Source organism: Eumetopias jubatus, unplaced genomic scaffold (genome assembly GCF_037043125.1).
Source record: "Eumetopias jubatus isolate StellerSeaLion01/CBP00866 unplaced genomic scaffold, mEumJub1_p1.0 scaffold_12, whole genome shotgun sequence".
NCBI lineage: Eukaryota > Metazoa > Chordata > Mammalia > Carnivora > Otariidae > Eumetopias > Eumetopias jubatus.
Genome location: NW_028274818.1, coordinates 5,192,264 through 5,460,263, shown reverse-complemented (window position 1 = coordinate 5,460,263; position 268,000 = coordinate 5,192,264). Strand labels below are relative to the sequence as shown.

Here is a 268,000-nt window from a genome sequence, read left to right as displayed (position 1 = left end):
TCAAACCCAACTAACCACTAACTCTTTTCCTGCAGTCAAACAGCTAGAGTAAATTTACACCAGTGTGACTGGTCTTTCTTCAAAGTTTATGTCCCCAAATATTAGTAGGCAGTTAACAGTGCTCACCAGTACTAATACACACTTTCCAAGTATGTTCAGTTCCTGTCTCCACTTCTCCCCACCCTGTATTTATTTTTTTAACACAACCTCAAGATTTCATTGTCTTCCTAATAAAACAAAATATGAAGCTTAAAACTGGATCACTGGGCCCTTCTTATCTCCTCCCTTGCGTCTCCTAACAGCCAGCATTCTCTTAGATCTGCAGTTGGGCTCAACACATTCAGGCCTCAGTGCTCTCTTCTTTGTACTATTATAGCCTTTTACTGGAAAATGAGCTCCGTCTGCCCACCATGGCCACTTCGCTTCCTGTCATCATGCCGCTTCCCTTGAGCCTACAGATCTTTTGTCCTTATACTGCGTCACTTTGTAGGCTGGTGCTCACCACACCTGTCACAGAAAGTCTGGCAGATTCTAGAAACACTCACCATATTTGTGGAAGTGTTATTGGTACAGAAAGCTCTCCCCACTCTTTAGATCTCCCGAGCTTCCTTTTCCCTCTGCACTCTTTGCAACTGACTTTGCCTTATACTCCACTAAGAACAGAAAGCAGTCACTTCCCCACGAACAAACGAACCGCCTGTACCATGCATTTTCCTCTTGTTGCGGAGGATGGTTAGCTCTGTTCCCTTTTAACGCTCAACTTGAGCATCTCATCTCCTCTCTCCTCAAGAACTCGGTACTGCAACTGTCCCCTCTTTCTCATACAGCATGGATGTTTTTTTCTCTCTGCTGGATCATTGCTATTAGCATACAGTGTTTCCATGCAAACAAAATACATACTCTGACTTCCTCCACCTGCCCTCCAGGTTGCTGCTCCTTTTCTCTGCTGCCCTCCCAGCAAAACCCCTTTGAACTGTTTGTGGTCACTGTCTTTACTTCCTTTTTTTTTACTTCCTTAATCTACATTCTCTCCTTAGCCTACTCCATGCAGGTTTTATTGCCTACCCCACTACTCCATTGAAACTTCTTTCAAGATGACCCATGAATGACACACGAGGATTAGTTATTAGATACAGGTGACCCTGGGAAGGGGTGTGCCTTTGGACTAGGTGCCTCTCTTCAGTGAACTCCCAAAGAAGCCAACAACTGCGGCAGTCAGTCCTTATTCCTGAAGGGAAGCATGTCACTATGCATGTTTGTACGTGCACAAAACTTTACATTTCAAAAAGGATAAAGAATTATTTTTTAAGATTTCATTTATTTATTTGAGAGAGAGAATGAGAGACAGAGAGCACGAGAGGGAAGAGGGTCAGAGGGAGAAGCAGACCCCCTGCTGAGCAGGGAGCCCGATGTGGGACTCCATCCCGGGACTCCAGGATCATGACCTGAGCCGAAGGCAGTCGCTTAACCAACTGAGCCACCCAGGTGCCCCAAGGATAAAGGATTTTTTAAAAAAATAGGTCAAGCCTAACGGAAAATGGCAGAGCGTAGTCAGGATAAAGTCGGGCGGAGTCAGGAATGTATATCAATTTTTGGACTTGAATTGCAGATTTGAATTTGGTTTTCCTAGAGACCAAAGCAAAATGCCTAACAGGATTGCTTATAAAATTCAAGGTATCCATAAGACAAATATATGACAGAAATGTGACATCTCTCAACAGGAACATCTGGGAATATCAATACCTAGAATGTTGGGAGTGTACCATGCTGGCTTGGAAAGAGGTCACTTCAGGATTCTGTTTTCAACTCCGTCCTTGTTCAATATTTTTGTTAACCTATTGGATTATGCTATAGAAAGCATGTTTATGAAACTTGCATATAACAGAAATTCAGATGCAAATGCTAATGTATTGGATGACAGAATCAAGATTTATGTTTAATAATCCTTTCCAGAATTTTCTACTTTGCAGGCAAACTCACCAGTCTGAAAACTGGGGCACCTGGGTGGCTCAGTCAGTTAAATGTCTGCCTTTGGCTCAGGTCAGGATCTTAAGATCCTAGGATTGAGTCCCACTTCAGGCTCCCTGCTCAGCGGGGAGTCTGCTTTACCTTCTCCCTCTGCCCGTCCCCCTGATGGTGCTCTCTCTCTCTCTCTCTAATAAATAAATGAAATCTTAAAAAAAAAAGAGACTATAAGGTTTGTGTCCCATTTGGGTTGCCCCCCACCAAAAGAATTTTAAAAAGACTACAAGAAACAAATGTCAATGACAATGAGATTTATGAACTTACTATTTATGTAAGCAACTTTATGGAACTTGGAGTATCAAATCATTTGCATGCTCCAAAATTATTTTCATGCTTTATACTTGTATACACAAATATTTTGTATAGAAATAACTGGGATGCATACAATTTGTATTTACTTTTTTCATTTAATTTTAACCATGGACATTTTTGTGTCTACTTTTCTATACATTAATATTTCATTTTCAAAGCAAAAAATATGAAATCAAATAAGGTTAAAAGCAAATGAACTTTACTTAAGAAACAACTGTACAAGTATAGGATGTGAGAGACCTGACTTAACAGTTGTCCGAGTGAAAATAAAGACTTGTGGGTTTTAGTTTGCCACAAGTTGACTATAACTAACTCAGGGGTGTGATATGGCTATTATATTTGTGAATGCATTCTTGTGCTGTAAGTACAAGTGATGGAAATAGCCGTCATGGCAGTGCTTAAAATGGACCAGGTGCTGTGTAAGCATATTACATGTGTTACATTATTTAATCCTTGTTTTGCTAGAAGGTATTACTGTCATAACTACCTTCTGTAGGCAGAAATTTTCAGAGATGTGAGCTGGCGAAGGACTAGCTAGAAACAGGGGGAATGGATTTGAATTGAGATCTGCCCATCTCATGGAGAGTTGGTTTCTCCAGTGCTCAGTTCAGATCTTGGCAGTAAAATATAAGAGGTTATCTCCAGACAGGGGGTGGGGTGCGATGGGGGTAGGGGGGCGGGGGTGGGGGAGGCTTGTGAAACCATACTGTATGAAGACTCTTTGAAGGATTTAAGGATGTTTAGCTTGGAGAAGGAAAGACTTACAAGGCTCATAATAAGAATATTGAAATACTTGAAGGAAGGGCTGTCATTGGCAAAGAATAATGAGATTATTTTGTGTAACTCCAGAGAGCAGAGGCTGAAGTTACCAGGAAGCAGATTCCAGAAAGGATATTTTAACAGTTAAGAGCTGTACAAAAAGGGTGCCTGAGTGGCTCTGTACGTTAAGGAACTGCCTTTGGCTCGGGTCATGATCCTGGAGTCCTGGGATCAGGCCCCACATGGGAGGTCCCTGCTGGGGAGGGGGAGTCTGCTTCTCCCTCTGACCCTCCCCCCTCTCGTGCTCTCTCTCTCTTTCTCTCTCTCTCTCTCTATTAAATAGATAAAACCTTAATAAAAAAAAAAGTCCTACAAAAAGCAGAATGGTCTGCCTTGAGAATTTTCAGAAGAGTTTAAGCAGAGGCTGTTTAAACTCTGGTTGTATGGACCTTCCTATGTAGGGCAAGAGGATGACCCAAATAACCTCTAAGATGACTCTTCCTCCTAAAGACTCCTTATCAGTATTGGAGTTCCTCTAACCTGCTCAAATTCCCCCATCTTGAAGTTTTCTGACACTCACAGCCCGCCCCCTCCCCCGCCGCCCGCCCCGTGATTGGTTCCTTCCCCTGGCTCTTCCATTCCCTTGTATCTGCCTCTCTCTTCAAGGCGTTACATTCCTTTGAGGGTAAAGAACAGAATTTTGCACATGGCAGGCACCCAAATATTTGTTTCGATTTAGTAACACGAGGTTTCTTTTGGTAACATATTGTCTTGTTTCCCGTATCAGTCTTGGGAGTAGATAGTAAGCCATTTGAAGTCAGAGACTGTGATTTATATTTATCTGTATTTCCTTCCCTACAACACCCACTAGGTGCTTGATAACCATTGCTTTAAATTGAGTGGAACTGGAAGTGGACCAAGGACTGGGAGCAAAGGTGCGAGATGCAAAAGGTCGAAGAATACTACCGTTTTGCATAAAGGTGTGGGCTTCTTACTTGCAATGAAATAATGTTCAGGAAGTTTTCCAACAGGCAAGATCAGTTAAAATTAAGTCATTGTAAAATAAAAGCCAGAAATAGTGAAAGTGTTGAGTTTCAATTAAAAGCGACACAATAATATAAATATTAACAGAAAGTTCGAGTAGTAACATAGTCTATGGCAAGAGGGGCTTAGCACCCAACTATCAGGCACAGAGAGAAGAGAAACAATTTTGAAAGGCAGGGCTCCGCTGATTCATCGAACATGTGTAAAGGACAAATGCAATCACTCACAGTGATATTTACAGAACATCTGTCTGTAGGTCAGTTTGTATTACCTGGGTGTGTTTGGTGTACATATTGGGTGTTGAAAGTTCTTGAGAGAATGCAATCCTGCTTTTCCCACTTTTGGGTTGAGGGCTCCCTTCCCCTCTCCTTCCCCTCCCTTCTCTCTGCATAGTCCCCCTCAAAGCTTAATGCTGCCAGTGGGGCCGACAGAGGTTCATGGTTCGAGGCTCGTCTCCAGGTATCATTCCACTTCTCTCCCGGTCCTCTCCCCGCACCCTCGCACATGAATGTGTGGTTTTCACTGGCCAAGGTTTCCGTAGCCGCCAGCAGTTTACATCCAAACAAACACACAAACCACAGAAAACGCAACCAGGCTGCTCTCCGCGGCCCCACAGTACGACAACTTGGCCTCCCTCCTCCTTCGAGGTATTCCCCTCTACCCCCAGCTCTCACTCAGGACCCAGCCAGTCAGAAAGTCCCTACTTCAGGAACGCCGCCCAATCAGGGTGTCCTCACCTGCAGAAGGTGAGGCCCGGTCTCCTTACGCGACAGTCTCCTGGGCCAATCGGAGGCGGCTCGGGCTTGGAAAGGCGCCAATCGGTCCAAGTGGGGAGGAGTGGGCGAGGTCGCACCTGGCGACGGTGAGTCACTCAAGGGAGCGGCGGCTCCCTCCACCAATCGGAACGCGCAGGGGCGGGGCGCAGGCCAATCGTCGCGGGGGGGGCGGAGCCGGGCGGAGCTCAACCTGGTGGCTGCAGTTTAGTCCCCGAGCGGCTGCGGGTGAAGCTGTCTCACCCCGCGGGGCTCTAGTCGCCGTGTCGTATCGGTACCCTGATCGTCATGGGGACGGAGATGAGAACAGGGAGGAAACTGTTGCTTCTCTTCACATCGGTCATCCTGTGTAAGTTCCCGGAGTTTCGGGAGGAATCGGTGCGTCGGGTCAGCGGTTGGAGGGAGGTGCTCCCCACGCCTCTCGCCCGCGGGAGGGGAGGAGTTGAGAAACCTGCCAGCCTCACCCTCCTGGTCCCCCTTTCCACCCCAGCCCTCCCCTGTTTCCCCTCCTCCCTACCCTGGCGGTGGCTGGCTCCCCTCCCCCACACAGGTCCCCTTACACCCACCGGGAGGGAGCCGCGGCTTCCGCACGTAGCCGAAAACGAGGGTTGGGGTAGCCCCACTTTTCCCAGCCTCACTTACTGTCGAGGGCCCTGCACACATCCACCCAGACGTACCCCTCCGCACGCACCTGGGAAGGGCCATCATGCCCTCCAACACGCACACGAATTCCGCGCACTACCCGAGAGAAGCCTGAGCCTCGCACCCCTGACTCCTCTGTCCCCTGAATGCCCTGTTCCTGAAGGGCCCTCGGAAAATCTAATGGAGGTCAGGTGGGGTGGACATCTCTTTCCCTGGCTGTTGCTGAAGGGGGCTCCTTAGCTCCCCCGGATCTTTGGGTTGCGGTGGTTGCTCTGGCTAAAGTGTCTGGGTGCAAAGTCTGAAAGGAAATAAATTTGAGATCTCACCTTTCTCAGAGCACAGCACTTAAAGTTCCTTTCTGGGGTAGCTACCTCGAGAGTCCTTAATAAATGTTGACTGAGTGACTATTCCCAGGGGGAGGACCTGTCTGTTGGTTGGCTGGATCCTTCTCACAGCCAGGACTCTGCCCTCCCCCGACCGCTTCTGGGAGTTTTTGTTTCCTTTGTAAACTCCCTTTCCTGTGGAACAATGAGGCTCACTTGCTGGGCCATGCCTCTGTCTATAGATAGGTTTGGGCGGACAGAGTGTATGGTTTGGGTCACCCAGTTAGGCACCCTGTGTCCCCAGCTGGACGTATATCTGTCAGGTTCATGAGTGCCTGTAAGTGTGCTTCTGTGGATTCTTGTGTCAGTACGTGATCTGTAGGAACCTTTGTTTTTCCCTCGAGGTCCACGCTTTAGGAAGTGTAAAAGAAATGAACAGTTACAGTCAGCATCGGTGGTTATAAGGCAGTTCATTTTGCTGTTTTGAAGGGTGGAAATGGATTCCCTGCCCTTAGACGGGTGGATTGACAGCTCCTTTGTCCCTTATCACAAAAACATAAGCCCTTGGGGTAAACTGGACCAGAGGCAAGTCTAACCCTATCCCTATTGTACAGATACGGAAACAAGTCCAAAGAGGGGAAATGACTTTTCCAGATTGACAAAAGGACCTGGGAATGGAACCAAAGTTTCCTGAGCCCCTTCTCCTTTTTCCACTGCTGGGTCCAGCATCTCAAGCACCCCGTGGCACAGGAACCATGATTTCAAACATCAATTTGGCATAACGCCCCCGGGTCCACTCTCTTACCTTCTCTAACTTGTCCCTTTCATTCTATGCCTCCACTTTCCTCTTTGATTCAGTTTCCATGTTTCTCCTATTCTCCACCTTTCTTACTTCTGCCTGTATTTTAGAACTGCTCATGACACTCATGGTCTTCCTTTGGTTCTTTGTGGTGCTCCTACTGGTACAGAACCTCGTGCTGAACAGTGCTTTCCCACCGCCCCCCCCCGCCGAAGTTTCTCATCAGTGATGCTATCTGTGACCATGTGTGTCGGGCTTACAAGCTTCCTGAAGCTGGCATCCTTCTTCCTTCTCCTCTTTCTTCTTCTCTCATTTTCTACATTGTGACATCCCCCAGTAGCCCATACTGGCACTGAAAGAGTTGGGATAGCCCCATTCTGAGCTTGGGGGTGTCCTCTAGTCTGTTCAGGGATTCACATGGAGCCTGAGGTGAGGTTGCATTAGCTTGACAGGACAGTGGGTGCTGGGAAGTGACATGCCCAGGGGATGGGGGAACTGACCATATCACATTTAAATCCGGCTAGACCTGGGGGGAGGAATTTAATTAGTAAAATGAGGATGGAAATAGGAATCAGATGACCTCACCTGGTTTCTAGTTTGGCTCTCTGCCATATTTGTGATCTTAGGCTAGTGCCCAGTCTTTCCATCTGTGGACAGGAGTAATAATGCTTGTCCTGCGGGTTGACCAGGATAATAACTACATTACATGTCCATGAAGGGATGACTATCATTGGGCAGCTGTTAACCCCTTTGGATTTTGTGAGGAGGAAAGAATGCTGCCCCAGGAGAGTTGGTCAAAGGAAGCAAGGTTTCCTCCTCCTAGATCCCAAATGGCAAAGGTAAAAAGGTAAGGGCTTTTTCTTGGGTGTCTGGTCTGTCCTCTGGCCCTGGGGTGTCTGGAGCATATGTGGGTGCCCTTGTGTTGTCTCTTCTCCCACCACGGCTGTTGCTCCTTGTGGGCTCTGCCATCAGGGAGGAAGAACAAAAGGCAGGATATGATCAAGTTCAAGCAGAGGCCCAACGCCAGCCCTGGGAAGCCTTGTGGAGAGGAAAGCCTGAGCTGCTGGGGCAGGGATTGCAGCCCAAACACTGAGGGAACTGGGCTTGGGAAAAGCACAACCAGTGACCAAAAGCACGGTCTCCCTCTTCCCGGGGAGCCTGCACTTAGAAAGGTTTCCAGCAATCTCCCAGGCAGGGAGAGGCATTTCTGCTTATAGCAGCGTCTTGTGTGAATAGGAGGACTTTGGGTGTAACCACGGGGAAGAAGGGGGAGCCTGGGTTGGAACCCTGGTTCTTTTCTCCCATCCCACTTGAGTGGGGGATCCCCACCTGATACTCCAGAAGACAGGAGCTGCTGCCCCGTGTGTGGGTCAGTCTGAGTGCTTGTCTTCTCTTCCGATGTTTCTGACTCAAGCCCTTCCACCTTTGCTGTTCAGCTTTGCTCGCTTTACCTCAAACTGCACATTGGTGAGTCAATTCTCCTTTCCCCTCGCTCTACCACTGGTTGAATTTACTCCCAGGAAAGAATTGTTCCCTCGAAACCTGAAACCTAGCCCTGAAACCTAGCGGCTGACGACTGCCAGGCAGCCAGGTGGAACTAGGAACTGGGAAATGCCCGGTAGTGGGATTCCAGTGCCCGCCTCCATCTGTACCTCCTGGCTCCAGGACACTTTGACTTCACGATGTTTCTAGTTTCTTTGTGACCTAGGCATGCCTGGGGTCTCCAGGCTAGTTTTGGTTTGGGGTAGAGCTCTTGTAATTAAAAAAAATAAAGTTTTATTTATACTTAGAACAGGTTAATACGTTGATATACACCACAGACATGTACTCCATCAGTCACGTTCTTTTTTTCACTTTGGATACCCCAGAGATCTTTTCATATTGGCATTATGGGTGTTGTGGTCTTGGTCTTTTTTTTTTTTTAAAGATTTTATTTATTTATTTGAGAGAGAGAGAGAGAGAGAGAGAGAAACAGCTTGAGAGGGGAGAGGGTCGGAGGGAGAAGCAGGCTTCCTGATGAGCCGGGAGCCCGATGCGGGACTCGATCCCGGGACTCCAGGATCATGACCTGAGCTGAAGGCAGTCGCTTAACCAACCGAGCCACCCAGGCGCCCAATGGTCTTGGTCTTCAAGATCCCACCACTGTCCACCCCCCACCCCCCTCCCCCAAGTCACGGGATCAAAGGCCACCTATTCTGTGGACACTGAAAGGGCTGACACCTTCGCTCAAAGATAGATTGAAAAACTATACCCATTTTGCATGATTGAGTGGGAAATAATGGAGCTTATTTTTCACATGTTAGTATTGAGGAGAGAGACCTTGGGGACCTCTAAACTCAGACTTGCTTCCTTTTCAGAGGTTCAGGAAAGATCTGGATGACCACTTGTCAGATGTAATTGTGAAAGAGGGTGCAGTGTTGTGGGGAGTGGGTTGTGGGAAGCCACGTGAGTGGATGCATACTGAGCTTTTCCAGGCATTGAAAACTCAGAGTTCATCTGTCTGGGACGCCCTGATAAGCAGGGTTTCTGTCTAAAGTCCGGCTGTGGCATTAGTTTTGCAATGTTGGGGGTAGGACAGGAGGAAGCAGCTGGCTGACAGGAGGCTTGATGCCAGGCCCTTGGAGTGAGCCCTGGGTGGGCGGGGCACAACCTTCCCTTGTACTGGGGAGATGGGTGGGGAGCGGGAGGAGCGGAGCAGGTAGAACTGGAAATTCTGCAGAGAGGGCAGGAGGGAGCCGTGGAGTGAAAGCTCTCCTGTCCCACACTGCTGATCCCACCTTCTGCCGTCCTGAGGGCCATTCCAGCCACTGACGTCACTCAAAGTGCAGCCAGGAAGGGCGGTTTAGTCTCAGCCCAGCCTGTTGTTGGGCTCACAGAGCATTGCTCCTGCCCACGCATTCCTTATCCGTCCTACCCTAACCTCCAGGAGTCAGTTGAGTCTTTACAGGGTGACTGGTGGGGAGGAAAGGGCAAACCGGGGGTAGAAGCCCTAGGTCCAGGTTCTAATGGTATTGCTTTGTCAAGTTCATTTGTTAATCCAGGAAATGTTGGTGTCTCCAGTGTTCTGAGCACTGTGCTAGAGATAAGGGAAAAAGCAGTGAATCACACTTGCTCCTGAGGGGAGCCAGGGGTATTGGAAACAGTTAGCCCACCTTAAGGTAAACTGAGTAGCCTTTCGGAGTCAGAGGCCCTGGCTTTCCTCCTCATTCCACAGCTGTAGCTCCCATACAGCTGGAGGGGCCTATGAAGCTCGTATGCCTAGAGGGGAAGTTTGGGTGAATTCTTAGAGAAAACCAGAGAGTCTGGCTGGCTGGCTGGTTTCCCTCCTTTTCCTTCCCTTTTAAAAAAAAAATGGAATTCAAACAAACTCAGGGTACAAAAGCAACTTAAGGAACATTCTAATAATTAACAGGATGTATAGAGGAAACAAAGGTTTCTTAATAAAGCAGTAGAAGGAAGCTTTTCTGTGGTGGGTTTGATCTGCATGTACAAGGATAGGTTGCTGGTGGGTTCTGTTAAGTCTAGACACCTTCGCCCTCTGTGACCACCTTATCATCACGGTGTGCTTCAGTGGGGGGCATGGAACACTTTTCTGGGCAAATACAGTGCTAGGAGCTGGGGAGATACAAACAACTTGGATTCTCTTCCCAACGAACTACAGACATATACTGACTAAGCAGCAAACAGCAGAGTGTGCCAGGCGCTGTCATCAAAGTACAAAATGTTTTGGGAGCATACAAGGAAAGAGATAAAGTTTTTAAAAAGATAAACTTTTATTAAATAGTATATGCTCAGTGCAGAAAAATGGGAAAACAGAAATACAGAGAAAATAAAAATCACATGTAATTCTATTATTAAGAAATAAACAGTACTTGTGTTTAATTGCAGTCTTTCCTCTATGAATAATGATATATATGTATATATACTTTATATATATATTATGTATATGTATTTTTAAGCAAAATGTGTTTTAAACAACCTCCATTCTATAGTATTCTGCGTGGCTATATTATAATTAACTGTTCACTTTTTGTTGGACTTTTAGGTTTTCTTTTTCTTTGCTATGCTAAATAATATGAAATTGTCCCTGTACATACATCTTTAAGCTTAACCTTTGATTATTTTCTTAGACTACATTCCTAGAAGTTGGGGAGAGATTAATGTTGACTGGGGAAAGTCATAGTGGATCAAGGGGGATTTGGACAGGGTCTCGAAGGTTGAGTGGGCTTTCCTTGCTTGTCTGATGGAGTCGCTCTGTAGCATCATACTTTTGGAACCTCAAAATTAGGCAGACTTGGGTTAAGATTCCCTTCCCACCATGGGGTACCTGGCTGGCTCAGTCGGTAGAGTGAGACTCTTGATCTCCAGGTTGTGAGTTTGATCCCACACTGGGTGTAGAGATTACTTTAAAAAAAAAAAAAAAGGATTCCCTTCCCACTTTGCTGTTTATAGCTGTGTGATTTTGGGCAACTATTCTAAGCTCAGCGTTCTCATCCCAGGTGAGATGGGATTATAACAGTAGTACTGTCTCAAGCATTTTTGTGATTGGAATCTAAGGAGACGGTGCGGGTGTGGGTGGATCAGTTGGTTGAGCATCTGCCTTGGGCTCGGGTCGTGATCTCAGGGTCCTGGGATCGAGTCCCACATTGGGCTCCCCACTCAGTGGGGAGTCTGCTTTTCCCTCTCCCTCTGCCCCTCCCCACCATTCATGCGCTCTCTCTCTGTCTCTCTCTCTCTCAAATACATAAATAAAACCTTAAAAAAAAATAGGGAGACAATGCATAGGGCACCAACCTTGATGGGACGGCTCACTGTGCCATTTCTGCCCTGACACTTGCCCACATTCAAGAGGAGGAAACCTAGACTCTACTTCAGTCCCAGTGTAAGGAAAGCATGGGGGATGAGATAAACACATAGCTCCATATGTCTATTTTGGAAAATACAATTTGCCACAGTTGTTTTATTATTCAGATACATAGTGATTTTCAAGAATTATATGCTCAGTCTTACAGATTTCTACACCACCAACTCTCTTCTGACATGTACGCAAGCATGTCGGGATTGGTTTAGGTATTAGTGGCTACGTCACCACCTCCCCTTCTCTTTACCCAGCTCACCTCCTCTTCCACTCCCACTCCCTTGTGCCACTCCGCCTACCTACTGTTGTCAACTACAATTATTTCCAGGTATGTGTGCTGTCACCCTTTTTCTCTCCTTGAATTTTATCAGACTCACCTATACTCTCCAGGATCTTGATGGGATAGTAATCTCATATTTCTTTCTTTCTTTTTTTTTTAAGATTTGTTTAATTAGCCTGTCTATTTAGAGCACAAGTGGGGGGAGGGGCAGAGGAAGAGGGAAAAAGAATCTCAAGCAGACTCGATGCTGAGCAGGGAGCCGGATGTGGGGCTCCATCTCAGGACCCTGAGATCATGACCTGAGCCAAAATCAGGAGTCAGGTGCTTAACTGACTGAGCCACCCAGGCACCCCTAATCTCATATTTCTTACGTACCTGGTACCTCGTTTCACCTTTAAAGTTTTTTTTTTTTCCCCACCTTTAAAGCTTAATCAATGTTTTTGCCTCTCCTTCCTGGCTTTGTTTTATTCTTCCTTCCTTGTGATCTGATTTTCTTTTTCCCCTTTTTCATTCCCTTTCCCCCCTCCTTCTTCTCTAAATTAAAACACTTAAGGGCGCCTGGGTGGCTCAGATGGTTAAGCGTCTGCCTTCGGCTCAGGTCATGATCCCAGGGTCCTGGGATCGAGTCCCGCATCGGGCTCCCTGCTCCTTGGGAGCCTGCTTCTCCCTCTGCCTCTCTCTCTCTCTCTCTGTCTCTCATGAATAAATAAATAAAATCTTTAAAAAAAAAAAACACTTAATACATGCTTGCTCTTTATACAAATACAGAAGATAGAAAAGAAAGGCTGCCTATGGTCTCAGATAATAGGCACAGTTGTGTGCATGGAGTCTGTTAGAGATTTTGTTATGCATATACTCAGATTATTTTTATTATTAAAAAATAGGATTATTCTACATACTGTTTTTATATTTTTGGATATATTTCTGTGCTAGTACAAATTGATCTACTTTGACCTTTGGGGTGGCCATATGTATTTTTTTTTAAGATTTTATTTATTTGAGAGAGAGACACAGAAGGAACACAGCAGGGGGAGTGGGAGAGGGAGAAGCAGGCTTCCCACGGAGCAGGGAGCCCGATGCGGGGCTCGATCCCAGGACCCTGCATGACCTGAGCCGAAGGCAGACGCTTAACGACTGAGCCACCCAGGCGCCCCTATATGTACCACATATTCTTTATCCATTCATTCATTGATGGACACCTAGATTGTTTCCCTATCTTGGCAATTGTAAATAATACTGCAGTCAACATAGGGGTGCGTGTATCTTTTTGAAGTAGTGGTTTTATTTTCTTCAGATAGACACCCAGTAGTAGAATTGCTGGATCATATGGTAGTTCTGTTTTTACTTTCTTAAGGAACCCCCATACTATTTTCCATGGTGGCTGTACCAGTTTGCATTCCTTCCAGCAGTGCACAGATACTCCCTTTACTCTACGTCCTTACCAATACTTGTTACTTCTTGTCTTTTTGATAATAACAGGAAGCGACATTTCATTGTGGTTTTGATTTGCATTTCCCTGATGATGAATGATGTTGAGCATCTTTTCATGTGCCTGCTGGCTGTATCTATGTCTTTGGAAAAACATCTATTCAGATCTCTGCCCAGAGATTTTTAATTGCATTGTTTGGGTTTTTTTGCTGTTAATTTGTGAGTTCTTTATATGTTCTCAATTTTTTGGATATTAATCCTTAGATTAGATTTATTAGATATTAGAATTAGATATGCGATTTGCAAGATAGTTTTCTCCCATTCAGTGGGTTGCCTTTTCATTTTGATGATGGTTTCCTTTGCTGTGCAGAATGTTGATTCTTTCACTATGTGGAAATGTCATCATAATTACCTAAGTCAGGCTGTAGTCATTGGGGATTCAGCCAGAACGCCCACTTCTGAAGTTCCACTCCGACCTGTGTATTCATCCACCTGGGCCGCCATCACAAAATGTCACAGACTGGGGCTTAAACAAAAGTAATTTATTTTCTTTTTAATTTGCAAAGATTTTTAATGAAAAAAATTTTTTTTAAAGATTTGATTTATTTATGAGAGAGAGAGGGTATGAGCTGGGAGAGGGGCAGAGGAAGAGGGAGAAACAGACTCTACTGAGCTCGAGCTGGATGCGGAGCTCAATCCCAGGACCCCGGGATCATGACCTGAGCTGAAGTCAGATGCTTAACCGACTGAGCCACCCAGGCGCCCCAACAGTGATTTCTTTTCTCACAGTTCTGCAGGCTGGAAGTTCAAGAGCACAGTGCTGATGGGGGGTCGGTCTCCTGTGAAGCCACACTGTTGGGCTTGTCCTTTCTGCAGGAGCACAGTTGGTGTCTCTCTGTATAAAGGACACCAGTCAGACTGGATTGGGGCATGTCCTAAGGGCCTTATTTTAACATCATTACCTTGTGGAAGGCCATGTCTCCAAATACAGTCACATTTTGAGGTACTGGGGTTTAGGGGGAACACAATTCAGTCCATAACAAGTATAAACCATTTTGAAGATTACCCCTGCAGAAAGGGCAATGCTTTGATCAGTCTCCTCCTAAGCTGACCTGGGCCTACTTGGAGTCTCTTGGTTGTTCTTGTGGTCATGAAGAGAGTGGGGGTGTTTTAGATGGATTCACATCTTTCCCCCACTTTCTGCTGCTGTTTTATTTATTTTTTTAAGATTTTATTTGTTTGAGAGAGAGAGAGAGCACTTGAGAGGGGGGAGGGTCAGAGGGAGAAGCCGACTCCCTGCTGAGCAGGGAGCCCGAAGCGGGACTTGATCTACTCGATCCTGGGACTCCAGGACCGTGACCTGAGCCGAAGGCAGTTGCTTAACCACCTGAGCCACCAGGCGCCCATCTGCTGCTGTTTTATTTTATTTTTTATTATTTTTTTAAAAAAGATTTGTTTATTTGAGAGAGTGAGCACGAGCATGCATGAGTGGGGGGAGGGGCAGAGGGAGAGAATCCAAGCGGACTCCCCGCTGAGGGCAGAGCCTGCCTCAGGGCTTGATCTCCCAGGTTGTGAGATCAGCACCTGAGCCGAAATCACGAGTTGGATGCTTTTTTTTTTTTTTTAAGAACTTATTTATTTATTAGAGAGCACAAATAGGGGAAGGGGCAGAGGGAGAGGGGGAAGCAGGCTCCTGGCTGAGCAGGGAACCCGAGCCCGATGCAGGGCTGGAGCCTGACGCAGGGCTGGATCCCAGGACCCTGGGATCATGACCAGAGCCGAAGGCAGACTCTTGACTGATTGAGCCCCCCGGGCGCCCCTCTGCTGCTGTTGTAGAGCTTGCATCAAAAACCTCTGGACGCTTCCACGTTTGTCTGTGCACACCTCCGGGGATGCAGAAAAGCAGCCTCTACCTTTGTTCATGCAGACACCTGCAGACATGCTGCAGCCCCAGGGGCAGAAATCAATCCCTATTGCAAAATGACTGTTGGAAATTGCCCATGTGCAGAGAAGTTTCATTCTGTTTCAAAACTATGAAATTTAAAAAACACTTAATTTTGGGGGCACCTGGAGGGCTCAGTCGGTGGAGTGTATGACTCTTGATCTCCACATTGGGTGTGGAGATTACTTAAAAATAAATCTTAGAAAAAAACCACTTAATTTTTAAGTTCTGAAGCTAAGTTTAGGAAAAAGATTAAAGGAGGGGCACCTGGGTGGCTCAGTTGGGGTCCTGGGATCAAGCCCTGAACTGGGGCTCCCTGCTCAGTGGGGAGTCTGCTTCCCCCCACAACACACACACAAATAAATATAATATAAATAAAATCTTTAACAAAAGAAAAACATCAATGGAATAGTCATCTTTCCCCCGCCCCCTGAAAATAGAACAGTTTATTAAAATTTTAAAAAGATTTAACTATGGATCAAGTTTGTTTTTTCTTCATCTGGGCGGGCCCCGTGTGCCAGTTTGAAAAATGGGCTTATCTTTGTAGATAAACTTTAAACAAGTAGATGTTGTAGTGAATGGTCTGCTATGACCTAATTTGTTAAGACTCTATGTTGTTCAATGTCAACTTGTACCAGGCATTATGCTAAAGTGCTGAGTACTCAGAATAATAAATAACACATGGTCCCTGCTCCCTGGGGGTTTACTGTCTGGTAGGGGAGACATACCCGTGCACAGATGATGTCATTGTAATGTGGGCAGTGCTTTGCCCCTGTTTTGCATGGGGTAGTTAAAGCCTAGGAAAGAGGTCTGAAGCCGGCTCTGGTAGGATTGGGGGTGGGTGGGTCATTTCTTGGAAAATAATGTGGATGCATAGCTGCTGACCAGATGAAGAAAGAGGGGAAAGGGTGCTCCACAGAGCTGGAATAGCAGGAGCAAAGTAGAGGTTGTGAAACTGCTCTTTGCTGGGAGTTTTAAGGAGTCTGTACTGCTAGAGGATAAACTGCAAGAGTAGAAAGGCTTATCAGAGGGTTGTCTGGGTGAAGAATTTGGATTTTATCTGAGAGGCAACGTGGAATCCTTGAAAACTAGAAGCAAGTGTTAGATGTGCATTTTTAGGAAGGCTGTATGGTATCAAGCTGCCTTGGTTTGAATCTGCACCACCGCTTTAGCTGCTCTGGGCCTCAGTTTCCCTGTGTAGAAAATAGAGATTATAGGGGCTCCTGGGTGGCTCAGTTGGTTAATCGGCTGACTCTTGGTTTTGGCTCAGGTCGTGATCTCAGGGTCTTAGGATCAATCCCCAAATTGGGCTCCACACTCAGCGGAGAGTCTGCTTGAGATTCTCTCTCGCTCTCTCAAATAAATCAATCTTTAAAAAAAAAAATAAAGATGATAATAACAGTATTACCCAACTCCTAAGGGTCTTGTAGGGATAAATGACGGTCCATGTAGTATGCTTGTAGCAGTGCCTGGCACATGGTAAGCACTCAATAAATATTAGCTCTTCCTCCGGCAGTGGGATGGAGGATGGATTTGCGTGGGTCAAGATTAAACAAGACAGAGAAAACAAGTGTAATTGAGTGACTAGTTGCAATTCTGCCGATGATGATGGTACTAAAAAGTGGTGGCCAAAATTGGAGGAACATTTGGGAAGTGACGTGTAACGCTTGCTGTTTGATTGACAAGAGTGAGGGAGAGGTGATGACTGTGGGAAGCCTTCTGGTTTGAGTGAGCAAGTACATGGTGGTACCACCAACCTGGAGACGGGAGCAGGAGGGGGTGTGTGGAGTCCTGGTGGAGAGGACACAAGGAGGCTCAGCCATAGGCATCTGCAGCTCTGGTGGGAGGCAGGGACTGGAGCTGGCCCTCGGTGGGTGCAGATGAATTTCGGGCTGTGTTTGAGATTTCCCAGAGAGAATGTGGAAAGGAAAGAAGGCCTGAGATGAAATGCTGGGGATCACTCGTATTAAGGGATTGACAGAGGAAGCAAGGTTCAAAAAGGAGAATGGTCATCCCCAGAGGGGTGGCACACAGAAACCTAAGGGCGGAGTGACTTCTTCTTCCTTTTTTTTTTTTTTTTTAAAAGATTTTATTTATTTATTTACTTTGAGAGAGAGAGAGCAAGCAGGGGGAGGGGGAGGGGGAGAGGGAGAGAGAGAATCTCAAGAAGACTACACACAGAGCACAGAGCCTGATGCGGGGCTCCATCTCACAACCCTGAGATCATGATCTGAACTAAGGTCAAGAGTCGGGTGCTCAGCCGACTGAGCTGCCCAGGTGCTCCCAGAGTGACTTCTGAGGAAGGGAACCGTCTGCAGGGCCTGGCGTCTTAAAGAGGCCACTGAAGGGAACTGAAAAATCAAATTGTGGATATCCTTAATTCTAAGACTACTTCAGTGTTTTGTAAATTGGGTTGCAACTTAAAGCCTAGGTATACATTTAATATGATGTCCCCCCAAGCAGCTATTATTAAATCGATGTATATCATATAATCAGGGCATCTTAAAATTGAGAGATGCACTATCTGGTGATGTTGGTAAAAGCAATTTTAATTCCAAGGTGAGAGCCAAAGATCTACTGAATGAGTGTGTTGGGCTGAAAACACTGAGGAGTCCTATGGAGTACAAGATTGAAGGCAGGCTTTCTGTACATGAAAGGGCCAAAAATCTCTTGATGCTTTTGACTTTGTGGCTTTTCTTACTGTGAACTTAGAGTAAATCAAATGTCACCGTGAAAAGGATGAATTTTCCTTCTATTTTGGTTTACCACATGCATTAGCGGGACATCTGTGTATGTGTACAGTGAGCCAAGTATAGGTCCAAGCTTCAGGGCAAAGGGGTGGGGCATGATGAGGCAAGGGAAATACAAAATAGTTGAGGACAATGGGCAGGGAGTCTGTGGGTGTCCTGAGGGAGATAGGGTGCAGTGAGGGAAAGCCCTCCACTCTGCTTCTCTATCTATGAAAGTTCTAGAAAAGAGGTAGCCTTTCCAAGGCAGATACCATGAGAGAGGACAGGTGGTTTGGTGGGCTGGGATATAAGCATTTTTCAGGCAGAGTTTATATTTATTTATATATGTCTTATTGAAGAAAATTTTGAAGTCAGAAAAATGAGTGTGTACAGAAGGACCTATGGGCAGATGATGATAATTATAATAATAGGAGAAGATATAATAGTTATTTGGTGCTTCCTGTTATAGGCACTTTATTTGTATTAGCTTGTTTGACTCTCAACCCCAGGCCTTTGATGTAGAAACTGTTATTATCCCCATTTGACAGATAGGTGAACCGAGGTTCAGAGTGGCTAAGGTAGCTTGCCCAGGTCACTCAGCCTAGGAGGTACCAGAGCTGGGATTTGAGTCAGGCAGCTTGGTTCCAGAGGCTTGTTCAGGAGGGACGGGGAATGTGGGCCGTGATGGTGAGGTGTCAAGGAGGGCGGGCTTGTGAGGCCGGGCTCGACACGTGCAGGGACTCGCGAGCACAGTAGAGCTTGAGTATTGGCCATCAGGCCACAGGTGGTCAGCCGAGATCCTGGGCTGGGATGGCACTGGGGGGTAGACCCTGTGTTTTAAACGGGAGAAGGCTGGACTAGGCAACAGAGGTCAGGACTTCTGAGGAGCCGGGGAGGATGGCTGTAGCCCAGGACGTTTGTGTTTGTATGTGATGTGATTCCTGAATGTTCTATTTATTTTTTATTTTTTAAATTCTTCTTTTTAAAGATTTATTTATTTGTTTAAGAGGGGGAGAGAGACAGACAGTGTGAGCAGGGGGAGGGGCAGAGGGAGAGGGGGAGAGAGAATCTCCAGCAGACTCCCCACTGAGTGCAGAGCCCTAATGCAGAACTCAATCCCATGACCCTGAGATGATGACCTGAGCCAAAATCAAGAGTTAGATGCTTAACCAACTGAGCCATGCAGGCACACCCTGAAGATTTAATTTTAATTAAAAATATATATATGTGTGTGTGTATGTATATACATATCTATTTTTTTAAGTAATCTCTACACCCAACATGGGGCTCAAACTTTAAACCCTGAGATCAAGAGTTGCATGCTTTACTGACTGAGCCAGCTGGGTGCCCCTATTCTCTTGAATGTTCTAGATCTGAAGGTCTGAGAGGTCTCAAAAGAACTTGAGCAAAAGAAGTGATGCAGAAACAATCCCCAAATTCATATGCTGTGATTTCTTCTTTGGTGGCCCTTTATTTCAGACAATAGTATTTAGTTTAATTAGAAGCTATTCTTTATTTGGGTGGTGTCATAGGTTGGATTCTAAGGAAGCTGACTCTGAGGTGTCAATTATCGTACCGAGACATTTATTAGGGAGTGCTCTTGGGGTCCACACCTGGGGAAGGGAAAAAAGAGTAGGGTGGGATGGAGGGGGAAGTTGAGTTGCATTGTAGCCTCAGCCTGTGCCCCAGGGGAGCTTTGGGGCAGGAATAGCCTTTCTGTGTTGTCCCAAGTTGGGGGTTGGGGCATTCGGGCAGTAGAGCTGGGGCTCCCTGGAGCTGCCTTCCTCCTCTCATTCATTGGTGAGGCAGTAGATACCAGCTGCCCCTGCCCCATGTGGAAGGCATGCCCCTCTGCCTGTCCTCAAAAGGGCTGATAGCTTAGGGCCTTCATCTGGCAGAAGTCCCAGCAGCTGGAAAACAAGTCCTTCATTCCTGCAGGGAGGTCAGGCTTGAGCATCACACTGCACATCACAGGTAGCAAGTTGTAAAATTTGAGGATCTTAAAAAAACCGAGTTCCCCTCATCAAAGCAGAGAAAGCCGACTGGGGCAAAAATCAAAGCATTTCATTATCAGCTTTCATTTCATTCCCCATAACAGCTGAGTAAGAGATGTCCAAGTGCTCAGTTTTCAACTAAGTGAGGGCTATTTGATTTAATTTCTTATCGGTTATTACGTTTGGTTATAAATTTGACATTAAAATGTAATGCCAGATATACAGATACAATGTAGTAGAAATAATTCACAGGTAAAATGGACCTGACTTTTATTTTTTTTTTTATTTTTTATTTTTTAAAGATTTTATTTTATTTATTCATGAGAGGCAGAGGGAGAGAGAGAGAGAAGCAGAGGGAGAAGCAGGCTCCCAAGGAGCAGGGATCCCGATGCGGGACTCGATCCCAGGACCCCGGGATCATGACCTGAGCCGAAGGCAGACGCCCAACCATCTGAGCCACCCAGGTGCCCCTGGACCTGACTTTTAAAAGAACGACATTTAGGGGCGCCTGGGTGGCTCAGTTGGTTAAGCGACTGCCTTCGGCTCAGGTCATGAGCCCGGAGTCCTGGGGATCGAGTCCCGCATCAGGCTCCTGGCTCAGCGAGGAGCCTGCTTCTCCCTCTGACCCTCTCCCCTCTCCCCTCTCATGCTGTTTCTCTCTCTCTCTCTCAAATAAATAAATAAAATCTTTAAAAATAAATAAATAAAAGAACGACATTTATTACATAGTCTTTCCCCCATTGAATCATGGTTTTTCTGAGAAACAGCATGGCTTATAAAAGTATGGTATAAAAAGGGGAAAGGGGGCACCTAGGTGGCTCAGGCGGTTAAGCATTAGACTCTTGGTTTCAGCTCGGGTCATGACCTCAGGGTCGTGAGATCGAACCCCCACATCAGGCTCCCAGCTCAGCTTGGAGTTTGCTTGTCCATTCCTGTCTGCTCCTTCCCCCAGCTCTCACTCTTTCTCTCATAAATAAAAAATAAAAATAAGTCTTTAAAAAAATAAGATAGAAAAGGGAAAAAAGAGGGTGTAAGGGGAGGCTGTGTGCTAATCTGAGCTCTGCCATTTCATAGCTATGAAAACATGGGCTAGACGCTTAATTTTCTCATATGTAAAATGGGAGAGAGAATATTTATCTGGACTAATTTACAGTGTTGTGTCAAATTGAGATAAATGTGTAAAAGTACTTTTAAAATTGTATTTATTTATTTTTAAAGATTTTATTTATTTATTTGTTAGAGAGAGCGCACAAGCAGGCAGAGGGAGTAGATTCCTTGCTGAGCAGGGAACCCGACGCGGGTGAGGCTCAATCCCAGGACCCTGGGATCGTGACCTGAGCCAAAGGCAGATGCTTAACCAACTGAGCTACCAGGTGCCCCAGTATAAAAGTACTCTTTAAATACTAATGCCAACACAAAAACAAAAACTCTCAAGGACTTTAGAGAACATCAAGCTCAAACCTTTCATGTTTCAGATGAGAAAAGGGAGCCTCAAGACCATATTCAGTTCTGTGAGTAATTACATAAAGCAAAAATGTGCTTGCATTAATCTAAGGAAGACGGGACTCTTAGAAGGGTAAAGAAAGCACACTTGGTGAATTTGAGCGTGGAAAACACGAATGGGGGTGACTGTGCACGTGCAGGTTTGCAGCGGAGTCTGGGTCTCCCAGAGTCCCGTCACTGGTGCCTACTGTCGAATGCTGGATCCTCCTGCCCACCCAGCGCTGCCCTCAGTCAGTTAGCCCTGCCTTCCCTCACCCAGCTCTTCCCCCCCAGTACCCACCAGCTCTTCCTTTCCTTTTCCACTGGGCAGGGGGAGAGTTTCGGGAGAGGATCTAGCGCAGTTCTGGCTAGAGCCCGGGCTCCCTCTCAGACCCAGCTGTGTGATCGTAGGCACGGTTCTTTCCCTCTCATTGGCTTGGTTCCTCATGGAAAACTGGGGTAATGACACTTGTCCTGCTGATCTGTCGTCCTTGTTTCAAGGATCAAACGACCTAATGTATGTGAAAACACTTTAAAAAACACAAAATGCCCTACAAATGTCGAGTGTTGTTATTATCCTCATAATTGCTCCTCCCCTGCCTCCCTGGCCTCCCTCCCTGCCTCCCTGGCCTCCCTCCCTGCCTCCCTGGCCTCCAGCTTTGCTGGCTTCCTGCCAGGAGTGTCTGACAAGTGGTTGCAATTAATTATTTGTTGAGAAGCTTTCTCTGAACCATGAAATGTCATTTGGGAAGCTGTTCTTGGACTAGTAGGAGTCTAATTAGATTATTGGGAGTTGCAGGGGCACCTGGGCGGCTCAGTAGGTGAAGCGTCTACCTTTGGCTCAGGTCATGATCTCAGGGTCCTGGGATCGAGTCCCACATCGGGTTCCTTGCTCAGTGGGGAGCCTGCTTCTCCCTCTTTCTCTGCAGCTATCCCTGCTTGTGCTTGGTCTCTCTCTCTCTCTCAAATCAATCAATAAATAAAATCTTTAAAAAAATTAAAAATTAAAAAAAGATTATTGGGAGTTGCAGAGGGAAACATAAAAAGGGAAAGAAATTACATTTGAAAGAAATATTTTATTTCCGTTGATAATGGAAGTATTGGCCTGCAATTGTGGCAAAAAGCATTTAAAGAAAATATTTAAGATATTGGTGAGGGGGTTTGAGACCCAGGAGGACCTTGGATCTCCTGAATCTCTTCACCTTGGAGAAGGCGTGGGAGGAGCCCAGCCTCAGGTGCTCCATCAGCGGGAATGCTCTTCTGTCCCCTCCTGATGGGTCTGCCTCTGTCCTCCTCAGGCTCCCTGGCGTGGGGCAAGGGTTCAGTATACACTTCGGAACCTGAAGTCCGAGTTGCTGAGAACAAACGTGAGTGCCGGGCAGCTGTGGGGGTGGGGTGGGGGGGTGTCTGGGGCTGGCAGGAGCAGGTGCAGGGCCCCCGGGGACTTGGAGAGCGTCCAGCACAGACTGCGGTTGGGGGCCACGTCCCCTTTCCCGTTTGCTGCTGCACCTTCCCCCGGTTTCTTTCTGTCCTGTCTGCAGCTGCCAAGTTGTCCTGCTCCTACTCCAGCTTCTCGTCTCCCCGTGTGGAGTGGAAGTTTGCCCAAGGTGACATCACCAGCCTTGTTTGCTATAACAACAAGATCACGGGTGAGTTGCTCCCTGCCTTCCTGATGGCCTCGGTCGTGGAGGGATTGCTGCGCCTGGATTCCAGGGGAGAGGTGCAGCCGGGGGCTCCGGTCCCGTGGACTTCCCGTGGCCTCTCCTGCCACCATCCCCAGCTTCTCTTAGGCCCCAGCTCATTCAGCCCCTCCTCCTTCTCTCCTGGTAGCTTCCTATGAGGACCGAGTTACCTTCTCACATAGTGGCATCACTTTCCACTCTGTGACCCGGAAAGACACGGGGATGTATACGTGTATGGTCTCTGAGGAAGGCGGCAACACCTATGGGGAGGTCACCGTCAAACTCATTGTGCTTGGTATGTGCTGTACTTTTTCTGTGTGGTCTTGGCATTCATTGCTTCCCTAAACCCTCACAGGCTCTGCCAAGCTTTGGAGCTCACTGACGGTGAGAACACTCACGGGTGGGGGGATTCAGAGTCACGGTGCCGGCAGAGAGGGGATGCGGCCCTGGGTAGGGGGAAGCTGAGGGCATGGTGAAGGGTAGAGGCTAGAGCTGATGGATGGCACTGTCCACAACTTAGCCTCTAGGCAGCGCTCTCTGACCTTGTGCTCAGCCCCTTCTGTCCCTTCACAGTGCCTCCATCCAAGCCTACGGTCAACATCCCCTCCTCTGCCACCATTGGGAGTCGGGCAGTGCTGACCTGCTCTGAGAAAGACGGCTCTCCCCCTTCTGAATTCTACTGGTTCAAGGACGGGGTCCTGATGCCTACAGAACCCAAGAGCAACCGTGCCTTCAGCAACTCTTCCTATAGCCTGAATCACAAGACAGGGGAGCTGGTAGGGATGGGGTAGCAAGGAAAGGTGTGGGGGGCACAGTTATAGAACCCTTCAAGGTGGGGAAGAAGAACAGCAACAAGGTGAACTTGGCATCAGGGTCAGGAGACAAAAGATGGGTACTTGGACACTTACCAGGATGAGCATTGCATAATATATAGAACTGTTGAATCACTGTGTTGTACACCTGAGAGTAACGTAATATCATATGTCAACTCTAGTGCAATTAAAAAACAAAAATAGGGGGCGCCTGGCTGACTCATTCGGTGGAGCGTGCGACCCTTGGTCTCGGGGTTCTGAGTTCAAGCTCCATGTTGGGCGTAGAACTTACTTAAAAAACAAACAACAAAACAAAACAACAAAAAAAACAAGAATAAGTACTTGGCTTTTTCAGGCAGGAAGCCAACTGTTTTCTTCCCTCCAGGTCTTCGATCCCGTGTCAGCCTCTGATACTGGAGAATACACTTGTCAGGCACAGAATGGGTATGGGGCCCCCATGAAGTCAGATGCTGTGCACATGGAAGCTGGTGAGCAAGGGTGTGTGGAGCAGGGGCTCGAGCTCAGGCCTGGGGTGGGGATTGGGGTCTGCTTTGCATCCTGGCTTTGGTGGCAGTGTCAGCGGTGTGAGTGAGCCTTCAGGGCACTGACCTCTCGTTTGTGTCTCCTAGCGGAGTTGAATGTGGGGGGCATCGTGGCAGCTGTGCTCGTCACACTCATTCTCCTTGGATTCTTGATTTTGGGCATCTGGTTCGCCCATAGACGAGGCTACTTTGACAGTGAGTATTGGCCCTCAAAGGCTCTCCTTTTTATCGTCCCCCTTTCAGGTCATGGTTCTTGGGTGCCATGTGAGTACTGACCTGATAGTGAGCCCACATGTGCGGGGTTATCTCCCGGGTGAGCGCCACCTACCTGCTGCATGCTGTCCCCCCGCCCTTCTGTGCCCAGCTCTCTTCTGCCCTACTCACAGTCACGGTCCCGTTTCTTCTCTTTTAGGAACAAAGAAAGGGTGAGTGAGGCGCTGTCCTGGGGATCTCTGGGCCTGAAAACATGGATGCCTGTGGTTTGAAGCTGAGATGGGCCCAGGGGAAGGGGCTGGAGGTGGAGGCAGCCCTGGTTGGGCGGACATCCGGGTTTCTACCTCTCCCTGTTCCTTGTGGCCTTGCGTTTGTCCTATCTCCCTCCACCCACACGCCCCTGCTGAGAACTCTGTGCTTCTGTAAAGCTCTCAGTCCCACCTCTAGAGTTGGCAGGCAGGGGCTGAGGAGAGCACCAGGGGACTGAGCATCTCTGTCTTCTGACTTGTCTGCAGGACCTCGAGCAAGAAGGTGATTTACAGCCAGCCCACTGCTCGCAGTGAAGTGAGTGCGCTACCCCGGGACGAGGAGGGGGCTTCTAGCCTGTGTCTACAGGTATGGGAGATGATCAGCTAAAGAAGAGGATAGAGTTGACTTGGGCATTTTTATTTCCCCAGGGGGATTTCAGGCAGACCTCGTCATTCCTGGTGTGACCCAGGTCCGGCTCATACCCTGTCCTCTGTGCTTGCCTTACGCCGGCGCTGCCAGACTCTGGCCCGTGATGTCTGTACTCCCACAGGATGCCTTATGTGTCTTCTAGCCCCCACAGGGGTCCCCACTTTGATTTTAGTTAGGATGTGTTTTTTTTTTTTTTTTTTTTTTTACAACATCGGCTGTGTACCCCTTCATCCTGCATCCCTCCCCTCCTTTCCCCCCACTGCTGAGTGGCCGGGGACTTGTTTAAAGCTTTCCTTCCCCACCCCTATGAGGGATCAGGCGGGAGTCCTGATTGACGCCCGTTGACTTCCTTCCAAGTAGGCAACAACAGTGGTGGGCATCATGCCCCCTGTGTGTCGTGGCCCGCTAGTAGCGATCTTGAGCTTATCCCTCGGCCCTTTCCTCCCAGGCTAAGGAGGTATTGGCTGTTTCAGAGTGGGGACTGGACACCAAGCAGCTGAAAAGGTTGTTTGGTGACAACACCGAGTCTCTCCTGCCTCTGCAGCCCACTTAGTTCTGTCTTCCCATGGGAAGTGCCACTGGGATCCTCTTACACCGTCCTAAACACAAGAAGACCGACACCAGCTGTGTCTAGGAAAACCCAGGAGCTTTGGTTATGGAGAGCATAGTGAGCTTTCATGGGACATGGAGCAGAAGAGTTTTTAAAACCACTGATCTAAAGAAAAGGAAGCTGGAGCTGGTAGCCATCACCCTTGGCTGGAGCAACTGGATGGACGCTGTTGAGACGTCTGCAGGGCTGTGGGAATGTGTGTAGTAGTCTTAGCTCTTTGCCGAGCGTGTGTGTGTGTGTGTGTGTGTGTGTGTGTGTGTGTGTGTGTGTGTGTGTGTGTGTGTGCTCCACTGAAACCGGTGTGTGTTGGAGGGCTTCTTAGCTCTTCAGTGAGATTTTGTTGGTGTGTGTTTGTGTGTAGCTGGATGTTGCTGGAAATAAAAACTTGGTTTGTCAAAGCTTCTTGTTGTGGGAAGTGGGGCAAATGAGGTTCCTGGGCTCCTTTGTACAAACAGGAAGCTGCCTGAGGCCCCATTTCCCTGCAACCTGGGTTGGTCCTGGCTCCCTGTCCCACCCCTTCCTGGTTCCTGTCTCAAGGTGGAGCGCCGGAGCATTGGACCCTCATTCTATAGAGCCCTCTTGTGGCAGGAGGAGAGCCTTCTGGAGGAGTGCCAACCCCCTCCCCCCCACCGAAGCTGAGGCTGTGCTCTGGGGTTCTGCTTGGTCTGATCCACCAAGTGAGAGGAGAAAGTGCCCACCCTCCCACCTCTGCCAAAACAGATGCATTAATAGGACTTCTCTGAGGTTGTGGGCAAAGTGCTCTGGAGCCTGAGGCAGGAGGGTTCCTCAAACCCTTTAGAGAACTCCTTCAGTAGTAGTTGAAAGTAGTAATTACTACTTTATTTAAGTGGGGTAGGGGTAGAGGGGCGTGCTGTCTAAGGAAAAGACAGTTTGAGACCAGGCTGTGAAGCCGTCTGCATGGGAGTGAGCAGCAGTAAGCAAGGTGGGCCTGCCTTTCATTGCTTTCCCCTGTCTCTCTGGACCCTTTTTTGCCCCTAGGTTTCTGTTTCCCCATCTACCACAGTCCCCCAGTGTATTTATTAACTAGTAAGAGGGCAAATAAGGGGTTTTCTAGGGCTGATTTTGCTTATTTCTTTCTGTGGAGGATGCTGAGCCCCACTTTGCCATGTTTTATTCCCTTATCTGGAAATCCCTAACAGAATTGTTTTATCAAGAATCCAAAAGGAAAAACAAAGCCAACCAAACCATCAGTTAAGGGTCATGCACCAATAAAAAAACAAATATTCCAGATGGAAATAATGAAACAATAAAAGTAGAGATTATGAAACGGTTCAGTAAGAATGAGATTTTAAAAAAAGTATGTTTCAGCTTTGTATCCTACTTGGGAGATGGGGTGGGAGGGACGTAGAGAAAACACCACAAGGAAGCAGAGGTGATTCATTGTCAAGTCTGAGGTGAATGGTTCCTCACTCTCTCAGTCACATGTGAGTAGGAGGCATTTATTACCAGCCTTGGAATTTACCACAGCCCCTTTGAGTTGGAAAACACCTTGTCTGTTTTCATTTTGAAATGTCAAAACTCATTTTTGTAATAAACGTTTATTTTTCACATTGAGTTTGTTTAAATCCTTAAGGTCTGTGTTAAAAGAAGAGGGACTTCCAGAGTGACTTGGATATTCAAAATCTTCTTTATAGTCTTATTAAGAGTTTTGAGGTATCCTTCCACAGAGCCTGATATTCCTTAAACTTACCGTTGGCCTGTTCCTGAATGGGGTTGATGCAAATGGACATTTCTTACATTGAATTAACACTTGGGGGGAAGCAATTCTGTGTGGACAGGAACCCAGTGTGATTGGGGATAAAATGATGGTCAAGGATGTGTTTTGTTTTTTTTTTTTTTAAGATTTTTTTTATATTTGACAGCACAAGCAGGGAGAGTCACAGGCTCCCACTGAGCAAGGAGCCTGACAACAGGGCTCAATCTCAGGACCCTGGGATCATGACCTGAGCTGAAGGCAGTTGCTTAACTGACTGAGCCATCCAGGCGCCCCAGGATGTGTTCTGTCTTAACAGATTCTGCAGATGGGGGAACCTGGCTGGCTCAGTTGGTGGAGCATGCAACTCTTGATCTTGAGGTTGTGGTTTTGAGCCCCATGTTGGGTGTAAAGATTACTTAAAATCTTCAAAAAAAAAAAATAGGGGTAGCTGGGTGGCTCAGTTAAGTGACCTATTCTCGATATCGGTTCAGGTCTTGCTCTCAGGATCCTGAGTTCAAGCCCTGTGCTGGGCTCCACGCTGCGCGTGGATCTTACTTAAACCAAAAAACAAAAACCCACAACATAATCTACAGATCAAGGATGAGGGAAGGAAATAGGTTTGGTCCATTTCTGAATGAAGGGACAAGTATGTTTTATGGGGGTATGGGGACAACTTAAGGGGAATAAATGAAGAAAATGCAACTTTAAGGGAAAAAAAGCTCTAATTCTGTAGCTCCTCTGATTTAGTACCCCTTTGGTATTAGCTGTGAAAATTTAATGCAATGGAAAAAAATTTTTTGGAGGGGTAACTTGTTGAATGATTATCATCCATTAATTTATTTGTAGGGTATTATTAATTTCCCTATTCCACAGGTGGGGAAAAAGCGGCACAAATGTTAGTAACTTACCCAAATTCACAACTAGTATGAGGCAAGTGGAAGGTCTGGGATTCAAGACAACTGGGAGAGAAGTTTCCTGAATGGGAAAGAATGCAGAAAGAGGAGGAGGAGCTGAAACAAGTTCACTTTCTTTTTAGAAGTGGCTGTGTGGGTGTTAGGAGAGGACATTGAAAGTAATGATGTCCACCTGGGTTTCCCCTCCAACTGTGACTGTTAAGTCTTGAGTCTGCCATCCCAACAGGATCTACGGGACAGAGTGGCCTATGAGTGCCACCTTCTGGAATGAAGGATAAAGCCACTGCATGTTGCCAGTGACAGGTGAAAACCAGAAGGCATACATACATTTGTGGATGGCAAAGAGAAGAGCAACATCATCAGCTTGCAGAATGAGAATTCAAAAACATCTCAATAGAGCAAACATGGTTACCAGAGGGGCTGGGGGGGGGTTTGTGTGTGTGGAGGGTATGGGTGAAACAGGTGAAGGGGATTAAGAGTCCACTTATCTCGGGGCGCCTGGGTGGCTCAGTCCTCGAGCATCTGCCTTCGGCTCAGGTCTGGGATCGAGCCCCGCATCGGGCTCCCTGCTCCGTGGGAGGCCTGCTTCTCCTTCTCCCACTCCCCCTGCTTGTGTTCCCTCTCTCGCTGTCTCTCTCTGTCAAATAAATAAATAAAATCTTTAAAAAAAGTCCACTTATCTTGAGCACTAATACATGGAATTGCTGAATCATTATATTGTGCACCTGAAACTAATATAACACTGTATGTTAACTACATTGGAATTAAAACTAAAAAATCTTAATAGGCAGGAACGATACACTCCATCTTATAGACCAAAATTCAATAGTAGTAAGTGTAAGATTCTGCCTCTGGGTCCAAAAAGCCAACTGGTCACAAATAAAGATGGAAAGCTATAGAACAATTTAAAGACTACTCTATGGATGGCCTCAAGGAAGAAAATTAGGACCAATGGATGGATGTCCAAAGAAGACTGGTTATAATTCAGACTGTGCCCTTCAGAGCTCTCAGGAGTGTGTTGTGTCCTGGAAAGATGGCCAGCTTTGGAGTTGAAGACCTTGTTTGACTCCAGCCTTTGATGTTGGTAAAGTTTTCTCTGTCAGTCTCTTGTCACCTAACAAATGGTGATAATACCCACCCTATGAAGTTTTTAGAAGCAAATGAGGTAAGATCTGGAAAGCACTTTATGTCACCTCACACAAGAGCTGTGCACAATTGCCTTCAAACCGGGTATTTTAGGCCAGGTGTTGGCAAACTTACAGTAAACGACCAGAGAATAAAATTTTTATTACCATTACAAAAGTTTATTTAACGAAGAAGTTCAATAAGAAAATGTACATGACTGGGGCGCCTGGGTGGCTCAGTCGTTAAGCGTCTGCCTTCTGCTCAGGTCATGATCCCAGGGTCCTGGGATGGAGCCCCGCATTGGGCTCTCTGCCCAGTGGGAAGCCTGCTTCTCCCTCTCCCACTCCCCCCTGCTTGTGTTCCCTCTCTCGCTATGTTTCTATCTGTCAAATAAATAAAATCTTAAAAAAAAAAAAAGAAAAAACTGAGCCATCCAGGTGACCCAGCCACCTAAGTCATTTTAGAACAACACTTATATTCAGTTTCTGTTTCTAGTTGATTCGTAGTTGGTTATTAAACTATGTGGAAATAATGCAATAGTTTTCAGTAATAAATCTATTATTTATAGCTCCTTAGGTGATGTCACCAACTTCCTTAAGGGCGGGGAGCTTGTGTTATTGTATTTGCCCAGTGTCTGGTACATTGTGCCAATCAATAAAGTGTGAATGAATAAGTATCACGTTCCAAAATTTGAATGAGGTAAGTTGAGATAACTAAGGAGCTGCTCTGTTGGCTGTCATTGTTGTTACCTCTTGTTATTTGTGTGCAAGCCAAATGAAAATAAGTGGAAGGGGAATGGTGGACAGAGGATCCCAGACCCTGAATATTTAAATGTTGGCACCACAAACATTTTGTTCTTGGTGTATGGGCAGTGGAGTCAGCAGAACAGGGTGCAGGGCCAAGAAAAGAATGAAGTGGACTCATTTACTTATCCCTGGTATGCTGAGTCCTTTCTAGGTGGCTGGGCTCCTGGATCGAGTGCTATTCCTACCTCTGAACCACTGTGGTGGCCAGTAAGGACCACATTGAAACTCCCTGGGGAGACAACCTACACAAAAAAGCTAAGTGCTGAGAATGAGATCTCTTTACCTGCCCTGGGAAGGAGCTTGGCAGGGGCAGTGTAGCCAGGGAGTTAGATGAGGAGCAAGGACAACTCCCAAGGCCCCAGGCCTTCCTCACCCCTTTCCACCAATGTTTTGGCAGCATTCCAAATAAGATTGTGACTTTAATTATTTGCACACAGAACACCTGCAGTCAATGTCTATGGTAGGGGAAGAAAAAGCCTTTTTCCGTCTATCCTCCTAGGTTCTCAGGTTGGGGACCCCGTGACTCAGAGTGCAAAAGACAGACTAATAAGTAAATATATGTACTATAGAGAGAGCATGAGCAGGGGTGGGGGGGGAGCAGAGGGAGAGGGAGAGAAGCTCAGACTCCCTGCTGAGCGCAGAGCCTGACGCGGGGTTTGATCTCATGACCCTGAGATCATGACCTGAGCTGAAATCAAGAGTCTGACCCTGAACCGACTGAGCCACCCAGGTGCCCCCAGACTAACAAGTATATTAACAGGCATATCATGAAATCACATGAGAGCGCTCTGAGATGAGTAACTCAAAGTAGTGATTAGAACTTAGGCTTCAATAGGGGTGCCCACCTGGTTCAGTTGGTAGAGGATGTGACTCATGATCTCAGGGTTGTGAGTTTGAGCCCCATGTTGGGTGAAAGATTACTTAAAAAAGAAGAAAAAAGAACTTGGGCTTTTGTAGCATCTTAACAAAAGAAAAACATTTTTTAGAGACGTGATAAGACAAAGGAAACTGCCAAGGAGTTTCTAGGGGAGCAAATTATGGGAAAATAAATATAGGGAAAATGAATGGAAGATAAGGGCTACTTTTCTTTTTTTAATAGTTTTTTCTTCCCTATGTAATCACTTTACTTATTTATTTATTTTTTAAGTAATCTCTACACCTAACATGGGGCTTGAACTCACACCCCCAGATGGGGTTACATGCTCCACTGACTAAGCCAGTCAGGAGCCCCAGTAAGGGCTACTTTGTAAGGATTGTTATGTAGGTTCTTGTGGTGCCATCTCCGGGCTAAGGGTCTAGAGCTCTCACTAGTGATTAACTTCTGTCCTATCTGGTAGAGAGGATGGGAGAGACACCTTTACAAATTGATGTCCTGCTTTTAGGTCGATATGGGAAGGGCAGAGAGCTTTTCTTGTATCTACTTCTTAATTGCCTTCAGCTCAAAATTTCAGTACGCCTAAGTGGCATCTTTTGGGGTGGCATATTGTGCCATGATTCAATGTCTTTTTTTGGGAGGGGAGTACTCCACAAAACACAGATTGAAATCCTTAAGGATGTCCAGGCTGAGAAGGGTGGCATTAGTGTCAGGTTAAAACCATAGTAGATTGGGGCATCTGGCTGCCTCAATCAGTGGAGCATTTGACTCTTGATCTCAGGGTTGTAAGTTTGAGACCCACGATAGGTGTAGAGATTACATAAAAGAATAAAAATCCCGGGGTGCCTGGGTGGCTCAGTCATTAAGCGTCTGCCTTCGGCTCGGGTCGTGATCCCGGGGTCCTGGGATGGAGCCCCACATAGGGCTCCCTGCTCAACAGGAAGCCTATTTCTCCCTCTCCCACTCCCTCTGCTTGTGTTCCCTCTCTTGCTATGTCTCTCTGTCAAATAAATAAATAAAACCTTTAAAAAAATAATAATAAGGGCACCTGGGTGGCTCAGTTGGTTGAGCGACTGCCTTCGGCTCAGGTCACGGTCCTGGGGTCCCGGGATCGAGTCCCGCATCGGGCTCCCTGCTCAATGGGGAGTCTGCTTCTCCCTCTGACCCTCTTCCCTCTTGGGCTCTCTATCTCTCATTCTCTCTCTCTCAAATAAATAAATAAAATCTTTAAAAAAATTAATTAATTAAAAAAATAAAAGAATAATAATAAAAAAAGAATAAAAATCTTAAGAAGAAAAAAACATCGGGCGCCTGGGTGGCTCAGTTGTTAAGTGTCTGCCTTTGGCTCAGGTCATGATCCCAGGGTCCTGGGATCAAGCTCCGTATCGAGTCCCGCATCGGGCTCCCTGCCCAGCAGGAAGCCTGCTTCTCCCTCTCCACTCCCCCCTGCTTGTGTTCCCTCTCTCGCTATGTCTCTATCTGTCAAATAAATAAAATCTTTAAAAAAAAAAAAAGAAAAAAGCCATCATAGATTTAAAAAAGATGTGAGAAAGATGCATACTCTTTAGAGCTTGAGATAAGCAGATTTAGGTGAAAAGTGGTCGTCTTATATTTTCCCTATATGGAGCTGCGAATTTAGGAACCACAGAAGAACAGATGTAGCTGAAGTTGTTCCACAGGGAACAACAGTCTGGTTGGAGGGCAGGAGCTTGAAGCTGTATTTGCTTAGTGCATTTTGGAATAATAGTTAACCTAGAGTCCTGTTAGTTCTGGGCACTGTCCTAAATATGCTTGCTTGCTTTCTCTTTCTTTTCTTTTTCTTTCTTCCTTTCTTTCTTCCTTTCTTTTCTTCCTTCCTTCCTTCCTTCCTTCCTTCCTTCCTTCCTTCCTTCCTTCCTTCCTTCCTTCCTTTCTTTCTTTCTTTCTCTCTCTCTCTCTCTTTCTTTCTTCTTTCTTTCTTTCTTTCTTTCTTTCTTTCTTTCTTTCTTTCTTTCTTTCTTTTCTTTCTTCCTTTCTTCCTTCCTTCCTTCCTTCCTTCCTTCCTTCCTTCCTTCCTTTCTTTCTTTTCTTTCTTTCTTCCTTTCTTCCTTCCTTCCTTCCTTCCTTTCTTCCTTCCTTCCTTCCTTCCTTCCTTCCTTCCTTCCTTCCTTCCTTCCTTTCTTTCTTTCTTCCTTTCTAAATATTTTATTTATTTGTGTGTTAGAGAGAGAGCACAAGCAGGGAGAGCTGTAGGCAGAGGGAGGAGCAGACTCCCCACGGAGCAGGGAGCCTGACGTGGGACTCAATCCCAGGACCCCGGCTGGGATCATGACCTCAGCCAAAGGCAGACGCTTAACCGACTGAGCCACCCATGCATCCCTGTTCTGAATCCTTTAAATGAACTAACTCATTTAATCCTTACACCTAAGAGAAGGCACTGTTATTATTTGTATTTTCAGATGACAAATTGAGGCAGGAGGAGGTTCAGGCTCTGCCCGGGGTCATAGAGTTGTGAGTAGCAGTGCCAGAATGTCAGTGGGATAGACAGGCTTCAGAGCCCGGATTCGAAAGACCACTCACTATATTGCCTCTATCAGGGTTACAGATACTAATTACCTGCATGGAAAGAGCTATCAGAAAGCTTCCCTAGGGCGCCTGGGTGGCTCAGAGTGTTAAGTGTCTGCCTTCGGCTCAGGTCATGATCCCAGGGTCCTGGGATCGAGCCCCGCATTGGGCTCCCTGCTCCGTGGGAAGCCTGCTTCTCCCTCTCCCACTCCCCCTGCTTGTGTTCCCTCTCTCACTGTCTCTCTCTCTCTGTCAAATAAATAAATAAAATCTTAAAAGAAAGAAAGAAAGAAAGCTTCCCTAAGCCTCCCCAGCACTGTCACTCTACAAAACTCCAGAATGCTTTTTGGCAAATTCATGAATAGGACACCCCATGTTGGGAGGCACCGCAGCCGGGTGCACAAACTCACTCAAGGCCTGAGGTACCACTTACAGAATTCAGTGTGAGAGGTGCCTGGGGGAGTGTGATCTGCGGCTCCAGTGTGTGGCTCCCACTGCTGCCTTCAGAATCCCAGGCTGGATCTGAGATTTCAAGAAAGCATTCCTCACGGATGCAGAGAAATTTCCCTGTTGGCTGAGAAACTTTTTAGTCCTGAGAAAGGGCCTGATGGTGTCACCTTTGGCCTTGGGTATGTGGAATTGAGAAGGGAATAAAAAGAAGAGTGGATCATGAGGGGAGCAGATCCCGACAACCTCTAGCCCCCAACATTAGCACAGAGCTAAGTTCCAAGTGGCCTACAGGTTGCCCTCTGCCATAGCCTGGATGTTTGTGTTCTGCCCCGATTCCTCTGTGGAAGTCTTAGCCTCCAAAGGGGATGGTATTAAGAAGTGGGGCCTTTGGGAGGGGCTTGCGGCTTGAGTGTGGAGCCTCATGAATTAGCGCTTTATCAGAGGGGTGACAGAGTGCTCCCTACCCCTCCTGCCATGTGAGGACCCAGCAAGAAACCTGTATTCTGGGGGCGCCTGGCTGGCTCAGTCAAAAGAGCCTGTGACTCTTGATCTCTGAGTTGTGAGTTCGAGCCCCACATTGGATATAGAGGGTACTAAAAAAAAAAAAAAGTCCATATTCTGGCAGAGGGTCTTTGCTAATTCTGCTGGCATTCTCATCTCAGACATCCAGCCTCTAGAACTGTGAGAAGTAAATTTCTGTTGTTTACAAGTCACCCAATCTATGTTATGTTGTTACAGCAGCCCTAATAGATGAAGACATCCTCTAAGATTTTAAAGAGTCTTTGGGTAAAAAGACAAAACAGTGGGTAGATTCATGAAATAAGGTTGGTAAAGAAGGTGAAGCCCAATTTCTGGCATGACAAAGGACAATTCCCATACCTTTCCCTGTCTGGAACTTAGTGACAGAGGCACACATGGCTTGCTCGCTGTCTTTGTGTTTTTTTTTTTTTTTAAAGATTTTATCTATTTATTTGACAGAGACACAGCGAGAGAGGGAACACAAGCAGGGGGAGTGGGAGAGGGAGAAGCAGGCTTCCCGCTGAGCAGGGAGCCCGATGTGGGGCTCGATCCCAGGACCCTGGGACCATGACCTGAGCTGAAGGCAGACGTTTAACTGACTGAGCCACCCAGGCGCCCCTGTTTTTTCTTTTTTTCAAGTAGGTTCACGTGGAGCCCAGTGGGGCAGAACTCACCACCCTGAGATCAAGACTTGAGCTGAGATCAAAAGTAGGATGCTTAACCAACTGAGCCACCCAGGCACCCCAAATTTTATTTCATTTTATTTATTTTATTTTATTTTATTTCATTTTATTTTTTATTTCTTAAGTTGAATGCTGGCTCCCTGCAAATACCCCCAAAATCATCTGTCAGCAAGGCAAAGCTGAGTTGATTGTCTGCTGTAGTTGGGGAAAGACCAACATTGAGGAAGTAGAGTCTCAGTGGGGGTGGGCAAAGGCAAGATGTGGAGAGTTTTGGAGTCTGGTTTAAACTAAGTCAATGTGGGGGGGCCTCTGCACGATAACTTAGGAAAAGCAGGTAGGGGAGGGTTTCCTAAATACTCTTGTTTGAGGAGCCATTTTACTCTAACGAGGCTTGGTTGGGATGTCTAGTTATTTGCAACTTCATCTTCTGGGCAGAGTTTTCTAGAATAGTAAGGTCTGATAATGCAGATCTTGTAGTCAAGTCACCTAATGTAGATAGTAAACGGTGTGGGTGTGATACAGTTTTTGAATATAGGTGAGGTTCGGTGGGGTCCAGAGCCGATGACCAAGAAAGAATTCTTGAGGCATCTTTGGTGCAAAATGGTGGTTTTATTAAAGCACAGGGACAGGGCCCGTGGGCAGGAACAGCTGCTGCCCCCCGGGGTTGTGAGGGGTGACTGATTATATACTTGGGAGTTGGGGGTAAGGAAAGTTTTTCTTTCTTTTTATTTATTTAAGGGAAAGAGAGAGAGAGAATGAGAGGGGGGGTGGTCAGAGGGAGAAGCAGACTCCCTGTCCAGCAGGGAGCCTGATAAGGGACTCGATCCCGGGACTCCAGAATCATGACCTGAGCCTAAGGCAGTCGCTTAACCAACGGAGCCACCCAGGCGCCCCGAAAAAGGGAGGTTTTCCAAGAATTTTTGTATGCTAAAGAGGACCTACAAGATATTGGAGGTCTTGCCATTATCAAGTTAAGTTTGTTTTTCCCTCTAGGAAATCACTAACATGAAGACAGTGGGAGTTTCCTTCTGGAAATTAGGTTATTGATAAGAATAATTTTTTCTTGTAAATCACTAAGACATTTTGTAAACTGAGGGAGACTCATGTCTTGCTGGTCTGTGATCTCTGTAAGTTAACCATTTGTTTTTCCTTCCCTTAGCACACCCCAGGAGTGCCTGAGGAATGTCACACAGATCCCACGGGAGTTGGGGTGGGGGTGGTGGGGTGTCAGCTTGTGCTTTGTCCTCAGCTCGCCTTCTCTTCCCTCATCAGGTGCAGATTGGCTTAGTACTCAACTCAAAAAAATTGGAGTGTGTTACATGTTGCAGCCCAAAGGAATTAGGAAAGAAAAGGGCAGGGAATTTAATAGGTAAGGAAAAGTGCGAGGGCAGATCTGTGGAGAAAGGGTACTTTTCCTGCAACTAGATGCCACCACCAGGGGGAGATAGACCCTTCCGTCAAGGCGCTTCCAAAGGCGATGCTAAGTTACAGGCGGGGTTTGCTGGAGATACTTAAGCAACCAGGAATAAAAATAGTCCATCTCACCCATCAGATTGACGAAAGTTGGAATGTTTGTGTAGGGGAGGAAAAATTTTTCCTTTACCCTTCTAGGTCCTTGGCAGAGACCCCATTTTAATAGAAGACAGATTAAAGGAGAAAAACAAGTTTAATAACATGTATACCTCCTGTATGCATGAGATACCCAGCAAAACTGGGTAACTTCCCCAAATGGTATGAGTCATCATCTTAAGTACTGTCTCTAGTTAAAGGCAAAGATGTTGGGGGTCGGGGAGAGCCAGTTAAGGGAGGTTTTCAGGTAAAGCACAGTAAGCCAGGGTAAAGAGGTTATGCAGATTTAAGTCTTTCCCTTCTCCAAAGATAAGTTTCTAGAGATTAGGTCACTCCCCTCTTCCTGGTACAGTGAGGGAGACACCCTTACAAACGGAGATTTCCCTTATAAATGCAAATATCTCTTACAAAGGGTCACTTCTGTTTTTTGGAGCTTTTCCTGCAGACACTGTTTCCTTAAAACATCCCACTCAAGATAATCCTTATGCCAAAGAGGCATATTTGGGGGTGACATTTTGCTTCCCTTCACTTGATAATGTGCTCTATTTGGCAAGGCTGTGGGGAAAGAAGTACTCAGATATTGTTGGTGGGAATACGAAAGGGTATAACTCTGATGGAGAGCAATTCCTCAATATCTTAACAAAATGACCTACACATTTAATATTTGACCTGGCAACCCCATGTCTAGGAATTGATCCTGAAGCTTGAGCTCTAACAATACAAAAATACATGTACACAAAGTTATTTAACTGCAGCATTATTTGTAATTGTAATATATTGGAAACTAACCCCAAAAGTTCAAATATACAGGCATTTGGTTCAATAAACTGGGATATATTCACACAATGAAATCCTACGCAACTGTAAAAAAATAATGAAGATTTCGAAGGGGAGCAAAATATCCCACTCCAAAGTATGCCTCTGGCATCCTGATTATTTTAAAGTGGTTATTTTTAAGAAATTGCAGGCAGAAGAGAAATGTGAAAACTGACCCTTTTGTAAGAGACATTTGCATTTATAAGGGAAATCTCCATTTGTAAGGGTGTCTCCCTCACTTGTACCCGGAAAAGGGACGTGACCCTAATCTCTAGAAACTTCTGAATGGAGAAGGCCACAAGGTAAATCTGCATAACAACCTCACTCTTGTTTACTGTACTTCTCTAGGTCACCTCCCGTAACTGACTCCTCCCCTGCAACAGCTTCTTTTGTCTTTAAGGTGCTGGCTTCAGCAATTTCAGGAGTTTTCCTTGTGTACAGGAGGTATACGTGTCATTAAACTTCTGTTTGATTTTTTCCCCTGTTAATCTGTCTTATATAAGTTTAAGAACCTAGAAGAGAATAAGGAAAAATATTTCCTCCCTTACAGTTGGTATTAACCGATTTGAGGTATTTTTCCAGGATATATTTGCTAAATGAAAAAAAAAAAAAAGCAAGGCTACCTTTTTGGTAAGAAAAGGAGATAATATAAGAATGCATACTATAAGGGCGCCTGGGTGGCTCAGTCGTTAAGTGTCTGCCTTCGGCTCGGGTCATGATCCCGGGGTCCTGGGATCGAGCCCCACATCGGGCTCCCTGCTTGGTGGGAAGCCTGCTTCTCCCTCTCCCACTCCCCCTGCTTGTGTTCCCTCTCTCGCTGACTCTCTGTCAAGTAAGTCTTAAAAAAAAAAGGCGTACTGTATTATTTTTGCAGAAACACACAGGAAGATAAAATTAATGATTTTGGTTATCTACAAGAGGTGATAAGATTAGGGTGAAAGACAGGAGCTGGAGTGTCACTTCTCTGAGTGTACCGTTTTGTCTAGTTTTGATTTTTGTAACTGTTAAATAACAAAAATTCAGCTGAGTAAATTTTTTTTTTAATTTTTAATTTTTTTTAGTGGGCTGCGTGCCCAGCATGGAGCCCAACATGGGGCTTGAACCACGGACTCTGAGATCAATACCTGAGCTGAAATCAAGAGTTGGATGCTCAACTGATTCAGTCATCCAAGTGCCCCTCAACTGAATAAATTTTATTATTTTTTAGAGGTTTTATTTATTTATTTGTAAGGGAGAGAGAGAGCACAAGCAGGGGAAAGTGGCAAGCAGAGGGAGAAACAGGCTTCCTGCTTAGCAAGGAGCCCGATGTGGGACTTGATCCCAGGACCCTGGGATCATGACCTGAGCCGAAGGCAGATGCTTAACCGACTGAGCCACCCAGGTGCCTTTCAACTGAGTAAATTTTAAAAAGATCTAATGGGCTTTATTAATCAATTCATGAATTGGGAAGCATCCCGTCTAGCAAGTAGAGGGGAGCTCCAAAGGGCTTCAGAAAAGGGAAGGTTTTTAAAGGTACAGAGGGAGTGGGAAAAAGGAAATTATTAATAAAGAATCTATTCTTTTAGGCAAGGTCATCTCCTAAGAGGAACGGTAGGGGTCTATTAGTAAAATTCCTAGTACTGACCAGGAAATCCTTTGTTGACTGGTTAAAGGTTAGATTTCGGGGTGGGGGGGGGGTTCCAAGCTACTGTTAGGTTAGGCAGTAAGTTTTGGTCAACTGACTTGGGGCCTTAACCTAAACAACACCATTTGGGGCCTCTGGTTTTCTTTTTAACAGAACCATGTTAATGTTTTGCACATAAGAAATTAAATCATTGAGGGCACCTGGGTGGCTCAGTCGGTTAAGCGTCTGCCTTCGGCTCAGGTCATGATCCCAGGGTCCTGGTATCCAGCCGAGAGTCAGGCTCCCTGCTCAGCGGGCAGCCTGCTTCTCCTTCTCCCCTTGCTACATCCCCTGCTCATGCTCTCTGTCTCTCTGTCTGTGTCAAATAAATAAATAAAATATTAAGAAAGGGAGGGCATCAGGATGGTTCAGTCTGTTAAGTGTCTGCCTTTGGCTTAGGTCATGACTGGAGTCTCTGCGATTGAGCCCTGCATCTGGCTCCCTGCTTAGCAGGGAGTCTGCTTCTCCCTCTGCCCTTCACCCTGCTCGTGGTCTTTCTCTCTCTCAAATAAATAAACAAAATCTTAAAAAAAAAAATAAATCAATGAGAAAGAATAGGAATTACATGGGAGTGCTTGCCAAGAGACTCCCGTAACAGAGCAACGGAGCTGGGCGTTGACCATGCTTGAGCTAGGATAGTCTTGAAACCATACTAAAGAGACAAATCGAACATAGCATGGCAAAGGTCTCAAGTCAGGGCTGCACATTTTGGGAGAAGGTACTTCTAGAGACTGTTGAATGTGCTGGGGGAAGAGTCAAACCTAAAAACCACTAAGTGACTGATTAAAGGGAGAAGTCTCTGGAAGCAGAAAACTAGAAAGTAAGGAGTGTCAAATGGCAAAAATAAACATAATTTAGTAATGAACCTGATGTCCCTTATTTCACTAGAAAGCAATCCATGGTTTGGGGAATACCTCACAGTAGTCTGGTCAAAGAGAGAGTCTTCATCACCTGGCCCTTGTGGGCAGTGCCATGTCAAGGCCCCAGAGTAAGCGTGTGCTGGGGGGACAGTGACAGACAGGATTCATGGCCTCATTTGCATCAGCAACCAGCCGAAAGCAAGCACTGCTTTGGAGGCCTTGGGAAGAATTTCCACAAGTTGCCTGCCACCAAGATACAGGGGAACAGGGCTTGGAAGGAGGCTCAGTGGGAAACAGTACACTCAGGAAATAAGAAACAACTTGTGACCTTTGCTACCCAAATTCTTGCTGTTAGTTAAGGAAAAATTGTGACGGATTTTGAAATGGAGAATACTGAGCATTCCTTCCAGTGGAATACTAGGATTTGTCTAGACTAGAGGACCCTCCTTGGAGTTTTTGGACTCCACAGATGTTAGTATTCTTCATTATCTTTGACTGTTTTGCAACTCTGTAGGGAAAGAAGTTAACTCAGAAGTCTGATGATGATGCAGATGTTCATAGAAATGCAAATGATTTTTGTCTTGTACCGATCTGATTGGGTTCTCCTCTGTAGAAAGGAGGTGATTTCTATAAATTACGTTTTTGCTCTATAGGACTAATTAATGAGCAGTTAACATGTTCATTTTATATTTCTTTTTTTTTCGTTATATATATATATATATATTTTAAAGATTTATTTATTTGACAGAGACACAGCGAGAGAGGGAACACAAGCAGGGGGAGTGGGAGAGGGAGAAGCAGGCTTCCCGCGGAGCAGGGAGCCCGACGCGGGGCTCGATCCCAGGACCCTGGGATCATGACCTGAACCGAAGGCAGACGCTTAACGACTGAGCCACCCAGGCGCCTCTTTCGTTTTATATTTCTATGGGAGTCATGATTTTACCTTAAAAAATATATTTTCGGGATGCCTTGGTGGCTCAGTCGGTTAAGCCGCCATCTTTTGATTTTTGCTCAGGTCATGATCTCAGGGTGGTGGGATTGAGCCCGTGCACTGGCTCCGCACTCATCAGGGAGTGGGCTTGAGATTCTCTGCCTCTGCCCCCACTCTCTCTCTTTTCCTCAAATAAATAACTAAATCTTAAAAAAAAAAAAAAAAAAAGGTCTTTTAAGGCTCCTGACTGGCTCAGTCATTAGAGCATGGGACTCTTGATCTCGGTTGTGAGTTTGCGCCCCAGGTTGGGTGTAGAGATTACTTAAAAAAATAATAATTAAAAAAGATAAAAATCTTTCAACTACCCAATGTGGTTTAAGGGAGCTGGCAGTGAGCAGCGGGTGGGGAAGGGGTGGAGAGGGGTATGGATTTGGTGGGCGTGAAGCTTATACAAGTTCGGGGGGGGGTGCTCTTTAAGAAAAATAATGCATTAAGTAGAGGGCCTTGGAAGAGGTCCTGAAGCTTAAACTTCTTAAACATTACAGTGAGTCTGCCTCTTTGACGCGGTTGAAAGATCATTTTCGGAAAAAAGGTAAAATGAATCTCATACAGATATAAAAATGATCCCAGTTAAAGATTTTATTTTGCTCATAGGGGAGACTCAAGCAGGCATTATAATCGGTTCAAATGAGACTAGAAAAAACAAATTTATTTATAAAAATTTTTAAAGTTTTTTTTTTTTTTAATTTAAGTAATCTCTACCCCCAACGTGGGCCTCGCGCAGGACGCCACGCCCCCAAACTTGCTTCCACCGGAGCAGGGCGGGCCACGGGGAACCTCGGTGGCCGCGAAGCCCGTCTCCCGGCCACAGCTGAGGACCAATGAAACTTGGGCGGGGGGGGCCGGCCGCGTCCTGTACTGCTGTGATGAGACAAAGGGGACATCTAGCGGCCGCTTGTCTTGCTTCCTTTCCTCGCGGTCCCGACCACAGTCTCGGAGGGGATCTGTCCGCGGAGAAGGTGCGGGCTCCGGGCTGTGTGGGAGGAGGACTCCGCCCGTGTCGCCCCCGGGGCTCCGGCGGGACCTGCGCTCCGGCGGGAGGGGCCCCGGGGAGGCGGCGGGAGCGCCTGGGATGCTCGGCTTCCCGGGGACGGGGGCCCCGCGGCGGACCCGGTCCCTTGCCAGCCTCCTCGCGCCCGTTGGCCTCCGGCGCTTGCGACACCTGCGGCGCGCCCCGCTGCCGCCCCCGCTCCCCCCGCCGGCGGTGCATCCCAGCACGCGGCTCTGCGCTGGGCGGTGCGGACTTACGGAAGGGGCCCAGCCGGAAAGGCCGCTCTGGGAGCGTGAGGAGCTTCCTAAGTCCACGTTCCGAAGCGCCGGGGCCTGCGGGGGGTGAGTGTGTGTGGCGGGGGAAGCAGCCCGGGCTGCGCAGGTGGCTCTCCACGGGTGGGCAGGGAGTGGTGGGAGAAAGGGGAGTACGAAAAGAGTTACTGAGATTAATCTCCTTTCACTGCTCTTTGCAGGACAATGTAAAGAGGGATATCTTTTTCTGATTATTTTGTGCCTATTTTAATTGTGATTTAATAAATACGATCCCTCCAGGGGACTTAAGCTTACCAACTTTTAAGTCTACAAAGTTGCAGCAAATATTGCAGAAACTACTGCCATAGGCTAAATTGTGTGTGTCGCCCCCCCACCCCTCATCCAATTCCTAAATTGAAGTTCTAACCCCTCAGACCCTAGAAGATGACTATATAGATAGGTCCTGTAAAGATGTAATTAAGGTAAATGAAGTCATTAGGGTAGACCCTAGCCCAATATGATTCGGGTTCATGTAAGAAGAGGAAGTCAGGACTTCAGTGCAGACCCAGGGATGACCTTGTGAGGACACTGCTAGATGGGGCCATTTGCAAGTCAAGGAGAGAGGCTCCGGTAGAAATCAGACTTGCCCACACCTTGTGGTCTGGGACTTCCAGCCTCCGTCCGGAATTGTGAGGAAATGAGTTTTTGTTTAAGCTCCCACGTCTGCGGTATTTTAAGTAGCAGCCCTAGCAAACGAGTACCGCTGTGTTTAAGGATGGTGCCTATTGAGCACGTTCTTAACTTCTACAGGAAAAGTGCTCTAGCTTTATTCCATGTTTCCATTCATCCTTGACTCATAACTCAGTCTGACTTTACCCACACACCGGTATCTCGCTCCAGTCCTGTGTTTTGGAGGTCGACCGTGCTGGGGCATGACATCCATTTCTCCACAACAAAGGTTGTTGACTGTGGAAGTCAGCAGCTTACATTTCCACTAGGTGGATTCCTCAGTTCCAATGTGGGAGCTCCACCTGAGGAATTATTCTTGTGTTAGGTGCCCCAGAGCGCCCATTTTCCTTCAGATAGAAAACAGGAAATTATAAGCAGCATTTAAATTGAGAGTCTATTTTGCATGGATTAGTTTATACCAAAACACAAACAGAAACAAAATTACACTCTTTCATCAAGGTAGGGACATTTTGGGAAACGGGCACATCAATGGACTGGTGGTGGTCGTGTACATGGTCACAACCTTTTTTTGGACACATTATAGCAGTGCCTTTCAATGGCCTTAAAATTGTTCACACTCTGAAGTTCAGTAATCCCTCTCACGGGAATCTGCCCTAAGGAAATAATTAAACAGAAGCAAAAGATCATATAATACATATGTGGAAGACGTTCATTGTAGCATGCTTTGTAAGAGTAAAAAGTTGGAAAGCAACCAAATTCTCAACAATCAGCACATTGTTAAGTTAGAACACAAAAGCCAATGAAATATATGCAGCTATTAAAATGATAATCATGAAGAACATGTAAAAACATGAATAATGTTTATGATTTTTATGCATGTACCTATTGATGTAAAATAGCATCCATTTTATAATTGCATCTGTGTGAAAAAGTTATAGTCAAAAATTGAGAGATGGTAAGAATGAATACAAAATATTCTTAGGGTAACAAGGCTGTGAATTTCTTTTTCTTTTAGACATTTTATTTGAAGTATTTGTAATTTTTTAAAAAGATTTTTATTTACTTATTTGAGAGAGACAGAGATAGCAACAGAGTTAGAGAGAGTAAAAGCAGGGTGGAAAGGGAGAAGCAGGCCCAAGTATTTATAAATTTTACATTAAAAAAGTGATCTGAATATGTTGGACCATACTGGAGGGCTCTGTCAAAATATAATTTTAAAAAGTTGAAACATGGGGACGCCTGGTGGCTCAGTCGGTGAAACGGCTGCCTTTAGCTCAGGTCATGATCCCAGGGTCCTGGGATCGAGCCCCACGTCGGGCTCCTTGGTCAGTGGGGAGCCTGCTTCTCCCTCTGCCTGCCATGGGCTCTCTCTTTCCCTGACAAAGAAATAAAATCTTAAAAAAAAAAAAAGTTGAAACATGACTCATACAACTGTAAAGTAAACATGTGTCAAAGGTTTATTCAACTCAGTGAGGAAACCGACCTACAGTAGAGCTGGTTCAAAGCATTCACAAGGGCGCCTGGGTGGCTCAGTTGGTTAAGTGTCCGACTCTTGATTTCGGCTCAGGTCGTGATCTCAGGGTCAGGTGATGAAGCCCTGAAGTGGGCTCTGAGCTCAGAGTCTGCTTGAGCTTTTCTCTCTCCCTCTGCCCATCCCCTGTCAATAAATAAATAAAATCTTAAAAAAAAAAACAAAACCCAAAACAAAGAGCATTTGCAGAATAGAGATTGGTAGAGTCAAGAAGGGCATGATGGAGTTTAGTCAACTAAGTTAGAGACAAACCGAGCGATACAACTTTGGGCTAGTACTCAGTCATTTGTATTTTTCCTGGGCAAAATTTATAAGTTACATGTAACTTTAGGGTTTAGGCCCTAATTAATGGTGAAGAGCAAATCAAACAACGTATAATGCAAACCACATATGTATTTAATATGTCCTACTGACTATTAAAAGAAATAAAAAGAAACATGAAATTAATACATTTGTGTGTGTAGCCAAAGTATTATCATTTCAGCATGTAGTCAATACAAAACATTTATTTTCTTGCTAACTCTTCAAAATCCAGTGTGTATTTAACATTCACAGCTCAGCTCAATTTGTATGCTGTTTTCTTTTTTTTTTTTAAAGATTTTATTTATTTGACAGAGAAAGACACAGTGAGAGAGGGAACACAAGCAGGGGGAAGTGGGAGAGGGAGAAGCAGGCTTCTGCAGAGCAGGGAGCCCGATGCAGGGCTCGATCCCAGGACCCTGGGATCATAACCTGAGCCGAAGGCAGACGCTTAACGACTGAGCCACCCAGGTGCCCCTGTATGCTAAGTTTTCACCAGAAACTGTTGATCTGCAATTTACAATTGAAAGTTTTTCCAGACACAGTTAAAGCATACTTACAACCGCCCCAGTAACTGAAAACTATCCAGTTTTTATTTTATTTTAATTTTTTAAAAGGTTTAATTATTCTTAAGTAATCTCTACACCCGACGTGGGGCTCCAGCCTACAACCCTGAGATCAAGAGTCGCACGCTCCACTGACTGAGCCAGCCAGTCACCCCAACCTTGGTTTTTTTAAAAGCAGCTTTACTGGAGGTATAATTCACATATCATACAACCCACCCATTTAAAATGTACAATTTAATGGTTTTTAGAATATCCAGAGTCATGCCATAGTCAGTTTTAGAACATTTTCAAAATCCCCCAAAACACCCATACCCACTGCAGTCACACCCTGTTCCCCTTCCCAGCTCCCTCAGGCCTAGGCAACCAACTGATATACTTTTTCTTTTTTTTTTAAAGATTTTATTTATTTATTGGACAGAGACACAGAGAGAGAGGGAACAGAAGCAGCGGGAGAAGGAGAGGGAGAAGCAGGCTTCCCGCTGAGCAGGGAGCCCGACGTGGGGCTCGATCCCAGGACCCTGAGATCATGACCTGAGCCGAAGGCAGACGCTTAATGACTGAACCACCCAGGCGCCCCAATCTACTTTCTGTCTGTAAGGATTTGTCTCTTCTGGACATTTCGTGTAAATGGTTCATCCTTTTTGTAGCATGTATCAGTACTTAATTCCTTTTAATCACCAAATAATATTCCATTTTGTGGATTTGCCGTATTTTATTTATTTATCATCAGTTGATGAGAGACAGAGCAGGGACTGAACTTGGGTCCCCTCAACCCTGACCGCAGAATCCAGCATTCTTTGGCTGCCTCCATGTGGAAGAAAAAAAGCTAAAACTCAGTGCCTCTTGAGTAGCATCTTGGGCGAGTGCAAAGCGAGGATGCTTATTGAAAGGAGCATGTAGGCTACAAAGACTGGCAAAGATGTGAGCAGACCCCACTGCTGACCTCTCACCGACTTTCCTCCTCATTATAATAGTGAAAATCATGCTCAGGGGTGGAGATTTAACCGGCTAGTTAGACATGAAGATGCATGAAGAAGCATGACCTGTAAGCGCACAGGTGCTAATGAATCCCCACGTCTACATGCTTCCATGTCACCCTTTTCCTTCCTTCCTTCCTTCCTTCCTTCCTTCCTTCCTTCCTTCCTTCCTTCCTTCCTTCCTTCCTTCCCTCCCTCCTTCCTTCCTTCCTTCCCTCCCTCCTTCCTTCCTTCCTTTTTCTTTTCTGCCCACAGTATTTGTTAGTTGTTTATTTATCAAGAGAAACTATTCCATAACCCAGTATTCATGTTTCATTGTTTAGGAATACAGGTGATTGACAAACTTCAATGGAACTCAACCCAAAGAAGTTGGAGGCTGGGTTCCAAGAGAATAAGAACAGAAGGGCTTAAGGGCTGCACCTTTGTCATTTCTCCTACATTCTCTTGGTCAAAGGAGGTCACCATGCCAGCCCAGATTTAGGGAGAGGGGAAGTAGGCTGCACTATTGACGGGAGGAGTGACCTCCATGTAGAGGGAGGGGAGGGATTGTGGGTGACATTTTTTTTTCCAAATTTTTATTTAAATTCTAGTTAGTTAGCGTATAGGGTAATATTGGTTTCAGGAGTAGAATTTAGTGATTCATCACTTATGTGTAACACCCAGTGCTCATCATAACAAGTGCCCTCCTTAATGCCCATCCCCCATTTAGCCCATCCCCTAGTGGGTGACATTTTTGGATTCTATCCAGCACAGCCACACTTACCAGTACTCTTGAAAGAAGGTGGGGCGGTTTGACTAATTGTGGACAGTGAGGTATGAGTAGAAGTGACAGGTTTCTCTTCCAGCTGAAGCAAAGAAAAGCCTGCACCATCCCCCAGATGTATCATAACTTCTGCAACAAGACTACCTCATGGAAGACAGTCACCATGAGTCACCCCACACCAGGCCTGCTGCTGACTTTGCATTAGCAAATAATAAGTCTCTGTTGTGTTAAGCCGCTGGGGTTTGGAGTTTGTTTGTCAGGACAGTGTAGCTGAGCCCATCCTTATGAAACTACATGGCTTATGTCCTTCCCTTGCCCCTAAATCCAGTTTTTTTTTTCAAGTAAGCTCCAAAAAAGAAAAATAATAAAGGCGGCTCCATGCTGGGTGTGGAGCCCAATGTGGGGCTTGAACTCATGACCCTGAGATCAAGACCTGAGCTGAGATCGAGTCAGCTGTGAAACGGACTGAGCCACCCAGGTGCGCCGCTTAAATCCCATTCTGACGCTGTTTCTGCAGGTCTGACTTCGGCCTCCCTCCTTCATGCGTTCAACTAGCCCCTTTGTGCGTTGCTTCTGATTGCTCTGGATAAACTTCTACCTAATATAGGCTGACCCTGGGACCTTACGCCCCCTAGTGGCTGGTGTACCTGCCAGATTGGACTTGGACACCCCCCCCCATCCATTGGGTTCATGGAAAACAGAGGGGTGACAGCCAGATGACCGAGATCCTTGTGGGAGTTTAGACTTGACTGAGTAGGCAAAGGGGAGCTGATGACATTTTTTAACGTGGAGAGTGATTTTGGGGGGAAAAGGCGTCTGAAGAATAGTTTGTTGATGAGAGCAGGGTATATGGCAGAAAGGGGAGATTGAAGAGAGTGGTCTGTTAAGGAAACGGTGGTGTAACTGTTAATGTCCAAGGTGATAATTAAATTTGTATAATGTTTTACAGCTTTTACTTACGTCATTCCTTGTTAATCCTCATAATCCTGTAAATTCTTTCTATCGCAGTTGGAAAATCAAGGCTTGGAGAGGCTGGTGATTTGCAGTTATTAAGAAGCAAAGCAAGTACTCTGATTTCATTCATTAATTCATTCATGGCATCTTATTTGTTTTTTTTTTTTTTAAAGATTTTATTTATTTATTTGACAGAGAGGCAACACAAGCAGGGGGAGCAGGAGAGGGAGAAGCAGGCTTCCCGCAGAGCAGGGAGCCCAATGCGGGACTCGATCCCAGGACCCTGGGATGATGACCTGAGCCAAAGGCAGACGCTTAACCGACTGAGCCACCCAGGCGTCCCCATGGCATCTTATTTGATTTAATTCAAAACCCTTTTTTGAATCTTGCTGGATCAGTGTTTCCAAACCTTTGCATCCTGGCCCACGCAGAAAAGGATGATATTAGCATGGCCTTCCTGGGGGAGGGGCTCCTTGGCGTAGCCCATAGACAGCACTCTCTGGTGGTGGGGGTTATGACTAACGTCTTCTGCCAAGATAATAATAACTGAATTCAGGGAGTGTACAGAGAGAACCATACACGTAAGGATCCAATAGAATTTTGACTGAAGTAACAATTTAAATGGTTGTAGAAACGTGGCTTAGGCTTTTGCATCACTATAAAAGATTTACAACCATCCACAAAAAGATGGGAGGAAGGAAAGGACAGTCCAGCTAGTGACCTTGTGCGTCTCGGTTCCCCTTGAGGACAACGGCCAGATTCGGCTTCCTGCTGTTCCCACTGTGGCCACTAGAGGGTAGAGTGCAGGCGTCTCCAGCCGCAGTGGTGCAGGGGAGTTGGGGGAGCTCAGGGTGCAGGGGAGTCGGGGGAGCAAAGCCGGGCTGGATGCTGAAGTCCTGGGCTAACGGGTTAGTCGTGGAGATGCCCAGAAGCTGCACTTCGCAGCCACTTGAGATTGGTCTAGGTGTTGACTACTGGCCTCTCCTGGGGTCTGGTCTAAAGCAGTCAGAGTGTTAGGTAGCTAAGGCGTGTCCTGGGGCCTCATTCTGTGTGTGGCTGTGAAGGGGCTCAGGGCTGAGATGGTAGGGGCCGTGTGCCCTCCCAGCTGTTCCTGCTCCTGAAGCTTTAGCCTTGGGATTTCCAGATGGAGCTGAGTGGTCAGTGCTGTATCCAGGAAGCATCCCCAGGGCCTCTGGTCCCCATCTTCCCGATTCCATTTCTCACAGTCGGCAGACTGATAGTTTTCATTTTTAGTTAGTTGAGCAGCAGAATCCAGGGGTTGAGCCTGTGCTCGAGAGTGGGCAGATAGCCTCAGCAGAGAGAGTGCTGACCTCGGGGGCCTCATGGCCTGGCGGTGGACTGGTGAGGGGACAGCCGCTGGATGCTGGTGGCCAGGAGGGATGATATCCATGCGCCAGACTGTTACATAGAGGTATTCTCACATCCTCTAGCAGTGGCCCGTTCTCATGAGCTGTCCCAGGAGAACAAAGCCTGTGCGTCTTCCCTTTCTTCCCCTGGAAGCTGCAAAGAAGCCTTAGAAAGTTGCCGAAGAACAGGTAGTGGGTCTTAAGCCAGCATCCTCTCCCCGAAGCCACAGTCATGGTGCTCGTCCCGGGGATCAAGGGGGAAATGCACCTGCTGCTACGGTGTGTTTCGCCACCAGCTTCTACCTGAGGGGGTTTCTAGTGTGATTGTTGAGGCTTTTATGACCCAGCCAGCCTCAGCAGACATGGCCTGAGCCCAGGGGGAAAGCCGTGTTCCTGGGGACACCTATGGTGCTGGTAGGAGCTGTGGTGAGTCTGAGATTTCCCCCTACTTGTGAGTTAATGGGTTAGCCTGCCAGTTTCCTGGATGCTGGCAGAACACAGTCTCCTGGGACTGGGACAAATGGCCTTGCCATTCACAGCAGCCAGAGTGTCCGCATTGCCTTGTGTTGGTTCCGAGTCCCAATTCCAGCAGAGTGATGTGAAGAGGGCCAGGAGACACCTGTGTGGCCTGTCCCGCAGTGGGCACGTTGGGCTGATCCAGAAACAACAGAGAAGCAACAAGCTTTAATTTAATTTTTTAAAATTATTTTTTTAAATAGAAAATCTGCTTTTTCTTTTTAAAAAATATTTTATTTGTTTTATTTTTTATTTATTTTTATATTTTTTAAAGATTTTATTTATTTATTTGAGAGAGAGAGAGATAGAAACAGCACGAGAGGGGAAAGGGTCAGAGGGAGAAGCAGGCTCCCCGCTGAGCCGGGAGCCCCATGTGGGACTCGATCTCGGGACTCCGGGATCATGACCTGAGCCAAAGGCAGTCGCTTAACCAACTGAGCCACCCAGGCGCCCAAAAATATTTTATTTGTTTTAGAGAGAGAGAGTGCGAGCAGGGGGAGGGCAGAAGGGAAGAGAGAGGGAGAAGCAGACTCCCTGCTGAGCAGAGAGCCCGATGCGGGGCTCGATCCCAGGACTCCGGGGATCATGACCTGAGCCGAAGGCAGATGCTTAACGACTGAGCCACCCAGGCGCCCCTCAGGACAGCTGTCTTGGGACAGCTTCCCTGAAGGTGGGAGGTGGCTGACAAATGGCCTCACAGCAGTCGCCACAAGCTTCCTAGCGCCCCTCCCCATATACACTGACCCCAGATCCCTAACCTCCTGCCCAGAGGTAATCACTGCTATACCTTTTGTTACCATAAAATTTTGAACTACAAGAGCTCTTCAGCACATGGAGAGACATAGATTAAGTAGCAAAGATCCTCTGAGAGAGGGTGTTGAGTGACAAGCTGGAAAAAAATGTCATTTTCTGACCTGTATCCTTGTCCTCATTCAAGGCACACGCTGCTATTTGTAAATCAGAAAAAATGTCTCCATTCGTCTTATGAAATTAAGTTCATATCCAGAAGTTTCTGTGTCCCTAAGACATCTTGGGAATTTGTCGTTATTCAAAACATCATACTCAACTGGTTCAACTCCTTGTTTATTTTTTTCTTTAATTCAATTGTAGTATTTCTTACAGTTTTTGATCTTAAGCAAGGAAAGAGTTGGAGGTTTTATGAATTATCTAGTAACATTTATTTATTTATTTATTTATTTATTTATTTATTTATTTGACAGAGAGAGACAGCAGGAGAGGGAACACAAGCAGGGGGAGTGAGAGAGGGAGAAGCAGGCTTCCCACGGAGCAGGGAGCCCGATGTGGGGCTCGATCCTAGGACCCCGGGATCATGACCTGAGCCGAAAGCAGGCGCTTAACAGACTGAGCCACCCAGGCGCCCCTATCTGGTAACATTTAAAATGTTGAGGTCAAGGTGTCTTTTGATGAATACCAGCTCAAGAGGAGCCAGACTATATATAGAATTATAGAGGTAAATGGTCTCTCTTCCAGAATCACAGCTGCAGCTGCAGCCCTTGGGCAGGGAGGCTGTCCAGCTCTCCAAGGCCCGGAGAAGACCTGTATTAGGCAATAGGGCTTTGCTTGTCTCTGTGACCCACCATCATCCCACCTAGTGATTCCATCTTCTGACAAAAGAGGGAAAGTTCTTTTTTTTTTTTTTAAAGATTTTATTTATTCATTTGAGAGAGAGAGCAAGAGAGCACAAGCAGGGGGAGCAGCAGAGGGAGAGGGAGAAGCGGACTCCCTACTGTGCGGGGAGCCCTACACGGGGCTCGATCCCAGGACCCTGGGATCGTGACCTGAGCGGATGGCAGACACTTAACCATCTGAGCCACCCAGGCGCCCCAAGAGGGAAAGTTCTTATCCTAATCAGGAGGACCTAGCTAAGCCCTGTTTGAGGGGGAATATTTTCCTTCCGCTTCCCGCAGCCAAGCTCCAGTCTCTTGTATCAAACAGTCAGCAATTGAAGAATACCCATTGGTATTGTGAATAATAGGCAGCCATGCCTCAAAAGGTGCAGCATGGTGAAATTGCACTTGTCCTCAGGACCTTGAGGATGGCTTCTACTGGGAGGTATTGAGGTGTTGCGTGAAAAGACATGGCACAGGTAATAGACTCATGTCAAACAAAATTGTAATTTTTCCTTAGAAACCTCATGGCCCTTTTAAAGATTTTAATTTATTTATTTGACAGAGAGATAGGGAGAACCAGAGAGCACAACCGGGTGTTGGGGGGGGAATGGCAGAGGGAGAGAGTGAGGCAGGCTCCCCGCTGAGCAGGCAGCCTGACATGGGGGCTCGATCCCAGGGCCCCCCGGGATCATGACTGAGCCACCTAGGTGCCCCACCTTGTGGCCCTTTTAAATGAGAGAGGAGAGTAAAATTGTTGAGTCCTACTGGTAGGCATCGTTGAGTTAGAGGCTGAGGTCATCTACATACAACACCAGCATAGAGTGTCCAGGAAACATAATACTCTCCAAATCTTTTTTAAGGATTTGCAAAGATGAACATGGACTTTCAGTATCCAACGGTATAGGAGACCTTGATGTTTAATGGCAAATAAACACAGATTGTCGGGGTGAATAAGGATAGAGAGGGAGGAGGAAAAACTCCTAACACCGCCGGGGAATGGCAGAAGATGGAATGAGGATTATACAGCGGTTAGACTGAGCAAAACTAGGAAAAAAGTCAGCACCATTGCACTGACTGCTCAGAGATCTTGAACATAATGGCAAGCACATTTGTTTTGCTATTTAACTAAAAGAATTGGAAACTGTCAAGAGCTTTTAAACGGAATTCTAATTTCTTATAGCAGTTATAGCAATGACATTGCAACGTGGATACCTACTTCTGATTTTGGATGCAAGGGAAATTGAGACATCTTATTTATTTACTAAATTAATTTAATTTATTTATTTTAAATAAATCTCTATGCCCAACATGGGGCTCGAACTCACGACCCCAAGATCAAGAGTCGAATGTTCCACTGACTGAGCCAGCCAGGAACCCCTGAGATATTTTATTTTTTAAAATATATTTTAAATGTTATTTTAATTTGGGGCACCTGGGTGGCTCTCAGTTGGTTAAACGTTTGCCTTAAGCTCAGGTTGTGATCCCAGGGTCCTGGGATCGAACCTCATCAGGCTCCCTGCTCAGTGGGGAGCCTGCTTCTCCCTCTCCCTTTGCCCCAATCCTTGGCTTGTGCGCTCTCTCCCTCAAATAAATAAATACAATCATTAAAAAATTATTTTATTTTTATTATTTATTTATTGAATGATTATTGACATACAACATAATATTACTTTCAGGTGTACGATGCAGTGACTTAATATTTTTATTATGAAGTGATCCCTTGGTAGGTCCAGTTACCACTTGTTGTATATATTTATGTTTTGTCTTCTTTTCCATATGTGAGTTAGTTTCGTACAGTAAAGTTGTCTTTTTTTTTTTTTTAAAGATTGTATTTATTTATTTGAGAGAGAGAGGGCAGGAGAGAGCGTGAGCAGAGGGGAGGAGCAGAGGGAGAGGGAGAAGCAGGCTCCCCTCTGCCTGACTTGGGGCTCCATCCCAGGTCCCTGAGCTGAAGGCAGACATTTAGCCAGACTGAGCCCCTCAGGCGCCCTAGAGTTTCCTTTTTAACAATAAAGCATAAACAAAGCACTTGGAGAAGCTAGGCTGGATATGAGGTCGTGGGAGATCTTTCTTCCATGCATTTCTCTCTCAGTGCATACACATAGCATCACGTTTTTGCCCTCAAGTACATTTTGAGTTATTTTGACATGGACTGGCCATTGGTGATAAATCTAAGCCCACAAAAAGCAATACTCTATCAAAAGCAATCATTTATTCCTTCTTTTACATTCTTACCAACCGTCCCCCACATCCCAACAATTTCCAGCTTGTCAACACCCACAACCCAACCTCAGACCCAGCCGTGCATGCCGTGGCATTTGGGCTGATGTGTAGTGGGAAGAGGAGTCGGCGGCAGTTGCTACCCCTTAACCCTTCCCTCACTCCCTCAGCTCCTCTTCACTGCCGATGCTGTGACATTCCTTGCTGGTTCTCCTGTTGCCCTCCTAACTTCTGTCCCTGATTCCCATCTTCCAATGCACACGGAAGTTGAGTGATCAGAGGAGTTGATCTAAAATGCATAAAGGGGGGGGCGCCTGGGTGGCTCAGTCCGTTAAGCGTCTGCCTTCGGCTCGGGTCATGATCCCAGGGTCCTGGGATCGAGCCCCGCATCAGGCTCCTTGCTCGGGAGGGAGCTTGCTTCTTCCTCTGCCTGCTCTGCTTGGGCCCTCTCTCTCTGACAAATAAATAAATAAAACCTTTAAAAAAATGCAAAAAAGGCCCACAGTGAAGAAGAGAAAGGTGAGGATCAGCACCAGATGTTAAAGGAATCCCCACTGACCAGCAGCAATGGGGCCACTATTCCTTTTGGATATGTGAGCAATTCAACTCCAAAATCCCACCTTGACAGCCTGTTTCCAGAGCCATCTCTTTACTTTATGTCTTAGTCTGGGTCCTCTACAAAGGAAAGCCTGTGGCAAAGATTAACGTGCAAACATGACTTGAGAAGAGCAAATTCTGGGAGGGAGGGATGAAGAGAGAAGGGGAAGAGATGTGAGAAATGATTAGAATCTGTGTGATTTGTGATCACTCTGCCTACCTCTTTTTTTTTTTTTTTTAAGATTTTATTTATTTATTTGACAGAGAGAGACACAGTGAGAGAGGGAACACAAGCAGGGGGAGTGGGAGAGGGAGAAGCAGGTTTCCTGCCAAGCAGGAGCCCGATGCGGGGCTCAATCCCAGGACCCTGGGATCATGACCTGAGCTGAAGGCAGACGCTTAACGACTGAGCCACCCAGGCGCCCCACTCTGCTTACCTCTTTACACCGATTCTCTAAGAGGTGTGAAGGCAGAGACTGAGAAGTATCTGCCCTACGTCCCATGGTGCATCTCCAGCCTGGGAGAATGTGGCTGAGAGTGGTTGCACCATGAGGAACAGGGACAACTGTGGGTGGAGAGAGGAAGGGGTGTGACAGAGGGAAGGGTCAGCAGGTAAAGAAAGTAAAAAGCAGAAGAGGAAGGAAAGGGCAGAGTTGCACCAACGGGAGGGGTCATGGAGGAAGGAGAGAAAGATGGAGAAGTGACTGAAAAAAAGGGAAGGTATTTACATGTCTCAGAAACAAGCCATCCCACTGAGCTCTGCTCACATTGCAGACTCATGAGCAAAAAGAAATGACTGCTATTTTTGGGGTGCCTGGGTGGCTCAGTCGTGATCTCGGGGTTCTGGGATCAAGCCCTGTGTCGCTGAGCTCTGCACTCAGCAGGGAGTCTGCTGGTCCCTCTCCCTCTGCCCCTCCCACACTTGTTCATGCTCCCTCTCTCTCTCAAATAGATAAAAATCTTCAAAAAAAAAAAAAAAGAAGGAAATGATTGCTGTTTTAAGGCAGTAAGTCTTGGAGTGGTTTGTTATGTGGCAATAGGTAACTGATACACCCTCTATGGTGTGGAGTTTGAGCTTGGTGCTATTGCAGATGATGTAAATGTTTTTAGTGGGGTTGTGGAGGTGGTTTGTGTTTTATAAGGATCTTTGTTGACAGCTGTATGGATAAGGGATGGAGGTGGGCTAATACTGGACCCAGAAGAGGTTTAGAAATGGTCAGGAGGCCGTTTCAGAAATGGAGGACACCGGAGGGCCTTTTTATAGGGCTCACCAACATCAATCTTATGTCCAGATGATTAATTTGAAGCAATCAGGGTGGTTCCACCATCCTGGCCAGAGGTTGTTTCAAGAGTGGACATTTTTTTTTTTTAAAGTAAGCTTTATGCCCGATGTGGGGCTTGTAACTGATGACCCTGAGATCAAGAGTCACATGCTCTACTGACTGAGCCAGCCAGGCACCCCAGGAGTGGGCATTTGACCCATTTCTGGCCAATGAGACATGAAGAAAAGTGTGCAGGGGGCCTCTGTAAAAAGTTTCCTCTCCTCTAAAAAGGAGCCACAGGGAGAGAGGATCCCTCTTCCCTCTGGACATATAGATTGTTATGGGTTGAACCGTGTTCTCTCAAATTCATATGTCGTACATCTGAATGTGACTATATTTGGGGACAGGGTTTGCAAAGAGGTGATTGAGTTAGCATGAGGCCATTTGAGTGGGCACTAATCCAGTCTAACTGGTATGCTTAAGAGAAGAGGAAATGTGGACACACAGAGACATTAGGGATGTGCACAGACCACGTGAGGCCATGTCGAGGAGGGTGCCATCTGCAAGCTAGGAGAGAGGCCTCAGGAGGAACCAGACCTACCGACACCTTGATCTTGGACTTCCAGCCCACAGAACTGTGAGAAAATTACATTTCTGTTGTTTAAGCGTCCAGTCTGGGCTTTTCGTTAGGGCAGCCCTGGCAAAGTGATCCGTAGCTGATGATTGGAATGCTGGTAGACATCTCACTCAGCCAGATGGTGAAGCCAGGGTGGGGAGAATGAAAGGGCCCTTGAAGACATCACTGTGCTGATGAGTAGATCAGTCCTGAGCTGCCATGCCTCTGGATTTCCCATCTCGTGAGGCGATTTGTTTGCTTTTTGTTTAAGCCACTTTGAGATGGGATTTCTATGAGTCACAGCTGAAAGCATCCTAACTGATCCAGACCTGAGCCAAGGAAGTGTCAGGGCGGTGGGATTTGGGGGAGGTGGTGTGGGGAACAGATTTAAGAGGAAATAGGAGGTAAGATCAATGGGACACAGTCACGGGTTGTGGCTAGAGGATAGTGATCAGAAGGGGCGATGTCCCTAAGGTTAGAGCTACCATTTTCCCAGACTCTTAGGTGTCATCAACTGTCCACATGGATTGTTCCATGAATGTACCACTAAGGAGGAAATGCACAATGATATTAAAGATGTCAAAACTTGAAAAAAATGTGTCTTAGAATCAAAAAAAGAAAGGACCAAAAGAAGCATAATTTTCTTTGGAGTTTTCTTCTTGGGTGCTGTTCTATTTTATCAGTGTATCTGAGTGTGGTGCGTAAATCAGTACTTTGAACCTACAAAGATAGAAAATGATACCTTAGCAAAAAAGAGACAACCTTTTCCTAAGAATTGCAGTATTATCAGTGCTCTAATAACATTATGTGTTATGTATGTGGTGTCACTGTGGAGGGACTGCTCAGTTCTCTTGAAGCTGAAGGGAGGATGGTGGGGTGGAGGCTAGAGGCTTTGGGGGCGGTTTGTGCTGACTTATTCTCAAATGCAGTCTCCTGCCTGGTGCTCCTCTGTAGTAGATTGTCACCAGCTTGTGGCAAAATGAGGAAATTAAGGACAAAGTAGGGTCTTTTTATGAAGCTAAATTTAATTCAGCTAAAGGTATTTATTCATTTAAAGATTTTATTTATTTATTTGACAGAGAGAGACACAGCGAAGAGGGAACACAAGCAGGGGGAGCAGGAGAAGCAGACTTCCCACGGAGCAGGGAGCCCGGTGCGGGCTCAATCCCAGGACCCTGGGTTCATGATCTGAGCCGAAGGCAGACGCTTAACAACTGAGCCACCCCAGTGCCCCTAAAATTCTGCTTCTTTATCTAAAGATTACTGTCATGATTATTTTCCCTCAGGCACGTTTTTCTGCATTTACAACCATTCAGAGAACATAAATGCACACACAATTCTGTTCACCTAAACAGAATTATATTATGCACATTATGTCTTAGAGGTCTGTTAATGTGAATATGTATACATTTGTCTTACTCTTTTTATTTTTTTAAAGAGACATCTTAATTAATTAATTTATTTGAGAGAGAGCAAGAGAGAGTGAGCACAAGCGGTGTGGGGGTGAGGGAGAGAATCTCCAGCAGACTCCCTGCTGAGCGTGGAGCCTGACGTGGGGCTCGGTCTCACAACCCTGAGATCATGACCTGAGCCGAAATCAAGAGTTGGATGCTTAACTGACTGAGCCACCCAGGCACCCCAGTCTTACTCTTTTTAAAAGCTTCTTCATGTACTATAGTATAGAATCAATACACCATTTTTTCCCAACTATTCCCTACTGATTAACGTTTTGGCTATTTCCAGTTTTTTACTTAACAGTGACGTAAGGAAGAATCTTACCTATCTTTGGGCATTTGTGAAAGTATTTTTGGTGCATTAGAGTATTTCTGTTGGATAAATTCAAAGAGGGGGTGTTGCTAGGTCAGAGAACACGAGCGTTTCACATGTTAATAATTGTTGGGGTGCCTGGGTGGCTCAGTCAGTTAAGTGTCTGCCTTCAGCTTGGGTCATGATCCCGGGGGTGTGTGTGTCCCGGGATCGAGTCCCGCACCAGGCTTCCTGCTCAGCAGGGAGACTGCTTCTCCCTCTGCCTGTCCTACTCCCCTCCTTGTGTTCTCTCACACCCTCTCTCTCTCTTTTTCAAATAAATAAATAAAATCTTAAAAAAAAAGAATCATTTAAAAAAATTGTTAAAGTGCTTTCTAGTGAATTATCAGAACTAAAGGTGGTCATAGGGACTCCAAACTTATAATTGGTCTTATAAGTGGGTGGTCTTGGGGACTCATGAACTTTGCAGTTGGGCTATACTAGAATAACCTTGACTCAGTGAAAGATGATGCAAGTATGATTTGAGAAAAGGAAGGATGAGAGGGTGGAGGTTGATGAACTTTAATTCCTGGATGGCCCCTGACTTTTCAATGTCCCAGACTTATAGAGACCTGGAGAATATGCACGGGAAGTGAGGCTATGAGAGTCTCTGAGTTTATGTGGACTTTGTAGGGTCTTGGGTCTTCATGCTAAAGTGGCTGAATTGCACAGAAGGGCCCTCTGGACAAGGACCCTGCAGGGCAAGATATAAACCCCATGAAGGCAGGACCATCATGGCTTAGCTCACCAGCGTATCTCAGGAGGAATAGAAATGCTTTCTTTAGGGAAGTCATTCATTCTTTCAGCACTCAACACTCTGCAACCAACTATTAAGCACCAGACACCAGGCCAGGCTCTGGAAACACTAACTGGGGAGACCACAGGCTTCATGAAGAAGCACTCAGGGTCAGGCAGGGCAGTTTGTAGACAAACAGCAGTTATCATGTGGTAGAGTATGTTAAAGACTGTAACTGAACTCAAGAGGTTCACTGCTTGGGGTGTATGAAATTGAATACAACCCAAGGAAATGTTAAAAGCAAAGAACTTGGGGCACCTGGGTGGCTCAGTTGGGCGTCGTCTGTCTTCGGCTCAGGTCATGATCTCAGGGACTTGGGATCGAGCCCCACGTCGGGCTCCCTGTTCGCTGGGGAGTCTGCTTCTCCCTCTCCCTGCCCTTCCCTCACTTGTGCTCTGTCTCTCTCTCAAATAAGTGAATAGAATCTTAAAAAAAAAAAGCAAAGAACTTTTCATTACTTGTTATAAGTAAGGAGACAGGGAGATAAGCTCTCAAAGTGCTGTCTCCCATGGGGATATTACAGGACGCTTCATTCAGTGTATTAGGAGACAAGAGTGGGGAACTTAGAAAAGCACTCTGTTCAATTGCACAAGCCTAGCATGTCAACATTCTTTTTTTAAAAGATTTTATGTATTTATTTGACAGACAGTGAGGGAGGGAACACAAGCAGGGGGAGTGGGAGAGGGAGAAGCAGGCTTCCCGCTGAGCGGGGAGCCCCATGCAGGGCTCGATCCCAGGACCCTGGGATCATGACCTGAGCCAAAGGCAGATGCTTAACGACTGAGCCACCCAGGCGCCCTGCATGTCAGCATTCTAGTGCATACATCATATGTTCAAAAAGTGGCAGAAAACTGCCTGTAGGAGGAGATCTTAGTATTATAATGAGCTACAGGTAACTTCAGGACAACTCAGGGGGGCTTCTGCAAAGGTCCTCAGCTCCATTCCAAGTCACACTGGCTCACATAAGGGGCTATCAGACGAGACACACATAGCAAGAGGCTATCAGTTGAAAAACCTAGTTGGGCAACTCTTTGGCTAGAACTGTTGGTTCTGCAAAATAAAACACATTCCTTCCTTGCTTTTGTCCCTTCCCCTCCTCCCTTTTGGCGATAGCTTTAAGCTCTCTTAATAAGAGTAACTTCCCGTTGCATTCTAGCTAACAAGACCACGAGATATAACGACATGTCTGCTCCCGGTTCAGTTTCCCGGGGATGGTATGTATCCATGCGACTGGTGGAGAAAGGATGGAGCTGGTGTTGGGGTCAGGATCAGTGAAGCAGATTAGTAAATGTTGTTCATTAGTTGTTTTGAACAGTTGGACTTTGTCTTCCATCTTTCATGGCAGAAAATGTATCCTTCCTTGTTGCATCATGTCTTGAGCACTACTTCTCAAATTCAAGGGCATGGCCAGATTGGCCCTGAGGAAGCTCCGTAGGGGTGAAGGGCCGCCCCGTGGCGGAGTTGATAACCATTGAACCCATGGGAAAAAGCCATGCAAGGCTAAATTAAGAAAAATAAAATGCAAAAAAGAAAAAGTAAAAGAGGGATGCCTAGGTGGCTCACTTGGTCAAGCATCGGACCCTTGATTTTGGCTCAAGTCATGTTTTCAGCGTCATGAGAGCTGGGCTCCCTGATCAGCACGGAGTCTGTTGGAGAGTCTCTCTCTCTCCCTCTCCCTTTGCCCCTACCGCACTTGCTCTCTCTCTCTCCCTCAATAAATAAATAAATCTTAAAAAAAAAGAAAAACAGGACTTACCTACGTCCAGAGTTCTTTTTTGTGTGTGCTGTCAGCTACAATTATTGATTTGATCCTTAAAACTACCTTGTGAGGAACGTGAGCCAAGGACTGACCCCACAGGCTCAGAAGGTACCTTGGCCAGGATCACCCAGGTTGTTAAGTTGCTGAACTGTCCCTCAAGTCTCCAAATCTGTGCTCTGTCCAGAACACCCTGCTTTCTTCACGAGTAGTTGAGGCTCTAGTCTGCCTCCCCTGAGCCCAGCTTCAGACGGGGTGATTGGAAATGGATCAAAGGATGGAAAAAGAGAGGAAGGGCTGACCGGAAGGGAACTGAAAGAATTTGTTGCTAAGGGGAAAGCAGAAGGAAGAACAAGTCAGGGGGCCCCAGGGTATGGCCTCAAAGCAAATGCTTTCCGGGGATGGTGGGGTGCCACCACCTCTCCCCCTCTGTGGGGGTATAAGAAGGATCAAAGCTTCCTGGCCTTTGTGGAGGGCGGAATTGAAATGTGGGCAGGGGAGGGCAGCAAAGATGAGTTTGGTCGCTGTCTGGATGAGAGAAGGCAAGAGAAGGCAGAGAACTACTATGGGAAAAAGGAGCAAAAGGGGAAAGGACGGGGCGTAGAAGCACAGACAGGGAATGAGCAAAAGCAAATCTAGGTAAAGACGTTTCAGGGTGCGTGTGCTTAAACCTGGTTATCACCTTGCAGAGCATCCCTGGGTCTTAGATCTTCCTGGGGTCCTGCTCCTTTCCTTCAACATTTCACCCACTTATCTAGGGCTCCACTTCTCAGCCCACACGCCCTCCACCCCTTCTCCCACGTTCACAGTGCCTGTTGGAATGGGACGGTCCGGGATAATGGCTGTTTGGTCCCCCTGCCTCCTGGCAGCTTTCTCCATATTGCCAGTAGGTTGGAGAGAACTGGAACATTTCTTCATGTCTGTCCCTTGAATGAGGCAGCCTGACTGGGGCAGAGCAATGGACAGGATTTTGAAGCTGGTTTTGTGAGTCACTGCGAACTCAGCACCCGCCCACTTGAGGCCAAATTTGAAAGTTCAGCTTGTGTGAACTGTAGGACCACGTCCAGGTACTGGGACTTTCTTGGTGGCCTTGTTAGCTCTCAGCTGCTGAGAACAGCCTTGAGTAGAGGAAATTGTGGCCGGACAAACAGCGAGGCAGTTCTGCTCCCCCTCTCCCTCCAGCTGGGTGGTTGCTGCTGAGCCTGGGCACGAGCAGAGCGTCTGGCGGGCGAGGAGCCGACCGACCCCTCTGTCCTCTAGGGATGTTGGGGCAAGCTCTCGTCCTCACACTCCTGCTCCTCAAGGGGAATCAGGGCCAAGGTAAGGAGGCCCAGCCTGGCATGGGGTGGGGGATGGCATGGACTTGGGGCCATGGCCCCTGGGGAGATCAGAACCCAGAGCCCCTGGATTCAGCTGTTTACAAGGTCGCCTGGCACCGTGACGACGAGCAGCTCCTGACAGCTCTGGACAGGCTAGGTGAGACAGAACTGGCTAGCAGCGGGTTGGGAGGTCTTTGAGAAGTGCGTCTGGCCATGCCTTCAGCAATCGAGCAATCTCCTTGTTCTTGGGGCAGGGAAACTCCTCTACACTGGCTTCAGTTTATCTTTCTGTGTAGTGGGGAGAAAGCGTCCTCTCTGCTGGCCGTAAGAAGGACAAAGGAAATATTCTCTAATGTGGCGTGATTACCAGCAGAGAGAAGTGGCCCCTGGGCTTGGGTTTCTCTAAGGAAGTTGGGTGGCTCTGGAAATCAGAGACTGACAGATTGCTCCCCAGGCAGAGAAGCTGAGCCAGGAGGAGGGAGCGTGCAGCCAACAGCCACTCTGCCTGAATGGCCTGGCCCCTCACCCCCCAGCAGCCTCCAGCAGCCCAGAGGCTACACGAACCTGAAAATTATTAGGGAAATGCTGGCTTGGAGCAGGAGGTGGGGAAGGGGGAAGAAGGAGACCATATCAGGAAGCTCCAGAGCACATGGAAAACTCGGCTTGGGGAGATCTCAGCTGAGGGCTGCTCCCCCTTCATCCAACCCTGGAGTCAAGGGTGCTCTGACATGTGCGTCTGCATTCTAGGTCAGTGGCTCTTCCAGGGCCATCAAGGGTGAGGGAGTAAGTGGAGGACACACTCTGGGTGCAGAGGGAGGAAAGTTGGGCCCAGGGTAGTGTTTGTCTGGGGCCTGTTGGAAGCCCCATATAGACCCATTGCGGGCACTCTTGTGTCCTCCCAGACACAGTCTAGGCTCCAGAGGACTGGGGGAGACCGGCGGTTGAAACACACGCATCTGTATTTACAGCTCCGTAACAAACACAAGGGAAGGAAAGGCAGAGAGCGCTGAGGACAGGGAGCAGTCGGGAATATCTGGATGCCAGAAGTTGAGCCGGTCTGAGAAGATGAGACTGAGTGACAGGAGAACGGGGCTGTCCCACGTCCACACCTGGGGCGCGGCTGAGCACACCCCCTGCAGGGAGACCTGGGGGGAGCTGGCCCCGCCAGGGTGTGGGCACAGGCTGACGGGCTTTGGCTTTAGGGAACTTCTCCCTCTTCCTGCTGCGCCCTGTGTTTGTGGGGCTGGCCTGCTGAAAGCTGAATGACACTGCTGCTCTGTGTATTGGTTTTCAGTTTTAAACTTTTATTTTATTTTTAAAATTTTTAAACTTTTAAATTAAAAAGTTTAAAATAGTAATTTCAGAGCTCCAGAGAAGTTGCAAGTATAGTACAAAGACTTCTTATATTTCCTTCACCCAGACTCACCAATTGTTACCATTTTATCACATTTGCTTTATTTCTTTTTGTCCCCATATAGGTATGTGCATATAAATGTGTAATAAGTATGTTAACTAACAAAATTAAAATAAAAAAATAGAAAAAAAATTTTGCTGAAGTATTTGAGAGTGAGTTACAGGCATCATGTCCCTTTACTCTTAAGTTTTGTAGCATGACTCTTCTAAGAACGTGGGCATTCCCATATCATATTATATCATGTCAGCACAATTATCAAAATTTAGTAAATTTAACATTGATACAATCAAATACACCGTCCATATCTAAATATTACCAGTTGTTCCAATAATGTGCTTTATGGCATTCTCCCCTCTCCAATGCAGAATCAAATCAGGATCATGTATTACATTCAGTTGTTAGGTCCTTTTTTGGTTATGTCTCTTATTTTTTTATTTAAAAAAGTTTTATTTTTTTAAAGTAGGCCTCCACCCAATGTGGGGCTTGAATTCACAACCCCGAGGTCAAGAGTTGCGTGCTCTACTGACTGAACCAGCCAGGCACCCTGTTTTGTTTTGTTTTGTTTTGTTATGTCTTTCGATCTACAACCCTCCTCAGCCTTTCTTTGTCTTTCATGACTTTGACATTTTTGGAGTACAAGCCAGTTGTTTTGTGGAAGGCTCCTGAATCCGGGTTTGTGAGCTGGGCTGTGCTTTCTGGGCGGGGTTACTATACAGTTGAGGCTGTGTCTATTTCAGAGCATCCCATCAGGACACATGATGGCAGTGAAACCTTTTCTTTTTTTTTAAAACTTAGCTTACTGAAGAATTTAATATGCATAATATATATGTAAGAAGCTCCTATCACTCTTGAGGTTTGCCGAGCGTTTTCAGAAGCTTCTGAATGCAGAGTAAAAGCCACACATTTTACAGTGGCCTACGTGATCTGGCCTCCCTGATCCCCACCTCCCCTTCCTCTCTCCTTCCTTGCACGCCCTGTGTTCAGCATCCCTGACCCGCTGCTCCTGGAGCACACTGCACTCCATGGCTTTGCACTCAGTTTTCTCTACCTGGAATGCCACTTCCCCACTGGCCACCTGGCCTGCTCCCTCCGCCCCTCAGGATTCTGCTCATACCACCTTCTCAGGGATGGCTTCCACTGAAATTGTCAACCCCGCCATCCTGTAATGCCTTATCTCCCTCTCTGCTTATTTTCTCTGTGGTCTTCATCTCCATTGGACGCACTCTCCTGTTTACTCCTTTGTTTTCTTTTCTGTCTCCTGGGCTCCTCTTTACCTCACTAGAATGTAGGATCCTTGAGGCCAGGGCTTTTGTCTGTTTTGTTCACTGCTGTTTCTTCAGCCTCTAGAACAGTATCTGGCACAATTAGAGTCTCAGTAAATCTTGTCCCTTTATTGAATGAATGGATGGATGAATACTTTAAACAACCTCTAGAATAAAGTGAGAGTTTATCTGTCTATTGGCGAGTTTCATTGGGAGAAGCTGTTCTAGATTTTAAGCCAAGTACTCCCTCTGTGGCATTGAGGAAGCTAACTAACTTTTGTTTCTCAGTTTTCCATTCATAAGGTGAAGTCAACAGTGGTGTTGCTCTATAGGGATGTGTCACCGTTAGGTGAGGTATGCTACTATAACATGCTTAGAAAGTTCTTATACCAGGTGCCCCCAGATGGGCACTCATGTTACTCAGTTATTTGGAGGCAGGGTCTATGTTTCACTTAGTTTTGTGATCAGAGTCAAGAAGAGAGACTAATTTGTTGGTTAATTATTTAAGTCAAAAGCAAGTTAGAAAATCCTGGATGAAGGGCAGCCTCGTGGCTCAGTCGTTAAGCGTCTGCCTTCAGCTTCAGGTCATGATCCCAGGGTCCTGGGATCGAGCCCCACATCGGGCTCCCTGCTCAGCGGGGAGCCTGCTTCTCCCTCTCCCCCTGCCCCATGCTTTCTCTCTCTCTTTCATGAATGAATAAAATCTTTAAAAAAAGAGAGAGAAAATCCTGGATGAGGGGTGCCTGGGTGGCTCAGTTGGTTAAGTGTCTGCCTTTGGCTCAGGTCACGATCCCCGGGTCCTGGGATTGAGCCCTGCATCAGGCTCCTTGCTCACTGGGGAGTCTGCCTTTCCCCCTGCACCCAGGTTGTGCTCTTTCTCTCTCAAATAAAAAAAAAAAAAAAAAAATCTTAAAAAAGGAAATCCTGGATGAGATGATGTTTTATTTATTTTTAAAGATTTTATTTTTTTATGAGAGAGAGAGAGCGATATAGTGAGACAGAGCACGAGCAGGGGGTGGGGAGAGAGAGAAGTAGTCTCCCTGTTGAGCAGGGAGCCAGGACCCTGGGATCGTGACTTGAGCCAAAAGCAGACGCTTAACCAACTGAGCCACCCAGGTGCCCAAGATGATAAGTTTTAATGGGTAACTCTTTTCTGAAGGTTTTCTCATTGTCATAACTGGGATCTTTGGGAGAATGCAACATTTTTAACTTAAAAGAACACATATTCAAGACACTTAATCCTATTATGACATTGTACAATGTGAAATATGCTAATTGTTTTCACAGGGACATCTCCCTCTCAATTCCCACTCCTTCCCTGATGGTGCTTGAACACCTTTGGGCCAGGCCCTGGGCTAAGTATTGAGAATTTGATGGTGAATCAGTACATGGACCCCTCCTTCACAGAGCTAACATCTATCACAGGACTCAATATATAATTACAGCTGTGATTAGTGCCCTGCAAAGTGCTCACACAATAGGTACTCAAAATGTTAATTGAGTGAATAAATGAATTCTTTTTAGGCATCATCTTAGAAGCAGATTGGGATGATTTTGGGGTCAGGTGTGTTGGGAAGCAGGGACCTTCAAATAGCTGCCCACAGGAGTGGGTCCAGGTCCAAAATTCAGGTTTGCTCTGTGCATTCTGAGGGGACCCCAAAGGACACACTGGAGACTGTGAACATGCAGGGGCTGCAGACAAAACAAAACGGCAGGGCAGCATCTCATGGATTAGCTCTAAGGCATGCTTACCGGCTCTTTTTACAGACTGTGTTAAAATTTTCACTTCTCAGGAAGGAGTCTCTGATTCTGACTACTCTGTCTGGGATCCACGCAAGTTCTAAGAAGACTATTTGTTTCTGTTCCTCACTCTATTTGTATCTCTTCCTCACTGCACCTCCCCTGAAACAAAGTGAATGGTGAAGTCGTTGGGCATGGGGGGACAGACTGGGTCTCAGAGAACTCAGGGCTGCAGCACCATCCTAGAGGGAACTGGTTCCATAGAAATCACTCCAGGGTTTGCTGGACCATTGTCTTCATAAACAGATATTTAAAAATTTAATTTAATTTAATTTTTGTTATTTTTAGAGAGAGAGAGGGCATGAGCAGGGAGGGGCAGAGGGAGAAGGAGAGAATCTTAAGCAGGCTGCACACTCAGCACATAGCCCCCCCTGAAATCATGACCTGAGCCAGAATCAAGAGTTGGACACTTCACCCACTGAGCCACCTAGGCGCCTCAACAGACATTTTTATTAAAGCGTGACACATGTACAGAAAAACATATAAAATTAGAAACATACATCTCCATGTGTTACTGTTGAATGACCATGCTTGTGTATCTACCACACATTCTCTCCATTCGTTAGCTCTTCCCTCTTTCACAAATACAAGCACTGTTCTCACTTTTGACATCATAGGTTAGTTTGGCCTGTATATAAAGGGAATTACATGGCATGTGCCTTAGGTTTGGCTTCTTTTGCTCAACATCTGATGAAATTTATCTATGTTATTACTTGCACCTGGTCATTTCATGGTTTTTCGGTGTATGACTCTACAGAAGTTTGTTCATCCATTCTGCTATTAATGAATCTTTGGGTTGTTTTTTCCCCCCTATTATAATAATGGTATTAATAGCCTATTGTACACACTTTTCATATGTGCATGTCTGTTGGGTACATCTCTAGGTGTAGAATCATGGGGTACGTATATAGACTTGTAGTGGATGCTGGTCAACTGTTTGCCAAAGTGGTTGAACCAAGCAGTACATGAGAGGAGTCCCGTGATGCTTCAGGGCTGTTGGCTCTTTCTGAGGCCCTGCAAATGGGAAGTGAAGGCGCAGGTGTGTGGAGCCTGGAAGGCAAAGGCTAAAACCAAGGGAGCCACATCTCTGGTATTCTGCACAAAATTCCTACAGTATACTTGTTTCTGGGAGTTAGCTGAGACACATTCTTGAATTTAAGTAATTAATTAATCAATTGAATAACTTCATTAAGCATTTACTATGTTCCAAGAACTATGCAAGATTCTGTTGATGAAACAAAGATGAAACATATTGATTATATCCTTAAGAATCTTTCAGACAGAGGCGCCTGGGTGGCTCGATTGGTTAAGCAAGCGTCTGCCTTCAGCTCAGGTCATGATCCCAGGGTCCTGGGATAGAGCCCCGCATCGGGCTCCCTGCTCAGCGGGAAGCCTGCTTCTCACCCTCCCACTGCTGCTCCCCCTGCCTGTACTCTCTCTCTCTGTCAAATAAATAAATAAAATCTAAAAAAAAAGAATCTTTCAGACAGAGGAAAACGAGCATGTGCAGCAACAATTGTAAGGGAAGTGTCACCGACAGGCAAGACCCATTTAGAGCACAAAGGGAGCTGAGAAAATGGCGATTCCTTCTGGTGGGGGGTGGGGGAGTGCTGTGGGATGTGGCCTTGAAGGATGCAGAATTGCTCAGGAGATAGGGATAAGGAAGAAAGATAAGGTGAGTAGAGGGAACAGCTGGATGGAAGTAGGGAAAACACAGGGTTTGGATGGGAAATGAAAAGCAAATGCACCTGTTAGCTTGGACAAAGCATAAATGAGCTGATTCAGTTAACTGATACAGGGAATTGGGGGGGCATGGGCTGAGAAAGGCCGATAGAGGTCAGGGGGTTGCATTGTCCGAGGAGAGGAGTCAATATGGCCAGTGAAGCCCCCAATGTGGGGTTAAGTGGAGAAAGAGAGGAGATGAAGTGGGATGTGGGCCATGGAGGGTGCTTTATCTACTTTATGATTTTGCTTTGACTGGGGCTGGCCCTGCCCCGGCACTTTTGGGATCTTACTGGGCTCTATCCATTCAGTGTCTAGCGGGTGGCCCCTCTTTTGCCTTCCCCCAAGCCTGATGGCACAACCCCGAGCAGAGAGAAACCTTAACATCCTTTTGTTGGCTGGTGGAAGTGTACTGCTCTGAGACTTGCCCCCGCCCCCCTCCCGGCTCTCAGCCCTCACCCCTCCTCCACCAGCAGTCCAGGTCAGAGTTAGCCGAGCTGACTGTGGACACTGCACAGCTTTGGAGGCTGCAGCCCCTGCACCTGAGCTGTGGGCTGGGCAGGACTCCCTGCTGGCCAGATTGTCTCATTGACCACCCTCCCTGCTGGCTGCCCATTTCTTCCTGAGGAGGCAGTGGAGTTAATCACCTAACTTCTGCTCTCCCTCTGCAGAGTTACTGTTTTACTCCATTTGTTCTTAACCACGGGAAGAGGGGCCCCAAAGCTGCTGAGCGGTAGCAACAGCAGTGGTGGCAGCCCCAGGGCCTCCCCTGACCACCGGAATCTGCTGTGGCCTCTCCTCTCTGAACAAGCCAGTACTTTGTCAGAGCCTCCTCCATCTCTCACTCAGCATAGGCTAACTTGTGTGGAAGTATGTTTTCTTTTCTTTTTTTTTTTTTAATTATTTGTTTCAGGGGTATAGGTCTGATTCATCAGTCTTACATAATACCCTGTGCTTATTACACCCCATAACCTTCCCCCACAACGTCCATCACCCGGTTACCCCATCCCTCCCACCCCCTCCCCTCCAGCAACCCTCAGTTTGTTTCCTATGATTAAGAGTCTCTTATGGTTTGTCTCCCTCTCTGGTTTCCTCTTGTTTCATTTTTTTCCTCTCTTCCCCTATGATCCTCTGCCTTGTTTCTTTTTTTTTTTTAAAGATTTTATTTATTTATTTGAGAGAGAGAGAGAGAGAGAGAGAGAGCGCGCACATGAGAGGGGGGAGGGTCAGAGGGAGAAGCAGACTCCCCGCTGAGCAGGGAGCCTGATGCGGGACTCGATCCTGGGACTCCAGGATCATGACCTGAGCCAAAGCCAGTCGCTTAACCAACTGAGCCACCCAGGCGCCCCCTCTGCCTTGTTTCTTAAATTCCACATATTAGTGAGATCATGTGGTAATTGCCTTTCTCTGATTGACTTATTTAGCTCAGCAAAATACCCTCCACTTCCATCCATTTCGATGTAAATGGTAAGTATTCATCCTTTGTGATGGCTGAGTAATATTCCATTGTGTGTGTGTGTGTGTGTGTGTATATATATATACATACCACATCATCTTTATCTATTCATCTGTCAGTGGACATCTTGGCTCTTTCCACAGTTTGGCTATTGTGGACATTGCTGCTATAAACATTGGAGTGCAGTTGCCCCTTCAGATCCCTACATTTGTATCTTTGTGGTAAATACCCAGTAGTGCAATTGCTGGATCGTATGGTAGCTCTATTTTCAACTTTTTGAGGAACCTCCATACTGTTTTCCAGAGTGGTTGCACCAGCTTGCATTCCCACCAACAGTGTAGGAGGGTTCCCCTTTCTCCGCATCCCTGCCAACATCTGTCGTTTCCTGACTTGTTAATTCTAGCCATTCTGACTGGTGTGAGGTGGTATCTCATTGAGGTTTTGATCTGGATTTCCCTAATGCCGAGCGATGTTGAGCACTTTTTCATGTGTCTGTTGGCCATTTGGATGTCTTCTTTGGAAAAACGTCTGTTCATGTCTTCTGCCCATTTCTTGATTGGATTATTTGTTCTTTGGGTGTTGAGTTTGATATGTTCTTTATAGATTTTGGATACTAGCCCTTTATCTGATATGTCATTTGCAAATATTTTCTTCCATTCTGTCGGTTGTCTTTTGGTTTTGTGGACTCTTTCTTTTGCTGTGCAAAAGCTTTTTATCTTGATGAAATCCCAATAGTTCATTTTTGCCCTTGCTTCCCTTGCCTTTGGTGATGTTTCTAGGAAGAGGTTGCTGCCTGTGTTCTCCTTTAGGATTTTGATGGACTCCTGTCTCACATTTAGGTCTTTCAACCATTTGGAATCTATTTTTGTGTGTGGTGTAAGGAAATGGTCCATTTGATTTTTTTATGAAATAAAAAAATGGCTTGTTAATCCTCTGTTGTATAATTCTTTTCTTTCTTTTTTTTTTAAAAAGATTTTATTTATTTATTTGACAGAGAGTGAGCACAAGCAGGGGGAATAGCAGCCTAGGGAGAGGAAGAAGCAGGCTCCCCACTGAGCAGAAAGCCTGACATGGGGCTTGATCCCAGGACCCAGAGATCATGACCTGAGCCAAAGGTCTCAGCCACCCAGGCGCCCCCCCCATCTCTTTTTAAAGATTTTATTTATTTATTTGAGAGAAAGAGAGACAGACAGAGAGAGCACAAGCAGGATGAGGGGTAGTGGGAGAGAGAGAGGTAGCAGCAGACTCTTGGCTGATCATAGAACCTGAGGTGGGGCTCAATTCTAGGACCCTGAGATCATGACCTGAGCTGAAGTCAGACGTTTAACTGACTGAGCCACCCAGGTGGCACAAGGTCATTTTTGCTGCATTGTATTCAGAAGGCCAGCCCAGTTGCTGGAGATGGGGAAGTGAGCTCCATCTCTCGAGGATGGGTGGAGCTACAAAGTCACATTGCAAGGGGCATGGCCATTTTTGCATTTTTTCTTTAAGTTTTTTATTGTTATGTTAATCACCATACATTACATCATTAGTTTTTGATGTAGTGTTCCATGATTCATTGTTTATGCATAACACCCAGTGCTCCATGCAGAACATGCCCTCTTTAATACCCATCACCAGGCTAACCCATCCCCCCACCCTATTTATTTGACAGAGAGAGACACAGTGAGAGAGAGAACACAAGCAGGGTGAGTGGAGAGGGAGAAGCAGGCTTCCTGTGGAGCAGGGAGCCTGACGTGGGGCTCAATCCTAGGACCCCGGGATCATGACCTGAGCAGAAGGCAGATGCTTAACCTACTGAGCCACCCAGGTGTCCCCATTTTTGCATTCTATCACACTGATTTTCTGCTGGAATTCTCAAACTTTAAATTTAAATTAAATTAATTTTAATTTTAATTTTAATTCCTTGAAACATAATTACAGAGTTATCTAGGTGCCCCTTGAGCCTAATTCTATTGGTTATTTTTTCTTTTAAGTTTTGAACATGTTTCCTCGCCTTATGCCTGTTTGTTTTTTATTTCGTTTTGGACATTATGCATGAAAATTTTAGAAATAATTTAATGCTCATGTTGATGTTATTTTTCTCCAAGAATAACTTATATTTTTATTTTAAAAAATATTGTATTTATTTATTTGACAGAGAGAGAACATAAGCAGGAGGTGGGGCAAAGGGAGAGGGAGAAGCAGACTCTTCAGAGCAGGGAGCCCAACTCAGGGCTTGATCCCAGGACCCTGGGATCATGATGAGCCCAAGGCAGACACTTAACCAATTGAGCCACCCAGGCACCCCTAAAGATTTTATTTATTTATTAGAAAGAGGGAGACAGGGGGGAGGGGCAGAGGGAAAGGGAGAGAGAGAGAATCCCCAAGCAGACTTCATGCTGAGTGTAGAGCCTGATGTGGGCTCCATCTCACAAGCCTGAGATCATGACCTGAGCCAAAATCAAGAGTTGGATGCTTAACCAGGTGTCCCAGTATACCCACTTCTTAACATGAGATCCCTGAACTCTGTGTTCTTTTAGTTCCTTGAGTTTATTGTGAGCCTCCAGGGACTAGGAGTCAAAAATGCTGGTCTCACCTCTCTGAGTTTCCTTCTTCCGGATCTTAGCCCCATAATATTTCACTGCTTTATTAGCTCCCCGATTCCTTTAGCAATAAGCTTTTATATTTTGCCCATTTTTTTTCCTGGTTATTCTCAGTGGCAGGGTTGGTTAGCATGTCTTAATGTGGTCTTCATGATCAGAATTAGGAATTCTTTAGATGATTACTTATCTCAACTATTAAGTGTATGCTGTGGAATAAAAGTATGTTCTGCTTTCAGATCACAAATTCTCTGGCATCAGGAACCATGTCTTGGTTGAGGCCCCAACTCTTTGGGGCCCTGGTTACACTGGGGATTGTAACCAGTGGGGATTGTTCTCAGGATTTTTGTGCAATGCTTGATTGCACCTCTTGGCCTGTTCTCATATATAGGACCATGGGAGACAAAGACACAGTCTCTGTTTCTGGTTTGGCAATGGACAGAGCCAGTTCAAATCCTAAGAATATGAATAGGAACCCTATGTGTTTTTTGTTTGTTTGTTTTGTTTTGCTTTTAAAGATTTTTTCCCTAAGTAATCTCTACACCCAAAGTGGGGCTCAAACTTACAACCCTGAGATCAAGAATCTAGTGCTCTACTGACTGAGCCAGCCAAGTGCCCCAGAACACTATGTGTTTTATTCTTTGGACTGTCAAGATCAAAGAAACACAATCTATTCTTTGGACTGTCAAGATCAAAGAAACACAATCTATCAACCAAATAGTTTCTTTAATTATTTACTCTGGCTCCTGAGGAAATGCCAGGGTGAAGGTGTGGTTGGGAGTGAGCATGTTTATAATGCATCCGGATATCTAAAAATCCCCCTCTCCTATTTTAACAGATCTGTTCATATAACAATCCCCATCTCCTATTCTCTCCTCCAAATTCTTTCTGACCCTCCCTGGCAGACCTTTTTATTTCCTACATTTATTATGTGACCATGCCACATAGCTTCCCTGCCAAAGATGGCCACTCGAGCTTCCATTTTTCTTTACTGACTGCACTGGGCTTTCCTAGGGGAGGCAAAAACTAGTAGCTCTATGTCACACCCTCATTTTAATTAGCACACATCTTGATCTCTAGAGAGGACAAATGCAGGGAGGTCTCACGGTCATGTAGTTTTATTTTTCTCTAATTATTCTTAAGGGAGTGATGGCTGTGGAGACTTCCTAGTGACTAAAAATTTGGCAAACATTAATGAGAAATGACCCACGTTTGATGTGTTAAGTGCTTCAAGAGAGGATTATGAATCTAGCTCTATGGGAGGACAGGGGAGGGAGCTATGAAGGGAACTTGGAGGGTTCATCTTACTGGGTCTGGCCATACAGAATTTCCAGAGTCACCACTGGCCACTGGTGGTTGCCTCAGCCCTGCGTGGAGGGAGTCACGTCAGATACAGTGTTTATAACATTGTGGTTAAGAACTCATCCTTTACAGCCCAATTGACTGGATTTCAAGCTCATCTTTCTTGCTATGTAACTTGGGCTGGTTACTTTTCAGTTCTTTCCAGTCAGTTTTCTCACCTGTAAAACAGGGATAAAACTCTCATAAGGTCATCGTTAAGACATATAGTGAAACATGGTTAAAATGTTTTCATAAAACTTTATATAAAAGTGTTTTATGAGCTTTATATGAAGTGTTTAAAACCTGCTGCCCCACAGAAAGAAGTCAGGAGATTTTAGCTATCATTACTGGTTGGTGGGCTCCTTCAGAGGAGGGGCATGGAGCTTGGGGAGGGGGAGGCCCAAGGGAAGTACACTTTCAGGTTCTGTTAGGCTCCGGTCTCCTCACACATGCCTCCTTCCTCTTGGCTCAAGGGAAGTCACATCCAACTGCCTGCAATGCTCAGGGCTGGCACCCTTCCTGCCGCCTCCAACCTGTGTTCTCTTTTCTAGAATCCCTAGATTCTCCTGAACGCGTGGTCGGACTCTCAGGAAACCAACTCTCGTTACTGCCTCCCAGGACACAGACAAAGCACATAAACTCTGCTCAATGGAAGATGCAGAAGCACTCAAGTTCAGAATTTTCCGTGATAGTGATTTGGAAGAATGGGTCTGAAACTTGGACTTCTAATCATCTCAAAAAGACATTCGATTTTATAAAAAGGAATTTAACTCTTCTCATCAAAACAGCTCAGCAGGACGACAGTGGCCTCTACCTCCTGGAGGTGACTGATGACAGTGGGAGAGTTAAGAATCACCAGTTCCAGGTTTCTGTATTTGGTGAGTCCCTAGGACAGCTCAGGCTGCCTCTCTGACTCTTGCAGGGCTTTTATTTCCAGTGCCTTTCTGATCAGAATCTCTGCTTCCAGATCACATAGGGACACTTGAAATAGTGGAGGAGAGGAAGGTCCTGGACGGAGGGAGATGCCAAGTGTCTCTGTCCTGCTCGGTCTCCAGAGGTGGTAATGTGAGGTATGTTTGGTATAGAGGGAGCAAGTTGATCCAGACACCAAGCAATCTCAGCAAACTGGAGGAACAGATTGATGTCAGTGCCTTGGACATATACACCTGCAATGTCAGCAACCCAGTCAGCTGGGTAAACCACACCTTCACCCAGAGCTGTCGGAGTGTTGACAAGCGTAAGTGGAGCACTTTGGACTAATAGGGGCTGAAAGTGTTGGACCCCATAATCAGTCTCATGCCAGAGATACTGGGGTATAAGATCCCTTGGCTGCCTCCTCAAGCGCCTTGCTGCCCCTCCCTGGGGTGGTCCTGGTCTCTGGGCACACAGTTCCCATAAGCCCAGGCCTATCTTAGTCTGGGAAGAATTTTATCCCCAACAAGAATCTCCTAGGAGATGCTAGTTTTTCTTTCATGTAGGGAATGTTTAGCTGTTTGGTGGGTCACAGCCCTGCCACGGCTGCTGATCATCACTTTCTTCCTCTGAGAGACTGATGGAGACTTGCTTCCTCCTCCCAAGGAAGGATAACTCCTCCAAGCCATGTAGTTCCCCAAGAGGTAACTGTGGTGTACACGGTGCCCTAGGTCATGGGAGGATGTTCACAGGGGTTCCTGGAAGAGTTTCTTGGTTTATTGCTTATGCTCATCCTAAGAGTTATCTATCATCTATCTATTATCTATCTATCTATCTATCTATCTATCTATCTATCTATCTATCTATCATCTATCATCTGTCATCTATCTATCTTTATTTATTTATTAATACATAATGTATTATCTGTTTCAGGGGTACAGGTCTGTGATTCGTCAGTCTTACACAATTCACAGTGCTCACCATAGCACATACCCTCCCCAATCATCCTAAGAGTTACCTTGAGTTAAGTTTGCACCAATTTTTATCGGATCAATAAATCCAATAAGATTAGACTTAATGTGTCGTCAGCATGGGCATTACAGGGAAAAACCTACTTGATGTCCCTATCCTTAAGGAACTTACGGCCAAATAGGGGCAACAAAACTAGGCGTTCCTAGGCAAAAAAGAAACCAGCGAGCTGAAGCGATTTGGAGTGACAAGGACACTGGCTTTTGGGTCATGTCAGCTGTGGTTTCATTATTCACTAGCTCTGTGATCTCAGGCAGCTTCCTTACCTTCTCTGAGCCTCAGTTTTTCTCGTGGGTAAAATGGGATGATAATAGGTAACTCCCAGGATTGTTGGTAGGATTAGATGAGGTGATGTTTGTGAAGAGCCTCACCAGCTAACATCTGGAACACGTAATTCCTTTCCCTGACCCTCTCGTCAGTGGGCTTGCACATCAGGCCACAGGTGTGACACAGACGGTAAATGTAGAAGTTCCAATGAGGAAGATCAGTGGTGGCAGGACTGGAAGGAAGGGGAGGGGAGGGCTGCCTGGCACAGCGTGGGTGCGATATGTTTTGCTGAGTTAACAAAACAATGGGTAGATGTCACATTTGCTGTGCCGGATGCTTTACATGTATTAGATCATATGCTCCACTCCCTTATGTAGATAACACCATCTCCTTTTATACGTGAGAAAATGGAAGCTCAGGAGGTTAAGGAAGTTGCCCAAGGTCACAGAGCCAGGCCGGTCAGATATTGGTACCCATGCTGTTAGCATCAGTTGGGGAAGTCACCCAACTGTAGAGAGACAGCCTTGATGGTGCAGTCAATGGGACGTGAGAGAGGAGTGCGCGTTTGAAACAAGTCCTGCAGCAGACAGGCGGGAAGGGAGGAGAGAGAGAGGCTGAAAGCTCAGGCCTTGTGCTTTCCATGTCCCTAGAATACACCTCTGTGAGCTTTATGATGATCATTGTGATTTTTCTAATCACGCTGCTCCTGGGTGCCCTCACCTGCTTCTGTGTGTGGAGGAGGAGGAGGAAGCAGTCAGGTGAGTAAGGGTCCCCAGGAGGTGCTGTTGCCCGACCTGACACCCCCAGCGGCATGCGCCTGGGAGCACAGCACCTGCTTTTCCTCTGGAGCTTGGGACATGCGTGTGCATGTTTGGGGGAGGGAAAGCTGCTGGGCCCTTTCTCCCAGGTCATACCTTCTGGGGGTCCTCGGCATGTTTACAGCCCGATGTGCAGATTTGCCTGCTGGTGGCTGGTTTGTTGGGGGACAGCCCGGCCCGATGGAGTAGCTATGTCGGGTGGTTGCTGCTGCTGTGGTCTGTGGGCATCCTGGGGAGAGCACTAATCCGCCTCCTTTCTAGAATCTTTCTCAAGGTCTTGGCCATCTGGGGTGGAGGTGGAACTGTGAGAAGCAGAAGCCTGGCCAGGATACCCTCTGGATGTCTCTGCAGCTCTGTCTTTGCTGCTTTTCTCCTACAGAGACCAGCCGAGGGGAAATTCTGACAGTTTATGAAGACGTCAACACCGTGCAAAACAGGAGTAATCAGGTACGGTACATGAGGGGCTGGAGTCTCTCTCCACTAGCCTGGAAGAAGCTTCTGGGGAGGAGAGCCATTAGGAGCAGGGAGACAAAGGGTGCCACACAAGCGCCCTCTCAAAGTGATCCTCAGCCCTCCCGTCTGTCTTCCCCAGCAGCCTCCTAGCTCTGGCTGTGGAGGAAAAGCAGAACACGAGGGGGAAGCTGCTGGGAAGGTCGGAGCCCAGCACGCCCACAGTAGTGGACAGAATGCGGCTCTTCTCTCACCAGACGGCACCCTGGTGGCCCTGTTTCCGCCCCATCTTCCCAGCGGCACTAAGCCCCAAGAAGAATCCAGCATTCTTGTCTTTTGTGTCTGGCCACAAAAGACTTTTGTCTCGGGCCCCTGCACGGCCAAGTTTACTTCTTTGGGTCCCTTGATTGTTGCCGTGGCTGCGGAGGATGCCAGCCTGACCTGCCAAAGCATATGGTGTCGTCGCTAGCGCAGTGGTCTGCGCTCCCAACTTTCTGGGGGGAGGCCTGAGTCCAGCTGAGGTGCTAGAGAGAGAAACCGGGTTAACCCAGAGTCAAGGAGCCAGAGCGGCTTCCTCCGAGAATCTGCTGACAACCTCTCCCGCCATCGTCTGCGGGGAGTGGCTGCCTCGGCCTGGCGTGCAGGGCTGTAGCCGCGGAGGGCACTGCAGAGCCGCTGCCGGATGCCCCCCACGGCTCTGCCCCCCCCCCCCCCCCCCCCCCCCCCCCCCGGCCCCAGCAGGGCAGGAAGTGGGGACAGGCCTAGGGGAAAGGCAGTGCCTAACTGGGGAGGCCGGGAGGGGTGGGAAGGGCCCTCTTCCGACCGGCATTCCTGGTCCTCCACCCGAGGAGGTGAGGCGGGAAGGCGGCACGGTGGGATCGCCCGCTTTATCACACGTGTGAGGCCTTGTAGAACAGGCAAGCCTCTTCCCTCAGGTCTGGGCTCAGTGGGAACCAGGAATCAGGGCTGTTTCCCCAGCCTGTTTCCTTGCCCCATTAGTGGAATATTGGGATGTGAAACAGCTCCTGGGACAAATTCCTGAGAGCAAGTGCATCTACCTATAGCTAGAAGCCCAAATGCTCGTGACAAATGGCCTTTCCTCCCACAAAATGAAGATTGCTTTAGGTTAGGTAAATGCAGGAGGAGAGTAGAAAATAACTAGTCAGAGTATAAGAAGTCTTGTGGGGATTCAGGCCTGTTTCTCTGCCTCTGACTCAGGAGCTCCTCCCTCCGTGGCCTCATCCCTTGCTGGCTTCTCCCTGCTCAGTCTGCTGTGGGCAGGAAGGGAACAGGAAGGGCATGGTCTCTCTGCCTCTGGCCTCGGGTCCAAGGCTTCCCCCAGCTCTGTAGCTGCCTGGGGACTGGCTTGAGGCCAAGGGCAAACTGGCCATCAAGGCTCGATCTAGAGAGGGAGCTTTAAAACAGTGAAAGCCTCTGAATTTCAAGGCTCAGATCACAGCCCCACTCAGGGCTCAGCCCATTATCAGTGGTCATGTGGCAAATTTGGCTGAGAAGTCCGCAAAGGCAAGTTTCTAAGTTACCAAAGTAAAGCCAGTGATCGGAGCCCCCTTGGTCAGGGTCACTAGGTGCAATCCCTTCACACATGGGTGGTTCCTTGCACGTGACACTAATTCCTCCAGTGTGAGTCGCTCTTTCTACTGTGGCTCCCCATCCTGGGGTGACGAATGACCACCTCCTTCGCCAGCTTCTGGGAGCCCCTCTTGTTTGCTGTGTCTCTTCCCATCCAATCCCAATCTGGACAGACACAGCCATCTGACCACGTGCCCCTTTACTCTTTCTTGTGCGGAGCAGAGGCATAATCCCCCTGGAGAAGGAAGCACCATCTACTCCATAATCCAGTCCCAGGTACCACGCTAGTTTCTCGAATTCTTTCCAGGCCTGTCTATGGGGCTTCCTAATGCCTTCCAGAAGCTCACACTCTTGAATGGCAGAATAAGGGCTTGGTGCTCCTAGAATCTAAAAGACAGTGTGGCCTCAGCTGCATTAAATTGTTTGAAAAGATCTGTGTGGCTCTGGAGCGTCTTGGCAGAGCTGAACAGAGCTGGAAAGTCTGATGTAGGTTTTCTTTTTCCCTCCATATGCCTGGCAACAGGTGTGGCCCAGACAGCCGGTAGGAGGAGGAAACTCGTCAGGAGACTCAGCTTCTGTTTTCTCCCCCTGCTACTTCCAATACTTGGGGCCCTTATAGTTTGTTTTGTTTTGTTTTAATCTCGGCTCCTTATTATATCTGTTTTCAGGAAAGGATGTATCTGGTTGTTCTCTTTTATCTTACAATGCCTTAACAATAACAATTTTTTAAAGTTTACTTATTTGATAGAGAGAGAGAGAGAGAGAGAGAACAAGCAGGGGAGAGGGGTACAGAGAGGGAGAAGCAGACTCTCCGCTGAGCAGCACGATCCCAGGACTCCAGGATCATGACCTGAGCTGAAGGCAGATGCTTAGCTGACTGAGCCACCCAGGCGCCCAACAATAACATTTATTAAGTACTTACTATGTCTACTTTCTTAATGAATCTCACAAGACAGCCTCATGAAGTGGGTCTAATACAACCTCCATTTCGCAGATGAGGACAGACACAGGTTAACTAATGTGCTCTAGGTTGCAGAGCTGAGCTAAAGGGCTTCTGAAGCCTCCACTCCACCTGCCCCCTTCCTGACTTGAACGTTCTTGGATTATAGAAATTTACCATGAACTGGAGAAACATCCTCTAATTTTGACAGCTAAAATGACATTATCCATAACCCAGGCTGGGACATCTGTCTCAAGGGAAACACTGCCTCCTGGTGGCCAGTGATGAAAAATTTCTGATAAATACGACAATTTTTTTCTTTTTCTCTTTTTTAAAGACTTAAGTCCTGAAGCACTAACCTCTTCAATTTGGTGGCTAAGCTGCCAGGCAGAGGAGTGGTGGTAGGCTTCAGAGAAAGATCAAGAGAAGGAGGAAGAGGAGAAAGTGAAGGGACAGAAGGGAAGGGAGGACAATGAAAGAAGAGAGGCACTGAGGAAGAAGGGGGGAGGGTGGGAGGGAGGTGCTCAGCCCTCACAGCCACTCTGGGATTCCCAAGTTGGGGGTTGTCTCCTCCTGTTCCCTATAAGATAATGTGATTCACTGATGGTGGGTCAAAGTCCAAGAGCCTTAAAGAGAGATGCAGGAGTGACTGTTACCTGCTAGTTTTCTGGCTTTATCCACATTGGATTCCCACATGAGGAATCTGAATAAATGCAAGGAAGAGCTCATCTCAGACTGAGATGTTGAATGAGGAACCTCCTCCTCTAGAGCTTCTTAGAAGAAGGATGGCTACCTGCCTTTGAGGACACCTGGTTCAGGTGCAGAGAAGGCAGTCATGTTGCCAGCGGGAGGCACTGAGGTATTGAGGAAAGACCTCTGGCGAGTCTGGGGCTTAAATTCCACTTCTACTGTGAATATACTGTCTGACTTGGGCTATTTACCCCTTTGGAACCTCATCTGTAGAATGGGGCAAATGATGATCATTCCTCTCATGTAGGTGTATTATAAGGGTTGCGGAGAATACATGTACAGAATAATGCTACCTTTACTGACAGACGGGGATGAGCATTCAGGTTGTCTGACCTCCTGAGTCCAGGGTTCCTTTCACTAATGCTTAGAGCTTCTGTCAGGGCAGGGTTGGGGGGAGGGGTGGAAGAGATGACCTCCCTCCCTAGGATTCTGTTGGATCTACGCTTCTGAAATAACTTTATTTCTTTTCTCATTAGTCTTCTGCTCCTACATCACAAGGAACAAATACATTATATGCATTGGTACAGCCTTCCTGGAAGGTGAGTCTCCCTCTCCAGGGGGTGGTGTGGATGCAGATGTGAATTTTGCATGTGCGCATGAGTTTGCACAGGGTGTGTGCACTTCCACTGTGTGTATCTGAGCAGCTTGGGTTAGATGGCGGTATTTAAATGTTAATGGGCCAAGTAGAAGTGCCTTTCTGGTTCTGTTTGGAGAAAAAGAACAGCTCTGAGACTAAGAGAACAGTGGATTAAAGGAGCCTCTAGGAGTTCCTATGGGACAAGGACAGAGACAGAAAGGTGGTGCTCTGTACAGAGAGACCACGCCGTCTTTAGGAGGCCAGCTGAGGCTACGGCGAGAGATACTAGAGGGGTTTCCAAGGTGGGGGAATATGGCCCAGAGCCAGAGGAGTTGCCCAGACCTAGAGAGACACAATGTTGACTTTCAGAAAACCAAATAAAGGTTCTGGCCAGTCATCTGCTGGTGGGGGCCTCTGGGCTGAAGCAACCCATCACAGTCCCCTCAAATCCTACTCCAAGCTAAGCTCACAGCTCTTTTGTGGACCTGGTGCCCATGGTCATTTTTTTCACCTTGGCTGGAAGAATGGTATTTCCAAGGCTGGAGCCACAGTACGAAGACATAAACTTAACGTGGTAGTATGGGAAGTTGGGAATATGCCGAATTGTGGAAGTATTGAGTGCGTGCAGGTCAAGATCAAATGGGGGAGAGGTTTAGAACAGATTTTCAGACTTTTTATTCACCCTCCTTCCAATATGTCATTCAATCTCTTAAGATTCCACCGTGAGAGATATTTATATTTAAGTTATATGCTGCAAAGCAAGGCCAAATGGATGGTCATGGGCACCACGGTCACATGCTTGTTATTAAGGAGACTCTACCTACCACTGAGAGTACCTCTGAATTCCAATGTTTCTAGGGTTTCGCCAGGGACAGGGGATGTGTGTGCCAGAGTGCTTACACTAGGGTTGTGTGTGTGTGTGCTGGGAATGTGTGTATGTGTGGATCTGAGAGGTATGTGGGTGTGGGATACCAACCTCTGACTTGGGTTCAGAAATGTCATGTCATACACAAGTATGTATTGTGCCTTCTCTGGAAACCATAAACCCCATTATTTACTCTCGGGGTAGGAGATTCTATTCACCCCTGGCTGTAGGTTCAGGGATTATTTTTGGGCCCAGAGTCTCTTTGGGGCCTCTCATATCAGTGAGGAGTGGGACATTTCCTGACTTGAAGTTAAGCACTCTTAACCCTCTGTATTTCCAGTCTGAGTCCAAGAAGAAGAACCAGAGCTCTTCCTCCAGTTATACCATCTACGAAGAGGTAAGATTCTGGAGCTCCTACTGAATGGGTTCAGTGCCCATAGAAAAGCCTTGAAATTGAACACTCGTGAAAAAGCTATGCATAGAGTCTCAGAGTTGTAGAGATTTTAGGGATCTTTTCTTTTTTTTTTTTTTAAGATTTTATTTATTTGAGAGAGAGAGAGAGAGAGCACAATCAGGGAGGGGGCAGAGGGAGAGGCAGACTCCCCACTGAGCAGGGAGCCCAACATGGGGCTCGATCCCAGGACCCTGAGATCATGACCTGAGCCCAAGACAGACGCTTAGCCAACTGAGCCACCCAGGCGCCCCCGAGGGATCTTCCTATCCACATTTTCATTTTAGAGACAAAGAAACTGAGGTCCAAGGAAAGCAAGGGTCTAATTCAAGGTCATAGCATGTGTTAGGGTTGGACTCTTATTGGGGAGCTTGAGTTTTAAACTAGGGCTGTCCTCCAGCTAGTTCCCCAACTGTGGGCTTTACACTGGACATCTCTCTTTGCCAAGGGTGTGTGGGGTGAGGGTGCAGAGAAGGGAGGATAAATAAATCTAAATGATTTTCTAAAGTTAGCAAGTCATTGGGAACCATTCTGGGGCATAGGTAATCTTAAGCTGCTGCTGGAATGGACACTGTAAAGTGACCATTGAGGCTGGTGGCTGAATTGAGTCCCGTCGGACCGTTTAGGGAATGGCAAATAGGGACTCAACAGTTTTTGAGGGTGTATTATGTATTTGGTAGCCTGCTAGTGGCTTCATGTGAATTATCTCATTTAATCCTCATAGAATGCCATGAGGTAGGTATAATTATACTTCCCATTTATACCCAGAGAAATTAAGGCACGGAGGGCACTCCCACCCACTAGCTTCCACCTGTGGTCCAATAAAGACGCTGCCGGGGGTCACGAGAGAGAAGGTGGATGGGGCCCACTGGGATTCCCTGGTGCTTCGGCTGCAGGCCCACATCAAAGCCAACGGGACAGCCTCGGGCTGCAGAGGGCACTGTGTGGGCCAAAGCAATCTAGGGCGGGTCATGTTAAAAAAACACTGGACTTAGAGCCAGAAGAACTGGCTTCAAGCTCCTCCTTTACTTCATACTGGTTGTTGGCCCTGAGTTATTTCACTTCAAGCTTCATTTTCTTAATCTGTAAAATGGGGGTAATAATTCATACGTCTCAAGGTTGCTATGAGGATCTCCTAGCGGGAGAGGGTCTGAAGTTCTTCTTTTCTCCCGCAGGTTGGAAAGAGGCGACTCAAAGCCCAGAACCCTGCACGACTGAGCCGCAGGGAGCTGGAGAACTTCTGCATATATTCCTAGCTGCTGCAGCTGTTCTCTCTTACATCCCAGCATTGCTTTGGGAATCAGCGCCATGGATGACACCACATGAGTCTACAGAATGGTGCACAGTCTAGAGAGGACATGGGACTTCGTTTATCGTCTATGTCTTGTTTTGAAAATGATTGCTAATAAGAGCAAGACTGTTAAATAATATCTCTCAATTTATAGACTGGATGAGAATGGGTAGACAGGTTGGGTAGTTCATAAAAGACCACAAAGCAAGTCCAGAGCCACACAGCAAGTTTATCTAGTGCTATGCAAATGCAGGATGCTGTTATTATTAGCATCAAGATCCCTTCCCCTGGTTTTCTAATGTGTTACTCATCTTTCCTCTTCTCTAATCTGGAATGACCACATTTCTAGACCCTCCCCTTGCCCAGGCCCATCTTCCAAAGAGGGAGGAAAGATAATGGCGACTCAGAGGAAGAGAAACAGCGCCCCCTCTGTGAGGAAGGACTGAGTAGCTGTAAGCGGCTGGCTGCTCCTCCAGCGGGGCTGGGTCTAGGCTTTCCTCGAATACAGAGGAAAAACTTCCCTACCGCATATTACACCTTTACTTCTGGCCACTAGGTCACGAGGGAGAATGGGCAGGAATGAGAGTAGATGGGGCAAAGCAAGCTGATCTCTGAGTGGAAAAATCACCCTGAGCCCATTGCTGTCCTGATAATTGGACAGTGAGACCAGCTTTGCCTACAGTATGATATATGATTTACAAAAACACATTATTAGAAATCTACTTGAGCTTCTTCACAAATTCTTCACAATTGGAAACCATATTCTATTTAAGTTCTGAGTCCTGATGAGCGCTCCCCAGGGCATATGCTGGAGGAAGGGCTCAGCCGGCTGTGCAGCTGGAAACTGGACACTCTGCTGGGCTCCCCTCAGTCCTCAGGCCAGACTCTTCCACGAGGCTGTGGGGACCAGAGTTGAGACTCCGGCCGCGCCCAGGAAAGGGGTGAGTGTGAACTGGAAGAGGTCCTACTCAGAGACCCCAACAGTGGCTATTGCATGGAGCCTGGTTCTTCAATTGCCCCATTCTGTATTTAACATATGAATTTAATATAAAACTATGCTGTTATTCAGAGGCATTCTAAGTTTCTTTTCTGAGTTAAATTTATGTGTCCCTTCCATATTCTGTACTTTTCCTCTCTATAGCAGCCAAAGGGCACTTGTGTCCATCAATAAACACATGTCTGTTTAATTCCTACTGGAGAGGAGTCTGGATTCCTTGCAAGCCATCAGGGTCTCCCAGCCTTGTTCACACTGGAGCAGATGATCCCAGAATCCCCAGATCACAGGCCATTCAGTCTCATGGGGGATAGCCACAGCTTGCACTTGCTCATGCCCTGCCTGATCCCTCTCCCGTGGGGGCTGTTTGACTGGCCGGCTGGTTTCCTCCTGGAGACAAGTGTGGACAGACCACATTTTGGAGCCGATGTCAAGGGTAAAAACCAGGAAAACATATACAAAAGGAGTCTGGGGTCTCCAAGGCACGTACTGGCAGTTCAGTGCCAGAGTCAGAAGTTTGGTGAGCAGAGGGAGCAGGAAACAATGGGAGTTGGAACAGTTCAGATGAACACCAGAGACACTGACCATTGACCTGGCCTTTCATGCATCCTGAGTTGTGTAGATCTTGAACTGGTCAGTTATGCTTTTGGGGATGCTGTATTCTAGAGTGTAATAATGTACATTATCATATGTCTTCACTGAACTTCTGTAATAATGCCTTACGAGGATGATTATCCATGCAATGACCACCCAGTGAAGAAACAGTAGTTAAGCTTCTGCTGTGTATGAAGCACTGGTTGGTCCCTAGGAGTACTCATTACAGGACACAGAAGACATATTGACTCCATAGGACATGTGCAGGAAAGTATGACAGCAGAAGCACAACATTAAAGGACATACATGGGCTTCCAGGTGCACGTGACACAAACGTACACTACAGTATCATGAATATAAGTCAAAGGTAGCACAACTTACAGGCAGGGGGATAGGGCTGAGCCACAGCTGCGGGGAGAGGAGAGGTACTATGGTTGTTCTGCATCCGGACCTGACAGCGAGGAGAGAAGTTCTTTGGGGTAAATATGGGAAGCTTATATGGTAGAGGCATTTTAAGCACTTAAAAATATATCAAAAGAATGATACACATTTATGGTTAAAAACAGAAATCTGCAGTACAAAAGAGTATGCAGCAAAAACAACAATCCAGTTTACTCCCTGGAGGCAGCCACTGATAAGTATTTCATATTTCCTTTTGGAACTTTTGTATAACTATATAAGCATATAGGTATACATTTTTTCTTTATCTAACTGGTAGCATGTGATACACACTGTCCTGGGCTTTGTTCTTTCCGTTCTTAGCCCTTATTCCATATAAAAAGACATACTAGTCTTTTTTCTTTCTTTCTTTCTTTCTTTCTTTCTTTCTTTCTTTCTTTCTTTCTTTCTTTCTTTCTTTCTTTCTTTCTTTCTTTTTCTTTCTTTCTTTCTCTCTCTCTCTCTCTCTCTTTCTTTCTTTCTTTCTCTTTCCTTCTTTCCTTCCTCCCTTCCTTCCTTCCTTCCTTCCTTCCTTCCTTCCTCCCTCCCTCCCTCCCTTCCTCCCTCCCTCCCTTCCTTCCTTCCTCCCTCCCTCCCTCCTTCCCTCCCTCGCTCCCTCCTATCCTTCCTTCAGATTTAATTTGTTTATTTGACAGAGAGAGAGAGAGAGCACAAGCAGGGGGAATGGCAGAGGGAGAGGGAGAAGTAGACCCCTGGGATCACCCCCCAAGCCAAAGGGAGACACTTAACCTCTGAGCCACCCAGTTGCCCCTAGTCTTTCCTTTCTTTACAAAAGTGGCAGGGCTTACCATGTAACACATGGGTACACTAGCACACATTTAACCACATTCCTACTAAATGGACATTTAGGTTATTTCTGTCCTTTTATTTAAAAAGATACTACATGGACACAATTTACATAGATCTTTGCATCCATGTGTGAGAATATCCACTGGATTCATTTTAGCAGCTCTTTAGAAGATGGTGTGAAGGTCCAGGGTCCTTTCAACAACACTGGACCAGTCTTGGCCGAGCTCTGAGGTGGTGCATCTGAGCTGAGAGGGGAAACTGTATGAGCACACAAGGAGACGGACAGAGCAGGGACACCTTGAAGGCTGGGGACTCCAAGAAAGAGCTTGTGTCTGATCTATTAATGGGCTTGGGAATTCACAGGGGTGGAAGGAAGTGGGAGGGTGAAACCCACACATCTTTGAGACACTGAAGACAATTCTGAAGTGCTTCTGTCTGTAAGAGCGCAGGCCCTACACCGTCCAGCAGACTCTCCAACTACAGGGAGAGAGGCAGCAGCTGCTTTTCTCTTCAGGTGAAATTTTCATAGGTAGGGCTTTCAGGAGACTCGAGATCATTCTGTTGTGGTGGTGGCATCACCTGTGAGCCAAAAGACACACAAGCATATGGTTAATAAAGCCTGGGAGGCCTTGGTTTCCTTGGCCCTGTGATGGTGAGAGAGGGAGGTCAGGCGAGGCTAAGACTGGTCCATCCTGTAGGAGTCAGGTCATATGGACTGGCCTAGGGATGGAACAATCCATCAAGCTGATGGCAGGCATTTATGCAGAACCTCCTGCTGGGAAGTTGGCTAGGCTCTCTGTGAGGGAGATAGAGGGCAATTTAGTGCAGCAGGTTGAGGGAATACAAAAATGGCAATAAAAGGCCTTGCTCTCAAGAAGCTACTGTCTAATGAGCTCAGTCTCTGTCCTGGCTGGAGAAGCAAGACAAATATCTGTAGAAAGATATTCCAGGTGGTAGAGATTATGCATCAAAGTAATGGTCCAGACTCGTAGGCCTTCATGTTCCCAGGGTTCTGAGGACTCCTTCTTCACCGAAGGCCCTGAGGAGCAGGTGAGATGTGAGCTGATGCAGACAGGAGGGGAGGCAGGGTGTCAGTAATAGCTCAGGAACAGTATAAACCTTTGAGATATCATGCAGAAACACATGTCAGAAAATAATGGCTAACGTACGTTTGAGAATTTCCTGACCAAGTGGGCAATGATAGCCTCAGGGGACCCAGAATCAAGATTCGTGGTCCTAAAAATTCTGAAGGCAAGGGATAAATTCTGTCAAGACCTTGGCCAAAGAAACGCATTCATTTCCACTTAGACTGTGAGTGAGGGTGGTTGCAGGGATCTGGAGTCCCTGGGGTGGTATGGGAGTCATGCAGGACTGACCAGACCAGAGGTGACTCAAGGCCATTCTGAAACTCAGAGTAGGGACTGATGTCCATGACTTTAAGATTGACCAGTATTGGCCCAAACACAAAGGGCTAGGTCAGAGTAGAAAGCAGCTTTGGGAATATAGTGAAAAGTACAGATGAGGTCTCAAGGCCACAGGTGAAGTACCTTATTGGCTCAGCATAGGCGACATTTCACAAGACAGGACATGAGGTAGATGACGGTTGATGGCTGCATATCTGCACAAACACTTACTGAGCAAATTCTATCCATCTTTTAAGGTGCAATCCAAATTATTTTTTTCATGAAGCTTTTCCTGTCTACCTCAGTGCAGTGGTATCTCCCACTTCCAATATCTGGAAAAGCCTTGGGAACTGCACACCTAACAAGTAGTATGTAGAGCGTTTTCATTTCCCTTCTAGGTGATTGAATTGGCTCCACTCCTCCTCCACTGAAAGCCAGGTAAGACAACAGTCTTCAAGGTTAAGGATAGTGCCTTAGACATTCTAAATCCCCACAGCATTCACTCTAGTTCTAGGCAAACAAAAGATGTTCAATAAATATCTATTGATTGATTCATCAGTCACAGAGAAGTAGTATAACTGAAAAACTTTGAGAGTTTTTCTTTTTTAAAATCTTGTTTGGGGGTGCATGGGTGGCTCAGTCGGTTAAGCATCTGACTCTTGATTTCGGCTCTGGTCATGATCTCAGGGTGGTGAGACGGAGCTCTGTGTCTGGCTCGGCGCTCAGCAGGGAGTCTGCTTAAGATTGTCTCTCTCCCTCTGCCCCTCCCTCCCTAAAATAAGTAAATAAATCTTTGAAAATATTTTGTTTGAGCATGTTAAAACAAGGAGGAAAAACAGGGAGGGAATTCTGGGAGAGATTTGAAAACAAAAGTATATATGGACCCAATGTTTTCAGGGAAGTGAAAGCAGAGCCGGCAGCTAGAATCAGGTCAAGGTTAATTGGTTAAGATTATTCAGGATTATTTTAAAACTCTTTGTGGTTCTTATTTTATTTTATTTTATTTTTTTAAAGATTTTATTTATTTATTTGACAGAGAGAGAGACAGCGAGAGAGGGAAGACAAGCAGGGGGAATGGGAGAGGGAGAAGCAGGCTCCCCGCGGAGCAGGGAGCCCGATGCGGGGCTCGATCCCAGGACCCTGGGATCATGACCTGAGCCGAAGGCAGACGCTTGACGACTGAGCCACCCAGGCGCCCCTGTGGTTCTTCTTTTACACACACACACACACACACACACACACATATATTTAAAGATTTTATTTACTTGAGAGAGGGAGAGCATGAGCTGGGTCAGGAGGGGCAGAGGGAGAAGGGAAGGGAGAAGATTCCTCACTGAGCAGGGATCCTGACGGGGGCGGGGGAGCTCAATCCCAGGACTCTGAGATCATGATCTGAGCCAAAGGCAGATGCTTAACCAACTGAGCCACCCAGGTGCCCCGTATTTTTATATTTTTTAAAGATTTTATTTATTTATTTGACAGACAGGGAGAGAGAGAGAGAACACAAGTAGAGGGAGGGACAGAGAGAGAGGGAGAAACAGGCTCCCAGCTGAGCAGGGAGCCTGATGCGGGGCTGGATCCCAGGATCCTAGGATCATGACCTGAGCCAAAGGCAGACGCTTGACCGACTGAGCCACCCAGGCACCCCTCTTTCTGGTTTTTAATCCTGAAATCCACCTACTGTCTGTGTTAGGCAAAATTAGCTTCTGCGAATCTCAGCTTCTTTTGCTAGAAAATGTGAATGACAATACATTTGTAGAGGTGTTCTAGGGATCACATGAGATATGTTTGTCAACGTTTTATGAACTTGATGTGAAAGTCAGTTATTATTATTTAATGGTAAATTCTACCATTAAGGGATCTTTTAACATTACAATAAAACCAATATGTTGTAGTTAATAGCACATTTCCCAAAAAATCTTGACATTGGACTATTAGCTAATTTCCAATTGATTTGGGAAATTGCCATTGTGGTGGATTAAGATTAGGGTTAGAAGTAGATTTAGAAATATATATAGATCATACAGTATTTGTGTTTACAGCTTCTCATTCTGGTCAGTGTTAATAATCAGTATAAAACATTATTAAACCAATTAGAAATGTTCAGCCTTTGGCCAAACAAATGTGAATCAGAAATACTTGTTTAAGCATCTCTGTTGACCATGGAGTGTGTCAGGGGGATGCATAGTGGAGAGAACCTAAGCTCCTTTGCTTGGGGATCTAAGACTTTCAGTTAAAATGGTCTGTGCAATAGTTCTTTGCTTTAGGAGCCTTGGGATACAGAGAAAATTGTTCTCACCTTCTGAGATGTCTGTATACAGCTGTAGATTGTGGCTGAACTCTCTTTTTGCTCAGGAACTGGGGTCTTTCCCTGTAACAGACCAACATCAGACTATCCATAATCACCAGATGAGAGCTTTCCAGAGTTTCATGTTCAGCCCGTAAGGAGAAGGGACACCCCACCCAGGTTTAGGTTTCACACAGAGGGTGGTGGCTACCTTAGTGCAGTGGGGACCATGCTTCTGGTTGCTCACACCTCCCTTATCAATGGCCCACGCTTGGGAGCTGAGGATGAGCTCCTTATTCCAAGGGACCCCAAGGTTTGGTAAACATGGATAGAGCCACAATTATCTGCCCATGTGCTGCTGGTTCTGGCCCCAGTTTGGAGGGACTAGTCATCCAGGATATTGGATGGGCCTAGAAGTGGAGGAGGAAGGTGTATTGATCCAAAGAGCTCACCTGCAAGTTGAGGAACACTTGCATATACCCCGTGTTGTCCACAGACGCAGGCACCATGCTTTCCGGAGTGACGAGATCATACTCTGCTTGCCCCTCAGATGATGAGTCAGATCCAGTGCTTTCCTGAGTGAGCGAGTCATACTCCTCGTGTCTTCTAGCCTTGGCTATGCCAGTCCTCTCCGGGTGCTTCTTCATTGTTTCACTGAAGTCAGAACTTCTGTCGGAGGTGGAGCTATGCTCTTGCTTGGCAGTCTTAAGGAAAGTGTCCAGCTTCTGACACCCTTGGGAGAGCATATCGCACAGTGTGTGGCCAGCAGTGAGTTTTGAACACATTGTGTAGGCTTGGTAAAAAGAGTCCCAGTCCCCACCTTTTTCTTGTTTTGTGCAAGGATCCAACCTGCTCCGACTTCTACTCCAGGTGAGGCCCAAGGAACTGGAGGAGAGGTTGTTTTCTGGTCTCCCCACAGGGGACTCTATTCCACTCTCCCTTCCTCCTTCCTTTCAAGCATTCACTCATTTCCATTTGGTAAACATTCATGGAGTGTGACATGAGATGGCCTTAGCAACACTCAGTGAGCCAAACTGGCTCTGTTGGCTAAGCCATCCTAAGTGCCATGATGTGTACTCTGAAGGTCATTAGACCTGCTCTTGAAGGAGGACGCTGTCTAGCGGGGGGTCAGATCCATACAGAAATCAACAAAGACAAGCCCAGCTCTGGCAAAGGTGACATGAAAAGTGTGAGGAAAATGTGAGGACATGGTCTCTGGTTAGGAAGCAGAGAAGAGCTCATGAAAGTGGTGGGATTGAGGTGGGCCTTGATGGAGGGGCCTTGATTCTGATGAGTGACAGGCTATTGTTGGTTGAAGAAGCAGCATGATTAAGGAAAGGTGTGAAACCATTTCTTTTGGGAAAAGATGGTATTCAAAATATTTAGCAGATGCAATGAACTGGGTGTAGTACAATCAGAATGGGTGTCTGTATTGAACAATTGGTTGGCACACTGGGTGCATGTCTAGCTGCCTTTGGGGACAGAGGAAGCAGCCCATTCTGTGTGTAGAATAATAATGGCTCACACTTGCCAAGTGCCTAGTATGTATCAGACACCAGTCTAAACACTTTTCACTAATAAACTTATTCAATCTGCATGAAACCACATAAAACAAAAACTATATACATGTATTTTTTGCAGATGAGGAAACTGGAGCACAAAAGGGTTAAATATTTGCCTGAGTAAGTGGTAAGGTCAGGATCTGAATGCTGGAAACCTACTCCCTGATGTTCTTAACTAGTACTCAAAACTGTTCCCTATGGGATTTGCATAGGGAAAAAGTAGGTAAAGGGCGGTCTGGTTAAATACTGAATGAGAATATAACACTAATCACCACCTATTGAGTGCACACTGTTGGCACTGACCCACTCAGTACTCACAGCAACTCTAAGAATTGGGCACACTTATTTTGCAAGGTAAGGAAACTGATGCATAGAGATTGAATTGCCCAAGATCACTAATGAGCAGAATTGAGATTCAAATATAGGACTATCTGACCTCAGAACACATACACTTGGGCCCTAGGTTTTATTGCCTTTTGAGTAACAGACAAAGGCCATGAGGAGCCATTGATGGTTTTAGAGCAGTCAGTGTTGACTTGGCAAAGTGATGAGCAGAAGGGATAGAAGAGAGAAACCCTGGGGAAGGAACGGCCAGTTAGGAAACTAGTATACTATTTGGGGGAAGAATTAACAAGGAATGGGAATGTCTGTTAATGAGGACTAGTTAAATAAATTAAGGCACATCTGTAGGATGGAATAAATGGGAGTCAGTCTTACATATGTTAATATTACTAGGATATTCTCTTAAGTTAAAAAAAGCAAGGTTCAAGAAAATGCTATAGATTGCTCCCATATGTGTAATTAAAAGAAAGGTACCTACACACACACACACACAAACACACACACATGCTCAAATATATTTAATACCCATAAATGCATTAAAGACCCCTAAAGGATTTTGAAATGCATCTTAATTATGAAGCCTTTTTGGGGGAACAGACCAGGAGATTGGGATTGGGAAGGAGATTAAACTATATATCATGTGAATATATGACTTTTCAATATAAAAACCCTATTCAATAAACAAAAGAATTGTGACATGACGAACCTCGAACCTCGGCAGCGATCTAGAGAAGAGGAGACTTTGGAGAGATGCTGGGGAGGTTAAAGAGGCAGATCTTGGGAGCTGAGGAAAGGTGCTGGGGAGGGAGGAAGAGCAGGGGTGACAGTGGTGTCCCCACTTCCTTACTCCTGTGCCCAGAGCACCAAGGAACAAGGGCACAGGCTGGGGGAGACCAGGGTCTGCCCCCCCCGCTGTGAGGAGGGAGCTTGTGGGAAGCTCCACACTTAGCCTCATTCCCACTTCTTGGTGCCTTTCTCTTGATTACATTTTCCCATCCAAAAGGTCTGCACTGTTGGATTACTTGAGCCGCTGGCATCCCACCCATCCCACCCATCACTCCTTCTGTTCCATCTCTTTGGGGGATATCCTCCATGAGAGGTTACCTGGGTTTTTTTATAGCAGGGTTGTCCCAGTGTGTGGAGTTTGGGAATTCTTTAGAACTCCAGAGCGTAGAGTTCAGGGTGGTAATTGAGGACTGAGCGATGGGAAAGGGGGGGTGGTAAGATGCAGGCATCTCAGCTCTCCGCTCCAACACCCATCAGGACAGTTCCACTTTTGCACACTTTGTGCTATTGGGGTGTTGCACAGTATTTTGTTTGAAGAAAGCATTCCTTAGCGCTTTTTTTTTTTTAAATTATTATTCCTTAGCTTTTTTAAAAGTTGGAAAACCACTGCCTCAGTGATGTTCTTGGGTAATAGGTGTCCTAGACAGTCTCATAGGTTTTAATTTTAATTAGGTTTTAGTTTTGCTCCTACCACAGTTTCTATCATTCTATCTGGCCTTTGTTCCTCCATTCTTGGAATGAGGAAAATAACTCAATCCTCACCGGAGGCCACATTTAAGTGATGATAATGCCCAAGGAACCTTAGAGACCCCAGAGGCCGGGCTGCCTCCCCTAGCTCTGGTTACCATCTTTCCTGAGTCCGTCCTGGTTGTGGTTTCTGTTCCCCAAACCACCTTCCTTCTCCAAATCACATCAATTTTCCAACTTTAACAAGCTTAAGATGCAGGTTAGAGCTTAGTATCTGGGGTGGTGCCCAAGATTTGCATTTCTAACAAGCTCCTGGGTGGTGCTCATGTTGCAGGTTGGCAGATCACACCAAATAGCCAGGCTTTGGAGCTTCCATCTGACCCAGGGACCCCACAGCCCGTGTCATTGGTGATATTACCTGGTGTGTCTGTTGGGGTTTCAGCGTGGCTGGAGTTGGAGGCTGGGTCTGAACCTGACAAACCAAGGTAGAGAAGGTTTATCAATAGGTCTGTGAGGACAGAGGCATCTGATTCTGAGTGTCAAAGGAGACAGGGGGAGATTTCTGGGGACAAAGACAAGAAAAAGGCTTTAGGGAGGAGGTGAACCCTGATATGACTAGGAACCCACAGGATGGGGTGACCAGAGTCCTAAGGTCATCTTCAAATGAGGAGAGAGCCCTGGAGCCTCCGGCCATCCCTCTGTCCCCTGTGTGGTAGCCAATCATCAGATTGATTTGCTGTCTTGCAGGAATTGTTCTAGGGATCCTACCTGTTCTAACCAATATGCCCTTTCTGGGAACTATTCCATTTCCCCTGCAATATGAAATTCTGAGGGAGCTGCCAATCATAATAGCTAATCCCACTGGCCACAGGGATTGGGCCAAGCAATGGTCACATGACCCAAGGCTGCGCTTGGAATGTGGCCAGTATGACTGAAGAACTAAATTGCTTATTTTATTTGACTTTTAAAAAGTTAAAATTGAAATTGAAATATGGCGATTCAATTTCTTATTGAAAATCTTTCGAGCTGGAGTTGGAGGGAAACATCTTTTTTCTCTTCCTGGTGGCATATCTTAGTAGGTGTGAGTCTGGAGCTACCAATTGCCGAGTTGTGGCACACCCCACCCCCACCCCTGCCCCTCAGCTCAAAGAGAAAAGTAAAGGTGAGAGATGGAGGGCTCTGGTGATTTTTGAGACTCTGGTAACATTTGTCCCTAAGGCCAGCTCCTTTCCTGTCTTCCCCACAGATTGATTATGTGAGTCTCAAAATAATAAATCACACCTCCTGCACCCTCCCCCCCCTTTAAAGGTAGTTTGAGTCAGGTTTCAAGGATTCGTAACTAAATTTAGAGTCCCAACGAACAGCCCTTCCCCCCATCACTCTGAGAAGAAATGAAGTTTTGGGAGAGTGGGGGTAGGAGGGGATCATGAGAGGGCAGACAAGCCTCCAGAGGTCCCAGGGATATGGTCTAGTGCTGGCAGGTGCCAATGATCTCAGAAACCCACACGGTCTTTTTCGCTTCCAAATGCACCAGATGAAGATCCCAAAGCACAGGATGGAGGCCATCAAGGAGAGCCCAATGTAAAGCTCTGTGTTTCCCTCGGGGCCTTTGAAGAAGAAATGAATGATATTAATATAAATAATGACAAGGAGATTGGAACAAACAATGGACAAAGCATAATGGCCATCCTACCTGCCTCTTAAAATCTCATGTTATTGCAGAAAATATTCCTTTTCATTCTATTGAGCAGGCATTGTTCTCGGCTAGAAGTTATAGCAGTACTTAAGGCAGACACTGTCCCGCGGTAGAGAAATTTATGCCTTGCTCAATGTCCAGAGTTTTAAATACCTGAACAGGATTTGAATGCAGGCTGCCTGATCCTAGGACACCCTTATCAATCACACTACACTGCTCCTCTCTGTAAATGGTGTAAGGGCAGTTCTAGGCTTGAGACAGAGTCAAGATTCCACTTAATAGGGCTCTAAATCCGTCTGCCAGCCTGACCTAGCATTGTCACATCCTAGGTAAACCTTCCTTTTTCCTACTTCCTTCTAGAGCAGAACAGAGCACAAAACTCAGGGTTCCAATCATGCTTCTGCTGTGTGACCTTGGGCAAGTCCCTTATCCTTTTTGAGTCTCAGTGTCTTTATGTAATGAAGAAGAGTAAGAGTATTTGCTGTGTAGGATTATTGTGAAGTTAATTGTGTTAAAATGTGCAAGGATAGAATAGTGCCTGGCATCTAGTAAGAGCCACTAGGGCTTTCTTTCCAGCTTCCACTCACAGTCTGTGTTCCTTTGTGGTCTGCATTGCTTCACCTATCAATTTCTTTTTTTTTTTTTGGTAAGATTTTTTAAAATTTATTTTTTGACAGAGAGAGATAGTGAGAGAGGGAACACAAGCAAGGGGAGTGGGAGAGGGAGAAGCAGACTTCCCTTGGAGCAGGGAGCCCAATGCAGGGCTTGATCCCAGGATCCTGGGATCATGACCTGAGCCGAAGGCAGACGCTTAATGACTGAGTCACCCAGGCGCCCCTCCTTCACCTATCAATTTCTATCAACTCATCTCCGCTAACTTCTGACACTGTGCTGTCCAAGTATGGTAGCCACAAGCCATGGTATGAGCCCTTGGAATGTGGTCAGTATGACTGAAGAACTAAATTGCTTATTTTATTTGATTTTTAAAAAATTAAAATTGAAATTGAGATATGGCGATACAATTTCTTATTGAAAAGCTGATAAGTCGGTTTGGAAAAACTTGGATATGTAAATCTATTTTTTTCAACTGTAACTTTTATGAAATCTGAATACAGATCAAATACTTCCCATGGAAATTTGGCATCTGAATTGAGATGGGCTGTTAGTGTAAAATACATACTGGATTCAAAAACTTAGTACAACATGAAATGTAAATTATCTTAAGGATAATGGTATTGAATACAATAAAAAATGGTGATATTTTGGATTTAGGCGGTTAAATAAAACATTATTAAAGTTAGTTTTACTTGTTTCTTTTGGCTTTATCTAATGTGGCTATTAGAAAGTGTAAATTAGGGGCGCCTGGGTGGCTCAGTCATTAAGCGTCTGCCTTCAGCTCAGGTCATGATCCCAGGGTCCTGGGATTGAGCCCCGCGTCAGGCTCCCTGCTCCGTGGGAAGCCTGCTTCTCCCTCTCCCACTCCCCCAGCTTGTGTTCCCTCTCTCGCGGTGTCTTTCTGTCAAATAAATAAATAATAAAATATTTAAAAAAAATAGAAAGTGTAAATTGCATGTGTGATTCCCATCATATTTCTATTGGAATATGCTACTCTAAAGCACTCTTGCCCACACTCCCTCACTGCACTTCATAAAGAACCACTCAGAATGCAAACACTTGGATCCAAGCATCCAAGGCCCCAAGGCCTGACTGAGCAGAGATAAAGGGTAACCTGGACAGATGTTGCCGGAAAGAAACCGCTGGGAGCTGTTGCTGACAGGGTTGCTGGCGATGCATGTGAAGTTGGGATGATTTTCACCACTTGTCCAAGAGACGTTGAGGTGAGGTCCCCCTTGGGACTCAAAGGTTCCTTTTGGTATGGGGGTCCATCTATATGTCACGTTGTGTCCACTGTCCTCCACTGAGCATGTCAGGCTGACCCTGCAGATGCCATCCTCAGCAAGCCCAGGGTGCCAGGTAATTGTTGGCTTCTTCAATCTCCCTGTGTGACGAGAAAGACAGACCTAAATGCAGAGTCGGGTCTGCCTGCTGGGCAGTCACCATGTCTTCACTCAATCGGAATATACTCATTAAGTTGTGTGTTGACACGGCATTAGGGCTGAGAAAGTGCCTCCAGAAGTCACAGGCATTTTGGAGTGCACCTGGCCTTTCTCTTGGTAGTCATGAAATCTCAGACATATCACTTCACCTCTTTGGGCCTTTGATGCTCAGATGTTAAATAAAGGAGTTAATGAGAACTGGAAAAAAAGATACCACATCACTCTATACAGTACCTTGTGAAGAACTAGCAAACCCAGCGACACAGGTAAGTACAATGTCCCATGTGCTTTGAAGACTCTTGAAGACTTACATGTTGAGGTTCCATCATCTAAGTTTTTTACCCAGGAGATAAAGTGTAAAGAGGTGAGTGCAGTGCTGACGTAGAGTTAGTGCTCAATAAATGTTAGCAATTTTAAAAGAAATATAACACTGTCTCCAGTTGTTTCCAGTTTATTATTATTTTTACCTAATCTTCTTGTCTTTTTTAAATATTTGAGTCACAGTATGCTATAGATGTGGACTAGCTGATTTCCAGCATATTTTAACAGGACCACGCACAGTGATTCTTCACAGATACTTAGACACCAACAAACCCAGGCAGGGGATGTGATGACCATGTCTGGATGGTACAGGTGAAGGAGCTGGCAAATGTAAGCCCAACTGTCAAGACAAGCTCCTGCGAGGCCCAAGCCTGAGGAGAAGACTGCAAGTTCTGTCCCTCCCACTCGGGAGAGCCAAGCAACTGTCCCTCGTGGAGGTCATAGGGTCTTTGGACACTAAAGCCTTTCTCCTCAGTCTTCTCTGAGTCCACTCCAGCCAGCTGTGCCCTTATATTCTATAAAAATGCAGGTTGAAGAGTTCTCAGACTCACCTGATATGCAGTGCAGGAGGACAGGAGCAAGTACTGAAGGTTGGGTGGTGGAGATTAACTGGAAGCTTAGTAAAAGGGGGACCTTGGCAGGTAGATTTTGCCCAGCTGCTGGTTGGAAATTTTTCCTCCTGTGAGTTGACTGGTCTGGACTCAATAGCTTTCCTAGTGATCTGAGGCATTTTGGTAGGAGGAGAGGCTCAAGGGAGGAGGGAGGCAGGGAAAGCAGCAAAGAGGAGAAACATCTCAGGGAAGGAATCTAATGATGAGTGCTCTGCTCAGAAACTCACCGTAGACCAGCAGGGTGATGTGTTTTGTGCTGATGACTCCGGAGGCCTTTGAGCATACATAGGCATAGTAGTGGCCAGCATTCTCCATCTTTAGCTGGCCAATCATCAGGGAGTAGTCTTGGCTAGAGTTCTTGTTGGGATCCTTGAACTTAATGAATGAATCAGCTGTTGCTGCTTCTTTCTGCTCTTTGCTGATAATAGATGTGTTAAACATCCAGATGACATTCTCTCCGGAGTGACTGGCCGAGAGTGTTAGGGGCAGGGTGACTGACTCCCCCAGGATCCCCACCACCATCTCCCCCATTGACTCTCCTCTGGAGGCTCCTGGAGCTGCAGTCAGAGATGAAACATTGCGGCTTCAGTCATTGGCTCTCTTCTCTTAACCCTCAGCCTGCCTGAAGGAGATAGAAGCCCCATAGGCTCTCCTGCCCACACCTCCTTTCCCTTCCTCTGATGAGGCATCCAATGAACACTTGTCATGGACAGATATGCACCTGGCTCTGCCTTTTGCATACTCAGGCCTCTCTTGCCCTCCCTGTCCTTCTGAGGAGACCTCAGGAGATACCTCCCCCAAACAAAGAACAAATTAGATCTCTTCATCCGTATTCTCTTCCCTTCCCTTGCTCTACCCTTAGGGTTTCACAGTTCCCTGGGAGTTCCCAAGTACCCTGCCAGTCTCTCTCAGGCCCCGGAGGGTAGAGAACAAGAATTTTTCAAGCCTGTCTTCTTCCCCACTCCACCTGTGTCCTGCCAGAATCCTGGCGGTTTAGACTTCATAGCTGCTCAGACCATTTCTAGAATCCCCTGGAGGGCCTAAGTGGAACCTGTACCTGTACAGAACTGCCGGGCATGGACGGGGCTGGAGGTGTTCTGGCTGACTGGGTTCCTGGCTGTGCAGATATATGGCAGGTCTGGGTCACACAGCCTCCAGTGGATGATGAAAGTGGAGCCCTCATGGGATTCAGAAGCATGAGAATCCCTCAGGGTCCAGCTGTACAGAACACTTGTCCCTGCCCTCTCCACAAAGCAAATCAAGGTAATGTTACAGGAGCCACTATCAGACATGTTCACAGACTTCATGATGACTTGAGGCTCCGGCACCTGCTCTGTAGGGACAACAGCAATGAGGAGATTACTCAGATCTTTGCTGCAGCAGGAAAGGGCTGGGAGAAGGTGGTGATGATAGAAGACCTAGGGATAGAAGGAAGAAGCCAGAAGACCTGTTCCAGGGGAAGTTTTCTCTTAGCTTCCCACTGCAGCCTAGACCGAGTGCCTCTCTTCTACACTTCCATAAATCCTGTATAGGTGTTATCTCCGTGACTCAACATGACACTAGTGTGATTACTCCTCTCTCCCCACATCAGTATATGAACTACTTGAGGACAGGGCCAATGCCTGTGCCTGAATATCTAACACCTGAATGGCCCATGAAAGTCTCTCTTGAGTGTTTGGTGAATAAATAGATAAATTAGGCAGTCCCAAACACTGTGGAACAGGGAGCTCTGCCTCCAGAATTTGAGTTGTTTTTGCCTTTTAGTCTGAATTTATGACCATTGTGCTTCCAGACCTTCTTCCTGATCCTTTCCTTTCCCTTTGTTCCATTTCCTCTATCCACAGTGTGTGTGTGTGTGTGTGTGTGTGTGTGTGTGTGTGTGTTTAAGTTTGCTTTTTTGGAGGAATTGGTAATACATAAAATTGAAAAGATACAAAAAGTGTACATAATTAAAAAAGCAAGCTTTCTTGTCTCCAGCTACCTATTTCCTCTCCCCAAGAATTACTGTTGTGAATTTCTTATTGATCTTTCTAGAAATATTCTAGGTATAGATACATACATGATAGTATACTATATTTATACTGTCCTGAACCCTCTAAAATTTAATAATACATTGGATTTCTGGCGAAGATGGTGGAGTAGAAGAACCCTAAGCTCACTTATCCCATGGATACAACTAGGTAACACCCACATCAATGTAAACAACCCAGAAAATGACCTGAAGACTGCCAGAACAAATGCTCCACAGCTAAACGTATAGAAGAGGTCACATCAAAGAGGGTAGGAAAGGCAGAGATGCAGCTGGGAGCTAAATGGACCCATAGAACTGTCCATGGGAGGGAGGGATGGTGTGGGTGCAGAGGAGGGACAGAAACAGACTCTCACACAGGGAAGATGAATCCCCATAACATTTGATTTTGAAAAACCAGAGGGGCCTAATTTCATGAGTTCTTATAATCAGCGGGGCTTAACACCTGGAACTTTAAAAATCAGCTGGCTGGGCTCTGGGAGGGGGAGAGGAAACTGAATCCCTGCCCTTAAGGAGGCAGCACAACAAACAGCATAGAAGCAGCAGTTTGAAAAACACCTGGAATATATGGGAAGGAGATTTGTTTACTAATCTCAGAGCATGTGCTGGAGGGGCAGAGATCATTGGGAGACTTCTCCAGGAACAAAGGAGCTGGAGGACATCATTTCCCTCCTCTGTGCCCCTCCCCAGCCTAGGCACATTGACACCTGTGGGAACCAGTGCAGTGCCAACTCAATACCTAACTTGCTAATAGCACACTCGACCCCCACATTTTCCAATAGACATGCCCCTTCCAGTCATGCCTCCATTCCCAGTCCCCTCCCACAGCAGATCTGTACACACCTTGCTAACACCAGACACCTTGCCCTTCACCCAACCCCCACTTCTGCAGATCTGCCCCCTCCAACCCAGCTTGCCTGGGTCCCATTTGCTATAGGTCCCCTCCTTTAGCCCACTAGTGCAAACCTTGATAACACTGCCCAACTTGCCCCTGGGTTCTCCTGTGGTCCTGCCCCCTCCAATGTGCCCTGGCCAAAGCCCATCCAAAGTGGTGCCACAAAACTGGCAGTGTGCAAGGAGTGCCAGCAGGGGCCAGCACCACTCCAAAGTGATTCCTGTTCCAAGGAGAAGGGAAGATAATCACACACACACACACACACACATACTAGTCCAACCATGGCCCTAGCAATGTGCTAAGGGCAGACATCTGGTCTCAGTGCAGGCCTTGCCCACCAATCAAAGCTTCTCAGGGAACAAAACAGGGAAAGCACCCTGTATTCAGTGCTATTGCATGTCTGGCAAATGCCTGGTCTAACTCAAGCCCAGGCAGCCCTAGACTGGCCCACTAATAATTACACAAGGACCAAACCCCGCCCACAACAAGCAAGGATGTCATTGCAGATGACTGGACTGAAGGCAAAAGTACCTCAGCCACACCAGTAGGGCATACACAACACATATAGGAGATACCCCTAAAGCTCCAATTTCTGGTGAATGGGAACATTGCACTTCAGGGCACTCCAGGACCCCTTCTTTATAAGGCCACTACTTTCAAGAGCATGAGACACAACTGACTTTCCTACCACATATAAGCAGACACAGATGGGAGGGATGGGGTGGCTGGTGATGGACATTGAGGAGGGTATGTGCTATGTGAGCACTGTGAATTATGTAAGACTGATGAATCACAGACCTTACCCCTGAAACAAATAGTACATTATATGTTAATAAAAAAAATAAACAGACACAGAGAATTAGACAAAATGAGGAGATAGAGGAATATGTCCCAGATGAAAGAACAGGACAGACTCATGGCAACAGAGATAAAAGAAACTGAGATAAGTAATATGCCGGATGGAGAATTTCAAGTAATGGTCATGAGGATACTCACTGAACTTGAGAAGAATGGAGGACCTCAGTGAGACCTTTAAAAAAGAAATGGAAAACATAAAAAAGAACCAAGCAGAGAATAAGAACTCAATAACTGAAATTAAAAATATTTGGATGGGGCGCCTGGGTGGCTCAGTCATTAAGTGTCTGCCTTCGGCTCAGGTCATGATCCCAGGGTCCTGGGATCGAGTCCCACATCGGGCTCCCTGCTCAGCGGGGAGCCTGCTTCTCCCTCTCCCACTCCCCCTGCTTGTGTTCCTGCTCTCGCTGTCTCTGTCTGTCAAATAAATAAATAAAATCTTTAAAAAAAATATTTGGATGGAGGGGCACTTGGGTGGCACAGTCAGTTAAACATCCGACTCTTGCTTTCAGCTCAGGTTGTGATCTCAGGGTCGTGAGATTGAGCCCCACTTTGGGCTCCATGCTCAGCATGGAGTCTGCTTGAGATTCTTCTTCTTCCTCTGCCCCTCCCACTCATGATCTCTCTCTCTCTCTCTAAAATAAGTAAATAAATCTTAAAAAAAATACACAGATGGAATAAAAAGTAGACTAGAAGAAGCAGGTGAATGAATCAGTGACCTAGAGGACAGAGTAATGGAAAGCAATCAAGGTGAATGGGAGAGAGGAAAAAAATAATAAAAACTGAAAATAGACTTAGGGAATTCAGCAACACCATCAAGTGTAATAGCATTCTCAATATAGTGATTCCAGGAGAAGAGAGAGAAAGGGGAGCAGAAAATTCATTTGAAGAAATAATAGTTGAAAACTTACTGAATCTGAGGAAGGAGACAGAAATCCAGATCTAGGAGGCACAGAGAGCCCCCAAAAGTCAACCCAAGAAGGTTTGCACCAAAATACATAGTAATTAAAATGGCAAAAAGTAGGGCGCCTGGGTGGCTCAGCTGGTTAAGTGACTGCCTTCAGCTCAGGTCATGATCCTGGAGTCCCGGGATCGAGTCCCACATCGGGCTCCCTGCTCGGCGGGGAGTCTGCTTCTCCCTCTGACCCTCCCCCCTCTCATGTACTCTCTCTCTCTCTCATTCTCACTCTCTCAAAATAAATAATAAATAAATCTTAAAAAAAATAAAATGGCAAAAAGTAGTGATAAGGAATTTTAAAAACAGCAAGAGAAAAGAGTTACATACAAGGAAGATCCCATAATGCTATGAGGTAATTTTTTTAGCAGAAACTTTGTAGGCCAGAAGGGTGTGTCATGATATATTCAAAATGCTGAAAGGAAAAAACCTGCAACCAAGAATATTCTATCCAGCAAAAGCTACCATTTAGAATAGAAGGAGAAACAAAGAGTTTCCCAGACAAAAGTTAAAGGAATTCATGACTACTAAACTAGCCCTATAAGAAATGTTAAAGGGGATTCTTTGAGTGGAAAGGAAAGATCAGAAGTAGGAGTAAGAAAAGTAGGAAGCACAAAAGCAGTAAAAGTAAGTTTATCTATAGAAATCAATCAAAGGATTCACTAAAAGGATATAAAGTATTTCACCATATACCAAAACCGTGTGAGGGAGAGGAGTAAAAAATATGTTCAAATTTAAGTGACCATCAACTTAATATAGACTGCTATATGGAGAAGATGTTATATAAAAACCTATAATGGTAAGCACAAATCAAAACTAGTAATAGATATGCAAAAAATAAATGGAACAGAATCTAAGCATATCACTAAAGAAAGCCAACAAACCATGATACAAGAGAGCAAGAAAAGAAACAGAGAATAACTACAAAAATAACCATAAACAAGTAACAAAATGGCAATAAGTACATACCTATCAATAATTATTTTGAATGCAAATGGACTGAAAGCTCCAATCAAAAGACATAGGGTGACAGAATGGATAAAAAAGCAAGACCTATCTATGTGCTGCCTCCAAGAGCCTCATTTCAGACCTAAAGACGCATGCAGATTGAAACTGAAGGGATGGAAAAGAAGTTAGTATGCTAGTGGAAATGAAAAGAAAGCTGGGGACGCAATACTTGTATTGGACAAAATAGACTTTTAAACAAAGACTGTAACAAGAGACAAAAAAGGACACTATATAATCATAAAGGGTACAATCCAACAAGAAGATGTAACAATTGTAAATATTTATGCACCCAACATGGGAGTACCCAAATACACAAAACAGCTAATAACAAATGAAAAGGAAGTAATTGATACAATAGTAGATACCCCACCATTCAATAGTACAATACCCCACTTGCATCAATGGAGAGATAATCCAAACAGAAAAGCAACAAGGAAACAAATGGCTTTGGATGACATATTGGACCAGATGAATCTAACAGATATATTCAGAACATTTCATCCTAAAACAGTAGAATACACATTCTTTTCAAGTGCACATCAAACATTCTTCAGGGTAGGTCACATACTAGGCCACTAAACAAGTCTCAACAAGTTTACAAAGATCAAAGTCGTATCATGCATCTTTTCTGACAACAACACTATGAAACTAGAAATCAATCACAAGAAGAAATTTGGGAAGAACACAAATACATGGAGGTTAAATAACATGCTACTAAACAATGAATGGGTCAACCAAGTCAAAGAAGAAATAAAAAAATACATGGAGACAAATGAAAATGAAAACACAGTGGTCCAAAATCTTTGGGATGCAGCAAAAGCTGTTCTAAGAAGGAAGTTTAGAGCTATATAGGCCTACCTCAAGAAGGAAGAAAAATCTCAAATACACAACCTAACTTTATACCTAAAGGAGCTAGAAAAAGAAGAACAAACAAAACCCGAAACCAGTAGAAGGAAGGAAATAATCTATATTAGAGCAGAAATAAATGAAACAGAAGCTAAAAAAACAACAGAACAGATCAATGAAACCAGGAGCTTGTTCTTTGAAAAGATCAACAGGGGTGCCTGGGTGGCTCAGTCAGTTAAGGGTCTGCCCCCCATCCTGGGGTCCTGGGATCGAGCCCCACATCAGGCTCCCTGCTCAGCAGGGGGCTTACTTCTCCTTCTCCCTCTGCTGTTCCCCCTGCTTGTGCTCTCTCTCAAATAAATAAATAAGTAAAATCTTTTTTTAAAAAAAGAAAAGATCAACAACATTGATAAACCTTTAGCCAGTCTGGGGTGGGGGAGAAGGGAGGGGGAGAGAAAGAGATATATATAGAGAGAGACTCAAATAAACAAAATCAGAAACAAAAGAGGAGAAATAACAACTCACATCACAGAAATACAAAGGATTATAAGAGAATATTATGAAAAATTATATGCCACCAAATTGGATAATCTAGAAGAGATGGATGAAATCCTAGAAACATATAACCTCCCAAAACTGAATCATAAAGAAATAGAAAACAGGAACAGACTGATTACCAGCAATAAAATAGAATCAATAATAAAAACACTCTCCCAAAATAAAAGTCCAGCACCAGACAGCTTCATAGATGAATTCTACCAGTTAAAGAAGAATTAATGCGTATTATTCTCAAACTATTCCAAAAGATAAAAGAGGAAAGAAAGCTTGCAAATTCATTCTATGAGGCCAGCATTACTCTGATTCCAAAACCAGATAAAGACACTACAAATGAAAAAAAGAAAACTACAGGCCAATATTTCTGATGAACATAGATGCAAAATCCTCAACAAAATATTAGCAAACTGAGTCCAACAATACATTTAACAAATCATTCACCACGATTGATTGTGGTGGGATGCAAAGGTGGTTCAATATTTATTTATTTATTCCTGGGATGCAAAGGTGGTTCAATATTCACAAATCAATCAACATGGTACATTACATCAACACGAGGAAGGATAAAAACCATTTGATCATTTAAATAGATACAGAAAAAGCATTTGGCAAACTACAACATCCATTCATTATAAAAATCCTCAACAAAGTAGGTGTAGAGGGAACATACCTCAACATAGTAAAGGCCATATATAAAAAACGCACAGCTGATGTTTTACTCAGTGGTGAATAATTGAGAGCTTCCCCACTAAGGTCAGGAACAAGACAAGGATGTCCACTCTCACCACTTTTATTCAACATAGTACTGGGTGTCCTAGCCACAGCAATCAGACAACAAAAAGAGATAAAAGACATCCAAATTGGTAACAAAGAAGTAAAATTTTCACTATTTGCAGATGACATGATGCTATGTATAGAAAACCCTAAAGATTCTACCAAAAAACTACTAGAACTGATAAATGAATTCAGTAAGGTTGCAGGATTCAAAATCAATATATAGAAATCCATTGCATTTATATACACTGATAATGAAGAAGCAGAAAGAGAAATTAAGAAAATAATCTCATTTACAATTGCACCAAAAATAAAGAAATACTCAGGAATAAATTTAACCAAGGGGGTGAAAGACCTGTACTCTGAAAACTGTAAAACACTAATGAAAGAAATTGGAGATGACCTAAATAAATGGAAAGATATTCCATGCTCATGGATTGGAAGAACAAATATTATTAAAATGTCCATGTAACCCAAAGCAATCTACAGATTTAAGGCAATCCCTATCAAAATACCAAAAACATTTTTCACAGAACTAGAACAAACAATCCTAAAATTTGTAGGGAACCATACAAGAACCTGAATAGTCAAAGCAATCTTGAAAAAGAAGAACAAAACTGGAGTTAGCCTGATACCAGATTTCAAGATATGCTACAAAGCTGAAGTAATCAAAGCAGTATGGTTTGGCACCAAAATGGACACATAGATAAATGGAACAAAATAGAGAGCCAAAAAATAAACCCACGATTACATGATCAATTAGTCTTTGACAAAGGAGGCAAGAATATGCAATGGGAAGAAGACAGTCAACAGATGGTGTTAAGAAAACTGGAAAGCTACATGCAAAAGAAAGAAACTGAACCACTTTTTTTTACATCATATACAGAAATAAACTCAAAATGGACTAAGGACCTAAATGTGAGACTTGAAACCATAAAAATCCTAGAAGAGAGCACAGGCAGTAATTTCTCTAACTTAGCTATAGCAACATTTTTATAGATATGTCTCCTGAGACACGGGCAACAAAAGCAAAAATAAACTGTTGGGACTACATCAAAATAAAAAGCTTCTGCACATCAAAAGAAACAATCAACAAAACTAAAAGACAACCTACTGAATGGGAGAAGATATTTGTAAATGACATATTTGATAAAGGGTTAGTATCCAAAATATATAAAGAACTTATACAACTCAACACCCCCAAAATAAATAATCCAATTAAAAATGGGCAGAAAACATGAACATTTTCCCAAAGAAGACATCCAGATGGCCAACAGACACATGAAAAGTTGCTCATAATCACTAGTCATCAGGGAAATGCAAATCAAAACCACAGTGAGATATCATCTCATACCAGTCAGAATGGCTAAAATAAAAAACACAAGAAACAGCAAGTGTTAGCAAGGATGTGGAGAAAAAGGAACTCTCGTGCACTGTTGGTGGGAATGCAAATTAGTGCAGCCACTGTGGCTACAGTACGGAGGTTCCTCAACAAGTTAAAAATAGAACTAACACATGATCCAGTAATTCCAGGACTGGGTATTTACCCAATGAATATGAAAACACTAATTTGAAAAGATATATGCACCCTTGTGTTTGTAACAGCATTATTTACTATAGCTAAATTACAGAAGCAGCCCAAATGTCTATCGATAGATGATTGGATAAAGAAGATGTGGTGTATATATATGAATATTAGTCAGCCATAAGAACGAGTGAAATCTTTTTTTTAAATTTTTATTGTTATGTTAATCACCATATATTACATCATTAGTTTTTGATGTAGTGTTCCATGATTCATTGTGTGTGCATAACACCCAGTGCCCATGCAGAATGTGCCCTCTTTAATACCCATCACCAGGCTAACCCATCCCCCCACCCCCCTCCCCTCTAGAACCCTCAGTTTGTTTTTCAGAGTCCATTGTCTCTCATGGTTCGTCTCCCCCTCTGACTTACTCCCCTTCATTCTTCCCCTCCTACTATCTTCTTCTTTTTCTTTTTTCTTAACATATGTTGCATTATTTGTTTCAGAAGTACAGATCTGAGATTCAACAGTCTTGCACAATTCACAGCGCTCACCATAGCACATACCCTCCCCTGTATCTATCACCCAGCCACCCCAACCCTCCCACCCCCCACCACTCTAGCAACACTCAGTTTGTTTCCTGAGATTAAGAATTCCTCATCTCAGTGAGGTCATATGATACATGTCTTTCTCTGATTGACTTATTTCACTCAGCATAACACCCTCTAGTTCCATCCACGTCGTTGCAAATGGCAAGATCTCATTCCTTTTGATGGCTGCATATATTCCATTGTGTATATATACCACCTCTTCTTTATCCATTCATCTGTCGATGGACATCTTGGCTCTTTCCACAGTTTGGCTATTGTGGACATTGCTGCTATAAACATCGGGGTGCACGTATCCCTTCGGATCCCTACATTTGTATCTTTGGGGTAAATACCCAGTAGTGCAATTGCTGGATCGGATGGTAGCTCTATTTTCAACTGTTTGAGGAACCTCCATACTGTTTTCCAGAGTGGTTGCACCAGCTTGCATTCCCATCAACAGCGTAGGAGGGTTCCCCTTTCGAAGGAGTGAAATCTCATAATTTGTAACAACATGGATGGTTCTAGAGAATATTTTGCTAAGTGAAATAAGTCAGTCAGAGAAAGACAAAAACCATATGATTTCACTCATATGTGGGACTTAAGAAACAAAATGAACAAAGGAAAAAAGACAAACCAAAAAACAGATTCCTTACAGAGAACACACTGATGGTTGCCAGAGGGTGGGTAGGGGATGGGTGAACTAAGTGAAGGGGATTAAGAGTACACTTCTCATGATGAGCACCAGGTGATGTGTGGAAGTGTTGAATCACCATATTGTACACCTGAAACTAATAGAACACTGTATGTTAACTATGCTGGAATTTTTAAAAAGTTAACAATATATGTTGGAAATTGTTTTATGTCGGTACATATTGAGTTCATTAATTCTATTTCTATTCACTGCATCGGATTCCATTTCTTTAACATATGCAGAGCACTCAACAAATCAATAAAAAAGGTCAGACTATCTGATAGAAAGATGCTGCCAATGGCTGAATTGTGTCTTCCCAAAGTTCATATCTTGAAGCCCTAATTCCCAGTACCTCAGAGCATGATTTTATTTGGATATAGGACTACATTTGGAGATAGAGGTCATTAAGTTAAAATGAGGTCATTAGAATGGTCTAATCCAAAATGACTGGTGTCCTTACAAGAAGAGGAGATTAGGAGACAAACAGAGGGACGACCATATGAGGACATATCGAAAAGACGACTATCTGCAAGCCTAATAGCAAGGTCTCAGAAGAAACTCAACCTGCTGGGCGCCTGGGTGGCTCAGTTGGTTAAGCGACTGCCTTCGGCTCAGGTCATGATCCTGGAGTCCCGGGATCGAATCCCGCATCGGGCTCCCTGCTCAGCGGAGAGTCTGCTTCTCCCTCGGACCCTCTTCCCTCTCGTGCTCTCTCTCATTCTCTTTCTCTCTCTCAAATAAATCAATAAAATCTTAAAAAAAAAAAAAGAAACTCAACCTGCTGACAGCTTGATCTTGGACTTCCACCCTCCAGAACTGTGAAAATAAGTTTCCAGGGTTTGAACCACCCAGTCTGTGGTATTTTGTTATGGCAACCCTAGCAAGCTAGTGCAGATGGGTAAAGGCTATTAACAGAGTTGCAGAAAAGAAATACAAATGGCTCTTAAAAATATTTTGGCTGTGTTTTCACTCTTACATCTGTATTTATGGAACTGGGTGAAAAGGACCAACATGGTAGTCCTATTTGTCCTAGAGAGATAAACACCTAGGGAGAAAAAAATCTGCTTTTAAAAATAAAAGATCAGGGGCACCTGGGTGGCTCCGTCAGTTAAGCCTCTGCCTTTGCCTCAGGTCATGATCTCAGGGTCCTGGGATGGAACCCCGCATCCAGCTCTGTGCTCAGTAGGGAATCTGCTTGTCCCTCGCCCTCTGTTCCTCTCCCCTGCTCATGCTCTCTCTCTCTCACTCTCTCACTTTCTCAAACAAGCAAACAAACAAACAAATCTTAAAAGATAAATAAAAGATCAGGTGTTCCTGGGTGGCTTAGTTGGTTGAGCACCCAGCTCTTGATTTCAGCTCAGGTCATGATCTGGGGTCATAAGATTGAGCCCCGTGTGGAGTCTGCTTCAGATTCTCCCCCTCCCCCCACCTCCTCTCAAAATAAATACATAAAATCTTAAATGAATAAACAAATGATAAAAACCCACAGAAGCTCTCTGGAACTCACCATAGACATGCAACGTAAATTCCTTGTCAGTGGTGAATGTAGAAGTCTTTCGGTTTATCTGGGCTTTGTAGGATCCGGCATCTCTCAAAGTCAGGTTTCTGAGAGACAAGGAGAAACTGTTCCAGCTGATGGTTAGTCGGTCCTGGTAGCTTTTGGCCATAAAGAAAATCTGTTTTTCTGCAGTTGCTAAAGCAAGAGCACCTTGGGGACCATTCCAGGTGACGTGCTCAAACTCTGTGTCTACTGAAATGTTCAGGGGGAAAGTTACTGAACGCCCTAGAATCCCAGGCACCACTGTTGGGGTTGAGTCCTTTCCAGAGGCTCCTAGCCCTGCAGAGACAGAAGAGGGACTTGGAGGAGCAGCTGGACTCCTCAGCCTTCATTCACTCATTCATACATTCATTCATTCATTCATTCATTCAATAAAAACATACTGGAAATAAATGTCAGATGTTGAGAAATGAAATGAAATTCCTGCCCTCCTCCCTCTAGGCTTGTTGCTCAGCAGAATCATTCATTCATTCCCTCACCTAGAAAACACTCTATCCCACAAACACATTTACAATAATCAGTAAAACAGACTTTCTGGGTTTCTGTCCCGGTGAAGAAATTAGCCTGGTGACTTTGGGTGAATTTTTGAATTTCCCTGAGAATCAGTTTACTCATCTATAAAACAGAAATGTTCACACCTATATTATCTTCCTTTAGGGGTATGGTAGAGATAGAATAAAAATAGGTTGCTGTAAATCATAAAGAAACAAAAGAAGTAAAAAAGGAGCATCTTGTAAAAAATGAGATGGGTTGATGGATGGCTAGTAGGGTGGATAAATGGACAGGTGTGTGAGAAGGGAAGTAAAGCCAGGGTGGGAAGCACATGCGTGTTAGTGCAAAATTCTTTTAAGTTTTCTCTGTGTTCAAAAATTTTCATAATAAAATGTCGACCACAAAAGGAGCCTTTCTCATCTCTATCTCGCTCTTCCCTTTCCTCATTGTCCAGGGGATCTCAGACTGGCTTTGCCTTGGCCAGGGAAATCTGGTCTGTCCTTAGGAACAAGGTTTGGGATTGGGAATAGTGAAGTAGCATGGATTCCACTTCTGATTTCCTCATCTCGGGGAAGACCAAGATCCCTGATAGACATTGTTACCATGGCTTCCACAGGCCCAGCATCAGTCGAGGCAGCTCATTTGCTTGCAGGGGCCCTGTGAGTGTCTGCTGGATGACCCCAGCCTGGATTCCGGATTCAAGGACTTCTGAGGCTCTGGAGAGTCCTCTGAAAATTCCTAATCAAATCAGATGTGTTCAGGACCCAGATTACTCCAGGAATCTGGGTGGAAAAGTAAGTAGAAAATGTTAGAGAGGGGCGCCTGTGTGGCTCAGTCGGTGAAGTGTCTGCCTTCGGCTCAGGTCATGATCCCGGGGTCCTGGAATCGAGCCCCGCATCGGGCTCCCTGCTCCGCGGGAAGCCTGCTTCCCTCTCTCCCATTCCCCCTGTTTGTGTTCCCCCTCTCACTGTGTCTCTCTCTCTCTGTCAAATAAATAAATAAAATCTAAAAAAAAAAAATGAAAATGTTAGAGAGAGAGGAAAAGCTGAAGCCCAGCCTGGAGGGATAGAAAGAGGCTGAGGTGTGCTCTGAAGGCCCAGAGGGTCCAGAGTTATGCAGACACATAGAAGAGACACTGAGACTAGTGCAGACTGGTACAGGGCCAGGGACTCGGGGGTGAGTCTCTAGCCATATCGGTCAAGCACTTGGACCTTGTAGAAAGGCAGCTAGAAGGACGCTGGGCTAGGCATCTTGGACAAGGTAGGCTAGGTCAGTTCAGGGGGATTCTGGGGGCAGTCAGAAAGCAGAAACTGGATTGGTGTGATGCTGGTTTGAAGCTACCTGAAAGAGAGATCTTCCCATCTGGAAGATACTGTTTATGATTGCTATGACATATTAGTACTTTGTAGAAATTACCTCGTTCAATCCTCAAAATTACCTGAAAATTAGCTCCTGTTTATAGACGAGGAGCTAAAATTTTGAGAGTTTTAGCCACTTGCTGAGATGACGGGGTTGGTTAGCTGCAGAGCCCAGATTCCACGTACATGATGCCCCAGAATGTGGAGGCCAAGAGCGTTGACACCCTCCATCCTAGGACCCCAGAAGGTCCTGAGTCTTGGCTGAGCACTTGTGATTGCACCCATCTCTCCTCACATCAAAGATAAGCAAAGGCACACAGACTGTCAGCAAGGGGAGTGGTATGTGGTTCATATGGGTCAAATCCTGTTACTGTTGCAGCAAACAATGCTACATGACTCCCAGTAGAGTGACAGGAGTCCCAGGTATCAGCTCTCTTATTTTGAACTATGCCGTTTGGCAAATAATAAAAGAGTGTTCAATGATTGTGGTAACTGAATTTGGCTTCCCCGCCTTTAGTAGTTTCCAAATAATGCAGTTAGTGATTATTATAACAATCAGCCTCCACCAACTATGTGCCAAACGCTTGCTTACAGATATCATTTTTAATCTATAAAAGAGTCTTGCATGATACATTTTACTAATCACATTCTACATTTAAGAAACAACTTAAGAAACACACTCTAAATTTAAGAAACACAGCTAGGAAATAATGGAGCAAAGATTTAATTTCAAATGTTTCTGGTACTTGTAGGGGCAAAGGACAGGCTGCTCCAAGGTGGGCCACTTGGGCATGAAGATTATTCTGAGCTGAAGGCAATCGAGACCCTGTGGGCCCAAGAGAAACTTTTGCCCTTCCCTTAACTACATAGAAGAATCTAAATTGGGGGTCTTTCCCAGAATAAGGGTTACTAGCAGAGAATGAATTTTATCTGAGTGACCCATCTGCACGGCAGGGCAAACACCTAATTACCAAACATCTGCTCTTCTCTGCATTGCCCGGTGAACTACATTCCTTCCCTCTGAAGTCCCAGACCCCTTGCCCCCTTCTCCTTAGTTCGGGATGACAGAGATACCTCATTTTGCCTGATGGTCTTTGAAATTTCCACGTCTGTGTGGATTCCCTATATATATGCTATTAAATTTGATTTTTTCCTGTTAATCTGTCTTATGTCAATTTGATTCTTAGTCCAGCTAAAAGGACCTTGAAGGGGACAGGAATTCTTGCTCCCCAAAAAGGGGACGGGACATTCTTGCTCTCTGACATACTGAAGTGGAAGGACTTTTCACCCTACTGCTTCCTAAGTTCCTGAAACCACTCCTTGGAGACACAAAGGCATCAAAGAAACTCCCTGCTAGGGGTCCCTGGGTGGCTCAGTCAGTTAAGCGGCTGCCTTCGGCTCGTGATTCCAGAGTCCTGGGATTGAGCCCCGCATCGGGCTCCCTGCTCAGTGGGGAGTTTGTTTCTCCCTCTGACCCCACCCCACTCTTATGCTGTCTCTCTCGCTTCTTCAAATAAATAAACAAAATCTTAAAAAAAAAAAACAAAACTCCCTGCTAGACCAAAACAGTGAAGTTTGAGGTCATCCCCAACTGGTAGAGTTAGACAGAGGGAGATGCCTTGAAATTTACTTGCTGGTCATCTGAGGCTTGGGTGACATTCGATTGGTGAACTTCAGGTTGATCCAACACAGCCAGGAAGCACCCCAAGAGTTGGGTATGTATATAAGGAGCCATGATGCTTGTAATGTTTCCATGGTGAGCAAAGATGAGATGGAAAATGAAAAGAGATCGGACTGTACCCCAGCTCCAGAGTCTAGGCCCTGCCCCTGTGCATGCATCTGGGAGTTCTTCTAGAGCTTCCCTCGCTGCTCACCCCTCCAACCCCCACTGCTCTCAGGTCCCTAGGCTACCAGTGCTATCCTCCAAGGTCCCGGGAAAAACAGGATTCCCAGAGGGACAGTAGATGTCACTGTACCAGGTGGCTGAGACTCTTCCTGGGGTACGGAGTCAGCTCTGCCCACTGGCCATGCTGCTGAGAGACATTTCCCAGAAACTAGCCGGACTTGGGCCTTGATGGGGAGGTAGGATGTGGGGAGAAAAGGACATTCAGAGAAGGCTACCTAGCCCAGGGCCACCAGACCATCTCCAGATCCCCAGGGAAGCCACTGTTTGGGATATATGATAAACACGGCAGACGTAGAAAGAAGCTCCAGCACTTCTCTGTGTCTCTAGGAAAGGGGGTGGCTTTTCATCAGAATTTCCTGTGTCTCTCTGTGTATTTTATCCACATTATACAGGGAACAAACTCATCACTCAGCATTTCTTAGCAGGAAAATGTCAGAGTGAGAGGAACATAGTCCGAGCCCAGAGTTATTTGAGACAGGGGCTAGAATGTCACCTACTCATATTGAGTGACTATGCATATGCACACACACACAGAAGAATAAGGTGGAACCCGCAGAAGAATTACCACAAGGAGAGGAGTCTCCTGATTTTACCAATAAGAACCCCAGCAAACAAAGTGACCAGCCCCAGGGGGACACCACTAGCAAGCGGTGGTGGCCATGATGGGGACTTACCCATGAACAGGAAGAGGAGACGGGTCCAGAGAAAGGAAGAGGGTATGTGTGGCTTGGTCTTCTGTGGTTTACTGGAGAAGGGCCGTAGAGCCCAGTTGTCTGGGTGTTGTGCTGAGCCTGCCATGATGATTTGCTTTTGGATCTCTGGCTGAAAGAGGAAGCACTTACCACAGATTCTCCTTTTGCACACTTGTGCTTCTCAGGAAGCCTTGTTTGTATCCGGCACCACAGACTCCTCCCACTTGCTCAGGCTGGGGAAGGGGTCCCGAGATCAAGAGTCGCTCGCTCTACCGACTGAGCCAGCCAGGTGCCCCTGTGGTAGCCTCTTCTCAGTGTGGGGTGGGTATCCTGGCTTGCTGCTGCTGAGTAGAATGTGGCAGCAGTGAGAAGCTGTCACTTCTGAGATTAGGTGACAAAAGATTGTGTCTTCCATCTTCGTGTCTCTCTCTCTCCTCTGCCCCCAGCTCCCTTTGCCAGGAGCCAGGTATTGTGTTGTGAGCAAAAGGCTTCGAGACAAGGAGCTAGGGAGACTGCCAGCCCAAACCCAGCAAGGAACTGATGTCTCCGTCAACGGTTGATGAGGACTTGAGGCTGCCGAGAGCCCCCGGTGAGACTGGCAGTGCCCGCCCGGCGAGGTGGGCAACCCCGCCCACGCCTTGACGGGCACTTTGTGAGACACCCAGACCCAGAGGCATCAGCTACGCTGTGCCTGGACTGCTCATCCGCAGAGACTGCGAGATAATAAATGCTTATTTTAAGCTGCTAAATTCTGTAATTTGTTACATAGCGATGGATTACAAGTAGCATGGTCCAATGAATTCACTGTTCTGCTTAAGCCAGTTTGCACTGGCTTCATGTCACATACAACCAAGAGGCTTTTTTTTTTAAATTTTTTTAAAAGATTTTATTTATTTATTTGACAGAGAGAGACACAGCGAGAGAGGGAACACAAGCAGGGGGCAGTGGGAGAGGGAGAAGCAGGCATCCCGCCGACCAGGGAGCCCGATGCGGGGCTCGATCCCAGGATCCTGGGATCATGACCTGAGCCGAAGGCAGACGCTTAACAACTGAGCCACCCAGATGCCCCTCCAAGAGGCTTTTAACTGGGAGGAAGGAAGCACCGTCAAAGCTGCCTTGAGGATGGATGTTGCCAGGGGCAGCTGTGCAGTTGGCAGGTTGGGGGACAGCATCATTCCCTTTATCTTGTTGTGGGAAACTGACTTTTTTTTGAATAGGCTTCATGCCCAATTTGGAGCCCAATGTGGGGCTCTAACTCACAATGCTGAGATCAAGACCTGAACAGAGATCAAGTGTCGCACCCTTAACCGACTGAGCCACCCAGGTGCCCCGGGAACTGACTTTTTTAATAGCTGATGTAGAGTGGCTGGTTAAACCGTAACTTGGTGTCTTGAGATTCAGATCATATGTTTGTTTAGGCTGTAGCAGGAGAGGACTTGGAAAGAAAACTTCAGGAAAGCGGAGTGGGTGGTTTCGGGTGATATTCAGTGAGTGCGTGTCAGGTGCTAGACCCTCCCCTAACACCTGACACTCACGGGCTCATTTAGTCCACACAACAGCTTTATGAGATAGGTATTTTTATCACCCCCGTGTTGTAGATGAGGAAGCCAAGGTACAGAGAGGCTAAGTGGCTTATTTTGAGTTTTATAAATAAGAATTTGAGCCCAGGGCGCCTGGGAGGAAGGAGGGAGAGAGGGAGACAATGAGGATGGCGGGCATCTCCCATCAGAGGGCACCTTCAGAGTCTGGTCACAACCTGGCACCCGTGCAAGTCTGAGAGCGAGGACCTCCTTAAATTTGGTGTGGAAGGCACCTCTCTTGCGTCCCGCTAGTCCTGGCCCTGTGGCTCGAGCATGGCTGTCTAGAGTGAATTGCGGGACACGTGGCCAGGAGCTGGAGGTGGGGCCTCGCCAGACACTGACTCTGCTGGTGCCTCGACCCCGTGACTTCCGTGCTGCCGTCAGAACTGTCAGAAGTCAAGTTCTGCTATTTATAAGCTGCCCAGTCTCTGGTATTGCTGTTAGGGCAGCGCGAACTCACCAAGACTTCAGACTAGAGGCAAAGAGCATCTAGCGGGTGTTTTTTTTTTTTTTTTTTTAATTTAAATTCAGTTAGCCAACATATAGTACACCATTAGTTTCCGATGAGTGTTCGATAATTTATCAGTTGCAGATAACACACAGAGCTCATCACATCACGTGCCTCCCCTTAATGCCCATCTCCCATCTAGCGGGTATTTTTAAGCAGGGGTGCAGTGTTATTCAAGGACCCATTTGGAAGCTTACGCCAGCAGCAGAGGGGAGGGCGTGGAAGCGATGGGACTGTGATAAGGGGACGAGTGCGAGGTAAGAGCACGAGAGCAGCCTGGTGGGAGGAGAGGACAAAGGGGGGAGGCGGTTCGAAGATACCGATGATAATAAAAATCACTGCTCACATTCATTGAGTAATGACTATGAGTGACGCTTTGCGCTTTACAGATGTTTTCTTTTAATCCCTAAGCCAACCTTATTTGGTTGGTACTCTTGTTGTCCTCATTTTAAAGATGAAGAAACTGAAGGTAAACGTCACTGGAATGACCTTGGTAGTGGTGAACGCAGGTGGATAGTCTTGTGATACATAGAATCCAGCTGAAGTATTTGCATTTAAGTACAGTAAAAAAACCTAAAAGAGTATGAATTTTGATATAATGCAGTTAAGCGGCTGCCTTCGGCTCGTGGGTCCCTTTGGCAAATGGGTCCTGGACTCACCCAGTCTCTGTCTTCACACAGCGAGGGCTAATATTCTCATTAGCTGTGGATGAAAAGGCATCTCATGCTGGGAATCAGGGAGGAGGCAAATTGAGTTTGGCATTTCCAGTTTCACCATGTCCTTGGTCCAGGTCAGCAAATGTGAGCAAATGACTGGAAAATTTCTGGAATTCCTTCTGCTATCCTGGGAGTCCAGCCAGGCCCACGCCCAGGCACCAGAATCACCCGTCTACTGGGCATCGCCCCCAGGTAGCATCAAATCCCAGCCTGGGCTTCGATTTGGATCCTGCAGCTACTGTCCCAAGTTCCGCCGCATAGATTCACCACCAGCCCCTAACCATCCCTTCATTAACTTTGCAATGAAGATGACCCTGCATTTTACACAACTGTATTTTTTTGACTTCACTTTTAATATTATGTGGGGGTTTTAACATGTTTATACTCCTGCAGATTGGAAGAATATGAAAAGAATACAGAATTTCGACAAGTTTAAAGCTTTTTACACCTAAGTGGAAAGATAGTTAAATATCTTAAGAGCTAAAAGAAATGCAACATCAAATCAAGTGCTATAGTTACAGTAAAGCAAAGAAAGAATTCGGTGATATCACAGTGCGGCAAGTTGAATTGAGGGACACAGGCTATGAGACCAGCCTTTTTTTTTTTTTAGATTTATTTATTTATTAGAGAGAGAGTGAGCGCTTGCACACACACGCACACACTTGAGCAAGTGGGGGGAGGGGCAGAGGGAGAGAATCTTCAAGCAGGCTCTCTGCTGAGCGCAGAGACCAACGGAGCTCCATCCCACAACCATGAGATCATGACCTGAGCTGAAACGAAGAGTTGGACACTTAACGGACTGAGCCATCCAGGCACCTGAGACCAGCCTTTCAGAGGACGTCAACAAAGCAGGTAAAGGGACCTGGGTAGGTACCAACAGTTGATGTCTCAGTGATGTTTCTGGTCGTTAAGCAACCTTAATTGATGGAGCAGATGCCCCAGAAAATAGCTGGAGTAGAGATGACATAAATGTGTCCTTTATGAATCTTTCAGTCGTGGAAAGATAAGGAATTCAGAGCAGGCATGTTCAAGGTATCAGTTAGTACTTTTTGTTTACATATATGTATTATTCGAGACATGTAGCTTATTAAAGTAACCGTTTGTGGTTCCGACTTGAACTATGTATTTGAATAATTGATTTGCGTTTGTGATTTTATTTTATTTTAATTAATAAATTTTACTGAAGTACAGTTGGCACACAATGTTACATGAGTTTCGGGCGTACGACATCATGATTGGACACGTCTATACGTTATGCTCACCATACATGCGGCCACCTGTCACCACACAGCACTATTACAGTTGAATCTAAGTCTATATGAAGTATTTGAAGACAACTTAAGAATTACCCTACATATAAGCTTAGTGTACTAGATTTACAGGCCTTCTTTAAATATTTGGGGAATCTTATTTATTGATTCAAATACTTTATCCAAGGTGAGTGGGGGGGTGGGGGAAACAGGTGACGGGGATGAAGCTGTGCACCTGTTGTGATGAGCACCGGGTGATGCATGAAGTGCTGAATGACAATACCGTGCACCCGAAACTAACATAATCCTGTATGTTAACTCTCCTGGAATAAAAATAATAGTACTAAAAATATATTTATATCTTAAAAAAAGAAAAACAAGCAGAAGAGCTATATCATAAAATCTGTTTTCAACTCTGAAAAAAAAAGAAAGTAAAGCCCCTACTGTGTGCTGACCCCAAGCAAGTCACTGGGAATTGAAGGATGAGAAAGGAAGGCTAGGGTGAGGTAGGTGAGGCAGGTGGCAGAGACTGGGGCAATCCAGGAAGCAGATTTGCAGGGGCCAATTTACAGGGCTGGGAAATCCTAGGGGATTTTGGGAGAGACTCTAGAAACAGTCTGCCGTGACTGGAGTCCAAGATGGGAGACGTGGTGACACGGCACGAGCCCAAGATTGGCAAGAAGCAAGAGAACAGGAAAAGCCTCGTCCCCCAGGCCTGCGAGCCTGACTTTACCTTGTAGGGGATGGGGGACCTCCGAAGGGTTTAAAGCATGGCTGTGACATTGTAAGGTTTGACTTTGAAATAGCTCCCCTGGCCTTTCTCATATGTCCCCTCATTTTTACATCTTTTGACTCTAAAGCGACATGTGATTATTGTGGTGAACTCTGAAAAGAGGAAATGTTTGTGACCCGACATTTACACATTCACTGCGGGCCTGAGGCAGGTCGGTCTGCAGGTGACAATTTATGGCTCTTTCTCTACCGGCGTCCTTGCTCGTGCTTGGTCTTTTCACAGGGAAGTCTATCCCTGCCGCTACCTCCCAGGCACCTCTACCTGCCTGCACATTTCTGGGAGCCAGGCTGTGTGTGTGTGTGTGTGTGTGTGTGTGTGTGTGTGTGTGTGTCGCACCTGCTACCATCTCAGACCATGCAGGCCCATACTGCGTCCTTGTCACTCTCACATTTCTTCTGCTAATGAGTCACAGGGAGCCCTGGGCATCCCCACACAGGCTGATGGTGGAGGCATGAGATCCAGGACCTGCCCCATCTGCATCTTGCCGTTTCAATCATGATCCTCTAAGGTCTCTTTGCCTCTCCTCCCTCTCCCACCAGCCCCCGGGAGTGACCCTTCATCATGAATTGGGCTTTCTGTGTCCCATAAATGACCTCAGCAGGGGATGGCACTTTGCAGCTGTTTCTGTCCCCCTAGATTCTTACTGCTTGCTCCTGTACCCCGACGACCTGAGCGGTGGCAAGAGACAGGCTTGGGAACCAGTCAGGGGAACGAAGCGTTTGAGAAATCTGCATAAGGGGCCGGGCTCTGATCTTGCTCTCCAGAGTTTCAAGCTTTTGCTTTCATTCTCCTTCAGGGGAAAACCAGCGTGTGTGATTACAAAGATCACCTGCCTCAGGACTGTCCCCTTAGGGGGTCCCCTAAGCCTGCTGACGAATCCCTTGATACATTTAAAACTTGGCAGTGAAGGGAAGGAAAAATTCTTCTCCACCCTCAAGGTCTCCTACCCGAACTAAGAACTAAATTTATGTGAGACAGATTAACAGGAGAAAAAAAAAACAACCCAAAGTTTTATGACGTGTGCATGGAGGCCCAATAATGAAATTGAGACCTAAAAAAATGACCGAGGAAGCAGTTTTTGTACTTTTTAAACAAAGAGACAATAAATCTGTGAGGAATTGACAGGACAAAGAAAACTTAACTTTGGGAGCTTTAATTAGTACGGAGTTCTAAACAGACGTTGGGCTGGGGGAGTGAATCAGTAAAAAAAAAAAAAAAGGTGACAAGCGTTGTTTGTAAGTGTTCTCGGCTCTAAATTTCCCATCTCTTGTGATCAGGATACTCTTTACCTCCTGGTCCAGCCGGGTTGCTTTTCACACGGGAGATTTGTTTCCTGCTTTCAGGGGACAAAGGAGGGTCTGAGTGTCCTTGTGCTCACTGGCTCTGAAGTAACTTATTTAAATAATCAATATGCCCAAGTGGCCCATCTTCGGGTGGCCTGCCCTTGGCCCCTATCACAGTTTATAAAGAACCTTTACTTAAGTTTAAAAACAAAAAACAAAAAACCTCTGATCCCCACATCAGACTTGTGATATAGATAAGGCAGACAGGATTACACACATTTTATGGATGATGGACAGAGGCTCAGGGAGATTAGGGGACATTTTCTGGTGCATGGCTGGTAATCTACCTGGCCGGCTGTGGGAACGCAGCGGCGCCGTGGAAACTCAGAGAACAGTGTCCTCGGCCAAGGCAGCAGAACTGGTGGGGAGATTCCTGCACGGCCCCCCTCACCCCCACTTTCCTCCCCCACACAGTGCAAGCTCATCTGCGAACGTGTCTCTCTCCATGGCGTCCAGGCCAGGCCCTCGGTGGTCCCTGCCCACAGGGGCGTCTCCCGGGCATATGGCCAAATAATGGGTAAGACAGGTCCTGCCTTAAAAAATGTTCACAGTTCTTCAGTTCAGTTCTGGAAACATCTACTGGGGTTCTTGTGTGCCGGGTCATGTGCTGGGTGTGTGGTGGGAAGGGGTCTCAACAGGTCCTGGGGAGGAATTAAATACGATGAAAGTCCGTTGCCAGCTGCACACTGTCGCTGACAGAGGACCAGCTTTGGGGTCAGGTGAACTTGGATTGAACGTGGACTCTGCTGCTTCCAAGCTGGTGACTTTGGGCAAGTTTCTTAAGCTCTTTGTGTCTCATGATCTTTAAGTGGGAAGAAGAACACCCACCTTACAAGTTTGTTGGGAAGTTAGATAGGATGATGTGTTTACCCTACTTGGCGCGGTGCCTGGCATTTGGGATTCGTGTCCTGACCGTATCCCTGTGTGTCCTCGCTTGAACCCAGAATCAGGATTCGGACCACGAAGTTCCACACACGCCCATGGCAGCTAACCCTGAGGCTAATGCACCGGCCTGCCCTCCTCACTCAGATATTAATTCCCTTCCATCTTCTCCCCTTCGTGAGCTTGTGAGCCAAGTGGAAAGACACGCACACAGCATCTGTATGAATCAGGGTGAAGTAAATGCTTAAAACCAAATAAGCACAGGCTGGAGGAAACCAGGCGGGAGCGGGGTGGGGGGGGGGGCTTGGCTGGACCAGGAGCAGGGAGCCCGGCCCGGGAGCAGCGCTTGAATTAGCCTGATGAGCTACTGCATGGAGGGTGCAGGGAGGAGCCATGCGGTTCTGTCGCGGTGGGGTCCTCCGGCTGAATTTCAGGCCCTGGGCCCAGTGTGGGGCGAGGAGGGTGCAGCTGATGCCAACAGCTTCCGCCTCGGTATGCTTCCTTCGGCACAAATGATGCTCCGGGTGGAGCCAAGGTAGCTCCACAGAAGTGGACGCCAGGCTCTCGAGTGCATTCTGCGGTGGGTGCACGGGACGCCGGCCTGCCCCCAGCTTGGGGTGCCTGATCCCACGGGACAGCAACCCCTCTCCCACCCCTCATCCCCACAGCTACTGTCACAGGACTTCTCGGGTCAACTTTTGACAAAGAGACTCACCACCTGGCCTGGAAACTGTGATGCGGCTGGCGCTTCTGCATCCCATTCTGAATCAGGACGCAGATTCTTCCCTGAGCCAGGCAGCCTTTTCTTTCTAAACCACTGTGCAGCACACCTGGGTCAGTTTCAGACTTTCTGTTTCCTGGGACGGCATGTCAGTGTTGCAGATATACTCCAACGGTCACACTATTGAGCGCTGGTCTTTTTGCATTTCTCGACAAGGGTGCTGGCTGGTTTTGGTGAGGATGCAAACAAGGTGCAGCCACCAAGTTGTCCCAGTGACATCAAGAATCTTTAATAACACCAACAGTGAGGCACTTACTTGCATTATCTCATTTCACCCTCACAAAATCCTGGAAGATGGCATGCGCTCCCTGTTTCACAGGTGAGAAAGCCAGGACTCAAAGAGCATAAGTTGCCTCCCAAGGTCACACAGCCGGTACCTAGCAAGTGTTTGAACTCGGGCGGTCTGACTGGTGCCCTGGTGCTTATGCTCTTCTCCCAAGTAGTCTGGTACTGAATGACTGTCTCCTGACTACCCTTCAACTTGCTTGGCCAGCCCAGCACTAGCCTTCCTTCTAGAAAGACGTTCCCAGAACCCAGGCAGAGCCTCAGAGCTGGCTTCTGTTCAGCCGTGTCTGAACAAGCGATTATGGGGGATGCTACAAGGTGGTTCCTGCTGCGGTGGGGCTGGGCTAAGTGAGTTCTGATCCTATTGCCTGGATCAGCAAGAGGGTGGCTCAGAGTCACAGCAGAGATCGTCCCCCCAGGCACCTCCCGAGAATTTTCCTTTCTCTCCGTTCCACTCAGCATCTGCAACCCTAGCACAGCATCTATTAATTATTGTATCATATGTGAATTAGTTGATGTGAAGGCTGAAGAAGACCACTTTGGCATAAAGGGAGGAGGCTGACTTGTGTTCCTGTTCTCTCACCAACTAGCTATGTGGTCTGGAGCAAGCCACCTAATTTCTTTGGGTCTCTGTTTTCTCATCTATAAAATGGGAATAATAATCACTTACCTGAACTCTCTCAGGCCTGTTGTGAGCCTCTGGCTTAGTCAGGCTGCCCCTGAGGCTTCTGATCTGTGTCTTTGCAGGGACAGGGGTTTCCGGAGAGGACCCAGACCCTGTGATGGTAACTGGGACCCTAGGGGGGGTCTGTCACTCTGCCCCTGCAGCTACAGGCTGGAGAGCCGGTGGAGAGCATCTCTTGGATATCCCGTTCCATCTCCATGGCCATAGCCATTGTAACCTTGGCAGAAGCAGGGGGGCCAGACACCTTTTATGAGGCGGAGACCCGGTACCGGGGTCGTGTGAGTGTGGTGGGCCCAGGCCACTCCCTGCAGATCAGCAACCTGAGCTGGAAGGATGCGGGGCCCTACCGAGCCCACACGAACCTGAGGAGCTCCCGCATCACCCGCACCCGGGAGTACCAACTGCAAGTCTATGGTGAGCGTCCTGCGGGCAGCAATGGGTGTGGGGCAGTGCTCATCTTTCAGGCTTTCTCACAGCCTTTTCCACATCTCGTTTAGTAACATTTACACTTTTTCTGATTACAAGGCTAATATGTGCTCACTATAAAAAAAAAACCACAACAAACCCTGTAAAGCAGAGTTGCCTGGGAAAGTCTCCTGAACAACGACAAGGCCCAGGACGTGCCCCAGGCCAATGGCAGCAGAACCCCCGGGTGTGTAGTGGGCAGAGAATGGGAACTTCAGCCCCAAGAACTCAGTTGTGCTACTTGAGTGCTCTTGAGGTTCCCTGATGCTAAAATAGGAACACTCCCATCTGGTGAGAATAATCTCCTGAGAAAGAGCGTTGGGACACTCTGGACAGAGGTACAGGAGTGTACAGGAATATTGCTTAAAGATACTTAAAAATTGTTTCAGGAGGGAAAACTGCAACGAAGACATAGGGGCAGGTGGCAGATACCCCAGCAGCAAGGAGGACGGGCTGTACCTGTAGAGATACAACAAACTGATTGTGGATTCAGACGGCTTATTACTCATATAGAGTGTGAAAGAGTAACCCAGGTCCCTCACACCAGAAAGAATGACAAAAGGGGCCAGTTGACCACAATGCAGGTGCTGGAAACCCTGTAGCCAGAGAAGCAGTTCTAGACTGCCGTGAGGGGGCAGGGTCTGCAGCTCTGTTCTGAGCAGTGGGAGCAGGAAGCTCCTTCCTCATGAGACACTGACTCACCAGTGCCTCCCAGGGGAGAAAGGGAGGTCAGCGGAGATGGTTTCAGGGTCTCACGGGCCACCATCCTCTCGTCTTCTGGGAGGATCACAGGGCACTTTGCCAAGACTCAGATCAGCTGTGGTTCCAGGCTTTGCCTGAGGGACCTGAGGGACCTGGCTGAGGTGCTCCCCCACACTGGGAAGCAAAAAGGTGTAGTTATGCGTGAGGATGAACATGGGGAAGTGAACTGATGGAGGGAAAGCAGAGAAGCTTTTCAGGCTTGAGTCATGTTATAGGAAATATTCCTATTTTATGAGGCATTTTTTTTCTTCCTGGGAGAGAGCGTTTTCTGTCATACATCAAGCCTGGCCTGGCCATGGCCTGTTCGCAGACAGCTCGAGGGCACACCGGGGCTTCTGGGACCTCGGTGGGACTGTTCCCTAGGGTGGTCCAGGGCTGCGGGGAGAGCCCCTCTCCCTCTGCTCCAGTGGAGCGGCTACAGCGAAGTAACAGGCCAGCCTTTTGTTCTTCTCAGGAAGTTCCCCAAGTCACTGGAGCCTCACGACAGCCCTGCAGCAGGCAGCAGAGGGGTTTTTCTTGCTGGCCTGCTGAAACTAGTCTCAGAGAGAAGTAACAACACCGAGGTAGAGGTGGCAGAGCCGGGAATAGAACTCAGGCACCTCGATGCCACATCCTGTGTGTCTGGTTTGTCACTGCATTTACGGGCTTGAGCTAGAGAGGATGCTGAGGGGAGAAGGGCATGCGGAAGGAGTCATGGGGGGAGGGTTTGGGTTCTGGAAGACCACACCGGGGGAGGCAGCAGAAAGTTACCCAGCCTGCCTTCCCCCTGGGGGACATTCTGGGCCGTGGGGTCCTATTTTTGCCCAGTTGAGCTGCCGCTGGGGCTGCCATCAGGTGGGCCCCAGGGCTGAGGCCGAGTAACAGAGGCCTTCTCCCATACCCTGTGGCTTTGTTGAGCCTGCCCTGACTAACCACTCTCTTAGCTTCTCTTCCTGCCACTCCCCAACCCCCTGGCTCTGGCCTGGGGACACAGGAGGGCAAATAATGGCAACGTGGAAACCTTAAGGAAGCATCTGAGGTCCTGGTCCTGGGGGAAGAGGGGGTGGGGTGCAGGTTGAAGGGAGTACACGGGAGTGGAAGAACCCTCAAAGGCCAAGGGCCAAATCTTCTGGGAGCCCCGACAGGCACCCGGACGCTCGGACATCCGGAAGCTCGATGTGTACTGCAGAGACCCCTCCTGGAGAGAGATGTAATTACAACACAGTTCTGTGTGGGTGCGCACACGCCGCATTCATGTGGTCAGTGCTGGGGTGGGAACCCAGGCTTTGGGGTCAGATCCACTGGATTTGGGTCTTGGAATCATCATGTAATAGCCGAGACTCTGGGCAAGTTACTTGAAGGTCCCCGAGCCTGTTAAACGGAGTAGGTGCAAAACCTCTGCTACCTACTTCATAGGGTGGTTCTGGGAATCAAATGATGCTACATGGCAGGGTCTCGTAGAGCCCAAAGCTCTCGAATAGATGTGGGCAGATTCTGCCTCTGTTTCTCCTTGTGTGTACTGAGGATGATTCAGGGTCTTGGCACCAATGCCCTGTGCCTTCTGCCCTGTGAAGGGAGGGCCCAGGGCAGTTCGGCAGTCTTCGGTTGGTTCATTTTGTGCCCACAGAGCAGCTGGCCCGGCCCGGTGTCACACTGAGCTCCAGGATCGGTGAGAGTGGACACTGTATCTTCATCCTGACGTGTGAGGCCGAAAGCAGAGGAGGCTCTGTGACCTACAGCTGGCTACCTCTGGGACCCCAGACTGTTGGTGTCCCGTGGAGGATCTGTCCTCAGTGTCTCCTCAAGGCTCGGGGACAGGGCTCTGACCTTCACCTGCGTGGTCAAGAACCCAGTCAGTAACAGCGGCTCCCTCCCTGTCTCAGTGCCGTCCTCATGTCCAGGTACCCGGAACCTGAGCATGCACCGTGCACTGCGGCTCTGAAGTGGGCAGAGGTGGAGGGCAGAGTCCCCTTCAGGCCCCGGGGAGAACACCCTTGAGAGAGTGGCATGGGCAGGTGGGGGCAGTGCAATCGGGGGGGAGGGCACTGGAACCAGTGTGGAGGCTGGAGGGGTTTGGGCAGGAGGAGCTTGATGGGGCCTGGGTGGCCCTGAGTGCGTAGGGGAGACCCTGGCACTGAAGCTGTGGTTTTCTGTCTGTCTGTAGGGCCAGGAATCCTGGAAGGGGACACGGTGGGGGAGACAGTGACCGGTCTCCTCGGGGACTTGGCCATTCTGCCCCTGGAGGTCCCGGCCGGGCAGGAGGTGGAAAAGGTCACCTGGAGCTCTGGAGAGCTTGTTGCCATTATGCAAGTGGGGCCAGGAGGCGAACCGGTCCTGGCTGCCGGGACTCAGGCACCATACAGCAGACGGTGGAGTGCCCTCTACTGCGGCTACTCTCTTCAGATCAGGCCCCTGAGGCTGCAGGACCCTGGCCTCTACAGAGCCTGGATCACCCTGCATAGTCCCTCGATCAACATCACCAAGGATTTCACCCTGCATGTCTACGGTGAGGGAGGGGGTGGAAGGCTCACGTTTGAACTTTGACCTTTCCTCTCTCCCCTGCTTGGCCAGACCAGAGTCTTCTCAGAGCTCGAACTTTCCTTTCTTGCACATTGGCTGCAGGAGCCCAATATCACTGTCAGCTCCCGGATCACGAGGGATGGGGCCTGTTACATCACCCTGATCTGCTCCCTGCGACAGGCCGGAGAGGATGTTCAGTACAGATGGGCACCCCTCGGCCAGGGGGCAGTTACGTCCCATGGGGGAACCACTCTTCGTCTCTCCTGGAGACCCGGGGTCAGCGACAGCTATCCCTGCACGGCCAGCAACCCGGTCAGCCAGAGCTTCAACTCCATACCCACCAGGCCCCTCTGCTCAGGTAACCCCTTCCTTGTGTGGGCCCCCTCCCTGGCAGCCTTGGTCCAGGAGCTCAGCATCCCCACCTGCCGCCCTCCTGGTTCTAGGGGTGGTGGAAGAAAAGGAGGGCAGGATCGTCTGCAGCAGGGCTGTCTCTGGGGGGCAGGAAATGAGGGCTCTGGGGCCATCCTCCCAGGGCCGTGCTGTCCAGCTTCCGACGGTCAGCCCCAGACTCGGTGCCCGGGCGCTCGGCTTACTCTTGGGACTCCCCGAGGGAAAGTGCGTCCCTCAGCCCACACAGTCCTGCAGAGCCCACTGAGGAGGCATCCCAGACGTCCTTGGCCATGTCCTCAGCGAAGCCTGGAGCTACCGTGAGACAGAAATCCCAGGCTGTGCCCCTCCGGTGTCATGGGCGGCCTCTCCTGGGTTCCATAGGCCGTGGCAGGACACTGCCTCAGTCCAGACTCACTATGTCCCTTTCCTCTTCTCGGCCAGCTTCTGAACATCTCTCCACTCCCTGTCTCTGGTTCCTTACCAACCACTTGCTCTTTGACCCTTTGTGTCTGCCCTGTCCCCAGCCGCATCCTCATTGCTAAGTCCAGGGGCCACTCCTCACTTGAGTTGTTCTTAGGCCGCTCTCCTCAGGGTCCTGGGCTGCTGGGTCCCAGGGGGTCTTCTTTTGTATCACAGTCCTTAAGGGTCACGCCCAGGCCTTCTGTTGCCCGGGGCAGAAAGCTGGCTGTCATTCAGAACCCTGGTTTTCCACTGCTACTTGCCCAGGTGCTCACACCTCCCGGTTATCGCACTCTCTTCCTTCGGGATCATCCTGCTGATCACGCTGCTAGGGGGTGAGTTCTGAAAGAAAGAAATGCTTGGGTTACTTTTCTGCTTAAAATCTTGTGGTGTCTGCCCGCTATCAAGTGTATAAATATATGATCCCCTCTTCATTCATTTAAGCAACTCCTGTTTACAGAGCATTTATCATTATTATTGTTATTTTAATTGAAATATAGTTAACATATAATATTAGTTCCAGGTGTATAACATAGTGATTCAACATTTATATACATCACGAAATGCTCACCGCGATATGTGCGCTCACCATCTGTCTCATGCATAATTACAATATCATTGACTGTATTTCCTATGCTGTACTTTTCATCCTCACGGCTTATTTATCTCATTCCTTGATGTTCTTTTTAAAAAATTTTTAATTGTTATGTTAATCACCATACATTACATCATTAGTTTTTTTTTTAATATTTTATTTATTTGAGAGAGAGAGAATGAGAGATAGAGAGCACAAGAGGGAAGAGGGTCAGAGGGAGAAGCAGACTCCCTGCCGAGCAGGGAGCCTGATGTGGGACTCGATCCCGGGACTCCAGGATCATGACCTGAGCCGAAGGCAGTCGCTTAACCAACTGAGCCACCCAGGCGCCCCTACATCATTAGTTTTTGATGCAGTGTTCCATGATTCATTCTTTGTGCGTAACACCCAGTGCTTCACGCAGAACGTGCCCTCTTTAATACCCATCACCAGGCTAACCCATCCCCCCACCCCCCTCCCCTCTAGAACCCTCAGTTTGTTTCTCAGAGTCCATCGTCTCTCATGTATCTCATTCCTTGAAAGAGCATTTTATAACCTTACAGAGAGAGAGCGTGCCTGTGTGCAAGTGGGGGGTGGGAGGAGCAGAGAGAGAGGGAGAGAAAATCTTAAGCAGGCTCCACGATCAGTGTGCAGCCCAATGTAGGGCTTGATCCCCTGACCCTGAGATCATGACCTGAGCCAAAATCAGGAGTCAGATGCTTAACTGACTGAACCACCCAGGCACCCCTTACAGAGCATTTTTTTAAAAGATTTTATTTATTTGTCAGAGAGACAGAGAGCATGCACAGGTGGGGGAAAAGGGGAGAGGGAGAAGCAGACTCCCCACTGAGCAGGGAGCCCAATGTGGGGCTTGATCCTGGGATCATGACCTGAGCTGAAGGTAGACGCTTAACCGACTGAGCCACCCAGGTGACCCCAGAGCATTTTAAAAAAAGATTTTATTTGTAAGTCATCTCTATGCCCAACGTGGCGCTTGAACACACAACCCTGAGATCGAGAGTTGCATGTTCCACCAACTGAGCCAGCCAGGTGCCCCCAGAGCATTTTTAAGGTGCCTTGTGTTGTTCTAGGCATTGAGGATAGAGTGAAGAAGAGGTCTGGATAAATTGCCACCCCTCAGGGAACTCAGTCACAATCGTCACGATCTGCAGCTAAGCCTACTAAAGGATTAGAGGGGGTACTGAGCATGTTGTATTAGGGCCTTCATCTGTGTCTATTTTACCCATGGAACGAGACCAAAGCCCATTTTCGTCTTCTCTGCATCGCCAGTACACAGCATGGAATAGGCATGAAAATTGTGAATCTGACAGTTATTCTGGGAACAGCCTGTGCTGGGGGTAACGGGGCACAAGGAAACATGGTAATTGGCTGCGGACACTAACGTTCTCCCTGCCCCTCAATGGGGTCCAGAGGGCAGTTCACCTCTACCCTCTAGATTCACTTTCCTTAAGGGGCCTCCAGCCCACTCACTCTTCCGAATTCTCTTCTTGGAAATCCCTCCCCCTGCCTGCCTGCCTTCCCTTTCTTCTCTTCCCCGCCTTTTACCCCAGTTCCTAACCTGTGGTCATTATTTCATTCCAGCCTCCTTCTTACCCTGCTCCTTGAAGAAAGAATTTCTTCTTTTTTTGATCCTGGGAGCTTTGCAGATTGAATAGATTGACTTTGACAAGTGGAGAAGCCAAGAGGAGGAATGTGAGAGGGGTCATCTTGTGGCACACAGAGATGAAGAATTCTGTACCTGGGCACCACCTGCCAAAGTCTCTTGGCGAGAGAGGGACATCAATCCCTATTTAAGGCATAAAACCTATTTCATTTGCAAACAGTTCAAAATCGCCAAGAAACTGCTACATACCTTCTGTTTAAAATAACCTGATTATGTTTTATTTAATCATTGTTTTAAAGTGTTCAGAAAGAAAAGAGGGCTTATTCATATAAGAAAAATTGCTCATTTGTAGGGCGCCTGGGTGACTCAGTCGGTTAAGTGTCTACCTTCAGCTCAGGTCATGATCCCAGAGCCCTGCTCTGCGGGGAGCCTGCTTCTCCCTCTCCCTCTGCCTGCCGCTCCCCCTGCTTATGCTCTCTCTCTCTGTTAAATAAATAAAATCTTAAAAAAAAAAAAGAAGAAAAGTGGCACGTTTGAAACATAAGAAGGTTTGTGAGGTGATTAAGTGTTATGAACATATGTATTCATATTCTGTTAACATTGAAGTACATGGGCTAAGAGGGCCCAGATTGAACTTAAATTTCTTCTCCTTGGAGCAGCCTTTTGACCACCTTATTTATGCAAATCTTTCCTCTTATTCATAATCATTTTACCCAGGTCAATTTTGTCAAATTATCACAATTTGTAAATATATATTTATTTGTTGGATTTTTTTTTCTTACCTTCTGTCTCCCCCACAAGATATTTAGCTCCATGAGGACAAGAGCTCTATCTGTTTAGTTTACAACATAAATTCAGATGGCAATAGAGTGCTTGGCTTATGGTAGATATTTCAATATTTTTTGAATGAATAACTAATGGATGAGAGTTGAGAACATTTTTTCTTAAAGATCCAAGAACTATCAGATTTCATAATAATTTGGGATCTATAACGTTTGTGTGTGCGTGTGTGTGTGTGCGTGTGCGTGTGTGTGTGTGTGTGTGTGTGTGTGTGTGTGTAGTTTCTTTCTGCTTTTGATAGAGGAGGAAGAAAATGGAATTCTTATCTTGAAATTTCTGGTGTCAGGCCATCCCTCAGGCAGCCACTTTGGCATTCCGATTATGCTGAGCTCCAAACAGTCAAGACCCAAAAGACTCAGGGACGAAGAAGCTTTGACAAGCCCCAGCCACAAGAATTTAGACAGAGGACCAGCTCCAGGAAGACAAACATAGATAACTACACTATAATATGAACTAGAGGTGGCAGACAGGGAGGAACTTAGCAAATTCTGTTAAAATTCCTCTCTATGTTCCACTTTTCTGTATGGCCCAGCAAACACTGATTTTTACCATTTACTCTTTTTCATCTTCCTGGGAATTGACTTCCTTCCCTTTGAAGTCCTAGGCCCCATCCCCTTCTCCTTATTTCAAGATGACATATATACCCCATTTTGCCGGACTGTCTTTGGAATTTCCACGAATGTGGATTTAATTTGTACAAAATTAAATCTGATTTTCTCCTGTTAATCTGTCTTGTGTCAATTTGATTCTTAGTCCAGCTAGAAGGATCTTGAAGAGCAGAGGAAATTCTTCTTCCCAACATCTTCTAAGTAGTTTGCTTGCATCTAAGTGGTTTGCTTGACCCTCTGTAATGGGTTTCTCCCACCGCAGTCACTGAAATTTTAAAAGCATAACTCCTCTGGTCCAGACAACTGATTTTCTTCCTTTCAGGTCTCACCATGTCCAGAGTCTTTGCACAGGCTCTGCCCTCTGATTAAGCTCTCCTTTCCTGTAAGGAGCTCCTACTCACCTGTAGATCTCTGCTCAATCATCACTGTGTGGGAGAAGCCTTCCCTGATCCTGGCAACAGCCCCCATTATAGGTTACCCTTACACCATGCGTCTTTTTTTTTTTTTTTAATTGTAAGTCTTGGCCTGCCATACTTCTGACCAACCCAGTATAGTCTAAGGGCTCCACAACTCTCTCCTGGGGGTCAATAATTTGCTAAAACGCCTCACAGAACTAAGGAAAAACAGTTTACCTACTACATTACTGGTTTATTATAAAAGGAAACATCTCAGGAATAGTCAAATGGAAGAAATGGACAGGGCAAAGTATATAGGAAGGGGTGTGGAACTTCTATGCCCTTTCCAGGTATACCACCCTCCTAGCACCTTCATGTGCTCACCAATCTGGAAGCTCTCTGAACCCCTCTGGTTGGGGTCTTTTTATGGAGGTATCATTATGTGGGCATGATTGATTCATCATTGGACATTGGTGACAGAACTTTATCTCCAGCCTCTCTCCCACCCCTGGATGTTGGGGGTAGGAGGTAGGGAATTTGGGGAAAATGGGGCTGAAGTTCCAACCCTCTAATCATTTTGTTGGTTCTCCTGGCAACCAGCCCACCTGTCACCTCATTAGCATACAAAAAGATACTTATGTCTTTGAAGATGCCAGGGAATTTAGGAGCTGTGTGGAAGGAAACTGGGAGGAAAACCAAATCTATATTTATTATTATCTCTCAATATCACAGCCTCTCTCATTAGAATTAAGCACCCCAAGGACAGAGACCTCTGGTCACTGCTCTGTTTTCTGTGTTCAGCACAGTGTCTGGTACTTAGTGGTGCTCAATAAATCTTGCTGAATGAGTAAGTAATGAATGTGTGCATGGTTGAGTGAATACCTGCCTGACATGGTACAGACACCTTCTTTTCTCCCCCACCAAAGATTCTGTATTTATGAGCTGTATTAGCAACTCATAAACCCCAAAACACACAGCTTTGGGTGCTGCATTTGATGGATCTTGATATGAAATGTGGTTTCTTGCCCTAACAAGCTGGTGGTTTCCTTTACCTGCTGGTTGAGCTCATGAGGTGAAGGCTTTTTCTGCACATGGATTTGGGAAAGTTCTTACTGAGAATCCAGACTCCAGATCTGTTGGGGTATTCCTGGGCTTGATTTTGTTACTGGTTTAAAGAGAGGGAAGGGGAGCTAATTCTAATTATTTCACCATTTGGACTGGCTTAAAGGGGAGGGGGTAGGGCACAGATTCATTCTAAACCCTGGCAGTTGTTAGTCTCCCCTCCAAATCTTTGTCTGCTCTGAAGCTCCCCCAACCTCAAACCACCCACTCTGAGGCAGACTAATCTTTTCCTCTGATCATCACGTTCTAGGGGCTTCTCTCTTCTTCCCACCTCATTCTCACTTGGAGGAGGCACTTTCCGTCCTCCCCCACTGCACGCCTCCCACCCCCAAGATGGGGGCCTCTCAGAATTTCCCCTGAACTCCTCACAGTGGGTCACACCTCTTTATACTCACTGAACACTTATTTAAAATTTCTTCCACTCCATTATGTAATACATTCTTTCTCATTAAAGAACTTTTGGAAAATTAAGACAAGCAGAAGAAAACCAAGCCACTTAAGATATCACCTGCCCCACAAAACCCAGCATTAATATTTTGATATTTTTTCTTCTAAGTTTTTCCTTGCATTGGTGTTTTTAAAATGTAGTTGTAATCATACAGCACATTAAATTTCACTTTCTACTTTCCTTCACTTGTGATATTGTAGAGGAGGGAAAATAATCTTCCTTATACCTTTCTAGATTCTGTGGCTGAGACCCTCCACCTCCCGTAACAAAAGATTAACAAGAGAAAAAAAAAACCCCACAAGTTTAATAACATGTATACCTCCTGTATACATGGGAGATACCCAGGAACCTGAGTAAAACTCCCCCAAATGGCCCAAGCCGCCATCTTAAATACCATCTTCAGCTAAAGGCAAAAGAAAGAAGTTTTGAGGGGGAAGCTTTTTATGGGAAGTTATCAGGAAAAGCACAACAAAGGTGTAGTTGTCATGTAGATTTAAGTTGGTGCCTCCTCCACTGATAAGATTCTTTTGTAATTCAGAGTCATCCTTCTCTTTCTGGTATATGAGGGAGACACCTGTACATATGGAGATTTCCTTTGTAAATGTAATTGTCCCTTACAAAAGGGACAAAGGATCTTCTCCTGCATCTGTTCTTTCTTTAAAATAATCAACTGAACATAATCTTTATGCTTAAGAGGCATATTTTGGGGTGGCACACTCAACTACCCTTCAAAGTCATTACATTTTCTAGCTTTATAACCCGTAATTCCTAATGTCTGTGTTCACTTCACCTTCCCCTGTGGTTAGAGTCTTAGGTAGTTTCCAGAATATCACTATAACAAATGGCAAAATAATGCATATTTTTGTAGGTAAGTCTCACAGTATCTTTTTGAGACAGTATGGTTCTCAATCCCATTCTTGCCCAGGAAGCATTGTTTTTAAGTTCTTTCAACATGGGGGAAAATAAATTCCCATTTCTCCCACTCTTCCTGCCCCCTCTGCTATGAGTCAGTGTTGAGATAAATTTCTAGGTCCAAATGGACCACTTCTGTCCAAGGTGCCATGTAAGCAAACCGAAACTTGGATGACTTTTGTGTCCCTGCAAATGCTCTGTTTGATCAGAAACCCATTGGTATTTCCAGTCAACTAATCTCCAAATGCCAAGCCAACTTGGGACCTTTTCACTCCAAATGAGTCTGATTTTGTGGCTCTAGTTCTTCAGATATTTTCTATTTTTCTCTTCCTCATTCTTTATTCTTTATATTATAAAGTCTTCCAGGCTTCTGCCCCATTTTGCACATCTCCGAATGGAGACTGCTCACTTCGTTAAGTGTTTAATAAAGTTTGTTTGTATTACCTACTTTTTGTTAATCATTTTTTAACACCATTGAAGGGGAGCAGAATATACCACCCCAAAATATATCACCCACACTTTGGCATGTGGATTATTTTGAACTGAAGTCAATCAAGACCCAGCAGACTCAGAAAAATCTTTTTGCCTCTCCATTAATTACCTAATAAAATTTAGAAAGGAGGCCTGTACCAGAAAGAAGGCCACTACCAGAGGTAACGTTTTCATCTGAGAGGTTATCTGCCTGGCAGGGCAAACACTGTACAAAACACTTGTTCTTCTCATTCTCCTGTGAATTGTCTTCCTCCCCTTTGAAACCTCAGACCCCTACCCGTTTCCTTACCTCAGGATGGTATAAAAGCCTCAGTGGCTGGACTATTTTTTTTTTAAATATTTTATTTATTTGACAGAGAGAGACACAGCGAGAGAGGGAACACAGCAGGGAGAGTGGGAGGGGGAGAAGCAGGCTTCCCGCGGAGCAGGGAGCCCGATGTGGGGCTCGATCCCAGGACCCTGGGACCATGACCTGAGCCGAAGGCAGACGCTTAACGACTGAGCCACCCAGGCGCCCCTGCTTGACTGATTTTGAGTCTCATATTTTTTATGGGGCTCTCATACATATGAAATCAAATTTTTTCACCTGTTAATCTGTCTTTTGTCAATCTAATTATTATACCAGCCAAAGAACCTAGAAAGGAGGAAGGGACAATTTCTCCTCCCCTACACTAGTCACCTCTCTTTTAAGGGCTGATTCTTCATTTTTTATGTAATGAAAAAGTTTACTTTGCATGAAAGCAACCAGCTCCTTGCAAGAGGTTGTGAGATGTGGATAGCAGTGGGAGAAGGTTGTCTTAGAAAACTCACCTGTTTTGGGGAGGTTCACCTTACTCAGGAAATCTCCACCCTCCTCGCCAATTGTGCCCTGTTTCCGTGTTGCCCCTTCTAATGCTTTGTAAAACTTGGTCTTGCCCGAAACCCTTTGAGAAGACTACTCCACTGCTTCTGAGTCACTGTGCTCCCCCAATCCATAAGTTACTTTCTTTTGAATAAAGGACTTCAAACAAAACTGTTTTAGTTTTGTCATTTGACAGTTTACACCCCTCAGACCTGGGGCATCAGATCCCTTCCCAATATCTTCATTCAAGATGTGTCCAGAAAGGGCGCCTGGGTGGCTCAGTTGGTTAAGCGACTGCCTTCGGCTCAGGTCATGATCCCGGAGTCCCAGGATCAAGTCCCACATCGGGCTCCCTGCTCGGCAGGGAGTCTGCTTCTCCCTCTGACCCTCTTCCCTCTCGTGCTCTCTATCTCTCTCATTCTCTCTCTCTCAAATAAATAAATAAATCTTTAAAAAAAAAAAAGATGTGTCCAGAAACATATCAAAAGCAACCATCCTCCGGCCCATGTTTTTCATTTCATTAAAAAGGTAAACTCTAAAAAGGGAGGCAGGCATGATGTCTATTTTATTTGCCGGACTGACCCGGCAGAGATCTTCAATAAATATTAGTTGAATGAATTATGAGACTTTAAATACTTACACACGATCACCCCTAACTCCAAGTCTTTTATAATAGATTCTAAATGTGTCTTCAGGTTCAGTTTCTCCTTTGAAATGGGCTTCTGAACAGGCCCTATGGCCCTGGCTTCTCACTTGCAGCACAGAGTGTAAATGAAGCTGAGGCTGTGGTTCTTGTCTTCAGGTCAGTCACACTTTGGAGCATCCATCCAGCCAAACCCTGTCTTCTGCCTGGCTTCTCTGTCCTTATGCACTTTGGCTCCCAAGTCCTATGGCTCCACAGCTGACTCTGGTTATTGGAAATTTGTGATCAGATGTGCTGCTAATGCTCACAGAAGTCATTCATGAGGAACCAATTTCATGAAAGCAGAGAGCACACCTGAGCAAAATCAGTGTAAGCTCAGCACAGTGCCAGGCACATAGGTAATGAGTTGGTTAATGAATCCATTTCTGGCTGCTACATCTGCTTTTTCTGGAAATATCTGCCATTCCTATGTTCTCACTCTTTTGGCCACCAGACTCTTGGTCTAGTTTGGATCTCCAAGCTCTGGAATGGGAGTTGTCATTCATATGATGGACAGCACATTTACATTTCAATAGAGATACTTCTAAGGCTCTTGCTTGGAGTTGGTTGATAAACTCACAGTAACATTTCCAGGAAAGGATAGTTACACATTTAGGGTTTGAGGAGATTTCTCAGGAGAGGATGGAATTAGGAACTCAAATCTGAAGGAGCATAGAAGATAGTTATTCTGGAAGGAAGTCAGTGTTCTTCATTCTTCCTCAATATTTCTGGTCAATTCAGTGATTTTTTTTTTTTTTTAATTTTCTTTGAGGCAAGGCAGAAGAGATGCACTGCTGTTTAGATCACATTCTCATAGGCAAATAACCTTGGTGTGTCTGGTGATGTGGGTGGAGAGTGGGGTTTCTCCATCTGTTAGGCAGATAAAAAGATGCAGATTGCTGGAGGTGGGAAGGTGCTGGATCCCACCAGGAGACCCCACCATCCCAGACACCCTTCCTTGCCAAGGTCACCCAACCCAAACCTCTCGCTATAGAGAAACTATTACTTAAGGTTAAACCACATTTACTTTGCTGAATGCTTAATGAACTGAACTTTACTTCCAATAATCCTATTACTTTCCTACTACTATGCAAACTGTTTTGCTCATTCTCATCTTTTCTGACCTGGCTGGGAGGGGAGACAGGAAGGTCTCACTGCTTCTGCCAGGTGTGAAACGTGAAGGAATAAGCTTTAAAGCTTAGCACATTAGTAGTTTGGGGAAAGGGTGCAAACCAGATGTAACATAGCTAGACCAAAGAAAAGTAACAGAAATGTCTCCTGCCTCCAGCTTATTGGTGGCTCAGAAGCAAGCTGGAGTTGTCTCCCCAGCAATCCCTCCCCTTTGAGGCACAGCCCAAGCCATGGACTTTTCTCCATCCAAATCCTCAGGATCCTACTGATTTTCTTGATCATCCCTACCTAGAACCTCTCTCCCTCTCTATTTATTCCATATTACTCCATTCAACTCCGAAAACATAATTCTCACTTATTCCATATATCTTGTGTAACCCTAAGCAAAGGGAATGGGGATGTACTGGGAAAACTTTTAATATCAGAGAATACAAGAACGCTGGGGCCCAAGACATTTTCAGCTAAGCTTGAACCAGGAAAAAGAATGAGACAAGTAAGGTGAATCTCAGCTCTAAAGCTTCTTACCTTTTGAGGTATTTGCACAGAGGAATAAAGTGCATTTCCTGGATTTTCCTCTGGAATAGTGTTCTATTAAAAAGAGAAAAAAAAATCATAGGGTCACCTAGACAAGCCCAAAGGGACACCCAGAATCCAGAAGGGAAAGCAGAGCTAGGAGGAAGGGCAAGAAGAAAGAGACGTTCTGGGCCAGGAATGGGGAAGAGGGAGGAACTCTTGTTGGTGAGTGCAAGAAGCAATTGCCTGATTTTTAAACTGTGTTGTGTTTAAATAAATTTAAAAATGTATAAGATATAGAAGTCCCATGAGCTAGGAGCAGCCTAAGGTGATTGAAGGATAATTTGAAGTAATATTGCTAACGTTGCAAGTAAACTTTTCTATTAGCTTAAAAGGCCCTTGGAGCAAATATATGAGGACAACTGATGGGTCAAAACAATAAAACTATGGCAGCAATAGCAAAAACAACTTCCAGGCTGGAGAAAAGTATCCTGGGTCAGTGAAGTTTCTTCCTGAACACCCAGGACAGTCCTGTGGTCTCCTGGGAGTGTGTCTTGAGCAGAGAAGAAGGAGGATGGTGATAAAGCAATCGGTTTTGACATAAGCCAGGCTGTGTGGAGCCCAGAGCAGTCTCCTGTGAGGCAGAAAGGAGCTCTCAGGACACTAACAGCTTCAAAAGAAAGTATAACGTCTCCTCTCAGGAAAGTTGTAGGTAAACAGAGGAAGACGCAACCTGAAACACCAAGGGCTGCACTGAAGCTGGCATTCTGAGGCCCCAAAGTGCTTTTATTTCTTCAGTAAATGGGCCAATGTGGAAAAGTGCTCTATGGCCTCTAAGGAGCTAGCCCAGCTGGGGCTACAGGGATTCCTGGCGACCTTTCAAAGTTGTCTATCTAGGTCATGTCTCCAAATTGTCTTATTATTTGAGTTTCTTTAAACTTTATTCTTATCATCTTCTTTTCAAAGAGTTTCCTTTGAATTGACAATGTGTTTATTTACCTCAGCTTGGTGACGCATGCCTAGAAAGCCTTGAGTGTGGGCCTAGAGCCTTCTGAAAGTGTGGGCCCCTGAGCCTTCTGATGGAAAAGTCATCTCTATAGCCAGTGTTCTGACACCGTAACTCAAACATCAGCCCAAAGTCACACTTCCCTACCTGCTGTGCTTTGCAAAAGGAATTTGGCCTGTTGAGTGACCCTTGTGAGCTGTAGAGGGAAGAGAAGATTCCATAGATCACAGAGTGAGCATTACTGGCTGGGTCAGAACCAGGGGCTCAGAACCAGAGGTCACTGACTCCTGCATGAGAAAGTATTCATAAGGACTTAAGGAGACACAGGTGTGTTGGGTTTCAAGGGCTATACATCCTCATATTCCATGTTGCCCAAGTCCACAGAGAAATCTCAACTAAAGCAAGGAGGGCCTTAGAGAGGAAGATCAGGTCCCAGGAAAGATGGGAAAGGACTCACATTAACGCAGATGATTGTGTCATACACTGGAGTCTCTCCAGAAGGAGGGTAGTAGTTAAGAACTTCCTGATGAGTATCTATTCCCTTCTTCTCTTCAATGGACTCTGAAACCAAGGTGGGAGAAAATTAGAGCTAACCCTCCTTTATTCACCACCCCCACCAGCCTACCCCCTGGAAGACCCATTTAGGGTGACCACCAGGCTGGTTTCCCTACAACTGACCACCATGCTGGTTTCTGGGACATGGGACTCTCCGTGCTACACCCAGGGAAATCCCATAATGAACTGTTTACCCTGGTTTCTTCACTTCCCAATTTCTGGACCAACGCAGCCAAAGGGGAAGAAGAGAGGGTCAGAAACACTTTCAGAGTGCTTTCAAGAGGGAGGAAAGATCTTAACACCTACAGTTTATACACAACTGATGCTTAGGTCCCTCCCCAATTCTCCACATGGACAGTATCAGGGAAGCTGAGAAGAAAAAATCAGTAGGAGGGTTTAGGGATGCAGAGCATGGTGTTTGGCATGGAGAGAGACAGACATAGACTTCTCCAGGAAGAGTGTGTCTAGACTGAGGTGGGGAGTAAAGAGAGGTCTCTGGAGTTGATCCAATGAGGAGGACTGGGTATGGTTTGGGGGCTCTAACCAGGGATAGGGACTGGAAGGGCTGACTGGAGTGTGTTTGGTGTATGGGACCTCAGAGTTGGAAGCCATCGCCTCCCAGGGCTGAGGAACACAGTCAGCAGTGTAAGGCTTGTGTCAGTAGGAGGACCACACCGGTAAGTCCCTCTTGGGGGAAAGAGAGGGGTGAGCACTGGAGAGGGAACTAGGAGGACTTTGGACTTAGAAGATAGGTTATGGACTCAAGCACTCTCTTACTCCAGAATTAAGGAGTGCAAGATGATTGTGTTCTCCTTGAGTACACAGAATATGGCCTCTTCATTTCTGTATCCCTAGTGCCTAGTAGCAATTCCAGCGCACAGTTCAACATCTGTTTTTTGAAGAAATTAGGGAGCAAATGCATGAATGAGGCTGAAGGCAAAAATCGTGCATGCTCTACCTTTTCTTCTTTCTCTTCGCATAATTAGAATAACTGGCACCAGGGCAAAGGCACTGAACAGGAAGAGCACCCACAGGACATACAGGACCATGGAGGATTCTGAGTCATCAGCAGCACCTTTAATGAGAGAATGGGTAGAGGCACAGGGAAGAGAGAAGAGTCAGCTAGGGAAAATGATGCAACTTGTGGAGCAACTGCCACCTTCCTCCCAGGCTGGTGACTTCCCAGGGGCCTCCAGTTTTCATGGGCTGTTCCCATGGGGACCAGGAGCTGAAGAAGGTATAGGTCCTGAGACAGAGGCTTCTGGAGAGAGAGGAGAGACCGTCACCTTCACAGAGCTTCCAGGCAAAGATGGGGTTTGAAGAATTGCTGCTGATGGGGTTCCTGGCCACACAGATGAAGGTCATGCCCTTTTTTCCCAGCCTCCAGGATATGGGGAGGATGGGGCCATTATGGGACTCATTGGCCGCCTGCCCCAGGGACTCCCAACTGTAGGTCACATCTTCTCCTCCCTGGTCCATGAAGCATGTCAAATTAGTCACACAGGTGCCATTCTCATTGTTCTGCAGACCCATGGTAACTTTGGGCCTTGACAGGTGCTCTGCAAAAGAGAAACAGACAACCAAGTGTGGAAACTATGCCTTTTCTGAATTATTCTTGTAAACCTTGGACCTGAATCTCTGGGGTGCTACAGAGTGGAGAGGAAGAAGCGATTCAGAGCAGAATTCTCATTCTTATCTGGGAAAGAGAACTGTCTAGGTTGGCTTTCCTAGTTATATAAAAACAACAGTAACAATAGAAATAATAATAATAATTCAACAAGAATGCAGCTGCCATTTTTGAAGCAAAGCTATATGGCCAGCCTTGTGCTAGATGCATTTTAGATGTGAGCTAATTTTATCTTTTTTAGAGGCTCCCTATTTCCTCTGTCTTCAGGCTTCCTTGAAGAGACTTTCACTTTACTCTCCAGGAGAGAATAGTATGGGAATAATATTTCTGGCCCTCCTCTCTTTCTCATGCTCATTGTTCTCCCTGAGAGGATGAGCAATCGGTTCATTGATGAGATGGAAAGAGTCTGACATCCAACATCATTTCTTTAATACCTTTCTCTATTTCGAGCTGTTAAGATTGCTGTCTAAATGTGGTTTGCCCTTCTCTCCCTCCCCCAGCTAGTTTGACTGCATAACCTCTGTTCCTTTCAACTATGTCTATGTGGAGGACACACCTGGATCAAGGTACATGGCCTAACTCTTAAGGGCAAACCTGGAGGCCCATCTCTGGGTGTCCCTGATCCTACAGCTCCATGAGTAATTGGTTGAACAATTGTTTTGTAAGTTCATCTTCCCTGAATGGGCTCCAAGGTCTAGACTTTGGGGGAAAACACTTCTCCTACCTAGCTTCACCAGAAAAAATAAAGCTGATATTTCTATCTTCCTTTTGATTCTTGTGTGGATTTTTCAATTGGTTGGAATCTGTAGGGAAAGAGGTATAATTGATGTTTATACACAATAATCTTTCTAAGATAGGTATCTCCTTCCTCCCCATTACAGATATGGAAATGAAATTTCACAGAGCTTAAGTAACCTGGCTAAGGCCATGCAGTTAGTAGGTAGAGAGGCCAGAATTTGACTTGTGTGATCACTGCTTCCCCTATCACCCATCCTCTACACTGCATTGCCTCTTGCAGAATCTTTGAGTAGGAAAGGGCCTGAGGGGTGAGCTACATTTACTTCATCCATGCAGGAGTTCCCTCTTCCACATTCTTGCCAAATGTGTATCCAACCTTTGCTTGGACATCTCCAATAACAGAGAGTTTACCACTTTGTGAAGGCAGTCATCCACCTTTGGAACTAATTCTGCTCACCATAGACACGCAGTCCATACTGCTGGATGAAGGGGTCTTTGAGGGAAGAACTGTATATCACCACGCGGTAATCACCCGAGTCACTCTTATCCAGTTTGCTGAGCTTCAGGGAATAGTTTCCACGTAGGAAGTCCAGCCTTTCCTTGTTATGACTCTGGGTCACTATGACATTGGCTTGTTTGTCTGGTGTTTTTGGCTCTATGGTGATGAGAGGGGTTGTGTTGAAGATCCAGACAAGGCTGTCAATCTGAATTCCTGGGAGCTTCAGAGGGAAAGTCACAGACCCACCAAGGTCACCAACCAGTTCTTTCGGAGCTCCAGAGGTTGCTGGCCCTGCAGACACAGAGAACCATAAAATAAACCTAAGACCCTGTCCTTGCCACCAATTACTCACCTGTTTTGGGTCCTGGGAAGGTCCCAAGAAACCCTCTGGGGCCAACCCAACCAGCCCCTGGGAAGTCCTTTGAAACCTCACTCACACAAAGGCATTGAGGTCAGAATGCTTTGCCTGAAAGGAGGGACTGCAGGGGAACCCACCCCTTCCCAGAGACCTCAGGCTGGAAAGACCATGCTCTGAGGTAGGTCATGAGGCCCAGCTCCATCTTGGACAAGTTCCTGTTAGGGGAGAAGTGGGGAGGTTACTGTCCAGTCCTCCCTTTGGACTCCCAGATTGCTCCTGGAGAGCTGACTTTGATGCAGATGCAGAAGCAGCAGCTTGCCTGGCGTAGGGGCAGTGGTTCTCAAGAAGAGATCAGGACACTGGGAAGGGAGCTCTAAGTTCTTATGATAACAATAGCTGGGAAGCTTGCGGGTGTTTCATCTTCTGTTTTATGGTAGATTAGAGTGTGAAATCATCCCCGAGCGAGGTTCTCATTCATTTTAATTTCAGTGTCCTTCCTTGAGTGGAAAGGCAAAAGAGCACTGGACGCTCTGCAGTATGCCTAGACTGACTCGTGATGCTCACCCCCAACTATTAGGAGTTGTAGTAGGGGTTCACTGCCCCAAGAAGTTTTTGTTTCACCGCAATCTTAGTTCACTTTAAAAAGTATGACTTATAAACAACCACCACTGGTTATGTGGTTCCAGGTGGAAAACAGTTAAGAACGGCTATGAAAAAGCTTCCAGAAGTGGCCCACAGAGCATTTCCAGTGAGCAAGTGTGGGGAATGAGTCTTCTACCTGTTAAGATCTGAGGGACAGACTCGGGATAGCACAGAGCAGAAAGGAAATTTAGAAGTACACAGTCAGTAAGAGGCAGAGCCCACATCAGTACCCACAGGATCAAGGCCCCATCCATCGTTGCTTACAAATGAGAAAAACAAACAACAGAGATTGAGAAAAAGTATTCAAGGATCACAAATAGTGGCAAAACTAAAACCAGAACCCAGGTCTTCTTATAGGTGTTCTCCATACAAGTACAAAACCCAGTTATTTTCCCTTCTACCTCTTAACATAATGCATCATGCTGAAATGTCTAAGAGAAATTTTATTAATTCCATCATGGAAAGCACAAAAAAAGAAGAAACAAGGAAAATCTTTTTAAGTCATTTCTACACCCAACATAGGGCTCAAACTCACAACGCTGAGATCAAGAGTCACATGCTCCCCCAACAGAGCCAGCCAGGTGCCCCAGGAAAATCTTTTTAAACTCTAACAAAGCAACAAGCTATAGGCTCCTGACAGTTGTATTATAATGAGGCAGCTGCTGGGCTGCACTATGACTTTTGTAGGCTGTATTCACTTTTGCCTTGGTCCTTCATCCATAAAAAATATTAAAAACTATATTTTATGACTGCATTGGTAAAAAATGAATGTAATGCCAGCTGCATTCATTATTACATATTAATTATTATTATTATATTTATTTTTCTTCTGATTCTGAAAGAAATTTGAACTATTGTGGGCCCCGGACATTGTGTCTAATTGGCTCTGTGCGGCTGACCAAGCATCCAGGTTCTCTTTCATGTCAAAGCTTGATTTGTTATCATATATTTTTAATTGAAATATAGTTGACATACAATAATTATATTGGTTTTAGGTGTACAACATAGTAGTTCAACAATTCTATACATTATGCAGTGTTCACCATGATGAGTGTAGCCACCATACTAAGTTATTACAACGTTATTGACTCTATTCCCCGTGCTGTACTTTTCATCTCTGTGACTTATTTCTCTCATAGCTGGAGGTTTGTACCTCTTCAACCTCTTCACCTATTTCACTCATCCCCTCACCCCTTCTTCCGTCTGGCAACCACCAGTTTGCTTTCTGTATTTATGAGTCTGTTTGTTTCTTTGTTTTAGATTCCACATATGAATAAAATCATATGGTATTTGTCTTTCTCTGCCTGACTTATTTCACTTAGCATAATACCCCCTGGGTCCATCCACGTTGTTGGAAATGGCAAGATTTTATTCCTTGTGATGGCTGCGTAATATTCCATTGTGTATATACACCACATCTTCTTTATCCCTTCATCTATTGAGAGACATGTGGGCTGCTTCCAAATATTGGCTATTATAAATAATGCTGCAATAAACACAGGGGTGCATATATCTTTTTGAATTACTGTCTTTGTTTACTTTGGGTAAATATCCAGTGGTGGAAATACTGGATCATAGGGTATTTCTATTTTTAACTTTTTGAGAAAACTGTGTGCTGTTTTCCACAGTGGCTACACCAATTTACATTCCCACCAACAGTGTGCTAGGATTGCCTTTTCTCCATACCCTTGCCACCACTTGTTACAGTCTTTTTGATATTAACCATTCTGACTGGTATGAGCTGATATCTCATTGTGGTTGATTTGCATTTCCCTGATAATGAGTGATGTTGAGCATCTTTTCATGTGTTTGCTGGTCATCTGTATGTCTTCTTTGGAAAAGCGTCTCTGGTTCTCTGTCCAGTTTTAATTGGATTATTTGGGTTTTTTGGTGTTGAGTCTTACCATCATATTTTCTATCACCCTGGCACTGATGCAACTCATTCCCCTTCTAGCAAGAGACAGATTCCTGTACTGGCTTACCCAGATATCTAAAATTGCTTCACTAGAGATTTATTCCTATAGTCCCTGTTAAAACTCAACTACTCCGGGGCACCTGGGTGGCTCAGTCGTTAAGTGTCTGCCTTTGGCTCAGGTCATGATCCCAGGGTCCTGGGATTGAGCCCCACATCGGACTCCCTGCTCCACGGGAAGCCTGCTTCTCCTCCCACTCCCCCTGCTTGTTTTCCCTCTCTCACTGTGTCTCTCTCTGTCAAATAAATAAATAAAATCTTTAAAAAAAACCCAAAACTCAACTACTCCAGAAATAGTTCCCAATATAGTTACTATGCATTAGGGTTGATTCTGTGCCAAACATTTATTGTAAAGATTATGCCTAATACCTAAAGCAATCCTGAAAACTAGGAATTTTGATCCTTTTACACAGGGATCAGCAACCTATATAGTCCACGGGACAAATGTGGCCTGCTGCCTATTTTGGTAAATCAAATTTTATTTGGACACAGCCAGCCATGTTCTTTTTTTTTTATTTTTAAGATTTTATTTATTTATTTATTTTAGAAAGAGCAAGAGAGCTGGGATAGGGATGAACAGAGGGGGAGGGAGAGGGACAAGCAGACTCCGTGCTGAGTGCAGAGCCTGTTGCGGGGCTCTATCCCATAATGACCTGAGTTGAAACCAAGAATAGAATGCCCAACCAACTGAGCCAGCCAGGTGCCCCAGGACACAGCCATGTTCTTTCATGTACATATTATCTATTGATGCTTTTCCACTACAAATGCTGAGTTGAGTAGTTGCAACAGAGATTATATTGCCTGCAAAGACTAAAACATTTACTATTTGACCCTTTACAGCAAAAGTTTGTTAACTCCTGATTTGATGAGAAAACTGAGATTCAAAAAAACCTAAATAACTTGTCCAAAGGCACAAAGTTAGTAAGTGATGATTTGAGGATTTAACTCAATGTCACTCTCTCTCCGGAGCCTGGGGTCTTTCCACTATGGCTCAATTTGAAGGCCCTGGAGCTTTGTGCTGGCTCCAGCCCTCTCCCTCACTCCCTTTCAGCAGTGAGGGCTCAGGTGTCAATCCTGAAGCCCTTGTGTCTCACAGAATCCAATTTCCTCTTCATGTCCTTTGGTGACCTTTTTCTTTCTTTCTTTCTTTTTCTTTTTCTTTCTTTCTTTCTTCTTTCTTTCTTTCTTTCTTTCTTTCTTTCTTTCTTTCTTTCTTTCTTTCTTTCTTTCTTTCTCTTTCTTTCTTTCTTTCTTTTTCTTTTTCTTTCTTTCTTTCTTTCTCTTTCTTTCTTTCTTTTTCTTTCTTTCTTTCTTCTTTCTTTCTTCTTTTTTAAAGATTTTATTTATTTATTTGATATATATAGAGAGAGCACAAGTAGGCAGAGAGGCAGACAGAGGGGCAGGCAGAGGCAGAGGAAGAAGCAGGCTCCCAGTTGAGCAGAGAGCCCGATGTGGGGCTCGATCCCAGGACCCTGGGATCATGACCTGAGCTGAAGGCAGATGCTTCACTGACTGAGCCATCCAGGAACCCGGAGATGACCTTCTTTTAAGCACAAGCTGCTCTACCAGTGCTTCAGAGAAAGGGAATCCTGATGTTATCAAATGTTGACCTAGTCCCTTGATTACAGTTTTGGGATTTTTTTTTAATTTAAAGATTTTTATCTATTTATTTGAAAGAGAGAGTGCACATGCCTGAGCAGGGGAAGGGGCAGAGGGAGAAGCAGGCTCCCGGCTGAGCAGGGAGCCAGATGCAGGGCTTGATCCCAGGACTCCGCAATCAAAACCAAGCCAAAGGTAGCTGCTTAACTGAGCCACCTGGGCGCCCCTACAGTTTTGGGATCTTAACTAACTTTTTTTGCTAAATTTGTCTCCAAAAGTACTGGCTTCTCCTCCTGGGTAAATGTCTTTTGGGGGGCTGATTCCTGTTTTCGAACATTTCTGCCTCCTCACCCCTATCAGTCAGTGCATATATATTTTGGATCCCTCAAGTCTTTATTAAATCATTCTGTTAAATAATCTGATTTTTCAAAAAGCTGCTCCCCTGCATCCCTAAATACTAAAGCAGGATGGTTTCCAGTTGCTCTGTCTTTGACAATTTCAACGGTGTCAAAACAGTCCCAGTGCATGCTACAAAGTCAGTGTCAGTTTGAATTTTTGACTGATCATCTAACGTTTGCATCCTTTTACTTCAACAATAAGGTGAATATTTTGTAGTCAAATAAAGATTGGTTATTACTTGGCTCCAAATAGGTGCAACCCTGGATTTTCACACAAGGTTTGGGGGAGATGTTTAAATTGGGGAGGTGGCAAACTGCAAGGATATGACTTTAGTACTAAAGCATGTGTGCACACATTTAGACATGGGTAATCATTCTTTTCACTTCTGTAGACATGTGGCGCTATATTCTCTGGGTGAATGCCAAGACGGGTGAATTTTGTGTGAGGATATTAAAAAATGTCTCCAAATTCATTGCTTCTTGTTAGGATGAAGGTGGAAGATGACACAGTGCAAATTGTCAACACAAGCCTAGAGGGAGTATATTGTTTCTATCTTATATCTATAGGATGAATAGAGGGGTCATGAAAGAAGAAAGTAGCTCCATGCCATTCCTCAAGTGTGAGTTCAGACGATAAGGGGTGGGGTTAATGAGTCCTAGCCAGTTTTGTTTCCTCTTCTGTGGAAAGAGTTTCCCATAGTTGACTGTGAAAAGGGATCCAGAAACAAGAGACTTCTCTCAGCTATTCAAGGCTGACCTGAAGTTCCGCATTCTGTGATGGCTTTTCCACCCGCAGCAGTCTTATCGAGTTTTACCTTGCCTATGTAGGTCATGTTTTCTTAATTCAGTCATTCTTTCCTCTAGCAAGAATTTATTTAGTTCCATATTTGTGCCACACACTGTCTAGGAGCTGAGGATATAACTAAGGAGGGATACAATCCTGACCCTTGTACTCATGGAGTTAGGAGATAGCCATTAAATAAGTGGCTGTATGTGTTATGAAAGGGGATGTAGTAGGCACTTGGGGAACCTACAATACAGAGATTGAATGTGATCTGTAAGATTGAAAGACTCTAGAGAATGAGTGGCTACTAACACCTACCTACAAGGCCTAGGAGGATTGGACCCCATGAAACTCATCTACCTTCCCACCTAGATCAGTGTAGTGAATGTCCTAACTTGCCTTTTCTGCATCCACTTCATCCTTTCCTCATTTTATAGCAGCCAAGTGTGTCAGGTAAGACTGACAGGAGCCCAGTTCAAGTGGTAGCCTTCCTCATGGTAATTAGTTCAGCAGTATCACATGACCTGGGTTGACTTATCTGGGAAACCCCAGGGTTTTGCTCCAAGCGCAAGATGACCATATGATGCTGTGGGAAGATATGAAGCCGGGGACCACTTGCTATCACCAGACAAGCAACCAGGTCTCCTCCCTTACCTGACCCCCAGTTTCCTTTGTACCTCACATTTTTGTTTGTGCTTTATCCTTCTCTCTGCCCATCCAAATCATATTCAAGATCCATAAAACCTAGGTCAAAGCCCTTCCCTGAAAAGTCTCCACCTCTTTCACCACACCTACCCCCTGAAATTCCACCACAAATGTCACTTCTTTTTCCACTTTAAATTCCCCAAAAGGAGTTATTCTCCTGGGTGATGATTGGACATACCATTTGTAGACCAGTAACTGGTCTACAGGCATTAGGTTCCAGATTACCTGGTGTTGGCTCTGGGGTTGCACCCAGGGAGGGGCAGGGATGGCCTCTCCTGCCAGGCAGCATGGAACAGTGTAAAGAGGTAGTGCTCTGGCCTAACTGGGAGTCAGAAGACCTGGGTTCATTCTGGTTCCTCCGTAATAAGTAACAAACACTTGGTATCACTCCTTAGCTCATAAACTGGTTTAATGGGCATCATGTTTTTATCCTCAGAGTAACTCCATGAGATAGAGGTTAATTAAACTCCATTTTATGGATGAGGACACTGGGGCTCCAGTGTCCTCCCAGAGATGCTGAATGATTTCCCCAAAGTCCCAAATTGGGAAGTGGTAGATGTGGGATGAGAAGCTGGTTGGTTCTTTTGTGTCGGAGGCCTGCATTCTTTCTACTACTGCCTTGCTATTTACCACTTTGAGTTATAGCGTTGAGTTGAGGGAGAGTCTCAACTCTCAAAGAGAAAAATAACCTTTATTTGCGAGGACTTGGGGTGGATGAAAGGTGAATATGGATTTGAAAGCATTTTGAGAAGTACAGAGCCCCTCTACCACACAGTAGGAGGTGGGAGGGAAGGGCGAGGAGCCGTGTTATGAAACAGGCCTTGAGAAGGCTTCTCATTTTTAATTCTCATTTCCTCAAGGATGGCTAGAAGTGAGAAACAGATTTCTCAAAACTTCTCTGGATGGCTTCTCAGCAGGATGAGCTTTTCAGAAGGTGTTCTGGAACCTAATGCCTATAGACCATTCACTGGCTAATTCACAGCAAAACACTATGTCCAGTTACCATGCATGGTGAGATCTCCTGCGGCAAGCATTCCCTGCCAACTTGCCTTTGGAGGTGGAGGGTGCTGGAGCAGGAGACCCTCTGTCTTCTGTCCTGGCCAAGACTCAGATATTTTGGAATCAAAAGAGTCAACCCTAAGATGCCCTTCATAACAGGAAGGTAAACAGCTCCTCCCCTTTGCCACCTCCTTTTCCTCTGGGTTATCACCTCCTCCCTTTCACCTGCTCCCCCCACAAGACTCAAGAGTTGAGTGGAAGGAAGGAGCTATATTAAGAGAAAGGGACGTCATCAATACAGCCAGAATTAAGGGATGGTACCAAGGAGAAGCTGGTTTAGCTCACAGCTACAGTGTGAGCTGGTTTTCTAAGTAGAGACTGATTGAATTGTTCAGTTAAGAGAGAAAATTCAAATGTTTCCTTCTGCTAATATCGTTGTCATGCATAACCATTTAAAATATTTTTCTAAATATTTTCTAGTACACTTCTAAACATATACTTATAAATATGTTTAAGTAGAAATATTTAAAATGTATATTTATAAATAAATAAATATACACCTGTATGATCTCATTTTGATCTTAAAGTTGCCCTCAAAGGGAAGGAGGGCTAAGTCCCGGGGAAGATAAAATTCTTTATTTAATTCATGACAGAATCTGGATTAGAACACAGGTCATTCTACTACCCAACACCCCTTCTTTCAGCCCTTCTTTCCCTGAGACAGTCAGAAGGGGAGGCTGTCCCCAGATTCATTCTTTCTCCTCTCCTTCTAGTTTCTTCCTGTTCTCTGATTTAGAAATCACAGATTACACAAATATATTAAATGAAGTAGCAGAGCTTCCTGAGTTGGGCCAGAGTCCCAGAGTGGACCCAGAAGCCTAGAGGTTTACCTCAGGATGGAGAAGGCAGTCAGGAGAACAGGAGAATCTGGACTCACCTGTGAGCTGGCAGAGAAGGATGAGGATGAAGCATGCTGGGGGACCAAGCATGTTGTTCTCTGGATGTCAGTCACTAAAACGAACTACTTCCTTCTTGCAGTACTCACATCTCTTCCCCAGCTAGCATGTGTAAAAGTAGGAGGGGTCATGAAATGCAAAGTGAGAATGAACTGTCTATAATTGTTTCCAATCTCACGTATTAATTGTAGGTGGTCAATAAAGGATGGAAAAATGAATTGAACCCCAAAGGTGATGAAGCCCCCCATTTTACAGATAAGGAAACATTGGCTCAGAGATGCTAGGAATTGATCAAGGCCATATGGTCATTCTTTTCTGCTACGTTATATGACCTCTCAGATACTCAGAACACAGGAAATGGAAAGAAATTGAAGATTAGAAGGAGGAAAAAAGGGTGGCACTAAGGATAATAATAATATTTACTGAGTTTTGCTAAGTGGCAGGAGTACATGCATTCTTTTATCTGTTCCTCTTAACAACCCTGTGAGATACTACCATAATTCTTGTTTTCCAGATGAGAAAATGAAGGCTTAGAGTATATTACAGCAAAATTAAAAGTTATTTTAATTAAAAAAAAAACAGTATGAGAGGCAAAGAGTCAAGCCAATTAGTGGGAAATGATATTTATAATACATTTATTCCATAAGAATCTTATATCCATAATACATAAAGAAGTCTTACGTATCAATAAGAATTAGGCAGACAACACAATGGACAAGAGATTGAAATAGGTACTTCATAAAAAAAGATATCCAAATGGCAAATAAAGAGAAATCACTAAGAAAATGATGTCAATAGGAATAGCTAAAAGGTCAATCGAGGCACTAAAATGAATTCAAAAATAAATTCTAAAAATAATTTTTAAGAAGAAAAGGAGAAACGGTGACACAAAAAAAAGTAAGCAGAAAACATAATAAAATGGCATATCTAAATTCAACTATATCAGTAATTACACTAAGCATAAGTAGACTAAACACTCCAATTAAAAAGCAAAGATTTTTAAATTAATAAGAAGACAAAACCAAATTAATGCTGTCTACAAGAGGTGAGCTTACAAATAAAGACACAGTTGGGCTGAAAGTAAATGGATGGATACAGACATAACATTCAGCCACTAGGCATAAGAAGGCTAGACTAGCTCTATTGATACCAGATAAAGTAGACTTTAGGACAAAGTGATAAAGATGGGCATTTCATAATGACAAAGGATCAATTTATTAGGAAGACATAACAATCATAAATGTGTATCACTAGTAATCAGAGATCTTCAAAATACAAAAAGCAAAAAATTTCTCTGGGATAAATGCCCAGGAATATGACTGCTGGGTCATATGGTAAATGTATGTTTAATTTCTTAAGAAACTGTCAAAATATTTTCTAGAGTTGTAACATTTTACATTCCCACTAGTACTTTGTAACAGATTCAATTCTTCTATATCCTCATCAGCATTTGGTTTTGTTATTATATTTTATTTTCATAGTTTTAATAGGTGTGTAGTAATATCTTATCGTGGTTTTAATTTGCATTTCCTAAAAGCTGATGATGATGAACACTTTTTCACGTGCTTATTTGCATTCACATATCCTCGTGAAACATCTATTCATGTCTTTTGTCTGTTACATAATCAGATTCTTTGTTTTTTTTTTTTACTGTTGAGTTTTGAGAGTTCTTTATGTATTCTAGATACAGTCCTTTGTTAGATAAGTTGTTTGCAAATATTTTCTCTTTGTCTGTAACGTCTTTTTTTGTCTTCTTTTTTTCTTTTTTAAAGTTTTTATTTATTTATTTGACAGAGAGATGAGAGCACAAGTAGGCAGAGTGGCAGGCAGAGGGAGAGGGAGAAGCAGACTCCCCGCTGAGCAGGGAGCTGGACACAGGACTTGATCCCAGGACTGTGGGATCATGACCTGAGCCGAAGGCAGACACCCAACCGACTGAGCCACCCAGGTGCCCCCTTTTTTCGTCTTAATAGGGTCTTTTGCAGAGTAAGATTTTAAATTTTGGTCAAGTTCAATTATCAATTTGTTTTTTTTTTTTATGGATTGTGCTTTTGGTGTCATGTCTAAACACATTTAACTGGTCCTAGGTTTCACAGGTTTTCTCCTACATTTTTTTCTAAAAATTTTATGGTTTTATACTTTATGTTGAAATCTCTGATCCACTTTGAGTTAATTTTTGTGTGATGTGTGAAGTTTAGGTTGAGGTTCATTTTTTGCCTGCAGATGTCCAAATGTTCCAGCACTACATATTGAAAAGATTATCCTTCCTATATTTAACTGATTTTGCAATTTACTCAAAAATCATTTGGCCATACTTGCATGGGTATATCCTGGGGTTATCTATTAATTTACATGATGTAATTATTGATATATTAGGGCTTAGGTCTGCCATTTTATTATTTATTATTTCTTTGTTTCTTCTTTGCTATTGTTGTTGTTGTTCTTCTGTTTTACTTTCCTAACCATTCTGTGGGCTACTTGAATATTTTTTTATAATTCCATTTTGATTTATCTATATCTTGAGTGTATCTGTTTGAACAGTTTTTTTTGTTTTGTTTTGTTTTTAGAGAAAGAGAAAGCGAGGAGGGGAGGGGCAGAAGGAGAGGGAGAGAGAATCCCAAGCAGGCTCCACTCCCAGTGTGGAGCCCAATGGGGCTTGATCCCATAACACTTAGATCATGACCTGAACCAAAATCAAGAGTTGGACGCTTAACCAACTGAGCTACCCAGATGCCCCTCTTTGAACAGATTTTTAAATGGCTGCTCTATGCATTATATTATACATATATAAATTATGGTCTACTGGTGTTCACATTTTACCAGTTCAACTGAAGGGGAAAACCTTACCTGTACTAGATTCCTTTACTATAGTTTCTTAATAACTTACCTTAAATATATCTTCTATATACATTGAGACCCATGTAAGGTAATGTTATAGTTTTTGCTTCAATTGTCAAATATAATTTAGAAAACTCAAGAGGAGAAGGATAGTCCATTATATTTATCCATATTTTTACTCTTTCCATTGCTCTTTCTTCATTCTTAATGTTCCAAGTTTCCTTCTTTCATCATCTTTTTCTATTACAAGATACTTCTTTGACCATTCTTTTAGGATAGGTCTGCTAGTGATAAATTCTGTTAGTTCTCCTTCACCCGAGAATGTCTTGATTTCACCTTCCTTTCCTGGTTGAATTCTAGGTTGGCAGTTCTTTCCTTTAACATTTGAGAAATGGTTATACCTCTCTTCCTGACCTCCATGGTTTCTGATGAGAAATCTGCAGTAATTCAAATTGTTTCCCCCTGTAGCCAATGTATTGTTTTTCTCTAGCTGTTTTCAAGATTTTTTTTTCTTTGTTAGTTTTCAGCTGATTGATTACAATGTATCTTGGTATGTATTTCTTTGAATTTCTCTTGTTTGCAGTTCACTCAGTTTGTTGAATGTGTAAGTTTATGCCTTTTGTCAAGTTTGGGGAAATTTCAATACTTCTTTAAATACTGTTTTTTGGTCCCACATTCTTATTTTTTCTCCTCTCCTTCTGGGACTCTGATGACATAAGTGTTAGATTTTTTGTTATTACCCTATAGAGCTCTGAATCTTTGTTAATTTTTTTTTCAGTCTATTTTCTCTCTGTTTCAGATTGGGCGTTTTCTATTTTCAAGTACACTGATTGTTTCTTTTATCATCTCTGTTTTGCCCATCAAGTGAGTTTTACATTTCAGTTATTGCATTATTCATTTCTAAAATTTCCCTTTGGCTCTTTATATCTTCTATTCTTTTGCTAAGACTTTCTCGTGCTTTCATTTTTTGTGTTTCCAGTGCGTTCACAGTTACTTGTTGAAGCATTTTCATAATGGTTGCTTTAAAAATTTTTGTCAGATAATTCTGACATCTGTCATATTGATTTTGGTGCCTATTGATTGCTTTTTTTTTTCATTCACACTGATATTTTTCTGGCTCTTGGTATGATGAGTGATTTTTGACACTGTGGTTGTGGGGAGGGTGAACTTGTTGCCACTGTGTGCTTGTGAAAATCCACTAGTCCTTCCTCAACACCACCCCAAGCAAGAAGGAGTAGTACCTCATCATTTCATGGTGGAGGTGGAAATTCAGTCTCCCCACTCAGCCTCTTCCAATGTGACTCCAGTGGGGAGGGGGAGGGATTCTTCCTTACTGACGAGGGAGAGTGGAGGTCTAGATTTGCCACTTGGCCTTTGCTGATAGAAAGGGGTCCTACACTTTTCCAGTGTTATTTGGCTGGAAGAGTGTGGTTATTTTCTAAATGCTTCTGTCTTGCTAGGCTGCGTATTTTCAAGTTCTTTGCCAAGAGAAAGTAGATTTTTCTTGGGATTGGCATTTCTGGGTTACTGTCTTGTCTAACACACAACCCAGGATATATAGGTGACAAAAAGAAAACCCAAGGAACTAACTTGTCATTCCTTGGATCTAGAGGTCCCCAGTTGGCCTTTTTTCTCTTCAGCTTTTAGAATTATCTTGTGGTTGTGTTTTATATATAATGTCCAGTATTTTTAACTATACTTAGTGGGAAAAAGAAAGAGAAATGCGTCTACTTCATCTTTTCTGGAATGAGGAGTGTGATCATGCGTTTTTATATCTTTTCTCTCTTCTGACTCCGTTGAAATAATGGTGAAATCCTTAAAAGGGATTTTTTGTTAATTGGTGAAATGAATCCAACATAGATAACTTTTTTTATCTAACTTGAAAAACACAGTGACAATAGATGAAACATCTTCAAATGTATTAAAGTCTATAGCCTTGCTGAAAATTAAGATAACAATTTCTGTGAATGCGAAACTGTGCAGAAACCCACAATACATGAGGAGAAGGGAGTGTATATGTATCTAAAAGGAACCTTGATACCAAAATCATACAAAAACAGGAAAAGAAAATTATAGACCAGTATCACTTATGAGCATAGTTGCAAAGATCCTAAATGAAACATTAACAAATCAAACCCAGTGGTGTGTTAAAAATACATCACGATCAGATATCATTTATCCCAGGAATGTGAGAATGGCCAATATTGTAAACATTTATCAGTAATCCATCACATTGACTAAAGGCAACATAACATATGATCATTTCAGATGATGTAATAAAAGATTTGGTAAAATTTAATATTTACTCATAATTTTAAAAATTTGTAAAAAAAAAAAACTATAGCAAACATCACATGAAAATGCTGAGCCTTGAGAAGCAATTTTATCAAAGTAAGGAATAAGATAAGAATTGCTCCAGTTACTGCTACTATTCATTGATTAACTAGTGTCTTGGCCAAAGCAATGAGACAAGAAAAATGAATAAGATGTATGTGGATTAGAAAAGGAGAGACAAATTATCATTATTTTCTGATCATATCACTGCTGACATAGGAAATCCAAAAGAATCTGCAGACAAATTATGAGAATTAATAAGAGTAAACAAGGACTCCAGCAGATAACCATGTTTTTCTAACTTGGCTTACAGGTTGACACTTGTTTACTAATCTTGACCCAGTTTGATTAAGAGATAGAGAGATATTTTCCCCAAAGTTTTATTAGCAGAGTCAGGATGGAACACAAATATTGGACTTCAAGCCAGTGATTTTTCCATTGTGAGGTATCACCCATTTGTAAACCATGCTACTACCAATGTGGCAATGGTAGAGACAGTAGCTTTGAAATGTTGTGATTTTGATTGCTGACATTCTTGGCAAAAAGAATGAGGTTGGAGGGGAGGTGTTTTTTTGAAACCTACCCAGCCATGATTTTGAAGCAGATGCTTCATTCTTCATTTAATTTCCCTTTAGTGATTCCTGTCATGGCTTTCCTCATCCTAGAGATGACCAAGCCAAGGTTTCTGGGAAGATGGGGAAAATAAACTGTTCTGATATGGGAAAGGGCTAAATTGGGCAGAATGACATCAGTGAAAAATCCTGGGGCACCCCATCAAGACACATGTGGAGAGATACTGAAAAAGAAAGCATATGTTGAAACAGAAAGTAATTGCCTTTGTAACATGAAACATATCAGCAACATTTTTTAGTCATTTTCTCTTTTTAAAGACATTTTGGCCCATGAGGCCCCACTCTCTCTTGGTTCTTTCTTTCTTTCCTTTTTAAAAAATATTTTATTTAAATTCAATTAACATATAATGTATTATTGGTTTCAGAGGTAGAGGTCAGTGATTCATCACATTTAACTGGTCCTAGGTTTCACAGGTTTTCTCCTACATTTTTTTCTAAAAATTTTATGGTTTTATACTTTATGTTGAAATCTCTGATCCACTTTGAGTTAATTTTTGTGTGATGTGTGAAGTTTAGGTTGAGGTTCATTTTTTGCCTGCAGATGTCCAAATGTTCCAGCACTACATATTGAAAAGATTATCCTTCCTATATTTAACTGATTTTGCAATTTACTCAAAATTCATTTGGCCATACTTGCATGGGTATATCCTGGGGTTATCTATTAATTTACATGATGTAATTATTGATATATTAGGGCTTAAGTCTGCCATTTTATTATTTATTATTTCTTTGTTTCTTCTTTGTTATTGTTGTTGTTGTTCTTCTGTTTTACTTTCCTAACCATTCTGTGGGCTACTTGAATATTTTTTTATAATTCCATTTTGATTTATCTATATCTTGAGTGTATCTGTTTGAACAGTTTTTTTTGTTTTGTTTTGTTTTTAGAGAAAGAGAGAGCGAGGAGGGGAGGGGCAGAAGGAGAGGGAGAGAGAATCCCAAGCAGGCTCCACTCCCAGTGTGGAGCCCAATGGGGCTTGATCCCATAACACTTAGATCATGACCTGAACCAAAATCAAGAGTTGGACACTTAACCAACTGAGCTACCCAGTCTCAAAGTGAGAAACGTTTATTCGTCTAAACCATGACAGTTACAACTCATCTAATTTAAAAATATCTCTTTCAATAGTTATTTCTTTTTCAAAACACCTATAGATTATATTATGCAAAATGGCCGTAGAGCAAGCATAGCAGTCACTTTTCTTATGATGTGATTTTGCACTCAATTATCATTTAAATTTTTTTCTTTGTAAAATAACTAAGCATGACATTAAAATGTGAAATAGAGAACTTTAAACTTCAAGCTAAAAAATCTACAGGAACTTTTTGATATTTTTCTCACTAATACACTTTCATCACAATTTGATCATATTTTTGCACATCTTCAATAGAATGCTTTTTCTAACTCACTCTGAAATATCTAAATTAGTGTTAAAACATCCCCGGGAGGGCACATAACTGATAATTTAATACTTTGAGACTTCATAGAAACCAGTTGCGGTCCAATGAGAATATTACTTTCTCATTGGCTGGTGGCTTCCCTGCAACACAGCCATAGAGTCTACACACCTGTTGGCAGAGCTACACACCAAAATTCTCAAGCCCAGTGTGGGAACCTCGAGCACTTGCCCTTCCTCTTTGGGCCCTGGTTACTGCTCTGCTGTTGGTTGGACTCTGAGGATTGTCACGTCCTGTTAGATCAGTGAGCTTTGAATCTGTGACTACGCTTTCCTGTAACTGCCCCCAGTTTCTAAGAGTTACTTCTAAGTGGTCAGAGGTGAAAGAATTATTATCATGTCTCACATGTCTAGTGTATGTTCCAGTTTCTACACCTCTTAACCTACATTCTGTCTCTGGGTTTCATCAATCATGTGACATGTCCTTTGAGGAAGGAGGCTCTGGAAAGGAAGGCTAGCCCTTTTTTGTGCCCAGGACAGTGCTTGGTGTGACTAGACTCCCACACACTGACCCCAAACACCCAATAATCTATCCATCAAGTACAATGTATGGCAGAGAGCCCTAGACCACATCCCTGGTTGGCGCTCCTCACTTGTCATTAACGCAACTTGTATCACCCACTGTACTGTGTGTTGAAAATACAGTTGAAAGAAAATTGTCTGCCTTCAAATAAGCCATGCTCTGTTGGGAGAAATACATACATAAGACAATAATTATGATGCAGAGGCTAAGGACTGTGATGGGTAGAGTCTAAGCACTGAGTAGTTTTTAATGTAGGGTCTATCACTACACGTCATCTCACTCTTATGATTCATCGTTTCTTCACCCGTTAAGTTAAAATAAAACTGCCTTCTCTTACCTACCTCATGGGTTGTTGTGGGGGCAAAACTGTGGAATGGATGTGAAAGCACTTTGTAACTCTAAAGGGCAATACTGCCGTGACTACAAGACATGTGGGGTGGCAGTGGGAGGGGGTGGTCTTATGATAGCTGTCCTGTGCTGGGCTCCTGGAAGTTTCACTGGGTGTGGGAATTTATCCAGATGTCTAGTGCTCAGAGCCAGTCCTTGCTCAGTTCACAACTTTGGAAACGTGAAAAGTAGGACAGAAGAAAGGAGAGCAGAGAAGCCTTGGCTACCCCTGGTCTTGTGCCTGCACAAGTGGAAACTCCCTCAATCCTGAAGGACTGGAAAGGAATCTCTTTAGGCAGGGCCAGTCCCAGCCCCTCTCTCTGCTGGTCTTCCACTTCAGTATCTCAGAACATGCTTCTTCTCTGGGTCTAACCTCCATTTCTCCTGCTTTCACATATGATCATTTCCATTTGGTTGGAGGAGAAAACAACTACAAGCTTTCTCTAACATCTCTTCATTCAAACTTTTTGAGAAAATGGGACATGGGGGAGGAGGTGATGTAAGAAATGTCCAACATGCTCACAGTCCACCCATTGACCCATAAATTGTCCATATTCCTTGTCATTCACAGCAGAGTTGCCCTGCTCACCTCTGTCAGCATGACTCATGCCTCCCCCTCTCTCATTCTGGCAGTGTTGCCCAGTGAGTGGGCAAGAACACAGATGCTCCAGCCACATGGCCTACACTTGACTCCTAGTTCTGTCCTCCCTGTTTGGTCTTGAGCAAGGTGACTGATGCTTTATGCCTCCATTTCCTCACCTGGGAAATGAGATAACCATAGTTCTTAGTCCACAAGATTATAAGTATTAAATGAGATAACCTATATTAAGATGGCATAAAGACTGGGGCGCCTGGGTGGCTCAGTCGTTGAGCGTCTGCCTTCAGCTCGGGTCATGATCCCAGGGTCCTGGGATCAAGCCCCGCATCGGGCTCCCTGCTCCGCGGGAAGCCTGCTTCTCCCTCTCCCACTCCCCCTGCTTGTGTTCCCTCTCTCACTTTCTCTCTCTGTCAATTAAATAAATAAAATCTCTTTTAAAAATGGCATAAAGACTACCCTGTAGTAAGTCCTCAATAAACATTAGCTATTATTTTAATTAACTCACTTAAAACAGCTTCTAATCACTTGTAAAGAGGCAGCATAAATAAATGAAGTCCTAGTTCTAGACTTCAAGAGAGGAAAGCTGATAAGCCACATGCCTGGACTGTCTCTCCTCATGCCCTCTGCCCTGGCAGGCTCCTGGGAACCCAGACCCAGCACCACGCTGACTACTGCAGCCCCAGGTCCCCAGCCCATCCTAGTTCCAGGCCAACCCCTGCAGACCCAGACTTTAGACTGGCTCCTCTGGACCCAGGCTCTTGGCTTGCTCCAGACTGGTTCCCTCAGATGAACCTTCAGACCAGCTCCCAAGGCCCCAGGTTCTAGGCTAACCCCCATGGCCCTAGGCTCCAGGCTTACACTAGCTCCATGTCGTTCTGCATCGCCCCAGACTCTAGGCTGGGTTCCAAAAAACTGGCCCATCTCAGCATCTACCTGGTCCCTGTGGATCCATCCAGATGCCAGGCCCATCAAAGTTGTCTCCAATGCCTGGTTGGCTCCTGTGGTCCCAGGATCCAGGCCCAATACAGTGAACCCAAGCTTTAGGCCTGATCCATGGACTCAAGCACCAGTGTACCAGGCTTGCCCACATGCTGACCCAGGCACCATACTTCCCAGTCCAAGGACTTCAGCAGCAAACCCACCCAGGATCTCATGGTGAAGGTCTCTGCCTGCAGCAGTCAGTCTTTAAACTGGAAGGGGTGCCTACTTCCTCAAATGTGCAGGCACCAATGCAAAGCCACACAGATCGTGAATAATCAAGGGAACATGACACCAACAAAGGAAACTAATAAATCATCAATGGCTGACCCTGAAGAAATGGAGATTTATGAACTGTCTGACAAATAATTAGAATAATCTTCTCAAAGAAATTTGGTAAGCTATGAAAAAGCAGATAGATAATTAAATGAAATTTGGAACACAATGCATGAATAAATGAGAAATTAAACAACAACAAAAAATAGAAACCATAAGAAGACCCCTCAAAACATAAATCCTAGAATTGGATAATACAACAACTGAACTTCAGGAGTCAACAGAGAGCTCCAACATCAAGCTCAACCAGACAGAAGAATTAGTGAACTAGAAGGCAGGTTATGTGAATCATTCCATCAGAGGAGAACAAAGAAAAAAGAATGAAAATTGTGAAAGAAATCTACATGGATTATGGGATACCATTAAAAGAAACAATCTATGCATTACTGGGGAGACCCAGAAGGAGAAGAGTTGGAGAAAGGAGCAGAGAGCTTTTTAAAAGAAATAATGGCTGAGAACTCCCCAAATCTGGGGACAAATTTTGATGTCCAAGTTCATGAAGCTAATAGGTCATATACCTGTTGGCCATCCTTATGTCTTCTTTGGAAAAATGTTCATATCCTCTATCCGTTTTTAAACTGGAGTATTTGTGGGGTTTGCTTGTTTGTTTGTTATTGAGTTGTATGGGTTCCTTATATGTTTTGGATATTAACCCTTTATCAGAAAGATGGTTTGCAAATACTTTCTCTCATTCTGGAGAGTGTCTTTTCAATTAGTTGATTGTTTCGTCTGTTATGCAGACCCTTTGTTTGATGTAGCCCCACTTGTTTATTTTTGCGTTTGTTGCTTGTGGTTTTGGTGTTATATCCAAGAAAATCATTACCAAAACCTGTGTCAAAGAGCTTTTTCTTTATGTTTTCTTCAAGAAGTTTTACAGTTTCAGGTTTTATATTTAAGTCTTTAATCCATTTTGAGTTCATTTTTGTAAGTGGTGTAAGATAAAGAGTCCAATTTTATTCTTTTGCATGTAAATAACCAGTTTTTCCAGCACCATTTATTTATTTTATTTATTTATTTTTATATTTTATTTATTTATTTATTTGACACAGAGAGACACAGCGAGAGAGGGAACACAAGCGGGGGGGGGGAGTGGGAGAGGGAGAAGCAGGCTTCCCACGGAGCAGGGAGCCCGATGTGGGGCTCAATCCCAGGACCCTGGGATCATGACCTGAGCCGAAGGCAGACGCCTAATGACTGAGCCATCCAGGCACCCCCCCAGCACCATTTATTGAAGACTATATTTTCCCTACTGAGTATTTTTGCCTCCCTCGTCAAATATTAGTTGATCATATATCTGTGGATTTATTTCTGGGCTCTCAATTCTGTTCTGTTGGTCTGTTTTTTTTTATTTTTAAATATTTATTTACTTATTTCAGAGGGAGAGAGAGAGTGGTTGAGGGGCAAATGGAGACAGAAAGGGTGAGAGAATCTCTAGCAGACTCCCGCTGAGCGCAGAGCCTGACGCAGGGCTTGATCTCATGACCCTGAGACCATGACCTGAGCTAAAAGCAAGAGTCAGATGCTTAACTGACTGAGCCACCCAGGCGCCCCCTCTATGTGTCTGTTTTAATGTCAGTACCATACTATTTTGATTACTATAGCTTTGTAATAAAGTTTGAAATCAGGATGTGTGATGCCTCCAACTTTGTTCTCCTTTCTCAAGATTGCTACAGCTATTTGTGGGTTGATATGAATTTTTCTATTTCTGTAAAAATGCCACTGAAATCTGGATAGGGGTTGCATTGAATCTAGAAATGGCTTTGGGTTGGATGGACATTTTATCAATATGAATTTTTGTAAGCCATGAATACAGGATATCTTTCCATTTATGTGTGTCTTCTTCAATTTCTGTCATCAATGTCTTGTAATTTTCAGTATACAGATCTTTCCCCTCCTTGGTTAAATTTATTCCTAAATGTTTTGTTCTTTTTGATGCTATTGTAAATGGGATTGTTTTCTTTTTTTTTCAGATAGTTTGTTGTCAGTACATAGAAAAGCAATTGATTTTTGTGGGTTGATTTTGTTTCTTGCAAATTTAATGAATTCCTTTATTAGTTCTAACAGATTTTTGGTAGAGTCTTTAGAACAATTTAGCGATTTTACTTCTTCCTTTCAAATTGGATGATTTTATTTCTTCTTCTTGCCTAATGGTTCTGGCTAGGGCTTCCAGCGCTATATTGGATACTAGTGGTGAGAGCGGGTACACTTGTCTTTTTCCTGATGTTAGTGGGAAGCCTTCAATCTTTCACCGTTGAGTATAGTGATTTTGCCATATATGGCCTTTATTATACCTCATTTGTTGAGAGTTTTATCATGAAAAGATGTTGAATTTTTTTTTTTAAGGTTTTATTTATTTGTTTGACAGAGAGAGAGGGAAAGAGCACAAGCAAGGGGAGCGGCAGGCAGAGGGAGAGGGAGAAGCAGGCTCCCGGCTGAGCAGGGACCCTGATGTGGGGCTTGATCCCAGACCCCTGGGATCATGACTTGAGTCAAAGGCAGACATTTAACTGACTGAGCTACCCAGGTGCCCCAGAAAAGATGTTGAATTTTGTCAAAGGTTTTTTGCATCTACCGAGATGATTATATGATTTTTATCTTTCACTCTATTAATGTGATTTATCACATTTATTTGCATATGCAGAATATTCCCAGGGATAAATTCTGCTTCATCATGGTGTATGGTTCTTTTAATGTGTTGTTGAGTTTGGCGTGCCAGTATTTTGTTGAGAATCTTTGCATCCATATTCATCAGGGATATTGGCCTGTAGTTTTCTTTTCTTGTAGTGTCCTTATCTAGCTTTGGTATTATTATAAGGTTAGCCTCATAAAACAAGTTTAAGAATGTTCCTTTCTCTTCAATATTTTGGAAGAGTTTGATAAGGATTGGTATTAATTCTTTAAATGTTTGGTAGAATTCACCAGTGAAACTATCTGTTCCTGGTCTTTTCTTTGTTGAGAGGTTTTTGATTACCAATTTAATCTCCTTTCTCATTATGTGTCTGTTCAAATTTCCTATCTCTTCATGATTCAGTCTTCATAGGCTGCATGTTTTTAGGAATTTATCCATTTCTCCTAAGTTATCCAGTTTGTTGACATATAATTATTCATAGTAGTCTTTTATGATGCTTTGTATTTCTGTGGTGTCAGTTGTAATGTCTCCTCTTTCATTTCTGTTTTTATTTATTTGAGTCTTCTTTCTTTTTATCTTGGTCTAGGTGGTTTGCCAGTTTTGTTTATCTTAAAAGAAGATGCCACGTTTACTGGAACAGGAAAGAAATTTACTTCCTGAGGCTAGAACATCATGGTCAGAGTTATAAACACTTCTACTCAAATAATGGGAGCAGTGGAGGGTAACTAGGAGAATAATGTGATAACTGTGAATGCAATTTAATCCCCTCTAGTACATTCACAGAAAAGTAGAGAGCCATTGTTTTAACCCCTTTGTTATAAGTCCCCACCTCTGATGATTGAGCATGCCTGTAATTCTGGAAGGTCCCAAAGAGAAGGTGTTGGAACCTCTATCTACCCTCCCTCAACCTCCAGAGAGGAACCGTGAATGTCGACCACCTGTAAAGTTAGGGCCAGTCCCTAGAAACTCCCTTATTTCTGACAAGTTTCTAATTGCAAGTTCAGGGGCTTCCCAAAACCACATTCAATTTTGATAATTCACTAGGAGTCACAGAATTTACTAAAAGCTATTATACTCATGGTTATGGTTTATTACAGGGAAAAGATACAGATTAAAATCAAAGGAAGAGATGCACAGGGCAGTGTTCAGAAGGGTTCCAAATGCAGAACTTGAGTTGTCCTCTGCCCATTGAGTCATAGGCAACATTAATTCATCTCGACAATGATGTGTGACAATACACATGGAGTATTGTCAGTCGGGGAAGCCTACCCAAGTCTTGGTGTCCAGAGTCGGTATTGGGGCTTCATCATTTAGGCACCCATATAGCTGATTTCAATTTTCAGCCCTTCAGGAAGTTGAGCTTATACATATGACCCAAAGCCTCCACTCTGAATCACATGGTCACTATTTAATTGGTGCAAGGTGCCCTAGCAAATAAAGACACTTCTATTGGGCTTGATATTCCAAGGGTTTAGAGATTACCTCCCAGACTTGGAAGGAAATGATCCTTGGACTGGCTTTCTTCTTAGAGAGATAAAGCCATGTAGGTCAGACAGGAGTGAGGGTGGAGTGAAGGCTGTCTTGAGACTCATTCTCTTGTGAGGGAGCAGTATGTTCAGCAGGTAAATGGTGGTGATCCCCACAGTTAGACAACTGAAAGACAACAGTGTCTATCTCCTAAAGTCCCTTCAAGGAATAATAATATGTGTTAAGCCCCTTGTCTAAAGTCTGACTCAGGAGCTAATTAAATAGTAGTTCTTTCCCTCAACATTGTCATATCCTGTAATTTTTCCACAGTCTTCCTTATCCTCTACCTTTTTGGAATAACTAATGATATTCTTTGCAGTTTGATTGTTTGGCATTCAGAACACATTGTCTTGTAGAATGTGACCATGTCAGACTGTATCATCTACTTTCCTGTTCTTACAAGGACATTAGTTGTGCTAAATGAGCATGCATGTACTCAACACTAACATATTTTCCCATTTTAGAGTTGGGGACATGCAATGGGCTGGAACTTGTGAACAAATTAATTCTGAATGGTTTTTAGGTTTGTCAAGTTTGAGGAAATGTACTCAAAGAGTACTCTCATAGAGCCAATTACCAGATAGTCACAGTCTACCATCCATGCCAAGGAAAAAGATATTATCACATCTGGCCACATCCATGGGCTGATCACTTTCCAAATGTTATCTGAGTTTTGCTATGTTCCAAGGGTATACATCAGGCATGATAAGACATAAAACTATATTTGTTCTTTCAGTTACAATAAAAAGTGACCATATAAGTTGAATAAATTACCACTGATGTATGTAAATACACAAATGGTGATCAGATTGCCAGAAAAGATTGGATCCCTTATCCAGTCAGAAGAGAAAGAAGGTAGAGAGAGAGCCAAGAAGAGAAAGATGGCCAAGATATTTTGGGGAAGGGCATCTTCTAAGCAAGAGCATTAAGGTCCAAATTGCAGGGCGCCTGGGTGGCTCAGTTGGTTGAGCAACTGCCTTTGGCTTGGGTCATGATCCCAGACTCCTGGGACCAAGTCCCGCATCGGGCTCCTGGCTCAGCGGGACTGCCTGCTTCTCCCTCTGACCCTCTCCCCTCTCATGCTGTTTCTCACTCTCTCTCTCTCTCTCAAATAAATAAAATCTTAAAAAAAAAAAAGGTCCAAATTGCACCCACACCACATAGAAGGAAAAGATAAATGGGCTGTGAGTGGGAAGAACCCATTCTTCCTCCCATGTCTTCCCTTTATATTCACAGTGTTACCACACTCAACTCTTCTGATAGCAGGTATGTGGGCATTTCCCCTACACCAACCAATTCTCTGTGGTACCAGCCATGTGTCCTATAATTAAATTCCACTCTGACACTAATTGGAGTTAGTCCAGGCCCCACAGGTTAAAAGGCTCAGCTCCATGAGAATTCTCCCTACTTCAGATTTTGTTTTAGACTGAGCCAAGATTGGATGTTTGGAATTTTAGCCAATTCTAAGTAGTAGGTCCTTAGGTTATCCACAATTTCTGTCCAGCTTGTTTACAAATTGGAGGTTCCGATGACCTTTCCCCATGGATTCGGTTATTTGCTAGAACAAATCCCAGAATTCAGGGAAACTCTTACTTACATGTTTACCAGTTTATTGTATAATAAAGGATATGATAAAGGATATAGATGAGTAGCCAGGTGAAGAGATAGATTGAGCAAGGTCTGGGAAGGTCTTGACCCCTTGCAGTTGGGGTGTGTCGCTAACCTAGAAGCGCCTGGAACCCCATAATAGTGGGATTTTTATGGAGGCTTTATCATGTAGGCATAATCAATTATTAATTCCATTTCCAGCCTCTTTCCTATCTCTGGAAAATGGGGGATGGGGCTGAAAATTCCAAACATCCAATCTTGGCTCAGTCTAAAACAAAACTCCAGATTTCTCAGTTTCCACAGTCTAAGAAGGGAACCACAGCTTGAGTGATGTCTTTTTGATATTGTCACTGGAAGGTCTAGATTGCTTCGTTCAGATGTCTAATACCTTTGATTTGGCAGGGATCTTTGGATTTAAGGGAGAAGAGAACATTACAAAAATTAGTTTCCCTACATAACAATATGTTGGTGCCAAGTGGCTAACATGTGTTAATATTAGGGAATCTCTCTTCTTGGGAACCAAGAGCTCTTTCAACTAGGGAACTAGAAGGGAAAGCTGTTTTCCCCCATTCCAATCTGCTTCTTTGACCTTCTACTAGTGACATTTTCACCTCACCCTGACCCCAAAATAATGAAGCATGTTAACAACACAGCTTTAAAAGAACTTAAAACAAAACTGTCTTTTTGTGAAACTTAATGAAAAACAGAATTTCGAACAGTTCAGTCACAGAATTTTCCACATATCAAAACCACACATACCTCATGTAAAATCTTCAGCCCTTCATCCTCCTGTGCCTGGTCTGTTCGGCATCTCCTTGGCAGGTACTTCTACGATTTCAGCATCAGATTTTGGGGATCTCCTCTCCTTTCTTTGGAGATCTCCTCTCAAGCCTTTCTGGCTTGGTTTCTGGCTTTGTAGGATGGGGTTTAGCAGCCACACTGTGGTCCTTCTCTGTAGTCTATCTTGGTTTTCTTACCAAGAACCTTGCTTTTGGGTGTGGTGGGGGTGATGGTAGGACACCAATGTGGGGTGGGGATGGAGGGAGGGAGGCAGGAGATGGGCTAGATGGGTAATGGGGATTAAGGAGGGTACCTGTTAGGATGAACACTGGGTGTGGTATGTAAGTGATGAATCACTAAATTCTACTCCTGAAACCAATATTTCACTATATGTTAACTAACTAGAATTTAGATAAAAATTTGAAAAAAAAAAACCCCACATAAAAATCTAGAAGAAAATAAAAAAAAATAAAAATAAAAAACAATGTTGTTTAGATTTCACGTACCCACTTCTTCACATCTCATTTATTTCTGAATCAGTGAAAATTGAGATTTTTCTCTCATGATTCATTTGAAAGTGATGATTTATTAAATCCAATGGAGACCTTATTCCTTTTGAATATATGGTAAAAATGAGAATAGGAACACAGAATATGAATGTTTATTGTAAAAAATCAAATAATATAGGGTAAAAGCTTTACTCAAATTTCCCACCCCATCCCTGAGTTAGACACTAGTTTCCAGTTTTATGTAAATTATTTCAAATTTTTTTGTATTCATATAAACTATATAACACACAACTCTCTCCACATTCACAGATTTTAACAAAAACAGGAGTCTATCATAGGTATATGGCTACAATTTTTTTCCTCAGCAATATATCATAGACATTCCTTTTAGATCAATATTCTGTTCTGTCTCATTCTGTATTATGGCTCCATATTTTCCCAAGAATGTGTTTATACCATAATTTTTCATCCAGCCTCCTATTGGTTGGTATTTGTTATTTCCAACTTCTCTCATTATAAATTATGTTGTAATGAACATCATTTTATGTTTCATTTATCCTTGTGCCATTGTGCCAGTATGTTTGTATATAGATTATTACAAGTAGAACGAAGTACCAAGGGTATTAGATAGTTAAAATTTTGACAGGAAACACCAAATTTCCCTCCAAAAAGATTGCACAATTTATATTCCCATAAACAGTGTATCTGGTTTCCTCTAATTCTTTCATCACTGGAATCTAACAAATTATTTTTTTCCATAGGTAATATTATCATTTTCTGTTTATTTCCATTTCCCTGATTCCTAGAATGAACATGCATTTTTCTTGTATATTGGGCATTTCCTTATTCTCATTCTGTAATTTACTCATTTGTATACTTTGCAATAGACAAGTCTCCATAACTGTATTCAATTTCATTTCTGCAGCATTTGATGTTGTGAATACCTCAGTTCTTCGAATTTTTCTCATTTCCTATTAACTTCCTTTAAAGTGCTCTAAATTTCTTCCCAGTTTTCTAGCAAAACTTTGTAAATGCCTCTTCCTTTACCATTCCTTAAATATTGGTATTACCAGGGTGTTATTCAATGAAAGTTTGTGTCTGGGGTTGTTCCATCCCCACCCCCCCACGCCCCATTCACATGTTGAAACTTAATCCCTCATGTGATGGTATTGGGAGCTGGGGCTTTTAGGAGATGGTTGGGTCATGAGGGGGGAGTCCTCATGAATGGGATTAGCGTCCTTTAAAAGAGGCCCCAGAGATCCTTCCACCTCACAAAGGCCCAGACCATCTATGAACGAGTGAGTGGGCTCTCACCAGATACTCAATCCCTGGTGCCTTGATCTTGGACTTTCTAGTCTCCTGAATGTGAGAAATAAATGTTTGTTGTTCAAGCCTCCCAGTCTTTGGTATTTTTGTTAGAATAGCCTGAATGGGCTAAGATGTGGTGGGATTTCCTGCCCAATCCCCTTTTGACTTTACATATTCTTCCCAAGAGAGATCCTTCCTGTACATGTATGACTTCAACAACAATTTGTGTGCTGACCATTCATATATGGCACATATGTGGTACATAGCTCAGGTCTCTTTCTTGAGCCCCAGATCCACAGATTCGAGTCTGTTTCAGACATCTTAATCTTAACATATCCCATACTGAGATTACCCTCATGTCCCCAACCACTGATTTGGTCACCCAAGCCAGTGAGCAGGCTCTTCCTTTTCCCATTTTCACCTCCCCCATACAAAACCAAGTATCGAGCCGAGGTCTGCTGATTCTGATTTATTCCTGTCACTTCTCCACTGCTGCCGCTGCTGCTGCTGGACCTTCATTATTGTGTAGCTGGATTCTTGTAGTGTCTTGCTTCTAGTCTCATCCTCCTCTTCGTCAGCTTTCTCTCTAACCTGTGGAATGAAGCATATCACCCATCTGCTCAAAATCCTTTACATACCTCCCCTTGAAAGGGGTCAGGCTGAAATCCAAACTCCTAACTGCACACACCAAAGCCTTAGGGCTGGACTTGGTTTCCTTTCCCTTCCTTTTATTTCAGTCACACAAAATACCCTCAGTTTCCTGAACTAGCCAAGTTCTCCAGCTTCTCAGATGTTATCATGTTCATCTTCCTTACGTAACACACTTCCCTTACTCTTGAAAGGAGTCATACCTATTCATTGTCTTCCAGCAGCCTCCCATGACCACAGTTTGTGTTGGGTGGTCCTTCCATGTGGCCCCATAATTCCCCATTTCACAACCACATTTTAACACAAGACTATGAGCCATGTAAGAGCAGGCAAGAGTGTAGTTTTCATTTCTACATCTTCAGATATGATGTAGAGCTTATGAAATACCTAATAGATATTGGGAAGGAGGAGAAAGGAGAAGGGGAGAGGAGACTCTGGCCTCTGCTTCCCCGAAAATGGCTCTTACCAAGATTAAGGTCACTAGTGACCACACAATTACTAAATGCAACGGATAGCTTTTCCCCTAAGCGGCCTGAGGTGATCTCTGAAAATGTTTGTTATTCACTTGACCCAGAAAACCCTACAAAATCATGCAAATCAAGAGGCTCAAATCTTCATGTTCACTTGAAGAACACACATGAAGCTGCCCAGGCTGTCAAGGGTATGCCAATCTGAAAAGCCACCAAGTATCTGAAGGATGTCACTTTGCAAAAGCAATGTGTGCTACACTTTGCTGCTGCAATGGTGGAGTTAGGAGGTGTGCCCAGGCCAAACAGTGGGGCTGGACACAGGGTCGGTGGCCCAAAAAGAGTGCTAAATTTTACTGCACACGCTTAAAAACACAGTGAATAATGCTGAACTTAAGGGTTTAGATGTAGATTCTCTGGTCATTGAGCACATCCAGGTGAACAAAGCCCCCAAGATGTGGCGCAGAACTTACAGGGCTCATGGTCAGATTCACCCCTACATGAGCTCTCCCTGCCACATTGAGATGATCCTTCCTGAAAAAGGGCAGATTGCTCCTAAACCAGAAGAGGAGGTTTCACAGAAGAAAAAGATATCCCAGAAGAAACTGAAGAAACAAAAACTTATGGCCCGGGAGTAAGTTCTGCATAAAATAGATGCAAATAAAAAGAAAAACAGGAAAAAAAGAAAAAGAAAAAATGCAATGGATATACACTTTCTGCTAATCTGGATACAGTTTTTTCAAACATCACTTCCTCCTAGACTATCTGCTGGATCCTTCTCATTTTCCTCTTTAGCATTCTTTTGTTTTGCTCACCTCTTAAATGTTAAGCCTGCCCCCAGGATACTGTCTTTCAGTCTCCCTGAGGTGTGTCCAAACTGGAGCCTACTCCCAACCTGCAGTGTTGTGCTGCCCCCTACTGGAGCCATCGAGAGGCCAGCCAGAAAGAGTAGAGCTCCACTCTGGTTGGAAACAGGTGTTGTTACTCCCTGCTGGCTAGCCTCAAATGCTTCACTGGGCGGCAACCTTTTTGAAACCCTTTTGAAAACTCCCGGGAGGAGCAGGGTCTGAGTAAAGCCCACCCACAGTTCACTTCCTTCCTTTTCTCTTTCTCTGCCCTTGTGACTCTGCCTCTTCCTCCTCCTAGGCTTCTTTAAAATCTTCCCTAGATAACTACATTTTCTTTAAAATGTTCTTTAAAATAATTTTTATAATTTTCTTTAAAACCTTCCCTAGCTAAATTTTCTTATTTGTCTTTAAAATCATCCCTAGCTACGGCGCCTGGGTGGCTCAGTCGTTAAGCGTCTGCCTTCAGCTCAGGTCATGATCCCAGGATCCTGGGATCGAGCCCCGCATCGGGCTCCCTGCTCCGCGGGAAGCCTGCTTCTCCCTCTCCCACTCCCCCTGCTTGTGTTCCCTCTCTCGCTGTGTCTCTCTCTGTCAAATAAATAAATAAATCTTTAAAAAAAAAATCATCCCTAGCTAACTCCATTTCAACTTAGCTCATTCTACTCCTGTCTCATGTTCTCTTCTAGTGCAAAGATTTACGTAGCCCACACTGCGGGAGGAGTTGAAGATTGGGGTGGATTGGAGCTGAACGTTGGTCTGACTCAGATTCAGTTATAAAGTGCAAGCAATAATGCCTGCCCTTCTCGCCTCACGGGGCTCCCATGTGTTCAAGTGAATGGGGTGTCATGTGCAATTTAAGGCATTGGGCTGACTCAGTTTCCCCATGCCGCTCCTTTGGGGAAGGGTAACTACTTCTATCATAGGAGTTCACAGATTGAGGAGAGCAGTGTTTTTACTGGACTCCTCTATGTTGAATCAGGAGTGTCTCCAATTCAGAAATAGCTACAAATATGCTGTATTAGGGACTGTGGCTTGCCTTATGGGTCCCCAAAGTGCCCTAGGTGGACAAATAATTCATTTAGATTTAAGAGGGATGGGTCTGAAATTTCTTAGACCACAAGGCTGGGAAATCCATTCATTTGGGCCAAGTAATCTTGCTTTTTCTACTAATGTTCAGTAGATAGGCTGATGTAAGGGTACAACCAGTGTCTTTATCATAAAGGAGGAGGAGACTGAGGGTGGGGCTTAGGGTGTGGGAGGTTTGGTTTCTCGATTTTCTGCTCTGTATGACACTTATATGTCACCTGTTCCTCTCATGACTTAGGGTTGGCTCAGGCTGGAAATTCCCCGCAGGCTTGGTGAGTATCTACTAATTTTAACTTCTGGATTAATCAGGGTGACTCCTGCCTGGGAAACCAAAGCCAGATACTCTCTATCAGGACACTTTAGTCTTTTCTTTTTTTTTTTTTTTGGACTTTAATCTTTTCTGAGCACCGACCCCTCTGAGAATCCAACAGAAGCTATGGATCCTCTCTCCAGAAAACAGAACCAACTGCACATTCAAACAAAATAGTCAATTTCATTTTGCTTTCTCGGTGCTCTCAGATACGGGGGCTTCCTGTTTTTGGTCTCCAGGCTCCACCCATGAGTTGCTGAGTGTCAAAAAGGTTTCTGTAAACTTGGACCATGATTTCAAGGGCTCTGGAGCCCTTAGTCCCTTTCTGGCCTGGTTCTGGCCTGTCTGTAGTGTTCCTGGGAAGTAACATGTGCTCCCAAAGGTGGGAGTGGTGTCTGGCTCTGGAATTTCTAATGCTGCCTCATTTGTTCCTGGCAACCAGCATTCAAGGTACTTTACACAAGTTGTGTGCATGTGATTGTGCATTGAAGGCACAGGTGAGATGGGAAAGGGGATATGGGGTGGGGCTTCGTCCTGAAAGTGGAGTGTGGTCTCCAGGCAGCAGATACTTCTATGCTGGTAGGAGGGCTGTGGCGAGTTGGGGAAACTTCCTGAGCCTTGGAGAATCATCCCCTCTCTTTTCCCAAGGGATCATGACAAAAACAGGACCTCAGGGAGAGCGGGAAGGAGGCCCCTCAGATTTCGTTCCATGCTTTGTGGTCTGGGAAGATGTTGTGTTTTGTTTTGTTTTGCATTTTGAGTAAGTGAAGCTGCCCATTGACGGCTGCCACATTTTCTGCTCTGCACACTGTGCTCCCTGAGGCATTCTCGAGACCTCTGTCTATGCAAGGGTTTGTGTCCTGAACAAAGGTAAATGATGTTGTCATGGTCCCAAAGAGAGATCTAAATTGTAGGAAAGGAAACTCGGAGAGGATTGCTCTCTCTAGGGTCTCTGAATGAGGGTCTGAGCAGAGGCCTGAGGTGCCTCAGTATCAAAGGAGCCCCCAGCGTCTAGTTGTTAAGAGTTAAGGATCATTCCTCTGCCACGGGCTGTTCTGGTTCCGCTGATGTACCCAGGGACTGAGTTAACGCTCCTTTCTGTTCCAGCTGTTCACCTCCTAGTACCTTTCTTTTCAGGTCAGCTGAGAAGTGGGAGTTAAGCTGTTGCCTTTCTCACTATTCCCCCTAAGAGATACTCAGGTCTTTTCCATGTCAAAGGCTTTAGTGCTCACCACTATGGGAAAAAAAAAAAAAGAGTAAAAATGAACAAGCACAGGGAACCAACACAGCATCATAAAATTACGGTGTAACTTTTAGGGAGAGGAGACAATCACGCTCAGTCATGCCCTGTTGACCACTCCTGCAGGACCTCTCAGGCTGGCAGTACTTTGGATCTGGTTGATGACTGTGTACATCTAGAGACACGATGTCTGCAGGGCATTCATAGCTGTATGGGCTCTGTGGGGCTGACTCAACTCAGAACACTGATATGGCTTTGCGAGTGGGGGCTGATATGAAATATTAACCCAACTTTGGGAAAGATAGTGCTGCTAAGAGAACTGGAATATTTCAGGACTTTCTCTAGACACAAGGGCGATGTGTCTAAATCTCTTCCTGCATAGATTATGCCCACAGATGGTCCTCTTATTCCCAGTTTATGACTTGCCCCCTATTAATCATATCCATTTACATTTAACTTTGCTGCTTGCCTTGAAGGAGGTGCTTTCTCTGTTATGGCTAGGTTTTCTGCCCAGGATTCACTGCACCGTCCTCTCCCTCTGCCCCTCCCGTAGGCTGCCATTTTTATGTGACTTCCTCCTGTAAGCCTCCAGATTATGATTGGTGAATTGCTTGTTTGGATTGTTTGTCTCCTTGAGAGGACATGAAGACAGAGACCATGTAGTGTGCTAAACTTAGCAGAGTGCCTGGAACATAGCTGGGGCTCAATAAATAATTGTTAAATACATGAATGAATGACTTCAAAGAACTTTCTTTTGGGCTCTATGTCTAGATCTTCCTGGGGACATAGTAGTTCTCTCCTCCCTGGTAAGGGATACTTTAGTGGAAAAATTTGAGAAGCATTTTTAAATCTCCTCTTTCATCCCTCCTCAGGCTTGAGTCTCTCAGCTCTCTGATTTCAGGTACCCTCCACTACTGGGCATCTTCCTCATCTGCTCATAGCACTTGGCAGAGTGCGGTGGAAGCAGCATGTGCTGGGAATCAGAAGACCTTTGTTTTATCTGAGTTCCAGGCCACAGGATTTTCTATAAATCATAAAAGCTTTCTGGGCCTCAGCTTTCTCAACTCTATAATGGGTATAATAATATGCTTCCCATTTTTTCAAGGGGTTATTATTAAGATCAAATCAAATAAAGAATGTGGAATTGTTTTGCAAACGTGACACACACAATCTGAGACAGATAAGAGCTTGGGAAGGACATAAGTAAACTTCAGAGCCCAAAGCTCTCTCTTTACCCACAGATCTGAACTTTTAACTGCTTTTTAAACATCTCCAGATTCTCCAAACATATGCCCCAAATCTAATTCATCATCTTTGTTCTGGCTATCTATTGCTGTGTAATAAGCCACCACAACTCTGCAGCTTAAAATAATAATCACAAATTTTGTGCACGAATGAGGGGGTGGACTGTGCTCAGCACCCTGGGATATCTCATGTGTATGTAGCCAGATCATGGTGGGGCTTGGGGTCATCTTTGAGGCTTCTTCACTCATGTGGCTGGTGCCTAGGCTAAGTAATACTACAATAGCTGTGTGTGTGATCTTCTCACATGGTGGCCAAACCTCTCAGGGTGAGTATCCCGAGAGAAGTAGGCAAACGCCGCATGGTCTTTTCTAACCTCACTTTGTGAGTCATACTTCTGCTGTCTCCTACTCACTGAGGCCATCACCAAGGGGAGGGGATGTAGATACCACCTCTTGATGGAAGGAGTGTCAAAAATTTGAGGATTTAAAAAACATTTTTATAATCTGCTGTTCCTCTGCTGTTTGCTTTCTCAGTAAATGACATCTCTATGTCCAATTACTGAAGCCAGAATTCTGGAAGCCATCTTCACTTCATTTCTTTTCCTTGCCTGTCACATCCAATGAGTAAGTCCTATTAATTATACCTTCAAAAACTCTCTCAAATATATCTAATTCCATCCACCTCTGCTGGCAGATCAAACCACTTATTCTAAATCAAGACATCATTTTCTCTCATCCAATTACTACAATAGTAATTGTAGTAATCCTGCTTAAAAGCTCTTTTTAAAAAAAAATTCAATTCTTCTCTCTGTCTAGTATTTACCATACTGCCATTGGTATAAATTTTCTAAAATGATTATCTGTTTATTTTACTCTTCTTTTAAAAACTCATCAGTGGGGACACCTGGGTGGCTCAGTTGGTTGGGTGTCTGCCTTCGGCTCAGGTTACGATCCCGGAGTCCTGGGATCGAGTCCTGCATCGGGCTCCTTGCTCGGCGGGGAGCCTGCTTCTCCCTCTCCCTCTGCCTGCCGCTCCCCCTGCTTGTGCTTTCTGACAAATAAATAAAATCTTAAAAAAAAAAAAAACAACTCATCAGTGGTCACCATAGTGAAAGAGAGTTACAGCAGACCCTGAGCATAAGCTTGCACTAGATAATATGGCCACTTCCTCCCTTCCTCCAGGTGATGTTCTAATCAACTGCACTACTTCTACTTCCTTAAATGGATCTTGTTTTTGTGGGTCTCTGAGCACTTGATACTTTTCTTCTCCTCTGGTTGGAACATTGATTACTCCTGGTCCTCATCTTTCCCTGGCTAATTTCTACTTACACTAATTCCTACTCACACTTTCTATGGAAGCCACTCCTGACCCCTAAATTCAAGTGATGTGCTCCCTTAGTATTCCATATTTTCCTTATGCTAACACTTATCATCAATAGTGGAATCATCTGATTAATTGTCTGTATCCACTAGAATGGAAGCTCCCTAAGGTAAGGAGCTATGTCTCTTTCATTCTATGCATGGTGCCTACCACAGAGCCTAGTCCATAGTAAGTGCTTATTCTACATTTTTTAGAAGAGTGAATAAATGAATAAATTGATGTACATATGTATGTGTTTATGGATGGATCGATAGATGGAGGGAAGGAAAAACGGAGGGAGGGAGGAAGTTGTGAATCATTGTTTCAGTCAAGCTGGGATCTCAGCAAAGAATTTGCCTCCTATTTCACTGAAAAAAATGGGGACTGGAGATCATTAGGCAGAAAGCCTCTCAACTTTTTGTCTACCACCTCTAAACTACAAACTTCTGTACATCCCCAACAGTCTTGTGCTCCTTCTCTTTTCCCTCAAAGCATGAAGTATCTTCCCTTCCAGGCAAGACCTGGGCCATTAACTCTGCTCTAAATCCCCTCTAGCCCAATGCCATTGGTCACCTTCTTGCTCTTCCAGGTCTCTTTCTCTACTGGCTCCTTCCCTTGACCTATCATAACTTGTCTTTTTCCTTCTTAAATAAAACTAAAAAATAAAACCAAAAACCTCTTTTTACCTTTCATGTCCCTCTACACAATGCCCTATCAGTTTCCTTCCCATTCACACTGAAATAGTTTACTTTTGTTGTCTCCTCTCCCTCGCCTTCCATTGAGTTCTTGACCCCTTGCAATCTGGCCTAGTAAACTCATTAGTCTTCCCATCTCAGGAAATAATACTCTTGTCACCCATGACAAAATCTGGGGTCCTGATATCCATTGCCAAATTATTTCCTTAAGATAGGAGGCAGTTTAAGATGGTAGCATAGTAAGATCTTGAACTCCTCTCCTTCCATGGACACAAATCCAAGACTACATACAGTACAATTCTCTCCAAAAAGAACCTGAGAACTAGCTGAACAGCTACTCTACAACAAAGGATAAAAGGGCGACATCGAGATGGTTAGGAGAGGCAGAGAAGCAGTATCACTAAAATCCTATCCTTGGCATGGCACCCCACCATTGGGAAGGGTTCCCACAAATATATCAGGCATCCCAACCTTTGGGACCTGCACTGGAGGTACAAGCTCTCCCCCAAATATCTAGCTTTGAAAACCAATGGAGCTTATACCCAGGAGAACCGTAGGACTGTAGGGAATGGAGATTCTACTCTTGAAGGGCTCACATGCAGATTCACTCATTTTATGACTTAGCACAAAAACACAGTTTGAAAAGAGCCTATATCATATGTGAAGGAGATTAATTTGCTGATTGTAAACGATCTTCCACAAGGACAAAAGCTTGTTGGGATTCTATCCAGGAATGGAGGTGCTGGTGGGTGTCATTTTTATGTTCTGTCTTTAGCTTGCTAGTGCTCTTGGGTGCCATTTTTGCACTCACTCTAACCTGCTAGCACCTGCTCTGTTGTGCTGCTAATGCAGTTCTCCCCTCTCACGCAACTTCCTTAGTGGGCTAGTGTCCTGCTCCCTTCCCACCTTCCATAATCCCTCCAAACGAGCAGGCACACACAGCTCACATAAGGGATGCCCCTTGACACCCTCTTTGACGGTTCAGGGGGATTGTGTTTCTGGGCTCCATGGGTTTGAAGTAATCAGAGACAGTGCAAGAGACAACCAAGAACAAGGGCAGGGTTAAATAATAAGATTCATCACCCACAGAGGCCACCCCTTCAATACTGAGAGAGGTGGTTGTTTTGCCTGACACATAGAAACAAACACAGAAAGTAAAGCAAAATGAGGAAACAGAGGAATATATTCCAAATGAAAGAACAAGACAAAATCCCAGGAAAAAAAACCTTAATAAAACAGAGATAAATAACCTGATAAAGAGTTCAAAGAATGGCCATAAAGATGCTCACTGAACTCAGGAAAAGAATGGATGAACACAGTGAGAACTTCAACAAAGAGAAAATATGAGGAAGTACCCCACACAGAAGTCACAGAACTGAAGAATGTGACAATTGAACTGAAAAATGCACTAGAGGGGTTCAATAGCAGGCTAGATGATGCAGAAGAAATAATCGGTGAGCTGGAAAACAGGGCAGAGGAACTCACATAAGCAGAGCAGTAAAAAGAAAAAAGAGTTTTAAAAAGTGAAGATAGCTTAAGGGACCCATGGAACAACATCAAGTGGAATAATATTTGCATCATAGGGCTCCTAGTAGGAGAAGAGAGAGAGAAAGGGGCAGAACACTTATTTGAAGAAATAATGACTGAAAACTTTTCTAACCTGGGGAAGGAAACAGACATCAGATCCAGGAATTCCAGAGATTTCCAAATAAGATAAACATAGAAAGACCCACAACAAGACATTAAAATGTCAAAAGTTAAAGGTAAAGAGAGAATCCTAAACACAGAAAGAAAAAAAAAAAAAAACTAGTTACATACAAGGGAACACCCAAAAGGCTATCAGCAGATTTCTCATTGGAAACTTTGCATGCCAGGAGGGAGTGGCATAATATAATCAAAGTGCTGAAAGAAAGAAACTTCTAACCAAGAATACTCTACCGGGCAAGATTATCATTCAGAATTGGAGAGATAAAGAGGTTTCCAACAAGCAAAAGCTAAAGGAATACACCTCCACTAAAGCAGCCCTAAAAAAAATGTTAAACGGACTTCTTTAAGCTGAAGAAAACATGAAAGTAAAAGTCTCACTGGTAAAGGTAAATATATAGTAAAGGTAGTGGAATAATCACTTACAAAGTTAATATGAAGGTTAAAAGAGAAAAGTAGTAAAAAAACAACTAACTGCAATAATTAGTTAAGGGATGCACAAAATAAAAAGATGTAGAATGTGACATCAACAACATAAAATGTGGTAAAGGGGAGTAAAAATGCAGGGTCTTAGAATGCATTCAAAATTAACTTGCTAGCCACTTAAAGTAGACTGTTATGACATATGTGAGCCTCACGGTTAACCACAAAGCAAAAATTTGTAATAGATCCACAAAAGGTAGTGAAAAGGGAATCTAAGCATAACACTACAGAAAGTCATCAAACCAGATTTATGGTGGTGACCATTTTACAATGTATACAAATGTTGAATTATTATGGTGTACACCTGAAACTAATATAATGTTGTATGTCAATTATACTTCAGTTTTAAATATTACTTCCTTAAAAGGTTATACAAGTTAGTTAAATGGTTGAGCTCATCAAAGAGCTCTTGGTAACTCCATGTTAGTATCTTTAAAACTCACATCATTTCTTCCTTAATAGTTTTACTAGAAGCCACGTGACTTGATTTTAGAGTGATGAGAACTTGTTCTCTAGGACCTCTTTCACTTTCCTGGGTAGACTCTTTGGTAGGAAATGATCACTTTCTTTGATCTGGTTCCCTCCTTCCCCATTTTAGTTTTGCTTTTCTACAGACAGGAAACATGGCTAGGCACAGGAAAGAGCTGCTTCATTTTTTATTGTAAACTGCACGTAAACACAGTTACTTTATCCTATGCATCCAGACACATAACCGAATACTTCTTCCTACGATGCTTCCTAACTTTCTTTACAGTTATTTCCCCTGCCTTTGACCATACGCAATTGTTAGGAAGACAAATCAAGATTTTGTCAATTTAAAATTAAAAAAAACCCCACATAAATATATTATAGATAAGAAAGATATTAATTTGGGCGCCTGGGTGGCTCAGTTGGTTAAGCAACTGCCTTCGGCTCAGGTCATGATCCTGGAGTCCCGGGATCGAATCCCGCATCGGGCTCCCTGCTCAGCAGGGAGTCTGCTTCTCCCTCTGACCCTCTTCCCTCTCGTGCTCTCTATCTCTCATTCTCTCTCTCTCTCATATAAATAAATAAAATCTTTAAAAAAAGAAAAAAGACTTTTCCGTCTGAGCTGCCGACATGCCATCCAGACTGAGGAAGACCCGGAAACTTCGGGGCCACGTGAGCCACGGCCACGGCCGCATCGGCAAGCACCGGAAGCACCCAGGAGGCCGGGGTAATGCTGGTGGCATGCATCACCACAGGATCAACTTCGACAAATATCACCCAGGATACTTTGGAAAAGTTGGTATGAGACATTACCACTTAAAGAGGAACCAGAGCTTCTGCCCAACTGTCAACCTTGATAAACTGTGGACCTTGGTCAGTGAGCAGACACGGGTAAATGCTGCCAAAAACAAGACTGGAGCTGCTCCTATCATTGATGTGGTGCGATCGGGCTACTACAAAGTTTTGGGAAAGGGAAAACTCCCAAAACAGACTGTCATCGTGAAGGCCAAATTCTTCAGTAGAAGAGCAGAGGAGAAGATTAAGGGTGTCGGGGGCGCCTGCGTTCTAGTAGCTTGAAGCCACATTTGAGGGCGTTCATTAAATGCTAACAAGTGCTTTTCAAAAAAAAAAAAAGAAAAAAGAAAGATATTAATTTATCTGAATTTAGTAGACGATTAGCAGATTAAACCACCATCTTGATAACCCAAATTGTATTACTCCATTTCTGCATTAATTTTGCAATCTGTATTTGTAAAATTAATCCATGTTTCTTCTTTAACTTGTGAATGAATTATAGAATTCTTTCAGAAGACTAGAATATCTTATATCCCTTTTTAAATGGTCAGTCAAGCGTTCTTTCTACTGCTTCTATCTTCAGGTTCATGTTGCTCTTCCAGGCCACCCTTTCATTAGATATTTCAAAACAAAATTCGCTGTTCCATTTTCTGTTTTCAAGCATGATCTCAGCCCTTCTGAGGCTGCTGGATTGATATTTCAAGGTTTCTTTTAGCTGCTTTGCGTTGACTTTCGATATCTGAAAACTTGAATGCCATATCCAACACATTTTTATGTTGTTGGGTTTTTTTTTTTTTTTTTTTGAGAATTCCTGGGCACCTCTTCCACTGCGCCTCTGCTTTCTTTGTCATAATAGTCATCTTGGGTAGGAGGATGGGTTAGCCTGGTGATGGGTATTAAAGAGGGCATGTTCTGCATGGAGCACTGGGTGTTATATGCAAACAATGAATCATGGAACACTACATCAAAAACTAATGATGTAATGTATGGTGATTAACATAACCTAATAAAAAAATTAAAAAATAGTCACCTTTTATTCATTTATTATTGATTTTATTCATTTATTATTATCAGGATCCAGCCATAAGACAGGGCTCCCCTGGCCCAGTTTGGGCACATTTTCATATTTAAGAAGCACAATTCATTGGTCATAAGTAACTAAATAGTAACTCAAATTTCTACTTACAGTCTCTCAAAAGATGTTAAAGGAAATCCAATTTATAAACTACGGTAACATTTCCTACACCCACCTTTCCTGTCCTCTTCAGTCTTCTCAAACCATCCCATCCATTTGCTGCCCAGACAGTCTTACTCTTCTGAGCCCCAATGCACTAGCACCCCTATTTCCTAAACTGGCTTGAGTGGCCTTGGTATTTGCTTATCTCTTCCTTTCCTCCCTACTCATCAGTCCAAACTGATTTACTTCTTAAGAAGTAAACAAGAGGGAGAAGCTGAGTGGAAAGTAAAAATACGAAAAATATTTTTGACTAGCAGGAGGTCATGAAAGAAGAAGACTGGGAGCACTTATGCAAACATTTTGTCACTGTCATCCATTTATTCATTGTCTACTAAATACTAAGTATCAACCGAGTATTGTGGAGATTCAAAATAGAGCAAGATATTGTCTTTATCTTTGAGAAGCTTACAAAATTAGGGACTATGTGTCTGCTATGGTTTCTCCCTATCCCTCACACTAAATTTTTGAAGTTCTTTTGAGCATGTTGGAAATACCCTTGCCAGACATGATCTCTTTGTCCTTATAAAGCAGATTCCATTCTCACAAAGAGAAAGGATGCAAGGTATAACTGGGCCTGGATCTTAACTTGAGTCTATGTGCTGTGTATTCTTCATTCTTTCGCATTGGATACATCCTTCTTTCTCCCACCCCAAAGAAGCTTTAGGGAAGTTGTCTGTTCTGATAGAGGTCCCAGCACATGTCCTAGGCTAGTGACCTGGTTTTGTGTTATCTCTTGTGCATGCTGACACCTTTTATTTTTAGACCATTAGGGTACAAGTGAAAGCTGATTGAGGAGCTGCTACAATTTTTTGGATTTTAGGCCCCTTCTTTCACATTCTTCAATCTTTCGGATTCACATATGAACATCCATTTCTAAAAAATGTATCATTAGTCTAGTCCTTATTTTACCACTGTTTTGGTATAATAAAATAAGTTCAACAGGCAGTTGTCAAACATCTTAATAACTTAGGCATAGAACTAGGTGTTATGGATCCAAAAAATAATGTAGGTAATAATAATAAACAATACATGACCTTTATTGAATGCTTACTAATCTTCCAAGTATTGTTCTAAGCACTTTATTTGTATTAATTGATTATTTGTATTAAGTTATATTCTAAGCATTTTATTAATGTAACTCTGTATTAGAGTTCTTCAGAGAAACAGAGCAAATAGTCTATATATAAATATATAGAAAGAGGTTTATTATGAAGGATTATCTCATGCAATTATGGAAGCATAACCCATACTGTGTAGTTCTCTATATGGAGAAGTCCCACAACCTGACATCTACAAGCTGGTGGCACAGGAAAGCCAGTGGTGGAGTTCCAGTCCAAATCTGCAGGCCCAAGAACCAGGAGACCCAATAGTGTAAGTCCCTGTCCAAGTCCAAGGCCCAAGAACCAGGAACACTAATGTCCAAGGGTAAGAGAAGATGGATGTCCCAGCTCAAGCAAGGAGTAAATCTGCCCTTCTTCTGCTTTTTTGTTCTTTTTGGGTTATGGTGCCTACCACATTGGTAAGGGTGATCATCTTTACTCTGTTTACTAGTTCAAATGCTAATCTCTTCCAGAAACACCCTCACAGACACATCCAGAAATAATGTTGTACCAGCTATCTGAGCACCCCTTAGCCCAGTCAAGTTGACACATAAACTTAACCATTACAAACTTTATGAGATAATAACCAAAACAAAGACAGAGAGATTAGGTAACATGCTCAAGGTTACATAGCTAGCAAGTGGTAGAGCCAGGATTTGAACCAAGGCAGTCTGATTTCAGAACCCATGCTCTTAACTATCACACTATAATGGAAAATGAATTAGACTCATAAGACTCATTTGTTGTCTTTAGGAAACTTGTAGTCTAGTGATAGAAGCAGGTAGTAGACATTAAACAGATCATTTCAATATAACATGATTGCTAAGATATAGACATGCACGGGATGTTGTATCTTTCCTTCCTCTCTTCTTCACTACCTATGTGTATGATTACCAAAAGGTCATTTTGGTGGTTGGCCATCACTTCTTACTGAGAAATAAAAGAAGGGGTTAATTGTAAGTTGTGCTGTCTTCCTGAGCATATGTCTGACACTTACTGGAGTCTGCCAAGGATGACTTAGGCCAGTAGTTCTCACCCAGAATGGGGTTGGGACATTTGCGATACCTGGAGACATTTTGATTATCACATCTGGAGAAGTGCTACTGGTCTCTAGTGGGCAGAGGTCAGAAATGCTGCTGAACATCCTACAATGCACAAGGACAGCTCCCACAACAGAGACTTATCTGGCCTAAAATGTCAGTAGTGCCAAGGTTGGAAAACACTGATCTAGGCTGTCTATTGTCACTACTTCTATTAATTCACATGGAAACAAGTAACAGAATGAGAACAAATCTAGAATATATGTCCGGTGATTTTAAAATCCTGAAGAGAATGTCCTGCTGGGCTGCATGCTCCAAGAGGCTAGAGCTTCCATCTGTACTGCTGATGCTAGAGCCTCACGCAGTGCCAGGCACATTAGTGGTGGTTCAAATACCGTTACTGGCACTGAATTGTTTTTGTCACAGAGATGATAATGTGTGGAATGGAATCAGAGGCACTGTGACAATGAAAGCCTAAGTATGTCTGCATATGCACTAGGCACAGGATAAGTGCTCAGTAAAGTGTTGAAGGCAGAGATGGATGGTGGGAAGGATTAATAAATAGAAACTTGAAAGCCCTGGGGACACAGGCATTTTCAATCTTTTTTTAAATTCATTTTCAATCTTTTATTAGTTGAAGAGAATGCTTTTTGGAAATGATAGATTTGTGGAAAGTGAACAGCTGGATGTATATATGATATTGAACAATATTACTGAGATTTTGTGTGACAGTAGATGAGGTCAGAATAATATAGGTCGTATTTCCGTTTTCCTCTATAGGTAGCTTCTTTCTACTGTTCTTTCTTAGCCTATATATAGATACCTAACTATATCCACCTCCTTTGTTCTTCTTCCTCCACAAAGAGTCAGCACACCTCCCTTCATCTTGCATCTTCCTGCTGTCATCTTTTCTTTGCCTTAACCAGACAAGGTTTGGGCACCCTCATGAAAAAAGAACAGAACAGCAAACACAAATAGGAATAAAAGTGAATTTAGTTAGAATGAGAAAAGAAACCCCAATGTATTACAAGTTTTAAAAAGCTGAGAAATACTACGAATGCCAGAAAAATAGCATACTATTTTTATTAATGAAATGCCTTCATGCTTCTATAATACTTTGCTAATGAATAGCTCTGGCTTCCATTCACTTCAAACTTTGTTTCTTCTCCACTTCCTGCCTACTGCTAGAGAAGTAAATCGAAGCAACAGGGAACACAAGCCCAGAGAGGGGATGTGACTTGTCATCATTTTATTTGAAAATCTACTGGCATGAGAGCAAGGGAGAGTGTCGGGGCCAGCATCAGTGTCCTTTGTCTTTATCTTCTGGGGCAGAACTAGAAGGATTATCAGCAACATGCCCTACCCCCTTACCCACCCTCAAGCTCCAACTTTTACTGAATTCCTGATCAGAGGGCAGACCCTCTGGTGAAGACCATACTTACTGTTTCCAAGCAGAAACCTCTTCTCTCTTCCCTGTCCCACCAGGTCAGGCGAAAGCTTTGGCTGCTGGGCCCCTCTGCCCTCTCTAAGAAGGCTGTCACTCTCATTGACAGATCATTCGGAACATCCAGTGACTGCCATCTCAGGCAGCAATGTGAGTCTGCAAATCTCCAGTTTGCCTGCTAACTACAAACAACTCACCTGGCTTTACACCACCAATCAGAAGATTCTAGAATGGGAATCCAACAGGACTAACTTCTTCAAGTCTAAGTTTAAGGACAGGGTTCGACTTAATCAAAGCCATGCACTGTGCATCTATAATGTCCAGAAAGAGGACAGCAGCACCTACATCCTCAGGGTGTTGGATGAGTCTGGGACAGAGAAGGATTGGCATATCTCACTGGAGGTACATGGTGAGTTTGGGGAGTCCCACTCTAGGGCCCTGGATGGACCACTGGGAGGTTTCCTAGGGCACATGGGGGCCCTTTCTGGGAGGAGGATAGAGAAACCTCAGGACAGGCTTCATTCATTTCTCCTGGAGCCAGTTCCTCTGGGGAGTGAGGCTGGGCCAGCAGAACCCAAATTGATAGCCTTGGGACATTTAAAAGTTCTTCTGATGTTAGTGTCTGAGATGTGAAGAAAGGGAAAACCATAGAAATGATTTCCTCTCTGGTCTCTTCATGCTCTCCTGTGACCAACCCAAATCAGTTCTGAGCTCATCTTAATAATATACCTGAACACAGACTTCATCAGACTTAAGGAAAAAGTTATAAGAGACACAGGATGGGGCAGGAGCTATTAAAGGAGGGTTTTTTTTATTTTTCAAAATGGATGGGACATAAACTTACACTCATAGCTCCAGCCTAACCGGTATGTGTGGAATAAGGACTAGGATATTATACTTGGAATCAGACAGACCTGGGTTAAAAACCTCGGTTGCTAGCTCACTTCCTAGCTGTGTGACCTTGGAGAAAGGTCGTAACGTCTCTGTGCCCATATTTGGTAAGTTTGTTTTGATGGCAAGTAACAGAAGCCAATTTGATGTAAATTTAGCAAAAAAAAAAAAGAGAGTCTATTAAAGAAATTAGAACTATTTAAAGCAATTCAAGGAACTGAGAAGAGTTAAGAAGGGCTGAACAAGAGGAAGAATGAGGACCAGGGCCAGCCCAGAGTCCCCAGCCTCAGCAATCTGTGGACTGTGCCTCTTTTGATCCCTGCCACGTACATGACTTACCTCTCAAAGCCTAGACTTTTTTTTTTTCAGAGTTCAGCATGAGTACTTTTATATAACTGAAGGAAATTAAGCCACATATGTTGAAGATGAACTGTTGAGAAAATAGTACATTTTTAAAAAAGAGATTTCTATAATCAATTGACCATTCCATTCACATTAAAGCACTCATAATTGGAGTATTTTTTATTTTATGTACAATGAGTTGACATTAAAGTAGGTATCGTGGTTATCTGCAGTTAACGTAGGTTATCTTGAATGACCAATTCAAGGAAGTTCACTTAATCCGGCTTAATGAAGCCTATATCCTTCGCGTACTGACGGAAACATGGCGGCACATATTGAGGCCGTATTTCCGGATCAGAGCGTGCCGGTTTGAGCAGACGCGGCAAGAACGAGAACCCTGAACAAATTTCCCCGGATGGCTCCAGTACAGCTGCTGGTGACCCATCTTGCTCTCTCGGATGCAACGAGGCAAAAGGCTCAAAGCCTAGACTTTTTAACTCTTGGTTTAAATTCTCAGAATTTAAAGGGAGAAACTGATTAAGCCAACTTGGCTCAGGTATGCATACCTGATCAAAATATTTATGGCCCAAAGTGTCAGATTTTAAGGCAGAAACATGATTCCTGGGGAGGCCTCTGTGGTGTTGAGGTAGGCAAAAATTAGAGAAGAGGGGCAGGGCAGACATCCAAGACAGGGTCTACCCGAGAGCCTCGGGGCCCTCATATTGTGAAGATAATTATATCTTCCTTTTAGGATATTATGAGAATCAAAGTAGAAAATGGGAGTGAAACATCAAAAATGAAAACAAGGGGTTTTTCCCAAACCAAATCATTTTATCATGCAGTTTCCTTCTACCACATGATTACCAAAAATACAAATACAAAATCTCTAGAAAATACTCAGAAAATATCTGTAATCTTTCTACCCCCAAACAGTGTAAATGAAGAGTGCCTTCTACAACCCACCAGCTCAATGGTCCCTGTTCTAAGAGGCTGGAGCCTTCTTCTCACGTACTTCCTCCAAGTCACATGGCCTGAAAATTCGGGAAGTCCTGGGAAAAGGAAAAGATTCAAAGTCTCTTACAGCGGTGTTAGGAAAAGCCCAACTTTGTATCATTTACTAATTTCTGTGGTAAATACTCCCACCACAGCCAACTCCAAGTTACAAATGGTTTCACAATCTGCTTGCAACATTCCTGAATATTTTAAATTCCACAAACTGGTGTGACTGTAAGCACACCTGCCTGGACATAAAACCCTGAGGATGGGATTAGCTGCAAGCTCCTTCTTCAGTATAGCCCCTGAATTTCTGATAGCTCTAGTAAGGCATCTTAGAGCCAGACTACACTGGCTGGCTCAATGAGCCCCACCCACAAAGCACACAGTACGTGCTGCTCGCCATGTGAAATGTGGAAGATGTTACAAGACAAGAGGCTAGACCACAGGAAATGGCAAAAAATAGTACAAAAATTGCTCAGTTCAAGCATGGAGGGGAAGTCCAGCAATCTCAGGGGGTTTCACTCAGGAGATGGTTCTAGAGTTCAGGAGGCCAGGCAGGTGAAACTGCCATTGCCCACCACACACTTGCAGCCAGAGGGGAGCTCTGATCTCGTCAATTCTTGGCACGTTTAATCCTTTGACACCAGAGCAGCACTGATTCTGTAGGTGTTTTACCCATGGCCAGAATGAAAAGGCCCAGAGGGTTTCAGAAAAAGTGGCCCTGACAAAGGAAAAAGCAGATGCTGGGATTACCTTTCATCCCATCTGGTGGCAGGACAACATCGGTGATAAGATGACCTCCGACACGCATAGAACACTTGCACCCTGCAAGAAGTACTTCCCCATAGACAATGCCATTTTATCTCACTAACACTGTGCTATGAGGTAGAGTCAGTTTACCCATGAGAAGAAAATTCAAGGGGTTAATTATTTTGATACTGTCACTCCATGAGAGCCAATTCCAAGACCGAGGCTGGTCTTACTCCAAAGCTACTGTTTTGTCCTTTGTATCTCATAACTGCTCCATCCATCCATCCACTCACCCATCCATCCATCTATCCATCCATCCACTCACCTGTCCATCCATTCATCCATCCAACCATCCATCCATCCATCCATCCATCCATCCACTCACCCATCCATCCATCTATCCATCCATCCACTCACCTGTCCATCCATTCATCCATCCAACCATCCATCCATCCAATCCTTTCATCAGATACTTACAGATTTCTATCTGGTAAGCACTGTGGTAAACCCTGAGATACCAAAGTTAACAGACACAGTGCTATTCATCACGCTAATGTGTGCTGGGGGTTACATGAAGTTCTTCTCTGTAGCTCTTCCAGAATCCAGGAGAGGGCTTTGCTCTGTACCTCCTACCCCAGGACTCTTGCTGAATCTGAGTCCAAGAGCTCTTGATGGACAGGCGGGCCACGGTGCCAACTGTGGGCCAGTGCTGGAGAAGAAATTTCACGTAGCTCAGACAGTTGGGATACTAAATCTGACCCCAGGAGATCTTTGCTGCTCTTTCTGGCCCACAGATAGTCATAACCCCATTTTGTTTCTGGCTGCATGGCTCCCCCTCCTGGATCCATTTTAGCTTCACCCCCAAGGAGTAGCCCTTCCAGTCTGAACCTCCAGAGATCAAAGCTGCTCACTGGCTCCCCCTGTAGGGGCCTCTTCTCCATGACACCACTTTCTGCAGCACTCAGCGCCCCTCCCTAGTTTCCTTTGTATTTTATTGGTTAAACTCTCAAAGCGTAATTGCCTCATAAATGCATAAACCCATTGTCTCATCTTACAACATCCTCCTCATCTTCAGATCCTGTACCTAAACCTGACATAGAGATCCGGAAGACACAGAAAGTGAACAATGGCTGTCATCTGCAGCTGTCATGTATGATCCCAAACCAGTCCATAAACTATACCTGGTATGGGGACTCAGGGCCCTTTTCAACAGGGCTCCAGAATTTTGTGCTTGAAATCACCGTTGAGCCACAAAACTACTCCAAGTTTTACACCTGCCAAGCGAGCAATCCTGTGAGCAGCAAAAATGATACTGTCTATTTCACCTTACCTTGTCAACTAGGTAAGAAATACTCCCCAGGGAGCGACGTGGCGGCGGGGGGGGGAGCTAGGGTAACTAGTTTTCTTTTGCATGAAATGAAGAAAGGTGTGGGGATACTATTCAGCCTCCTGCTCAGATGGAAGATCCCAAAGGCCTCTGTGAGACCTGAGAGACTTGGGTTCTACCCTGGGCTCTGCCGCCAGCTCTCAGCAAGCTTATTTGGCTTTTGTGGAGCTCTCTGTCCTCACCTGCAAGGGGTGGCTGGCACTCCTACCCTGCTCTAACAATGCATGGTCCTAGAATCTGAGGCCTGGGTAATTGTAGGACAATCTGAGCTGTCAGGGTTGAGCAGGAGAAAAGCCCAAGTGGGAGAGCAGACCAGACACAGTTGAACAGGTACATGAAGGGGTTTCTGGCAGACAGCCTAAATCAGCAAAAGAAAGAAGGGCCAAGTAGATGAGCACAAGTAAGAACAAGTAGTGAACAAGAGTGAGGACCTTATCCTAAGGCAGAGACTCTCTGCTTTTTAGAAAGACAGACTCTGGGTTTCATGTTTCAGATTTCTCTGTCTCTTGGGAGGACCCACTCACTTGAGCATCACTGCTGGCTCTCTGTCAAGCTTACACCAGGATTGGGCAGTAAGCTCATAGGTTTTGGAGTTAGGTACTTGGGGTTAATCCTGGGATTATCACTTAATAGCTAAGCAAGTGACTTAGCTTCTCCAAGTCATGTCCTTCTCCAAGTTGTATCCTTCTTAAATAACAGACAAAATGGTAATTCTTACCTCATGCTGTTATGAGGACTAAATGAGACAGGACAGATACCCTATCTCGAACAGTGCCCAACAGGTCTTCAGTGAATGGTACTTAAATTAGAACCAGTTCCTTCAATTCTGGAGACACTGGGGGCTTGGGGGACCCCTCGATAAATTTAGATTACTAAACCCAGCATTCTGGGTCTTGTACTTTCCACACCCCTGAGACCATATCCCCGAGTATACATAACCGTATCCTTCTAGAATAACTCATATCTGTGGTGCCAACATTTACCTGAGTTCCCTGTCATGCCAGGCATTAGGGACCATGGCCCCCAGAGACACTGATCTTTCATGGTCTTCCTGGACCTGCTCTACTCTCCCACCGTGCTGATTTCTTCACCTCTGTTCCTGCACACGGACTATGGAACCTGTACACTCTTCTTTATTCTTCCCACCTGACTGGTCATGCCTCTTCTAGTCTCTCCTGCTACCACAGACCCTATGCAACAGTTCGGTGTCTGACCATGAGACCACCTTTATATCAACACCATATCCTGAGATCCAGAAAAAGGAAGAGACATAGTCCCCGTCCTTTATAAAATGAGGGTGACTACTCATCTACAGCGAGGATGAAAACAATAATAAGGCCCTTTTTTGGAAGGGCTAAGCCCATCTTGTCACTTTTCAGCCATCCAAATTATCCTAGAAAAGAACCCCTAATTTCCCTTCCCAACTGTATCACTCATTCCCTTTTCTTTTTATTTTCTGCTTCCTCTCCTGTCCTCTCCTCCATCCCCTCTGTTCTTATTCCTTCTCTCCCCTTCCCTTCCTATCAGTCTTCCCCTTCGTTCTCTTTTTCCCTCTTGGTATAGATGGGATGTGGGGTGGAGAAATGGAGAGGGGAAGTAGTCCTACCTTCCCTAAAGTCAAGACACCTAAGCATTTGGAGTTTTCTTGCTCTTTCAGCCAGATCCTCTGGAGTAGCTTGGATTGCAACATGGCTAATGGTCATGGTACCCATTGTTCCTGGCCTCATATGGACCTGAGACAAGCTCTTCTAACTCAAGAGTGAAACTTCAAGACAGCTGGGTCTTGCCTTCATCAGCAACCGCGCTGTTAACCAAGACAGGAGCTCTGGCTACACGGGATGGTAGAAAGTGTGCTATTGAAGCATCTACAAGCATTTTCAAATTAACTTTTTAAAAACTACAGTTAATACTTTATTTTATGTCTCCTAGTTATTTTCCAACACACATACATAGATACACATATATTTTTCCCACCAAAAGATGTGACCACACTATGCAATGTTTCCTTGTTTAAATAAACGATGTGACCATCAACGTCAAACTGTCAGACAATGTCTGCTCCATTGGCCCAGGCAAACGGGATACAAAGGGGAAGATCCAACACAACATGTTGTTGTGTCTGAAGAATTAATTTGTGCCATCTCTGACTCTTGGTCCTGCATCCATGCCAAATCTCCTGGGGTTCCTTCTAGCTTTGCCTCCCCCCCCACCCCCCACCCAAGTTCTGGCCTCCTCTCTGAGGAGCATGCTCTTTAGGTTTCCTGGGAATATGGGTTCAGGCTTACCCCTCAGGAGTGAGCATGCAGCTTTGCCACATAAAAAGGGTCCCTCCCAAGCCTTTCCTGGGGAGCCAAGCACCACTACTTCCTTTGTGGGCAACTCTTCAAGTCCTACCTGTGTCACGGGATCTAATAAAACCATCAGATAACAAAATGTTCTCACTAGGGTCTTCCATTACAGGAAGGTAGGAACCCCCAGGCCCAGCACTGACAGAACACCTGGGATTTCTTTTGTGTGTTCCTCTCCTCCAAGGCTTTCATGGGCCTGGAGCTGAGAGGGCCACTCAAGGATGTATTCCCCCTTCAGGGAACTGTCCCATCACAGATCACTTTTTGTCTACATCAAACCAGCCTTCCCTGCCATCCAGCCCTCCTCTGTGTCAAAACACGCTGTGTGCTCACCAACCTCACGTTTTCCTCCTGGGCTGTCCTGGTTAATTTTATGTGTCAACTTGACCGGGCCCCAGAGGTGACCAGATGTTTGGCCCAACATTATTCTGTGTGTGTCTGTGAGGGTTTTCTGGATAAGATTAACATTTGAATCAGTAGCCTGAGTAAAGCAGATTAACCTCCCTAATGTGTGTGAGCCTCATCAAATCAGGTGAAGGTGTGAATAGGCTCTCCCTCCCCTAAGTATGGAAGAATTCCTTCTGCCTGACTGCTTTTGACCTGGGACATTTGGATTTTTTTCCTGCCTTCAGATGCCATCACCAATCCTGAGTCACCAGTCTGATGACTCAGACCTTGGGACTTATAAGCCTCCATAATTGCATGAGCCAATTCCTTATAATAAATCTTTGTGTGTGTGCGTGTGTGTGTGTGTAGCTCTTATTGGTTTGTTTCTCTGGAGAACCCTGACTAATACATGGGCCACTAGAAAAGCTACCTTTCTCAGCTCCCCTTCTATTTAGTTGGGGCCATGTGACTGGTTTTAGCCAATAGAAAATGGATGGAATTAATGTGCCAGGAAGTGAGGGACTCTGAGAAGTGGAGCCACATAATGCAAAGGGCCTGGGTCCAAGCCATCACATGGCAAGCGGCTGCCTGGTCTACACCGGACACGCATAGGAAAGTTTGGTTTTTGTTTGTTACCACAACATAGCCTGGACTCCCTAAGTCTCCCACCATCCCCTTCAGTCCAGCCTGTGGTTCCATCCCAGCCTCACCTCTGATCGGCTGGCACCTTCCAGTGGGACTGTTTGGGTCTCTTTTCTACATGCAGCATCCTTCCCTTTTCCCTCACTTTTTCGTGGCAGAAGAGGTTTTTTTGAAGGGACATGCACATGCGCACACACACACACACACACACACACAAATGGAATCAAAGAGCATTTCTGGGGGAAAGCAGTAAAAGGAAAGAAATGTCACTTTATATAAAAAAAATAAGCATAGTCCTCGCCTGCTAAGGAACAGGCACACCTCTCCAGGCATCCTGTTTCGATTGGATCCAGTTACTTGAAGACCAGAGGCAAATAGTACCTTTGACAGCCCAGGTCACTGGCACCAACTGTTCCCTGCCTCTTTCCCTCAAGCCAGCACCAGATACATAGTTTATTGGACTTACTGCAGAATTAAAATGTGGGGCCCCTTGTTCAAAAAGCAGGAAAAAAGTGCCATTAAATGTACTAAAATATAAAGTTTTTTCCTTTATTCCACAGCCTTTCTGTACTTGGGATGATTTTTTAAATTGCTATTTAATGTTCTAAGTAAAGGAAATTTTTAAAATTTAAATTATTATGAATTTTATTTATATTGTGCAATGTTAGTTTTGAATGAAATAAGAAAATATTTAATTTGTATGTGAAATAATTGAAATTACTCAATTCATATTTGGTAGCTTATACATGCATATGCATTTTGTTTTTGCTAGAACAGTAGAAATCATGCAAAAAACTAACTTAACTTTTTATTTTACTTCTTTTTTTTTTTTAAAGACATTTATTCAGTGTCATGACCAGACTATTACATTTAGCAATCAACAGCATGGGTACAAAAAAAAAACTACATTAAAACCCTTTGTTGGAATGCTTTACATTTTCCACAGAACAGAAACTTAAATAACCTGTTACACAGTCACAAATACAGTCCTCGAGTTTTTTGCCTATACACATGAGTATTGTCTAAAACACGTCTTCTTTTTTTTTTTTTTGAATTCTGGCTTTATTCTGTACATCACTAATGATAAGCTAATCCTTATGTTTACAGAGGACCTTGAGATAATTAGCTAATGGTACTATTAGGCCGCCACGTTTAAAATTAGTTTATCTCATTTTTATGCCTTTTTAAATTTTATTTATTTTATTTTATTTTTTTAAATTTTTTATTGTTATGTTAATCACCATATATCACATCATTAGTTTTTGATGTAGTGTTCCATGATTCATTGTTTGTGCATAACACCCAGTGCTCCATGCAGACTGTGCCCTCTTTAATACCCATCACCAGGCTAACCCATCCCCCTACCCTCCTCCCCTCTAGAACCCTCAGTTTGTTTTTTAGAGTCCATTGTCTCTCATGGTTCGTCTCCCCCTCTGACTTACTCCCCTTCATTCTTCCCCTCCTACTATCTTCTTCTTTTTCTTTTTTCTTAACATATGTTGCATTATTTGTTTCAGAAGTACAGATCTGAGATTCAACAGTCTTGCACAATTCACAGCACTCACCACAGCACATACCCTCCCCAATGTCTATCACCCAGCCACCCCATCCCTCCCACCCCCCACCACTCCAGCAACCCTCAGTTTGTTTCCTGAGATTAAGGATTCCTCATATCAGTGAGGTCATATGATACATGTCTTGCTCTGATTGACTTATTTCACTCAGCATAACACCCTCCAGTTCCATCCACGTCGTTGCAAATGGCAAGATCTCATTCCTTTTGATGGCTGCATAATATTCCATTGTGTATATATACCACCTCTTCTTGATCCATTCATCTGTCGATGGACATCTTGGCTCTTTCCACAGTTTGGCTATTGTGGACATTGCTGCTATAAACATCGGGGTGCACGTACCCCTTCGGATCCCTACATTTGTATCTTTGTGGTAAATACCCAGTAGTGCAATTGCTGGATTGTATGGTAGCTCTATTTTCAACTGTTTGAGGAACCTCCATACTGTTTTCCAGAGGGATTGCACCAGCTTGCATTCCCACCAACAGTGTAGGAGGGTTCCCCTTTCTCCACATCCCCGCCAACAGCTGTCGTTTCCTGACTTGTTAATTTTAGCCATTCTGACGGGTGTGAGGTGGTATCTCATTGAGGTTTTGATTTGGATTTCCCTGATGCCGAGCGATGTTGAGCACTTTTTCATGTGTCTGTTGGCCATTTGGATGTCTTCTTTGGAAAAATGTCGTCTGTTCATGTCTTCTGCCCATTTCTTGATTGGATTATTTGCTCTTTGGGTGTTGAGTTTGATAAGTTCTTTATAGATTTTGGATACTAGCCCTTTATCTGATATGTCATTCGCAAATATTTTCTCCCATTCTGTCGGTTGTTTTTTGGTTTTGTGGACTGTTTCTTTTGCTGTGCAAAAGCTTTTTATCTTGATGAAATCCCAATAGTTCCTTTTTGCCCTTGCTTCCCTTGCCCTTGGCGATGTTTCTAGGAAGAAGTTGCTGCGGCTGAGGTCGAAGAGGTTGCTGCCTGTGTTCTCCTTTAGGATTTTGATGGACTCCTGTCTCACGTTTAGGTCTTTCAACCATTTGGAGTCTATTTTTGTGTGTGGTGTAAGGAAATGGTCCAGTTTCATTCTTCTGCATGTGGCTGTCCAATTTTCCCAACACCATTTGTTGAAGAGACTGTCTTTTTGCCATTGGACATTCTTTCCTGCTTTGTCAAAGATGAGTTGACCATAGAGTTGAGGGTCCATTTCTGGGCTCTCGATCCTGTTCCATTGATCTATGTGTCTGTTTTTGTGCCAGTACCATACTGTCTTGATGATGACAGCTTTGTAATAGAGCTGCAAGTCCGGAATTGTGTTCCCGCCAGCTTTGTTTTTCTTTTTCAATATTCCTCTGGCTATTCGGGGTCTCTTCTGGTTCCATACAAATTTTAGGATTATTTGTTCCATTTCTTTGAAAAAAGTGGATGGTATTTTGATGGGGAAAAATACGTCTTCTTTGTAGCAGCTAGGCTCGGCCACCACTGTGCTTGGCTGAGTTCACAAATCTCTTGTAACCTGTAGCTTCCCTGTCTCTTCTTCGGCTCTCCTCTCCTGCTAAGCTTTGTTTCCTGTAAGTAATTAAAACCTTCTGCCACTGCCGTAGCTACTGCTGCTGCTGGAACCACCATAACCACCTTGGTTTTGTGGTTTGGCAAGGTATTGGCCTTCACTATCATAGGGGCCAGAGCTTCTGCCTCCAAAATTTCCTCCTTTCATGGGTCCAAAATTTGAGGATTGATCGTTGTAATTGCCAAAATCATTATAGCTTCGACCACCTCCAAATTTGCTTCCATCATGACCAAATCCGTCATAGCCATCCGCACGGCACCAGATCCACCCCCATCTCCACTGCCACCAAAGCCATCTCGACCACTGAAGTTCCCTCCACGACCAAAGTCATTCCCACCAAAACCACCTCCATGACCACCACCAAAGTTTCCAGAACCACTTCCACCTCTTCGGCTGGATGAAGCACTAGCCATCTCTTGCTTAGATAGGGCTTTCCTTACTTCACATTTGTGGCCATTCACAGCATGGAATTTTTGAATGACAATCTTGTCTACAGAGTCATGGTCATCAAATGTTACAGAAGCAAAACCTCATTTTCTGGGTAAGATGGCTGCAGTGCGTGTGCTGAGGACCTGGAGCCAGAATGCTGGGCGGCTGATTTGTGTTTGCTACTTTCAAACATCTAAAACATAGGATAGGATAATGTATTCCATTCTCCATATCCTGAGAAGGAATGTGAATAAGAGGAGAGAGAAGAGTCTAATGGATAATTATGGTCATTAAAACAATAACTATTATACAGAAATGAAGGTATCATAATGATCATTTTGTAAGAGGCCCACTTTAATCATAAATAGCATCAAGGTGAATATAATCCAACGTTTTAATTTGCATTCAGAAATCCAGGCTGCTTCTAATGTTGTCTCACTGACTACTCTATGTCCAAGTGAAATTTTATAACAAACAAGAAATTGTTTTAAATCTACTCAATTTTTTCAAAATGAGAATCATGTAATTAGAAAATAATGAATCACTTAATCTCAGGAACAAACTGAGGGTTGCTGGAGTGGTCGGGGGTGGGAGGGATGGGGTGGCTGGGTGATAGACATTGGGGAAGATATGTGCTATGGTGAGCGCTGTGAATTGTGCAAGACTGTTGAATCTCAGATCTGTACTTCTGAAACAAATAACGCAACATATTTTAAGAAAAAAGAAAAAGAAGAAGATAGCAGGAGGGGAAGAATGAAGGGGAGTAAGTCAGAGGGGGAGACGAACCAGGAGAGATGATGGACTCTGAAAAACAAACTGAGGGTTCTAGAGGGAAGGGGGGTGGGGGGATGGGGTTAGCCTGGTGATGGGTATTGAGGAGGGCACATTCTGCATGGAGCACTGGGTGTTATGAACAAACAATGAATCATGGAACACTGCACCAAAACAAATTATGTAATATATGGTGATTAACATAACAATAAAAAAATTTAAAAAAAAGAAAATAATGAATCAAATGAATGTTATTTTTAAAATTTAGATAGTATGAAGAGTTACAAAGAAAATAAAATCATCGATAATCATATCACTGCTAACGTTTAGATCAAGGTGTCTGTATACATAGCTATTCTTTTTATAAAAATGAGATCATGCTATATCTACTATTTTGTAATTTGATTTTTTAATTTAACATTATGAGTAACTTTACATGTCAATAAATAATTCTACATTAAAAAAAAAAGAAGGGAAGCAAAACCTCTCTTTTTGCCACTGCCCTCGTTAGTCATGATCTCAATCACTTCAATTTTCCCATACTGTTCAAAATAATCTCTTAGATGATCTTCTTCAGTGCCTTCTTTAAGGCCACCAGCAAAAATCTTTTTCACAGTTAAGTCGGCACCAGGTCTTTGAGATTCTTCTCTTGAGACAGCCCTCTTTGGTTCCACAACTCTTCCATCCACCTTGTGTGGCCTTGCATTCATGGCTGCATCCATCTCCTCCACAGTGGCATACGTGACAAAGCCAAAGCCTCTGGAGCGCTTGGTGTCCAGATCTCTCATTACCACACAGTCCATAAGCATTCTCCATTGCTAAAATGGCTCCTCAGACTCTCAATGGTTGTTTCAAAGCTCAAACCACCGACAAAGCGCTTCTGCAGCTGTTCAGGTTTTTTGGGAGACTCTGACTTAGACATGACAGGGGTGGGAGGGGAGACTTTAATGATGCTTACTTGGCGGTGTCCACAGGCAGAAAGGAGTAATCTAATGAACGTATCTCTTTATTTTATTTCATGAGGCACACACATTTTCCCAACATTCTGTGGAAGCCAGTGGCTTTCATGACACAATTCCTTTGAAGTCATTTTGAGTCTCTGTGAACTCCTACAGACTGTTGATCCCCTGGATTCTGTACTCGTGGGGCACCACGAATGTTACATTTGGATGAGGCAGCCAGAACAGGATGGACATGCATACTGCATGGATTTCCTCTGTTCATGTGCATGCTCCATTGTCCCAAAGGAATTCACTTAAAAAACACAAGTTGAAAGATGAAATGATTAAGAATTTCAAGATGGTGACAGCAGAGCACCAAACCAAGTGAAGAGCCTTCTGATCATAGGGTCCTGTTTGACTTAATCGGTTGCATACGCATGCAGCTGGGTTTGCCTCAAGGATACCTGATACCTTACACCCAGACAAAACCTTCTCTGGGAGTTCCAGTACAAGGACCTAGCCTTATTCTCATGGATTCTCCAGCCCCTCATATGTTTATATACATTAAAACTTAGTGGGGGGAGGCGGAGCAAGATGGCGGAGGAGTAGGAGACCTAGATTTCTTCTGGTCTCAGGAATTCAGCTGAATAGGGATCAAACCATTCTGAACACCTACGAACTCAACAGGAGATCGAACAGGAGAGTAGCAACAACTCTCTGAACAGAGAAGCGACCACTTACTGGAAGGTAGGACGTGCGGAGAAGTGAATCCGAGGCGATATTCGGGAGGATAGACGGCGGGGGAGGGGCCTCCGTCGGCCGCTTCTGGCAAGTGATAGAGCCGCGGAGCACAAAATCGGACCTTTTAGAAGTTGGCTCGGCGGAGGGACGTCACTGCAGTGGCTAAGCGGGGGGTAGAATCCTCCCGGGACAGTGTGGTCTCAGGACCCTTGGGGTCACAGAGAGACCGGGGGTGACTGAGTGCGCCAGAGCTCCCAGGGATCGGAGCGGGGAAGCCGGCTGCAGAGACGGAGCCGAGGCGCGGGCTCTCAGCTCGGGGTGGCCATAAACTGTGATCTGCGGCCCAGTCAGGGCACGGCTCCCCCAGCAGGGACCCAACAAGCGGCAGATCCGGGGAGACTCCCCTTCCTTCCCGGGGAGGAGCGGTGCGGGAACGCACTGCAGGGATCTGCTGGGTTTGGAGACTCCGCGCGGGGTCGGGTACCAGAGATAGCAACACTCGGTCACAGGCCGGGTGAGCACGGAGTGCGGCCGGAGACCGGGGACACGGGAGTGACTGCTTTTCTCTGGGGGCACACTGAGGAGCGGGGCCCCGAGTTCTCAGCTCCTCCGAGTGGAGATTGGGAGGCCACCATTTCTGCCCTGGTCCTCCAAAGCTGTACCGAGAACTTGCAGGGAACAAAAGCTCCTGAGAGCAAACCGGAGCAGCTTCCTTAGCCCGGACCGACAAGGGCGGGGCAATTCCGCCTCCGGCAAAGACATTTGGAAACCACAGCAACAGGCCCCTCCCCCAGAAGATCAACACAAACAGCCAGCAAGCCAAGACCAAGTTGATCGATCAAGGAGAATAGGAGAACTGCAGCGCTAGGGGAATACTGCACATAGATTCATGGCTTTTTTTTTTTTTTTTAACCATGATTCATTATTTCATCAAAGTTAATTTTTGTTGACTGTTTTTTTTTTATTTTTCTTTTTCCCTTTTTCAACCAACATCTTATCAATCCCTTTTTAAAAAAAAAAAAACATTTTTTATTTTTCATTTTTAGAGTCATATTTTATCCCTTCATAGTAGTTACCCTTATTTTTGGCATATATATGTAAGTTGTTCTCTCTTTAAAATTTTGAGGTACAGTTTCTTCTAACAGATCAAAATATACCCTAAATCACTAGTGTATGGCTTTGTTCTAGTCTCCTGCCTGATCACATTCTCTCCCTTTTTCCTTTTTTTTTTTTTCTTAAATCTTCTTTCTTTTTTCAAACAACTTATCTTACCAAGTCCTTTTATAAAATCTTTTATAATTTTCATCTGTACAGTCATCTTCCATCCCTTTATTGTATCAACCCTTATTTTGTACATATATGTCTTTCTTCCTTTAAAATTTTAGGAGGCACTTTTTTCTAACAGACCAAAATACGCCCAAAATCTAGTGTGTGGCACTGATCTATGCACTAGCCTGATCATATTTGATCATATTCTGCTTTTTTTGTATTGTTTTGTTTTTGTTTTTATCTTTTTTTTTTTCTTTTTCTCTTTCTTTTTTCTTTCTTTCCCTTTCTTTTCCCCTGGTTTCAGGTCTTTTCTGATTTGTATACAGTATATTTGCTGGGGACGTTGTAAACCTGTTAGCATTTTGTTCTCTCATTCATCTATTCTCCTCTGGACAAAATGACAAGACGAAAGAAATCACCTCAGCAAAAAGAACAAGAGGTAGTACCGTCAGCCAGGGACCTACTCAATACGGACATTAGTACGATGTCGGACCTAGAGTTCAGAATCATGACTTTAAAGATACTAGCTGGGCTTGAAAAAAGCGTGGAAGTTATTAGAGAAACCCTTTCTGGAGAAATAAAAGAACTAAAATCTAACCAAATCGAAATCAAAAAGGCTATTGATGAGGTGCAATCCAAAATGGGGGCACTAAATGCTAGGATAAATGAGGCAGAAGAGAGAATCAGCGATATAGAAGACCAAATGATGGAAAATAAAGAGGCTGAGAAAAAGAGAGAGAAACAACTACAGGATCACGAGGGCAGAATTCGAGAGATAAGTGATACGATAAGACGAAACAACATTAGAATAATTGGGATCCCAGAAGAAGAAGAGAGAGAGAGAGGGGCAGAAGGTATATTGGAGCAAATTATAGCAGAGAACTTCCCTAATGTGAGGAAGGAAACAGGCATTAAAATCCAGGAGGCACAGAGAACCCCTCTCAAAATCAATAATAACAGGTCAACACCCCGACATCTAATAGTAAAACTTACGAGTCTCAGAGACAAAGAGAAAATCCTGAAAGCAGCTCGGGAGAAGAGATATGTAACCTACAATGGTAGAAACATTAGATTGGCAACAGACCTATCCACAGAGACCTGGCAGGCCAGAAAGGACTGGCAAGATATCTTCAGAGCACTAAACGAGAAAAATATGCAGCCAAGAATACTATATCCAGCTAGGCTCTCATTGAAAATAGAAGGAGAGATAAAAAGCTTCCAGAACAAACAAAAACTAAAGGAATTTGCAAACACGAAACCAGCCCTCCAAGAAATATTGAGAGGGGTCCTCTAAGCAAAGAGAGAACCTAAAAGCAGCAAAGAGCAGAAACGAACACAGACAACAGACAGTTAACAGTCACCTTACAGGTAATACAATGGCACTAAATTCATACCTTTCAATAGTTACCCTGAATGTAAATGGGCTAAATGCCCCAATCAAAAGACACAGGCTATCAGATTGGATTAAAAAACAAGACCCATCAATATGCTGTCTGCAAGAGACTCATTTTAGACCCAAAGACACCCCCAGATTGAAAGTGAAGGGGTGGAAAACCATTTACCATGCTAATGGACACCAAAAGAAAGCTGGGGTGGCAATCCTTATATCAGACAAACTAGATTTTAAAACAAAGACTGTAATAAGAGATGAGGGAGGACACTATATCCTACTGAAAGGGTCTATCCAACAAGAAGATCTAACAATTGTAAATATCTATGCCCCGAACATGGGAGCAGCCAATTATATAAGGCGATTAATAACAAAAGCAAAGAAACACATTGACAACAATACAATAATAGTGGGGGACTTTAACACCCCCCTGACTGAAATGGACAGATCATCTAAGCAAAAGATCAACAAGGAAATAAAGACTTTAAATGACACACTGGACCAAATGGACTTCACAGACATATTCAGAACATTCCATCCCAAAGCAAAGGAATACACATTCTTCTCTAGTGCCCATGGAACATTCTCCAGAATTGATCACATCCTAGGTCACAAATCAGGTCTCAATCGGTACCAAAAGATTGGGATCATTCCCTGCATATTTTCAGACCACAATGCTTTGAAACTAGAACTCAACCACAAGAGGAAAGTCGGAAAGAACTCAAATACATGGAGGCTAAAGAGCATCCTACTAAAGAATGAATGGGTCAACCAAGAAATTAAAGAAGAATTAAAAAAATTCATGGAAACCAATGAAAATGAAAACACAACTGTTCAAAATCTTTGGGATACAGCAAAGGCAGTCCTGAGAGGAAAGTATATAGCAATACAAGCCTTTCTCAAGAAACAAGAAAGGTCTCAAATACACAACCTAACCCTACACCTAAAGGAGCTGGAGAAAGAACAGCAAAGAAAGCCTAAACCCAGCAGGAGAAGAGAAATCATAAAGATCAGAGCAGAAATCAATGAACTAGAAACCAAAAGAACAGTAGAACAGATCAACGAAACTAGGAGCTGGTTCTTTGAAAGAATTAACAAGATTGATAAACCCCTGGCCAGACTGATCCAAAAGAAAAGAGAAATGACCCAAATCAACAAAATCATGAATGAAAGAGGAGAGATCACAACCAACACCAAAGAAATACAAACAATTATAAGAACATATTATGAGCAACTCTATGCCAGCAAATTAGATAACCTGGAAGAAATGGGTGCATTCCTAGAGATGTATCAACTACCAAAATTGAACCAGGAAGAAATAGAAAACCTGAACAGACCTATAACCACTAAGGAAATTGAAACAGTCATCAAAAATCTCCCAAGAAACAAAAGCCCAGGGCCAGATGGCTTCCCAGGGGAATTCTATCAGACATTTCAAGAAGAATTAATACCTATTCTCCTGAAACTGTTCCAAAAAATAGAAATGGAAGGGAAACTTCCAAACTCATTTTATGAGGCCAGCATTACCTTGATCCCAAAACCAGACAAAGACCCCATCAAAAAAGAGAATTACAGACCAATATCCTTGATGAACATGGATGCAAAAATTCTCACCAAAATACTAGCCAATAGGATCCAACAGTACATTAAAAGGATTATTCACCATGACCAAGTGGGATTTATTCCTGGGCTGCAAGGCTGGTTCAACATCCGCAAATCAATCAACGTGATACAATACATTAACAAAAGAAAGAACAAGAATCATATGATCCTCTCAATAGATGCAGAAAAAGCATTTGACAAAGTACAACATCCTTTCTTGATCAAAACTCTTCAGAGTATAGGGATAGAGGGTACATACCTCAATATCGTAAAAGCCATCTATGAAAAACCTACAGCGAATATCATTCTCAATGGGGAAAGGCTGAGAGCTTTTCCCCTAAGGTCAGGAACGCGGCAGGGATGTCCACTCTCACCACTGCTATTCAACATAGTATTAGAAGTCCTAGCCACAGCAATCAGACAACAAAAAGAAATCAAAGGTATCCAAATCGGCAAAGAGGAAGTCAAACTCTCACTCTTTGCAGATGATATGATACTGTATGTGGAAAACCCAAAAGACTCCACCCCAAAACTGCTAGAACTCATACAGGAATTCAGTAAAGTAGCAGGATATAAAATCAATGCACAGAAATCAGTGGCATTCCTATACACCAACAACAAGACAGAAGAGAGACAAATCAAGGAGTCGATCCCATTTACAATTGCACCCAAAACCATTAGATACCTAGGAATAAATCTAACCAAAGAGGCAAAGGATCTGTACTCAGAAAACTATAAAATACTCAGGAAAGAAATTGAAGAAGACACAAAGAAATGGAAAAACGTTCCATGCTCATGGATTGGAAGAATCAACATTGTGAAGATGTCAATGCTACCTAGAGCAATCTACACATTCAATGCAATCCCCATCAAAATACCATCCACTTTTTTCAAAGAAATGGAACAAATAATCCTAAAATTTGTATGGAACCAGAAGAGACCCAGAATAGCCAGAGGAATATTGAAAAAGAAAAGCAAAGCTGGCGGCATCACAATTCCGGACTTCCAGCTCTATTACAAAGCTGTCATCATCAAGACAGTATGGTACTGGCACAAAAACAGACACATTGATCAATGGAACAGAATCGAGAGCCCAGAAATGGACCCTCAACTCTATGGTCAACTTATTTTTGACAAAGCAGGAAAGAATGTCCAATGGAAAAGAGACAGTCTCTTCAACAAATGGTGTTGGGAAAATTGGACAGCCACATGCAGAAGAATGAAACTGGACCATTTCCTTACACCACACACAAAAATAGCCTCCAAATGGTTGAAAGACCTAAATGTGAGACAGGAGTCCATCAAAATCCTAAAGGAGAACACAGGTAGCAACCTTTTCGACCTTAGCCGCAGCAACTTCTTCCTAGAAACATTGCCAAAGGCACGGGAAGCCAGAGCAAAAATGAACTATTGGGATTTCATCAAGATAAAAAGCTTTTGCACAGCAAAAGAAACAGTCCACAAAACCAAAAGACAACTGACAGAATGGGAGAAAATATTTGCAAATGACATATCAGATAAAGGGCTAGTATCCAAAATCTATAAAGAACTTATCAAACTCAACACCCAAAGAACAAATAATCCAATCAAGAAATGGGCAGAAGACATGAACAGACATTTCTCCAAAGAAGACATCCAAATGGCCAACAGGCACATGAAAAAGTGCTCAACATCGCTCGGCATCAGGGAAATCCAAATCAAAACCTCAATGAGATACCACCTCACACCCATCAGAATGGCTAAAATTAACAAGTCAGGGAACGACAGATGTTGGCGGGGATGTGGAGAAAGGGGAACCCTCCTACACTGTTGGTGGGAATGCAAGCTGGTGCAACCCCTCTGGAAAACAGTATGGAGGTTCCTCAAACAGTTGAAATTAGAGCTACCATTCGATCCAGCAATTGCACTACTGGGTATTTACCACAAAGATACAAACGTAGGGACCCGAAGGGGTACGTGTACCCCAATGTTTATAGCAGCAATGTCCACCATAGCCAAACTGTGGAAAGAGCCAAGATGCCCATCGACAGATGAATGGATAAAGAAGATGTGGTATATATACACAATGGAATATTACGCAGCCATGAAAAGGAATGAGATCTTGCCATTTGCAACGACGTGGATGGAACTGGAGGGTGTTATGCTGAGTGAAATAAGTCAATCAGAGAAAGACATGTATCATATGACCTCACTGATATGAGGAATTCTTAATCTCAGGAAAGAAACTGAGTGTTACTGGAGTGGTTGGGGTTGGGAGGGATGGGGTGGCTGGGTGATAGACATTGGGGAGGGTATGTGCTACGGTGAGCATTGTGAATTGTGCAAGACTGCTGAATCACAGTTCTGTACTTCTGAAACAAATAACACAACATATTTTAAGAAAAAAGAAAAAGAAGAAGATAACAGGAGAGGAAGAAAAGGGGAGTATGTCAGAGGGGGAGACAAACCATGAGAGATGATGAACTCTGAAAAACAAACTGAGGGTTCTAGAGGGGAGGGGGGTAGGGGGATGGGTTAGCCTGGTGATGGGTATTGAGGAGGGCACGTTCTGCATGGAGCACTGGGTGTTATGAACAAACAATGAATCATGGAACACTGCACCAAAAACTAATGATGTAATATATGGTGATTAACATAACAATAAAAAAATTAAAAAAAAAAAGAAAAAAAAAAACTTAGTGGGGAGGTTTTCAGTGAACTTAAATGTTAAAAAAAAAAAAAGAGACGGGGCCCCTGGGTGGCTCAGTCGGTTAAGTATCTGCTTTCTGTTCAGGTCATAATCCCAGGGTCCTGAGATCGAGGCCTTGAGAGTCGGGCTCCCTGCTCAGTGGGGAGTCTGCTTCCCCTCTGCCTCTGCCCCTCCCCCAACTTGTGCTTGCAAATGCTCCCTCTCTCAAATAAATAAAATCTTTAAAAAAAAAAAGAGAACAGTTTCCCAAATGGAGTCACTTGTGCTAAGCCCGTGTTGCCAAACCAAGACTTAATACCTAACTTAATTACAGTTTCAATCTCTTCTAGGTTGAATCTGGAATTACCAGATTACCTCATTGCCCCTAAAAGAAGGTGACCTTGCCTGAAACAATCCACTCTTTGCTAGTAACTTTTGTCCTGCTCTCTTCTGCCTATGAAAGTCTTTCATTTCATACAGCTCTTCAGAGCTCCTTTCTATCTGCAAATGGGACGCTGCCTGACTCATGAGTAAGACCAGTAAGATCTTTAAAATGCACTCAGTTGAAATTTTTAAAAAGATTTTATTTATTTATTTAGAGCCTGCAGGAGCAGGGGGAGGGGCAGAGGGAGAGAAAGAATCTCCAGCTGACTCCTCACTGAGCACAGGGCCCAACACATGACCATTTCCACACATGACCCCGAGATCATGACCTGAGCCAAAACAAGAGTAGGACGCCCAACCGACTGTGCCACCCAGGTGCATTAATGAGCCATTTGTCTTTGCGCAAAGAAGATACTCCAGCATTTGCCCAAAGTTCTTAACTGTGAACAGCCTCCTGTGAACAGCCTCCAGTAAGTCCCATCCTTCATCCTTACTTAGGATGACATCTTTGCGGTCCTCCTTCAGGCCACTCTGGTGAGTTCTGCAGCACTGCCCTCTGCTGGCACCACTGCAGCCCGTTTAAGTACAAGGTAAAGCTGGGGATGAGGTCAATGCTACAAAAACTTTCACTTTAACTGCAGCAAACCTGGGCATCTTGTTAAAATACAGACCGAGTGAGTAGGTCTGAGGTGAGGACTGAGATTCTGCATTTTAAACAAGATTCTAGGAGATACTGATGCCCTTGTCCACAGACCTTTTTTTTTCCTCTATAAGTTTTTTTTAAATTTTTTATTGTTATGTTAATCACCATACCTTACATCATTAGTTTTTGATGTGGTGTTCCACAATTCATTGTTTGCGTATAACAGCCAGTGCTCCACGCAGAACCTGCCCTCTTTAATACCCATCACCAGGCTAACCCATCCTCACCCCCCTCCCCTCTAGAACCCTCAGTTTGTTTCTCAGAGTCCATCGTCTCTCATGGTTCATCTCCCCTTCCGATTTCCCCCCCTTCATTCTCCCCGCCTTGCTATCCTCTTCTTCTTCTTTTTTAAAAACATATATTGCATTATTTGTTTCAGAGGTACAGATCTGTGATTCAATAGTCTTGCACAATTCACAGCGCTCACCATAGCACATACCCTCCCCAATGTCTATCACCCGGCCACCCCATCCCTCCCACCCCCAACCACTCCAGCAACCATACGATCCAGCAATTGCACTACTGGGTATTTACCCCAAAATTCAAATGTAGGGATCCAAAGAGGTACGTGCACCCCGATGTTTATAGCAGCAATGTCCACAATAGCCAAGCTGTGGAAAGAGCCAAGATGTCATTGACAGACGAATGGATAAAGAAGATGAGGTATATATACACAATGGAATATTATGCAGCCATCAAAAGGAATGAGATCTTGCCATTTGCAACGACGTGGATGGAACTGGAGGGTGTTATGCTGAGCGGAATAAGTCCACAGACCATTTTTTGAGCCGTAAGGCACAAGATGTCCCTGAGCTCCCTGGTTCTAGGCCTGTCCAAGAGACTTGGTTTTCTCCCACTTCCTGCCCTGTTCTGCTCCTGGACACCACACTCCTTCCCTTCTCAAGTTAAAACGTCCAGTGGTTCCTCCCGGGTTCCCACGATCCCCAGGTGTACCACTATGTCACCAGGGACCAGCTCGTCCCAGAAGGCAACACAAGGTGACACACAGAAGGTTTGCAAGACCAAGAGCTCCTGAGAAGTGAGAGAATTCAGCCTTCATATCTGGCCCTGGTGGTGGGATCTGGACCACTAAATTAGACCTGGACCCTTTGACCAATGAGCTTATTCATTCCCCACCCATATTTCCTGAGCACTGGGCCATACTGGGTACTGGGAGCTGCTTAATGAGAGCTAACATTGACTGATGTCATCAACGTGCCTGGCTCTGTGCTGAGCAATTTACCTGAATGCACTCCTTTAAGGAATGGGGATGGGTACTGGAAGAAGAAATCTTTCTAAACTGTTCATTAGGGATTTGGATTTAAGATTTTATTTATTTGAGTGAGAGAGAGGGCCCGTGTGCATGGCGGTGGGGAGGGGCAGAGGGAAAGGGAGAAGCAGACTTCCCTCTGAGCAGGGAGCCGGACTGGGGGCTCTGGCTTTATCCCAGGACCCTGAGATCATTACCTGAGCCCAAGGCAGATACTTAACAACTGAATCACCCAGGCGCCCCAGGGATTTGGATTTAAATGGCTTCTTTGACCCTGTTAATTCTACACAATTCTCGCTGAGACCAAAGCTATCTTAGAAAGGTCCCATCCTTCATCCTTACTTCTTATCGAGGAGTAACAGGATCAACCTCCTCCAGGGCCTTGGGGCTATGTTCAAGTGCACTTGTTAAAGTGGCACCCAGAGAGGTGTGCTCTCCCCTCTCCCTACCTGCTGATCCCTCAGAAGACTGCATGGTGGGAAAGGGGACAGATTTAGCCCAGAGTCACCTGCATCAGCTGCAAAGTGGTAACCACAAGCCCTTATTCTCATTCACCAGCTGCAGGGCCTCTCCTGCTGTGCTCCTGCTGGGCCAGCTGTGGCCCAGTCTCTTTCTTTGCGCAGTCTCCTCCCTGACCCCAGCCTCTAGTCTCTCCTCCTCCACCATCTTCTCCCTTTCCCAAATTCTGTCATCTCATTTTCTATTCCCATCATCTTCCCATCTCTTATTTTTTTGCTCTTCTCGTCCATATCACCCTGTGGATCATTTCTTTCATTAGTTCTAGTCTTCCCTCAGCCATTTCTGCCTCTGATGTCCCAACTGCCCACAAGGGTCTGCACAGCCCCTGAGAGGTGATGCTTTCGTTGGTTTCTTTCCTCCCTTTGTGAAATAGGAAGTGTGGTCCCCTCAGTAAATGTCTTCTAGAGTTGTGACTTCTGTGCTGGGGGTCCAGCTCAAGCAGAGCTCCCTTTGGAGCTTTAACTGGATTCCAATGGGACTTTTCCTCATGCCTCAAATTTAAAGCAAGGACAAAGAGACTTCACTTTCTAAAGAGAGCTACAAATAAGTTGGGGATAGTACCACCTCCAGGGGTGACTGAAGTGATTTTTTTTTTTTTTTGTCGGGGCAAATACACTTTATTCAGTCCTGGCATCAGGCTGGCGGAGTCCTGCTGTGGGCGCCAGTGCCCCAGATCAGAGGGATCCCTCCCCTCAACTACTAGACGTTCTCCAAGACCACAGACAGTGACATCTCTTCACTCACATGACGTTTTCTGGGTTTTTTCATTGTCTTTTTGTTGTTGTTTTTCTTAAAAAAAAAAAGAAAAGAAAGAAGAGAAAGAGAGAGAGAGAAAGAGAGAGACAGAGAGAGAGAGAGCGTGAGAAAGGCCCAGAGCCGGAGCACCAAGCTTAAAGGAGGCAGCTGGTGGCTTTGTCAGCGACGGGAACGCGTGGGGCAGAGACCTGTGGAGACCCTGGGCAGGGGTCCAGGAGGACTCTGGGACCGTTTGTTCCTGAGAGTTGTGTGTGTATGAATGAGAGTGTGTGCACACCCAGGAGGGTGAACACACGCCGGTGAGATACAGGTAGTGAGGGCAGAAGGGGGCGTGGGGCGGCCGGAGGGGCGGGACTTGAGCGGAGACTTGGGGAGTAATGTGGCAGGGTCCCCGAGGGCACCCCGGAACTGAACATAACCTCCTCAGACAGCAGCGCTATCCCGAGTTTTCACATGGAAAAAAAGTCATAAACGGCACACCTCCACTACGCTGACCCTCCCTTCAGTCTCACTGGCCCAGTCCATAGTCTCTCTCACCAGCTGTTTAAAAGTGGGGCTCTTCTTGCCACGCCGGCTGATCATGCCTCATTCTCAACACCCCCCACCCTGGACCAACGTGCCTCAGTTTCTCCCACTGAATACTGTCACTGTGGGCACAGGACTTGAGTGATAGAAAGGAGTGGTGGGCGTAGGGAGGAGCCCAGGCTGGGAGTGTGCCTTGACGTGATGGGGCATTTGGAGGGGGGTGGGGAGCAGCAAGAACCCTGTCCCCAAATAGACTGATAAATGCCTTGGTTCGGAGTCTTCTTGGGCAGTCCTCTCGTGGTGCAGTTCCAGATGAAGACCCTATTCCCAGTTCCCAGGTGGGGGAAAGAAAAGGGAGGATTCTGGGACCAAGGTAGACTGTACAGGCAGTCTGGCGGTGTGTGTGTGTGTAGGCGGGGATGAAGGGGGGAGGAGGAGGAGGTGCACGTCAGTCTCGGCAACCCCGCAAGGAAAAGGGGCTATGCCACCAGGGACAGTTCCAAGCTCCAAACCAAACCCTTCGGGGCCAGCTAGTCTCTTTCTCCCTCTTCCTAGTGTTCCTCCCATCAAGGCAGTGACGCCCCGTCGGGTTGAAAAGAAGCTGCGGCTCCCGGATCAAAAGATTTCTCAGGATCGCTCAACACCCGCCCCACTTTTTCCCGGAGCCGGCCACAGAGACTTGCGGGTCGACTGGGACCGGCCCCCTCCTCCCAAGAAGTATTAAGCATGCGTGAGAAGGGGGCGGGCCCCAGCGATCGGGGAAGGGGAGGAGGGGGGCATGGGAGGAGGGGGGCATGGGAGGAGCCCGCAGTGCCGCCAAGCCGCAGCGCCCCCCTAAACAAGAGAGGAGGCGGGCTGGGCGAAGGCGGAGGGATTCAGGAGCAAGGGGCGTGTCCTCCGCCCACGAGGAGGGGCGTGTGCGAGGTGGGGGAGGGGTGCAGGTCTGTAGGAGTGGACGTGAGGTGTAAAGGAGGGGGGCTGGCTGCTGGTGGCTGTGCGGGAGGGGGCAAGACGGGTCGGGGCTTGGATGTCAGGGAAAGAGTGGGGGTTGGGCTGCCTTGGGGTAATGTCTGCGGGGGAGAGGCATGTCTGGATTTGAGGGGAATGGGCACGTCTAGGAGGGGGTAGGCTGCGCGGGAGATGGGGTGCCAGCCTCGGACTCCGAGGGGCCCCAATTCCTGATTCCTGTATGTAAACAGCTGGTTTGGGGGCGTGCGCACCCCGCTGACGGTGGGCTCAGTAGGTGAAAACCAGGTCGGCGATGCTAGACGGGCGCCAATCCCCCGCGATCATCTCGGTAACCTCGGGGGTGCAGTAGTCCGGGAACTCGAAATGCGACGTGCCCGAGGGGGGCGGCAGGTCCGGGTCGCGGTCCAGGGCGCTGCAGTCCAGGCCGGCGGGACCGGGGGGCAGTCTGGACAGAAAGCCCAGCGGCTCCTCCCCCGACGCCACCGTCTCCTCTTCGCCTTCCTCCGCCGCCGCCGCCTCTTCCTCCTCTTCCTCCGGCTCCTCGTCCTCCGACGGAGTGGGGGAGGCGGCGGTGACAGCCACCCCCTCGCCCGACGCCCCCTGGGCGCGCTCCGCTGGTCCCCGGGCAGCCCGCCGGGACCATCCTCCACAGCTCCCTTCCCGGGGTCTCGACCAGGCGCACTTCCAGCAGCTCCTCGTCGTCGTCCTCGGGCGCCGCCGCGCTGCCCCCCAAAGGCCCGCCCGCTGCTCGGCGGCCCCCGCGGCCAGGCACCTGCGGCTCGGCCTTGAGCCGGCTGCCGGGACCGCCACCGCCGGGGGGGCGGGGCCGCGCCTTGGCGGGCGCCCCCTTGCTCTTTTTGCGCGGCCGGTACTTGTAGTCCGGGTAATCCGCCATGTGCTTGAGGCGCAGCCGCCCCGCCTCCCGCACAAACGGGATCTTCTCCGAGTCCTGCCTCGGAGCTTGGAGATCTCGGCGTTGTGCATGTCGGGGCACTGGTCCATGATCTTCCGCCGCTCGTGCTGCGACCACACCATGAATGCGTTCATCCGTCTCTTAATGTGGCCGCTCGGCGTCTTGCACCAGCCGGGCTCGCGCGCCCCCTCCTCAGCCGGCCGGGGCCCCGGGGGCGGTGGCCCGCCGTCCCGCTTGGCCCTCGCGCCCCGCTGCTGCACCATCGCGCCTGGGCCCGGGGCAGCTACACGCCACCGGGGGCCGTCCGCATTCTCCGCGGCTGGGGGCGGGGGCGACTGAACTGATTTTGCTACTCAGGCAATCACCCAGCGCTTCTTCTTCTTTTTTATTTTATTTTATTTTATTTTGTTTTATTTTATTATTTTATTATGTTATGTTAATCACCATCCATTACATCATTAGTTTTTGATGTAGTGTTCCACAATTCATTGTTTGCGTATAACACCCAGTGCTCCATGCAGAACGTGCCCTCTTTAATACCCATCACCAGGCTAACCCATCCCCCCACCCCCCTCCCCTCTAGAACCCTCAGTTTGTTTCTCAGCGTCCATAGTCTCTCAAGATTCATCTCCCCCTCCGATTTCCCCCCCTTCATTTTTCCCTTCTTGCTATCTTCTTTTTTTTCTAAACATATAATGTATTATTTGTTTTAGAAGTACAGATCTGTGATTCATCAGTCTTACACAATTCACAGCGCTCACCATAGCACATACCCTCCCCAATGTCTATCACCCAGCCACCCCATCCTTCCCACCCCACACCACTCCAGCAACACTCAGTTTGTTTCCTGAGATTAAGAATTCCTCATATCAGTGAGTTCATATGATACCTGTCTTTCTCTGATTGACTTATGTCACTCAGCATAACACCCTCCAGTTCCATCCACGTCGTTGCAAATGGCAAGATTTCATTCTTTTTGATGGCTGCATAATATTCCTTTGTATGTATATACCACATCTTCTTTATCCATTCATCTGTCGATGGACATCTTGGCTCTTTCCACAGTTTGGCTATTGTGGACATTGCAGCTATAAACATTGGGGTGCATGTACCCCTTTGTATCACTACATTTGTATCTCTGTCACCCAGCACTTCTCATCTCCACTCCATCTAAACAGAAGACTGGGGAGGGAATAGAGAAAGGGAACCATCAGGATCAAAATAGTTGCAGTTGGGAGAGACCTGTGGCTTTTCCCTCTACTCCTCATGAATGAGGTGCCCTTCTCATTATGCCCATTGAAAGGGGCTCTGCAAGCCCCACTTGAGAGCTTCAAGGTATGCCAAAAAAGTAGATACTAATGTCTCACTTCCTGGCCAGGCAGTGATCTATTGATCTTCCCTAAGGTAGAAGTGTGGCATTGGATGGGAGCTGGCCTGCACACACACTGCTTGGAATGGCAGGGGTGTAGTGTCCCCAGAGGATGCTGCAGACAGTAACCAGGCTTCACAAGGTGGGCGGATCCCAGTGGCATGAGGTTGCTGCACCGATAGTGGGAGCTGAGTGGGAGGAGAGAGGCCAGAAGAGGCCGAGTCAGAGAACCTCTCCCACACGGCACAGCCTTCAGTGAAGAGCTCCCCACCCCCACAAACCTTGCTGAGGCCCCTAAAGCATTTGCATGGTGCTTCCCAAAAAAGCCAATATTCAGGTGTCTGTTATAGAGGCATCTGCAGCGGGTGAATAGCAGCCCAGAGAAAGAGATGATCAACAGCCGCAGGACAACTAAGAAACAGTTTGGCTCTCTCCTCCCTGCCCTGAGCCATTTGAGAAGCTGGAACTGGATGAGGTAAAATAGGAGGGTGGGGAGTTTAGATCATACTTCCCTCCCCATTACAGAGTTTCTGGACCATGAGACAAGCCTGTGCTGGAGTGACAGGAAGAGGTTAAAAGGGAGTTTTACATCGAACTGTACTATTAAATTACTAGAAGTGATAAAAATGAAACTGAGGGATTTTCCCAAAACATCCTTAAGTGACAGAAAGCAGGTTTGACCTAGACTTGATGTGAAGGAGGGAAAGATCATTCTTTGATGTTAGCTCCCAACCAGCTGAGTTCAGAATATTTTTTAAAAATAGGGTTATATGTGTTTATAAAACAACTGTTATGAATCAAACACAATCCTAGATTTAGTACTCAGAAAGACAGACATTGTTCTTGCCTTCATGCAGATGATATTCTAGTCTGAAAGACAGCCCTAAGGAAAATTAGTAATTTAATTTCGGTTAAGACAGTGCTACAGATATTAGATATGACAACTTCTAGACAGAAGAGTACTGAGGACTGAGCTAAATCAGGAAGATGGGATCTAGTTTTGAGGGTCAGAGAGAAATTCTTTTTGGAATCAGAGACTGAGAAGATGAGCAGGCGTTAGATTGGTCAGGGGAGTGTGTGTGGAGGAAGAGCCCTCGAGATGGAAGAAAGGAGCATGAGACAGGGATGCTCTGGAAGGAAAAAACAACCTGGTTGCTGGAGAGATTTGAGCAAAAAAGTATCTAAAGAAAGCTGTGGGCATATTTCTAGATCACAAATAGAGAGCCATCTTGGGTGGTGGTCCTTGAAAAATAAACCAGTCCTCAAAGAATTGGATGTCCCTTAGCATAATAATTCTGGGACTTTAATTTCATAAGGGTCATATCAAAGAAAAATTTCATTTTCCTAATGGGACTGAGCCTGTTTATTTCCTAGGAAAACTAGTGAGAAAATTAGCTGCAAAATTTCACTGGCATGGAGACTTGATTAGAATGGAGAGGACCTATTTTCTTTCTCATCCTTTAGACTACAGTTTACCTTTCCCCACTCCAAAACCAACTTTTATTGAGCAAAGGAGAATTTCAATCGCATCAGGCCAAAGCCAGGGCATTTGTACTTGCAAAAGGCAAGGGAGGGTTGCAAAGGCAGGAACTGTGCCTTCTGTATCAGCCAGTTGTATGCAAGATACCCAAACAAAAGAGAATTTTACTGAAGGGTTTGGGAGTAACCAAGAGAATCAAGGGGGAAGCTAAACCCTGGTGTCTAGGTAGCAAGATTTAGTGGGCAAATTTTTAGGGTTCCCCATCAAGATGAATCAGTTCTAATTATTTTCCAGACCTGTGACACTGCTTTGTGTGCAAATTCCTGTAACTAACCACTGTTTCTTCTGAAGTTCCCTGGGCTTTTGAGATCCACTGGGCAATCAGTGAAGAACTTTATTTGCATCCATGGTAGAGTGGGTGTTATTTTTCTGAGGAAAACAGGAAATATAAGAGTTATTCTGTACAGGGCCAGTAATCACTTTCCAACCTCTTGTGAGGGGACTGGGAGAGGTAAGTTTGGAGGAGAATCAGCTGCACCCTCTTGTGATTCTCCAAGTAGTCCACAAAGATAGTGATTGATAGCATCAGGCAGATCTATAAGCCAGGACCTACAGACACACTGCCCTAATTCCCACTTCCTACCTCTCCTGCTTTGCACCAGCAGATACAAAACTGAATTCAGGAAAGCCTAACTCAGGAAAAAGAGGGAAGCTTTGCCACTCCTGAGATACAGGCTAAAATCAGTGGGTCTGGGAAGGCTGGAGGAACCATGGCAGGAGATGAGACTGCTGGGGCAGCAGGGCCCATTTCATACAGGTTCTTGGGAATTTTGTCTTAAGAACATTGGCAGGTGAGTGGTGGGCTTTCAGCAGGGAGATGCACGGCCAGATATTTGTTTTGAAGATTGCTTTCACTGATGTATGGAAAGTTTCGAAAATGTTACAGATTCTATTGATTCTGTAACTAATTCTAAGTGATTCTATATGAACTTTCTGCAGGATGAAGAGGCAAATTAGCAAATTTGAAATATCTTATTGAAAAATTCCAGATATCAATTTGGTTTTATGTATTTATTTATAAGATTTATTTATTTATTTTGATGGGGAGGGGCAGAGAAAGGGAGAGAGAGAGAATATTAAGCAGGCTCCACGTGAAGTGTGGAGCCCGACATGGGGCTCGATCTCACGATCCTGAGATCACGACCTGAGCCAAAACCAAGAGTCAGATGCTCAACCAATTGAGCCACTCAAATAGCCCTCAATTTGGTTTTAGTTTATGAAAATTTTTTCTACTAGATATGGGATGATTAATATAATGCAATACAGAAGCTTTAGAGGTAGATCCATGGGCCTCAGAAATGACTGTGGTAAATATATATACTTCTATAAATTTTATCACATATTTACATATGATAATAAATAAGTATAAATCTATTTACGTATTAAATAATTGTATATTCCTACATAAAGCAGAGACAAAATAGGTTCAAAATGTTGTGGCTACATGGAGAAAACTGGGGAAGGACTTGAAATAAAATCTTGAAAACAAGTATTTTCTCAGAGCCAGGTGCCCCAAAATGTCTCCCTCTTACATGGTCAAATCATTTTGTGGGTGACAGAGACTCCCAATTGCTTACTAAATAAATATTTAGGGGTGCCTGGGTGGCTCAGTCAGTTAAGCGTCTGCCTTCAGCTCAGGTCATGATCTTGGAGTCCTGGGATCTAGCTGCATCTGGCTCCCTGCTTCGCGGAGAGCCTGCTTCTCTCTCTCCCTCTGCAGCTCTCCCTGTGCTCTCTCACGCATGCTCTCTCTCTCAAATAAATAAATAAAATCTTTAAAAAAATATTTGTCTTCTCTTTTTTCTCAAATCAACAAACCTGATATTTAGTTGGATACGTTGCCATTCCTGTAAAGGTTGCATTTCTCAATTCCTTTACATGTAGATAAATTTTAGGTATTGCTATATAAGCAGAAGTTGTGTGGGATTTCTGGGAATGGATAGGAAGGTATTTTCCATTTCTTCTTTCATCCTGCTTTCTAGGACAAAAATGCATGGATGGAGTTTCAATAGTCATTTTGAACCATGAGGATAAAGACCATGATAGAACCACCATATCCTAGAGTTATCCCAGATATCCTAGAAATATACAAAAATCGGTATACCTAACTAAACTGCCTACCTCTTTTTTTTTTTAGTGAGAATAATAAAGATGTATCTTGTTTAAGGCACTCTTTTTCATTTCTCTTTAACTCATCTAATCTTAATCCTAACTGCTTTTCATGTGTAGCTTTGAATACATTTACCTACTCCCCAAAAGGAAACAACTAAAAGTTATAGCTAACTCTTTTTCTTTTTTTTTAGATTTTTAAAAAATTTATTTATTTGACAGAGAGAAACACAGCGAGAGAGGGAACACAAACAGGGGGAAGGGGACAGGGAGAAGCAGGCCTCCTGCCTAACAGGGAGCCTGATGCAGGGCTTGATCCCAGGACCCTGGGATCCTGACCTGACCCGAAAGCAGATGCTTAATGACTGAGCCACCCAGGCGCCCCAAATTATAGCTAAGTCTTGCACCTAGAAGTCATGCCATGGATACAGTCTTCTCTGAGTTCAGTCAACTAAATGATGGCGATTTTCCCTTTAGTTCTCTTTATTACAGGCCAATCTTACTTGTGAATAGAAATTCTAAATAAAATATTACCAAATTGAATTCATCAACATAATAAGATATGCTATAGGACTTATCCCAGGAAAGCTAAGATAGCTTAACTTTCAAAAAATCTGTTTATGTAATTAACTACATTGGCTAATTAAAGGGGGGAAAGCATAAATCACTTCAATAAATGAGGAAAAAAGGTAAAACCTTATGAGAATTTAAAAATCAACCTCGTACCTGAGAATTCTCTTAACCTGATAGAATTTCATACATGCACACATACACACATGGCACACACACACACACGGTACATGTTAGCAAAAATGGCAGAATAAGGGCTTCCAAAAGCTCTCTCATCAATAAAGTCGGTGAGAAAATCGGAAAAAAATAATCAGAAGCATCTTTTTCAGAATTCTAGAAATGAACCAAAGGCTTACAGCAATTCAGAGAGCATTTATTCAAGAAGAATGGTTGAATCCCAGTAAGAATAGTGAGTTCTGTGGTATTTTAACTTGCCCTACACCCATCCTACTCTGTCTAGCCTCTCTCTTGCCTTTAAAACCAACAGCCCACAATCGTGGTGAAAGCCAACAGTGTGGCAGCCACGGGCGGGGCAGAAAAGGGTTGGAACTCCTTTGAAACTTCACTCTCAGAGAATTGTCCTTATTTGATTGATCAGGTGGTGCCTTGAAAGACCCCACTTGCAGGTTGTCTTTGTTGGACCTGACTGGGAAATCACAGTGTGAAAGCCTTTATCCTGGGGGTGTTTGTCAAACACAATTAGAGGCAACTGATTAACTTTGCAGCTCTCTGAGGTGTTGGATAACAGTTCTCTTATTCTTATTTTTCTGTTGAATCCAAAAGAAGAGAAGAAAGCTTCCATGAATAACATAGGTAGGGGTTATAGGTTGGTTGTAGTTCAGCAGAGCTCTGCCCCACAATGTCTTTCCATTTCAGTTCCCAGGCACAGGAGCAGCTTCTTTCTCTGTTAGGCTATTCTCTGGGAGAGGGTATGAATACAGAGTAGAAGGGTCTTTTTTTTTTTAAGATTTTATTTATTTATTTGACACACAGAGAAAGATCACAAGTAGGCAGAGAGGCATGCAGAGAGAGAGGGGGAAGCAGGCTCCCAGCTGAGCAGAGAGCCCGACACAGGGCTCAATCCCAGGACCCTAGGATCATGACCTGAGCCAAAGGCAGATGCTTAACTGACTGAGCCACCCAGGCACCCCTAGAAGGGTTTTTTTTAAAACACAGGTTTGACTGTGACATTTCCATGCTTAAAATCTTCAAGGATAGGTGCTTTAGAGGGCCTGAAGGTGACTACTAAGCCCTACGTGACTTGGTTTCTGTGAATTTCTTCTGTCTAATTTCTAGCCTGGCCCCTCCCTAGCATCAATGCTGCAAGCTTCCTGAACTACTTGTAGTTCCCCAAATTCACCCAGCCTTTGCTCAAGCTTTTGTATTTCCTGGAATCTCCCCTCCCCCTCCCCTCCTTGCTTGCCCAAAAACTCTTACTCATTTTTCAAGATTCAGACCAACTGTTGCTTCTCCAAAGCCCCAAAACCACTTCTTAGGGATGAGACTCTCTCCTCCCCCATATATTACTTCTTTATATCCCCTGTGAGATGGAGATGATTATTGCAGAGAAGACTCAGAAATCATCAGTAGGGAAGCCCACAGAATTTGTATTTCCCCATATTTTTTTCAATCTTGGAAGACCAAGAGAGGGAAGTGGCATGCCCGAGGCCATGTAACAAATTACCAGCAGAGTTGAAGCTGGAAGTCAAAGATGTTTTCTCCTTCCTTTGGAGTTTGCTGATGTCCACTTGGGCACTCTTTGGGACTTGACCTATTTTCTCTCCTCTGTTTATAAAGGTCTCCTGGATTCTCTCAAACCCCAGACCACTGAATTTTGCAAGGCTTGCTATGATGGCAACATTAGAAGATTTGTTGGTACCTCAAGAAAGCTCTGGAATGAGTTCCACTTCTAGGCTTATACCTAACATCTAGAACCACAATGGAAGCCTCTGGAAGGCTGCATGATGTAAGGGAAAGAGCATAAACTCTGGAGCCAGACTTCTTAGGTTTGAATTCCAACACCCACCAATTACCAGTTTTAGAACCCCAGGAAAAGTAAACTTTCTAGTCTCAGTTTCCTCATGTGAAAAATTGGATGCTCTTTTCATCAGGATTAAATGAGTTAACCTTAGTAGATCATTCAGCACAAGGTCTGGCATACAGTAAGTACTCAATAAGTATTAGTTGCCTTCTTTTGTCTCATACTGCTCCCTCCTCTTTCCCAGGCACAGGGCTTTAATTTGACTGAATCAAGACAAGATCTCTTGGCCTAACTTTTTCCAGGTGTAAAATAAGAAGGAATTGATTATGTGATCTCTGTACCCCAAATAATACCTTCTTTCTATTCTTCTTGCTTTTAGTAATCTTCCCTTCAGGTCTGTGGACAGAGCACAAAACCTGCCCAAGGGTGTGACTTGCACGACAGAGTTTTCACTCTCAGAGGAAGTAGAGGGGAGTTGGGAGGTACCTGGGGAAATGCAAATTTGTGGCTAAGTAGGACTTCCCTGGGTCTGATGATTTCCAAGATGCTGCTGAGATATAATTCCAGTGATGACGTGGAGAGGAGAGGCCAGTCCTACCTCAAAGAATGGTTGTAATTAGCATGTCTATTCCACAAATATTTTTAATACCTACTGTATGTAAGGTATTGTTACATTGGGGAAATATGAATATAAATAGAGCAAAATGAAACTCAGTGAGGGGGTGAGTAGATTGAACTAAACTGAAGAGACCTGGTTTCTGGTCATTGCTTTATAAAAACTGGCCATGTTGCCTCTGGCAAGTCCCTCAGTAGTAAGTGTTAACCTCTAAATCTCTGCTTTCTGATAGTGAGATGAGGGACATGGAAAAATAGCTTCTAAGGTTTTGTGTGTGTGTGTGTGTGTGTGTGTGTGTGTGTCCCCAGATTTATATCTTCTCTGAAACTGAGTTCTGTGTATTCAAGTACTCTCTGGAAATTTCTATCTGGATGAACCATAAATACGTCAACTGAACCTATGCCAAGTGAACAAACTAATCTTATACTCCTGCTCCCAATTTTGACCCGAAGTTATCTTTACCTCCTATACTTCCTATCTCAGAGACTGGCATTGCTATACGTTTGAAGACTACACCATAAATCTAAAGGCCATTGTATACGGGTTCTTCTCTGTCACACCCCACGTCCAATCAGTCGCCAAACTTCACCAAATCCACCTATGAAATGAGTCTCCAATGGACTTCCTTCTCTCCTACCTCATTGCCACTTCTTTAGTGGAGATTATTAGTTCTTCTAATCATCTCCCTGTCTGTAGTTTTACCTAAATCTCTCCCATACTGTGTCTGAAGTAACCTTTCTGAAGCAGAAATATGGTTACTCACCTGCTCAAAACTTTTGGTGGCTCCCATCAAGAGGATGAACAATTTTCTAAGAGCGGGTTTAATTATTTATGGGTGAGAAAGAGTTTTGATCAGGTGGAAGGAGGGACATTATCTCTTGGAAGGCCTCAGTTCCCTTGGTAGAGTATCCTTAGGAATGAATGAAAGACAAAACAATGAGGAAGAGGAGGGAACTAGCAAGCATTGAGTGTCCATGCTATATCAAATACAGTACTTTATAGACACTATGTTGTTTTACCCCTTGGAAAATATATGAGATATTTAAGGTCAGGTTCCCCCCAAAGTAGACTCTGAGATGGAGATTTGTGAGCAGGAAATGTACCAAGGGTACTTGTGAAATCAACACCTGTGGGAAGTGAAGGACAAAGGACTGAGCAGAGGGAGAAGTGGAACTCCAGAAGCAGTTGGAACAAAGGCCTCAGCTGACTATCCGAGGAGCTCGGGAGCCGGGATGCCCCCTAAGGGCTGCTCCAAATTGAGGCAAGGGGACTAGACTTTTATACCCTTCCAGTGACCAGCTGACCATTTGTTAGATGTAGGTGGTGCTCATGGAAGGAACTGCCTGAGGGTGGCTCCCAAGGAGAGACTTGACTGCAAGCTGTCAAGCACCAGTGCTTCTGGCAACTGGGGAATGGTTGCTTTGGTTCTCAGACCCGAGCAGCACATCACAGCACCCATTACATGAGTAAACTTGTAGTGCACTATTTTATAGATGAGAAAACTCAGTGTCACCAACAATATGATTTATTCCAGGTCATACAAGTAGTGAATGAAATCCCTGTAGTTAACAATTCATATTTTTCGGACTCCATGCTCCTTTGACTACAAATACTTCTGCAATTAGAAAAACTTTCAAAAAAAGAAAAAAGAAGAAAAAGAAAAACTTTCATTGGTGTCAGGTCAAACCTGAACCCTCAGGGACTTTGGGTGGCAGCATAAGCTATCACACATATTAATCATTAGAGGAAGAATTAGAGCCAACCCATAGTGGGGCCAAGTATTTAAGGTCTTAGAGATTTCTGAGAACAGAGAGTGTAAATTTCAAGATCTGTGGGGCCTCCAGGTGAAAGCCAGGACAAGCAGAGTGGAATCATACTTATGGCAGACCCAACATGGGTCTTTGTAGAGGACTGGTAGCTGGAAAAGCCAGCAAGGCAACAATCACAGACCTGGGGGCCAGTGGCCAAAAGTGGCCGGCAAGTTAGAGAGCTCAAAGGGCTGATGGTAGAGGGACCAAAGGGAGCGGGAAAGAGAGGGCCTTAAGGTCAAATGGAAGCAGTTTCTTTCTTTTTTTTTTTTTTAAGATTTTATTTATTTATTTGACAGAGAAAGACACAGTGAGAGAGGGAACGCAAGCAGGGGGAGTGAGAGAGGGAGAAGCGAGCTTCCCACAGAGTAGGGAGCCTGATGCGGGGCTCGATCCCAGGACCCTGGGACCATGACCTGAGCTGAAGGCAGACACTTAACTGACTGAGCCACCCAGGCGCCCCAAACGGAGGCAGTTTCTAAGAAGAGGACAGGAAATACCAAAGAAGTCAAGGGTCATAGATATTTAATGATAAATACATTAGGATATGCTGTGCAGAACTCAGAAAGAATGATGAAGGCTTTGCTAAGCAGCATGTCTCCTAGGCCAGTGTGGCAGGAGGTAGTGGAGCTTATGTTCAAGTGCTGTCCCTGTTCCTTATTTACTATGTGACCTCAGACAAGTTATTAGCTCTCTAAGACTCTGTTTCCTCATCTGTGAATTGGGGTAGTAATAGTAAGGTCTAGATCCGGTGCAGAGCTCGTGGGAAAGAGAAGCTGTTTCTGTTGTGGGATTCTCATATTCTTCCATGCCCATGACCTAGCATACCTGTGTCAACAAGCCAAATTTAGAACCCAGGATCTTAAAGCAAATTCTTGTATTTTGAGAAGTTCAGTAAGCAACATAGGAAGCACCATGATTGCCCCTCTTTCTCCCAGCTTTCTATCTCAGTGTGGAATGGTGGACACTCTGGGATGTGGGTACACATCTACAGAAGGAAGCCCCCATGGGAGGTGCTAGCTAGAAGGAAAGCTGAGAAGGACAGCTAGGTCTTGGGGTGCCATCTGAGCACACACAGTTTAATATCCTGGCCACTTGGGGTCCAGACAAGACCAGGGTTTAGTATTTTAATGGCCTTTACCCTGGTTCTATCATCAGGGAGCCACCTTGTGAAGACTGTACAACAGAAATAGAAGCCTGCTCTTAACTGGCTTATTCACTCCTAGAAAAATATCTCAGGATGGAACCCAGGGCTTTCGTTTTAACTCCGTTATCTTGCTTAACAAAGCAAACAGTTAAACTAAGGAAGGAAGCCTCTGTGTCCAGGTATGGTCTATACTTTCACCCCATGGAATGCCGTGTATAGTTTAACATTTTAAAGAATTTCATGATCTTCTTTTGCTCTCTTTTCAAGGCAATAATTATTAATACAATATTCTTTAAGAAATCCCTGTTCAGGGGCACCTGGGTGGCTCAGTTGGTTAAGCAACTGCCTTCGGCTCAGGTCATGATTCTGGAGTCCCGGGATCGAGTCCCGCATCGGGCTCCCTGCTCACCAGGCAGTCTGCTTCTCCCTCTGAGCCTCGCCCCTCTTATGCTCTCTCTCGCTCTCTCAAATAAATAAATAAATAAATCTTTCTTTTTTTAAAAAAATCCCTGTTCATTAAACTAGGCAGCAGCATATAATCATACATTTTTATGTATTATGTTAAATAAAAAAGAACACAAAAGTGTGTGCAGAACCGTCATTTTAGTGACAAACGTGCTCATGGAAGGGGTAACCTACTGAGGCAAGAGGAAACCTCACTTAAGCTACTGCCCAGGAAGGAGTGTAGCTTCCATGCTGGGCTCCAGGGTCTTGACTACAATTGTTATTTAGAACTAGCCCAACTCTCAGGTGTTTACTTATGATGACACCCAGAGGCATTTTTTACTTGAAACTTCGTAATACAGCAAAAGAATAAATTTAGGTGACCAGACCCATCTTAGAGAGAACTCTGTATTTTTACAGTCATGGTTAAATTAAAAAATAACTCATTACTATGCTGATTTTGATCTTGACTTCAAAACCCTCCACATGTAGATTTTGCAAAACTGAATCAGGTGTGGCTAACGGCTCAGTTCACATTTTCATTCTGTTTCATATTTTCTGTTCTGATTTATATGTAATTGTATGGTTCCTGTTATGTTTTCTATGCTGATATTTTTATTTATGAAGTGTGATTTTTCTATACTGAGATGTTCCTTTATAACAGAGCTTTTACATACTTGTTGCAGAATATTCACCTGTCTTTTTTTTTTTAAGATTATTTATTTACTTGACACAGAGAGAATGAGAGAGAGAGACAGAGAGCAAGCACAAGCAGGGGGAACGGCAGGCAGGGGAGAAGCAGGCTCCCCGCTGAACAAAGAGCCCAATGTGGGGTTCGATCCCAGGACCGTGGGATCATGACCTGAGCAGATGCTTAACCGACTGAGCAACCCAGGCACCCCACTCACCTCTCTGTCTTAAATTGCTGAGAGTTCTTAATGGCCTCGAACACGCTTCATCTCTAATTTATGCTGCAAAGTTACTGTTGCCTCTCATGGGGAAGCCCAGGAATGACATTCATTGCCAGGGTGCCTATAGCATTCTGGTCCAGTCTCTGAGGATTGTCCCTGAGCTTGACCACAAGGTAGTACTTCCTGTGCATCACCTGCTGCAGCTACATGTGGTTCATCATCTAATCACTCATGCCCACTTTCAGGAAAGGATGAAACCGAGAGATACCAAGTACAAAATGGCTACCACATGCCGGGCTTTGCGCTGAGTGCCTTACTTGAATTGATGTCATTTAGTTTCCAGCAACCCTGTGAGATGTTTCCTTATCTTTATGTTACTGATGAGGAAAGAAAAGTTCAGAGAGATTATGCAACTTGCCCAAGATCACACGACTTATAAATAACAGACTGGGGACTTGAACCCAAATCTCTCTGACCCCAGAGCCAGAGTTCTGAGCCAGCCTAATCTAGGGCCTCCTAAACAAAGAGTTGGAGATCTGCAAACTTGAAAGCAGTTGTGAAAAGGCTAGAAGACTATGGAAGATTTTATTTTCTTTCTTTCTTCCTCTTTTTCTTTAAAAAGATTTATTTACTGGGGCTCCTGGGTGGCTCAGTTGGTTAAGCGGCTGCCTTCGGCTCAGGTCATGATCCCAGGGTCCTGGGATCAAGCCCCATGTCGCGCTCCCTGTTTGGTGGGAAGCCTGCTTCTCCCTCTCCCACCCCACCCCCCCCGCTTGTGTTCCCTTTCTCGCTGTGTCTCTCTCTGTCAAATAAATAAATAAAATCTTAAAAAAGAAAAAAAAGATTTATTTATTTGAGAGAGAGAGTGGGGGGAGGGGCAGAGGGAGAAGGAGAGAGAATCTCCCGCACACTCCCCGATGAGCGCAGAGCCTGACCCAGGGCTCCATCCTAGGACCCTGAGATGATGACCTGAGTGGAAATCAAGAGTCAGACGCTTAACTGACTGAGCCACCCAGGTGCCCCTCTTTCTTCCTTTAAAATGTTCTTCAATACTGTATTACATTTCCAATTTTAAAAAGAGGAGACAGAACCCTAATATTTAAAAATCCCATTTCCTACAATCCTGCTCTTAACTAGAAATGTTATTTGATAAAGTCATTCAAGTGGTTGATAATTAAATGTGTAAGTCCTTGTACGATTCCATCGTTAAGGGATGTTGAGACTCATTATATTTAAATCTGATAGAATGTTTTCCTCATGGTTAGCGTGGGGTCAGGCAAGTGCATGAAGAGGAAGCTATTGGATTTCCTTGCTGTGTGTCATCCGAGGGTATCCCCACACTTTATCGCCCTCTCTAGTGATCCCAGCTAGAGTTCTTCACTCGAGTCCCCTATTCTATAGCTCCATTTTCCGAGCTGCTCAAGTGTCCTAGCTTTTCCTTCTTCCCTGGACTCACTTCAGGTCAGCCTACATCACTGGCATGTCAGTGCAGAAATCCCATTACATACGTGGCCTGTGAGCATCTCAGAAGGTCATTCATTGACCTCATGGAGCATGCAACCCCTCCTCCCCAGCTGTCTTCATCTCTCAGGAAAGTGATCACTGGTTAGGGACTGGGACTATTCAGAAAGGAGTGAGTCCTGTTCCTTGCCAGGTTTTGCAAGAAGAGTGCTCAGTGGACTTGCCAAAGAGCCGTCTAGAACTGCTAAGGAGGAGCCCTTAGTTTGAGCTTTGTGTGAAGGGAAGAAGAAGGCTGACCACGGTCATCCAGGGTTTGTAGCATACTTTGCGAATTATTGTTATATTTATAACTCTATCTAAGAAGGTAGATCAGAACTAAGGGGGGCAGCTTTTGGTGCACAGAAAAAGTCTGAAGTTGGTGACTCAACAGTATTGTTACTGGTTCCTAAACTCAGTTCCTTCCTAGAAGGAGTAGAATGGCATGGGCATTTCCCTCTCTCTAGCAGCTTATGCCGGTAGAAAGCAGGCCAGCAAATGACATGGCTGCCATGTAGGGTAATTTGGGGGATACTAGGAAGCACCCCCAACCCTACCAAGAATACTTTTCAAAGAACTGTGGAGACACAAGGACAAGAGAAATTTAGAGTCAGCCCAGGGAAGCCCCAGAAGGCAGAGATCCCCACATAGTGGCTCTGGGGTTTGGAAGGAGGGCAGGAGCATCAGTGGAAGTGACTAGAGTTTGGGGAGGTAACCCTCAGATTACAGATGCCCATGGATATCTCTCCTCAACCTCTAGATTCTAGTGTTCTGACCTGGATCTGAACACTGGAGGAGGCACTGATGTGGGAAACCTGCAGAAGGCCTTGGAGTGAGTAATTTCAGCCTCACGGGCTCGGTAAAGGCCAGAAGGCACTGCAGGTGGCATCTTCACAAGCCACTCCGGGCCATGTCTCCAGCTTCTCTTCCTGAGCCTGGGTCACTCAGCACATCCATTTGCTCAGGAGGATGGCTGCTGGCATGAACACAGAGGATAAAGATGTTGGGCAAAACCTGGGCCTTGGTCTGTGATAGAGCCACCTCAGAGCCTGGTTTCCATCCCCCCTCCACCCCCCTATGCCCCTCAGCCCCCACAGCCCCAACCCACTGGAGGGCTGTCTGCTCCACTGGTCTGCTCAGTCTCTGTATCAGACACCTGTCCCGTGGGCTTCCTCATCTCACCCAACAGGGCTGAGCCAGGGTGTTTTTTCCAGTGATTTCCCCAGGCTGATTTTAGACTTTGCAATCAGGTCTCCTAGGAGATGTTTCAGAATTTGGGGGAATTTTGTATTTTCATTTTGTTTTCGTGGGTTTTTTTTTTTTATTGTTGTTGTTTTAATTTTTTTTTTTTTTAATTTTTCTTATTCCAGTGGATGTGCTTATCATGGGCTCCAAGTAGCCAGGTAGTCTGGTCTGCCCCTCTGTGATCCCTCCCTCTGGTGGTGGCTCATGTTATAGGGACCTCTCTGGTTAGAGGCTATAAAGAGCACAGTCTTAAGCTGGGAAGCAAGGATGCTCAGGAGCAGCCCAGCTCCAGGCAAATTCAGGCAGGTCACTTTGCCACCCTAGCCATAAAGTGTCAGGAGAGAGAGTAGCAAATCTTAGGGGGATGTTACACCCTCCTGTTTAGGAGATAACCTCATTGTGCACCCACCCGGGATTGGGGAGAGCTCTTTTCCATAGACATATGGTCTTCCTCAATCTCAGAGGGGGGTTCCATATAGCCAAAGGGAAGGAAGTGCTGCTTTGTCACAAGTGATGGAAGTAAGGGGAAGGAAACGCTGCTCACTCAGGATTCTCCTGTTGCCCATACCTTCATCTGTGCCAGAGGGAATATTCCATGGATAACAGGTGATTGACCAACACAAGCCTAAGGATTGGTTAAAGTTCTTGCCAAGTGTAATGGAAGTGGTATGGTGAGTGGAGAAAGCACAGACTCTGGAGTCAGGTAATGCAGGATTTGAATCCAATTCTTCCATTTTGGGCACTCTGAGCCATTAGACAAGTTATTTAGCAGCTCTGTACCTCAGGCTGTAAAATAGTGATAATTATACCTGCTTTTTCCTATTATAGAAATTAATGAAATAACGTATGTGGAAGCCCCAGGCATCCAGGGAGTTCAATTAGTAGGATTTCCTTCAGCCTTACCTTCTTGAGTATTCATGGGGATAATGAGTACACTCCAGGGAAAGAGAAACAGGTTTTGACCTGGAGTCAGGGTTCCCAAGTTTGGTTCAGTTCCTGCCTTCCATCACCACCAGCTCTGCTTCCTTCATAGGGTTGTTGTAAAGATCAAATAAGGTAGTGAATATGAAGGCTTTTGAAAATGGACTTATAAACATGAGGCTTTATCACTTGTATATCTTTGGTTGTGGGTCTGTCCACATCTGCTCTTTACAGCTGATGGAAACAGCTTGGTATACTAGATAACAGTAACTACAAACTTCATGGTGGTCACCTTGCCCCTCAGGTCCTATCTTGGTTTCCTGTATATCAACTATATCAACTATAATAACAAACTTGATGTGGCTTTACTGTAAGTCTTTGTAAATATTCTTTATCAGGTCGAGAAAGTCTTTATTTCTGGTTGGCCAAAAGCTCTTATTATCAATTTTGTTAATTTTTTTCACACCTGTTAATATGATCTTGTGATTCTCCTTCTTTATCTTGTTGATAGGATAGATTGATTTTTGAATGTTGAACCAGCCTTGCATGCCCGGGACAAATTCCACTTGGTTGAAAACATCCCACTTTTTATACATCGTTGGATTTGATTGGGTAATATTTTGTTAAGGATTTGTGTACCTATGTTCATGAGAGATACCGGCCTGTGGTCTTCTTTTTCTTGTGATGTTTTGGTCTGATTTTGATATTAGAATGAGTTAGAATATTGAATAGAATGAGTTAGAAAGACAGTATAGAATGAGTGAGTGAGTATGCTTTCTGATTTGGAAGGTTATTTAATTGTTGATTCAATTTGTTAATAGAAATAAACCTATTTAGATTGTCTATTTCATCTGTGAGTTCTGGCCAATTATGTCTTTCAAGGATTGGTCCATTTCATCGATGTTATCAAATTCATAGGCATGAAGTTGTTCATAATATTCCTTTGTTGTCCTTTTTATGTCCATGGGTTTGGTAGTGATGTCCCCTCTTACATTTCTGATATTAGTAATCTGTGTCCTCTTTTTTTTAAAATTTATTTAGCTTGGCTAGAGGTTTACCAATTTTGTTGATCTTAGCAAAGAACCAGCTTTTGCTTTCATTGATTTTCTCTATTAATTCCCTGTTTTTAATATCATTGCTTTCTACTCTAGTTTTTATTATTTCTTTTCTTCTGCTTACTCTGGACTTAATTTGCTCTTCTTTTTCTAGTTTCCTAAAGTGAAAGCTTATATTACTGATTTTAGGTCTTTTTTATTTTCTATTGTATGCATTCATTGCTATCAATTTTCCTCTAAGCACCATTCTTTTTGTGTGTATGGCTGAATCCCACAAATTTTGATAAGTTTTGTTTTCATTTTCATTTTGTTCAAAATACTTAAAATATTCTCTTGAGATTTCTTCTTTGACCCATGTATTATTTAGAAGTGTATTATTTAATCTCCACATATTTTCAGATTTTCCAGTTGTTTTTTTGTTACAGATTTCTAGTTTAATCCCTCTGTGATTTGAGAGCAGACAATGTATGATTTCTATTCTTCTAAATTTGTTAAGATGTGTTTTATGGCCCAGAAGGTGGACTATTTCGGTGAATGTTCCATGTGAGCTTGAGAAGAATGTATATTCTGCTGTTATTAGGTGAAGTAGTCTATAGGTGTCAGCTGATTGGTGGTGGTGTTGAATTCAATGATGTACTTACTGATTTTCTGCTTATTGGATCTGTCCATTTCTGGTAGAGGGGTGTTGACGCCTCCAGTGATGATAGTGGATTCATCTATTTCTCATTGCAGTTCTATCAGTCTTTGCCTTATGTATTTGAAGCTCTGTTGTTAGGCACATATACGTTAAGGATTGTTATGTCTTCTTGGAGAATTGACCACTTTGTCATTATATAATACCCTTATATTTCTGATAACAACATTCATTTCTTTGAGGTCTACGCTGTTTGAGATTAATATAGCAACTTATGCTTTCTTTTGATTAATGTTAGCATGTTTTCTCTTTCTCTACCCATTTACTTTTAATCTTTATATGTCTTTATACTAAAGTGGGTTTTGTTTTTGTTTTGCTTTGTTTTTTGAATCATACTTCAATTTATTGGCATTGTCAGGCTGTGAACAAGACAGGTATTTTTTTTCCCATGAAGGGAGATCTTTTTCAATCTGCCCTAACATGTGCCCACACATCATCACCTGGAAAATGCAGCGTTTCAAGCTTCAGTCAGAGTAGATTATTCCTTTTTCACTTTCACAATTTTTTTGCTGCTGCTGGAAGTCTTCTGGGCATTTGTTTTGAATTCTATCATCAGTGCATCTCTCACTACTTTTGCACAAATCTGGGAGTATCAGATGTAGCTGAGTCCAGTCTGTCACCAGTACACCACCATGATGTCTCAAGAGTCAGTGCCTCTGGCCAACTTGCAAGGACATGTCAATGCTGGCTTAGTGGGCAGCCCAGCTACAGGAAGATCAGGCCTGAGAAACAGAAGGAGCAGGACTCTGGACCTGCCAATCCTGCCACCTCTTGCCCCTATCCACCTCCCTAATGGTCCCTGTTGTCCACCAGGAGCCAAAAGGGTCTCGTTTTTTTTTTTATCCATTCTGACAATCTCTGTCTTTTCATTGGTTCATTTAGATCATTGGCATTCAAATTGTTTCTTGATATCGTTAGAATATTATTTACCATATTTGTTACTGTTTTCTATTTGTTTTTCTTGTTCTTTGTTGTTATTATTGCCTTACACTCTTTTTCTGCCTTTTGTGGTTTAATTGAGCATTTTATTTTCTCTCCTTTCTTAGTATGTATGGTATACTATTTTTTTAAACTTTTTTTTGTGGTTATTCTAGATTTTGCAATATACATTTACAACTAATCCAAGCACATTTTCAAATAACACTATACTGCTTCATGTGTAGTGTGAATACCTTATATAACAAAATAATCCTAATTCCTCTCTCCTATCCCTTGTATCATTGTCCTTCATTTCACTTATATATAAGCATTCAGAAGCATATATATACATAAGAAATATACATAAGCACACACAATTGAATACATTGTTGTTATTATTATTATTTTGAACAATGTGTTATCTATTAAATCAATTAAGAGTAAAAAAATAAGTTTTTATTTTACCTTCACTTATTCCTTGTCTGATGCTCTTCCTTTCCTTATGTAGATCTGAGTTTCTGACCTATATTATTTTCTTTGTCCCTAAAGAACCTTTGTGAATATTTCTTGCAAGGCAGAACTACTGGCAACACATTCCCTCAACTTGTGTTTGTCCAAGAAAGTCTTTGTTCCTCCTTCACGTTTGAAGGATAATTTCTCAGGATTCAGAATTTTAGGTTGGTGGGTTTTTTTCTTTCTCTCAACTCTTTAAATATCTCACTCTATTCTCTTCTTGCTTCCAGTCACTTTTTTTTTTTTTTAGGTTAAAGAAATGAGCAACATCAAAGATATATATTGCAACTTCATTTGCTGGTCAGTGACATTAGTGACTTTTTGCTGAATAAGATGGTAGTTATTAAATACTGGAATAGTACTTCCTCAAATTTGGCATGCTATTTACAACATCAAGGCTACAGTCATGATATACTTTTTTTTTTTAAAGATTTTTTGTTTATTTTTTAACAGAGAGAGAGACAGCGAGAGAGGGAACACAAGCAGGGAGCATGGGAGAGGGAGAAGTAGGCTTCCCACCACGCAGGGAGCCCAATGTGGGACTCGATCCCAGGACCCTGGGATCATGACCTGAGCCGAAGGCAGACGCTTAATGACTGAGCCACCCAGGTGCCCAGTCATGATATACTTTTAAGTGTAATCTGAATCTTTATCTTTTCTTTATCACTTTCTTACATCTATAAAATCAACAAAACATTAAAACCAAAGCTCTGGTTCTATCATTTGCCAATAGGCTCCCACCCTGCCTGATTTCAAGCTACCAACATGGTGTCATTGAAGGTAGTACAGCAGCCCATATGATATCTGGTTTATTTCCACCATAGAGATACAATAGTGGTAAATGTCCTCAAGAGCATAGATAACAGTAAAATGTTGTGAACTAATTAGAAAGTAATGAGTTTTGAGTTTTTATTCCTTTAGTTTTAATATAATTTACTTAACTGTAAATTGATACAATTTGAATTCTTAATAATGGTAATATTTATCAATCACCCAGCTCACAAGATTCCTGAAAACTTAACAATCGGCTCTCACTAGTTGGTACATGCTGGCTCCCTCACACCACCAGGTAGTATTGTGGGGAGGATGCTTGAGTGTCACATGAGAGAGGGAGAAAAGCAGTGAAAATAAAGAGTAAGTTCACATATATCACCAGCTCTTGTTACCCTAATTTCCTCAGGAAGGCCCATTGGAGAGTGTCTCTCATCTGTTAAAATGGGCTTTTTTATTTTTAAGATTTTTTTATTTATTCATTGGAGAGAGGGAGAGACAGAGAGCCCATGCAGGGGGAGAGGGAGAGAGAGAGAGAGAGAGAGAGAAGCAGACTCCCTGCTGAGCTGGGAGCCGGACATGGGACTCGATCCCATGACCTGGGATCATGACCTGAGCTGAAGGCAGATGCTCAACCATTTGAGCCACCCAGGCGTCCCTAAAATGGACTTTAAAAACAAGAGTCTAGCCTCTCAAAGTAAAAGATGGTAAAAGCATCTTTCCAGTGTTTTCATTTTTATAGCTTAACTCATGGAAAAGTATGTCTTTCTTCTGCCAGTTTTAGTCCCTTCCCCTCCACAAAAAGTTAGACACAAGCTCTGAAATAAAGGTACCCCCTCCAAACACAACCCAGAGCTCATTAAATTCTACCACACTGCACCTAGCTGGGAAATTGGGTTTCTGCCAACTGATCTGTCCTTGCCTTCCCCATGTCTCTGTGGCTTTGGCATCAGGACCTGACTGCATGTGAAGTTGTGGAACAAATCAAACATGAGACGTAAGAACTCTTTAAGGTTTAGTCATCCAAGTTCAGCCTTGAACTAACTGACCCAGATTTCGGGACGGTCTAACAAGACTCCATCTCTTCTTTGCACTCTAAGAAGAGTTACCAGACAGAACTACCAGGGAAGGCAGGGGTGGGTAGGAGGGGGGTAAATTTCTGCTCAAGGCTGGGTTTGCTGAACTACTTTCCCGTCTTTAGCAGTCTGAGCATTTGACACGAACTTCTTGGGAACAACAAAGTGATTTAAAGCCTGAAAGGAGATGAGCAATCCTCGAGACTCAGGCAGAAAAAGTCCCAGTGATACAGGAAGCCATCTGGTTCCTGATGCATAACTAGGCGGCAGAGCTACCTCTGCCTGACACGGACCTCACTCACTCTGTCGTGGCGTCTGCAAGCAGCTGCTGGGCTCCTCAAGCGGCTCCCTTCCCTTTCTTCACCGGCTGATGGATCCTAAGAGGCTCCTCTCTTTGAACTTCCTGCTGTTTCTCTCCCTGGCTTTTGAGCTGAGCTGTGGAACAGGTGAGTGTTCATCTGTTTGAGGATGTGAGTCCTGCCATTACCTGCCAGGAGTCAGCGAGCCCATGGATGGAGAGAAGTCGTAGGGGCTGGGGGTTGTGGTTTGGCTGCCTCTCTCTCAGGGCTTGGCTCAGAGTTCCTTCTGACTCTTTGAAAGGGGAAGGAATATTGTGGGTTCCTGGATGCCAAGGCTCAGCCCCACCAATCTTAGTTTCCACGGAAAGCAGGAGCCCTCAGCCAAAGGCACTGGTCACATTCCAGACCAGGCTCTCAGGGTGGGACGTTCTAGTCAAGGTTCTGGTTGAGTGGTTGTTTTCACATCTGACAAAGACCCAGGCTAAGGGGCTGAGAAGGACGGATGGAGCTTGGGGAGAAGATGACTCCTATATCCCTGCCCTTGAAGGGGATCCTCACACATGTGAGCAAACCAGAGCTATGGTCCAACAACAAGGAAGGGCTGTAGGGGGAAGGGAGGGTAGAAGTGAAGTGAAAACCTCAGGCATCAGCTGAGAACAGACAGTGGCCACAGTGTGGTCATACTGGTGGCTACTTTCCTGGAAGAGAACCTCCCAAGGCAGTGAGATAGGGAGAGGCCAGGATTTCTGGAAATGCAAATTGGGAACTCTCTAGGGTCAGGGCAGCTCTAGCGGTAGAGCCAGACACACAACACAGGGTTTGGGGCTGGGCTCTGCTCTTGTGTTTCTGGCTTGTGTTCCTCTCAGAGGCGAGCTGGGGTTCTCTGTTAGTAGTATCAGTGCTATGAGAAACAGTATTTGAGAAAGAAAAAGCCGTACAAGGAGTGGACTTTGGGCTCAGTGAGGAGTGTTGAAGTGCCTGAAGGCCGGTTACACTAGAGGAGGCAGCCTGGAGTGGAAGCAGCATTAGGGAAGGGGGGAAATCCTGAGGCTCTGGGTGTTTTGCACTTGGGGTTTTCAAGACCGCAAATCCATTAAGGACTTTTCCAGGAAAAGTCCAGAGATACACTAGGGATGTTGGAGAGGCTGTGCATGGGATCTATCTTTTGCCAGACTCCCAGATAAAGAGGACATTTCTCCACCCCCTGTTTCCCTTGAAATCAGACAGACCCATAGCTATTGCTTTCTGAGGTCTAGGGAAGGGGTGATCGAGCTCAGAGTTCAGAAAACCAAACTGAACCACTTTAAGCCACCAAAGAGAGAGCCAAGACTTCCCAGTGCACCTCATTTGTGACTCTACCATTTGGGGATATTTTTCAGTGACTATCAGGAATGATGGGGTTGAACAGTGGGCTGGACTTTTTAAATCTCTGTGCTTGCTTGCCTGCTGGCCAGCCTGGCCCATGGTGTGCCCATGGCAGCAGGTGCTGACAGCGCTCCACTGGAGGTTTGGAGGTCCCTTGTTAGTGAGAAGCAGTACAGCCCCGTGGGGGCTTTGTGACCAACCTTTGGCATCTGTCTTCCTTGCATTCCGTTTTCTCTGAAATATGCACATTTTTAGTGTTTTTATTTTTAAATACACACCCTTTTGTGAAACCCCAATTAAACACAGATGGAAAAGCTTTGCAAGTGGGACAGGTCAACCATGACAGTTACTCAACCAAGAAGTGCGATTCTTGTAAAATCAGGACCCACCCTCTTTCCCATCTCTACTCAGCTTGCCTCCCAATTCCCTGTCAGAATTGTAAAATCAAAAGTCCACATGTCCCTTCCCCCAATAAAGTGAATTTTCCATTCCCTCAATGGTATTTTTTGAAAATAGACTTTATTTTTGGAGAAATTTTGGGTTCACAGCAAAAGTGAGCAGAAGGTACCAAGATTTCCCCCTCCTCCCACACATGCATAGCCTCCCTGTTATAAGCATCCCCCGCCAGAGGGATGCATCTCTTACAACTGATGAGTTGCCCCAGGGGGATTTTGTATTCCTCCATGTGGGTCTGCCCCACCTCCTTCACACACATGAAGGACAAGTGTGTGGGTTCCAGACTTGACCCATCTTTGTTCACTGGGCCATTCTATCCCAAGATGTAGATCTAAGCACTTCTCAAAAGACTTAATACTGGGATACTTTTTTTCAAGAGATTGAATACTGGGATATAATGCCATCACCTTCACATCTCCAGCACCAGACTGGAAATCAGAACATCAGGGCTCATTGGTTTTATCCATAGACTGACTTTGGACAATCCCATTGAGTAACTATCTATTAAGGATATGTGATGTGGCAGGAATTGTGCGAGGTGTGGGGGAAGCAAAATGAACATCCACAACCTCTGCCCAGCACCTGACACAGTGTCTGGCACATCAGAGCCCTTCCACAAATGATTGTTGAATGAATAATAATAGTATGCACAGCTTGCTTGCAATATACCAGGCACTGTCCTAAGTGCTCTGTATATTATTCATTTAATTCTCACACCAACTCTATGAGATATGTTATTATTGTTACCAGTACGATTTTATAGAAGAAGGAATGAGAGGCACAGAGAAGTTTAGCACTTTCTCTGTAGTCACACAGCTTGACTTCAGAGACCTCAATAAATGAACCTGGATAAACTTATGTTCGGTGGGAGTGGGAGGCATGCTAAAATTTGTATCCAGGTCCCATGGTAAAAATTAGAACATGCTATCTATAATTGGAACATATAAGTTGATTTTAATTGAATTGAAATGAAGTGCAGGAATATTCAAAAGGTGAGAGAAGTTGATAAAATTATAGAAGGAAGTAGAGGGCATATGGAAGTATTTGATCTGGAATTGGGAAAGTGGATAGGAACTTCTTTCATCATGTAAGTTTTCATTTAATTTTTTTATTAACTAGTTTGTTTATTGGAAGAGTATCACACATATGTCTATTTAAAACTTCAAAAGTACAAAAGGGTATATACAATGGAGACAAATCCCCCTACCGTCCCCCCTGCTGGAGGCAACTGCTATCACCAGTTCCTTGTGTATCTTCCCAAATATATACACTGGATTTTTGTAAGACTTGAAGAGAGTATTCCAGATGAAGGCACCAATGCAGAGGTGAGGTGTTGCGAGTGTTCAGGGGGATGGCAAGTGACCTGCTGAGCTTGAAGCCTAGGGTCCATAGCCAAGGCTTTTCCATCTGCTCAGCTGGCAAGCAGGGAGAAGGGTCCCCATCATTTCTCCCCACACTGTACTTCTTAGGGATGTTTTACAGATGAAACAGAGTACATTCTGATTTTGGAGAAGGGGGGAACTTAGACTCTGTAGCCATTTGCTCACTCATTCAGTTTTTCATTCTCTTGAGCAACAAGGATTTACTGAGTTTCCTCTATGTCCCAGGTGGCTGTTAGGACTATAAGTGGACAAAACAGACACAGTCACTGCTCTCAGAAGCTTATTCCTGAGTAAGGATGACAGGCATAGAATCAGAGTTAAAAGCGTGATGAGTGATGTGAAGGGGACATACAAAGGCACTGGAGGGAGGCCTAGATGAGGCTAGGGGTCAGAGGCAGAGACGGGAAGGATGGAAGGAGTTAGTAAGGAAAAAAGAGGGCAGTAACTGGTGTGTTCAGGCTGGGGCATGGAAATGCAAGTACTCTGAGTCAGAAAGACCCAGCAGCATCAAGGAACAGGGTGGCAGGGGATGGGCAGGGTTGAAGAGGATGGCTCTTGGGACTGGAGGTTAAAGAACAGCTTCTCTTCCGGGGCCTAGATTTGCTGTAAGAAGTGTGAGGCCTGGAGAGACGCCCGCCTCCTCTCCCTGAAAGCTATGGCGAGAGGCTGTGAGCCCATGTGAATGTGTTATGACCCGGCAAAACAAAGCAAGTGGTTATCGTTAGGTGGGAATCCCGTCTTGTGAAGGGTTGGCCAAGTGGGGCTCATTTCAGGAAAATATCCATGGGTCCATGTGAATCACTCTACTTTCTGAGTAGAATTACCCTTGAAGAAAGTGAGTTGATGTTAATGGCTACAAATGTTTCCTCCAGATTCTTTGAGTAAACAGGACTGACTGAATCACAGCCCGCTGGAAAACACGCATCAGGCAGTAGGATGTTTCAGGAGGGGGGACTCCACTTGAAGCGTTTTTGTGAACCACTTTAAAGTCCCCACTTGTTTTTCCACTTGTGCTTAGGTGGTGCTGGTTTCTTGTACCCCTTCCAGACCCAGCCACTCACACACACTCGGTTGTGAGATCACCAAGCTTCATGTGGGTTACAGGGTGTGAGGGTTTCTTCCTAACCGATTTTTGATCTCACTCCCCGTGCGTGAGTGTGCAGATGCTGCCCAGACTGCCTTCACATCTGCTCCTTTTCTTTTTCTCTTTCCCTTCCTATTTTCTTTCATTGATTTCTTTGGTGGTCGTGGTGGCTCCTCCCTATTCTGTCTTACATCCTCCCTTCCCCTCACTTTTCCTTAATCGTTACTAGTCTCCACCAATCTCACCGTAATTTCAGCCCCGGTGGACTGCCTATTGTTTTCTCCCAATCTCTGGATCTCTAGCTTGATACGAGCTGGGCCCTTTATGGGCCCGTGTTGAGATTTCAGGGCATTCTGGTATCAAGAACATCTGGACCAGTTTGTCCAATTCTCCAACAGCCCATGTGAGCCACAAGTCAATGGTGTCCTTTCTAGGTGACTGCACTCCTTAACCCGGCAGTTTTGTTTTACTTCTCTGGCTTCCTTATCAACTAAAGCAATCTATGCTCTCTGAGTCATGGGCTCATTCTTTTATGAGAATTAGCTTATGGTTAAGTTCAGTTACATAACGGACAAAGCTAAATGAAAGAGATTTTAGTTAGGTAATGTAGCTTTCAGCACTCATATTTTGAACAGGTATTTATTAAACGCCTACCATATACATGTTTTGTGGGTTAACTATTGTTGTAGGTCTTAGACACAAAACAATGAACAGAGGGGCGCCTGGGTGGCTCAGTTGTAAAGCATCTGCCTTTGGCTCGGGTCATGATCCCAGGGTCCTGGGATCAAGCCCCGCATCGGGCTCCCTGCTAGGCAGGAGGCCTGCTTCTCCCTCTCCCACTCCCCCTGCTTGTGTTCCCTCTCTCGCTGTGTCTCTCTCTGTCAAATAAATAAATACAATCTTAAAAAAAAAAACAACGAACAGAATGAAATTCTTCCTCTTAAAGAGTTTGCATCCTAACCAGGGACACAAAAATAAAATAAAATAATGTACGATGTATCATCTGACAGGGGTAAGTGTGCAGTCAGAAGGGGTGTTTATTTTATATAGGATGGTCAGAGCAGGTTTCTCAGAGGAGATAATTTTTTATTGTTATGTTAGTCACCATACATTACATCATTAGTTTTTGATGTAGTGTTCCATGATTCATTGTTTGCATATAACACCCCGTGCTCCACGCAGAACGTGCCCTCTTTAATACCCATCACCAGGCTAACCCATCCCCCCACCCCCCTCCCCTCTAGAACCCTCAGTTTGTTTCTCAGAGTCCATCGTCTCCCATAGCTCATCTCCCCCACCGATTTCCCCCCCTTCATTCTTCCCCTAGAGGAGATAATTTTTTGAAAATAAAGTGAGGGAGTGCGCTATCCTGATATATAAAGAAAAAAGATATCTAGAGAACAGCAGAAGCAAAAGCTCTGAGCAGGGAATGTTCTTGATGAGCTGTTTGAGCCAGTACAACCATAGTGCAGTGAGTGGAGAGAGAGGGCAGGAGAGGGGTCAGGGACGGGTTTACCTAGAGTCTTTGAAGCCATAACAGAGCCTGTGGATATCTTTTCTATGGGTTTCAGAAATCCCTGGAAGTTTTAAAGCAGGAGAGAGACAAAATCTGACACAGGTTTAAAAAGATGACTCTGTCTACTGCACAGATGCCAGGAGATTAGTTGGAAGCCAATGGCTATGTCAGGCTGTGACTCCGGTGGCAGAAATGAGGGAGGTTTGAGGTGCTTGGATTGCAGACATGTTCTGAAGTTAGAGCCAACAGGATTTGCTGATAGACTCCGTAAGGAGTATGAGAGAAGGAAATGAGTCAAGCATTTGGTCTCAGAATTTGGGGGAGTTTCAATGTTGTCAGTGGGAGGGGCTTTGGAGCCAAGAGTTTGTTTGCTAAGTTTGCAATGCCCTTTCGACCTCCAAATACTGATCCATGTAGGCAGTTTGGGTGGGAGATCTATCTCTGCAAGCGTTCCAGAAGTCTGTCAACCCATGCAACTGGATGAGCATGGCTGGGAGGGACGAGGTCTGAGTACTGAATCCTGGGATGATCCAATATTTAGAGGTCTTTAAGAGCAGCAGTTTCTAGTCAAGGAGACTGAGAAGGAGAAGCCAGTGAAATAGGAAGGAAACCAGGAGAGTGGAGTTCTAGGGATTGAATGAAGGCAGTGTTTCAAAGAGGGACTGATGAACCATATCAAGGGCTCCTGAGAAAGCAAGATGAGGATGGAGAATGGATTCAGCACCATGGCACATACAGTGACCTTGATAAGAGTGGTTCCAGTGAGTAGTAGGGAAGAGCAACTGCTAAGAGTAGGTACAGGAAAAATGAGTCAGGAAACAGAAACAGAAAATACAAACACACATTAAAGGACTTTGCAATAAAGGAAAAGAGAGAAATGAGGCAGCAGCCAGGGATGAACCTGGGGTCAGGGGAGGGGTTTGTAAGATGAGGGAAACGGGTTGGTGTGTTGTGTGTTGGTGGAAATAACCCATAACATTCTATACCAGTAACAAAGCTGATGGTGCAAGGGGTGGGGGCTATTGCAAGAGCAAAGGCTTGAGGTGGGTGAGTGTTCCATGATGGAAGAGGCTAACCTTAATGGGAGCATAGACCATCCATCTGGGTAGGTAGGTTTCTTGGTGGTAGTCTCAAATGGAAGTTCTCTTCTTATTTCTTCTACGTTTTCAGTGCAATGAGAAGCAGAGTCATCAGCAGAGGCCATGGGTTTGAGGAGAGAGGAGGTGTTAAGGGTGTGGTTTTTTTTGTTGTTGTTGTTTTGGTTTTTTTTTTTTTTTTTTTTTTTTGGCTCAGCTCTTTTGAAAAAGAGAAATAAAGTAATTTCTTACCCTTGATATTAGAAACTATCTTATGGTCTTTTCGAGAGCAAGAATTCCACAGTTTGAACACTGGGCTCACCACTCTCCTAGCTCTACATCCCTCAGACTTTTCTCTTTCTTCATTATCTGAAATGATGCTCTGTAGCCTTGGTCTCCTGGGCTCACGAGATCAGAATCAGCTTCAGTTGCTCTCTGCCCTTCATACTATGTACCCAGGGGTGGTGAGAAGTCTGGTCAAGGAATTAGCAGACCTGGCTTCTAGACCCGTTGTTGGTTGTGTGACTTTAAGGATGTCATTTAACTTCTCTGTGCCTTAACTATAAATCTGAGTTGACAGGATTATCTCCCAGATCAAAGAAACCCAGTGTCCTAGTTAGTCTGTACATCTCCTTTGTAAGTAATTTTAAGATTTACATTGGGATTTTTGAAACATTGAGAATATAGTGGGACTGTCATGACCATTCTTATAGGATACTAAGGACCTGGCAACCCCAGGGATAGTGCAAGAGGAAGAGGGAGCACCTTCCATCTGTCATTCCTGATCCACAGACAGGATGTGATTCTCAAAGGCCCCTACAAAAAGGGACTTTCTTATTCTTCCTCACACAGGTGAGAGCTTGATGAATTGCCCAGAGATCCCTGGGCGGTTGGGAAGCAGTTTACTGCTGTCCCTGGCATCTGAAGGGGTAAGTAAGAGCATGAACAAGAGCATCCACATCCTCGTCACCAGAGCAGAGTCACCGGGAAACAGTGTCAAGAAGAAAATAGCGTCTCTGGATCTTCCAGAAGGGGGTTCTCCACGCTATCTGGAAAATGGCTATACATTTCATCCGGAAAACCTGAGCCTGGGGATCCTGGAAAGCAGAAAGGAAAATGAGGGCTGGTACTTCATGACCCTGGAGGAGAACTTTTCAGTTCGACACTTCTGTCTGCAGCTGAAGCTCTATGGTAATAATGGGGCTTCCCCAGTCTGCACGGGCCAGGGTGGGGGGCACCCGAGATCATCCTTTACCTAAGGATTTAGGCATCTCTCAGAAGCAAGAGTATCCAGGATTGGGAGCAACTTGAAAGGTCACCTAGTCTAGGGTGTTTAAACTGTGCTCTAGGAAGAGGTTTTAGAGATTCACAAAACTCTTTTTGTCCAAATTGCTCACTGATGGTAGTTGATTAGCACTAGTTAGCCCTACCCCCATTTCCCAAAGAAAAGGAACCCAGTTGCCTATGGACTACAGGGCCTGTGGTCCCAAGAGTCTCAATTAGCAAATAAGACTTGGTTTGAAAAAAAGGTTTTTTCCCTCAATTTTTAAAATGTTTGAATACCATAGATCAAGCCCAACCTCTTTTCCATCGATGAGGACATTGAAATCCAGGGAGAAGTGGTTGGCTTGTGCTTATACAAGTCCTCGTGGGTGGTTCCCTGAATCAGCCCATGCACCACTCACATGCCCTGTGCTCTGGCACAGGACCGCATCTACCTGGGGGAAAAGCACTTTTTCTCATTGAAACAGAGGCTCTGGTTATAAAGCCGCTCAGCTGCAGAACTTGAACTAGAACATAGGTCCATCTGAAACCAAGGCCAGTGCTTTTTTGAGCCTCTTTAACTGCCAGCCCCTCTTGAATGCACGCAGAGTTTGTGTCTCTTTGGCCCGGAGGCTCTTTGAATTTCCAGGAATCCTGACAACAGCCATGCAGGTTGTCCTGCTTTCTCATAGAGAGACTTTCTTGTCTTTGAGATGGGACAGAGAGCCCCACCTACCCAGCATTCCCCTTCCTCCACATAGTGTATGCAGGCTCCCCTCAGCCCTCTGCCAGGTACGGGAGAGCTCTGACTACTCCAATAGTGGCCTAGGGATGACACATCATGCATTTCCTAGAATAGTTCACTGCTTTTGTCACATCTTGTCACATAAATTCTTACCTTGGAAGATAACAGTTTCTGCAACCATGAAAGAAAGAGGCTGGGTTTCAGAGTCAGACAGCCTTAGGTTCTGATCTCAGCTTGAGTGATATTATGTGAGACACTCCACCTCTCTGGGACTCAGTTTCCTCATCTGTAAAATGGGAATACTTATAACTAAGGTTATAATTGTTGAGAAAGTTGTCGAGAAGATTAAAGACTATGATAGATGTAAAATTCCAGAATCATGCCCATCCTACAGTAGTTGCTCAATAAATACAACCTGCCCCCTTGCCTTGGCCATTTCACAGCATTAGAGTGAGATCCCCACCCCTGCCCCACTGCCCGACACAGACACACACAGACACAGACACGGACACATACACACACGGACACATAGACACACAGACAGACGCCCACCCTTCCACCCACGCACACACTCCAGGTAACACCCCACCACTATGTCATTCTTTCATGTCTAGAGGTAATACTTTAGCCAGTGACAATTAAACCATGCAGGATTAGTTGGCAGAAAACACCACAGGTAGAAAACAGAAGAGCAACTCAGATTGGGAGCATCAGCAAGAGCAAGCAGATTCCTAACAGTAGTGGTAGGAGGGAACTAAAAGACAAATGATTTTTCCCTATTTTGCGCTGAGGTCGTACTGGAAAGGAGTATAGTGGAGAGAGAGGGAACCAGCAGATCCCCACTAGAAATAAATCACACTGCAGACCCACAGGGAGGGAAAACTACCATTAGGCTGCATTTTCTTCTAACAAGAAGGTCACGTTAGAATCTCAGGGGGTTCAGTGATGGCTTCCTTCCTCCCCCTCCTGACAGAGCAGGTCTCCACTCCGGAAATTAAGGTGTTGAACTGGACCCAGGAGAATGGGAACTGCAGCTTGACCCTGGCCTGCGAAGTGGAGAAGGGGGACTATGTGGTTTACAGCTGGAGTGAGGAAATGGCTACCGATCCACCGATCCCAGCCAACGGTTCTCACCTCCTGCACCTTAGCCTTGGCCCTCAGAATGTCAACAATGTCTACTTCTGCACCGCGAGCAACCCCATCAGCAGCCGCTCACAGACCTTCACCCCGCAGTCCAAGTGCAGGCCAGAATCTTTAGGTGAGTGCCCTGGTGGGGGCGGGCGTGGCACATTGATGATATGGGCTCAGTCCTCACCTGGAGTAAATGCTCTGCTCCCATAGCCGTGGCCTCCACCTTGGTAATAACACTTTCCATTTTCTCTATAGTTGAGAAAAGCCTCCTCATGTGCATTCAGTGAATTGCCTCAGCTCATCACCACCAGGTTGACATTATGCTCGGTTCATACTTGAGGACAACAATAAGAAATGATGGGGCCAGACCCAGAGTGCAGGCCTCCCAGTTGCGATTCTTCCTCTCCCCTCCTGTCTTGGCTCCAAGCTGCAAGGGCAGCTGGGTGAGAGAATGAAGGGGGCAGGTCCCGACTCCCCAGTCCATACTCCACTAATGGTGGGTCAGGTCTGTACCATCAATAAGTACTGTTGACCACCTATGCACAGAAAATTGGGCATGGATATGATACATGATCTCTGCACTCCAGCAACATGCTGTAAAGATAAGACATGAAATATTTGCTCAATAATGAACAGCAGGATATAATGAAGGGCCACATTTTATCGAATGGACTGTGAATCTCATAGCAAGTCAAAGGCCAGGGGAGTCAGCTCTCAGACTGAGACCTGGACTGTTTGGGAATAATAATAAATCATGTAGTACTTTGTTACTGGCAGAGCACTTTCAGTGGTATGATCTCTTCTGATCCTCACAATAACCTTACCAGATACGTGGTATCATCGTCTTCATTGTACAGATGAGGAACTTGAAGGTCGTAGCATTTAAGTACCCTGCTCGAGTTTCTTCAAATTATAAACAGTAGAATCAGCACCTGCACTCATACCTTTCGACTGCTCAGTCTCCAGGAAGAAGAACCTCATTATTCTGCTGTCGGAGGAAGGGAGGGCTGGCTGATTAAGTAGTTGTTTGAGGTCGGAAGCAGGAAAGACAGACCACTGAGCCTTTTCAATAACAGATCGTGTGTCCATGCCTCAGGGGTGCATGGGGACAGAAGGACCTGGGTTTTGCCTTCAGAGAATTACCTATGTCATGACATTCTCCTTCCTGCATCCACCACAGGGAACAGGAGTCATTCCAAGGAGACTTCAGCCCACAGTAGACTTGGTGTCTGTGCAGGAGGCTTTATAGAGTTTACAGAAGGTGGCCCCAGGGACCCTCGACCCAATGCTGTTCTGTTTACTTACAAGGATAAGGTCACTTCACCTAAGACTTAGATGCTTTATCTAAAATAATAACAACTGACAGACCTTAATTGTTTATTGTGTGCCACTTAGGTGGAATCTCATTTAATCTTCACAGCCACCAAACAATATTAGTATTCCCACTTTATAGATGAGGAAAGAAAGATATCAAAAGCTCACACACAGAGCAAGTAACAGCTGAGCTGTCTGATCCTGGAATCCTCACAGGAATTAGTGGAAGAGATAATGCACAAAAATCGCGGGGTTTTTTCTTGGGGGCACAAGCTTCTGTGGTTATAGCAACCCTCTTAGAGCAAAGACAGGACACCAAGTGTTTTACCCTGGCCCATCTCAAAAAAGGAAGAACTCTCTTCATGCTTCTCAGTGTGACTTAAGAAGAATTGAATTAGTGCATCCCAAAGTCTTGATAGTTCATGAAGCTTAGGTAGGGGCACTTGGCTCAGGACATTCTAAAGAAACAGGTGAAGATGCTCCTACTTACCTAGGCTACATTAAGGACCAAGTATGCACAATATGACCAGCTTTACTGAGTATGGAACAGGCTCTATTGAGGGGTGAAGGAACATGAACAACAGAAACATGGCATCGTGAGAAAGCCCTGTGAGGATCTCGACTCAGCCGTTAGGAGAACCACCTGACATGAGGCAGTCTTTTCACTGTCTTGGGCCCCTGTTCCATCATCTGTAAAATGAAAAGGGTGACCTAGTGAAGTTCTGTCCAGAGTCCATATTCTATGATTCAGTTTGCATGTACATTCATAAGAAGTGCTAACAAAAGGTTACAACAAGTATTAGTCTGCTGAGGCTGCTGTAACAAAGTACCATAGATGGGGTGGCTGAAACAACCCAAACTTATTGTCTCACAGTTCTGGAGGTTAGAAGTCCAAAATCAAGGTGTTGGCAGGGCTGGTTCCTTCTGAGGCTGTGACAGAGGGGTCTGTGGAGGTCCCTCTCTGTGGCTGGCAGGTGGCTGTCTTCTTCTGTCTGTTCACACTGTCTCCCCTTGAAGCATATCTCTGCTCAAATTCCCCCTTCTTATAAGGACACTGATCATATTGGATTAAGGCCCCCCCTGTAACTAGGGCTGCCATAACAGAATACCATACACTGGGTGCTTGAATAACAGAAATTTATTTTCTCACAATTCTGGAGGTTAGAAGGCCAAGATCAAGTGTTGGCAGGGCTGGTTTTTCTTTCTGAGGCCTTTCTCCTTGGCTTGCAGAAGGCTACCTTCTTGCTGTGTCTCTATAGGGTCTTTCCTCTGTGAATGCACATCCTGGTGCCTCTTTTTGTGTCCAGATTTCCTCTTCTTATAGGGACACTAGTAAGATTGATTAGGGCTTCCTCTAATGGCTTAATTTTAACTTAATCACGTATTTTAAGATCCTATCTTCAAATACATTCACATTCTGAGGTACTAAGCGTTAGGGCTTCAACTTAAGAATTTGGGAGGGATACAATGCAGCTCATAGTGCCACCCTGATGACCTCAATTTAACTTGATTACCTCTATAAAGACCCTGTTTCCAAATAAGGCCATGTTCTAAGGACTTCAACATATGAATTTTGGGGGGGAAAAACAATTCAATCATAACACAAATAGAGATCCCTCTGGTGCCTGGGTGGCTCAGTTGGTTAAGTGACTGCCTTCAGCTCAGGTCATGATCCCGGAGTCCCGGGGTTCGGGTCCCGCGTCGGGCTCCCTGCTCAGCAGGGAGTCTGCTTCTCCCTCTCGTGCTCTCTCACTCTCTCTCTCTCTCCCTCAAATAAATAAATAAAATCTTTAAAAACAACAACAACAACAAAAAACAAATAGAGATCCCTCCTCCCTTCCTCTAAGGATGAGGGACAACAGCACATCAAAGATTACATAGCTGGTCTGTGGCGTGCCATTCCTAGTCCACCAGGTTGCCTAAAGACAGAAAGCAGAGTTTTATTAGTTTATTGATTTGTGTTTGCAAATGAATATTATTAATTCTTTAAAATACTGTGCTTAGTTTGACAAAACTTTTATTGAGCTTCTACTATGTTCTAACACTGTGCTCGGTGCTGAGTACACAAAGACGAAAAAAGCCATGATTTTTGCCCTTAAGGAAGAAGATAGTTTCTGTAAATAACTTATCCTAGATTGTGTGGTGTGATGGGCAGAATGGAGGTAAAAAGAGGAAGTGATGATGGACACCATCTGGAGGAATCAGAGAGAGCATCATAGAGGATGTGACATAAACTGGATTTTGAAGAATAAACAGAAATTATCCAGGCAGATAAAAGAAAGACATTCCAGGCAGAAGGAAAAGCAGAGGCACCTGGGTCTTGTCTGGTATTATCCTGTAGGCAATGGGAAGTAATAAAGCTTTTAGGTAGAGGAGTAACATGATCACCTTTGCGTTGCAGAGAGAAAATTCAGTGGTGTGGAGAAGAGGTGGGGGCAGGGCAGAGGCAGCAGAAAGAGAAACTAGTTGTGGGGAAGAGCTACCATTGCAGTGATCCATCAAGAGATGACAAGGCCTGGACCAAAGCAGCGACCATTAGTTTAATGAAGACTTCATACAAGGGACTTTCCAGTCTTGGGATGAAGTGGTGGGGTCTGAGAGTTTATTAAAGGTCTCTTCACCATGCCAGTTTTCTAATGACATTTGTCCAGGCTCTCAGTCATATATATTCATCCTTTTCCCAATTGCCACATCATTACTTTACAGTAAGAGACATTTTAATGTCTCTTGCTATGAAGCATCTTTATTGCAAAGTCCAAGTCTTAGTTTGCTTACAGAGCACTCTTGGGGAGTCATGCAAAGCATGTTCATGTGGGTCAATCGTGTATGACCTGCTGTAGTTCTTCATGACCATCTTCTGAAATAGTTGTATCTATGCTAGAATGAATAATACAAAACCTTAAGTAATTCGGCTAAAAGGGAATGCCCCTGGAAGCTCATCTTGAAAAGAGGACCCTTTTCAGTAGATTAGCAGAAAGTTGGCTCAGCAAGTCTGGGTTAGCTCAGAGGAAGAAACAAATGACACCTACCAGTGAGCCCCAGGGGCTCCCCCTCTCTGACAAGGACTTTCTAATAATGGGAGCACCCACTGCTACAGAGTCATCTAGACGTTCCATGCACAGAGGCAAGTCCCTCTTCATGGTACTCCCAGTCAAGTAAGTATGACAATAGTGGTAGAAGGATGGAACCTGGTACCTCTCATGGGCCTTGTTTCATGGCCACAGCTGCTGCAAGGGAAGCTGAGATGGGTAAGCCCAAGCTGGACAGCCATGTGACTGGACAAGGTTTGTGCTGCCATGGAAGCGTGGGGGCAAACTGTGGGCCCAGCTGCCAGCCTCTGACCCACAATGCTGGTTGGGACAGGCAATGTAAGGGGTTTTTCTGGAAACTGTGAACTCTGTAAAAATGTGTACTTGGATGGTCCCAGATCTCAAATTAGTGCATGGTTTGTGTGAGCATCCTTCCCCAACCCTCAATTCTGAGTGGAAGCCACCATCAGCAAGAAGGTGGTTTTTTTTGTTTTTTTTTTTTTAAGATGGCTGGCTTCTTCAAGTAGTTGTGTGCCTTGCAGACTGCTTGCTGACAGAACCACATGAAAGGCAGGAAAGAGATCTAGCATTCTCAGACCGTTATGGTAGCGTCTTGGATCTCCTGGGGGCAAACTATATTTGTTTCTCAGAGTGTCTTTTGTTTACTTCTTTATCTCCTTAAAGAATAAGTTTTGGGGACTTGAAGGAGGTGAGAAGCTTTTGTGTTTCTGTGGCAGCCGACTTTTAAAGATAAAAAAGGTCCTCCAGCATTCTCCTTGGAGGCATGCCTACTTGCCAAGTTGTCACGGTTTAAATCACAGCCAGTAGGGTAGAGGAATGGTGCTGGAGTTCTCAACCGGCCTCCTTGGCTGCTTCTAAGAGGCTCCAGAAGGGAAAGGCCCCAACTTTCCTGTACGGGAATATTCAGATTCGGTTTCTTTGCGAATGAACGAACAACATTGCTCTGATTGCTGAGAAGCACCGATCTGAGAGTCCTCACTGAGGAAGAAGATGGAGAACTGGAGTCTTCTGTCACAGGAAACGGTGGTTTGAAAATGGGAACACAGGTGGTGCTGAGGGCACAGGCACTCCCTCTTTTTCTGGTTCCATCTCATTATTGTGAAGCATATGCTAAGTAGGTCATCACTCATTCCCATCGATTCCTGCTTTGAGCCATTCAAAAGTAAGTAACCCTGCATTCCTTCTGAGACCTTCTGATATTCAGCGCTGTGATCATTCTTAACCAAAGGATACAGGACAGTCCTCCCCCCAGCTTTGTTTTATGGCTTCTAATTTAATCTACCTTCCTTCATCATGCGCTTATTAAGTGCCCCCCTAACCCTACGTTGTATCAGGTGGGAGGCAGTGCAAATAAAGCACAAGGAACAGGGTCTACCTTCTGGAATTTACAATCTAGGTGGGACCTTACTAGGTAGGAAAATATTATCATCTTAAGAAACCTTTACTAGAATTCTTCTCATAAGGAACAGGGTACCTTCATGTAAATGTTAGAGGGCAGAAGGTAAGACCCACCCCAAGGAATCCAGCTGTGGGTTATATGATTCTGTATGAGAAAGGGGACAGATATGGTTTGTGCAGATATAGGAAGAGAAGAAGAGGGTCTGAGCCTGTCAGATGGTGGAAAGCTGCCCGGTTTACAATGGACTCTGCTCCCTGTGACCTTTCAGCTCTTCAGTAGAGGATTCATATCCACAAAATTCTTGGTGTAGGTTTTGGGCATTTTTTGTGTGAAAACTGATGAAAGCACAGAGCCTTGCATGCAGGATAGCCCCGACTGCAGCAAGCAGAGCCACAAGAGCAAAGACTTGGAGGACCACCAGGAAGTAATTACCAGAAATTGCAGGAATCCCCTGCAGCCTGACCCCAACAAGCCATAAAAGTAGCATTTTGTCCATGTTTATCCAAATTGCTAAGGGCATAGAGTTTCTGACATTCAGTTTCCATATAAACATTCAAATCACTAGGTAATAGTGCCAAATAGATGAGCACCAAGTGCAAGACCACTTGGACCTGCTGGATAGGGAAACCAAGTCATAGGCAAACAATAGGATGGGGCTGGAGTGTCTCTGAACACCAGTGAAGGGACTTCTCTGGATGTGAGATCAAACCTATCTTCTGTCTTTCCAATCAATCAATAGGACCTACTGTGTGTCAAGTCCTAAGACAGCCACAAAAGAGGTAAAGAGGTGGCCTCTGGCCTCTGAGAGGCTAGCAGCTAGGTCGGGGATTTGAGGCTAGTGGAAGGAGTTGACATTTCTGCACCACATTTATGCTCCAGGCATTGCTCTGGGCACTTCCCATAATTATTTCCTTGGCTTGTTAGAAAGACTCTGTGAACTAAATATTGTTGTACTCATTTTGCAATCAAGGGGACTGAGGCCCCAGAGGTTATGAGCAATCTATCTGAGGTCGCAGAGCTATCAAGTGGTAGGTCCAGAATCTGAATCCACCTATCTGGTTCCAAATGACCTCGCTGAAAATGGTCTGCACCGCAACGGTAGTGTCACAACTCAGCTTCTAAGACACATGACGAAAACCAAGGTGCTGCACAGTCCCAGGGAGAAGGAAGAATGGGAGCTGGAATGGTCAGGGAAGCTGACACAGAGAGGGTAGAATTGGCCTGGGGGCCAGCATTGGGCAGGCCTGGTGGGCAGCTGAAGTTTGGGGGGGTGCACAGCACAGGGGACAAGAATGGGCGGGTGTTGGAGGGAGGATGTTGACGGTATGGGCACCTCCCAGAGCTTTCCTTGTGGGGGGCCCATCGCCGTAGGGGAAAACACAAAATGTCAAGTCTTCATCCTGCCCAGCTCTGCCATCGGCTTCTCTGTGACTCTGGGGACACCTCTGAATCTCAGGGTCCTCAACATAAAATTAGTGAGTTGGGTAAGATAGTGCAATAGCTCCTTTAACAATTAAAAGCCTCTGTGGACCTATCACTTAAGTCCTTGAACAGATTCAAATTACTTTGTATCCAAAGACTAAGAGAAAAATTAGGGCTTATGAAAGATCTCTCAGGACAAAGGCCTCTCAGATCTGGCGGGAGACAAGCAGATGCTGAACATTTATGTTATAGGACAAGGATAGCAGATGGCTTTCATCCTCCTGACTCCCTGGAAAAGCCAGAGAAGGCTGGGGCGCAGTCCTTTTTAGTTCATGTGAGAAGGTGAGCCACAGAGCGTCAGCAGCATGTACCAGGCGACAGGGGAAAGGCTTGCTTGGCAGGTGTTCCCAGTGCAATTTTGTTATCTGCTACGTTGTGGTTCGGAGGCAACCCCTTGTTGGTTGGTTTTACTTTATTTGTATCTCAAAGGAAATTTGAGAGAAATAGTACCTTTTAAAAGGATTGAAATGGTTGGAGTCTTTGTTCTTAAATGAACTGCTGTTTTAGAAGGTCCCAACCTAGGTGAGGGACGAAGGAAGAGGAAAGAGTCTCAAAACAGTCAGAACAACTGTAACAATCTGCTGGGTCAGTTCCATGGGCTGATGGAACACGATGGGGCTTGGCTGCTGCCGTGCAAGTGTCAACTGTGTTTAGAGCCTTAATGCTATTACCATGGGTCTCTCTGACTCTCCAAGAAGTCTGTCTTCAGCATTCAGCCACGTTTCCACCCCTAGACCAAGCTCTAGTATATGAAGGTCTCCGTGCCTGCTTCCTTATGCACAAAATGGGAGTAATGAGAGTCACTACCTTGTAGGATTGTTGTGAGGATTAAATCCATTAGTACACACAATGCACTAAAAATAAAGCCTGGCCCATTGACAATGCTCCATAGTTGTCTGTTATTATCTGAGTAAGCTGGATGTCTTGTTTGCTGGGGCATTAGGTCTCATTCACTGTTTTTCAAGGTACTGCTCCTGGCTTGGAAGGATTTGGCGAAGTGCGTACAGGAGAGAAAGCAAAAAAAAAAAAAAAGAAGAAGAAAAAAAGTAGCTCTATGACCTTGAGCCTGGCTGACTGCTACTCTAGGACTTGTATTAAGCACTGGAATCCCTGAGAGGAAAACACACGTGCTTTTCTTTCAGTTCAGGTTCAGTGGGTTCAATAGAGTTATTTGCATGGAGGACAATAATAGCACTCTTATGTTTATTTTTAAAGAACAAAAGTCGGTCGTTCTTCCTCCCAGTGTCACATGAGCGTGGTGTGAGAGTGTGGGCACAGCAGGTGGAACCGGCATGTTCTCTTTACCAAAGTGGTTGCAGGACTCCTCAGAGACTTAAAACCAGGGAAATGGGCAAGCGATGTGGACTTGGGACAGACAAGGATGAGTCTGATTTTGGATACGTGGTCATGCAGGTGCAAATCAAGCATTTGAATAGAAAAACCGCTACAGGAGTGAGGACATTTCCATAGGAAATTAAGAAAGTCAAATATGGTGAGAGGAATTAGGATAAGAGAAGAGGTAGGAAATCGTTAGTGGTCTGCAACTGCTGTCTGAAACCATTAGAATGGATGTGTCCCCTGAGAGAGAATATAGACAGAGAGCACGGGGCTTGGGCTCCCCACTTCCGTGAAGGATGTTTTTAAACTTACAGTACTGTTGAGATTGCCCTTTGACTTTTTTTTTTTTTTTTTTTTTTCAGAATCAACACAATGGGGACTGTATGCTGGGCTGTTCTTAGGGGGCATCGTTGGTGTCATCTTGATTCTCGAAGTGGTAATACTGCTGTTGAGAAGAAGAGGTAGGTGTCTGCCAATAAAGAGATTCATATCAGACTCTGTGGTAAGCAGGGAACCTCTCTGCACAGGCAGATCTGCTTGCACCACTCTGGCTTTCTGCCTGAAGCACCTTTGCAATAACACTAAATACACATATCCTGGGACCTTGCTCAATTCAGTCTAATTCAGTATGTCTTGATCCCTAATTAGGCCATGGAGATGGAAAGAGGGATGAGCCACAGAGGTTGAATGTGGGAGACACGACAGAGATCGTTCATGTTCAATATGACTAGCACTGCTGGGGAGGGAGGTACAGGATGCTGAAGGCGTCCAGACAAGAGACTTGACAACGTTCACTAGACACAGAATCCAGGGGACTCTTGGATCTTGTTCAAGAAAAGTTATAATTACGGACCAAAAAAAAGGGGCATTATAATAAGATGTTTTCATCCAAGGGTTGAAACTTTTCTAAAACCTCTTTTTATTCTTGCAATTTCCCTCCGAGAATAGTAAGTTAGTTGTCTCTACGTGACTTAGCAGTGGGGTAACAGAGGCACAGAGAAGCCGTGTGACTTGTGCAAGTTCACCCACCCAGCTAGTGAGAGAACCAGAACTGTATGTCTCCCAACAACCAGGCCACGTGCCACTGGGAAGACCCACAGCAGAGGGAACGCTTTTTACTAAGATTTTTACACAAATTCTGACTCATCTTGGGAAACTGTACAATTTGTGAGGTTGCTTAAGGCCTAACTAAACAGTATAGAAGATCACCCAGGGTAGTTATTAAGGCCCAGTATTCCCTGGCAGTTTAAACGCCTGGGGGATGTGTCTCCTGGCCTCCCCTCCAAAGGGTCCCCTGGTTCCACGTCACAGGGACATGTGCTCGGCCACACTTTCATCACCCACCCCCACCAAAGTCAGAGGTCCTGCCCCCAGACCAGGATAGGCCCCTGGGCTGGCCTTCCCACGGTGAGGACAGGACTTGATCCTCACACCACCGAGTCGATGGCTGATCTTATTCTCAAGTAGATCAGCGTTCTCACGTGTAACCTTCTCAAAAAAGCTCTTACCACAGCACTCTTGCTGGGTTTGCTTGTATAAGAAAGTCTAGATCACAGCACATCCACCTACTTTTATCTCATTTCCTCCAACTAAGAGTTAGATGGGGAGTGGTGAGGGTAGGGTGATTCAGACAGAAACTGTGATGAGAGCCTAAGGCGATGGGGCAGGGCACCCACAATTGGCTGGATAAGAAGGAAGCATTGAGATAGCAGGATGGAGAAAACGGAGATTAACGCAGCCATGCTAACCTAGCCGGAGTGGGTGCCAGGGTCCTAACTCACATTCTTTCCTCAACCACATTCTGCTCACCGCATGTTTGCGCTCTGAAGGGAGTAATGCCCCCCATCTCCCCACAAGTCCCTGTCACCCTCCTCAGCACACATATCCATCCTTGTTTCCAGCCACCCTGTACTCCTTGTAAGCCAGGAACATGAAATCCTGGCCTCAAACCTACGGGAAAACCTACATTAATTCCTGTACCCTTTGCAAGACTTTGTTTTGATTCTGTTAGCACTTTCTAATGCTGTCACCTCCAAAATGCTGCCTGGCTCTGAAGGTGTTCAAATGGTTTCTCTGGCAATTTCATATCCAGAATACAGTGGTTAAAAACATAGGGTTTGGCATCAGACGAACTTACATTCAAATGAAGACTTTGCCACTGACGAGCTATGTGACTAAATAAATGAAATCTCTTCTGCAAAATGGGGATGATATTATGTACCGCATGGTATTGTTGTGGGGATCCATGAGTCCATACACAGAAAGTACCAAATACAGTGGCGTCCATGCTTAGACGATGGATCATGGACAGGTGCATGATGGATGGATGGGTACTTACACACGTAGACAAATCTTTTAATGGAGTTGAATTAACACATCAATGTTTAAGTCCTATGGCCAGCAGCGGGTGGCACAAGGAGCATCTGGGAATAGTCCTTAGAGCCAATTTAAGTACATGAAGTCCTGCTAACAAAGGACAATTTCGTGCTTCAGGACACAGTAATAACACTAAATACACATAGGACATTACACAGTCTACAACTTCATTTTACAGTTATGGTAAGAGGCCTTCAAGTGCCCCAGAAACAGAGGGGTGAGAAAGCTGAGTGGAGCGACGTACAACAAGCGGGAGGGTACCAAAGAGTAATGAGCCCTGTCCTTGGAGAACTTAGAATCTTATTAGGAGACTAGATATGCACATTAAACAATAGAGATTAAAATAATTGAACGGCATTCCAATTGCATGGAACACATACTGGGAATTTACTACGTGCCAGACACTGTTCTAAACACTTTACAAATAATATCTCCTGTGATCATCACAACAACCCTGGGGGTGCAGATACTTCAGTCCCATTTCACAGATAGAGAAATAGAATTAGAGAGATGGAGTAACTAACCTAAGGTCATGTGACACACGTGTTGGGACTTGGTGTTTGTGCCTTTGGGACTCCTGGGGCAGGTGGGGAGGTGGTGGGGGGTAAAGACCAGACAGGTCTGAGGAGAGTTTGTGGGCATGCCAGACAGGGATAACCACTGTGGTTTCTTTTCCCCAGGTAAAGCAAATCATTACCAGCCAACAATGGAAGCAAAAAGCCTTACTATTTATGCCCAAGTCCAGAAATCAGGTGTAAGTTCTCTATTTTCTTTGTCTGGGGTGGGCCTGCTTCCCTGTGGGATTCCTGGCCAGTCCGTCTTGCAAAAGGCATTAAACTTCAGTGTCAGATGGGACTATTTGTTATTTGAAATAATGGAAAACACTGGGTACTCTTCTGGTCATCCACGTCTTCTTAGGGAAAAATGAGGAAGCAAGAAACACATGACACACGACTCCTCCAGCCCTGGCGTTCCGAGTATCTGTGGTTCCCTGTTACCAGACTCTCCCCTCTCTAGGGACAAGGGTGCAGGCTTGAGGTCAGAAGGAAGGTGCAGTAAGGCTGTTGTATGATGTGCTGGTCTGATCCAAGTGTAGGAGTTTGCAAAGCAGCATGGAGACAGGGAAGGAGGATCTTGAGGATTTTGGCTGGGTAGATGGAAGGTGATATGTAGGCTGGAGATGAAAGACCTGATGGAAGGCAGTTGGACTGAGGGAGAGCCACGGTGAAGCTGAGGAGCAGGTATGTTAGGCGTAAGAGGGAGGCTAAAGGAATATGGTTAGATGGGTAGATACTCTAGTTCTTCAGACATGAAGGCAATTCCAGGTGATGTACAGACCAGAATCTGGCCATTCAGAGGACTCTAGGACAAAGCTCTTATTTCTGCTGCCCTCTAGTGGCTTGGAGGGTTTAATACATAGGCCATCACTACCGCTGAGAACCAGGCTCCGTTTAAATATAGGAGAGTCCCAAGAGTAAACTCCACCCTTGCATTTACACATTTGGTAACCAGTTTCAACTTTAGCATGGTGCCTTCCCTATCTACTCTGTCTGATGCTGTTCTTTTTACTGTAAACCAAGACATATATACCAGAAGTGCACAAAGTATAAATGTCAGCTCAATGAATTACCCTATCGTGCTATCTAGTAAAGCAAATCTTCCCACCTTGTTTTTCTCCAACAGTTTTCAACTAGTCTTGTCCCTTCGTACTTTTGTATATATTTCAGAATCAGCTTCTCAAGTATCAGAAAAGGGGAGAAAATCCTATTAGGATTGCATTGAATCTTCAGATCTATTTGAGGAGAAATTACGTCTTTCAGTATTGAGTCCTCTAATACCATATAGCTACCAGCCAGATCAAGGAACAGAACATTGCCAGCAACCCCCACAAGACCTCCTGTACCCACTCCTTCATCTCTATTCTCTCTCTCCTCACCAAAGATATCACTGTCCTGACTTCTAAAAATATATTTTAGCGTGCTCTCTCTCTCTCTCTCTCTTTCTTTAACTTTATAAAAATGGGATTCTACAGTATTTTTCCTCTTGGGTCTGGTTTTTTCCCCTCAGTATTACTTTCATGAGATTCATATGTCTTTGTGCTTGGATATAATGCATTTTATTTTCATTGCTTTATAGAACATCACTGCATGAATATACAAGAGTTCATTTATCTAGTTGACTATTGATGGACACTTGGGTTATTTCCAGTTTGAAACTATTATAAAAATTCCAACTATGAACATCCACATGTGTATCTCTTGGTAGATATGTGCACCCTATTTTTGTTGGGTATGTACCTAGAAGTAGAATTGCTGAATCATACAGTATGCATATCCTCAAATTCGCTAGATAAGGCCAAACTGCTTTTCAAAGTGAGTGCATCAATTTACTTTCAGGCCAGCTACACATTCTAATCAAAACTAGGTGTTATCAGCCTTTTTAATTTTAGTCATTCTGTTGGACGTGTCTTTTTATAGTTTTATTTTGCATTCCCCTAATTATTAAGGAAATTGGACAATGCTTCTTATATTTATTGGTCATATTAATATCCTCTCTCTTTAAAGTGCCTGTTAAATCTCTTGTCCATTTTCCTTAGAATTTCAGGCTTTTTTTAAACGATTAGCATAAGTTCTTTAAATGTTTTTAGCTTTTTGGCAGTTACATTTTATTTTATTTTTTAATTAAAAAAATTTTTTTGGCAGTTACATTTTAGCAAATACCTTCACCCATTCTGTGTTTCGCCTTTGCAATTTCTCAGTGACACCTGATAAAGAAAGGTTCTTAACTGCAGTATAGAGCAATTCAGTAATCTCTTCCTTTGTAGATAACGATTTTTGTGTCCTGTTTCAGAAATCTTTCTCTACTCGTGGGTAATGAAGATATTCTATCATTTTCTAAAAGCTGTGTGGTTTATCTTTCACATTTATATCTGTTATGTACCTGAAAATGCCTTTTGGAGTAAGGTGTGAGATGGGTCAGGTTTCATTTTTCTCCAAATGGATGTCCTATCGACCACATATTGAAAAGATGGCCCTTGCCCCTGTTAGTGCCATCTTAATCACAAACCAAGAGTCCGTATATGTGAGGATCCGTTGTTCTGGTTCTCTATCCTGCTCCCTTTCCTGTTTGTTTAGGCTTGTGCCAGTAGCATACAATCTTTACAAATTCGTTATAGATTACAGATTCATGACAAGTCTGATATCTGGTAAAATGTCTTCTTATTTGTTTTTGTTCTTCTTCAAGAGTTCTTGGCCATTTTTGGTCATTTGTATTTTCATATATATTTTACCTTCAGTTTGTCAAGTTCCACCTAAAAATCCTGCTGGAACTTTAATCAGAACTGCACTGATCACTTTGAGGAGACCATACATACTTACAGTATTGAGTCTTTCCATTCACAAAATAATACATCCTTTCCTTCATGTAGGCCTTCTTTAATTTCTCTAAACAATGTTTTATAGTGTTTTGCATAAGAGACTTGTCCATCATAATTTATTACTTGGCATTTGAGCATTTGAGATTTTGGAATACTATCATCAACATTATCTTTTAAAAATTTTTTAGTTTCTATATATTATAGATACCTAGAAATACAATTAATTTTTGTATTTTAAACTTATATTTGCAACATTGCTAAACTCACTTATAAATTCTAGTCATTTTTCTACAGGTGACTTGGATTTTCTCTGTACAAAATTGTACCATCTGTAAAAAAAATTACACTATATTTCTTCATTTTCAAACCACATAACTTCTCTTCCTGTTTTACTGGCTGAGTTTTCCTATCCAGTGTTGAATGGAAGTGTTAAAAGAGGCGTCCTTGGATGGTTCCAAACTCAAAAGGGAAACTTTCAGCATCTGGCCATTAAATATGGTTTTTGCTGAAGGTTTTTATAGCTGCCTTTTCATCTGATTGAGAACATTCTCTTCTGTTCCTGGTTTGCTAAGGAATCGGCATTGAATTTTATCAACACTCTCTCTGCATCTATTGATATGGATTTTTTTATATTATCTTTTTTATTTATCTGCTGAACCACACTGATCTGCAAAGACTACACTGCATTTGCATTCCTGGAATAGAGGCGATGTAGTCTGGTCCTTTTCAAATATCGCTGGGTTTTATTTTATTAATATTTTGTTCAGAGGATGCTGTTGCTGTCCTGTTTAGGCTTCTGAGTGGAATTGGCCTGCATTTCTCCTCTCTTGTAATGGAGGTTCTGATACCAAGATTATGCTAATCTCACAAGATGAGTAAGAGTGCATGTTCATTTCCCAGTGCTACTGTAACAAATGTTTGCAGACATGGAGACTTAAAGCTACAAAGTCATCCTCTAACAGCTGTGGAGGCCAGAAGTTCAAGATGGAGGTGTGGGCAGGCCCTGCTCTTTCTGAAAATGTTGCCTTACCTCTTCCAGCTTCTGGTGGCTCCGGGCACTCTTTGACATTTAGTTGGCTTGTAGCTACAGAACTCCAATTTCTGCCTCCACCTCTGCATACATTTCTTCTCTCTCTGTCTCTGGGTCTTCTCCTTTCCTTTTAACAGTAAAAGGACACTCATCACTGGATTTAATCCAGCTTGACCTGAGTTTAAAATCCTTACCTTAAGTACATCTGCAAAGATCCTCTTCCAAATAAGGTCACATTTAGAGATTCTGGATGGACCCATCTTTTGGGGGTCACAGTTCAACCCACTACAGGGTACATTTCCTCTGGGCAGGATTGATGCTATTTTTCCCTTAAATATTTGGTAGGACTCACGGGTAAAGTTATCTGAGTCAGGGGTTCCTCTGAGGGATGAATCTTTTAAATTATAATTTTTTTGAAGCTGTTATATTTTTATTCATTTATTTACTTTTATTATGTTATGTTAATCACCATATATTACATCGTTAGTTTTTGATGTAGTGCTCCATGATTCATTGTTTGCGTATAACAGCCAGTGCTCCATGCAGAACGTGCCCTCTTTAATACCCATCACCAGGCTAACCCATCCCCCCACCCCCTCCCCTCTAGAACCCTCAGTTTGTTTCTCAGAGTCCATAGTCTCTTATGGTTCGTCTCCCCCTCCAGTTTCCCCTTCTTCATTCTTTCCTTTCTGTTATCTTCTTCTTCTTTCTTTTTTTTTTTTTAACATATACAAATATAATGTATTATTTGTTTCAGAGGTACATATCTGTGATTCAATAGTCTTACACAATTCACAGTGCTCACCATAGCACATACCCTCCCCAATGTCTATCACCCAGCCACCCCATCCCTCCCACCCCCCACCACTCCAGCAACCCTCAGTTTGTTTCCTGAGATTAAGAATTCCTCATATCAGTGAGGTCATATGATACATGTCTTTCTCTGATTGACTTATTTCACTCAGCATAATACCCTCCAGTTCTATCCACGTCGTTGCAAATGGCAAGATCTCATTCCTTTTGATGGCTGCATAATATTCCAGTGTAGATATATACCACATCTTCTTTATCCATTCATCTGTCAATGGACATCTTGGCTCTTTCCATAGTTTGGCTATTGTGGACATTGCTACTATAAACATTGGGGTGCACGTACCCCTTCGGATCCCTACATTTGTATCTTTGTGGTAAATACCCAGTAGTGCAATTGCTGGATCGTATGGTAGTTCTATTTTCAAATTTTTGAGGAACCTCCATACTGTTTTTCAGAGTGGCTGCACCAGCTTGCATTCCCACCAACAGTGTAGGAGGGTTTTAAATTATAATTTATTACACCATTCTCCTCCCTTTTAATAATTAAGCAAATTTTTTCCTGTTTTTTAGTTGATAACCTAGAAATTATAAAATGCATCCTTGACTCACCAAAGTCTAATGTTTATTCTCTTCCTGGACAAAACTTCATCTTCCCTCTAACTTCACCTTCTGATTTATGTGCCTTTTTTGGGCCATTATTTTAATTTCATGTATGTTTTAAACATAGGAGACATAATTGTTATTGTTTTATACATCAATATGCATTTGCACTTACCTATGTTTTTACAATTTTCTTTGTTCATAGTTGCAATGCTATATGATATCATATAAAGACTAATAACGTAGACAATGATTAAATGTTAATATTTTCTTTGTTCTTATTTGTAACAATGATATGATACCATTATAAAGACTAGGGTAACAGGGAAAATTATGTAACACACATTTGCTGTCTGCTAGGGAACTCTCCTAGGTCTTCTCAGGACTGCTACATTGTACAACTCTGGGAAACACTGCTCATGAAAAATATGTGAGAATGACACCCCTGGAGTTTCTGTAAATCACGCTCCCTGGACTCATGCCCTAACTGAAGACACAGGGATACAAAAATGTACTAAGTTATTACAACTATGTTTAAGAGAATTCCCTAAATCCAGGTTAAAATCCTGAAGGGAAAAATAACAATGTGCTAACCATGTTGTGTTGAAGAAGTAAGTATAGGTGGTTTCCCTTATACTTTTTTCCTCCTTTGCCAAACTTCTTCACTAAACATGAAAAGCTTAAGTTACTAACTTCTCCCCTGTGCCTCTAAGTCAGGTCATACCAAAGTCTTCACAGACAGGAAGACAGGCAGGGATGAAGGTCTCTTAAATTGTTTCACATTCTCTTCATCTATCTCCTTATTGCAAGTAATTCTTCTTAAATTCATTCTTTCTCCGAAATATAGTATCTGTGAGTTGTATGGGATCTTGAAAGTCATCTATTTGAATCACCCAATTACTGCTTGAGTTATCTTCTCATTATTACTTCCAAAGTGTTGGCTAGCTCCTTTTTGCTAAAATACAGTCTGTGAATAAGCAGCATCAGTATCACCTGGGACATTTTTAGAAATGCAGAACCTCAGGGCTCACCCCAAGTCTTCTGAAATAGAACCAGCTTTCTAACAAGACACCCACATAATGCATATGTACATTCAAGTATGAGAAGCCCTGGTCTACCCCAGGCACTTCCAGTAATGGCGAATTCCCTGCCTCCCAAGGCAATCCATTCCACATTTGAGCATCTCTTAATATTAGAAAGATCTTCACTATATTGAATCTCCAAATTCCAATCTTGGTTTAAACCCGAAGGACTCTACAGGACAAATCTAATTCTTTTTCTACATGACAATCTATCAAATATATAAAGAGAAAGATCATGTCCCACCTTGAATCTTCTTTCCTCCAGTAAATGTTTTTAATTCCTTACCTTTTCCATCAGAGGACAAGATTCTGAGCTTCTCAAGTTAAAACCCATGTTTAGTTTCTAGTCTTGCTCTACATCCAGGAGAAGTGGGGAGTAGCAATATCCTACACTGGTGTCCCTGAAGTGTGTTGAAAGGATGACTTCCCTGGCATAAGTCTTGTTACCTCCATTTAATGGGGATGTGGTCTCAATTTACCCCTACATTGACTTCATCCTGGTATTATGGATTGTAAGTCATTTAAAGTAACATCAATGGATTTTTAAAAAATGTGCCCAGTACTATTTTTGTGGGGAATGTGAAGAAATATAGGAATAATTAGTCTGTTTGAAAAAAAACAACACGTAAATATATCGGAGTGCTTTAAATATCGCACAGTTAAGTGCCATCATGTATAAATTAGACTTTAAATATCTGGGGTATTTAGGTCATTATAAGTTGGTGTAAGCAAAGAAGAGCAGCACGCTGGGAAGAGCATCCACTTTAAGCTGAGAGGCCTCGTGGGACGCTTAGCTTTGATATATCATATAAAGACTAATAATGTGGACAATGATTAAATGCACATAGGAAAGTATGAAGTCTCTCTGAGCCTTAGCTTCTCCTTCTGTGAAATATAACAACGGGATTTAACATGCAGAGTTGATGTGAGACAAATGGGCACTTGTGGAAAACATTGTATGTATGCTTATTATTATGCTTATTATATTATTAAGTTCAGTACTTGCACAGGAAAGAGAAGTCACAGGAAACCCTGTCAGAGTCAGGAATAGCAGGAACAGCGGGGTAGGATGGTATGAACTCGGGGACAGGAGTGAGACAAATGTTATGAAGATCCCATTCCCTTCAACTGCACCGGGGACAGCCCCAGCAGTCCTGGTTCACCATCAGGAAGACGTACAACATTTGGGAAGGGCTCATGGTGCAGTGGGCTGCCTCTCGAGGCTGTGAGCTCCACGATGCCACTGGGGGAGTCCAGGCAAAGCCCTGAGAATCGAATTCTGGGGAATTTGCAGGAGCATTTCCACCTGGGAAGGAGGCTGGACCAGTTGACTCTGAGGGGCTCTCTGGCTCAAAGCTTCTGGATCTTGTGCTTCTCCATGGGGAGAATCAGATGGAAACAACTCTGCTCAGCTGATTTCCTCTTTCTTTGCTTCTCTCGTAGTCTGTTCAGAAGAAACCTGATCCCCTGCCAGCTCAGGACCCCTGCACCACCATTTACGTTGCTGCCACAGAACCTGTCCCAGAGCCTGTCCAGGTGAGACATCTCTCTGAGCCTCTTCTCTTCAGGGAGGGGATGGTGGGACCTGGGTAGAGCCGAAATAAAACAGTCCTGAAGTGGAGAAGGCAAGCCCTAGAAAGCGGGTCTCAAGGATCCTCCATGGTCTTGGCTGCGGGACTTCCGGGGGACCCCTCCTGGCTGCTCACATGGGACAGCTCTCTCTCTGTTCACTAGTGTTTCTCCGAGAGCTGTCCAAAAACCACATCAGAATCTGCTGGCATATTTGCTAAAAATAAAGATTCCTGGAGCTTTCTCCTAGGATTCTGTTCAATCAGAAAGTTCATGGTGAGCAACCAGACATTTATCCATTAAAAAAACAGCCTCCCCAGAGCATGTTTACATTTGGGATTTGCATCTCGAGTCCAAGAGCTCCTGAGTCCAGCTGCATCACAGAATCACAGGACAACTTTGTAAAAAGGCTCATGCGGGGGCTCCATCCAGCCCAGTTTCATCAGAATGTCTAGGACTGGAGCTGTCCCTGGCATGAGCCCGGAAGAGAATATGGTGTGCAGCCCAGACTAAGCCTCACTATCTACCCCCACTGCAAGACCAGCATGGATCAAGTTTACTCGATAGGAATTATTTCTTTTCCTAAATGGACAGAAATAAATTCTGGGCTGAAATCTTGGCTTCAGTGGCATTCTAATAAATAAAGCATTTTAGGAGATAATTGAGGAACAAAAGGCCACAGAAAGGCCTACATTGACTCCTCTGCCTCAAAGCTCTTACTGGACTCACACCCGGAGATGCCTGGGAGGATGCCCTGTCTGCATCCGGAGGTCTATTCTCAGAACACTGTCCTATTCAATGGGGGAAGTAAATACATGACTCCGATTTTAAAAAGCTTTAAGAAATAATGTAGATTTTTAGTGATGTTTTCTTCATCAAAAACAGTCTGTTGTATTTCACATTTTACAGCAAAACTTCCTGAATTCCTCCATTCCTGTCTTTCTCTGACTCTTGAATCTACTCTACCTAGAAAACGTCTTCGCCTGCAGTCCTGTCTTTCCTCTCCCGTCTCTGCTCCAATTTTTCCTTCTCTCTTTGGGTCTCACTATCCCTTTCTAAAGCTCCGTCAGTTAGAATTCTCTGGGTTTCTCCAACTCTGCCCTGTGCCCAACAGCAAAGCAAATGGTTTTCCTTATAAGGCAAGGTCAGGGCAGAGAGCAAAGAGAGACATCTTCTGGGTCTCCCCAGTGGTGATGGGGTGCACACACCTGGAAGGGAGCTGGAGCCCTGAGGTTCCGCTCCCAGCAAGTCACTGCGCCACCTGATACCTGAGACTCTTTCCTTTTACTAAGCAGCGCGCTTTCCATTTGTAGCCTGTGAAGCTGGTGCCTCTGCTCACAGACTTCTGTTTTGTCCCCAGGAACCAAATTCCATCACAGTCTATGCCAGTGTGACACTTCCAGAGAGCTGACACCACAGACTCAGTGAAGGGACTTCCTGAAGGAATAAACACTGAACTTGACTCCATGTCCCAAGCTCCCGTGACACTCTGCACATCTGTACTCTTCTCAGATCAACTCCTCGGGGATGCTTCTTCCACAGCCACCTGTGGGATGGACAAGGGACTGAGGCTTTCTGAGCACTCAGCCTGCTCCCCAGAGCCCAGGCCTGGAAGAGAGAACTAGAGATACAGCTTTCCAGCTTTGTGGCATAGCAGATGGAACGAGTAATGTGGGTCCAGGGGGCCCAGACCTCCAGTTGTCTTGCTCCGTGCTGGGACCGGACAATAAGAGCTGAAGGCAGGAAGCTGCGACATCTAGTACCTCTCTCAGACAGCTGACGTCTGCAATGTCTTATGTCTCGGCTGCCTGTGCTTGGTCCTGGGAGCTGACCCCGATCCACCCAGACCTGATCGAGGCTCTGCGCCTCACTTTCTCTCTCTGGACGGGCAGTGAAGGGTGAACTCCTTATTATATGTAGAACACTCTGAGATTATTCTCTGAAAGAAGCTAATAGTATTTTATTTGCAAACCGAGAAGCTGAAGGGTCAATAAACTGACAACATGACTGTGAAGTCTCTGAGCTTTGAATAATGGAAGGAAAATCACCTGAGATTCTCAAAAAATTATAGAATATTTAAGTTTAATATTATATAACATATGTATACTTACATATGTAATGTTTAAGTATAAGAATACTTAAAAGTATTCCGTGCAGATGGCATTAGGTTTAAAGAAACATGACAGGTGTTTGGTGGCGCCGTTACAGAGGAACTCGGCGTAATCAGAACTTGTCCCAGGCTGATCTTTCACTTCTCAAAAAGATCTTTAAATCCCTACTTCTCTGTTTACTCCATTGAGCAACGCCTGTGGATCCTCAGCTAAGATGCTCTCGCTGTGTCCTGAACCCGTTCACATCCATGGCCTCATGACATCTGGGTCTTTACCAGGCACCTGCACTCCCCTTCTCACACTAAATGTATCCTGATGTAGAAAATTAACATATTGTAACCCAACAGCTTCAAATAATTGCATGCTGAATAACTTAAATTGCAGGCTGCAGACAGAAAGAGCCTCTTCTAGCAAAGTCCTATTTTCTTCCTATTCTCTGCTCTCAGGCAGGCCTGCTTCAGTTTAAGCTCTTAGTTCAGTTGGTTAAATAGGTTCTTGGAAGACCTTGGTGAACACTGGTTCAGGAACCACCAGCCATCTCCTGACTGTATAACAAGGGTACCGACTTTCCAGCGCAGGGATGCTGGGCACCTGCTGCACTGCTCTTGTCCTCCTGGAACTAGACCCCGACTCCTCCACCCCATCCCTGCCTCCGCTGGACTTGGAAAGTCAACGTTGCTGGCGTGCTGTCTGCACCGAAGTGATCTCTCCAGCGTCCCTTCATCTCTTCCGTTCTAGGTTCTAATTCAGAGTCTGGGACTGAGGGGCCAGTGTTAGGTCATGCAACCATGTTCTGCCTCCAAGGGAGGCTGGGAAGTGAATATCTGACATGTTCCACTTTCACAGTGGTTGGTGAGTTCTGCCTCTTACAAGTTAGGGAATTCCGCAAACACAAGCAAGTGAGATTCAACACTGAGTAGGTAAAAAAGAAAAAAACAAAAAACAAAAAACAAAAAAGTCCACTACACCACCCTCGTATAAATGTAGGCTCATTAGCTGTCTGTTCTCAAAAACTGAGGAAGCTACTATCAAGGATTTGTAAACCTTGGGGTTATGAGCACTCAGTTCCTTCCTACAACTCAGAGTGTTCTAGCACGTCAGTTCTCAACACTTGGGTTTTTTTCTGTGGCCGAATTCTACCCGATGGAAGGAAGGAAAGAAAGGGGGAAAGAAGAAGCTCTGTCTTCAAGATTCCCTGACCGAGGCTCAAGACCTCACTGAGGAGGATGGCTGTGTCTTGTGGACTTTCAGGCTGTCCTTCAAATGACGGTTAGATGTCAGGTTCTGCACCATCAGGCTCCAGATTCAAGTCGGAAAGCGCACACGCCTCAGCTCACACCCTTCCCTGGGGGCACTGCTGGTGGGGCTGGAGCTTTCCTTTTCCTCAGGCCTAAAAAATGAAACTGATACTTTAGAGTCCAGTTTCCCCATGTTTCTTTTCTGATGTTTTCTTTTGACTGAGCATATTCTGAATTCTAGAGAACTCAAGAGGAACAGACCATTCTCGGTTTTAAGGGTCTGGGCTCCAAAATGCAACTGGGTGTAGTCCCAAGCCTCTTGAGTACACTTAACTCTGCTCCTACAAACCGATGCGATTGGTGAACAGTGCACAGGCGGGCTGAAGAACCACTGATGACAGTAAGTTACGTCTCTTCCTGAGTTTTTGTTTCTACCTCCTGGAAATGAATAAAATTCGGACAGTCCATCAAGGAATTTGCCCTTTTGTCTTGTGCTACCTGGAAGATTCATAACATAGCAATATGGCAAGACACGTTCCACAGCTTTGTGCTTCTGCAGCTATGAAACACTGAGGTGGGGGCGCCTGGGTGGCTCAGTCGTTAAGCATCTGCCTTCGGCTCAGGTCATGATCCCGGGGTCCTGGAATCGAGCCCCGCATCGGGCTCCCTGCTCGGCGGGAAGCCGGCTTCTCCCTCTCCCACTCCCCCTGCTTGTGTTCCCTCTCTCGCTGTGTCTCTGTCAACTAAATAAATAAAATCTTAA

General features: G+C 44.7%; 7 protein-coding genes, 1 long non-coding RNA gene and 4 pseudogenes across 20 annotated transcripts; 6 read left to right on the top strand and 6 right to left on the bottom strand.

Annotated features, from left to right (window-relative positions):
• The first annotated feature begins 5,099 nt into the window (after positions 1-5,099).
• Positions 5,100-28,939, top strand: F11R (F11 receptor). Of its 4 annotated transcripts, XM_028090994.2 has the most exons (11): positions 5,100-5,262; positions 22,689-22,757; positions 22,932-23,039; positions 23,221-23,367; positions 23,646-23,848; positions 24,270-24,372; positions 24,514-24,621; positions 24,839-24,851; positions 25,155-25,203; positions 25,317-25,357; positions 25,862-27,502. In XM_028090994.2, exons 1-10 carry the CDS (start codon positions 5,202-5,204, stop codon positions 25,350-25,352), a joined length of 897 nt encoding a protein of 298 aa, XP_027946795.1. In that variant the 5' UTR covers positions 5,100-5,201; the 3' UTR covers positions 25,353-25,357; positions 25,862-27,502. The 4 variants fall into 4 exon arrangements, with proteins under 4 accessions (XP_027946795.1, XP_027946792.1, XP_027946794.1 ...); XM_028090991.2 differs by lacking the exons at positions 25,317-25,357; positions 25,862-27,502 and adding an exon at positions 28,785-28,939 and having other exon boundaries at positions 25,155-25,254; XM_028090993.2 differs by having other exon boundaries at positions 25,317-27,502.
• A 20,140-nt stretch (positions 28,940-49,079) lies between these two features.
• Positions 49,080-55,379, bottom strand: LOC114199213 (uncharacterized). Its single transcript, XR_003607240.2, has 2 exons — positions 55,250-55,379; positions 49,080-50,500 (listed from the first exon to the last, which is right to left on the bottom strand). It is a non-coding gene; the product is annotated as an uncharacterized LOC114199213 (long non-coding RNA).
• Positions 55,380-56,613: 1,234 nt separating this feature from the next.
• Positions 56,614-85,077, top strand: CD244 (CD244 molecule). Of its 5 annotated transcripts, none has more exons than XM_088017384.1 (8): positions 56,614-56,711; positions 74,496-74,822; positions 74,912-75,181; positions 76,803-76,910; positions 77,350-77,417; positions 81,177-81,239; positions 82,483-82,539; positions 83,769-85,077. In XM_088017384.1, exons 2-8 carry the CDS (start codon positions 74,600-74,602, stop codon positions 83,847-83,849), a joined length of 870 nt encoding a protein of 289 aa, XP_087873510.1. In that variant the 5' UTR covers positions 56,614-56,711; positions 74,496-74,599; the 3' UTR covers positions 83,850-85,077. The 5 variants fall into 5 exon arrangements, with proteins under 5 accessions (XP_087873510.1, XP_087873508.1, XP_027946833.1 ...); XM_088017382.1 differs by lacking the exon at positions 56,614-56,711 and adding an exon at positions 62,067-62,368; XM_028091032.1 differs by lacking the exon at positions 56,614-56,711 and adding an exon at positions 62,379-62,524.
• A 1,698-nt stretch (positions 85,078-86,775) lies between these two features.
• On the bottom strand, positions 86,776-115,588 carry LOC114199121 (T-lymphocyte surface antigen Ly-9-like). 2 transcript variants are annotated; one of them, XM_028090899.2, is made up of 11 exons: positions 115,184-115,273; positions 111,848-112,027; positions 110,703-111,032; positions 99,530-99,805; positions 98,700-99,029; positions 97,213-97,482; positions 95,293-95,394; positions 94,206-94,259; positions 90,863-91,143; positions 90,423-90,494; positions 86,776-87,299 (listed from the first exon to the last, which is right to left on the bottom strand). In XM_028090899.2, the coding sequence occupies exons 3-11, from the start codon at positions 110,860-110,862 to the stop codon at positions 87,231-87,233; spliced, it is 1,614 nt and encodes a 537-aa protein (XP_027946700.1). In that variant the 5' UTR covers positions 110,863-111,032; positions 111,848-112,027; positions 115,184-115,273; the 3' UTR covers positions 86,776-87,230. The 2 variants fall into 2 exon arrangements, with proteins under 2 accessions (XP_027946700.1, XP_027946699.1); XM_028090898.2 differs by lacking the exon at positions 111,848-112,027 and having other exon boundaries at positions 115,184-115,588.
• A 7,399-nt stretch (positions 115,589-122,987) lies between these two features.
• On the bottom strand, positions 122,988-151,695 carry SLAMF7 (SLAM family member 7). Of its 2 annotated transcripts, XR_003607236.2 has the most exons (8): positions 151,601-151,695; positions 143,165-143,497; positions 141,629-141,901; positions 141,301-141,417; positions 140,245-140,348; positions 138,794-138,856; positions 137,096-138,007; positions 122,988-128,941 (listed from the first exon to the last, which is right to left on the bottom strand). XR_003607236.2 is itself a non-coding variant. In XM_028090970.2 (7 exons), exons 1-7 carry the CDS (start codon positions 151,650-151,652, stop codon positions 137,936-137,938), a joined length of 1,014 nt encoding a protein of 337 aa, XP_027946771.1. In that variant the 5' UTR covers positions 151,653-151,695; the 3' UTR covers positions 137,002-137,935. The 2 variants fall into 2 exon arrangements, 1 of the variants encoding a protein (XP_027946771.1); XM_028090970.2 differs by lacking the exon at positions 122,988-128,941 and having other exon boundaries at positions 137,002-138,007.
• LOC114199162 (T-lymphocyte surface antigen Ly-9-like) lies at positions 123,141-130,926 on the top strand. Its single transcript, XM_088016842.1, is given in 9 exon segments — positions 123,141-123,373; positions 123,548-123,687; positions 124,087-124,139; positions 124,141-124,438; positions 126,858-126,997; positions 126,999-127,131; positions 127,395-127,736; positions 127,818-128,108; positions 130,776-130,926. Coding segments are annotated over 9 exon segments (1,704 nt in total). The 3' UTR covers positions 130,850-130,926.
• A 21,627-nt stretch (positions 151,696-173,322) lies between the features above and the next one.
• Positions 173,323-192,636, top strand: CD48 (CD48 molecule). 3 transcript variants are annotated; one of them, XM_088017266.1, is made up of 5 exons: positions 173,323-173,381; positions 176,438-176,527; positions 186,339-186,638; positions 190,284-190,550; positions 192,253-192,636. In XM_088017266.1, the coding sequence occupies exons 2-5, from the start codon at positions 176,524-176,526 to the stop codon at positions 192,330-192,332; spliced, it is 651 nt and encodes a 216-aa protein (XP_087873392.1). In that variant the 5' UTR covers positions 173,323-173,381; positions 176,438-176,523; the 3' UTR covers positions 192,333-192,636. The 3 variants fall into 3 exon arrangements, with proteins under 3 accessions (XP_087873392.1, XP_087873393.1, XP_027946708.1); XM_088017267.1 differs by lacking the exon at positions 173,323-173,381 and adding an exon at positions 173,664-173,869; XM_028090907.2 differs by lacking the exons at positions 173,323-173,381; positions 176,438-176,527 and adding an exon at positions 173,664-173,869.
• LOC114199126 (large ribosomal subunit protein uL15 pseudogene) lies at positions 181,218-181,750 on the top strand (annotated as a pseudogene).
• On the bottom strand, positions 187,610-187,921 carry LOC114199127 (small ribosomal subunit protein uS14 pseudogene; annotated as a pseudogene).
• Positions 192,637-212,311: 19,675 nt separating the features above from the next.
• Positions 212,312-213,220, bottom strand: LOC114199103 (transcription factor SOX-12-like; annotated as a pseudogene).
• An 18,122-nt stretch (positions 213,221-231,342) lies between these two features.
• Positions 231,343-231,498, bottom strand: LOC114199134 (ATP synthase subunit epsilon-like protein, mitochondrial pseudogene; annotated as a pseudogene).
• Positions 231,499-234,263: 2,765 nt separating this feature from the next.
• On the top strand, positions 234,264-267,712 carry SLAMF1 (signaling lymphocytic activation molecule family member 1). 2 transcript variants are annotated; one of them, XM_028090920.2, is made up of 8 exons: positions 234,264-234,588; positions 242,173-242,511; positions 244,302-244,586; positions 253,405-253,541; positions 254,404-254,438; positions 256,089-256,172; positions 263,763-263,855; positions 265,249-267,712. In XM_028090920.2, exons 1-8 carry the CDS (start codon positions 234,513-234,515, stop codon positions 265,280-265,282), a joined length of 1,083 nt encoding a protein of 360 aa, XP_027946721.1. In that variant the 5' UTR covers positions 234,264-234,512; the 3' UTR covers positions 265,283-267,712. The 2 variants fall into 2 exon arrangements, with proteins under 2 accessions (XP_027946721.1, XP_027946720.1); XM_028090919.2 differs by lacking the exon at positions 254,404-254,438 and having other exon boundaries at positions 234,270-234,588; positions 253,405-253,503; positions 256,099-256,172.
• The last annotated feature ends 288 nt before the right edge of the window (positions 267,713-268,000 follow it).

What these genes read in the sequence shown, in the direction of transcription:
- CD48 (XM_028090907.2), top strand. Translation starts at nt 173,710, where the DNA reads ATGATTTCAAGGGCTCTGGAGCCCTTAGTCCCTTTCTGGCCTGGTTCT. An exon ending in CCTGGCAACCAGCATTCAAG is followed by an intron (nt 173,870 to 186,338) that starts GTACTTTACACA and finishes TCTCATTGACAG; the next exon opens with ATCATTCGGAACATCCAGTG. An exon ending in CACCTTACCTTGTCAACTAG is followed by an intron (nt 190,551 to 192,252) that starts GTAAGAAATACT and finishes TTGCTCTTTCAG; the next exon opens with CCAGATCCTCTGGAGTAGCT.
- SLAMF7 (XM_028090970.2), bottom strand. Translation starts at nt 151,652, where the DNA reads ATGCTTGGTCCCCCAGCATGCTTCATCCTCATCCTTCTCTGCCAGCTC. An exon ending in CCTTCTCTGCCAGCTCACAG is followed by an intron (nt 143,498 to 151,600) that starts GTGAGTCCAGAT and finishes CTGTGTCTGCAG; the next exon opens with GGCCAGCAACCTCTGGAGCT. An exon ending in ACACAATCATCTGCGTTAAT is followed by an intron (nt 138,857 to 140,244) that starts GTGAGTCCTTTC and finishes TCTTTTTAATAG; the next exon opens with AACACTATTCCAGAGGAAAA.
- F11R (XM_028090991.2), top strand. Translation starts at nt 5,202, where the DNA reads ATGGGGACGGAGATGAGAACAGGGAGGAAACTGTTGCTTCTCTTCACA. An exon ending in CCGAGTTGCTGAGAACAAAC is followed by an intron (nt 22,758 to 22,931) that starts GTGAGTGCCGGG and finishes TCCTGTCTGCAG; the next exon opens with CTGCCAAGTTGTCCTGCTCC. An exon ending in CTTCTAGCCTGTGTCTACAG is followed by an intron (nt 25,255 to 28,784) that starts GTATGGGAGATG and finishes CCATCCCAACAG; the next exon opens with GATCTACGGGACAGAGTGGC.
- SLAMF1 (XM_028090920.2), top strand. Translation starts at nt 234,513, where the DNA reads ATGGATCCTAAGAGGCTCCTCTCTTTGAACTTCCTGCTGTTTCTCTCC. An exon ending in GTGCAGGCCAGAATCTTTAG is followed by an intron (nt 244,587 to 253,404) that starts GTGAGTGCCCTG and finishes TTTTTTTTTCAG; the next exon opens with AATCAACACAATGGGGACTG. An exon ending in CCCAAGTCCAGAAATCAGGT is followed by an intron (nt 256,173 to 263,762) that starts GTAAGTTCTCTA and finishes CTTCTCTCGTAG; the next exon opens with TCTGTTCAGAAGAAACCTGA.
- CD244 (XM_028091032.1), top strand. Translation starts at nt 62,389, where the DNA reads ATGGGGTGGGGGATGGCATGGACTTGGGGCCATGGCCCCTGGGGAGAT. An exon ending in GACAGCTCTGGACAGGCTAG is followed by an intron (nt 62,525 to 74,495) that starts GTGAGACAGAAC and finishes TCTCTTTTCTAG; the next exon opens with AATCCCTAGATTCTCCTGAA. An exon ending in GTTATACCATCTACGAAGAG is followed by an intron (nt 82,540 to 83,768) that starts GTAAGATTCTGG and finishes TTTCTCCCGCAG; the next exon opens with GTTGGAAAGAGGCGACTCAA.
- LOC114199121 (XM_028090898.2), bottom strand. Translation starts at nt 115,307, where the DNA reads ATGGCAGGCTCAGCACAACACCCAGACAACTGGGCTCTACGGCCCTTC. An exon ending in ATTTACGTTGCATGTCTATG is followed by an intron (nt 99,806 to 110,702) that starts GTGAGTTCCAGA and finishes TTGTCCCTACAG; the next exon opens with AGCAGGTGCCGGAGCCTCAA. An exon ending in CATCACCCTGCTGGTCTACG is followed by an intron (nt 97,483 to 98,699) that starts GTGAGTTTCTGA and finishes CTCGTCACACAG; the next exon opens with GGAGATTGAAGAAGCCAACA.